General features: G+C 38.3%; 1 protein-coding gene, 1 non-coding gene and 4 pseudogenes across 20 annotated transcripts, besides 6 other annotated features; 2 read left to right on the top strand and 4 right to left on the bottom strand.

Moving 5' to 3' along the window:
* Positions 20,604–21,152: a transcriptional cis regulatory region, noted in NCBI's record as "candidate enhancer chr3.3097 targeted for multiplex CRISPR interference". NCBI's record gives its function as "positively regulates SENP7 gene expression in K562 cells {active_cell/tissue: K562}" and the evidence as "EXISTENCE:mutant phenotype evidence [ECO:0000015][PMID:30612741]".
* Positions 27,535–32,555, bottom strand: ARB2BP (ARB2 family member B, pseudogene; annotated as a pseudogene). Its single transcript, NR_036433.2, has 2 exons — positions 32,267–32,555; positions 27,535–29,540 (listed from the first exon to the last, which is right to left on the bottom strand). The product of NR_036433.2 is annotated as an ARB2 family member B, pseudogene (transcript).
* Positions 33,016–33,245: an enhancer, noted in NCBI's record as "active region_20164". NCBI's record gives its function as "activates an Ori minimal core promoter by ATAC-STARR-seq in GM12878 lymphoblastoid cells {active_cell/tissue: GM12878}" and the evidence as "EXISTENCE:reporter gene assay evidence [ECO:0000049][PMID:35858748]".
* Positions 38,210–227,217, top strand: SENP7 (SUMO specific peptidase 7). Of its 18 annotated transcripts, none has more exons than NM_020654.5 (24): positions 38,210–38,331; positions 50,303–50,352; positions 57,454–57,549; positions 92,370–92,467; positions 133,632–133,829; positions 152,367–152,561; positions 179,296–179,414; positions 183,411–183,592; positions 184,653–184,992; positions 186,431–186,588; positions 189,561–189,707; positions 199,771–199,804; positions 203,371–203,550; positions 207,468–207,736; positions 209,643–209,776; positions 211,211–211,327; positions 213,791–213,913; positions 218,560–218,652; positions 219,313–219,437; positions 221,036–221,088; positions 222,733–222,776; positions 222,876–222,944; positions 223,606–223,756; positions 225,342–227,217. In NM_020654.5, the coding sequence occupies exons 1-24, from the start codon at positions 38,292–38,294 to the stop codon at positions 225,477–225,479; spliced, it is 3,153 nt and encodes a 1,050-aa protein (NP_065705.3). In that variant the 5' UTR covers positions 38,210–38,291; the 3' UTR covers positions 225,480–227,217. The 18 variants fall into 18 exon arrangements, 16 of the variants coding, with proteins under 16 accessions (NP_065705.3, XP_011511340.1, NP_001269731.1 ...); XM_011513038.4 differs by having other exon boundaries at positions 57,454–57,552; NM_001282802.2 differs by lacking the exon at positions 50,303–50,352.
* LOC124906362 (small nucleolar RNA U13) lies at positions 49,165–49,267 on the bottom strand. The gene has a single exon (XR_007096329.1). It is a non-coding gene; the product is annotated as a small nucleolar RNA U13 (small nucleolar RNA).
* Positions 65,853–67,052: an enhancer, noted in NCBI's record as "MED14-independent group 3 enhancer chr3:101203214-101204413 (GRCh37/hg19 assembly coordinates)". NCBI's record gives its function as "activates an origin of replication core promoter dependent on BRD2, BRD4, P300/CBP and CDK7 cofactors, and independent of MED14, by STARR-seq in HCT116 cells {active_cell/tissue: HCT116}" and the evidence as "EXISTENCE:reporter gene assay evidence [ECO:0000049][PMID:35650434]".
* Positions 66,067–66,689: an enhancer, noted in NCBI's record as "H3K27ac hESC enhancer chr3:101203577-101204199 (GRCh37/hg19 assembly coordinates)". NCBI's record gives its function as "activates a minimal SCP1, AML or CMV promoter by ChIP-STARR-seq in primed H9 embryonic stem cells {active_cell/tissue: H9 hESC(primed)}" and the evidence as "EXISTENCE:reporter gene assay evidence [ECO:0000049][PMID:30033119]".
* Positions 83,780–84,326: an enhancer, noted in NCBI's record as "H3K27ac-H3K4me1 hESC enhancer chr3:101185940-101186486 (GRCh37/hg19 assembly coordinates)". NCBI's record gives its function as "activates a minimal SCP1, AML or CMV promoter by ChIP-STARR-seq in naive H9 embryonic stem cells {active_cell/tissue: H9 hESC(naive)}" and the evidence as "EXISTENCE:reporter gene assay evidence [ECO:0000049][PMID:30033119]".
* Positions 84,327–84,874: an enhancer, noted in NCBI's record as "H3K27ac-H3K4me1 hESC enhancer chr3:101185392-101185939 (GRCh37/hg19 assembly coordinates)". NCBI's record gives its function as "activates a minimal SCP1, AML or CMV promoter by ChIP-STARR-seq in naive H9 embryonic stem cells {active_cell/tissue: H9 hESC(naive)}" and the evidence as "EXISTENCE:reporter gene assay evidence [ECO:0000049][PMID:30033119]".
* Positions 93,576–94,437, top strand: BTF3P16 (basic transcription factor 3 pseudogene 16; annotated as a pseudogene).
* Positions 135,486–137,220, bottom strand: FAM136CP (family with sequence similarity 136 member C, pseudogene; annotated as a pseudogene).
* ZNF90P1 (zinc finger protein 90 pseudogene 1) lies at positions 192,593–194,129 on the bottom strand (annotated as a pseudogene).

The raw sequence follows: 230,283 nt of genomic DNA, 5'->3' as shown, positions 1-230,283 counted from the left end.
GCGGCCGGGCAGAGGCACTCCTTACTTCCCAGACGGGGCGGCTGGGCAGAGGGGCTCCTCACATCCCAGACGATGGGCGGCCAGGAAGAGACGCTCCTCACTTCCTAGACGGGGTAGTGGCTGGGCAGAGGCTGTAATCTTAGCACTTTGGGAGGCCAAGGCAGGCGGCTGGGAGGTAGAGGTTGTAGTGAGCCGAGATCACGCCACTGCACTCCAGCCTGGGCAACATTGAGCATTGAGTGAGTGAGACTCCGTCTGCAATCCCAGCACCTCGGGAGGCCAAGGTGGGCAGATCGCTCAAGGTCAGGAGCTGGAGATCAGCCCGGTCAACACGGCGAAACCCCGTCTCCACCAAAAACGCAAAAGCCAGTCAGGCGTGGCGGCACGTGTCTGCAATCCCAGGCACTGGGCAGGCCGAGGCAGGAGAATCATGGGAGCCCGAGGCAGGCAGGTTGCAGTGAGCTGAGATGAGGGCAGTACAGTCCAGCCTCGGCAACAGAGGGAGACCGAACAAAGAAAGGGGAGAGGGAGGGGGAGGGGGAGGGGGAGGGCCAGTCTGGAACTCTTGACCTTAGGTGATCCGCCTGCCGGAAAGGCACTTCTTACATGGTGGTGGTAAGAGAGAGCTTGTGCAGAGAAACTATTGTTTTTAAAACCATCAGATTTTGTGAGACCCAATTACTATCATGAGAACAGCACAGGAAAGACCCATCCTCATGATTCAGTTTTCTCCTGCCAGGTCCTTCCACAACACATGAGAATTATGGGAGCTACAAGATGAAATTTGGGTGTGGACACAGAGCCAAACCACATCAATAAGCTTGCCTCTTTCCCATGTTTCTTCCCTTAGGATGGGCTGTCTGCATGCGCAGTGCCCTTCTTACCCTTGGAAAGTGAGCACACACATGCAATCTGTTTAGGCAGTTGTACGCATGCCCATCTGAGGCTTTCTTCCCTTTTCCAATGGAGTGTCCCTGGAAGGTCATACTTCACCATTTTGTCTCTTAATGTGCATGCCCAGGAAATTGTTTCTCCCTGGCGTCTGCATTCAGTTAACACTTTAATGTTTTTTTTCGTTTTTCTTTTTAAGACAGAATGTCACTCTGTCACCCAGGCTGGAATACAGTGGCACAATCTTGGCTCACTGCAACATCTGCCTCCCAGGTTCAAGAGATTCTCCCACCTCAGCCTTCCGAGTTGCTGGGACTACAGGTGTGTACCACTAAGACCAAATACTTCTTGTATTTTTTGGTAGAGACAGGGTTTCACCATTTGGGCCAGGTTGGTCTTGAACTCCTAACCTCACATGATCCACCTGCCTTGGCCCCCCAAAGTGCTGGAGTTACAGGCATGAGCCACCCTGCCTGGGCTTTTTTTTTTTTTTTTTTTTTTTTTGAGACAGAGTTTCACTTCTTCACCCAGGCTGGAGTGCGGTAGTGCCATCTCGACTCACTGTAACCTCTGCCTCCAGGTTCAAGTGATTCTCGTGCCTCAGCCTCCTGAGGAGCTGGGATTACAGGCATGCACCACAATGCCTGGCTAATTTTTTTTTTTTTTTTGTATTTTTAGTAGAGGCAGGGTTTTGTCATGTTGGCTAGATTGTTCTTGCACTCCTGACCTCAAGTGATCCAACTGCCTTGGCCACCCAAAGTGCTGGGATTACAGGAGTGAGCCAATGTGCCTGGCCTAACACTTGAATGGTAATAGCTGTGGGTCATCAGGAGATTGTCCCTCCCTGTCACTGGCTGCCAAATTATTTTTAGAGTCAGTGTGAAAATTTTTGAACCATCACCTGACGTTCTTAGTGGGTGGGGAAGAAGAGCCCTGTCCTGCCCCACACATGCCTATTTAACTACCTGTAACAGTCCCAGCCACTCAGGAAGCTGAGTTGGGAGGATTGCTTGAGCCCAGGAAGTCAAGGCTGCAGTGTGCTGTGATTGTGCCACTACATTCAGCCTGGGCAACAGAGTGGGACAGTGTGTAAAAAAAAAAAAAAGAAAGTGCTTAAGCAGATTCTGAATTCCAGTGGTACAACTTGAATGTTTGAAGACCCCCACAGAGGAACTGAATCAACATGAGAATACAGTTTCTTTGAGCCCAGGAGGTCAAGGCTACATTAAACTGTTATTGTGCCTATATATATATATATATAGTCATGGGTAGTGTATATATATATATACAGCTTATTCATCTCCTTCTTCCATGACTTCACTCTACAATTTTCTACAAATCAACAGTCTCCTTACTTCAGCCCACTGCAAAACCCTTAAAATCTCTAACCCCAAACCCCCTGGGGAGATGGATTTGAGGTTTCTTCTTGTCTCCTTGTTTGCAGCCCTATGATTAAAACGCTTTCTCTGCTGCAACCTGGTATCTCAGTATATTGACTTGCTGAGTGCATCAGGAAACAAATCTATTATGGTTACATACCAGGAAGAAAACAACTTATCACCAGAGATGAGATGGCACTGAGAAAGAGTCTACATAAACAAACCTACTGGCTAGCCCTTATCTATCATCAGTTTCCCCATATATTTGCTTTCCCTCAATTTGTTACTCATAGAAGCTCAAAGTCCTTTTCCTTTGCCTTGTCTCTTCTCTCTAAGTTTATCTTTCTTATGAAAAAACTAGCTGAGCATGGTTGTTTGCACCTGCAGTCCCAGCTACTTGGGAGGCTGAGGCAGGAGGATTGCTTGAGTCTGGGAGTTTAAGACTGCAGTGAGCCATGATCACACCACTGCACTTCAGCCTGGGTGACAGAGTGAGACCCTGTCTTGAAAAAAAAATTATCTTTCTCAGTCCAAATTCTCCAAGCCTAGCTGTTTTTTGGGGATTTTCTTTTTTTCTACGAGGACTCCTGTGCCATGTAAAACATTTAACATCAAATAAATTTGTATGCCTTTTCTCCTGTTAATTTGTATGTTGTCAGTTTATTTCAAAGACCCAGCTGGAGAACCTGAGAGGGTAGAGGACAGTTTTCCTCCCCTACGAGTCCCAGCTGTATAATGAGAGGCAAATAATAATAGAAGGTGGGATGAAAGACTGTAGAAAGTAAATGAACAGTTGACTGAAGATTTCAAAGGAGTTGAGAAACAGGTTAGTAGATGTAATTGAGTAAGCAAGCTGAAGTGATAGGAGGTTGTGATAGAATCAGATATCTGCTTTTGTGAATGTCATGGTGGAGCAATATCAGGTAATGCCAAGATTTATAATATAACCACAAAAGTGAGTGGTAGGCATGTAAGAGAAGAGGTCACTAGAGATGATCTAGGAATGGAGGTCAAAGTATAATTATTTTTGTTTCAAAAGTCAGTTTTGTTCTCTGTATTTAGTACCATATGAATGTTCTCTTTTCCTTTTGGTGTAGGTATTTCTGTCCTAGAGTCTGCCAAAATTAGGAAGGCCTCTTCTTTCTGGGCCTGTAATTGCCTGATGAGTTCTTCCTGAGTGCTGCACAGACAAAATCAATTCACTGAGATCCCCACATTTCAGTAATGAAAGTTTAATTGACATGAGGCCAGCCACATAGAGGAATTTGAATTCTCAAATCAGTTCTCTGAGAACTAACAGGCTAGACATTTTATGGACCATTTGGTGGCCAGGTGGCTAGGGAATGGGTGCTGCTGATTGGTTGGAAATGAAGTCATGGGGGTGTGGAAAACAGTCATCATGTGCTAAGTCTACCTCTGGATGGGCCACAGGACCAGCTGAGTCAAGAGTCATGGGTCCTGGTGGGATCAGTTGGTTGCCAGAAAGTCTGAAAAAATCTCAAAAGACAAATCTTAGTGATGTTATCTATAGGAGCAATTGGGAAAGTCATAAATCCTGTGGCCACATGACTCCTGAGGAACAAGGGATTATAGAAACTATACTAGAATTCAGGCCCCTCCCATAATCCTAATCTTGTGGCCTTTCATCAATCTTATAAATGTGGTTTTCAATCTGTGAACAAGGAGGAGGTTAGTTTTAGAGAGGAACTATTATTGTCCTTGCTTTTAAGTTAAAATATAAATTCCTCCCATTGTTAGCTTAGGCTACACTGAGGAATAAGCATAGACAGCTTAGAGTTTAGAAGCAAGATGGAGTCAGCCATGTCAGACTTCTTTTACTATCATAATTTTGCAAAGGTTGTTGAAGGCCAGGCCTTTTTTGCTTTTTAAAACTTTAATGAAATGAAAGTCTTTGGACAACGACAGTCAGAGGCCAAACAAAAGAATTGTGCTGTACAGCAGGTACTCAAATAATATGGGTGTGGGTTTTCTCTTAGTACTCCAGTTTCCTTTCACAATCCAAAGATGTGCACATTAGGTTAATTGGCATGTGTACATTGTACCAATCAGAGTTAATTCAGGTGTGTGTGAGGGCACTGTGCAGTAGGATGATGTTCTGTTCAGGTCTGGTTTCTGCATTATGCCCTGAGCTGCTGGATAGACTCTGGCTATACCTGACCCTGAACTGGTGGAATAAATAGATTGGAAAATGAATGAAAGAGTTAATACAGATTATTGTAAAATAAAATTTGTAAATTATACAGTGATCATACAAAATGTATGACCATAAACAATGTGGTATGAAAGCGCTCAATGAGCCTGCCATGTTTGTGATTGTTATTGAACTGCATGGTGGGAGGAAGTGCTGTTTATGTCAGAGGCATTTGAACTAAAGCAACTCCATCTTTTTTTTTTTTTTTTTAAGACAGAGTTTTGCTTTTGTTGCCCAGGCTGGAGTGCAATGGCTCGATGTCAGCTCACCGCAACCTCTGCCTCCTGGGTTCAAGAGATTCTCCTGCCTCAGCCTCCAGAGTACCTGGGATTACAAGCATAGGCCACCATGCCTGGCTAATTTTTTTTGTATTTTTAGTAGAGACGGGGTTTCTCCATGTTGGTCAGGCTGGTCTCAAACTCCTGACCTCAGGTGATCCACCTGCCTCAGCCTCCCAAAGTGCTGGGATTACAGGCGTGAGCCACCATGCCTGGCCTGCAACTCCATCTTCTGTAGGGACTGGGTAAAATAAGGCTGAGACCTACTGGACTGCATTCCCAGGAGGTTAGGCATTCTTAGTCACAGGATGAGATAGGAGGTTGGCACAAGATACAGGTCACAAAGACATTGCTGGTAAAACAGCATGTGATAAAGAAGCCGACCAAAACCAAGATGGTGACCAAATTGACCTCTGATAATTCTCACTGTTCATTATATGCTAATTACAATGCATTAGGATGCTAAAAGACACTCGCATCAGCACCATGACAGTCTACAAATGCCATAGCAATGTTGGGAAGTTACCCTATATGGTCTAAAAAGGTGAGAAACGCTCAGTTCTGGGAATTGTCCTTTCCTGGAAAACTCATGAATAATCCACCCTATGTTTAGCATATAATAAAGAAATAACTATAAGTATTATCAGTTGAGCATTCCAAGCTGCTGCTCTGCCTATGCAGTAGCCATTATTTTGTTTCTTTACTTCTCTAATAAACTTGCTCTCAGTTTCTGGATTCGCTTCAAATTCTTTCTTGCATGAGATCCAATAACCCTCTCTTGGGGTCTGGTTTGGGACCCCTTTCCAGTAACCCCTTTCCAAAAACTTAACAGTTTTTGCTTTGCAAACGTTTATTTCTTGATTTAACCCAACACGCTTGTGACCTTCATCACTTACTGATTCACCAAAAGTTGGGCAATTATCTTGTTTTTATTAATCCTTTAAAAATGTATGTATAGCTCACATTTATTTCAGTGTTTAATATTAGATGTGTTTTTTCTCTTTATTTAGAAGTTTTGTAATGTTTTCGTTACTGGAAATATGCCTTAGGAACTTAACTCTTGTTTATATCAATTAGCCTAAGGTAAATTTGGTTTTATTATGCATTATTTAGCTTAAAGTCACAGCTTCAATAACCTATTGAGGAAAGAAAAATAGCTCAGAGCAGTCTCAGTTATGTGAGGTTTGCAAAATTTTTAAGCCCAGAGAAACATGAGTATGGGACTTTGGTCACATATACCCCCATTCTCATTGCTCCCCAACCCAGGCCCAGGGGTGTTTTTTTTTTTTGTTTTTTTTTTTTGTGACCGAGTCTTGCTCTGTCGCCCAGGCTGGAGTGCAGTGGTGTGATCTCAGATCACTGCAACCTCCGCCTCCTGGGTTCAAGCAATTCTCCTGCCTCAGCCTCCTGAGTAGCTGGGATTACAGGCGCCTGCCACCACGCCCAGTAATTTTTGTACTTTTAGTAGAGACAGGGTTTCACCATGTTGGTCAGACTGGTCTTGAACCCCTGACCTCGTGATCCACCCATCTTGGCCCCCCAAAGTGCTAGGATTACAGATGTGAGCCACCGTGCCCAGCTGCCAAGGGGTAATTGTTTAAAAGCATTTGTTCTCATGACTAGGTGCCTCACTTATTATTTTCATGCTCCTGCAATTTGAGATACAAAGAACAATGTATAGACGATCAATAGCATATGTTATTTTGATGTAAATTCTTGGTAAAAAATGTATGAACTGCCTCTTCCCTTTTGCTTTAAAAAGCCACTTGTAACTGCTGCTAATCAGAGTGTACATTTAGTACAACTTGAATCTATGATCCTGGGTAGCCATCCTTAAGCTTTGAGATCAGATAAACTATATTTAATCATATTTTCTGAATCTCATTATTTTAAGGTTGACACTATCTATGAAGTTAAATGAGGACTTACTGTGGTTTAATGCTTTGCAAAATTCATTGCTCTGTAATACCTTGGCTGCTTCCTCCTCTCTCTGCCTGAAGGTGGTGTCTTCTATTACCTGATTGCTCCAGGACTTAGGAAATGGTATATTATTGTTGGGAAAATACAATTAAAAGCAAAATCTTCCCAGCATTTTGGGAGGCCAAGGCAGGAGGATCACTAGAGCCCAGGAGTTCAAGACCAGCCTGGGCAACATAGTGAGACCCTGTCTCTCTTAAAAAAAAAAATCTCCCAACCCCAAAATCCTCTCCACAATGGTAGTAGAGATAGAAAACAGTTTCATTATTGAATGAGCATTAAACCACAATGTGATAGACATCATAGGCGACTCATTAAGAGATTGAAAAGACACAAGGAATCTCACCCCTTTATACTGACAAGCAGATGCAACCCATTACATGCATGTTTTCAAGAAAAACAAAAATAGGCTTCAAGTAAGAAAACTTGACAGCATATTTTGTCACATATAGTTCATCTTAAGTTTAGCATAATTGTTAGGAGGACCACCAGTGTTAGCTAATTGGTTTTATCCAAGTGAGAAGAAGCAAACTCCCTAAATCTTTTCATAAGGATATAGTTTTGAAGATTGGGCCAAGGCACCCTGCCCACCAAAATTCAGTTCTTACCCTCCCAGAAGAACTATGAGAGCTGTCTCCCTTGAATACGCATTTTGAAACATGACTCCCAGGTCCTAAATTGTGAGACTGAGAAGAGGTTTATTTAGCCATTATAAAGATGTAACATACATTTGAAAAGGACAGAGGATTAAATTCTGAAAGAAAAAGGAGAGGTCAGAGCTGTGCCTTCCCTTATTTCCACAGAAAAAAAAATTAAGTCTTTTACTTTTTTTTTTTTTTTTTTGAGTTAGAGTCTCACTCTGTCACCCAGGCTGGAGTGCAGTTGTGCAACCTCTGCTCACTGCAACCTTCACCTCCTGGGTTCAAGCAATTGTTGTGCCTCCGCCTCCTGAGTAGCTTGGATTACAGGCCCACACCACCATGCCCAGATAAATTTTGTATTTTTAGTAGAGATGGAGTTTCACCATGTTGGCCAGGCTGGTATCGAACTCCTGATCTCAGATGATCCGCCGGCCTCAGCCTCCAAAAGTGCTGGGATTACAGGTGTGAGCCACCATGCCCAGCCTGGGGCAATTATTTAAAAGGCATTTTATGCCTGACTAGCTACCTAAGCCATTATCTTCATGTTCCTAGAATTTGTGATACAAAGAAAAATGTATAGACAATCAGTAGTTTATTTTAATGTAAATACTTGCTAAATAATTTAGGAACTGACTCTTCTTTTCTGCTTTAAAAACCCACTGTTACTACTGCTAATTGAAGTGTATATTCAGGGCAACTTGAATGTATGCTCCTGGGTGGCCATCCTCAATCTTTGAGCTCTAGTAAACTCTATAGGTAATCATACTTTCTAAATCTTTTTATTTAAGGTTGACACATTATTGTAAAACAACAGGAAGATTGGTCTTATGAAATGCACCACTTCCTTTACTACAGGAGGAAAAGATAAATATTTCAGTTTGAGTCTTTGGGTGAACAAAACAGTGGTTTAGCTAACAACCTCCTTTTGTTGCTTTTCTCAGGGGTGGAACTATGGGGCTGATAATATCCATCATAACTCACACTTCATGTAAGGTAGATTCAACTTTCTCTTTTTTTTTTTTTTTTTTTTTTTGAGATGGAGTTTTGCTCTTGTTGCCCAGGCTGGAGTGCAATGGCATGATCTTGGCTCACCCCACAACCTCTGCCTCCCGGGTTCAAGTGATTCTCCTGCCTCAGCCTCCTGAGTAGGTGGGATTACAGGCCTGTGCCACCATGCCTGGCTAATTTTGTATTTTCAATTGAGATGGGGTTTCTCCATGTTGGTCAGGTTGGTCTCAAACTCCAACCTCAGGTGATCTGCCTGCCTCAGCCTCCCAAAGTGCTGGGATTACAGGCATGAGGCACTGTGCCTAGCCAGATCTAACTTTTTTAATGTAAACCAAAAATAAAATTATAAGCCCCCAACTGACTGATGGACCCTCCTCTTGGCCAAGGGCATTCCAAAATTAATCTGAAAAACTAGTTCAGGCCATGATGGGAAGTGGAGGGTGGTAAGTGTTAGACATGCCTCACACATGACCAACATTAACATAAACATAGAGACCTTAAGACTGATAGAACAGACTCCAAGTCTGATAAGAAACATCTATAATCTATTCTCTCTGAAGCCTGATACCTGGAGGCCTTATCTGCATGATGAAACCTTGGTCTCTACAACCCCTTATCATAACCCAGACATTTCTTTCTATTGATTCCAGGTCTTTAGATAATAACTCTTTAAACCAATTGCCAATCAGAAAATCTTTAAATTTCTAAAATGTATGACCTGGAAGATACCCACCCCCAAACCCCACTCCCAGTTGTCCCACCTTTCTGGACCAAACCAATGTACATCTTACATGTATTGATTAATGTCCTATGTCTCCCTAAAAGGTATAAAATCAAGTTGTAGCTCAAGTTGTAGGGCACATGTTCTCAGGACCTCCCAAGGGCTGTGTCACAGACCAACGGTCACTCGTATTTGTTTGTTTGTTTTTGAGAAAGGGTCTTGCTCTGTCACCCAGGCTGGAGAGCAGTGGTGTGATCTTGGCTCACTGCAGCTTCAACTTCTTGAGCTCAAGTGATCCTCCCTGCTCAGCCACCTGAGTAACTAGGACTACATGCATGCACCACCATGCCAAGCTAATTTTGCTTATTTTTTTTTAGAGATGATATCTGACTATGTTGCCCAGGCTGGTCTCAAACTCCTGCACTCAAGCTATCCTCCCATCTAGGCCTTCTAAAGTGCTGAGATTATAGGCATGAGACACCATGCCTGGCCAGTCACTTATATTTGTCTCAGAATAAATATCTTCAAATATTTGAGACTTATTTGACTCTTTTCTTTTTTTTTTTTCTTTCCGAGATGGAGTCTTGCTCTTTCACCCAGGCTGGAGTGCAGTGGCACGGTCTCGGCTCACTGCAACCTCCATCTCCTGGGTTCAAGCAATTCTCCTACCTCAGCTTCCCTAGTAGCTGGGATTACAGGCGTGCACTACCACGCCCAGCTAATTTTTGTATTTTTAGTAGAGATGGGGTTTCACCATGTTGGCCAGGCTGATCTCAAACTCCTGACTTCAAGTGTCTGCCCGCCTCGGCCACCCAAAGTGCTGGGATTACAGGCGTGAGCCACTGCACTTGGCCTATTTGACTCTTTTCATCAATATAACTGACAAGGATTGTTTCCTTGAACTAACTTTACTCAAGTTCCCAAAACTTCTCCTGAGCCCATCTGTGCACTTCTTTGTAAAATCCAATTTTAGGAATGTAGGCTTGCAGTTCCAAGATGGCCAAATAGGAACAGCTCCAGTCTACAGCTCCCAGCATGAGCGATGCAGAAGATGGGTGATTTCTGCATTTCCAACTGAGGTACCGGGTTCATCTCACTGGGGCTTGTTGGACAGTGGGTGCAGGACAGTTGGTGCAGCCCACCGAGTGTGAGCCAAAGCAGGGTGAGGCATCGCCTCACCCGGGAATTGCAAGGGGTCAGGGAATTCCCTTTCCTAGCCAAGGGAAGGGGTGACAGATAGCACCTTGAAAATCGGGTCACTCCCACCCCAATACTGCGCTTTTCCAATGGTCTTAGCAAACGGCACACCAGGAGATTATATCCCACAACTGGCTTGGAGGGTGCCACGCCCATGGAGCCTCGCTCATTGCTAGCACAGCAGTCTGAGATTGAACTGCAAGGCAGTAGCGAGGCTGGGGGAGGGGCGCCCGCCATTGCTGAGGCTTGAGTAGGTAAACAAAGTGGCCAGGAAGCTCAAACTCGGTGGAGCCCACCACAGCTCAAGGAGGCCTGCCTGCCTCTGTAGACTCCACCTCTGGGGGCAGGGCATAGCTGAACAAAAGGCATCAGAAACTTTTGCAGACTTAAATGTCCCTGTCTGACAGCTTTGAAGAGAGTAGTGGTTCTCCCAGCACGGAGTTTGAGATCTGAGAATGGACAGACTGCCTCCTCAAGTGGGTCCCTGACTCCCGAGTAGCCTAACTGGGAGGCACCTCCCATTAGGGGCCGACTAACACCTCACACAGTCGGGTGCCCTCTGAGACGAAGCTTCCAGATGAATGATCAGGCAGCAACATTTGCTGTTCTGCAGCCTCCACTGCTGATGCCCAGGCAAACAGGGTCTGGAGTGGACCTCCAGCAAAGTCCAACACACCTGCAGCTGAGGGTCCTGACTGTTAGAAGGAAAACTAACAAACAGAAAGGACATCCACACCAAAACCCCATCTGTACGTCACCATCATCAAAGACCAAAGGTAGATAAAACCACAAAGATGGGGAGAAACCAGAGCAGAAAAGCTGAAAATTCTAAAAATCTGAATGTCTCTTCTCCTCCAAAGGAATGCAGCTCCTTGCCAGCAACGGAACAAAGCTGGATGGAGAATGACTTTGATGAGTTGAGAAGAAGAAGGCTTCAGATGATCAAACTTCTCCGAGCTAAAGGAAGATGTTCGAACCCATCACAAAGAAGCTAAAAACCTTGAAAAAAGATTAGATGAACGGCTAACTAGAAAAACCAGTGTAGAGAAGTCCTTAAATGACCTGATGGAAATGAAAACCATGGCACGAGAACTACGAGATGCATGCACAAGCTTCAGTAGCCAATTCGATCAACTGGAAGAAAGGGTATCAGTGATTGAAGATCAAATGAATGAAATGAAGTTAGAAGAGAAGTTTAGAGAAAAAAGAGTAAAAAGAAATGAACGAAGCCTCCAAGAAATATGGGACTATGTGAAAAGACCAAAGCTACATCTGATTGGTGTACCTGAAAGTGACGGGGAAAATGAAGCCAAGTCGGAAAACACTCTTCAGGATATTATCCAGGAGAACTTCCCCAACCTAGCAAGGCAGGCCAACATTCAAATTCAGGAAATACAGAAAACACCACAAAGATACTCCTCGAGAAGAGCAACTCCAAGACACATAATTGTCAGATTCACTAAAGTTGAAATGAAGGAAAAAATGTTAAGGGCACCCAGAGAGAAAGGTCGGGTTACCCACAAAGGGAAGCCCATCAGACTAACAGCGGATCTCTCAGCAGAAACTCTACAAGCCAGAAGAGAGTGGAGGCCAATATTCAACACTCTTAAAGAAAAGAATTTTCAACCCAGAATTTCATATCCAGCCAAACTAAGCTTCATAAGTGAAGGAGAAATAAAATCCTTTACAGACAAGCAAATGCTGAGAGATTTTGTCACCACCAGGCCTGCCCTAAAAGAGCTCCTGAAGGAAGCACTAAACATGGAAAGGAACAACTGGTGCCAGGAACAAATGCAAAAACATGCCAAATTGTAAAGACCATCGAGAATAGGAAGAAACTGCATCAACTAACGGGCAAGATAACCCGCTAACATCATAATGACAGGATCAAATTCACACATAACAATATTAACCTTAAATGTAAATGGGCTAAATGCTCCAATTAAAAGACATACACTGGCAAATTGGATAAAGAGTCAAGACCCATCAGTGTGCTGTATACAGGAGACCCATCTCACCTGCAGAGGCTCAAAATAAAGGGATGGAGGAAGATCTACAAAACAAATGGAAAACAAAAAAAAGCAGGGGTTACAATCCTAGTCTCTGATAAAACAGACTTTAAACCAACAAAGATCAAGAGACAAAGAAGGCCATTACATAATAGTAAGGGGATCAAATCAACAAGAGGAGCTAACTATCCTAAATATATATGCTCCCAATACAGGAACACCCAGATTCATAAAACAAGTCCTTAGAGACCTACAAAGAGACTTAGACTCCCACATGATAATAAAGGGAGACTTTAACACCCCACTGTCAACATTAGACAGATCAACGAGACAGAAAGTTAACAAGGATATCCAGGAATTGAACTCAGCTCTGCACCAAGCAGACCTAATAGATATCTACAGAACTCTCCATCCCAAATCAAAAGAAGATACAGTCTTCTCAGCACCACATCACACTTATTCCAAAATTGACCACATAGTTGGAAGTAACGCACTCCTCAGCAAATGTAAAAGAACAGAAATTATAACAAACTGTCTCTCAGACCACAGTGCCATCAAACTAGAACTCAGGATTAAGAAACTCACTCAAAACTGCTCAACTACATGGAAACTGAACAACCTGCTCCTGAATGACTACTGGGTACATAACAAAATGAAGGCAGAAATAAAGATGTTCTTTGAAACCAATGAGAACAAAGACACAACATACCAGAATCTCTGGGAAACATTTAAAGCAGTGTGTAGAGGGAAATTTATAGCACTAAATGCCCACAAGAGAAAGCAGGAAAGATCTAAAATTGACACCCTAACATCACAATTAAAAGAACTGGAGAAGCAAGAGCAAACACATTCAAAAGCTAGCAGAAGACAAGGAATAATTAAGATCAGAGCAGAACTGAAGGAGATAGAGACACAAAAAACCCTTCAAAAAATCAATGAATCCAGGAGCTGTTTTTTTGAAAAGATTAACAAAATTGATAGACTGCTAGCAAGACTAATAAAGAAGAAAAGAGAGAAGAATCAAATAGACGCAATAAAAAATCATAAAGGGGTATCACCACAGATCCCACAGAAATACAAACTACCATCAGAGAATACTATAAACACCTCTACGCAAATAAACTAGAAAATCTAGAAGAAATGGATAAATTCCTCAACACATACACCCTCCCAAGACTAAATCAGGAAGAAGTTGAATCCCTGAATAGACCATTAACAGGCTCTGAAATTAAGGCAATAATTAATGGCCTGTCAACCAAAAAAAGTCCAGGACCAGACGGATCCACAGCCGAATTCTACCAGAGGTAGAAAGAGGAGCTGGTACCATTCCTTCTGAAACTATTCCAATCAATAGAAAAAGAGGGAATCCTCCCTAACTCATTTTATGAGGCCAGCATCATCCTGATACCAAAGCCGGGCAGAGACACAACAAAAAAAGAGAATTTTAGATCAATATCCCTGGTGATCATCGATGCAAAAATCCTCAATAAAATACTGGCAAACCGAATCCAGCAGCACATCAAAAAGCTTATCCACCATGATCAAGTGGGCTTCATCCCTGGGATGCAAGGCTGGTTCAACACACGCAAATCAATAAACATAATCCAGCATATAAACAGAACCAAAGACAAAAACCACATGATTATCTCAATAGATGCAGAAAAGGCCTTTGACAAAATTCAACAGCCCTTCATGCTAAAAACTCTCAATAAATTAGGTATTGATGGGATGTATCTCAAAGTAATAAGAGCTATTTATGACAAACCCACAGCCAATATCATACTGAATGGGCAAAAACTGGAAGCATTTCCTTTGAAAACTGGCACAAGACAGGGATGCCCTCTCTCACCACTCCTATTCAACATATTGTTAGAAGTTTTGGCCAGGGAAATCAGGCAAGAGAAAGAAATAAAGGGTATTCAAGTAGGAAAAGAGGAAGTCAAATTGTCTCTGTTTGCCCGTGACATGATTGTATATTTAGAAAACTGCATCATCTCAGCCCAAAATCTCCTTAAGCTTAGAAGCAACTTCAGCAAACTCTCAGGATACAAAATCCATGTGCAAAAATCACAAGCATTCCTATACACCATTAACAGACAAACAGAGAGTCAAATCATGAGTGAACTCCCATTCACAATTGCTACAAAGAGAATAAAATACCTAGGAATCCAACTTACTTTGAGATGGAGTTTCGCTCTGTCGCCAGGCTGGAGTGCAGTGGCGCAATCTTGGCTCACTGCAACCACCACCTGGGTTCAAGTGAAGCCTGCCTCAGCCTCCTGAGTAGCTGGGACTACAGGTGCCACCACACCCAGCTAACTTTTGTATTTTTAGTAGAGACAGGGTTTCACCATGTTGGCCATGATGGTCTCGATCTTTTGACCTTGTGATCTGCCTGCCTCGGCTTCCCAAAGTGCTAGGATTACAGGCATGAGCCACCGCACCTGGCCACTTTCCTACTTTATTAAATGCAGCATTTATGGTTTTCAATAGCTGGGAGGAAACATCAAAAATAAGAAAGGCCCAATAGCAGGAGGAAAAATGCTGCCACCAAGCTGATTATATGGCAACAGCATTGGCATATCATTTTTCATTAGCTGATAACTGCAAGGCTTATCCCTATAATACTAACAGAATGGGGCCCTGTCATTTTGGCAGGAATCCAGGACACTGGAATAGAGAACATTCTAAACCTCTGGGTTACAAGCCATCCATGGGACCCTATCCTCATTGCAAACAAGAGGGTCACTGGAAGAGTGAGTGCCTCTCTCTCCCTCATGATTGGGGGCCACCTCTTCCTTCTAGGCTATCACACCCACAACCTCGCCAACCCATCTGACAAAGAGGTCCTGCAGAACGAGGACAAGGGCAAGGGCAAAGGCAAAGACAACACCTCTAACTCTTTTCCAGGATTCTGATCAAGCCTCTGAAAGTCATCCTCTAGATGACTGATAGGTCCTTGAGGCCATCCAGGCTCCTATCATTTCCATCTCTACAGACAAGCCTTGGGTAAATCTGATTGTGGCTGAACAGGAGATAATGTTCCTCATAGATACAGGAGCCAGTTATTCAGCTTTAAATGTTTACTGTGGCCCGATATGCCAGTCCTCCATTTTCCTCACGGGTACTGATAGAAAACCCCAACAAACCTGTTTCATGCCACTACTCCCTTGAATAACGGAAGGCTTTTCCTTTACCCACTTCTTTTTCATCCTGCCAAGCTGTCCTGTTCCATTATTAGGTTGTGACTTAACTCAAGTTAATTTATAATTACAAGCTAATTTATAGACAAGGCCCCACCTTCTGGCTGTATTAACTCACACTTCACAAAAAGAGCTCCTGCAGTCGATAAAACTGTACATTCTGGCTGGGCATGGTGGCTTATGCCTGTGATCCCAGCATTTTGGGAGGCCAAGACGGGTGGATCACCTGAGGTCAGGAGTTCGAGGCCAGCCTGGGCAACATGGTGAAACCCTGTCTCCACTAAAATACAAAAAATTTGCCAGGCATGGTGGCACAATCCCTGTATTCCCAGCTATTCGGGAGGCTGAGGCGGGAGAATCACTTGAACCTGGGAGGTGGAGGTTGCAGTGAGCTGAGACTGCGCCACTGCACACCAGCCTGGGTGACAGATCAAGACTCCTGTCTCGAAAATAAATAAATAAATAAATAAATAAATAAATAAATAAATAAATAAATAAAACCTTACATTTTAAAACAAATGCCATTTGAGTTTTGGAATACGTCTATTCCTGTCCATTCAATATCAGCTGCTCCCATCATTATTCAGCTTAAAAATCCCAATAAGTTCCCTGGAAACCCTCAATACCCCTTGAAACCTGAAGCACAAAAATGGTTAAAGCCCCTAATAACAAAATTTTTAACCCATGGATTATTATGCCCATGCAATTCACCTTGCAACACTCTTATTTTAGCTGTATAGAAAACCAATGGCTCCTATTGACTAATACACGACCTTATGATTATTAATGAAGCTGTTATTCCTATTCATCCTATTGTCCTAAACCCTTGGGCTCTTTTTGGACACATTCCCTCCACCACAGCTTGGTTTACTCTACTTGATCCTAAGGATGCCTTTTTCTGCATATTTGGAAACCCAGGTAGCCAATTTTTGTTTGGTTTTGAATGGCAAGACCCAGATACTCAAATTATCAACAGTTAACTCAGACACTTTTTACCCTAGCAATTCAGAGAGTCTCTACTCTTTTGGACATGTCCTAGCTAAAGACCTGTATACCCTGCAGCTTCTCCCAGATAGCAATCTATTCCAGTATGTGGACGACCTACTAATCTGTAGTCCTAACAATGCTGTTTCAGACCAAAATACGGTATTAGTACTAAAAGAACTTGTTGATTGTAGGTACAAAGTATCTCCTTCTAAGGCACAAATATGCATACAGATAATTCAATTTTGGAGTCTTATTTTAACCCCTGTTACAAAGAGCCTCCCTAGTGTTCATAAAGATCTTATCTTACACGTGACAACCCCAGTAAATAAACAACAGCTTTGGTCCTTCTTGGGTATGGCCGGGTTTTGCAGTATATGAATTCCTTCCTTTGGAGTACTAACAAAACCTTTATAGGAAGCTCTCAGGGAACTGAGGAAAAACCTCTATGCTGGACTATTGATATGAAGTATGCTCTAAACAATTTTTTAGGGGGACACAGACTCCAGTGTAAACTAAAAGAATGCTCCCTCTAAACACTGTAAAACAAACTTTAATCTGAGCTCTGGCCTTATCCCTACCAGATCTGACTAAGCCTTTCTTTTTGTATGTGTATGAATGAAGAGGAATATCTTTGGGAGCCTTATCCCAAGATCTGGGGTCCTCTAAGTGCCTTGTAGCATATTTTTCAAGAACTTTTGATCTAGTATCCCAGGGATGGCCCCTGGCTTAAGAGCCTTAGCAGCCATGGCCCTCTTAGTCCAAGAAGCCTCAAACTATATTATCTGCCCTTCCTGAACTCTTATGGCTTTATGGCACTGCTAATACTTATTTAAACCCTTTTCAAGCTGTGGCCCTATCCCACCTTGATAATTCTCTTCATTATAGTGATTGTACTCTGGGAACAATGGCTCCCACTGAATTCACTGTCTTGAACATAACTTCCAAACTAGAACTGCATTCTAGAAGAAAAAGTGCCCTAGGAGTTATTGTGGCTGGAGTTGTGGGAACTATCACAACTCTCACCCCTTGGCAGGTTTTACTTACCATGAAATCATAACCATGAGAATTTAATGCCTCCCTTGAAATAGCCTTAGCAAAAACTGGCACAAGTCTATCGGCACTAGAAAAGTCTTTAAACTGACTAATAGGAATGGTTTTTGATAATAAATGAACTCTGGTTTAAATTCTAGCTGAACAAGGAGGAGTCTGTGCTGTCATAAAGAAAACCTGTTGCACCTACATTAATGTGTCTGGAGAAGTAGAAACTAATGTCCAAGGAATTTTCAAAGAAGCCAAATGGCTACACACACACTTTTTTGAAGAAACCAAGACTGAGTCAAAACCTTTACTGATTATTTTCCAAAAATAACTTGGCTTCTCCCATTCCTTGGACCTTTGCTCCTTTTCAATCTTCCTTTAATATTTGGTCCCTGCCTTTTTAATGCTCTCATTAAGTTTATATGTTCCAGATTACAACGATTCTATTTATAGATGACTATGCAATCCCAGTACTGGCCTGCAACAGCAACTTCCATTTACACGAGGCCTCTTAATGAAATCTCATTCCTCTGCGACCCCTGTGCCTGCCCTGTGAACAAGTTTTTCATGACCCTTCATCGCCTAATGACAGAGAGCAAGAAGGAGAAAAACACAACTTATCCCTTCAATGTCCCCTTTCAGCAGAAAGTAGCCAGACAGACTCGACGTCCATTTTCACTGTGCTGTTTTTCCTTTCTTGAGACCCTAATAGGCAGCAGATAGACATGAGCATGGGGGAACACAAAAGGTCAAAGACTTGACCAAGATATTTATTGGGGGGAAATGAGGACAGCAAAGATCGCCTGGTGACCATCAAGCACAAAACTCCTTATCTGAGGAATTCGGAAATAGACTTCCCTATTATCTAAAGCAGGCATCTGGTACGAGGCTTAAGAAAACTGTAAGTAACTAGAATTTCTATACATCTCTGGAATGTATGCATGTCAAAACTTGTTGTACAGCCCTCACTGACATCAAGGCACCAAAATGTCTACAAATGTAATCATCTATCATGACCTATGTGGCTAATATGGTCCAAATTACCCTTAAGCTTCCACTTTAAGTTCCATAGATATCCCTAAGGAAAAATCCACCATGTCTGCACTGTGGCAGTCCTCTCTTTCTGAGGCAACCTACTGCACTCTTCTGCAGTGTTCTTTCTATCTGATAAAATTTTCCTTTTCAAACCTATTCTGTTGTCAGTAAATTCTTCTTACCAACCTGTGAGTCGACCAGTTTCTGATGCTGGGGCTCTGACACCTCACCTGGCAAATATATGATCAAGTTCCTCATCTTCCATCATTCCCCAGTTGATGTTTGATCACACTGGCCTGTTTTCAGCAAGAATTGTGTTAGGTTTAGACATAATCCCCTTTATCCTGTCCTCCAGAGAACTTTCTGTCACTGACACTCCACTCCTTGGCTATAAATTCCCACTTGCCCATGCTGTTTACAGTTGAGACCAACTTTCTTCCTCACTGTAAAATCACACTACTATAGTCCCTATCCTGATTGCACAGTCCTGAATAGTCTTCCTTACCATGCTTTATTAAGTATCATTGATTATTTTTTTCTTTAACATTACCTCCCTAGCCTGTCAACTGAAATGAAAGACTGAGGCAGGAGTCTCAATCAGTTGAAGTTTATTGAGCCAGAGTTTGAGGATGCCCCTGGGAAAATCCCAAGTCAAAGAGGCATCTGTGGCCTGTGCTCTCCAAAGAGGTTTTCAGGAAGCTCAGTATTTACATTTTTCTTTAAGGAGGAGAGAACATTCAGGAAAATGTGGAGGTGGGGTGGGGGTGGGGGAGGGTAGGAAGTGAGGCAAATGATTACATTCTTGTGAGGTTCCAGTTAGTACCCAGTAATCTACATTTTACATAAGATAATGTGAACATTCAAAGAAAAGGGAATAAAGAGTCAATTATACAGTCGTTTCAATGTAGGCAGAAGAATGATTGATCTCATCTTGTCCTTGTTCCGACCTGTGAAGATAAACTTGTAACTGACATTGTCAATGTGAGATTTAACATATCTTAGTTTTAAAAGTTAAACAGGTTGCAGACCTATGGTAACAATTGGTAAGTGCTTATTTTATAGAAGGATATATGTCCTGAAAGATTTAGGAGCCACCAAAGTTTCCTTGTAAACAATTTGTGAGGGCAGCCCTTTGGAGAGGCATGAAGCCTTTTGTCTGTGGGGATGTGGTTTGACACAGGGTTTCAAAGTAACAGTTATCTGTTTGGGGAAAAAGGATGGCAATGTTGCATGACTCATTTCCCAGGCTTAACTCTCCCCTTGGCATAATGAGTTTGGGCATCCTGAGATTTTTCTTTTCCTTTACAAGCCATTCTTATCATTTCTTTTCTTTTCTGTTTTTTTTAAGATGGAGTCTTGCTCTGTATCCCAGGCTGGAGTGCAGTGGCACGATCTCAGCTCACCGCAACCTCTGCCTCCTGGGTTCAAGTGATTTCCAGTTAATTTTTGTATTTTTAGTAGAGACAGGGTTTCACCATGTTGGCCAGGCTGGTCTCTAATTCCTGACCTCAAGTGATCCACCCACCTTGGCCTCCCAAAATGTTAGGATTACAGGTGTGAGCCACCATGCCCAGTGCATTCTTAGTCTTTCTAACAGTGGTTCATGAAATGTGGTCCTTGGACCAGCAGCATCACCATCACTTAGGAACTGGTTAGAAGTGGAAATTTTTGGCCTTCACCTACTGATTTTACTGAATCAGAAATGCTGACAGTGGGCCCCAGCAATCTTTGTCTTAACAAGACTTCCAGGTTATACTGATGCATTCTAAATTTAGAGAACCATTGCTTTTGAAGAAACATTGAAAAGCAAATAAGTGTAATTTCCAGTTAATGAGACTTCCCATAGCAAATCTGTAAAAATAATGATAGAGGAGATAGAAATTATTTAGGTAGTTAGGGTAAAAGAGTCCCTGACAGAAACTTTTCTTCTAACAAAAAGCAGCTCAGAAATTACTTCCTTTCTAACCACGTGAAGTTCAAAGAAATCACTTCTAATAGAAACAGCCTAGAAGATTGGGCTATAAAAATAGATAAGCAACTCTGACACGGAGGGAGAGTTTCCTGGGTAATCACCAAACTTCATATACATACAATGGGTCCCAGTAAAGACAGTGGGCCTTAATGAGCACATTCCTTTCCCTTTTTGGGGGACACTAATATAGGGAAACTGGAAGCTTGCGCAGGGTGGCGGATGCCTGCAGTTACAATGAGGTACCTGCGACCAGGCACAGAAACTCCCCCTCTGCTTTTTAGCATATGCATGGTGGAAGGAGATAAGCAGTGTGGAGTAGCCCAAGCTAAGAGCCCAACTGCATGATAAAGGAGGGGGGTGGAGGCTGCCAGAGTCTCTGCTCTATGCAGATGGGACACCTGGTTCTAACTGGTTTTTCATGCCCTATGTAGATAAGATACCCCCTCCCCACTAGCTCATTTATAAAACCCTTACATTTTACTGCAGCACAGCAACCCATTTGGGATCCCTCTCTGTGACAGAGAGCTGTTCTTTTCCTTTCACCTGTTAAACTTCTGCTCCAACCTCACCCTCTGTGTGTCTGTGTCCTTGATTTTCATGGCCATGAGACAAAGAATCTCAGGTGATGTCTCAGACAATGCAGCTGCTTCAATAACATGTTCTCCTTTTTTGTTGAGCTATATTTGGTCTAGTATTGGAAAGTAATACACCAATTTTCGTGTGCCTTGCTTAAGAACAATGATCAATTGATCAATTATCTCCAACATTTTCCACAAGAAAGCAAAAAAAATCATTACATGGTGATATCAGAGGTTTTAGGATTTCCCTAAAGGCCTCCCATATCAGTCTCTGTCAGCATACATCCCTGGTTTTCAGTTGACAGCCAAAAAAGCAGAGATGTTCTTTATTGACTTCAAGCTGCAAAGATAGATCAATATCAGAAGTCAGAGTAAGGGAATAATAAGGGACTAGGAGAGAAAGCTTAAAATAAGCTGTGTTTTCAACACAAGCATTTCCTGTCTGGAGCAAAAATGATGATGTTTTGCATAGAAAAACTGTTTCTAAATATACAGAGCTGTTTATCAAAACATGAAATATTTTGAAATGACAAGATAAACATTCTGCTTTGGTCTATTTGGGCTGAAATTGTTGAAAAAATTCTTCAATGATACTTGTTAAAGCATGGTGAGGAAGACTTTATTCAAGACCATGCAATAGGTATAGGGACCACAGCAATGGCACCACAATATTAGCAAGTAGGAATTTATAGCCAAGTAGTAGGGTGGGGTCAATAGATGAAAATTTCCTAAGAGGAAACATCAAGGATAAGGAGGATTATGGCCAAACCAACCTAACAGGATTTTTGCTGAGGATAGGCCAGGGTGATCAGGCATCACTTGTGGGTGGTAGAGGATGAGAAACCTGATCAGGTATTGAGGGTGATCTGGCATTAAGGGTGAGGGATTCTTGCTAAACTGACTTAGCAGGGTTCTTTACTAAAATTGGATTTTACAAGGAAGTGCACAGTGGGCCTAGAGCAAGGTTCAGGAGCCTGAGTAAAGTTTGGCCAAGCAAAGAATCGTTACTTTAGCAAAAATACCACAGACTAGGTGGCTTGTAAACAACAGAAGTTTGGCCAGGCATGGTGGCTCACACCTGTAATCCCAGCACTTTGGGAGGCCGAGGTGGGTGGATCACAAGGTCAGGGGTTCAAGACCAGCCTGGCCAAGATGGTGAAACCCCGTCCCTACTAAAAATACAAAAATTAGTCAGGTGCGATGGCAGGCACCTATAATCCCTGCTACTTGGGAGGCTGGGGCAGGAGAATCGCTTGAACTCAGGTGGCAGAGGTTGCAGTGAGCCAAAATCGCACCACTGCACTCCAGCCTGGGTGATAGAGTGAGACTCCATCTCAAAAAACAAAATCAAAAAACAAAACCCCAACACACACACACACAAAACCCAGAAATTTATTTCTCACAGTTCTGGAGGCTGGAAAGTTCAAGTCAAGGCACCAGCAAATGTCTGGGTCTACTTCCTGGTTCACAGATGGCCATCTCTTCACTGTGTCTTCACATGGCAGATGGGGCAAGACAGCTCTCTGGGCCCTCTTTTATAAGAATACTAACCCCATTCATGAGGGTGGAGGCCTTATGAACTAATAACCTCCCCTAATCACACCCTACCTCCAGATACTATCATATTAAAGATTAGGTTTCAACATATGAATTTTGTTGGTGGGGAGAGAAGGGGACACAAATATTTAGTCTATAGCACTCCCAGAGCAATATAATCTTATAACCACAACTGAGTTGAGCTACTTCATTTTTTTTTTTTTTTGCCATTTAAATGGCAAAAAATACAATAACTTTTGCACCAACCTAATAGTTTCAGTTAGCCTGCTTAGTCCAGTTTTAGCAAGAATCCTGTTAGGGCTGGGCACAGTGGCTCATGCCTGTAATCCCAGCACTGTGGGAGGCCAAGGCAGGAGAATTGCTTGAGCCCAGGAGTTTGTGACCAGCCTGGGCAACAGAGCAAGACCTCATCTCTACAAAAAGTTTTAAAAATAGTGAGGTTTTGGTGGCACTTGCCTGTAGTCCCAGCCACTCAAAAAGCTGAGGTGTGAAAGTCACATGAGGCTTAGGAGGTCAAGGCTGCAGTGAGCCATAATTGTACCACTGCATTTCAGCATGGGTGAGAGTGAGACCCAGTCTCAAGAAAAGGAAAAAAAAAAAAGGAATCCTCTTGAGTCATTTTAGTGAAAATCTCCATCCTTGATAGCTGAAAACCTTTGATATCTGATCAAATTCCTCACCCTCCATGCATGATATCTTATCACCCTGGCCTGCCTTAGCAAGAATCTCTCTTAGCCTGTATTAGTCAGGGTTTTCTTAGAGAGACAGAACTAATAGGACATGTGTGTGTGTGGGGGGGGGGCGGGGGTGGGGGGGTGAGGGAAGTTTATTAAGTATTAATTTACATGATCACAAGGTCCCACAATAGGCTGTCTGCGAGCTGAGGAGCAAGGAGAGCCAGTCTGAGTCCCAAAACTGAAGAACCTGGAACCGATGTTCAAGGGCAGGAAGCATCCAGCACACGAGAAAGATGTAGGCTGTGAGGCTAGGCCCATCTCTCTTTTTTCATGTTTTTCTGCCTGCTTTATATTCGCTGGAAGCTGATTAGATAGTGCCCACCAGATTAAGGGTGGATCTGTTTTCCCCAGTCCACTGACTCAAATGTTAATCTCTTTTGGCAACACCCTCACAGACACACGCAAGATCAAAACTTTGTATCCTTTAATCCAATCAAGTTGACACTCAGTATTAACCATCACATAGCCCTGATATTTTCTTTTAGTAATTTTTCATCCACTGACCCCACCTTGCTCCTTGGCTATAAATCTCCACTAGTCCTTGTATTCAGAGTTGAGCCTGATCTTTCTCTCCTACTGCAAATTCCTCACTGCAGTAGTCCTTGTATAAGATCTTCCTTACTGTCTTCAACAAGTATATTAGGCCATTCTTGCATTGCTATAAGGAAATACCCAAGACTGGGTAATATATAAGAAAATAAGTTTAATTGGCTCACAGTTCTGCAGGCTGTACAGGAAGCATAGCATCAGCATCTACTTCTGGAGAGGCCTCAGGAAGCTTACAATCATGGAAGAAGGTGAGGGGGGAACAGGCATCTCACGTGGTAAGAGCAGGGGCAAGCAAGGTAAGGAGAGTACCACACACTTGTAAATGACCAGATTTTTTGAAAACTCACTATCATGAAGATGGCACCAAGCCATCAGGAATCTGCCCCCATGACCCAAACACCTCCCACCAGGTCCCACCTCCAGCATTGGGGATTACAATTCAACATGAAATTTGGGCAGGGACAAATATCCAAACTTTATCATTCTGCCCGTGGCCCAAATCTCATGTCCTCATCACTTTGCAAAATACAATCATGCCTTTCCAACAGTCCCCCCAAATCTTAACTCATTCCAGCATTAACTCAAAAGTCCAGAGTCTCATCTGAGGCAAGGCAAGTTCCTTCCATGTATGAACCTATAAAATAAAAAAGAAGTTAGTTACTTCCAAGATACAATGGAGGTATAGGCATTGGGTAAATATTCCCATTCCAAAAGGGAGAAATCAGCCAAAAGAAAGGGGCTACAGGCCCTATACAAGCTTGAAACCTAGCAGGGCAGTCATTAAATTTTAGAGCTCCAAAAACAACCTCCTTTGACTCTATGTCCCACATCCAGAGCACATTAGTATAAGGGGTGGGATCCTAAGGCCTTGGGCAGCTCCACTCCTGTGGCTTTGCAGGATCTAGCCCCTACAACTGTTCTCACAGGTTGTTGACAGCCAGGAGCTTTTCTAGGTACAGGTTGCAAGCTGCCAGTGGCTCTACCACTCTGGGGTCTGGAGGATGGTGGTCCCCTTCTCACAGCTTTCACTAGGCAGTGCCCCAGTAGAAACTCTGTGTTGGGCCTCCAACCCCACATTTCCCCTTGGCACTGTACTAGGAGCAGTTCTCTGTGAGGGCTCTGCCCCTATAGCAAGCTTCTGTCTAGACACTCGGCTTTTTTTTTTTTTTTTTTTTAAGACAGGGTCTCACTCTGTTGCCCAGGCTGGAGTGCAGTGGCACCATCATGGCTCACTGTGGGCCTAGGCATTCCAGGCTCAGTCTTCCCAACTCATCTTCCTGAGTAGGTGGGACTACAGGTGTGTGCCATCATGCCTGGCTAATTTTTGTATTTTTTGTGGAGATGGAGTTTTGCCATGTTGCCCAGGCTGGTCTTGAACTCCTAGGCTCAAGTGATCCACCTACTTTGGCCTCCCAAAGTGCTAGGATTACAGGTGTGAGCCACCATGCCTAACCACTCAGGCTTTTTCATGTATCCTCTGAAATCCAGGCAGAGGCTGCCAAGCCTCAACTCTTGCACTCTGTGCACCCACAGGCTTACCATCATGTTGAAGCCCCCAAGGCTTATGGCCTGCACCCTGTGGAGCTGTGGCCTGAGCTGAACCTGGGCCCCTTTGAGTCCTAGCTAGAGCTTGAGTAGCTGGGATGTGGGAAGCAGTGTCTGAGGCTGCACAGGGCACTGGGGCCCTTGGTCTGACCCATGAAACCATTCTTCCTTCCTAGGCCTCTGGGCCTGTAATGGGATGGGCTGCCTCAAATGTCTCTGAAATGTCTGTCCTCAAGGACTTTTCCCACTGCCTTGGATATTAGCACTTAGCTCCCTTTCAGTTATGCAAATATCTCTAGCAAGGGGTTACTCTACAGCTCACTTGAATTCCTCTCCTGAAAAAGCCTTTTTTCTACCTCATGGGCAGTTTGCAAATTTTCCAAACATTCACGCTCTGCTTCCTGCTTAAATATAAATTTTAAATTTGAGTCATTTCTTTGCTCCCACATTTGAATGTAGGCTGTTAGAAGTAGCCAGGCGACATCTTGAATGCTTTGCTGTGTAGAAACTTTTTCTGCCAGATACCTAAATCATCACTCTCACGTTCAAACTTCCACAGAACCTAGGGCAGTGGCACAATGCAGCCAAGCTCTTTGCTAAGGCATAACATGTGTGAACTTTGCTCCAGTCCCTAAGTTCCACATTTCCATCTAAGACCTCGTCAGCCTGGTCTTCACTGTCCATATCACTATCAGCATTTTGGTCACTACCATTTAACTGGTCTCTACGAAATTACAAGCTTTCCCTCATCTTCTTATCTTCTTTTGAGCCCTGCAAACCATTCCAACCTCTGCCCATTACCCAGTTCCAAAGCTGCTTCCACATTTTCAGGTATCTTTCTAGCAACATCTTTCTCCTTGGGACTAATTTTCTGTGTTAGGGTGTTCTTGCATGCTATAAAGAAATACCTGAGACTGGGTAATTTATAAAGAATAGGGGTTTAATTGGCTTATGGTTTTGGAGGCTATACAGGCAACATGGCACTAACAACTGCTTGGCTTCTGGGAAGGCCTCAGGGAGCTTTTATTCATGGTAGAAGGTGAAGGGGAGCAGGCCACTCACATGGCAGAGCAGGAGCAAGAGAGAGAGAGGGTGGGGGAGGCACCACACATTTTCAAATGACCAGATCTCACTAGAACTCACTATTGTGAAGACAGCACCAAGCTATGAGGGATCTGCCCCCATGACCCAAACACCTCCTACAGGGCCTCACATCCAGCACTGGGTATTACAATTCAACATGAGATTTGGGTAGGAACAAATATCCAAATCTAAACTGTATCAACAAGTGTCATAAATAATTTATTTCTGAACATGCTATTCCTTCTCAGTCTTTCAGCTGTAGCTGAGCTAGCCTTCTTTCTCCTGCCTGAACACCTTTGCATAGGCTGTTCATTTGCCTGTGACTTTGTTCCCCTAGCCAACTACTATTGTTCTTCAAACTAAGCATCATTTTCTTTGGGAAATATTCCCTGAACCCCAAGGCTGGTTAGCTCTCATGGTAGATATTCCATGGCACCCTTTCCTTTTTTTTTTTTTTTTTTTTTTTTTTTAAGATGGAGTTTCACTCTTGTCGTCCAGGTTGAAGTGGAGTGGCACGATCTTGGCTCACTGCAACTTTTGCCTCCCAGATTCACGTGATTCTCCTGCCTCAGCCTCCCAAGTAGCTGGGATTACAGGCGCTTGCCACCATGCTTGGCTAATTTTTGTATTTTTAGTAGAGATGGGGTTTCACCATGTTGGCCAGGCTGATCTCAAACTCCTGACCTCAGATGATCCGCCCACCTCAGCCTCCCAAAGTGCTGGGATTACAGGTATGAGACACCGCGCCCAGTCTCCTTTACTATTTAACACTCTTCACGTTTGTAATTTCTCAGCCATTGTAAACTCTGTAAAGAGAAAGGCAATGTTGGGGTTGTTTGCTACGGTGTCCCAAACACCTAGTCTTGACTGGCACATAGTAAGCACTCAGATATTAGTTGAAGATGTGAGTGAACATATGCACAAGACCAACAAATTTATTTAAAATTTATTTTTCTTCAGACCTGGTGAACAGGGAGTACAACAAATTTTAACAAAAAACATAAACACACAAAGAATGCAGTTTGCTTATGATGTTTAATTTTTATGTTCACTTTTAATTTTACTATGGTATTATTATAGAAATCAAAGATTGATTCAATATCTAATTTTTATCAATTGCCATTTTGTTGTCATTATATCAAACCACAGCTTTTTAAAAGAAAGATCTTCACACTTAACTAACACTGTAAAATATTAATGATGACACTGAATTCCCAGTTCATCAACAGGCTACAAAAGAGAGAATATGTTCACTTTTCAAAAAAGCAACAAAATGGCCAGGTGCAGTGGCTTATGCCTGTAAGCCCAGCACTTTGGGAGGCCAAGGTGGGTGGATCACCTGAGGTCAAGAGTCCTAGACCAGCCTGGCGAACAGCCCGTCTCTAGTAAAAATACAAAAATTAGCTGGGCGTGGTGGCATGTGCCTGTAGTCCCAGCTACTTGGGAGGCTGAGGCAGGAGAACTGCTTGAAACCAGGAGGTGGAGGTTGCAGTGAGCTGAGATGGTGCCACTGCACTCCAACCTGGGTGACAGAGACTCCTCCTCCTCCTCCTCCAAAAAAAAAAAAGCAACAAACCTGGCCATGGCCATGTGCAGTGGCTAATGCCTATAATCTCAGCACTTTGGGAGGCTGAGGTGGGAGGTTCGCTTGAGGCCAGATTTCCATACCACCCTGGGCAGCAAAGTCAGACCCTGCCTCATAAAAACCAAATAATAAAAAGTAACAAATCAAACCTCAAGCCAGAACATCATATTGTGTGTGAGTTGAAAGTGTTCTTTTTTCTTCCAGAATCTGTATTAGCAAAGTTGCAGAAGGACAAAAAAATCTTAGATGACAAAAGTAGTTTAAGCACTTTGCTTTCTTTTTGTGGAGCTTCTAGTCACTATTGGCATTCGAGAGAAATTAATGGTTGTTCTGGCTTTTAAAGCTTTTTTAAAGTACTTAAAAATTGACTGAAGGCTAGAGGAAGGGGCTAAGATGTACTTTTCTGTGCCAGCAGAAACCATAGGAAATTCCTTTTTGAAAACAGTAGCTGCAGGTTTATCCAAAGGCTTAGGACTTGTCACCCATTCACGGCAGTGGTGCTTTATCCATGCTAATAATTGTACATCACTTCCCAGCTGGTGTCCTACGTGATGTTCAGAGTCGATAAGTGCAACAGCATATACTTTGCTCATCACTTCCCACCTTCTACGAACAAGCAAGTCCATAAAAACCAAGCCTCCATAACCATGTACAATGAAGGCAATATCCTTGCCTTCAGTCTTTGAAATGAAGTAATCCCATATGTAAGCCGTGTGTTCTTCGGGGGTGTTGCTGCATCTTTTTGGAATGCATTTGGGAGGATGCTGGAGAGAGAAAAAGCTCCCACCTTGAACCATTTTTAGAGAAGATGACTCAATATTTTGTGTTAAAAGGCCTTTCCACTCTTTTTCCACCTTTGGTTCCACAAAATTATCATTGGGGTTTAGCACAATTACATCATAGTGTGCCTGCAATGCCATTTGAATACATGGTATCTGACTTCCATGTTGGAGACCATGATGTATTATTGCCTGTTGACTCCACTGACCAGCTCGAAAGACCCCATGGTCTTGAAGAAGGATAAGAAGAGCAGAATGGTGATTTGTTAATGCTTTCTCGCTCATGAAAAAGAAGCTTCTTGGTTCTTCTTTATCAGCCTCAGGTGGGATATATACTTTTTCTAATTTGCACACTTTCTCCAAAAGCTCATAAATGTATTGTTCAAGCAAATGGCCAAGGGCCTGGTAGCGCTTGCTATTTTTCTCAAGGACATTTTCATAATAGTTAAAGACAAAAGGCCTTTGTGTCTCAGTATGTCTGAATTCATCTTTTTCATTGAAGTCATATTTAAGTTCTCCTAGTAAGTCAGATTGTTCAATAAATTTTTGGAAGCTCAGCTCCTGTGTCATTGGTAACCACTGAAAGTTAAAAGAGTAATAGTATATAAGTGCTAGCAAAAGTAAAATGAAAATTTCAGCTTGCCAAATTCTTCCTATGGCACATGATGCTAAATTAAGCATGTCAGAAAGACATTAACCTTCTAACCTATGGTAAAGACGTCAATTCAAAATAATTGTGAATGATTCAAAGCAGTGAAAGACTGAATATATGAAGAGACAATGGAGAGACCATATGTAAATATGGATTTTTTGACATAACCTGCAGCAACCTGCCCAGGAAGCCAACCCCTCATTTACAATAAACAACTCAGGAAGTCAGTCTGGTATGTCAGACTGGCAGGAAACCAGATTTCTATCACTAGTGAAAATTCAGGAAACTAACCAGTAACTTCTATAACAATTGGTGCCAAATGGCAAGAACTTCATTAATAACTGACAGCTTTCGTAATTTTGTCCCTATTTCCAACTTGAGACCAACCAGAGAGAGCCAAATATGTACCCCTAACCAATCACGCAAGATGTCCCCATTTCTAGTTAGCTCACCTACAGCTTCCCCATGACAACTTGCAATCAGGGCAAATGCGAAGTCTTCTCTTTTTTCCCCCACTATACAGCTCTCCTACTCTTCTGCCTGCCTTGAGTCTCTGCCAAAACGCAAGTGATAGTGGTGGACTCCCTTGCTACAGCAGGCTCAGAATAAATAGGCTTTTCTCATTTGGTTGGTCTTCATTTATTTCTGCAGAAGATATTTAATAACTTTTGCTGTTAAATGAACGGCAGAAGATAGAAGCGGGAGTGAAATGTGAATCAGGCAATGGAGATTATGATCAATTCAGCGAATACTAGAAGATACAGTTATTCTGATGTCTGAGAAGGAAAAAAATAGGCTAGATGAGAAGTTAACTTAGTTGCTGTAGGTAGAGCTTAAAGCGGGGGAAAAAAGGCTTTGAAAGGTTAAGTGGCTTTCTCTAAAGCCAGACAACTATCAAAGAAATGATTGCATATGAGGCTGACTCTCAAATGCACTCTCTTAACAGATATATTAACACTCTCCCTTCTTAATTTCTTAACACTGACACTGGCAAGCTACAACCTACTTCCAATAAGTTGCACTCAAAATGATTTTCAGTGCAACTTGAGTTGCTATTAGGCCTAAGGCAAAATTCAAATGGTGGTTGCTTGGATGTCTTAAATCTCTTTTAATTTTTTTTTTTTGAGATGGAGTCTCACTCTGTTGCCCAAGCTGGAGTGCAGTGGTGTGATCTTGGCTCACTGCAACCTCCACCTCCCAGGTTCAAGCAATTCTCCTGTCTCAGCCTCCCAAGTAGCTAGGATTACAGCATATGCCACCACACCTAGCTAATTTTTTTGTATTTTAGTAGGTTTCACCGTGTTGCCAGACTGGTCTTGAACTCCTGAGCTCAGGAAATCCACCTGCCTCGGCCTCCCAAAGTGTTAGGATTACAGGCATGAGCCACCACACCTAAATTTTTAATTTTTTTCCCCACTTCAATAAGCTGGTCTAAGATTTCTTAACTCCCTTCTCACTTTCTAAATCTTATTCTCTGACCCCTCTAACGCAACAGGTACTTTATAAAGGTTTTTGGTTGTCCAAAGCACTATCCACACTGCTCTCCATTCCTTCCTTTTCTATGAAAAATGCTTCTAGTCTTTGCTGATCTCAGGTGTTATTTTGGAGAGACAGGGTCTGACTCTGTCACCCAGGATGGAGCGTGGTGGTGTGATCACAGCTCACTGCAGCCTTGACCTTCTTATCTCAGGGAAAAAAAAATATTAAAAGAGATTTAAGACATCCAAGCAAGCACCCCCTCAGCCTCCCAGGTAGCTAGGACTACAGGCACATGCCACCGTGCCTGGCTAATTAAAACAAATTTTTTTTAGAGATGGGATCTCACTATGTTGCCTAGGCTGGTTTGAAACTCCTGGGCTCAAGTGATCCTCCTGCCTTGGCTTTCCAAAGTGCTGGGATTACAGGTGTGAGTCACCATGCCCAGCCTCTCTCTCAGATGTTATTACGTAATTAATTTACTTTTTCTAAAGTGTAAATAATTGACAGACTTAACTATCCTTTAAAAAAAAAAAAGCCTTGAAAATGGATGCAATGCACGGCAAAAATCCATGCTTCAAAAATCCAAGAATTTTTTTTTTTTTTGAGACAGAGTCTCGCTCTGTTCCCTAGGCTGGGGTGCAATGGCACGACCTTGGCTCACTGCAACCTCCACCTCCCAGGTTCAAGCTATTCTCCCGCCTCAGCCTCCCAAGTAGCTGGGATTACAGACATGTGCCACCACGCGTGGCTAATTTTTTGTATTTTTAGTAGAGACAGGGTTTCACCATGTTGGCCAGCCTAATCTCGAACTCCTGACCTCAGGCGATCCACCTGCCTCGGCCTCCCAAAGTGCTGGGATTACAGGCGTGAGCTACCGCGCCCAGCAAATCCAAAAATGTTTTACATCGAGGCCGTGGTGAAACAATCTAATGGGATGTCACAACCTTGTTCAAAATTTTCAATGGTGATGTTTGTTGACTTCTTGTTTCCAGACTGGCATGTAAAAATCTTGGAAGTTGCTACTCAGTCCTAACAACAAGTAAAAAGCTAGACAAACCAAAAATCAACAGCTCTTCTTCATAAGTTCCATAAAATAAGTAAGGTTACTGGGCATACTACTGCCTCCAAAATTGGAGGGACTGAAAGCAAGTGAATGTAGAGAATCACAACTTACCAGAGCAGAAACTAGCCGCTGAAGCCTCCAATGGAACAAGTACCAGGATAGGTAAACCTGAAGGATCAGTGTGGACAAGTCAGAGGGACCTAGCCATTCCCTCTTCCCCGCTCCCCAATTTTTTTTAAGCTCCTGGATCTCTCACAGGTCCTCAGGGTGATTATCCATGCCTCTGGTAGTGGGTGGGGAAAAGGAGCCATTTTGAAATACGCCAGAGCATTTTGTTCTTCTTAACAAGGTCTGCCCTCAGGAGAAGCTATTTAATGAGAAGCTAACCTGCTGGGGTTTTATCAGAGCCTAACTGACTTGGGGGAAGGGAAATACCCAACTCTAGCCCGCTCTAGCTACCCTGCCCAACCCAAGGGGGTTGTAGTGAACTGAGACCTGTGAAGTTCACAGTCTAGATGCATAGGCTTACTAAAATTCTCAATGGTCTCCCTTCTCACTCAGAATGAAAACTAAGTTCTTACCATGGCCGACAAGGTCTCACATGGCCCTTAGCTCTCCAATGTCATTTCCTACCACTCTCTCACTGGCTTACTCATCCAGTTACATGATCCGGGTCTTAGCTCTTTCTCAGGTGCCATTTCCTACCACTCTCTCACTGGCTTACTCATCTAGTTACATGATCTGGGTCTTAGCTCTTTCTCAGGTGTCATTTCCTACCACTCTCTTGTTTACTTCACCATAGTTGCACCTGGTCTACTTTGCTGTCAATTTGTGAAGGAAGCTCCTGTTTTAAGGGTATTCACTCTTGCTATGCCCACAGCCTGGAATATTCCTCCCCATTATAGATATCTATAGGGCTTTTATTTTAAAGTTTCTGCCCACTTTTTATCTCATCAGAGTGATTTTCTTTGAGCAGTCTATCTGAAAGAGCAACTCTCTCCCTTCCTTTTTTTTTCGGCACTTATTACCAACTGACGTATGTTTGCTTACTGTCTACTTCTCTCCATTAGAATGTAAGTTCTATGACAGCAGGAACAGGGACTTTGTTTTGTTCACTACTGTATCTCTAGTTCTTGGAATAGCGTCTGGTGCACAGTAGGCACTTAAATATTGTTAGAATTTTACAATTTTTTGCCAAGCACATAAAGAAGTAAAGCACACTTTAAAAGTCCTCTAGCAATATATTAATACATAAGAGAAAGATGCAAAGCTTTTGAAAAATTATAGAGACTTCTTTTATAATTCTAAACTTAATAAATGTCAAAGGTTTATTAATTATTCTTAAAGAATATTCCATCCATCAATTTATATATGCTTTGTCTTTTGCAAATAAAGATAAACCATCTCTCAAGCAAATTCAACATGGTTCATCAAAATAAAAAGGGAGAGAATCAAACAATTTTTATGCTTAATTTTCCAAAGACTGGATTAGAATAAGATAGTGTAGGGGAGGAAAAATAATTATTTCCTTAACCCTCATGAGTTCTTAGTTGGAATGAACCCTTGTAACAACAGAAAAACAAAGAAGTTTATTAATGCATGCAGCGCATATCACCTTAGAGAAACGTAAATGCGGAGTAACTCAAAACAGTGGCTTACAACTCTGGCTTATGTAAGTATCTTCAACGAAGAACAATAAATTTCTGGAGAGAAGAAAGAACAAAGGAAAGAGTTTTAGGCTTCCAAGGGTGAGAAACTGTGGGAATGTAAATCTACAGAAGGAAACTAATACAGTAAGGTTTGTTTGCAGATTCGTCTGGGGCTTTCTGGGCTGGTAAGAGCCTAGACAGAATTTATGTCCTGCCTTTTAGGCAGAAAAAGGAGAGAGCGAGCTTTCCCTCCTTAATTGCCTTCAGCTCAAAAATAATTTTTATATAAAAGAGGTATATTTTGGCCTGGCACAGTGGCTCACGCCTGTAATCCCAGCACTTTGGGAGTCTGAGGCAGGTGGATCACGAGGTCAGGGGTTCGAGACCAGCCTGGCCAACATGCTGAACCCTTGTCTCTACTAAAAATACAAAAATTAGCCAGGCATGGTGGCAGGTGCCTGTAATCTCAGCTACTCGGGAGGCTGAGGCAGGAGAATCACCTGAATCTGGGAGGCGGAGGTTGCAGTGAGCTGAGATCGTGCTATTGCACTCCAGCCTGGGCAATAAGAGCAAAACTCAGTCTCCGGGAAAAAAAAAAAAAGGCATATTTTGAGGTGACATTCTGGTTTCCTTCAATAGTTTACCTTCAAGAATAAGATTGTTAGAGCTAGAAGGGACCTTATTGATATTCTTAGCTAACATGTTTATTTTATAAATGGAGAAGTTGAGGCTTTCAAAGGTAAAGTGGCATGCCCAAAGTAACTGAGGCAGCCCAGGAGCCTGAGAGAAGATTTTTTTTCCCCTTTTTTGACTTTTATTTTAGGGTCGGGGGAATGTGCAAATGTGTTACAAGGGTAAATTTTGTGTCACTGGGGTTTGGTATACAAATGATTTCATTACCCAGGTAGCGAGCATAGTATCTGATAGGTAGTTTTACAACGCTCACCCTCCTCCCACTCCAAGATTAGTTTTTACCAAAGATTTAAAAATGCATAGTATTTGACTTTTTATTTCATTCATTTACCAAAAATTTAGTGAGGCCATTTGGTAGGCACTTTGTTTCCTATGTCAAGTACTCCAGTCGTTTTACGCAGAATAAAATTTTAAAAAAGGAGAACAGCATATACGCATTAAAGAAAATTTGAAATTAGGCTTTTCCAGTATCCTGGATTAGGTGGTGACACAGCTGTAATGACTTGTTCTAGGTGTGGTTATTTCTTAAAAAACAATTGTGAAAATATACATAACAAAATTTACCATTCTAACCATTTTTAAGTGTGCAGTTCAGAGGCATTACGTACATTCATATTGTTGTGTAACCATTACTGACATCCATCCACAGAATGCTTTTCATCTTACAAAACTGTAACTCTATACCCATTAAACAATAACTCCCCATTCTCCTCATCCTAGGCACTAGCAACCACCATTCTACTTTCGATCTCTCTGAATTTGACTTCTCTAGGTTAGGTGTGATTATCTTTAAAGAAGAGGGTGGGTGGGACACCAGAATCATAGATGCAAATAACTTTAATTAGCGTATTTGGATTTTTAAGGAACCCCTTTCCTTTCTAGGATCAAAAGTGGTTACATTTAACAATATTTACATTTTTCACAGGTGATTAGTAAGCTTTTATAAGAAGTAATTTTATAATCTGAGAAGTTAGGAAATCCCCTGGTTACAGAGTAATAATCTAATACAGTAATTATAATCCTTTTTTATATTTAGGAACAAGGTCCTTTTGTATATACCATGCCATTAAGAAGCACAGAATGGAGAATACTTTTACTCAGAATATTTAAAAATATCTAATGATACTTTTTTTTTTTTACAACGAGTAAGTTTTCATTTATTTTCATATTTAGGAAAGCAAAACAAAACAAAAAACCTCTAGAAAATATGTTTGAAAGAAAGAATACTGTTTTGGTACAAAAGCAGCACTATTTTTCTTTTCCCAACACAGAAAGCAATTATGCAGTTTTTTAGAAAAATAATAATGCCTGTATTACAATTCCATTTAGTAAATTGTAGAAAATAATAGTGGTTGTGAAATTATATCTGTAGAAATTTCAAAATAAGATGAAAGTACATAATGTCCCTCCTCACTGTTCACCTCTCCCTAGGGAACAAAAAAGTTGTATTTAATCCACCAGAGGCAAGGACACATAGAAAAAAGAATATTAGAGATAGGAAAAAGAAAAAAGCAGATGTCACTAAGTGTTGGTTTTACCAAATTGGAGTATGCAACAGAATCGTCTGGGAAGTTTATTTTTTATGTTTTTTGGAGACAGGGTATCTGTGTGTCGCCCAGGCCGCAGTACCGTGTAGCGATCATAGCTCACTGCAGCCTCAAAGTCCTGGACTCAAGTAATCCTTAAATCTCATCTTCCCCAGTAGCCGGGGACTATAGGTGTGCTCCACCGTGCCCGGGTCATTTTTTTTTTTTTTTCCGAGACAGTCTGGCTCTGTCGCCCAGGCTGGAATGCAGTGGCCTGATCAAGGCTCACTGCAACTTTTAACTCCATGGGCTTAAGTGATCTTCCTGCCTTAGCCTCTTGAGTACCTGGGACTACAGGCATGCGCCACCACGTGTGGCTAGTTTTTTTCTTTGTAGAGAGGAGGTCTCACTATATTGCCCAGGCTGGTATCAAACTCCTGGGCTCAAGGGTGAGTCATAGCATCTGGCCTGTATATTTTTGTGGAGAGGGGGGTCTTGCTTTGTTGCCCAGGATGGTCTGGAATGTCTTGGCTCAATCTATTCTGCCTCGGCCTCCCAAAGTGCTGGGATTACAGACGCGAGCCACTGTGTCCGGCCCAGCTTGACTTTAGAATCAGTTAAGTTCTTTAGTTAAAAAAGTTAATTTGGGCCAGGCGCAGTGGCTCACGCCTGTAATCCCAGCACTCTGGGAGGCTGAGGCGGGCGGATCACGAGGTCAGGAGATCGAGACCATGCTGGCTAACATGGTGAAACCCCATCTCTACTAAAAAATACAAAAAATTAGCCGGGCGTGGTGGCGGGCGCCTGTAGTCTCAGCTACTCGGGAGGCTGAGGCAGGAGAATGGCGTGAACCCAGGAGGTGAAGCTTGCAGCGAGCCGAGATTGTGCCACTGCACTCCAGCCTGGGCGACAGAGCGAGACTCCGTCTCAAAAAAAAAAAAAAGTTAATTTGTGAGGAAACTGAAAATTCAATTATTTTTCAGAAAGCAATGTTTTTGTTAAACAGAAATTAACCAAATAAAACGAAATCCTTACAGTAAACTTCAATCCCAGCAAGACTTAAAGTATTTCTGCTTTGCAGTCATTCCTGCCATGTAGAACACTTCCCCAGGCCCAACACCCCACAACACCTGGGGCCTTACCTCTACCTGGGGACTGACCACATTATAATTAAGAAGGCTTAACTCACGATGAAGGGGACTGCTCTAGTGGACGAGTTGGGCCGATCCCTTTATTGACTCCGTTAGGATGGGAGATGGGGGTTGGAGGGATAGGCGTTAGGGGTATAAAGGGGCCAGCTTGGGAATCAAACCCTACTTCCAGAGTCCCTTCGGGCTTTGAACATGCCAGAAACATTTTCCCTGCTTAGAGCACTGTGCTGAATTTTGTTAAACTTGTGATTAAATCGTCATGAAAGCTTACACGTGCATTTAAAAATTATTCAGATATGCACCATTAGGGATAATCAGGCTAATAGTACCAGACCTTGAGTTCATTGAGGACTGGATTAGTCCCTTAAGTATCGTGGTAAATGTTAATTGAACAAATTCCAAGTTTATAGCCACCCACTTTCTGTCATATCAGCATTTCAGTTATTGAAAAATTAAGTTCTAGCTTTTCTTTTAAGGAACTTTAAAAATCACAAGTTCGAATTTTAAAAAGGAATCCTAAGACATTTTTCCTCGTCTGCTGACATATTTCCACAGCAAATGCTAAACTAATAGCTAGGCTATTATTAGGTGATTTTGCCATCTTAAAATCTTTTGGTTTCTGAGTTCGAGGAAAGGCGTTGGGGGCAAATATGTAAGAGAGGCTGTGAGGGATGTAATACTGCAAACGCTAACGTTTTGTTTTCATAGTTGTTTGGCCACCTCGCGAGATCCAGTGAACCGGAGGAGTTCCTGTTTTTCCCTTTTAATTTTTGTCAATCTAATCTTCAAAGTCAACAAAGCTAAAATCGAGCACCCAGGTGGTTCACCTCCCCAGAGGGGCTCAGATCATGAAATAAACGCCACCAAAAAAACGCTGGAAGAGGCAGCCCACAGTGAAAAGTCCCAGGAAGTGATTTCCGGTCGAAGGTGGGAGGGGCGGCTGATTTCCGGTCGAAGGGCAGGCGACGGCTCTTGCGCAAGCGCGCTTCGCACTTTGCGGGCTTTTTTTTTTTTTTTTTTTTTTTTTTTTTTTTCCTTTCCCCTCCCCCTCCCTCTCCAAGCCGGAGGGGTCCTGAGGTGACAGCGCCTGCAACTGAAATTTCAGCAGCGGGAGAAGATGGACAAGAGAAAGCTCGGGCGACGGCCATCTTCATCCGGTGAGAAAGGGTCAGAGAAGGGCTGAACATATTGTCTCCTACCCGGGGGAAACGGGAGGCGCAGGCGGCAGCTGGGGTTGCGGCCCGAAGCCGCGGGGGCGAGGGCGGGGGCGGGGAGAGGAAGGGGCGCGCACAATGGAAGGCTCCCGGGTCGCCCCCGCCCCTGGAGTCGAAGACCCGGTCCGAGCTGTCATCGAAGCCTCGGGCGCTCTTCACCTCAAAACCCCTTTTATTTTTTCCCTCCTCCCGCGAACACCCTCCTTGCGTCTCATCGGCCCATGGATCTTCCCGGTTGGCTTGTCACTCTCTGCCACGCCTTCCTCGTAATTCCACCAATGTTCCAATTTCATTTCGGCTTCTCAGCGCCTGACCCCACTTTCCTCTCTTCCTTTGATTCTCGACTTTGCGTCCCTTCCCCTCTCCCTCCTCTTTCCCTCAGCAGGTAGCTGCTGCTGGGGAGGAAAGGTGGGGCTTGCGACCGGAGACTCCTTTTCTTTGATACAATGCCTCTCCGGGTCTCGTTCTGCTGAACAGGCCCGCCTAATAGCCTTTTTCTTTTCCAGCCTACCCTGCGTCTTCCAAAAGTGATTGGAAAGTCAAACAAAGGATTTGAAGCCGTGCTTTCGTTGTGTTTTTATTTTCAGCATATTTTTTGTTTTGGACGTTACTTTGTTTTAAATGACTATCTTCAGTTTTGTGTACAACGTCTTGGAAACAAGAAAGTGGAGTTATAAAAACGTGAGGTAGAGCTCCTCCCAGTTGAGAAGTTTTTATCAAACATTTCATCCATTAGGGGGTCCTCAAGTCCTTGTGTTAAGTCCTATGGATGGTAGGAGGAGAGGACGAGGACTCATATGCTTACAGTCCAGTACACAAACGAACGCCCAATGAATCAATTATTTCATTTCATTTTTCTGTTTCTGATGGTACCGTTGGTTTCTGCAGAGACAGTTAACAATTACAGATTTATTGGCCGGGCGCGGTGGCTCACGCCTGTAATGCCAACACCTTGGGAGGCCGAGGCGGTCGGATCACAAAGTCAGGAGATCGAGACCATCCTGGCTAACATTGTGAAACCCCGTCTCTACTAAAAAATGCAAAAAATTAGCCGGGCGTGGTGGCGGGCGCCTGTAGTCCCAGCTACTCAGGAGGCTGAGGCAGGAGAATGGCGTGAACCCGGGAGGCGGAGCTTGCAGTGAGCCGAGATCGCACCACTGCACTCCAGCCTGGGCAACAGAGCGAGACTCTGTATCAAACAACAACAACAACAAAAAAAAAACAAAAAAAACCAATTCCAAATTTATTTAGGAGTGCCCTGTGGCAGTGCATCTCAAACTGCTTTCAGCCTTAATTGCAAAGGAGAGTGATTATGGATCTCTGGGGACACTGCTTGAAGCAGTTGAAAACCTGAAATCCCTTTTCATATGCAACCAATGTTATCGATGTTCTTGGTGTATATTCTGGAGATAATAGTTTTTTCCTTTGAAAGCACATGTATAAATGATATATATGTATATTTATACATACATGTAGGTATATGCCTCCAACTGATGAGTGTTTTAATAGTCTCCACCCCCCACCAAACCTCTAAGTAAAATGGACACATTAGGAAAACGCACAATGCTTAGCTGGTGTCATTTGCGGGCTTCCTAACACAGAACTTTAGGTGTGATCATATCTTCCTTTGAGATGCACAACCTTTTTTAAATAAATGCATTTCATCTAGGTTTAATACATTTTTGAGGAGGGAAGGTAAGATATTTGCCTTGTAATTCAACAAGTCACGTTCCTTTTTACCTGATTACACTTAGATTTATTTATTTGTCACAGTAACTTGATGTAAGTAGTTGTGGGAAGTGGATTTTGATAATAAAGCTGTTAATCCTTAAAAGACATTGATATTTACGTTAGTTATATCTCTAGAGAGCGTTTTCTTTTTCTCGTGATCTCTCTTTTGGAGCTGTCCTTTCTGAAAAGTAAGGTATAATAAAATCCATACCCAAATCTAATGTTACCTAGCTGTTCTCCAGTATGCCTCTAGTTTTAAGATGTGCACTAATTAATTTTTAAGTATGCTTCTGCTTTTCTTAATAGCGTATATTTAATTTCCTGAATAAATTCTCAGAAATAAAACATTGGCTGGTTGAAAGATTCCGTGTAGTGGTTGTAGGCATGCAGTTGCCATTTCATTGTAAGTTGTTGCTAACTGGAACCCAAATGAAGTGACTTTTTTTTTTTTTTTTTTTTGAGATGGAGTCTCGCTCTGTTGCCCAGGCTGGAGCGCAGTGGCACAATCTACCACCCCTGCCTCCCAGGTTCAAGCGATTCTTCTGCCTCAGCCTCCCTAGCAGCTGAGATTACAGGTGCCTGTCACCATGCCCGGTTAATTTTTGTACTTTTAGTAAAGATGGGGTTTCACAATGTTGGCCAGGCTGGTCTCAAACTCCTGAGCTCAGGTGATCCACTTGCCTCGGCCTCCCAAAGTGCTGGAATTACAGGCGTGAGCCACCGTGCCCGGCCATGAAGTGACATTTATAGTCATCAAAGTTTCCTAAGTATGCAGAAGAGTTTGATTAATAAAACAGGAAGAAGAGGTAGAAGGAAGGTGGGTAGCAGTAGAAAGATAAAATAAAACACAAAATTTGAAGTTTTATCTGTGAGACTACATTAGGCTGCCCTAAACTTTCTGCTAAACAAGGAAGAACTGTAAAATGTTCACAGTGTACCGCTCAAAACTTTTTCAGTTGCAAGTAGCAGAAACCCAATTCCAGATGGTTTAAGCTAAACACATGTATTTGTAACTCATGTAACTGATAACTATACCATTTAAAGCAGTATATTAGATGGTGATACACATTAAAAAACGGCTGGCATCAGAGACAGGTTCACTGAAGTTGAATGATAAAGTGTCTGGGAGCAAGGGAGAATGACCATTAAAAGTGTTAAACAACAAAAATACAGCACAGATAAATTAGAATCATAGACTGCAATTTTCAAGTGAATTTTTGAATCAAAATAGGAAACGTCAAGTAAATTTGAACCAGTTTTCAACTGATTGCTTCAGGCAACATTCTTGGAGGCCTGTGTCACTCTCATTTGTAGTTAAGGATAACGTATGTTCTTTAAGTACTTAGGCACTAGACATTGTGCTAAGAACTTCACAAACTTCAATATTTTCAAAAGCCTTATAAGGTAATTGTTTTTCATTTACAGATGAGAAAACCGGGATTTAGGGGCAGGATAAAGATTAGTAATAGCTAGTAAGGAACAGAATTCAAAATGTGGTCTCTAATTACAAAATCTATAGTTTTAACTTCATTTACTGCTACTAGTGTCCCTGATGGTATAACTTTCTTAAATCTTTCAGTAGGTCCAGGTGATGTTTGCTTTGCATTGAAAGTGTAATGAATGATAATTGAAGCTCAAGATGAGAACTTAACGATTAGTTATGATAAAGCTGCATTATTTGCAGCAATCTTAGTTGAAGTCATTGGAATGAATGGAATTGCCCACAAAAAATAGTATAGAGTGAGGAAGGTCTTAAATCACATACAACTAATTTCAAAGTGCGGAGGAAGAGATATTACTAAGCAGTTAGATAGGCTGATTAGGATTGTGACAGGTTCGGGAAGAAAGGGAGGAGAGTAAAAAAAATGTTAGCCTTTCAGAGAGTTAAAGTAGCATGAGGGTACTGGATTTGGCAATTAGGAGGCTACTTTTACTGATGGTAAGAGTGGTTAGTAGACTAGTAGACAAAAGCCAGATTTCAACAGGCTAGAGGAATGAGTGGCAGTGAGGAAATGGGGCAGCAAAAGTAAGCTGGGAAAATGAGATGGGAAGGAAATATTTCTAGAACAAGCTTGAGTAGGAAATTAGGTAGAAAGGCTTGTTTTTTTTAGGAATATGAGAGACTTAAATCAGGTTGGTAGGGAGTGGGAAAGGGGTGGAGAGGGAAAGATTGAATATATATCAGGTAGGAGATAATGGAGTGAGGTCCCAGAAGAAATGGGAGAGAGGGATGACATCAAAGAACAGTTTGGTGAGATATAGGGAAAGGAGAAAAGATGGATAAAGATATAGACAGATCTTGAGAAGCTAAAGATATTGCAGTTTTGGCTTCTAAAATGAAATAAGGTAATTTTTTGAGAAAGGGGCTTTTAAATGGTACTGGGAATGCAAGATAGGTCAATTAGGGATGAATATATATTAAGTACTCTTGCAGTCTTAGTTATAGCAAGTGTGAGTTTTATAGTAGTTGGAGCTGTTAGTACTTTGTGACTTAGTAGTGCCAAGCATTACAAGAGCAAGAGTTTGGAAGAAAAATGAGTTTAATTTTACTTAAAGGGTGTGGCAAGATATAAGGGCAAAGAGTGGATTTAGTGGCAGTGAGGAAGACAGTATATAGAATGAAAGGTTTGCATTTGAGAACTTGAGAGTTTTCCTTAAAGCTGTAAGGAACAGTTTTCCTTAAAGCCTTTCTTTTATTTTTTTGGAGACGGGGTCTCACTCTGCCCCCCAGGCTGGAGTGCAGTGGCACGATCTCGGCTCACTGCAAGCTCCGCCTCCTGGGTTCATCCCATTCTCCTGCTTCAGCCTCCCGAGTAGCTGGGACTACAGGAGCCCGCCACCACGCCTGGCTAATTTTTTTTTGTATTTTTAGTAGAGATGGGGTTTCACCATGTTAGCCAGGATGGTCTTGATCTCCTGACCTCGTGATCTGCCTGCCTCGGCCTCCCAAAGTGCTGGGATTACAGACGTGAGCCACTGCGCCTGGCCTCCTTAAAGCCATTCTTGAATGCGTATTGCTGAAATGGAGATATGTAGAAGTTTGTACCATTAAATGAAGATGAGTCCATTGTTTTGAGTGAGTTGATTAATGGATGTTTTAGTGCTTCAGAATGATGGTGAATTTTGATGATACGTAAACTATGAACCAAGAATCAGAGTATTCTAGACATGTTGGAAAGGATCTTGGGTCAGTAGATGGCAGTCATAAATATGGGCAAGGGAATATATCCAATTTTTTTTTTTTTTTTTTTTTTTGAGATGGAGTCTCGCTCTGTCGCCAGGCTGGAGTGCAGTGACGTGATCTCAGCTCACTGCGACCTCTGCCTCCTGGGTTCAAGCGATTCTCCTGCATCAGCCTCCTGAGTAGCTAGGACTACAGGTGAGTGCCACCATGCCCAGCTAATTTTTGTATTTTTAGTAGAGACGGGGTTTCACCATGTTGGCTAGGATGGTCTCTATCTCTTGATATCATGGTCCACCTGCCTTGGCCTCCCAAAGTGCTGTGATTACAGGTGTGAGCCACTGTGCCCAGCCAGGAATGTATCCAATTTATGTTAATTTTAAAGGAGGAATTATTGTAATAAAGTTAGAATATTAATAGGAGATGGTGGCGGTGGGGAAGGAGATTTTTTTTTTGTCTTCCCCCCAAAGGAAACAATGGAGATTGTTCATCTCTACTTCTGTTTTATAAGTGGGAGAGTTTTAACAAAGTAATATATCTAATAAAAAGCTAGGATTTAGTTAACCTAAGGTGGAGGAGAAATTCAAGGAAAATATTCAAAATTTAAGGAAACTGTATTGACTTTGGAAAAGAATTTGGTAAACTAGGGAAGAGATGAAGAAGATGTAGATGAGGGGGTAGAATTCAATTATATGAGGTGTGATAATAAGAAGGTGATAGGCTATAGGGATTGACACCTTGGTGGTGATTCCTAGGCTTGATGATGGAAGGCAGAGGATTGAAAAGTAAATTAAGGGGGTATGGTAACACAGAGAATGGGTTATGAATAAGATTGAGTAGCTCCAAAGATCCAGACTAGAATTCTGTTATAATGCCTTCCTGATGAATAACTTTCATTTGGGTTTTCAGTAATTTATGAATCTGGCTGATGTGGTCTGCTTCATCCTAGTTCGTGTGTGCTCGTATTGGTAAATCACCCTTGGGTTGTGCCTGGCTCCACCCATTTCTGCCTGTCTAAACCTTATTCTTCAAAGCCCAGCTCTTTTTTTTTTTTTTTTTTTGAGATGGGATCTTGCTCTGTTGCCTAGGCTGGAGTGCAGTGGCACGATCATAGCTCAATGCAGCCTTGAACTCCTGGGCTCAGGCTATCCTCCTACTTCAGGCTCCGGAGTAGCTAGGACTACAGGCCCGCACTATCATGCCTGGCTATTTTTTAAAAAAACTTAGTTTTTCTAGAGATGGTGTCTCACTGTGTTACCTGGGCTGTTCTTGAACTCTTCGCCTCAAGCGATCCTCCCACCTCGGCTTCCCAAAGTGCTGGGATTATAGGCATGAGCCACCATGCTCAGCCCAAGCCCAGTTCAGTTGTGCCTTTCCAAGAACCATTTCCTTGATTAATTCAAACTTAAATTTATGCCTGTTTCTGCACTTCTGTTGGTCTTTATGCCTCTTATATGATAATTATCAGATTCCATCATATATTCTAGCTTGCTGAGTTGTCTAATGTCTACTTCTATACTATTAACACTGTGACAGGGACTGTCATTAATTTTATTTCCCCATAGCATCCAGTATGCCTAGAGTGTACTGGTTTAGAGTACCATCTCTGGAATATGACCGGTGATGGATCACTATGGTAACGTTGGGCAAGTTATTTGGATTCCTCAAATCTTAATTTCTTAATCTATAAGATGGAGATTATACATTATTGATTTCATGATATAAGGATTAAGGAAAATAATTTGTGTAAAGCACTTAGCATAATTCCAGGCAATGATAATTACTATTATGTCAAATAAATAGGCTGGGTGCTGTGGCCCATGCCTGTAATCCCAGCACTTTGGGAGGCCAAGGTGGGCAGATCACTTGAGCTCAGGAGTTCGAGACCAGCCTGGCCAATATGGTGAAACTCTCTCTCTACTAAACATAAAAAATTAGCCAGGCATGGTGCTTCCTGCCTGTAGTCCCAGGTACTGGGGAGGCTGAAGCGGGAGAATCGCTTGAACCTGGGAGGTGGAGGTTGCAGTGAGCCGAGATCGTGCCACTGCACTCCAGCGTGGGTGACAGAGCAAGACTCCGTCTCAAAAAAAAAAAAAAAAAATTATGGAATAAATAAGTGAATGAGTGGGAAAAGTTATGCTTTTAGTTTTTTGACTCATATATTTAGAATGAGAGTAATTGGAGAGATTTTCCTATATGCTAATGCTAATATACTACAGTCTTTTAAAGGGAGATACTTGACTATAAAATGTTATAGTTACCATTTCTTTTGCACTAACTATGTGTTAGTCATAATGCTAAATGCCTTAATATGGACTATCATGCTTTAATCTGAACGATTAAAAAGGCAGATATTCTCCGCCATTTTACAGATGAGAAACTGAGACTCAGAGAAGTCACAACTAGTAAGCCGAGATACAAATTTAGGTTGTCTAGCTTTAAAATATGTACTCTTGAGCATGGTAACTATACCATACAGTCTCAAGTCGAGGCACATCATATGCTTATTTAAACACTCCAGAGCTAACCTGGTATAAGATGGAGCAAGTCAGCTATAAAAAAATTGTAAATTTTTTTATTAGACAAAGTTGGCCAAGAAGAAAAAAACATAAATATTTGGGAATTCACAGTAGCATTAATGAAAGGAAATAGGGGAACATACTACAAAACAGGATGGAAGCACTTTTAACCCAGTGAGACATTTTTGGGATATAAATTTGTAAATTAAAATTTAAGAAACTGACATTCCTTTTAAAATGACATGTACTTTTTTATTTGTATAAATTTAAGGGTTACAAGTACAGCTTTGTTATATGGGTATATTGTGTGGTGGTGAAATCTGGGCTTTTAGTGTAATCATCACCTGAATAGTGTACATTGTACCCATTAAGTAATTTCTTATCCCTCACTGCACTGCTCCTAGCCTTCCAAGTCTTCAATGACTGTTATTCCACACTCTATGTCCATGTGTATACACATTATTTAGCCCCTACTTATAGTGAGAATATGTGGTATTTGACTTTCTGAGTTCTTTTTTTTTCTTTTTTCTTTTTCTTTTTGAAATGGTTTCGCTCTGTCGTCCAGACTGGAGTGCAGTGGTGCAAAAACGGCCCACTGCAGCCTCGACCTCCTGGGCTCAAGCGATTCTCCACATGCCTCACTGCAGCCTTGACCTCCTGGGCTCAAGCGATTTTCCCACCTCAGCCTCCCAAGCAGCTGAGACCACAGGTGGTGTCACTGTACCTAGCTAATTCAAATAAATATTTTTAGAGACAGGGTCTCACCATGTGGTGCAGGCTGGTCCCAAACTCCTGGGCTCAAGCAGTCATCCTGCCTTGGCCTCCCAAAGTGTTGGGATTATAGGTGTGAGCTTCTAATCTGAGTTGTTTCACTGAAGATGAAGGTCTCCAGTTCTGTGTTACTGTAAAAGACGTGAGTTCATTCCTTTTTCATTCCGGAATAGTATTCCATTGTGTATATGTAGATATGTGTTTTGTTAAATTTAAAATTGACTAGAAAATGAATTTCTACAGGATACTTTCTTATCACTTATTTAAAAAATTCTTTATTTTTGGTAGTCAACTTGAGTACTAGTTTATTTAAATTATTTGAAGTTATCAAAAGCTTAAGTGTAGAGGTGAAAATAATTTTTTTTTTTTTTTGAGATGGAATTTTGCCCTCGTTGCCTAGGATGGAGTGCAATGGTGTGATCTTGGCTCACTGCAACCTCTGCCTCCTGGGTTTGAGCGATTTTCCTGTCTCAGCCTCCTGAGTAGCTGGGATTATAGGCACCTGCCACTACACCCAGCTAATTTTTTTTTTTTTGTATTTTTAATAGAGACGGGTTTCCCCATGTTGACCAGGCTGGTCTCGAACTCCTGACCTCAAGTGATCCAACCACCTCGGCCTCCCATTAGTGCTGGGATTACAGGCATCAGCCACCGCGCCTGGCCCAAAAATAATTTTTTAGATCAGGAAAACATTACATGGTTTCTCAGCAAGTGCATGTAGTGAAACTAATGCTGTGTATTATGAACTTAGAAGAAATCATTTCAGCAATATAGATTTCTGGGTAGTCTATATTTCATTAGTTATTATTATTATTTCTGATTTTAAGTACCATACAGTACACATATCTTTAGTGTATAGTTCAGTGACTTTTTTTTTTTTTAATTTGAGACAGTGTCTTGCTCTGTTGCCCAGGCTGGAGTGCAGTGGTGCCATCATGGCTCACTGCAGCCTCAACTGCCTGGTTCAAGTGATCTTCCCACCTCAGCCTACTGAGTAGCTGGGAGTGCAGGTGCACACCACCACACTCAGCTAATTTTTGTACTTTTTTATGCAGACGGGGTTTCACCCTTTTGCCCAGGCTGTTCTCAAACTCCTGAGCTCAAGCGATCTACCCACCTCAGCCTCCCAAACTGCTGGGATTACAGGCATGTGCCACCATGCCTGGCCCCCATCACTGTTTTAACTAGTGTTACCATAGGTTTATTTTAACTCTTCTTGAATTTCTGAGAAATAGAATCATATACTCTTCTGCATCTGGTTTCCTTTGAGCATGCCTGAGAAATGTATCCATATTGTGCGTAGCAGTAATTCATTATCTTTTATTGCTATACAGTTTTCCATTATATGAATATGTTTATCCATACTTGATGGATATTTGGGTTGTTTCCAGTTTTTGGATATTAAGAACAAAAATACCTGAATATTCTTATTTCTGTTGGTTATTTATCTAAAAGTGTAATTGTTGGACATTGCATAGGCAGGTGTCTAACTTCAGTAGATGCTGGTGAAGCAGATGTACTCATTTACACTCTTAGCAAGAGTATATGAGTTCCAGTCTCTCACCAATATTTGGTGTTGTCAATCTTTTTACTTTTACCCATTCTAAAGGCTGTTTAATGGTTTTCATTGCCATTTAAATTTTGCATTTCCCTAGTGATTATGAAATTGAGCACCTGTTTATATGTTTATTGGCCATTTGGATATTCTTTTTTTGTGAAGTGCCTATTCAGACTTTTGTCCATTTTGAAGATAGGATTATCTTGCTTTTGCTTTGTAGGAGTTCTTTATATATTCTGGTTATGAATTCTTTGACAAATACATGTATTATAAATATTTTTCTTTTATTCTTGACATGCCGTTTCACTCTTGATGATTTTTGATGAACAGAAGTTCTTTTTTTTTTTTTTTTAAATCTGAGACAGGGTCTTACTCTGTCACCCAGGCTGGAATGCAGTGTTGCAGTCATGGCTCGCTGCAGCTGTAACCTCCCAGGCTCGAGTGATCCTTCCATCTCAGCCTCCTGAGTAGCTGGAACTACAGGCATGTGCTACCGTGTCCAGCTCCTTTTTAAATATTTTTATAGAGATGGGGTCCCACTGTGTTGCCCAGGCTGGTCTCGAACTCCTGGGCTCAAGTGATCCCCATGCCCTGGCCTTCCAAAGTGTTGGGATTACAGGCATGAACCACTGTGCCTGACCTTTTTTTTTTTTCTTTTTTCTTTTTCAAAGCAAATCCAGCCAGGCGCGGTGGCTCATGCCTGTAATCCCAACACTTTGGGTGGCCGAGGTGGGTGGATCACCTGAGGTCAGGAGACCAGCCTGACCAACATGGAGAAACCCCGCCTCTACTAAAAATACAAAATTAGCCTGGCATGGTGGCGCATACCTGTAATCCCAGCTACTCGGGAGGCTGAGGCAGAAGAATCGCTTGAACTCGGGAGGTGGAGGTTGCAGTGAGCCGAGATTGTGCCATTGCACTCCAGCCTGGGCAATGAGTGAAACTCCATCTCAAAAACAAAACAAAACAAAACAAAAAAACATGCTAATCCAGTGTGGTTCTTTATTTTTCTTTCATGTCAGATGGGTAATACGCTGACCTGGTAACAAGGTTCAAGGTGGCATATCTCACAGATGCGTGTGAACACCCAGTCATCATGCTCATGAGCTACAGTAGGATCAGAAGTTCTTAATTTTAATGAAGTACAGTTTATTAACGTTTTCATTTGTGGTTAGGACTACTTGTGTCCTCTTTGAAAAATCTTTGCCTACCCAAAGGTCGTGAATATATTCTCCTACTTAAATCTAGATGCTTTGTTTTTATCTTTGACATTTCAATCTATGATTCATTTCAAATTAATTTTGTGTATGGTGTGAGGTAGTCAAGGGTGTTATTCCCCCATTTGGTTATCAGATTGCCTCAGCATCATTTTGAAAATCATCCCTTTCCTATGGAATTGCAGTCGTGCATTTGTCATAAGCAGCTGACCATATGTTGAATCTCTGCCATTTATTTTTTTAGTAAAATCTGTGATATATTCCAGTAGACTCTAAGTTCCAGGAAAGTTTGGAATTTGCCCACTATACTGTACTGCCTAATTTGCCCACTATACTGTACTCATTGCCTAGCACAGTGTCAGGCACATAATAGACATTGAATTAATGTTTGCTGGTTGGAAGTTATAACTCAGAAAAATCCACAGCAAGTCTGAAAAATGTTGGTGAGTAAAAGAGAGTTAAGCTGTTCCCTAAGCATGTTGCCCAGCATGCTTAGATATGTAGTAGAACTGAAAGTGTTTTTATAGAATATTCTCAACTTCTAACTTCTAGAATTTCACCTGCTTCTACCTCCCCCATTATAAGAATTTGTCTGATCAAATGGTTCTACTACTAGGTGTGAGGTCTTTGGTCAGGGAATTTCTGTTTAGTTCTTAGAGCCAAGTTTTCCTCTTTCTTTTCTATTGTCATTATATATATATTTATATATATAAATATTTTACTGGGGACATTTTGTGAGAATCTGCTATTCTTCTGACACATGTAGTTATTTTTTGACTTTTATGTTTAGCCCTTCAGTTTCTGTAAAATGTGTAAATTCTAAATCTAACAAGTTAATTTAAAACAAAGGATGAATGTGAAAGAATCTCCTTTGTCAAACTGTTTATCTCATTTAGATGTTAAACGATAATTTTTACCACGTCTTTGGTTTTTGTAGAAATCATCACAGAAGGAAAAAGGAAAAAGTCATCTTCTGATTTATCGGAGGTATGCATTTGTTTTGCTTTTAACCTATTATCTTTGGAGTTACTGATATTGAAAGTATTTTGCTGTTTGTCTTTTTAATAACATTTTAAAGAAAACAGTATAAAACTTTAGTCAGTGTTTTGGGAGAGTGGTGTATTCTAATTAACTGAAGGTTAACCAGGAGACTTTTCTACCAACTTTGTTTAAATAGTTGACTAGTATACTTTCTGGACCAGATGACCAGTATACTTTCCAGAGCTCATTTTAGATTTTATTTAAAACATAGCACAACATTTCTTTGATGACTTAATCTATTAGAGTACCAATGTGCATTCATTAGTAATGCTATAGATGCAGAGTAGTTGTACTCAAGGTATGTGCTGAACATTACTATTGGGAATATGTCCTTTTAAGCCTCTTTTTTTCATTTATTTCTTCTACGTAAGCCAAGAGTAGCAAAACAAACAAAACGAAGTTTCTACCTATATAGGAAGTGTTTTAAAAAATTAATTCCTTTTAAGAAAGATAATCTTTTTCTTTTTTTTTAAGAGACAGGGTCTTGCTCTGTTGCCCAGGCTCAAGTACAGCTCACTGCAGCCTTGAACTCCTGGGCTTTAGGGATCCTCCTGCCTCAGCCTCCCATGTAGCTGGGAATACAGGGATGTGCCACCATGACCAGCTAATTTTAATTTTTTCTTGTAGAGACAGGGGTCTTGCTATGTTGCCCAGGCTGGTCTCACATTCCTGGCCTCAAGCAATCCTCCTGCCTTGGCCTCCCAAAGTGTTGGGATTATGGCATAAGCCACCATACCTGGCATATAGAGATAATTTTTTTTCTAGAATTTTGTTCTTTAAATGCAGTAATATCCCGATTTACATTATAAGAATTTATTAAACCCTTTTCTCTGAAGCAGTCTAAGTTATGCACAGAGAACTTTAATATGATACGTCTTCATGTTATATAGTTATAGCATTTAACAAAGAAGGAGAAGAAGTCATAAAGGAAGACAATGAGAGGAAATCAAGAGTACCTTAGAAGACCATATAGAAAGTATGGCTTTAGATACACTTTCTTTTTTGGCTTAAGATTTGCATGGTGTGGTTTCTCCATTTAAAACTCTGGATTTAGTTTAAGTGGGGTAAATAGGAGGTTAAAAAAAATCTTGTGCTGAGGCGGGCGGATCATCTTAGGTCAGGAGTTCAAGACCAGCCTGGCCAACATGGTGAAACCCCGTCTCTACAAAAATACAAAAATTGGCCGGGCGCAGTGGCTCATGCCTGTAATCCCAGCACTTTGGGAGGCTGAGGTGGGCAGATCACGAGGTCAGGAGATCGAGACCATCCTGGTTAACACGGTGAAACCCCATCTCAACTAAAAATACCAAAAATTAGCGGGGTGTGGTGGCAGGTGCCTGTAGTCCCAGCTACTCGGGAGGCTGAGGTAGAAGAATGGTGTGAACCTGGGAGGCAGAGCTTGCAGTGAGCTGAAATCATGCCACTGCACTCTAGACTGGGCGACAGAGCGAGACTCTGTCTCCAAGAAAAAAAAAAAAAATTAGCTGGGCATGATGGCAGGTGCCTGTAGTCCCAGCTACTTGGGAGGCTGAGGCAGGAAAATCGCTTGAACCCGGGAGGCAGAGGTTGCAGTGAGCCGAGATTGCGCCATTGCACTCCAGTCTGGGTGACAGAGCGAGACTCTGTCCCCCGCTGCCCCCTAAAAAAACCTTACATTGCCAGGATGAATACTATCATATCTACTTTGAAATACCTCTGTATTAACTACCACTATTTTTGTTTTTATTATATCCAGTGAAGTGAAATATCGTGCTTTAGACTATTGCATTATTCATGCAATTAATCTGAAATCCTGCCATTAGAAATTAATACTGAGTTAATCCATTTCTCTGATTTTTAGATGTACTACAGTGTTTCTTAAACTTTTTGTTTACAAGGAAGTTGAGACTTACAGAAAAGTTACAGAAATTTTACAGAGTTCCTGTAAAATTCACTCAGGTTCTCCTAATGTTATCTTATATAACTACGGTATGATTACAAAAAACAAGGAATTTATATTGATACAGTACCTTAAACCAGTGGTCCCCAACCTGTTTGGCACCAGGGACCAGTATCGTGGAAGACAGTTTTCCCATGGACAGGGGTCGGGAAGATGGTTTCGGGATGAAACTGTTCTACCTCAAATTTTCAGGCATTGGGTTCTCATGAGGAGCATGCAACCTAGATCCCTTGCATGCACAGTTCACAATAGTGTTTGTGCTCCTATGAGAATCTAATGCCACTGCTGATCTGACAGGAGGGGTAGTGCAGGCCCTAATTCTCCCGTGCTGCTCGCCTCCTGCTGTGTTGTCCTTGGCCTGGGGGTTGGGCACACCTGCTTTAAACTATAGACATCATTTGGATTTCTTCAGTTTCACTAATGTCCTTTTTCTGTTGCCAGATCCAATCCAGGATCCCACATTGCATTTAGTTGTTAGGTCTCCCTAGTTTTCTTAAGTCTATGACAATTCTTCAGTCTTTTTTCTTTCATGACCATGACACTCTTGAAGAAAACTGGACAGTATTTTGTAGAATATCTCTCACTTTGGGTTTGTTTCAGGTTTCTCAAGATTAGATTAAGGTTATGACTTTTTGGGAGGAATACCACAGAAGTGATGATGACCTTCTTAGTGCATTATATCAGGGGGTACATGATAGTGATATATCTTAATACTGGTAATATCAGCCTTGATTGTTTGGTTAAGATGGGATCTGCCTGTTTCCTCCATTGTAAAGTTACTTTTTTCCTCTTTATAATTAATAAATATCTTAGGGGAGATGCTTTGAATCTATGCAAATATACTATTTCTTCTCAAACTTTTGTTTACTATTTTAGCATCTATCAGTGTATCTTGCCTCCAAATTTATATATGTGGTATTTTGGTGGTTTTCTCTTTTGCCCATTCATTATAGATTTATGAATGTAAATTCTTCTATAAGGGGCCAGTGTGGTGGCTCACAACTGTAATCCTGGCACTTTGGGAGGCCAAGGTGGGAGGATCACTTGAGGTCAGGAATTTGAGGCCAGCCTGGGCAACATAGTGAGACCCCATATCTACAAAAAAAATTAGCTGGGCATGTTGGCATATGCCTGGAATCCCAGCTACTTGGGAGGCTGACATAGGAAGATCGTTTGAGCCAGGGGAGTTGAGGCTGTGATCAGCTGTGATCGCACCACTGCATTCCAGCCTGGATAACAGAGTGAGACACTGTCTCTAAAAAATAAAAATTCTTATGTAAGGCAGAGCTGATCCTCTTCCCCCACTTACTTACTTACTTATTTATTTATTTAGAGATCCTCCTGCTTCAGCTTCTCAAAGTGTGAGGATTCTAGGTGTGAGCCACTGTGCTTGGCTTCACTTATTTATTTGTATCAATATGGACTCATAGAATATTTAGTTTATTCTATGAGTTATAATCCACTACTGTCATTACAGATTTGTTGGTCAAAGTATTCCAGCCTTGGGAGATCTTTCATGTTGGCTGTACCCTTGTGACGTGCTCCTATCTTTTTTTTTTTGAACACTTACTTTCTGACACTGTATATTTTTTGGCACTGCAAGATGCTTATGTTGTGTTTTCCCTGCCCCAGGCTTGGAATCAACCACTTTCCCAGGGAGCCTTGGTTCTTTCAATTGAAGGATGATATTTAGAAACCCATGTCTGTGTGCTAGGTATACTTGCAACTGGGATGTCATTGTTTTTAGGCTTTCTCAACAGACAAGACTAGAAAAATATATGTTCACACATACAACATACATATGTCTATTTATTTTCCCACACAAACACATGTATCTATATTTATTTCTGTATCTCTATCTATATATCTATAAAAAATTAATACTGATACTTCTGATTCCGGTCCAACACCACAAGGCTTATTCTAGCTTTTCCTCTTTCCTTATTTTTTTCTGTCTCTCATTATCTACAATATATTTACTTATTTCTTAATCCCGTAATTTATATATAAAGTTGTGTTAGTGTGTTTAAAAAAGGTAGACTTTCTTAGAAAATTAGCATATTTCATTATTGTTAGTAGTTTATATTACTGCCTTTTCCCTCCAGGCTGCTAGTGGAAATAAGTTACCAAAAGGATAAGAGCTTTGATGGATATAGGGAGAAGATACTAATACGTGTTGAATTTAAAGTGTTTGGCCTGGGCCTGGTGGGTTGGCTCATGCCTATAATCCCAGCACTTTGGGAGGCCAAGGCGGGTGGATCACTTGAGGTCAGGACTTCAAGACCAGCCTGGCCAAGATGGTGCAAGCCCATCTCTACTGAAAATACAAAAATTAGCTGGGTATGGTGGTGCATTTTTGTAGTCCCATCTACTTCGGAGGCTGAGGTGGGAGGATTGTTTGAACTCGGGGGCGGAGGTTGCAGTTAGCTGAGGTTGTGCCACTGCACTTTCAGCCTGGGAAACAGAACGAGACTCTGTCTCAAAAAAAAAAAAAAAAAGTGTTTGAAGTGTTTGGCTGGGTGTGGGAGCTCATGCCTCTAAACCCAGCACTTAGGGAGGCCAAGATGGGAGGATTGCTTGAGCCACAGAGCCCAGGAATTTGGGACTAGCCTGGGCAACAAAGTAAGACCCTGTGTCTGCAAAAAATAAAAAAATTAGTCAGATATGATGGTGCATGCCTGTGGTCCCAGCTACACAGGAGGCTGATGCAGGAAGATTGCCTGGGCCCAAGAGGTAGAAGCAGAAGTAAGTTATGTTTGAGTCACTACACACCAGCCTAGGTGACAGAGCGAGACCCTGTCTCGAATAAATAAATACATGTTTAAGAAATATTTCTAAAATGACACTAGATTGTTGTAGAGATATTCTAAAGTTCAATTAAGAACTTATTTCACTGGGTGAATTAAGGCCACCCAGACACAACCAGAATTAATACTTTGGTGTGTATCCTTCTAGTTTATTTGTCTGTTTATAAGAAACATATTAAAAAATAGAAAACCACAAAATACTGTCTTGTAATCTTTTTTCCTACTTACCTATATATCATGAACATTATTTTCTGAAATCTAATTTATTAAAGCATTGGTCAGTAGATATTTATTGGGTATTCAACATGTATTGGACACTGTGTTAGGCATAAGTACCAGGGAAACAGTGGTGAACATTTTTTTCTTCGACTTTTATTTAAGCTCGGGGTACACTTGCAGGATGTGTAGGATCATTGCATAGGTAAATGTGTGCCATGGTGGTTTGCTGCAAGAACAACCCATCACCTAGATATTAAGGCCAGCATCCATTAGCTATTCTTCCTGATGCTCCCTCTACCGGTCTGACAGGCCCCAGTGTGTGTTGTTCCCCCATTGTGTCCATCTGTTCTCATCATTCAGCTCCCACTTAAAAGTGAGAACATGCATTGTTTGGTTTTCTGTTTCTGCATTAGTTTGCTGAAGATAATGGCTTCCAACTCCATCCATGTCCCTGCAAAAGACACGATTGTGTTCCTTTTTAGGGCTGCATAGTATCCTATGTATATATGTTTTATATTTTCTTTATTCAGTCTATCATTGATGGGGATTTGGGTTGATTCCATGTCTTTGCTATTGTGAATAGTGTTGCAGCAAACATGTGCATGCATATATCTTTGTAATAGAATGATTTATATTCCTTTGGGTATATACCCAGTAATGGTGTTGCTAGGTCAAATGGTATGTTTGCCTCTAGGTCTTTGAGGAATCACCACACTGTCTTCCACAATGGTTGAACTAATTTACAATCCCAGCAGTGGTGTAAAAGTGTTCCTTTTTCTCTGCTACATTGCCAGCATCTGTTGTTTTTTGACTTTTTAATAATAGCCATTCTGAGTGGTGTGAGATGGTGTCTCGTTGTCGTTTTGATTTGCATTTCTCTAATGATCAGTGATGTCGGCCACATGTGTGTCTTCCTTTAAGAACTGTTTGTTCATATCCTTTGCCCACTTTTTAATGGGAATTTTTTTTCTTATAAATTTATGTTCCTTGTAGACTCTGGATATTAGAGTTTGTCAGACGGATAGACTGCCAAATTTTTCTCCCAATCTGTAGGTTGTCTGTTCACTCTTTTGCTGTGCAGAAGTTCCTTAGTTTAATTAGATCCCATTTATCAATTTTTGCTTTTATCGCAATTGCTTTTGGCATTTTTGTTATGAGATATTTGCTTGTGCCTATGTCCTGAATGGTATTGCCTTGATTTTCTTGTAGGGTTTTTATAGTTTTGTGTTTTACATTTAAGTCTTTAATCCATCTTGAATTAATTTTTGTATATGGTATAAGGAAGGGGTACAGTTTCAATTTTTGCATATGGCTAGCCAGTTCTCCCAGCACCATTTATTAAATAGAGAATTATTTCCCCATTGCTTGTTTTTGTCAGGTTTGTCGAAGATCAGATAGTTGTAGGTGTGTGGTCTTATTTCAGAGTTCTCTGTTCTGTTCCATTGGTCTGTTCCATTGATTCTGTTCCAGGAATGCGTGGTATGGCATGATGGTTGTATAGATAAAATAGTAATTTTGACAAGAATCTGGAGTACTTCACTAGGGAGAGAAGGAAGAGCATTCTAGATTGTGGGAAGAGTATATGCAAAGGTTTAGAGATATAAAATAATATGATGTGTTTGAAGAAGGTTGATTTCATTCATTGTGGTTGGGTTGTAGTTTTGTAGTGATGTGATGTGAAAGAGCCCAAATGGTAAAGAGTTTTACAATTGTTAAGAGTTTTATCTGTAAGTAATGGCTACCATTGTTGAATTTTAAGTATTGCAGCCATAATTAGGTTTTATGTATTAGAGAACTCTGGGGCTGACATTTGAAAGGTTAAAAGGGGAAGAGACAGCAGACAAGAGAATAGTTAGGAAGCTCTTCTGATTCTTCATTCAACTTTCATTTGACTTTCAGAGTCAAGGAGAGGTTTTTTGTGAATAAAATTATATTTAATTGTATATAAATTAAGCACTGAATTTAAAACTCCTTAAAACAGTTAGCAAATTATTGATGCAGGGTAGTATAGTGGTTCTGTTAGCTGAATTAGCTCTTGTATATAGTTCAATTAAACTAATTATTTTCTCATCCTATTTTCAGATAAGAAAGATGTTAAATGCAAAACCAGAGGATGTCCATGTTCAATCACCACTGTCCAAATTCAGAAGCTCAGAACGCTGGACTCTCCCTTTGCAGGTGGTAAATAAAATTAATTTATTTTAAGTATACAGTTTTATTTGGTATGTTTAAAATATTGTAATAAAACTGAATGTTTATTTTCTGATATGTCCCTTTTTTGGTTTTCTTGTGTTATTTAATTGCAGATTTTAGTTCATTTTTGGCATGTTGAAATGATACTTTGAGGTTAGGCTCTTCGTTTAAAACTATGTATATATAATTATGCATAATTGATTACTTCATGAAATTTAAATCTTATTATTGTAAAATAAATTCTGTTTTAAGTTTACTAAAACGATAATGTTTATAGAATTGTTTGTTCTTATGCACTTGACCCATTTTAAGTTTTAAAATGTATGTTTTAAGGAGTAATATAACTATATTTCAAAAGCTATTTTGATTATAAATCTGGACTTTATCTCATTTTTAAGCATTATAATCAGACTTTGATGAATAAGGATTAAGATAGCAGTTTTTTGTGTTTTGTTTTTTAACTTTTATTTTAAGTTTAGTGGTACAAGTGCAGGTTTGTTCCATAGGTAACTTGTGTCATGGGGGTTTATTGTACAGATTATTTCATCGCCCAGATATTAAGCCTAGTACCCATTAGTTATTTTTCCTGTTCCTCTCCCTCCTCCCATCCTCCAACCTCTGAAAGGCCCCAGTGTGTGTTGTTCCCTCTATGTGTCCGCGTGTTCTGATCATTCAGCTCTCACTGATAAGTGAGAACATGCAGTATTTGGTTTTCTGTTCCTGTGTTAGTTTGCTGAGGATAATGGTCTCCAGCTTCATCCATGCAAAGGACATGATCTCATTCTTTTTTATGGCTGCATAGTATTCTGTGGTGTATATGTACCACATTTTCTTTATCTAAACTACCATGGAAGGGCATTTAGGTTCTTTAGAGTCAGGGTCTGTGTTGCTCACACTGGAGTGCAGTGGCACACTCATAGCTCATTGAATCCTTGAACTCCTGGGCTCGAGTGATCTTGCTGCCCAGCCTCCTGAGTAGCTGGGAATACAAGCAGGTGCCTGGCTACTTAAAATTTTTTTTCTGTAGAGGTGGGATCTTGCTATGTTGCCTAGGCTTGTCTTGAACTTCTGGCCTTAAGAAGTCTTCCTACTTTGGTCTCCCAGAGTGCTGGGATTAGAGGTATGAGCCATTATGCCTGGCCTTGGAATGTGGAAGTCCAAGATGAAGGTGCTGGCAGGGTTGTCTTCTGAGGCCTCTTTACTTGGATTGCAGATGGCTTTTTCTCTGGGCACACGTACCCCTAGTGTCTCTTCTTCTTATAAGGACATTAGTCCTATTGGATTGGGACTCCACCCACATGACCTCACTCAACCCCTTTTAAGGCCCTGGGAGTTGGGGCTTCAACATATGAATTTTGGGGGAATACAATTCAGTCCATAACTGTAGCATTTATTTTAGGATAACGTGTTTTAAGTAATCTTAAAATGTATATTTTTGGTTACAAGTAAAATTAACCCTTATTTATTTACGTATTTTTTTTTTGAGACAGGGTCTTGCTCTGTCACCCAGGCTGGAGTGCACTGGCACACTCACGGCTCATTGCAGCCTCAGCTTCCTGGGCTCAAGCTGTGCTCCCACCTCAGCCTCCTGAGTATCTCGGATTAGAGGCATGCACCACCATGCTTAGCTAGTTTCTAAAATTTTTTTGCAGAGACAAAGTTTTGCTGTGTTGCTTAGGTGAACCTCCCACCTCAGCCTCCTGAAGCGCTGGGTTTACAGGCGTGAGCCCCCGCACTTGGCTCTATTAACCATTTTTTTTTTTTTGAGATGGCGTTTTGCTCTTGTTGCCCAGGCTGGAGTGCAATGTCGCGATCTCGGCTCACCGCAACCTCTGCCTTCCGGGTTCAAGCGATTCTCCTGCCTCAGCCTCCCCAGTAGCTGGGATTACTGGCATGTGCCACCACGCCCGGCTAATTTTGTATTTTTTAGTAGAGGTGTGGTTTCTCCATGTTGGTCAGGCTGGTCTCGAACTCCCAACCTCAGGTGATCCACCTGCCTTGGCCTCCCAAAGTGCTGGTATTACAGGCATGAGGCACCGTGCCCGACCTCCTATTAACCATTTCTAAAATTTGTTCTTGGAGGAGAGATTTGTCCTCAGTATTCTTTGCTTAAAATTAGTGTAAAAGAACATTTAGAAATTTTGTTATTAAATAATACATTTGTTGGTTTGTATTGGATACAAAGAGTACATAAAAAGGGAAACAATAAAGGAGACCAGGTGACTTCTGTTTACTTAAAAAGAAAATAATATATTTGCATAAGGTTAGAAAATTTGGGCTGTGTAGAAAGATACAAGGTGGGCTGTGTGTGGTGGCTCACACCTGTTATCCTAGCACTTTGAGAGGCTGAGGTGGGAGGATCTCTTGAGCCCAGGAGTTGGAGACCAGCCTAGGAAATATAGCGAGATCTTGTTTCTACTAAAAATTAAAAAATAATCTAGGCGTGGTCTTGTGCACCTGTAGTTCCAGCTACTCAGCAGGCTGAGGTGGGAGGATCTCTTGAGCCCAGGATTTGGAGACCAGCCTAGGAAATATAGCGAGATCCTGTTTCTACTAAAAATTAAAAAATAAGCTAGGCGTGGTCTTGTGCACCTGTAGTTCCAGCTACTCAGGAGGCTGAGGTGGGAGGATCCTTTGAGCCCAGGAGTTCAAGATTAAAGAAAGCTATGATTGTGCCACTATACTCCAGCCTGGGAAACAATGAGACCCTGTCTCAAAAAAAAAAAAAAAAGTATAAAATGAAGCAAATAAAATCTCGTTCTGTCCTTTTTCTCTAAAGGCAACCACTATTAATGAGTTTTTTTCATTTATTTCTAGAAAAAAGCATATTTCCATATATATGGGTTTATACTGTTTTTTGATATTCGCAAAAGTTAAGTGATACTTAAATTTTGGGAAATCGAAATCCTGTTTGAGATTGGAAGTGGCATATGTCAGCCTTACTGTGCTCTGTGGTTGGCTTAAAGTTCACCATATTTGCTAAATATTTGCTCATACTTTGTGTAGTGTTTGAGGCTGTGCAAGTATCTTGCCGCATTTCCACTACTCAACTTTTTTGTTGTTGTTTTTAGTGGTTTTCAATGGAAGAGAAAGGAATAAATGCCCCTTTCCATAGTCTTTAGGAGAATTTTAACTCATTTATTGATTTGTTTGTGATTTTTATTGACATATAGTTACATTAAACAGGCAATCTTAAGAGTAAAGTTAGATGAGCTCTGACTAGAGTAACATATTGTCATGCTCCAGAAATTTTCCTTGTTTTCATTTTATCTTTTAAAAAAATCAAAAGAATTTAATATATTTTTAATTAATTCATTTTTCTTTTTTATGTGACTCAAGTATATGACTCAACCATTGTGTCTTTTCCTCTTCTGTTGCTTGTACCTCCACCATGATTCTGGCAACCATTCTTCTGATTTCTGTTTCCATAGTTTTGCCTGTTCTTAAATTTCATAAAAATGGAATCACATAATATGTACTCTTTTGTGTTTGGCTTCTTTTTATTCAGTATAATATTGCTAACATTTATCCATGTTTTGCATCTATCACTGGTTTGTTTCTTTTTATTGCTATGTAATATTCCATTATGTGAATATATTATGGTTTATTTAATTCTCTATTGACTGACTTTTAGGCTCTTTTTTTTTTTGTTTGTTTGTTTGTTTTTTTTTTGAGACGGAGTTTCCCCCTTGTTGCCCAGGCTGGAGTGCAATGGCACGATCTTGGCTCACCACAACCTCTGCCTCCCGGATTCAAGCGATTTCTCCCACCACAGCCTCCCGAGTAGCTGGGATTACAGGCATGCACCACCACATCGGGCTAGTTTTGTATTTTTAGTAGAGATGGGGTTTATCCATGTTGGTCAGGCTGGTCTTGAACTCCTGACCTCAGGTGATCCGCCTGCCTTGGCCTCCCAAAATGCTGGCATTACAGGCGTGAACCACTGTGCCCGGCCTGGGCTTGGTTTTAATTTGCATTTTTGTGATGACTAATGACGTTAAAAACATTTTCTGTGGCTGTTAGGTGGAGTGTTCTGTAGATGTCTATTAGGTCCAGTTAATCACTTCCGAGTTTAAGTGAGAGTCTCTTTGTGAGCTTTCTGCCTCAATGATCTGTCTAATGCTGTCAGTGGGGTGTTGAAGTCTTTCACTATTATGATGTGGTTGCCTAACTAAGTCTTTTTGTAGGTCAAGCAAAACTTGTTTTATGAATCTGGGTGTACCAATAGTGGGTGCATATATAATTAGTTAAGTCTTTTTGTTGGATTTTACCATTTATCATTATGTAATACCCATCTTTGTCCTTCTTAATTGTTATTTGTTTAAAGTCTATTTTATCTGATATAAGAATAGTGGCTCCTGCTCTTTTTTATTTTCTGTTTGCATGGTAGATCTGTCTCTTTCCCTTTACTTTGAGCCTGTGAATGTTGTTAGATGTGAGATGGGTATCTTGAAGATAGCAGATGGTTGGGTCTTGTCTTTTTATCCACCTTGACACTCCATGTCTTTTAAGAGGGACGTTTAGCCATTTATACTCAGGATTAGTATTGATATGTGAGATTTTGATCCTGTCATTATGTTGTTGGTTGTTGTATAGACTTGACTGTATAGTTGCTTTGTAGTGTCTGTGGGCTATGTGCTTAAGTGTATTTTTGTGGTAGTAGGTGTCATTCTTCTGATTCCATGTTTAGTACTCCCTTAAGGACCTCTTTCTTGTAAGGCTGGTGTAGTTGAAGCAAATTCCCTCAGTATTTGCTTGTCTGAGAAGGATTTTATTTCTCTTTCACTTATGAATGTTGGGCTGGTAGGATATGAAATTCTTAGTTGTAATATCTTTTCTTTAAGGTTGCCTAAAAGAGGCCCCCAATCTCTTCTGGTTTGCAAGGTTTCTGCCAAGAAGTCTGCTGCTAGCCTGATGGGAGTTCCTTCTGTACATGACCTGACCCTTCTCTCTAGCTGCCTTTAAGATTTTTTCTTTTGCGTTGACTTTGGTGAATTTGATGACGATGTGCCTTGGCGCAGGCAAGGCTCTCTCTGTCGCCAGGCTGGAGTACAGTGGTGCGATCTTGGCTCACTGCAACCTCCACCTCCCAGGTTCAAGCAATTCTCCTGCGTCAGCCTCCCAAGTAGCTGGGACTACAGGCACATGCTGCCATGCCCAGCTAATTTTTTGTGTTTTAGTAGAGACAAGGTTTCACTGTGTTGCCCAGGCTGGTCTCGAACTTCTGAGCTCAGGCAATCCAGCTGCCTCGGCCTCCCAAAGTGCTGGGATTGCAGGCATGAGCCACCGCGCCTGGCCTGCATGTCAACCTTTCTATTGTGATTAGGGAAATTTTTGTGGACCATATCCTCAAATGTATTTTCCAGTTTGCGTATTCTCTCCCATTCTTTCTCAGGAATGCCAGTGAGTGATAGATTTAGTCTCTTTACATAATCTCACATAAATTATCCCTCCACTGATGAAATGTTTCTATACCTATAAAACTCTGAAGACTCTGATGAAGAGTTCCTAGAACTGATAAAGGACTTTAGCAACCTTTCAGGATACAAAATCAATGTAGAAAAAATCAGTAGCATTTCTAGACACCAAATAATGTCCAGGCTGAGAGTCAAATCAAGAACACAATCCCATTTGCAATAGGCTTAAAAAAAATGAAATACCTAGGAGTACAGTTGACTAAGAAGGTGAAAGAGTCTACAAGAAGAACCACAAGACACTGCAGAAAAAAATCAGAGATGACACAAATAAATGGAAAAACAATCCATGCGCGTGGATTGGAAGCATCAGTGTCACAAAAATGACCATACTGCCCAAAGCAGTCTACAGATTCAATGCTATTCCTATCATACTATCAATGTCATTTTTCAGAGAATTAGAAGAAACTATTCTAAAATTCATATGGAACAAAAAAGAGCCCAAATAGCTAAAGCAATCCTAAACAAAAAGAATAAAGCTGGAGGCATCACAGTACCTGACTTCAAATTATATTATAAGCCCACAGTAACCAAAACAGCATGGTACAGGTATAAAAACAGACACATAGAGCAATGGAAAAGAACAGAAAACTCAGAAATAATGCTGCACACCTACAACCATCTGATCTTTGAAAGGCTGACAAAAACAAATAATGGGGAAAGGATTCCCTATTCAATAAATGCTGCTGGGACAGCTGGCTAGCCATATGCAACAGAATGAAACTGGACCCTTACCTTTTACCATATACAAAAATTAACTCAAGATGGATTAAAGATTTAAATGTAAAACCTCAAACTATAAAAATCTTAGGAAAAATACCTAGGAAATACCCTTCTTGTTATCAGCCTTGGCAAAGAATTTTTGGCTAATTCCCCAAAAGCAATTGCAACAAAAACAAAATTGACAAATGAAACTTAATTTAATTAAAGAGCTTCTGCACAGCAAAAAAACAAAACAAAATCCCTAAGGAATGGGAGAAAATATTCACAAACTATTGTCTCTGACAAAGGTCTAATATCCAGATTCTGTAAGGAACTTAAATCAACAAATGAAAAACCAATAACCTTATTAAAAAATAATATATGTTTTTACATATATATATGTAAATGGTAAGTCTATTTGTTTTAAGGTATGGTTTAAATCCATTGTGTCTTTTTTGACTTTCTGTCTTCATGACCTGTATAGTGCTGTCAGTGGAGTATTAAAGTCCCCCACTAATATTACGTTGCTGTCTATTTCATTTCTTAGGTCTATTAGTAATTGTTTTATGAATTTGGGAGTGCCAGTGTTAGGTGTGTATATGTTTAGGATTGTGATATTTTCCTGTTGGACAAAGCCTTTTACCATTATATAATGCCCATCTTTGTCTCTTTTAACTGCTGTTGCTTTAAAATTTGTTTTGTCTCATATAAGAATAGCTACTCCTGCTCGCTTTTGGTGTCCATTTGCATGAAATGCCATTTTCCACCCCTTTACCTTAAGTTTATGTGATTCCTTATGTGCTAGGTGAGTTTTCTGAAGGCAGCAGATGGTTGGTGAGTTCTTATCCATTCTGCAGTTCTGTATCTTTTAAATGGAGCATTTAGGCCATTTACATTCAATGTTAGTATTGAAATGTGAGGTACCATTGCATTCATCATACTTTTGTTGCTGGTGTACTTGGGTTTTTTGTTTTTGCTTTTTAACTTGTATTTTTATTTTATAGGTTCTGTGTAATTTATGCTTTGAAGAGGTTCTGTTTTGATGTGTTTCCAGAATTTGTTTCAAGATTTAGAGCTCCTTTTCTCAGTTCTTGTAGTGGTGGCTTGGTAGTGGCAAATTTTCTCAGCGTTTGCTTGTCTGAAAACAACTGTATCTTTCCTTCATAAATGATACTTACTTTCGTTGGATACAGAATTCTTGTCTGATAATTGTTTGTTTGAGGAGGCTGAAGATAGCCCCAATTCCCTTCTAGCTTCTAGGGTTTCTACTGATAAATCCACTGTTAATCTGATAGGTTTTCCTTATAGGTTAGCTGGTGCTTCTGTCTCACAGCTCTTAAGATTCTTTCCTTTGTCTTGTCTTTCGGTAACCTGATTGCCGTGTGCCTAGGTGAAGATCTTTTTGTGATGAAATTTCCAGGTGTTCTTTGTACTTCTTGTGTTTGGATGTCTAGGTCTCTAGCAAGGCCAGGGAAGTTTTCCTTGGTTATTCCAGAATATGTTTTCCAAGCTTTTAGAATTCTCTTCTTCCTCAGCAACACTGATTATTCTTATGTTTGGTCGTTTAACATAATCTCAGACTTCTTGGAGACTCTGTTCATATTTTCTTGTTCTTTTGTCTTTGTTGGATTGGGTTAATTCAAAGACCTTGTCTTCGAGTTCTGAATTTCTTTCTTCCTACTTGTTTAATTCTATTGCTGAGACTTTCCAGAGCATTTCACGTTTCTAAAAGTGTGTCCAAAGTTTCCTGAACTTTTTATTGTTTTTTTTCTTTAAGCGATCTATTTCCTTGAATATTTCTCCCTTCACTTCTTGTATCATTTTTTGGATTTCCTTGCATTGGACTTCACCTTTCTCTGGTCCCTCCCTGATTAGCTTTATGACTATCCTCCTGAATTATTTTTCAGGTAAATCAGGGATTTCTTCTGGGTTTGGATCCATTGCTGGTGAACTAGTGTGATTTTGGTGGGGGGTTGTTGAAGAGCCTTGGTTTGTCATATTATCAGAGTTGTTTCTGGTTCCTTCTCATTTGGGTAGGCTCTGTCAGAGGGAAGGTCTAGGGCTGAAGGCTGTTGCTCAGATTCTTTTGTCCCATGGCATATTCCCTTGATGTAGTACTCTCCCCCTTTTCCTATGGATGTGGCTTCCTGTGAGCTGAACTGCAGTGATTGTTGTCTCTCTTCTGGGTCTAGCCACCCAGCGAGTCTTCCCAGCTCTGGCCTCATACTGGGGGTTGTCTGGACAGAGTCCTGTGATGTGAGTCATCGATGGATCTCTCAGCCGTGGATACCAATGCCTTTTCCAGTGGAGGTAGTGGCGGGGTGCAATGGACTCTATGAGGGTTCTTAGCTTTGGTGTTTTAATGTTCTATTTTTGTGCTGGTTGACCTCCTGCCAGGAGGTGACCCTTTCCAGAAAGCATCAGCTATGGTAGGATAGAGAGGCACTGGCGGTGGGAGAGACTCTAGAACTCCCAAGGTTATATGTCCTTTGTCTTATGCTACCAGGGTGGATAGGGAAGGACCATCAGGTGGAGGTGGGGCTAGGCGTGTCTGAGCTCAGATTCTACTTGGGTGGGTCTTGTTTTGGCTGCTGTGGGGGGTGTGGGTGAGATTCCCAGGTCATTGGAGTTGGGTACCTAGGAGGATTATGGCTGCCTTTGCTGAGTCATGCAGGTTGTCAGGGCAGTGGGGGAAAGCTGACAGTCACAGACCTCACCCAGCTACCAGGTAAAATGAAGGGCCGGTCTCTGTCCCACTGTGCTCCCCTCAACAGTCCCAAGTCTGTTTCCAGTCTGAGGGTGTGAATGGGCTTCTCACCCCGTTCAAATGGTTAGAAAGTTCTGCTAGAGATTTCCTTCTCCCTGTGGAGTTATACCCCTGCTCCTCTGGTCATCCACCCAATGGATTCCTGTGGTGCCAGGCAGGAATGGCTTGCTAGGGGACGCAGCGAGCTCCCAGGGCCTTTTTGCTGCTTCCTCTACCCCTGTATTTCACCTGGCTCTCTAAATTGGCTCAGCTCCAGGTTAGGTCGGAAACTTCTCCCGCAAACAGACCTTCAGCTTCTCCATTGGGGGCACGTGTTCGGGAGAGGGAGGTCTCCCTTTCCCACTTCCGCAGTTGGGGCACTCACAGTATTTGGAGTGTCTCCTGGGTCCTGCAGGAGCAGTCCACATCCTTTAGAGGGTCTGTGGGCCCTCTCGGGATTGCTGGTTTGTTGTTGCTGTCGATCTGGGGCTAAAATCCACAATGAGAGCTTCTGCAAGCTGCTCTGCATGTAGCTGCAATCTGGTCCTGCCTCCTGTCCACCATGATGATTTCAAGCTGTTCATTTTCTTACTGTTGAGTTGTAAGAGTTCTTCGTATATTTAGATAACAGTCCTGTAGCAGATACGTCATTTTCAAATATTTTCTCTCAGTCTTTGGCTTGCCTTCTCATTCTCTTGACATTGTCTTTCCAGAGCAGAAATTTTTAATTTTAATGAAGCCCAGCTTATCAATTCATTCTTTCATGGATTGTGGCTTTGGTGTCATGTTTAAAAAGCCATTGATAGACTCAAAGTCATCTAGATTTTCTCCTATGTTATCTTCTAGGAGTTTTATGGTTTTGCATTTTGCATTCAGGTTTGTGATCCAGTTTGAGTTAATTTTTTTTTTTAGACAGAGTCTTGCTCTGTTGCCCAGGCTGGAGTGCAGTGGTGTAATTTCAGCTTACTGCAACCGCCGTCTCCTGGGTTCAAGCAATCTCATGCCACAGTCTTCTGAGTAGCTGGGATTACAGGCACCTGCCACCATGTCTGGACCTGGCTAATTTTTGTATTTTTAGTAGAGGTGAGGTTTCACCATGTTGGCCAGGCTGGTCTCAAACTCCTGACTTCAAGTGATCAGCCAGCCTCGGCCTCCCAAACTGCTGGGATTACAGGTGCAAGCCACCATGCCCAGCCCAGTTTGTGTTAATTTTTATGAAGGATGTGAGGTCTTTGTCCAGATCATTCTTTTGCATGTGGATATTCAGTTGCTCTAGCACAGTTTGTTGAAAATACCGTTTTCTTTTTAATAATTTGAACTTTCAGACTCAGCTAGTACATATGCAGGTTTGTTACATGGGTATACTGCTTGATGCTGAGGTTTAGGGTACTATTATACCGTCACGCAGGTAGGAAGCATAGTATCCAATAGTTAGTTTTTCAACCCTTTTCCCACCCCCTTTATTCCCCACTAGTAGTCCCCAATGTCTGTTTTTGCCATCTTTATGTCCATGATTACCCAATGTTTAGCTCCCACACTGGATGCTCATGGACATAAAGATGGCATGGGTGGCCATAAGTGAGAACATGTAGTATTTTGTTTTCTGTTCCTGCATTAATTAGCTTAGGTGATCCTATGTTGCTGCACAGGACATGATCTTGTTCTTTTTTTATGGCCGCATAGCATTCCATGGTGTGTATGTACCACTTTTTTTTAATCCAGTCCACCACTGATGGGCACCTAGGTTGATTCCATGTCTTTGCTATTGTAAATAGCGCTGCAGTAAACATTTGACTGCATGTGTCTTTTTGGCAGAATGATTTATTTTCTTTTGGACATATACTCAGTAATGGGATTGCTGGTTCAAATGGTAGGTCTATTTTAAGTTCTTTGAGAAATTTCCAAACTGCTTTCCACAGTGGCAGAACTAATTCCCACCAACAGTGGATAAGCATTCCCTTTTCTTTACAGCCTTGCCAGCATTCGTTGTTGTTGTTTTGACTTTTTAGTAATAGCCATTCTGACTGGTGTGAGATGGTATCTCCTTGTGGTTTTGATATGGATTGAAAGGAACTTTTTTCATTCTATTGCTTTTGCCTCTTGGCCAAAGATCAGTTGACTGTATTTATTTGGGTCTATTTTTGGGCTGTATGTTCTGTTTCTTTGATCTATTTATTAAAAAAAATAAAAAGATAGGTCACCATAGTGTCTAAGAAAAAATAAAAAAATATTCTTTCACCCATACCACACTCTCTTGATTAGTGTAGCTTTATAATAAGTCTTGAAGTTTGGCAGTGTCAATCCTCTATGTTTTTCTCTTTAAAAATTGTGTTTTTTATGCCTAGTCGTTTGCTTCTCTATAAACTTTCTAGTCAGTTTGTTGATATCCACAAAGTAACTTGCTGGGATTTTGATTGACATTGCATTGAATCTGTTGATCAACTTGTGAAGACATGACATCTGAATAATATTGACTCTTCTTATCCATGAACATGGAATATTTTTCTGTGTATTTGGTTCTTTGATTTCTTTCATCACAGTTTTGTAGCTTTCCTCATACAGATCTTGTACATATTTTGTTAGAGTTATACCAAAGTATTTCTTTCTTTTTTTTTTTTTTGTTGAGACAGAGTCTCGCTCTGTCGCCCAGGCTGGAGTGCAGTGGTGCAATCTCGGCTCACTGCAAGCTCCGTCTCCTGGATTCATGCCATTCTCCTGCCTCAGCCTCCCGAGTAGTTGGGACTACAGGTGCCCGCCACCACACCTGGCTAATTTTTTTTTGTATTTTTAGTAGAGACAGGGTTTCACCTTGTTAGCCAGGATGGTCTCGATCTCCTGACCTCATGATCTGCCCACCTCGGTATCCCAAAGTGCTGGGATTACAGACATGAGCCACTGCGCCTGGCCAAGTATTTCATTTTTTATGTGCTAATGTAAACGATATTGTGTTTTTAATTTCAAATTCCAGTTATTTATGCAGGCATATAGGAAGGTGATTGACTTTTGTATATTAATCTTGTATCATGCAACCTCGCTGTAATTGCTTATTGGTTTCAGTTTTTTTGTTCATTCTTTTGGAATTTCCACATCGACAGTTACGTCATCTGCAAACAAAGACAGTTTTATTTCCCAATCAGCATATCTTTTTAAAAAGTTATAAATATTTGTATATATTTATGGCATACATGTGATATTTTGTTACATGTGAAGAATGTGTAATGACCAAATCAGGGTGTTGAGGATATCCATCATCACAAGCATTTATTATTTCTATGTATTGAGAACATTTCAAGTTCTTACTTCTAGTTACTTTGAAATATACAATACATTGATGTTAACTATAGTCACCGTATTCTACTACTGAATATTAGAACTTACTCCTTCTATCTAGCTGTATGTTTGTAGCCATTAACCAACCTCTCTCCATTGTGACCTCTCCCCTCTACACCCTTCCCAGCCTCTAGTATCTATAATTCTACCCTCTACCTTCATGAGATCAACTTTTTCAGCACCCACATATGAGTGAATACATGGAATATTTTTCTTTCTGTTTCTGGCTTACTTCACTTAACATAATGACCTTCAGTTGCGTCCATGTTTCTGTACATGACAGAATTTTATTCTTTTTTATGGCCAAATTATGTTTAATTGTGTAAATACACCATATTTTCTTTATCCGTTTGTCCATTGATGGGCAGTTTGGTTGGTTCTATATCATTGCTGTTGTGAGTAGTGCTGCAGTAAACATGGGAGTGTATGTATCTTATTGAAATATTGTTTTCCTTTCCTTTGGATAAATACCCAGTAGTGGGATTACTGTATCATGGGTTAGTTCTATTTTTAGTTTTTTTTTTTTTTTGGGGAAATCTCCATACTGTTTTTCATAATAGCTATACTAATTTACATTCCCACCAACAGTGTATGTGAGTTCCTTTTTTCCTGCATCCTCACCAGCATCTGTTTTTTTTTTTTGTCTTTCTGATAATAGCTATTCTGACTGGGATAAGACGATATCTCATTGTGGTTTTATTTACATTTCCCTAGTGGTTAGTGATGTTGAGCATTTTTTCATGTACCTGTTGGCCATTTGTATGTCTTTTAAGAAATGTCTATTCATGCCCTTTGCCCACTGTTTAACGGGATTTGTTGTTTTTGTTGAGTTTTTGAGTTCCTTGTGTATTCTGGATATTAGTCCCTTATCAGATGAGTATTTTGCAAATATTTCTCCTATTCTTTAGACTGTCTCTTCATTCTATTGATTGTTTCCTTAGCCGTACAGAAGCCATTGTCTATTTTTGTTGCTTTGCTTTTGAGGTCTTAGTCATAAAATCTTTGCCTAGACCGATGTCCTGAGGTGTTTCCTTTTAGTAGTTTTATAGTTTCAGGTATTATATTTAAGTTGTCAATCCATCTTAAGTTGATTTTTGTATATGGTGAGGAATAGGGGTCTGGTTTTATTTTTCTGCGTATGGATATCCTGTTTTCTCAGCACCATTTATTGAAGAGGGTGTTCCTTACCCAGTGTATGTTAGGGTGCCTGAGTTGAAAATCATTTTACTTTAAATACGTGGATTTATTTATGAGTTCTTTATTCTGTTCCATTGCTCTGTGGGTCTGTTTTTAATACCAGTACTATGCTGTTTTGGTTACATTGCCTTATAATATAGTTTGAAGTCAGGTAGTATGATGCCTCTAGCTTTGTTCTGTTTTCTCAGGAATGTTTTGGCAATTTGGATTCTTGTTTCCATACAAATTTTAGGTTTATTATCTTTCATTGCTATGAAATAGTCATTGGTCTTTTGATAGGGATTGCATTGAATCTGTAGATTGCTGCATAGTATGGTCATTTTAACAATATGAATTCTTCCAGTTCATAAGCATGATATATCTTGCATTTGTTCCTATCCTCTTCAGTTTTTTCCATTAGTGTTTTGTAGTTTTCCTCATGGAGGTCTTTTACTTCTTTGGTTAAATTTATTCCTAGTTTTTTTTGTTTGTGTGTGTGTGTGTGTGTTTTTTTTTTTTTTTTTTTTTTTTTTTTTTGTAGCTGTTGTAAGTGGAATTGCTATCTGGATTTCATTTTCAGTTAGTTCATTGTTGGTGTATAAAATCACTACTTTTTTTTTTTTTTTTGACAGAGTCTCACTCTGTTGTCCAGGCTGGAGTGCAGTGGCATGGTCTCGGCTCACTGCATCCTCCACTTTCTGGGCTCAGGTGATCCCACCTCAGCCTCCCTATTAGCTAGCACATAATCACTACATTTTTGATGTTGATTTTGTGTCGTTCATCATATCTGCATATGAGATCTGAGTCTTTCTTTTTTTTTTTTGACACAGTTTCACTCTGTCACCCAAGCTGGAGTATAGTGGCATGATCATCTGCAAGTTCACTGCATCTTCCTGGGCACAAGGAAACCATCCTCCTGCCTCAGCCTCTCAAGTAGCTGGGACTACAGGCACGTGCCATCATGCCTGGCTAATTTTTATTGTTTAAAATTGTTTTGCAGAGGATGGTGTCTTGCCATGTTGCTCAGGCTGGTCTTGAATTCCTGCCTTGGCCTCCCAAAGTGCTGGAACAGCAGGCGTGAGCCACTGCACCCAGCTGAGATCTGAGTCTTTTTTGGTGAAGTTTTTAGGTTTTTCTAAATATAAGATCGTGTCTTCTGCAAAGAGGGATAATTTTACTTCCTCTTTTTCAATTTGGATGTCTTTTATTTTTTCTCTTGCCTGATTGCTCCGGCTAGGACTTCCATTACTATGTTGAATAAGCATGGTGAATATGTGCATCCTGTTTTGTTCCAGTTCTTAGAGGGAAGTCTTTTAGCTTTTCTTCATTCAGTGTGATGTTAGCTGTGGATTTGTAATATATGACCTTTATCCTGCTGAGGTATGTTCTTTTTATAGCTAGTTTCTTGAGCATTTTTATCATAAAGTGAGACATTATTTTATCAAATTTTTTTTTGCATCTGTTGAGGTGACTGCATGGTTTTTGTTTTTCATCCTGTTGATGTGATGTGTCATGTTTATTGATTTGCATATGTTGAACCATTCTTGCATCTCTGAATACAATCTCACTTAGATTATGGTGTATTATCTTTTTAAAGTGCTTTTGGATTCGGTATGCTATTAATAATATTTTGTTGAGGTATTTTGTGTCTGTTTTCATAAGGGATATTGGCTGGAAGTTTTCTTTTTTGTGTGCATTTCCTTGTCTTCTTTTGGTATAAGGGTAGGAATGACTTCGTAGAATGAGTTAGGAAGAATTCCATCATCTTCTATTGTTTGGAATAGTTTCAGAAGATTTGGTATTCTTCTTTGTAAGTTTGGTAGAAATTGGCAATGAAGCCATCAGGTCGTGGGCTTTTCTTTTTTGGGAGCCTTTTTATTATTCAACCTTTTAAAATTTTCTTTAGTGACAGGGTCTTGCTCTGTTGTCCAGGCTGTAGTACAGTGGCATGATCATTCTCCTTGTAGCCTAGCTTAGAATTCCTGGGCTCAAGTGATCCTCTCACCTCAGCCTCCTGAGCAGCTAGTATCACAGGTATGCACGACCATGGCTGGCTAATTAAAAATTTTTTTTTGGTAGAGGTGGGGTCTTGCTGTATTGCCTAGGCTGTTCTTAAACTCCTGGACTCAAGCAGTCCTCCCAACTTGGCCTTTCAAAGCGCTGGGATTGCAGGCATAAGCCACTGTGCTGGCCTACTCACTCAGTCTTGTTATTTGTTATTGGGTTGTTTAGGGTTTCTGTTTCTTTCTGGTTCAGTCTCGATAGGTTGTATGTGTCCAGAAATTTATCTATCTTTTTCTAAGTTTTTCAGTTTGTTAGCTCGTAGTTGTTCATAGTAGTCTCTGATAATCTTTTGTATTTCTCTGGTATCAATTGGAATGTCTCTTTTTTCATTTCTGATTTTGTTTATTAGGGTATGTGTGTGTGTTAGCCAGTCTAGCCAGTTGTTTATCAAGATTATCTTTAAAAAAAACAACGCTTTTTTTCATTGATTCTTTGTATTATATTTTTAGTCTTTCTGTTTTCTTTAGTTTTGCTCTGATGTTTATTTTTTTTTCTCTACTAACTTTTTTTTTTTTGAGATGGAGACTCACTCTGCCACCCAGGCTGGAGTGCAGTGGCGTGATCTTGGCTCACTGCAACCTCTACCTCCCAGGTTCAAGTGATTCTCCTGCCTCAGTCTCCCAAGTAGCTGGGATTACAGGCACCCACCACCACACTCAGCTAATTTTTGTATTTTTAATAGAGAGGGCGTGTCACCATGTTAACCAGGTTGGTCTCAAACTCCTGACCTCAAGTGATCCACCCACATCAGCCTCCCAAAGGGCTGGGATCACAGGCATGAGCTACCATGTCCGGCCATTTACTAATTTTGTTTTGGCTTGTTCTGACTTTTCTATTTTTTTCAGGTGCATTATTAGGTTTTTTTTACTTAAAATCTTTATACTTTTTTGTCATACGTATTTATTGCTATAAATTTCTCTCTTAATAGTGCTTTTGCAGTTACAGGTTTTAAATGCTGAATTTATATTTTTACTTGTTTCAAGATGTTTCTTGATTTCCCTCTTAATTTCTTCCCTGACTCTGGTCATTCAGAAGCATGTTGTTTAATTTCCATGTATTTGTATTGTTTCCAAAGTTCTTGTTATTGGTTTCTAATTTTTTTTTCCATTGTGGTCTGCAAAGGTACTCATATTATTTTGATTTTTAAAAATTTGGTGAGGTTTTAGGTAATACCATTCAGGGCATAGGCATGGGCAAAGACTTCATGACTAAAACACAAAAAGCTATTGCAACAAAAGCCAAAATTGACAAATGGGATCTAATTAAACTGAAGAGCTTCTGCACAGCAAAAGAAACTATCATCAGAGTGAATAGGCAACCTACAGAATGGGAGAAAATTTATGCAATCTATCCATCTGACAAAGGACTACTATCCAGAATCTACAAGGAACTTAAACAAATTTACAAGAAAAAAACAAATAACCCCATCAAAAAGTGGGCGAAGGATATGAACAGACACTTCTCAAAAGAAGACATTTATGCGGCCAACAAACATGAAAAAAAGCTCATCATCACTGGTCATTAGAGAAATGCAAATCAAAACCACAATGTGATACCATCTCATGCCATTTAGAATGGCAATCATTAAAAACTCAGGAAACAACAGATACTGGAGAGGTTGTAGAGAAATAGGAATGCTTTTACACTGTTGGTGGGAGTGTAAGTTAGTTTAACCCTTGTGGAAGACAGTGTGGCGATTCCTCAAGGATCTGGAACCAGAAATACCATTTGACCAAGCAATCCCATTACTGGGTATATATACCCAAAGGATTATAAATGGTTCTACTATAAAGATACATGCACATGTATGTTTATTGTGGCACCATTCACAATAGCAAAGACTTGGAACCAACCCAAATGCCCATCAATGATAGACTGGATTAAGAAAATGTGGCACATATACACCATAGAATTCTATGCAGCCATAAAAAGAATGAGTTCATGTCCTTTGCAGGGACATGGATGAAGCTGGAAACCATTATTTTCAGCAAACTAACACAGGAACAGAAAACCAGACACTGCATGTTCTCACTCATAAGTGGGAGTTGAACAATGAGAGCACATGGACACAGGGCGGGGAACATCACACACTGGGGCCTTTGGGGGATTGGGGGTAAGGGGAGGGATAGCATTAGGAGAAATACTTAATGTAGATGACGGGTTGATGGGTGCAGCAAACCACCATGGCACATGTATACTTATGTAACAAACCTGCATGTTCTACACATGTATCTCAGAACTTAAAGAATAATAATAATAAAAAAACTGGCAATGTTACCTTTGTGGCCTAACATATGGAGAATGTTCTTTGTGCTCGTGAGAAGAGTGTGTAATCTGTAGCTGGTGGATGAAATGTTCTGTAGATGTCTCTTAGGTCCATTTGGTCTATAGTGCAGAAATGTTCAATTTTTTTTGGTTTATTTTCCTTCTGCATGTTGAAAGTGGGATGTTTAATTCTCCAAGTATCATTGTATTGGGATTTATCTCTCTCTTTAGTTCTCATATTTGCTTTATTTATCTGAGTGCTCCTGTATTGGGTGTAAATATGTTTATAATTGTTATGTTCTCTTGCTGAATTTATCTCTTCATCAATATATGATGACCTTTTTGTTTCTTTTTATTTTTATTTCAAGTTTTGCAATATATTTTTTTCCTTCAATTTTATTTTAAGTTCCAGGGTATACGTGCAGGATGTGCAGATTTGTTAAATAGGTAAACGTGTGCCATGGTGTTTTGCTGCACAGATCAACCCTTCACCTAGGTATTAAGACCAGCATCCATTAGCTGTTCTTCCTGATGTTCTTTTTCCCTTCGTCCCCCTGACAGGCTCCAGTGTGTATTATTCCCCACCAGTGTGTTCTCATTGTTCAACTCCCACTTATGAGTGAGGACATGTGGTGTTTGTTTTTCTGTTCCTGCATTAGTTTGCTGAGGATAACGGCTTCCAGCTCCATCCATGTCCCTGCAAAGGACATGATCTTTTTCCTTTTTATGGCTGCATAGTATTCCCTGATGTACATGTACCACATTTTTTTAATCCAGTCTGTCATTGATGGGCATTTGGGATGATTCCGTGTCTTGGTTATTGTGAATAATGCTGCAGTGAACATATGTGTGCATGTATCTTTATAATAAAATGATTTATATTCCTTTGGGTGTATACCCAGTAATGGGATTGCTGGGTCAAATGGCATTTCTGCTTCTAGATCTTTGAGGAATCACCACACTGTCTTGTCTCTTTTTAAGTTTTTTTGGTAACTTAATGCCTATTTGTCTGATGTAAGTATGGCTACTCCTGCATACTTTTGGTTTCCATTTACATGGGATATATATATGTATCCATCACATCCCTTCACTTTCACTTCATGTGTGTCTTTATAGGTGAAGTGAGTTTCTTGTAGGCAGCATTCTGTTGGGTCTTGTGTTTTATCTATTCAGCCAGTCTAAATCTTCTAATTGTGGAGTTTAAACCAGTTACATTCAGGTTGTTATTGGTAGTGAAGACTTATTCCTCTCATATACCTCAAAATAATAAGAACCATGTATGACAAGCCCACAGCCAACATCATACTGAATGGGCAAAAGCTGGAAGTATTCCCCTTAAAAACTGCCAGAAGACCAGGATGCCCACTGTCATCACTCTTATTCAACATAGTATTGGAAGTCCTGGCCAGGACAGTCAGGTAAGAGAAAGAAATAAAGGGACCTAAATAGGAAGAGAAGAAGTCAAACTATTCCTATTTGCAGACAGCATGATCCTAGATCTAGAAAACCCCATATTCTCAGCCCAAAGGCTTCTTAAACTGATAAGCAACTTCAGCAAAGTCTCAGCATACAAAATCAGTGTCCAAAAATCACTAGCACTCCTATATACCAACAACAATCAAACTGAGAGCCAGACTAGGAACGAACTCATTCAGAACTGCCACAAAAAGAATAAAATACCTAGGAATACATCTAAGGAGGGAGGTGAAAGATCTCTTCAAGGAGAACTACAAAACACTGTTCAAAGAAATCAGAGATGACACAAGCACATTCCATGCTCATGGATAGGAACAATCAATATTTTTAAAATGGCCATACTGCCCAAAGCAATTTATAGATTTAATGCTATTCTTATGAAACTACCAATGACATTCTTTACAGAACTAGAGAAAACTATTTTAAAATTCATATGGAACCAAAAAAGAGCCTGAATGGTCAAGGCAATCCTAAGCAAAAAGAACAAAGCTGGAGGCATCATGCTATCCAACTTCAAGCTATGCTACAGGCACACTGACCAATGGAACAGAATAGAGAGCCCAGAAATAAGACTGCATACCTACAACTATCTGATCTTTGGCAAACCTGACAAAAACAAGCAATGGGGAAAGGATTCCTTATTCAATAAATGGTGCTGGGATAACTGGTTAGCCATATGCAGAAAATTAAAACTAGACCCCTTCCTTAGCCCATATACAAAAATTAGCTCGAGATGGATTAAAGACTTAAATGTAAAACCTCAAACTGAAAACTCTGGAAGACAGCCTAGGCAGTACCATTCAGGAGATAGGCACGTGCAAAGATTTCATGATAAAGATACCAAAAGCAATTGGGACAAAAGCAAAAATTGACAAATGGGATCTAACTAAACTAAAGAGCTTCTGCACACCAAAAGAAACTGTCAACAGAGTAAACAGACAGTGTACAGAATGGGAGAAAATTTTTGCAAACTATGCATCTGACAGAAGTCGAATATACTGCATCTATAATTAACTTAAACAAATTTACAAGCAAAAAACAACCCCATTATAAAGTGGGCCAAGGGGGGCATGAACAAGTGCTTTTCCAAAGAAGACGTACATGCAGCCAACAATCATATGAAAGAAAGCTCAACATCACTAATCATTAGAGAAATGCAAATCAAAACCACAGTGAGATACCATCTCACACTAGTCAAAATTGCTACTATTAAAAACTCCAAAAGTAACAGATGGTGGTGAGGTTGTGGAGAAAAAGGAATGGTTATAAAGTGTTGGTGGGAGTGTAAATTAGTTCACCCATTGTGGAAGACAATGTGGCCATTCCTCAAAGATGTAAAGACAGAAGTACCATTCACTCCAGCAGTCCCATTACTGGGTATTTACCCAAAGGAATATACATTGTTCTATTATAAAGACACATGCACACATATGTTTATTGCAGCAGTATTTATAATAGCAAAGACATGGAATCAATCTAAATGCCCAGTAATGTTTTACTGGATAAAGAAAATGTGGCACATATACACCATAAAATGAGATCATGTCTGTTGCAGGGACTTGAATGGAGCTGGAGGCCATTATCCTTAGCAAACTAATGGAGGACAGAAAACCAAACACTGCATGTTCTCACTTATAAGTGGGAGCTAAGTTATGAGAATACATGGACACAGAAGGGGACAACACATGCTAGAGCCTTTCAGAAGGTGGAGGGTGTGAGGAGGGGAGAGCATCAGGTAAAATAGCTAATGAGTACTAGGCCTAATATCTGGGTCATAAATATTCTGTATAACAACCCCCCATGACATAAGTTTACCTATGTAACAAACCTACACAGGTACCTCTGAAATTAAAAGTTTTAAAAAAAGGACTTACTCATTTTGTTAATGATTTTCTGACTGCTTTTATATCTCTATTTCTCTATTCTTTTATTGTTTACCTTTATGATTTGGTGGTTTTTAAAAAATTATTTTTTATTATACTTTAAGCTCTAGGGTACATGTGCATAATGTGCAGGTTTGATACATAGGTATACATGTGCCATGTTGGTTTGCTGCACCCATCAACTCATCATTTACATTAGGTATTTCTCCTAATGCTATCCCTCCCCCAGCTCCCCACCCCGCGACAGGTCCCAGTGTGTGATGTTCCCCGCCCTGTGTCCAAGTGATCTCATTGTTCAGTTCCCACCTACGAGTGAGAACATGCGGTGTTTGGTTTTCTGTCCTTGTGATAGTTTGCTGAGAATGATGGTTTCCAGCTTCATCCATGTCCCTGCAAAGAACATGAACTCATTTTTTTTAAGGCTGCATAGTATTCCATGGTGTATATGTGCCACATTTTCTTAATCCAGTCTATCATTGATGGACATTTGGGTTGGTTCCAAGTCTTTGCTATTGTGGATAGTGCTGCAATAAACATATGTGTGCGTGTGTCTTTATAGTAGCATGATTTATAATCCTTTGGGTGTATACCCAGTAATGGGATTGCTCAGTCAAATGGTAATTCCAGGTCTAGATCCTTGAGGATTCGCCACACTGTCTTCTACAATGGTTGAACTAATTTACATTCCCACCAACAGTGTAAAAGCATTCCTATTTCTCCACATTCTCTCCAGCATCTGTTGTTTGCTGACTTTTTAATGATTGCCATTGTAACTGGCGTGAGATGGTATCTCATTGTGGTTTTGATTTGCATTTCTCTGATGACCAGTGATGATGAGTGTTTTTTCATGTGTCTGTTGGCTGCATAGATGTCTTCTTTTGAGAAGTGTCTGTTCATATCCTTTGCCCACTTTTTGATGAGGGGGTTGTTTGTTTTTTTCTTGTAAATTTGAGTTCTTTGTAGATTCTGGATATTAGCCCTGTGTCAGATGGGTAGATTGTAAAAATTTTCTCCCATTCTGTAGGTTGCCTGTTCACGCTGATGGTAGTTTCTTTTGCCATGCAGAGGCTCTTTAGTTTAATTAGATCGCATTTGTCTATTTTGGCTTTTGTTGCCATTGCTTTTGGTGTTTTAGTGATGAAGTTCTTGCCTATGCCTATATCCTGAATGGTATTCCCTAGGTTTTCTTCTAGGGTTTTTATGGTTTTAGGTCTAACATTGAAGTCTTTAATCCGTCTTGAATTAATTTTTGTATAAGGTGTCAGGAAGGGATCCAGTTTCAGTTTTCTACATATGGCTAGCCAGTTTTCCCAGCACCATTTATTAAATAGGGAATCCTTTCCCCATTTCTTGTTTTTGTCATGTTTGTCAAAGATCAGATGATTGTAAATGTGTGGTGTTATTTCTGAGGCCTCTGTTCTGTTCCATTGGTCTATATCTCTGTTTTGGTACCAGTACCATGCTGTTTTGGTTACTGTAGCCTTGTAGTATAGTTTGAAGTCAGGTAGTGTGATGCCTCCAGCTTTGTTCTTTTTGCTTAGGATTGTCTTGGCAATGTGGGCTCTTTTTTGGTTCCGTATGAACTTTAAAGTAGTTTTTTCCAATTCTGTGAAGAAAGTCATTGGTAGCTTGATGGGGATGGCATTGAATCTATAAATTACTTTGAGCAGTATGGCCATTTTCATGCTATTGATTCTCCCTATCCATGAGCATGGAATATTCTTCCATTTGTTTGTGTCCTCTTTTATTTCATTGAGCAGTGGTTTGTAGTTCTCCTTGAAGAGGTCCTTCACATCCCTTGTAAGTTGGATTCCTAGGTATTTTATTCTCTTTGAAGCAATTGTGAATGGGAGTTCACTCATGATTTGGCTCTTTGTTTGTCTGTTAAGGGTGTATAAGAATGCTTGTGATTTTTGCACATTTATTTTGTATCCTGAGACTTTGCTGAAGTTGCTTCTCAGCTTAAGGAGATTTTGGGCTGAGACAATGGGGTTTTCTAAATACAGAATCATGTCATCTGCAAACAGGGACAATTTGACTTCCTCATTTCCTAATTGAATACTCTTTATTTCTTTCTCTTGCCCGATTGCCCTGGCCAGAACTTCCAATACTATGTTGAATAGGAGTGGTGAGAGAGGGCATGCCTGTCTTGTGCCCGTTTTCAAAGGGAATGCTTCCAGTTTTTGCCTATTCAGTATGATATTGGCTGTGGGTCTGTCATAGATAGCTCTTATTATTTTGAGATACGTTCCATTGATACCTCGTTTATTGAGAGTTTTTGGCATGAAGGTTTTTAATTTTGTCAAAGGCCTTTTCTGCATCTATTGAGATAATCGTGGTTTTTGTCATTGTTTCTGTTTACGTGATGCATTACGTTTATTGATTTGCATATGTTGAACCAGCTTTGCATGCCAGGGATGAAGCCGACTTGATTGTGGTGGATACGCTTTTTGATGTGCTGCTGGATTCGGTTTGCCGAATCTCCTTGTGTCTCTATCTCCTTCAGTTCTGCTCTGATCTTAGTTATTTCTTGCCTTCTGCTAGCTTTTGAATTTGTTTGCTCTTCCTTCTGTAGTTCTTTTAATTGTGATGTTAGTGTGTCGATTTTAGATCTTTCCTGCTTTCTCTTGTGGACATTTAGTGCTATAAATTTCCCTCTACACACTGCTTTAAATATGTCCCAGAGATTCTTGTATGTTGTGTCTTTGTTCTCATTGGTTTCAAAGAACATCTTTATTTCTGCCTTCATTTTGTTACTTACATAGTAGTCATTCAGGAGCAAGTTGTTCACTTTCCATGTAGTTGTGTGGTTTTGAATGAGTTTCTTAATTCTGACATCTAATTTGATTGCACTGTGGTCTGAGAGACAGTTTGTTGTGATTTCTGTTCTTTTTTTTTTTTTTTTTTTTTTGAGACGGAGTCTTGCTCTGTCGCCCAGGCCGGACTACGGACTGCAGTGGCGCAATCTCGGCTCACTGCAAGCTCCGCTTCCCAGGTTCACGCCATTCTCCTGCCTCAGCCTCCCGAGTAGCTGGGACTACAGGCGCCCGCCACCGCGCCCGGCTAATTTTTTGTATTTTTAGTAGAGACGGGGTTTCACCTTGTTAGCCAGGATGGTCTCGATCTCCTGACCTCATGATCCACCCGCCTCGGCCTCCCAAAGTGCTGGGATTACAGGCGTGAGCCATCGCGCCCGGCCGTGATATCTGTTCTTTTACATTTGCTGAGGAGTGCTTTACTTCGAATTATGTGGTCAATTTTAGAATAAGTGTGATGTGGTGCTGAGAAGAATGTATATTCTGTTGATTTGGGGTGGAAAGTTCTGTAGATGTCTATTAGGTCTGTTTGTTGCAGAGCTGAGTTCAAGTCCTGGATATCCTTATTAACCATCTGTCTCGTTTATCTGTGTAATATTGACAGTGGTGTGTTAAAGTCTCTCATTATTGTTGTGTGGGGGTGTAAGTCTCTTTGTAGGTCTCTAAGGACTTGCTTTATGAATCTGGGTGCTCCTGTATTCTCTAAGGACTTGCTTTATGAATCTGGGTGCTCCTTTATTGGGTGTGTATATATTTAGGATAGTTAGCTCTTCTTGTTGAATTGATCCCTTTACCATTATGTAATGGCCTTCTTTGTCTCTTGATCTTTGTTGGTTTAAAGTCTGTTTATCAGAGACTAGGATTGCAACCCCTGCTTTTTTTTTGCTTTCCATTTGCTTGGTAGATCTTCCTCCATCCCTTTATTTTGAGCCTAAGTGCGTCTTTGCATGTGAGATGGGTCTCCTGAATACAGCACACTAATGGGTCTTCCCATCAGTGACTCTATCCAATTTGCCAGTCTGTGTCTTTTAATTGGGGTATTTAGCCCATTTACATTTAAGGTTAATATTGTTAGTGTGAATTTGATCCTGTCATTATGATGTTCGCTGGTTATTTTGCCCGTTAATTTATGCAGTTTCTTCATAGCACTGGTGGTGTTTACAATTTGGCATGTTTTTGCAGTGGTTGGTACCGGTTGTTTCTTTCCATGTTTAGTGCTTCCTTCAGGAGCTCTTGTAAGGCAGGCCTGGTAGTGACGAAATCTCTCAGCATTTGCTTGTCTGTAAAGGATTTTATGTCTCCTTCACTTATGAAGCTTAGTTTGGCTGGATATTAAATTCTGGATTGAAAATTCTTTTCTTTAAGAATGTTGAATATTGGCCCCCACTCTCTTCTGGCTTATAGGGTTTCTTCCGAGAGATCCACCATTAGTTTGATGGGCTTCCCTTTGTGAGTAACTCGACCTTTCTCTCTGGCTGCCCTTAACACTTTTCCCTTCATTTCAGCCTTGGTGAATCTGACAATTATGCGTCTTGGGGTTGCTCTTCTCACAGAGTATCTTTGTGGTGTTCTCTGTATTTCCTGAATTTGAATGTTGGCCTGCCTTGCTAAGTTGGGGAAGTTCTCCTGGATAATATCCTGAGGAGTGTTTTCCAACTTGGTTACATTCTCTCCATCACTTTCAGGTACAGCAATCAAATGTAGATTTGGTCTTTTCACATAGTCCCATATTTCTTGGAGGCTTTGTTTGTTTCTTTTTACTCTTTTTTCTCTAACCTTGTCTTCTTGCTTTATTTCATTAATCTGATCTTCAATCACTGATACCCTTTCTTCCACTTGACTGAATTGTCTATCGAAGCTTGTGCATGTGTCACGAAGCTCTCGTGCCATGGTTTTCACCTCCATGAGGTCATTTAAAATCTTCTCTACACTCTTTATTCTAGTTAGCCATTTGTCTAATGTTTTTTCAAGGTTTTTAGCTTCCTTGCGATGGGTTCAAACATCCTTCTTTAGCTTGGAATAGTTTGTTATTACTGATCTTCTGAAGCCTATTTCTGTCAGCTCGTTAAAGTCATTCTCCATCCAGCTTTGTTCCGTTGCTGGTGAGGAGCTGTGATCCTTTGGAGGAGACGAGGTGCTCCGATTTTTAGAATTTTCAGCTTTTCTGCTCTAGTTTCTCCCCCTTTGTGGTTTTATCTACCTTTGGTCTTTGATGTTGGTGACCTACAGATGAGGTTTTGGTGTAGATGACCTTTTTGTTGATGTTGATGCTATTCCTCTCTGTTTGTTAGTTTTCCTTCTAACAGTCAGGTCCCTCAGCTGCAGGTCTGTTGGAGTTTGCTGGAGGTCCACTCCAGGCCCAGTTTGCCTGGGTATCACCAATGGAGGCTGCAGAACAGCAAATATTGCAGAAGAGCAAATATTGCTGCCTGATCCTTCCTCTGGAAGCTTCGTCCCAGAGGGGCAGCCACCTATATGAGGTGTCTGTCATCCCCTAATGGGAGGCGTCTCCCAGTTAGGCTACACTGGGGTCATTGACCCACTTGAGGAGGCAGTCTGTCTGTTCTCAAAGCTCAAACGCTGTGCTGGGAGAACCACTGCTCTCTTCAGAGCTGTCAGACAGGGACGTTTACATCTGCAGAAGTTGTCTGCTGCCTTTTGTTCAGCCATGCCCTGCCCGCAGAGGTGGAGTCTAGAGGCAGTAGGCCTTGTTGAACTGTGGTGGGCTCTGCCCTGTTCTAGCTGCCCGGCCACTTTGTTTACCTACTCAAGCCTCAGCAATGGCGGATGCCCCTCCCCCAGCCAGGCTGCCGTCTTGCAGTTTGATCTCAGAGTGCTGTGCTAGCAGTGAGCAAGGCTTTGTGGGCGTGGGACCTGCCGAGCCAGGCACGGGGAGAGAATCACCTTGTCTGCTGGTTGCTAAGACCTTGGGAAAAGTGCAGTATTTGGGCGGGACTGTCCCATTTTTCCACGTAGCCTGTCACAGCTTCCCTTGGCTAGGAAAGGGAAGTCCCCTGACTCCTTGCACTTCCCGGGTGAGGCGACTCCCCGCCCTGCTTCAGCTTGCCCTCTGTGAGCTGCACCTACTGTCCAGCCAGTCCCAGTGAGATGAACCAGGTACCGAAGTTGGAAATGCAGAAATCACCCATCTTCTGCGTCAATCATGCTGGGAGCCGCAGACTGGAGCTGTTCCTATTTAGCCATCTTGGAATGCCCGATTTTGTGGCTTTTTGTAGTGATAACATGTGACTCCATTCTCTGTCTTATTTGTGTGTCTGCTCTACTATTGAGTTTTATACTTTTGTGTGTTTCTTTGAGAGTTTTAAGACTCTATTAAGCATTTTTGTAGTGTAGTGTGATAAATTCCCTTAGCTTTTGCTTGTCTGGGAAAGATGTTATTTGTCCTTCATTTTTGAAGGATAGGTTTGTGGATCTGGTATTATTGACTGACATTTTATTTTCAGCACTTGTAATATATCATCATATGCCTGTAAGGTTTCTGCTGAGAAATTTGTTTTTAATCTTATGGGGATTTTCTTATGTGTGATTTGATATTTTTCTTGCTATTTTTAGAATTGTGTCTTTGACTTTTCACAGTTTGACTATGATATACCTTGTAGAAGCCTTTTATGGATTGAATCTATTTGAGGAATTTTGTACTCCTGTATCTTCATGTTTTTGTCTTTTGCAAGACTTGGGAAGTTTTCAGCTATTATTTTTTTCAAATGTTTTCTTCCATTTCTCTTTCTTCTGAAACTCCCATAATTTGAATATTTGGTCGCTTTATGGCATCTCATATGTTATGTAGGCTTTCTTCATTTTTTAAAGTTGTTTTTTACTGTTATGTCTGAATGGGTTATTTTTTTAAAAATCTGTTTTCAAGTTCAGAAATTCTTCTGCTTAATTTTGTCTATTGTTGAGGCTCTCAACTGTATTTTATATTTCATTGAAATCTTCAGTTGTAGGACGTTTTAAATGATATCAATCTTTGTTGAATTTCTAATCGAGATCATAAATTGTTTTCATAATTTTTTGGATTATTTACTTTTTAAAAAATATCTCACTTAGTTTCTTTTGTATCAGAATTTTGATTTTTTTTCCAGCATTCCATACATTTCCTTTTCTTATGGGTCTCTTATTGGAAAATTATTTTGTTTCTTTGGAGGTGTCTTGTTTCCTTGCTTTTTCATGTTTCTCATGTCTTTTTGTTAGTGTCTGTGTTTATTTCAACAGCTGTTTTCTTCCAATTTACCATTAACATTGGTAGGGAAAAACTTTTTCCTATAGATATATTTATAGTGCTGGTTCTGTGAAGTGGTTTGTCTGATTTTTACATAGACACAGTCATGTAATCTTTTATGATTTTTTGGATTGTAACTCATGTCAGCAGTGTCACAGTTCCTAAGTGATGCAGACTGCTTTTGTTAATGGCAGCCATGGTGAGGCTTTGCTGAGCATGAGGACTCCAGGTGGGCTGTTCCTTAAGCACCAGTAGTAATGGCAGTGGGCTAGGTGGACTTGTCATTAGTTGCCTGAGTGGTGTGTGTGGATGCCAGTATGGCTGGGTGTGTTGAGCCAATCCCCAGACCTCTAAATGATTTGTGTAGGCAATGGCAGTGGCAGCTATAGGTGGAGTTGGCTTGTCCTCAGGTTTTTGGAAGGCATGTGTCTGAGCCAGTGGCGGGGGTGAGGGGGGTGGATTGATCCCTAGGCCTCTGGAGGATGATGTGCACAGGTGCTGATGGTGGGCAGAGTGGGTCTCCCTTCATGCCCCCTCCACCCCCCTAATGGTGTGTGTGGGTCTTGGTAGCAGTAGGTGGGTAGGTTGTTCCCTAGGAACCCTGATGATGTACATTGGTGACATTGAGGAATGTGGATTGATTTTTGTTTCTCCGGATGACATGTGTGGGTGCCAGTAGTGGTGGGTGGGCCACTTTAAGTTTTTTGTTATAATGTATTTTCATTCTTTTTTAAATAAAGCATAACATTAAATTTACATAAGCATCTGTTTCCTTTCTGTTCTTCAGATTGAATATTTCTATTGGTCTATCTATTTCCAGATCCACTTACCCCTTTTTAGTCTCCTTTCTGCTTTTTAGGCCAGCGGTCCCCAACCTTTTTGGCATCAGGTTTCATGGAAGACAATTTTTCTATGGATCCAGGTAGTGGGGCAGGTGGGATGGTTTTGGAATGATTCAAGCATGTTACATTTATTGTGCACTTTATTTCTGTTATTATTACATTGTAGTATATAATTAAATAAATATACAACTTACCATAATGTAGAATCAGTGGGAGACCTGAGCTTGATTTCCTGCAACTAGATGATCCCATCTGGAGGTGATGGGAGACAGTAACAGATCATCAGTCATTAGATTCTCATAAGGAGCATGCAACCAGTATCACTCATATGCACAGTTCATAATAGGGTTTGTGCTTTGAGAATCTAATGCTGCCACTGACCTGACAGGTGGTGGAGCTCAGGTGGTAATGTGAGTAATGGGGAGTGGCTGTAAATACAGGTGAAGTTTCAGTTGCTCACTTGCCGCTCACCTCCTGCTGTGCGGCCTGGTTCCTAACAGGCCATGGACCAATACCAGTCCATGGCCTGGGGTTAGGGACTCCTGCTTTAGGCCATTCAGTGCTTTTTAAAATTTGGTCATGTTACTTTGTAGTTCTCAAATTGCCATTTGTTTCTTTTTTAATTTTGTTCCTCTGTTGAGATTTTCTGTCTTTTTACTTCTTTCAGAGAGTTCATCCTCTCAGAGAACAGTATAATAGCCACTTTAAAGCTTTTTCCTGGCTGGGTGTGGTGGCTCACACCTGTAATTCCAGCACTTTTGGAGGCTGAGTGGCTGGATCACCTGAAGTCATGAGTTGGAGACCAGCCTGGCCAACATGGTGAAACCCAGTCTCTACTAAAAATACAAAAAATTAGCTGGGCATGGTAGTGGGTGCCTGTAATCCCAACTACTTGGGAGGCTGAGGCAGGAGAAGTGCTTGAACCTGGGAGGCGGAGGTTGCAGTGAGCCGAGATCGCGCCACTGCACTCCAGGCTGGGCAACAAGAGTAAAACTCCATCTCAAATAAATAAATAAATGAATGAATAAATACGTAAATAAATAAATGAAGTTTTTTTCTGGTAATTTCAACATCTCTGTCTTCTTCTACTTGGCTGCTCTTGATACTCATCTTTTGTGAGTTGTTGAGATTTCCTAGGCTTTTTATATGCCAAGCAGTTTTTGGATTATATCCTGGACATTTTGAATATTAAGTTGCAGGTCTCTGGGTCTTGGTTAGATTGCAGGTTTGGTATTACTTTGAGTTCACCAATGTCATTCTTAGCATATACTCTTCAGGGTCCTAAGATAGCTTCTCCATGAAGTCTGTCTAGAATTCTTAGTTGCACTCAGTGGGAGAAGCAGAGAAGATTATTCTTATTCCATTTTATTTCAAGTAGAATTCTTGCTCATTTTTTAAATCTGAGTTTTTATTTTATATGTGTGTGTATATATATATATATATATGTATATATATATATATATATATATATATATATATTTATTTATTTATTTATGATACATGGTTTTGCTGTGTCACCGAGGCCTGACTGCAGTGGTACGATTATAGCTCACTGCAGCCTCAAACTCCTAGGCTCAAGTGATCCTCCTGCCTCAGCCTTCTGAGTAGCTGGGACTACAGACATGTGCCACGACCTTTATTGTAGACATAGGGTCTCACTGTATTTATCAGACTGGTCTCAAACTTCTGACGTCAAGTGATCTTCCTGCCTCAGCCTCCCAAAGTGTTGGGATTACAGGCATAAGCCACTGTACCTGGCTCAAGTCTGAGTTTTTAGTCTTTGTTATTGATGTGTAGAAATTCTTTGTATAATAAGGATATGAGTCTGTTGTCAGTATGTGTATTGCAAATACTTTCAATCTGTAGCTGTTTTATTTCTTAATTGTATGTCTTTTGATGAGCAGAAATATTTGATTTTGATGAATGTAGTTTATCAGTCTTTTCCTTTATTCTTAGTGGTTTCTTCTTTTTTTTTTTAGACAGAGTCTCGCTCTTTTGCCCAGACTGGAGTGCAGTGGCATGATCTCGGCTCACTGCAACCTCTGCCTCCTGGGTTCCAGCGATTCTCATGCCTCAGCCTCCCCAGTAGCTGGGACTACAGGCATGCACCACCACGCCCAGCTAATTTTTGTATTTTTAGTAGAGACAGGGTTTCATCGTGTTGCCCAGGCTGGTCTCGAACTCCTGGCCTCTAGCGATCCATCCACCTTGGCCTCCCAAAGTGCTGGGATTACAGATGTGAGCCACTGCACCTGGTCTCTTTATTCTTAGTGTTTCTTTTCTTTCTTTCTTTTTTTTTTTTGAGACAGAGTTTCACTCTTGTTGCCCAGGCTGGAGTGTAATGGCGCGATCTCGGCTCACCCCAGCCTCCACCTCCTGGGTTCAAGTGATTCTTCTGCCTCAGCCTCCCGAGTAGCTGGGATTATAGGCATGTGCCACCACGCCTGGCTAATTTTGTATTTTTAGTAGAGACGGGGTTTCTCCATGTTGGTCAGGCTGGTCTCAAACTCATGACCTGAGGTGATCTGCCAGCCTCAGCCTCTCCAAGTGCTGGGATTACAGGTGTGAGCCACTGTATTCTTAGTGGTTTCTTAATGCTGTATTTCTTACTGGAGATTTAGTCATATGCTTTTTTGCTATTGTTGTGACAAAATACATACAACACAAAATTTACCATGTTAGCCGTTTTATGGCATTCAATTTAGTGGCATTTAGTTCACTCACAGTGTTGTGCAACCACTTTCTCTGTCTAGTTTCAGAACTTTTTCATTACCCCAAATGGAAACTCTTTAACCATTAAGCATTCACTTCTTAATTTATCTCTCTATTCTGCCAACTTCCCAGCCCCTGGAAATTACTACTTTGTTTTCTGTTGCCTGGATTTTCCTGTTCTAGATATTTCACAAAAACAGAATCACTCAATATATGATCTTTTGTGTCTATGGCTTCTTTCACTTAGCACAAATGCTTTCAAAGTTCATCCATGTTATAGTATGTGGTAGTAGTTTAGTTCTTTTTATGGTCTAATAATATTCCATTGTATGGATATATCACATTTGTTTATCTGTTCATCTGTTTGTATTGTTTTCACCTTTTTTTCTGTTATTGAATAATGCTTCTATGAACTACAAGCATCTGTTCGAAAACCTGTTTTCCATTCTTTTGTTTTATACTTAGGGTGAGAATTGCTGTGTCATGTGGTAATTTTATGTTTAAGTTATCGAGGAACTGCAATACTGTTTTTTTTTTTCTTACGGTACCTGTACCATTTACATTCCCACTAGCAATGTATGAAGGTTCCATGTTCTTCATATACTCAGCAACACTTAATTTTTTTTCTCTCTTGCTCTTTTACTTCGTTTTCCTTCTCCTCTCTTCCTTCATTCTTCATCCTAGTGGGTACGAAATGGTATGTCACTGTGGTTTTGACTTGCATTTTTTTGTGTTTCCATATAAATTTTAGGGGTATTTTTCCTTCTTCTGGGAAGAATGTTATTGATATTTTTATAGGGATTTTGGTGAATCTATAGATTTCTTCATTTGGTGTGGACATTTTAACAACATTGATTCTTTTTTCATTTTTCTTTTTTTGTTCTTGAAGGAGATAAACAATATTGATTCAAACCATGACCGTGGAGTTATCTTTCCATTATTTTGACATTCTCCAGTTTCTTTCATCAATGTTTTATGGTTTTCATTGTGGAGATCTTTCACTTCTTTGGTTTGGATTTGCATTTCCTAATGACTAATGACACTGAGTGTCTTCTAATGTGCTTTTTGTCATTTGTGTAGTTTTTTGGAGAAATATCTATTCACATTCTTTGCCCATTAAAAACTATTTTTGTCTTTATCTTACTGAATTGTAAGAGTTTTTTTTTTTAAATTTTGAATACTATACCTTTTTTTCTTTTAAGAGATGGGGTCTTACTATGTTGCCCAGGCTGACCTGAAACTCTTGGCCTCAAGCAATCCTCCTGCCTTGGCCTTCCAGAGTGCTGGGATTACAGGTGTGAGCCATTGTGGTTGACCTGGATACTATACTTTTATCAGTTATATTATTTGCAAATATTTCCTCCCATTTGGTGGGTTGGTTGCCTTTTCACTATTCCAGTAATGAATAAAAGTTTCAAATTTTGCTGATGTCCACTTTATCATTTTTCTCTTGTTACTTGTGGTTTTTTGGTCATATCTGTGAAGTCATTGCCAAATACAAGTCATGAAAATGTACTGCTGTGTTTTTTTTTCTAAGAGTTTCATAATTTTAGCTCTTGTATAATGTTTAGGTCTTCTCTCCATTTGAATTCATTTTTGAATATGATGTGAAGCAAGTGTGCAAGTTCCTGCTTTTGCATGTGGCGGTTCAGTTGTTCTAGAACTATTTGTTGAAAGTTTATTTTTCTCTCATGAATGGTTTTGGCATCCTTGCTGAAAATCAATTATTGGTCCTAGATATATGGGTTTATTTCTAGACTTTCAATTCTGTCCCATAAATCTGTATGTTTACCCGTTGCCAACATTATTTTGATTACTCTAGCTTCATAGTAAATTTTGAAACTGAAATGTGAGTCCTCTAATTTTGCTCTCCTTCTTCAAGATTGTTTTGGTTCTTCTGAGCCTCTAGCAATTAATCATCAGATCAGTTTGTCCATTTCTGCAAAACAGGCTGTTGGAATTTTGGTAGGGAGTGAATGGAATCTGGAGGTCATTTTGGGGAGTAATGCCCAACTGCTAACCAAAATAGTTGATATAGTTAATAAAGTCTTTCAGTCCTTGATTAGGGGATGTCTTTTCATTTATTTAGGGTTTCTTTAATTTCTTACAGCATGTTTTGATATTTTCAGCAGAAAAGTCTTACATTGCCTTGACTAAATTTATTATTGAGTATTTTATTCTTTTTGATATGCTATTGTAAGTGGAATTTTTTTTCTTAATTTCTCTTTCAGATTTCTCATTGCTATTAAATAGAAATACAACTGATTTTGGCCTTTCGATCTTATATCCTGCAAGTTTTCTGAATTAGTCGAGCAACCTTAACATTTTCTTTTTGGTGGATTCTTCCCTCTTTTGGTTATTGCGAATCGTGGACTACAAACATGATTGTACAAATATCTCTTTTATGAAGACAGTCTTGTAAATTTACTACAAATGTCTGTTCTGTGATGTGGAAGTAAAACCAAAACTTAATACAGATGTAATCATTGTATATCTTTGTGAGGTAGCTACTGTTACTATATCCCTTTTCAGATAAAGAAACTAAGGCATAGAGAATATAAATGACTTATTTGCCTAGGCTAACACTGTGTATTAAATAAATTAATTTGAACCTTTTATTCTAGTCATATTTAATCTAAACTCTGTCAATAAGGTGTCCGGCTCTTTCCTAAAATTTTCCACATGGCAGTTCCTAGGTAACTAATTTTAATATCTTTCAATTGTTATAAGTACAGTTACTTTAGAATCATAGGCCCTATTTAACCTTCTATGTAATAATTTTTATTCCTTTAAGTACATTCCAGATTTTAATAGCTGTTTAAGCTTTGGAATCTCAAAGTGTTGATTTTTTGATTAAAGTTACCTTGGTACTTTAAAATGTCTTCCTAGTATTTTTTGGTGGACTTACATTTATGCATTAGTAAAAGAGCCAGATATTCCATAGATTGCACTTATTATTTTTCTCTGTGAACTATGTATTTGATCGTTTATAACAAATTTCCAAATAAAAAAGAACAGTTTAAATGCCTCTTGTCATATTGATATGTTTATTATTAAAATTTCATTTTTTTTTTCCTAGTGGGAAAGAAGCCTAAGGAATAAAGTCATCTCTCTAGACCATAAAAATAAAAAACATATCCGAGGGTGTCCTGTTACTTCCAAGTCATCACCAGAAAGGTAAGATATGTGTGTGTGCGACATAGTATGGGCTTAACCTATAAAGTTGACCATAAATGATTCATTTAAGCTTGTTGGTTCTCAATTATGACCACATGTTTAAAATAGAAGGTTTGAATTCAGTGGACTCTAAGATTCTTTCAGTCTCTAACTTTCTGTGATTTTAAGTATCTTAACTCCCTTGTTTTTGTGCATTTGGAACATCTTGATAAGCTTTCGCTGATAATGCAAGAGTTATACATAGACTGATAATGATGATTGAATCATTGTTTGCGATCAGCAGTGAGAAAGGGTGTTCCATTTCTGCTGCTTCTTCTTTTTTATTTTTTAAAGGCTAGTCAAATGAAGCAGTGGGAGTGGGGCAGAAACAGACATCTGCAACTTGTAATCAACTGGTTGTAAACACCTCTGTACTTGGGCCAGCCAAAAATGCTCTGTTTAGCAACTATGGTCCTATAGTCATAGTGTTAAATTATTTGTATAGGGGAATTAAATATCTGGAGGATTCAAATTACAGTTGTTACTGGAAATAATTTAGAGCATTTCAGAATTGGACATAAATCAATTATTAGAAAGTTATTTTAAAAAGAGTATTGAATTTTCTTTTTAACATAGTGAATGAAAAAATGACAATAGCAAATTATAATTATTGGAAAGTCACACAAATTTAGAAGACTCATTGGGGTCCTTGAATTTATGTCAAAGTACTTCTATAAACTACTTAGTCTAATTCTCCCTTTTCAGGTAAATTGTGTGTAGGAAATATAAACATATATTGGTGACTCCATAGCAGTTTATGAGCCTTTTGACATTATTACCATACCATGGATAAATTGTCAAGGTGAATAAGGCAGGTCTATTGATGCAATGATGATGCTTTCATCCTTAGAACAAGCACACACTCAGTTTTCAGACTTGGTTTCCCAAAAAGATTTACATAAATAATTATACTTGGTTTGAGAGATGGAATGCTAGAAGTAAAGGAATGGTAATTTTTAATTAATAAAAACCAAGCCACATTTTCGGAAAGGTTTGCACATACAAAGTTGTTTTATCTTATGGGAGACATATCCTGAAGACTTTGCATGCTTCACAACATACATCATTCCCCTTTAGCTGCCGTCTTGCATCTCCGCATGTGTGCGCCTAATCTCAGCTGGTCCACCCAGGACCCTCTTAGCACCAACCCTAGTTCTCTGCATGGCCCCTTATCTGCTCTGATAGGATGAAAGAAACAATCATGAATCAGGAAAAACTTGCCAAACTGCAGGCACAAGTGTGCATTGGTGGGAAAGGAACTGCTCGTAGAAGGAAGAAGGTGGTTCATAGAACAGCCACAGCAGATGATAAAAAACTTCAGTTCTCCTTAAAGAAGTTAGGGGTAAACAATATCTTTGGTATTGAAGAGGTGCATATGTTTACAAACCAAGGAACAGTGATCCACTTTAACAACCCTAAAGTTCAGGCATCTCTGGCAGCAAACACTTTCACCATTACAGGCCATGCCGAGACAAAGCAGCTGACAGAAATGCTACCCAACATCTTAAACCAGCTTGGTGTAGACAGTCTGAACAGTTTAAGCAGACTGGCTGAAGCTTTGCCCAAACAATCCATGGATGGAAAAGCACCACTTGCTACTGGGGAGGATGATGATGATGAAGTTCCTGATCTTGTGGAGAATTTTGATGAGGCTTCCAAGAATGAGGCAAACTGAATTGAGTCAACTTCTGAAGATAAAACTTGAAGAAGTTACTGGGAGCTGCTATTTTATATTATGACTACTTTTTAAGAATTTTTGTTTATGGATCTGATAAAATCTAGATCTCTAATATTTTTAAGCCCAAGCCCTTTGGACACTGCAGCTCTTTTCAGGTTTTGCTTATACACAATTCATTCTTTGCAGCTAATAAAGCCGAAGAAGCCTGAGAATAAACTTTGAAACAAAGGTTAATAAAGTTCTTTGCCTAGTAAAACAAAACAAAACAAAACAAAACAAAACAAAACAAAACAAAAAGCTTATATCATTAAGGCCAGGCGCAGTGGCTCACACCTGTAGTCCCAGCACTTTGGGAGACCAAGGCAGGTGGATCACTTGAGTGCAGGAGTTCAAGTACGGCTTAGGCAACATGGCGAAACACCATCTCTACAAAAAACTAATAAAAGTAAAATTTAAAAAATACTTATATTATTTAAATCTCACTTTTCCATAAGAATGCTTGTAAAGTGGTGGGCACAGGTTCTTTGGGATAACAATCAATAATTTTGTTACATATTATTATTTTAATTTTGTTTTTTAGTTTTCTGGCATTATCTCTAATATTTTTTTCAGTTTATTTTCTGCTAAATTATCAGCCTAGCATAAAAAGATAATTGTTTGGCCTTCCTTATAGAATTTACGACATCTGACTTCTGTTCCAGAGTTAGTGATTTTCAGGCATGGTCACAGCATTAACATTATAACATCTATTTAATATACACTTAATGATATTGTTAGGGGATAAAAAGATTTTAAAATTCAATAGCAGTAGAAATTGAATTAAAAATACAATAATGACCCAAATCACCATCTTCTTAATAAAGAACAATGTGGTTGACGTGATCCTGACAAAGGAAAATGATGTATTTTTTAAACTGATAAAAGTGATGTAGCCAACAGGCAATAGTGTAATTAATTAGTTTTATAGTTTACTCAGCCAATTTTTGAATAATAGAATGTGATTTTTGACAGATTTTTAAAATCTAGAGGGCTTTGTATCATTTCAAAATTTTGTACCAAAGACACATATATATGTCTTTTATATATATAACTAATTATCTGTATTAATACATAATTAGTTCAAATTCACAATGTTAAAATGTTCATAAAATATTTCCGGGGAATGTGTATGAATATTAAAAAGTGGAATTTAAAAAAGTATCTCTGTTGTATGGTAGAAAGGACCTGAGTCATTTCCAAATCCTAGTTGTCTTAAGCTAGGAGCAGGCATCTTGTCTATACTTTAGTTTTTCTCTACTGAAAGTTCTGGAGCTTTTGATTCTTAACCTTTTTCTGAATGTTCTACTTCTAAAAGGTAGGTGAAATGGGATGGTTAGGATATCTAGAATATCTGGAAACTAAGGTGGGATAGAACATGATGAGTTATTTAGATGAAACTGGATTATGACAGTTAAGTTAGCAGGCAGAATTAGGAAGTGACTTGGTTCAAAACAACAGGAATGAGAAATTATGATGTATTTGCTTCACAGCACAAGAATTTTGTAAAATTCTCTTGGGCAGATTATTTTTAGAAGAGAACCAGTTTGGTTTTTCTCTTTTAATGGGATTCTTTATTCCTCGCTTGATCTCATTTTCACTATCAATGAGCTTACATAATTTGTATCTACAGATTTAGTTCTCTTGTAGCGTATTTTTTTTTAAATCAAATTATGCTGTTCTTCCTACTCCACTAATTATTTGGCATATCAGTCATAAGAGTACATGAGCAATATCAGTTTGGAACTGAAAACCCTCTATTTATAATTACGGCAGCTAATATCTATTAAATACTTATTATATGTTAGGCATTAGGCTAAGCCTAAACTGTCTTATTTAATTTTCATAAGTCTGTGAGATGTAAGTAGCATTGGCCTTATCTCATAGTTGAGGAAATTTAGGCCTTCTTACTATAATGGAGAGGAATGTTGTTAATGCATCTCTAGGAAACCTAGTTCAGTATTAACAGACTTAAATTTTTGTTTTAATAACATTGAATTCTCCTGGGCTATCTGAAACATTTTATAAATCGCTGCTGTGCTAAGGGAAATCAAACAACAAAAATACACCTGGGGAGGGGGAAAGTTTCCATATGTTTGTATTACTTTGGAACTGCTGACTCTATCTCCTGTGTTTGATCTTACTTTAAAGATTGTAATACTTTTTAGTGCTTTTTTAAAAATTAAGTTTTATTGTGATATAATTTACATATCATAAAATTCACCCATTTTAATTCAATAATTAAATAATTTTTAGTATATTTACAGAATTGTGAGCCATCACTACAGTCTGGTGATGGTTTTAGAACATCCCATCATGCTCCAAAAGAAACTACTCATTTACAACCACTTTCCATTCTCACCTACAGCTGTAAGCAACCACTAACCTACTTTCTGTCTCTATAAGATTTGATTTTTTGGACATTTCATATAGACAGAATCATACAATATGTTTGATCTTTTTCATCTGGCTTTCACTGAGCATAATGTTTTTGAGGTTTATTAATATTGTAGCATATATCAGTATTTCATTTCTTTTTATACCACATTGTGTTTATTCACCAGTTGGATTTTTATGTTGTTTCCACTTCTTAGCTATTATGAATAATATTGTCATAAACATTCCTATACAAGTGTTTGCAAGTGTTTGTGTAGACATATGTTTTCTTTTTTCTTTTTCTTTTTTTCTTTTGAGATGGAGTCTCACTTTGTTGCCCAGGCTGGAGTGTAGTGGTGGAAAACAGCTCACTGCAGCCTCCATCTCCCAGGCTCAAGCGATCCTCCCGCCTCAGCCCACCAAGTAGTTGGGACTACAGGCACGCACCACCATGCTTGGCCAATTATTCTGTTTTTTGTATATTTGAGGTTTTGTTATGTTGCCCAGGCTGGTCTTGAACTCCTGAGCTCAAGTGATCTACCCACCTTGGCCTCCCAAATTGCTGGGATTACAGGCGTGAGCCACTGTGCCCATTCTTAGACATACATATGTTTTCATTTATCTTGAATAGATAACTAGGATTAGAATTGCTGTGTCATGCATTAATATTGTTTAACTTTCTGAGCAACTGCTGAACTTTTTTTCAAAATGACTGTACGATTTTGCATTCCCACCAGCAATGTATGAAGGATTCATGTTTTTCTACATCCTCACCAGTGCTTATCTCCTTCCGTTCTTCTTTCCTCTCTCTTTCTTTTCTTTCCTTCCATCTTTCCATCCTAGTGAGTGTGAAGTGGTATCTCATTGTGGTTTTGTTTGCCATTTCCTAATAACTAAATGATGTTGATTATCTTTTCATGTGCTAATTGGTCATTTGTTTTTTTTTTTTAATTTTTTAAATTATACTTTAAGTTTTAGGGTACATGTGCACAACGTGCAGGTTAGTTACATATGTATACATGTGCCATGTTGGTGTGCTGCACCCATTAACTCATCATTTAACATTAGGTATATCTCCTAATGCTATTCCTCCCCCCTGCCCCCACCCCACAACAGGCCCCGGTGTGTGATGTTCCCCTTCCTGTGTCCATGTGTTCTCATTGTTCAATTCCCACCTATGAGTGAGAACATGCGGTGTTTAGTTTTTTGTCCTTGCGATAGTTTACTGAGAATGATGGTTTCCAGCTTCATCCATGTCCCTACAAAGGACATGAACTCATCATTTTTTATGGCTGCATAGTATTCCATGGTGTATATGTGCCACATTTTCTTCATCCAGTCTACCATTGTTGGACATTTGGGTTGGTTCCAAGTCTTTGCTATTGTGAATAGTGCTGCAATAAACATAGGTGTGCACGTGTCTTTATTGCAGCATGATTTATAATCCTTTGGGTATATACCCAGTAGTGGGATGGCTGGGTCAAATGGTATTTCTTGTTCTAGATCCCTGAGGAATCGCCACACTGACTTCCACAATGGTTGAACTAGTTTACAGTCCCACCAACAGTGTAAAAGTATTCCAGTTTCTCCACATTCTCTCCAGCACCTGTTGTTTCCTGACTTTTTAATGATTGCCATTCTAACTGGTGTGAGATGGTATCTCATTGTGGTTTTGATTTGCATTTCTCTGATGGCCATTGATGATGAGCATTTTTTCATGTGTCTTTTGGCTGCATAAATGTCTTCTTTTGAGAAGTGTCTGTTCATATCCTTCACCCACTTTTTGATGGGGTTGTTTGTTTTTTTCTTATAAATTTGTTTGAGTTTATTGTAGATTCTGGATATTAGCCCTCTGTCAGATGAGTAGGTTGCAAAAATTTTCTCCCATTCTGTAGGTTGCCTGTTCACTCTGATGGTAGTTTCTTTTGCTGTAAAGAAGCTCTTTAGTTTAAGTAGATCCCATTTGTCAATTTTGGCTTTTGTTGCCATTGCTTTTGGTGTTTTCGACATGAAGTCCTTGCCCATGCCTATGTCCTGAATGATATTGCCTAGGTTTTCTTCTAGGGTTTTTATGGTTTTAGGTCTAACATGTAAGTCTTTAATCCATCTTGAATTAATTTTTGTGTAAGGTGTAAGGAAGGGATCCAGTTTCAGCTTTCTACATATGGCTAGCCAGTTTTCCCAGCACCATTTATTAAATAGGGAATGCTTTCCCCATTTCTTGTTTTTGTTAGGTTTGTCAAAGATGAGATGGTTGTAGTTATGCGGCATTATTTGTGAGGGCTCTGTTCTGTTCCGTTGGTCTATATCTCTGTTTTGGTACCAGTACCATGCTGTTTTGGTTACTGTAGCCTTGTAGTATAGTTTGAAGTCAGGTAGCATGATGCCTCCAGCTTTGTTCTTTTGGCTTAGGATTGTCTTGGCAATGTGGGCTCTTTTTTGGTTCCATATGAACTTTAAAGTAGTTTTTTCCAATTCTGTAAAGAAAGTCATTGGTAGCTTGATGGGGATGCCATTGAATCTATAAATTACCTTGGGCAGTATGGCCATTTTCATGATATTGATTCTTCCTACCCATGAGCATGGAATGTTCTTCCATTTGTTTGTGTCCTCTTTTATTTCATTGAGCAGTGGTTTGTAGTTCTCCTTGAAGAGGTCCTTCACATCCCTTGTAAGTTGGATTCCTAGGTATTTTATTCTCTTTGAAGCAATTGTGAATGGGAGTTCACTCATGATTTGGCTCTCTGTTTGTCTGTTATTGGTGTATAAGAATGCTTGTGATTTTTGCACATTGATTTTTGTATCCTGAGACTTTGCTGAAGTTGCCTATCAGCTTAAGGAGATTTTGGGCTGAGACAATGGGGTTTTCTAGATATACAATCATGTCATCTGCAAACAGGGACAATTTGACTTCCTCATTTCCTAATTGAATACCCTTTATTTCCTTCTCTTGCCTGATTGCCCTGGCCAGAACTTCCAACACAATGTTGAATAGGAGTGGTGAGAGAGGGCATCCCTGTCTTGTGCCAGTTTTCAAAGGGAATGCTTCCAGTTTTTGCCCATTCAGTATGATATTGGCTGTGAGTTTGTCATAGATAGCTCTTATTATTTTGAGATACGTCCCATCAATACCTAATTTATTGAGAGTTTTTGGCATGAAGGTTTTTAATTTTGTCAAAGGCCTTTTCTGCATCTGTTGAGATAATCATATGGTTTTTGTCATTGGTTCTGTTTATATGCTGGATTACGTTTATTGATTTTCGTATGTTGAATCAGCCTTGCATCTCAGGGATGAAGCCCACTTGATCATGGTGGATAAGCTTCTTGATGTGCTGCTGGATTCGGTTTGCCAGTGTTCTATTGAGGATTTTTGCATTGCTGTTCATCAGGGCTATTGGTCTAAAATTCTCTTTTTTTGTTGTCTCTGCCAGGCTTTGGTATCAGGATGATGCTGGCCTCATAAAATGAGTTAGGGAGGATTCCCTCTTTTTCTGTTGATTGGAATAGTTTCAGAAGGAATGGTACCAGCTTCTCTTTGTACCTCTGGTAGAATTCGGCTGTGAATCCATCTGGTCCTGGACTTTTTTGGGTTGGTAAGCTACTAATTATTGCCTCAATTTCAGAACCTGTTATTGGTCTATTCAGAGATTCAACTTCTTCCTGATTTAGTCTTGGGAGGGTGTATGTGTTGAGGAATTTATCCATTTCTTCTAGATTTTCTAGTTTATTCGCGTAGAGGTGTTTATAGTATTCTCTGATGGTAGTTTGTATTTCTGTGGGACCGGTGGTGATATCCCCTTTATGATTTTTTATTGTGTCTATTTGATTTTTCTCTCTTTTCTTCTTTATTAGTCTTGCTAGTGGTCTATCAATTTTGTTGATCTTTTCAAAAAACCAGCTCCTGGATTCATTTATTTTTTTTGAAGGGTTTTTTGGGTCTCTATTTCCTTCAGTTCTGCCCTGATCTTAGTTATTTCTTGCCTTCTGCTAGCTTTTGAATATGTTTGCTCTTGCTTCTCTAGTTCTTTTAATTGTGATGTCAGGGTGTCAATATTAGATCTTTCCTGCTTTCTCTTGTGAGCATTTAGTGCTATAAATTTCCCTCTACACACTGCTTTGAATGTGTCCCAGAGATTCTGGTGTGTTGTGTCTTTGTCCTCGTTGGTTTCAAAGAACATCTTTATTTCTGCCTTCATTTTGTTATGTACCCAGTAGTCATTCAGGACTAGGTTGTTCAGTTTCCATGTAGTTGAGTGGTTTTGAGTGAGTTTCTTAATCGTGAGTTCTTGTTTAATTGCACTGTGGTCTGAGAGACAGTTTGTTATAATTTCTGTTCTTTTACATTTGCTGAGGAGTGCTTTACTTCCAACTATGTGATCAATTTTGGAATAAGTGCGGTGTGGTGCTGAGAAGAATGTATATTCTGTTGATTGGGGGTGGAGAGTTCTGTAGATGTCTATTAGGTCTGCTTGGTGCAGAGCTGAGTTCAATTCCTGGATATCCTTGTTAACTTTCTGTCTTGTTGATCTGTCTAATGTTGACAGTGGGGTGTTAAAGTCTCCCATTATTATTGTGTGGGAGTCTTAACTCTCTTTCTAGGTCTCTAAGGACTTGCTTTATGAATCTGGGTCCTCCTGTGTTGGGTGCATATATATTTAGGATAGTTAGCTCTTCTTGTTGAATTGATCCCTTTACCATTATGCAATGGCCTTCTTTGTCTCTTTTGATCTTTGTTGGTTTAAAGTCTGTTTTATCCGAGACTAGGATTGCAACCCCTGCCTTTTTTGTTTTCCATTTGCTTGGTAGATCTTCCTCCATCCCTTTATTTTGAGCCTATGTGTGTCTCTGCACGTGAAATGGGTTTCCTGAATATAGCACACTGATGGGTCTTGACTCTTTATCCAATTTGCCAGTGTATTTTAATTGGAGCATTTAGCCCATTTACATTTAAGGTTAATATTGTTATGTGTGAATTTGATCCTGTCATTATGATGTTAGCTGGTTATTTTGCTCATTAGTTGCAGTTTCTTCCTAGCCTCGATGGTCTTTATAATTTGGCATGTTTTTGCAGTGGCTGGTACCAGTTGTTCCTTTCCATGTTTAGTGCTTCCATCAGGAGCTGTTGTAGGGCAGGCCTGGTGGTGACAAAATCTCTCAGCATTTGCTTGTCTGTAAAGGATTTTATTTCTCCTTCACTTATGAAGCTTAGTTTGGCTGGATATGAAATTCTGGGTTGTAAATTCTTTTCTTTGAGAATGTTGAATATTGGCCCCCACTCTCTTCTGGCCTGTAGAGTTTCTGCCAAGAGATCAGCTGTTAGTCTGATGGGCTTCCCTTTGTGGGTAACCCGACCTTCCTCTCTGGCTGCCCTTAACATTTTTTCTTTCATTTCAACTTTGGTGAATCTTACAATTATGTCTTGGAGTTGCTCTTCTCGAGGAGTATCTTTGTGGCGTTCTCTGTATTTCCTGAATTTGAATGTTGGCCTGCCTTGCTAGATTGGGGAAGTTCTCCTGGATAATATCCTGCAGAGTGTTTTCCAACTTGGTTCCATTCTCTCCGTCACTTTCAGGTACACCAATCAGACGTAGATTTGGTCTTTTCACATAGTCCCATATTTCTTGGAGGCTTTATTCGTTTCTTCTTATTCTTTTTTCTCTAAACTTCTCTCTTCATTTCATTCATTTCATGTTCCATCACTGATACCCTTTCTTCCAGTTGATCGAATCTGGTACTGAGGCTTGTGCATTTGCCGCGTACTTCTCGTGCCTTGGTTTTCAGCTCCATCACGTCTTTTAAGGACTTCTCTGCATTGGTTATTCTAGTTAGCCATTCGTCTAATTTTTTTTCAAGGTTTTTAACTTCTTTTCCATGGGTTCGAACTTCCTCCTTTAGCTCGGAGTAGTTTGATCTTCTGAAGCCTTCTTCTCTCAACTCGTCAAAGTCATTCTCTGTCCAGCTTTGTTCCGTTGCTGGTGAGAAGCTGCGTTCCTTTGGAGGAGGAGAGGTGCTCTGATTTTTAGAGTTTCCAGTTTTTCTGCTCTGTTTTTTCCCCATCTTTGTGGTTTTTTCTACCTTTGGTCTTTGATGATGGTGACGTACAGATGGGGTTTTGGTGTGGATGTCCTTTCTGTTTGTTAGTTTTCCTTCTAACAGTCAGGACCCTCAGCTGCAGGTCTGCTGAGTAGCCTAACTGGGAGGCACCCCACAATAGGGGCAGACTGACACCTCACACAGCCGCTTACTCTCTGAGACAAAACTTCCAGAGGAATGATCAGGCAGCAACATCTGCTGTTCACCAGTATCCGCTGTTCTGCAGCCTCTGCTGCTGATACTCAGGGAAACAGGGTCTGGAGCTAATTCGTCGTTTGTATGTCATTTTGAGAATTGTCTACTCAGATCCTTTGCCCATTTTAAAATTGGATTATCTTTTTGTTGTAAGAGTTAAAAAATATTTTCTTGGTACAAGTCCCTTATCAGGTATATGATTTTCATATATTTTATCTCATTCTTTTGGCAAGTTTCTCACTCTCTTGATGGTGTCCTTTGAAACATAAAAGTTTTTAAATTTTGATGAAGTCCCATTTATCTGTTTTTCTTTAGTCTCTGTGCTTTTGGTGTCATATCTAAGAAACCACTGCCTAATCCAAGGTCATGATCCATTACTACTGTGTTTTCTTCTAAGAGTTTTATAGTTTTAGCTCTTAGATTTAGGTCTTTGTTCCATTTTAAGTTAATTTTTGGGTATGGAATGAAATAGGTACCCTAATTAATATTTTTGCCTTTGGATATTCATTTGTGCCAGCACCATTTGTTGAAAAGACAAATGGTGCGTCTTCATTATTTTCCATTGTATTGTCTTGGAATCTTTGTGAGATATCAATTGATAGTAAATGTTAGGGTTTATTTCTGCATTCTCAATTCTATTCTGTTGATCTGTATGTCTGTCCATATGCTGGTACTGCTATGTGCTATTGCAACTTTGTAGTAAGTTTTGAAATTGGGAAGTGTGGGTCTTACAACTTTGCTATTTTTTTTTCAAGATTTTTTGGAGCTGTTCTGGGTTTCTTGCATTTTCAGTTGAATTTTAGAATCAGCTTATCATTTTAACCAAAAAACCAGCAAGGATTTTGACAGAGATTGTATTGAATCTGTAGACTAAATTGGGGAATATTGCCATTTTAACAATACTGTGTTCAGATTAATAAACATGGGATGTCTTTCCATTTATGTCCTTTACAATTTTTTTCAATAGTGTTTTGTGGTTTTCAGTGTGTCTTTGACTTTTTTTTGTTAAGTTTATTCCTAAATACTTTCTTATTTCTGAAGCTATTATGAATGGAATTGTTTTCTATTTTTAGATTTGTATTTATTTATTTTTTTTGAGACAGGATCTTGTTCTGTTGCGTGGACTGGAGTACAGTGCCATGGTCATAACTCACTGTGGTCTTGACCTCCTGGGCTTAAGTGATCCTCATTCCTCAGCCTCCAAGTCTCTGGGACCACCGGTGCATGCCACCACGCTTGGCCAATTTTTTGAATTTGTAGAGACGGGGTCTCATTGTGTTGCCCAGGTTGGTCTTGAACACCTGGTCTCAAGCAATCCTCCTTCCTTGGCTTCCCAGAGTGTTAGTATTATAGGTGTGAGCCATTGGGCCTGGAATTGTTCTCTTCATTCATTTACTCTTGGATTTCCAACTTTTTAGCATATAGTTGTTGATATTAATAGTAGTGTCTAATGATCCTTTGTATTTGTATGGTATCAATTTTTATGTCTCACTTTTTGTTTTCGATCTTACTTGGGTCTTTTTTTCTTGGTTGGTCTAGCTAGTGGTATATCAGTTTTATTTTTGCACAATGTCAACTTTATGTTTGATTTTTTTTAAGTCTTCATTTTGTTTATTTCTACTCTGATCTTTACCATTTCTTTCCTCCTACTAATTCTCGTTATGTTTGTTCTTGCTTTTCTAGTCCATTGAGGTTCATTGTAACCACTTTTTATTTGAAATAACCACTTTTTATATAAGCATTTATTGCTGTGCATTTCTCTCTCAACACTGCTTTTGATTGTCCATAGTTTTGGTATGTTGTGTTTCTGTTTTCATTTGTTTCAGGAAGTAAAAAAAATTTTTTTCTTTTAATTTCTTCAGACCTAGTGGCTGTTCAGGAGCATGTTGTTTAATTTCCAGGGGTTTGTACAGTTTCCGGTGTTCCACTTGTTACTTGATTTATGGTTGTATTCCAATGTGGTCTCAGGAGATACTTTATATGATTTCAGTTTTTAAAAAATTATTGAGATTTGTTTTGTGTCCTTTCATAGGATCTGCCCTGGAGAATGTTTCTTGCACTGGTGAAAAAAATGTGTATTCTGCAGCTATTGGATGAAATGTTTTGTAAATGTCTGTTAGGTCTATTAGGTCTATAGTGCAGATTAAACCTGATGTTTTCTGTCTGGATGATCTGTTTAGTGTTCAAAGAGAGTGTATTAGTCCATTCTCACATTGCTATAAAGAACTACCTGAGACTGGGTAATTTATAAAGAAAGGAGGTTTAATTGGCTTATGGTTCTGCAGGCTGTCCAGGCTTCTGTTTCTGGGGAAGCCTCAGGAAACTTACAATCATGGCAGAAGGTGAGGAGGAAGCTAGTGCATTGTACATGGCTGGAGCAGGAGAAAGAGAGAACGAAGGGAGAGGCACTACACTTTTATAAATAACCAGATTTCGTTAGAACTCACTCACTATTAGGAGAACATCAAGGGAGACATTCTCCCCCACGAACCAATCACCTCCCATAAGGCCCCTCTTCCAACATTGGGGATTACAATATGACATGAGATTTGGGTGGGGACACAGACCCAAACCATATAAGAGGATGTTGAAGTTCCAAACTATTATTGTATTGAGGTCTGTTTTCTTTTTAACTCTAATAATATGTACTTTATATTTCTGTGTGCTTTGATGTTGGCTGTATGTATTCAGAATCTTTATTTTCTTGCTGAATTTATGCTTGTATCAGTATGTGATGACCTTTTTGTTTCTTTGTAAGTTTTTTGACTGAATGTCTATTTTGTCTGACATAAGTGTGTATAGCTACTAATGCATATGTTTTGTTTTCATTTGTGTGATATATATATTTTTTATCCCTTCACTTTCAGTTTATGTGTGTCTTTATCTAGGAAGAGTATAGTTTGGTCTTGTTTTTTTAAATCCACTTAGCCTGTTAACATTTTTAAATTGGAGAATTTAAACCATTTACATGTAAGGTTGTTATTGGTAGTGTAAAGACATTTGTCATTTTGTTAGCTCTCTGATTGTTTTGTATATCCTTTGTTCCTTTCTTTCTCTTTATTGTTTACTCTTATGTCTTGGTGGCTTTCTATAGTGATAATGACTGATTCCTCTCTCTCATTTGTGTCTGCTCTTCCAGTTAGTTTTATACTTTTGTGTGTTTTCATGATGGTAGATACTTTTTGCTTCTAGATGTATGACTCCCTTAAGCATTTTTCACAGCATCAGTCAAGCAGTTATAAATTGCCTGTTTTTGTTTGTCTGAGAAAGACTTTATTTATTCTTCATTTCTGAAGTATAGTTTTGCTGAATATGTCATTCTTGGCTGGTAGCTCTTTATTTCAGCGCTTTGAAGATATCATCCCATTCTCTCCTGGCCTAGAAAGTTTTTGTTGAGAAATTTAGTTAGTCTGATGGAGATTCCCTTATATGTGACTTGATGCTCTTCTCTTGCTATTTTTAGATTTCTGTCTCTGCCTTTGATTTTTGACAGTTTGAGCATAATGTCTGGGAGAAGTTTAGTGTCTTGGATTGAATCTATTTGGTAAAATTTGAGTTTACTGTATCTTAATGTGTATGTCTCTCATAAGAGTTGGGAAATTTTAGCTATTATTATTTTTATTTATTTATTCATTTATTATTATTATTATACTTTAAGTTTTAGGGTACATGTGCACAATGTGCAGGTTAGTTACATATGTATACGTGTGCCATGCTGGTGCGCTGCACCCACTAACTCGTCATCTAGCATTAGGTATATCTCCCAATGCTATCTTTCCCCCCTCCCCCCACCCCACAACAGTCCCCAGAGTGTGATGTTCCCCTTCCTGTGTCCATGTGTTCTCATTGTTCAATTCCCACCTATGAGTGAGAGTATACGGTGTTTGGTTTTTTGTTCTTGCGATAGTTTACTGAGAATGATGATTTCCAATTTCATCCATGTCCCTACAAAGGACATGAACGCATCATTTTTTATGGCTGCATAGTATTCCATGGTGTATATGTGCCACATTTTCTTCATCCAGTCTATCATTGTTGGACATTTGGGTTGGTTCCAAGTCTTTGCTATTGTGAATAATGCCGCAATAAACATACGTGTGCATGTGTCTTTATATCAGCTTGATTTATAGTCCTTTGGGTATATACCCAGTAATGGGATGGCTGGGTCAAATGGTATTTCTAGTTCTAGATCCCTGAGAAATCGCCACACTGACTTCCACAGTGGTTGAACTAGTTTACAATCCCACCAGCAGTGTCAAAGTGTTCCTATTTCTCCACATCCTCTCCAGCACCTGTTGTTTCCTGACTTTTTAATGATCGCCATTCTAACTGGTGTGAGATGGTATCTCACTGTGGTTTTGATTTGCATTTCTCTGATGGCCAGTGATGATGAGCATTTTTTCATGTGTTTTTTGGCTGCATAAATGTCTTCTTTTGAGAAGTCTCTGTTCATGTCCTTCACCCACTTTTTGATGGGGTTGTTTGTTTTTTTCTTGTAAATTTGTTTGAGTTCATTGTAGATTCTGGATATTAGCCCTTTGTCAGATGAGTAGGTTGCAAAAATTTTCTCCCATTTTGTAGGTTGCCTGTTCACTCTGATGGTAGTTTCTTTTGCTGTGCAGAAGCTTTTTAGTCAAATTGCTCCTGTTTGCAGACGACATGATTGTATATCTAGAAAACCCCATCGTCTCAGCCCAAAATCTCCTTAAGCTGATAAGCAACTTCAGCAAAGTCTCAGGATACAAAGTCAATGTACAAAAATCACAATGTACAAAAATCAACAGACAAACAGAGAGCCAAATCATGAGTGAACTCGCATTCACAATTGCTTCAAAGAGAATAAAATACCTAGGAATCCAACTTACAAGTGATGTGAAGGACCTCTTCAAGGAGAACTACAAACCACTGCTCAATGAAATAAAAGAGGATACAAACAAATGGAAGAACATTCCATGCTCATGGGTAGGAAGAATCAATATCGTGAAAATGACCATACCGCCCAAGGTAATTTATAGATTCAATGGCATCCCCATCAAGCTACCAATGCCTTTCTTCACAGAATTGGAAAAAACTACTTTAAAGTTCATATGGAACCAAAAAAGAGCCCGCATCGCCAAATCAATCCTAAGCCAAAAGAACAAAGCTGGAGGCATCACACTACCTGACTTCAAACTATACTACAAGGCTACAGTAACCAAAACAGCATGGTACTGGTACCAAAACAGAGATATAGATCAATGGAACAGAACAGAGCCCTCGGAAATAACGCCGCATATCTACAACTATCTGATCTTTGACAAACCTAACAAAAACAAGCAATGGGGAAAGGATTCCCTATTTAATAAATGGTGCTGGGAAAACTGGCTAGCCATATGTAGAAAGCTGAAACTGGATCCCTTCCTTACACCTTATACAAAAATCAATTCAAGATGGATTAAAGACTTAAACGTTTGACCTAAAACCATAAAAACCCTAGAAGAAAACCTCGGCATTACCATTCAGGACATAGGCATGGGCAGGGACTTCGTGTCTAAAACACCAAAAGCAATGGCAACCAAAGCTATTATTTTGTTAAATAGGTTTTCTTTCGCTTTGCCCATCTCTTCTCCTCTGAAACAACTGAAATCTCAATATTTGTTCTTTTTATAATGTAGCATGTGTCCTGTTGGCTTTATTAATTCTTTTTTTTTTGTCTGACTGGTTCATTTCAAAAGAAATGTCTTCAAGTTCAGAATTTTTTTCTTCTGCTTAGTCTATTGTTGAAGTTCTTAATTGTGTTTTTTATTTCATTAATTGAACTCTTCTATTGCAGGATTTTTGTTTGGTTCTTTTTAATGATACCTATCTCTGTGTTGATTTCTCACTTATATCCTGAATTTCTTTTCTGATTTTTTTTTGTATTGTTTTTCTGTGTTCTCTTGTAACTTTTTGAGTTTCCTTAGATTGGGATCCCCAACCCCTGGAGCCATGGACTGGTACTGGTCCGTGGCCTGTTAGGAACCAGGCCGCAGAGCCAGGGGGTGGGTGGCAGGTGAGTGAATATTACTGCCTTAGCTCTGCCTCCTGTCAGATATGTGGGAGCATTAGATTCTCACAGGAGCATGAACCCTATTGTGAACTGTGCATGCAGGCGACCTAGGTTGCATGTTCCTAGTGAGAATCTCATGCCTGATGATATGAGATGGAACAGTTTCGTCCTAAAACAGTCCATACTCCCCTGCCATCCCGTGGTCTGTGGAAAAATTGTCTTCCCTGAAACTGGTGCCTGGTGCCAAGAAGTTGGGGATCGCTGCCTTAGATAATTATTTTGAGTTTGTTTTCAGGCATTTCATACATATATTTTTCTCTGTGTTACGTTACTGGAGAATTATTGTATTTTTTTGGAGGTGTCATGCTTTCTTGCTTTGTCATGTTTCTTATGTTCTTATGTTGATATCCATGCATCTGGTGTGACAGTTGTTTCTTTCAGTTTTATGGATTAACCTCATTTGGTAGAGACTTTTTCCTGTAGATGTATCTGTGATGTTTGTTAGGGTTGTATTCTGAGTGGATGCAGTGGTATAGTCTCCATGTTATTTCTTTGGTCATAATCAGTGATATTGGTGTCTGCAAGGTCCTTATTGTCTTATGCTGCAATTTATTTATTTATTTTTAAAATTTTCAGACTCGTCAGCAGGAAGTGAATCTGTGGTTTCTAACGGAGACTGTGGCAAGGCTTTACTGGGGACAGGTACAATAGTCTTTGGACCCCTGGGTGGCATGTATGAGCACCAGTCATGGTAGGGATGAGCCATTTGTGCCAGTTCTTGGGATTCCTGGTGGTAACATGGGTTAGGGTGGTGGTTAGGGTCCAGGCAGGTCAGTTCTTGGGTCCCTGGTCAGCATGTTTGGTGCCAGCTGTGGCCGAGGTAGGTGACAGGAAACAATGGGTGGGTTCTCAGGCCACTTGGGCATTGGCAATGTACTTGGGCATTGGCAGTGTACTTGGGCATTGGCAATGGTGAGTAGGGTGGGCTAGTGCTTAGGCCCCTTGACAGTGTGTATGGGCTGTGGTGGTGGCAGTGGACAGGGCAGCCCTGTCTTTAGGCACAGTATTGTGCGGGCAGGTCCTGGTGGCAGCAGATTGGGTGGGCCTGTTCTTTCTTCCTGGGACAGTGCCTGCGGATACTGTTTGCAGGGGCAGGGTGCACCTGTCCTTGGGTCCCCAGGTGGTGTGCATGGGTGTTGGCTGTAGCCATCCATAGTGGTGGGTGGTGGCAGCTGTTTTTCAAGTTATTGGTGCTGTTGGGCACTGGCAGCAATGAGTGGGCCTGGCCAGTACTCATGCTTCTGGACAGCATGGGCATGGGCTTGTCCTCAGGCCCTGTACTGTACATGTAAACACTGGTGGCAGCAAATGAAGTGTTACTATTTGGTTCTGGGATGACATGCTTGTGTGCTGTTTGGAGTAGGCAGGTCTCACTTGTCTTTAGGCACCTGGATGGCGGGTGTGGGTGCTGATGGTGGTGGTGAGCTGGGCAGGCCTCCATAGATGTACTTTATCATGTTGGAGAATTTCCTTTCTATTCTTAATTTGGTAGCGGCTTTCAAAATAATGTATGCATGTTTGAATTTCCTGCATTCTCATATGGTAATTTATATTCTTTATTTTACTCATCAAATTTATTGGATAAATTCATTTTCATATATTAAAGTAACTGCATTCCTGGGATAAATCTCCTTGATCTGATTTATAATATTCTTAATACGTTGCTGGATTCAGTTTTCTTGAGGATGTTTATGTTTGTATACGAGAGGGAGATTCATATATGGTTTTTTTTCTTGTGCTGTCTTTTTCTGGTTTTGGTATTAGGCTAATACTGTCATTATAGAATGAGTTGGAAAACTTTCTCTCCTTCATTGTTTTCTGGAAGAGTTTTTGGGGAAATTGATACTCATTCTTTTTTTTTTTTTTTTAATTTATTTTTTTATTGATAATTCTTGGGTGTTTCTCACAGAGGGGGATTTGGCAGGGTCATGGGACAATAGTGGAGGGAAGGTCAGCAGATAAACAAGTGAACAAAGGTCTCTGGTTTTCCTAGGCAGAGGACCCTGCGGCCTTCCGCAGTGTTTGTGTCCCTGATTACTTGAGATTAGGGATTGGTGATGACTCTTAACGAGCATGCTGCCTTCAAGCATCTGTTTAACAAAGCACATCTTGCACCGCCCTTAATCCATTTAACCCTGAGTGGACACAGCACATGTTTCAGAGAGCACAGGGTTGGGGGTAAGGTCACAGATCAACAGGATCCCAAGGCAGAGGAATTTTTCTTAGTGCAGAACAAAATGAAAAGTCTCCCATGTCTACTTCTTTCTACACAGACACGGCAACCATCCGATTTCTCAATCTTTTCCCCACCTTTCCCGCCTTTCTATTCCACAAAGCCGCCATTGTCATCCTGGCCCGTTCTCAATGAGCTGTTGGGCACACCTCCCAGACGGGGTGGTGGCCGGGCAGAGGGGCTCCTCACTTCCCAGTAGGGGCGGCCGGGCAGAGGCGCCCCTCACCTCCCAGACGGGGCGGCTGGCCGGGCGGAGGGCTGACCCCCCCACCTCCCTCCCGGACAGGGCGGCTGGCCGGGCGGGGGGCTGACCCCCCACCTCCCTCCCGGACGGGGCGGCTGGCCGGGCAGAGGGGCTCCTCACTTCCCAGTAGGGGCGGCTGGGCAGAGGCGCCCCTCACCTCCCAGACGGGGCGGCTGGCCGGGCGGAGGGCTGACCCCCCCACCTCCCTCCCGGACGGGGCGGCTGGCCAGGCGGGGGGCTGACCCCCCTACCTCCCTCCCGGACGGGGCGGCTGGCCGGGTGGGGGGGCTGACCCCCCCATCTCCCTCCCGGACGGGGTGGCTGGCCGGGCTGAGGGGCTCCTCACTTCCCAGTAGGGGCGGCCGGGCAGAGGCGCCCCTCACCTCCCGGACGGGGCGGCTGGCCGGGCGGGGGGCTGACCCCCCCACCTCCCTCCCGGACGGCACGGCTGGCCAGGCGGGGGGCTGACCCCCCCACCTCCCTCCCGGATGGCACGGCTGGCCAGGCGGGGGGGCTGACCCCCCACCTCCCTCCCGGATGGGGCGGCTGGCCGGGGGGGGGCTGGCCCCCCCACCTCCCTCCCGGACGGGGTGGCTGCCCGGCGGAGACGCTCCTCACTTCCCAGATGGGGTGGCTGCCGGGCGGAGAGGCTCCTCACTTCTCAGACGGGGTGGTTGCCAGGCAGAGGGTCTCCTCACTTCTCAGACGGGGCGGCCGGGCAGAGACGCTCCTCACCTCCCAGACGGGGTCTCGGCCGGGCAGAGGCACTCCTCACATCCCAGATGGGGCGGCGGGGCAGAGGCGCTCCCCACATCTCAGACGATGGGCGGCCGGGCAGAGACGCTCCTCACTTCCTAGATGTGATGGCGGCTGGGAAGAGGCGCTCCTCACTTCCTAGATGGGATGGCGGCCGGGCGGAGACGCTCCTCACTTTCCAGACTGGGCAGCCAGGCAGAGGGGCTCCTCACATCCCAGACGATGGGCAGCCAGGCAGAGACACTCCTCACTTCCCAGACGGGGTGGCACCGGGCAGAGGCTGCAATCTCGGCACTTTGGGAGGCCAAGGCAGGCGGCTGCTCCTTGCCCTCGGGCCCCGCGGGGCCCGTCCGCTCCTCCAGCCGCTGCCTCCCGGGCGGCGCTCGCCGGCGCGGCGGCAAAGACCGATACTCATTCTTTTTTAAATGTTCAGTTGAATTCATCAGTGAAGCCATCTGGTCACGCCCTTATAGGACAATTCAAGTTTTCTATTTACTCATTCGTTGAAACCGACTTTATTGATGTGTAATTTACATAGAATAACATGTATCTATTTTAAATATAAATTTGTATGCTTTTGGACAAGTGTACTAAATGAATTTTAAGACTCTAAAGTTTTTTTATTGTAGTAAAATACACTTAACATAAATTTTATCATCTTAATCATTTTTAATTGTACAGTTTAATGTTGTTAAATAAATTGATAATGTGCAGCCAACACCATCATCAATCTCCATAATACTTTCCATCTTGTAAAACTGAAACCCATTAAAAAAATAAATTCCCATTTCTCCCTCCACCCCATTCCCCTTATGACCACCAGTTTGCTGTTTGTTTTGATGATTTTAACTTTTTAAAGTACCTCATACAGTATTTGTCTTTTTGTGACTAGCTAATTTCACTTAGCTTAATGTCCTCAAGGTTCATTCATGTTGTAGAATATGCCAGATTTTCTTCCTTTTGAAAGGTGAATAATTTTCCATTGTATTTACATGCCACATTTTGTTTCTATATTTATTCATCTGTGGGCACTTGGTTTACTTTAATATTTTAGCTATCGTTAACATGGGTGTACAAATACCTCAGCTCACTGTTTTTAATTTTTTTGGGTGTATATCCAGAAGTGGAATTGCTTGGTCTTATAGTAATGATATTTTTAATTTCTTGAACAACTGCTGTATTATTTTCTGCAATGGCCGTACCTCATTTTATGTTCCTGCTAGCAGTGAGTAAATTTCCAGTTTCTTCACATCCACATCAACACTTGTTACTTTCTGTTTTTTTTTTTTTAAATTTGTAGTAGCCATCCTAATGGTATGAGGTGGCATTTCATTGTAGTCTTAATTGCATTTTCCTATTTATAAATGATACTAAGCATCTTTTTATGTATTTATTAGAGATTCATATATCTTCTTTGGAGAAACGGCTACACAAGCCCTATGCTTATTTTTAAATTGGCTTTTTTGGTTTTTTATTGTTGAGTTTTAGGATATTTTTTCTTTTTTTGAGACTGGGTCTTGCTGTGTTGCCCAGGCTGGAGTGCAGTGGTGTGATCACATAGCTCACTGTAGCCTCATCCTCCTGGGCTCAAGCCCTCCCACCTCAGCCTCCCAAGTAGCTAGGACTACAGGCACATGCCACCATGCCTAGCTATTTTATTTTTTATTCTTTTTTAGAAATTTAAAATCATTTAAAAATTTTTTTGTGGGTACATATTAGGTGTATATATTTATGGGCTACATGAGATGTTTTGATATATAGGCATGCAATGTGAAATAAGCACGTCATGGAGAATGGGGTATCCATCCCCTCAAGCATTTATCCTTTGAGTTATGAACAATCCAGTTACATTTGTTAAGGTATTTAAAAATATATGATTAAGTAATATTGACTATATTACTCTATTGTACTATCAATAGTAGGTTTTATTCATTCTATTTTTATTATAGCCATTAACTGTCCCCACCTGCCCCCCTCAGCCCACTAGTTCTCTTCCCAGCCTTTGGTAACCATCCTTCTACTCTCTAGGTCCATGAATTCAATTGTTTTGATTTTTAGATCCCACAAATAAGTGAGAACATGTGATGTTTGTCTTTCTGTGCCTGGCTTGTTTCACTTAACGTAATGATCTCTAATCCCATCTGTGTTGTTGCACATGATTGAATCTCATTTTCTTTTATGGCTGAATATACTCCATTGTATATATGTACTACATTTTATTTATCCATTCATCTATTAATGGGCACTTAGATCACTTCCAAATCTACTGATTTCCTTTTTCTGGTGTATACCAGCAGTGGAATGGCTGGATCATACGGTAGTTCAATTTTCAGTTTTTTAAGGAACCTCCAACGTGTTTTCCATAGTGGTTATATTAATTTACATTCCCACCTAAAGTGTGTAAGTGTTCCCTTTTCTCCACATCCTTGCCAGCATTTGTTATTGCCTGTTTTTTGGCTATAAGCCATTTTAACTGGGGTGAGATGATATCTCATTGTAGTTTTGATTTGCATTTCTCTGATGATCAATGATGTTGAACACCTTTTCATATGCCTGTTTGCCATTTGTATGTCTTTTTTTTTGGAAAAATATCTATTCAAATCTTTTGCCTATTTTTTTGCTCACATTATTAGATTGTTTCCTGTAGGGTTGTTTGGACTCTTTGTATATTCTGGTTATTGATCCCTTGTCAGATGGGTAGTTTGCAAATATTTTCTCACATTCTGTGGGTTGTCTCTTCACTTTGTTGATTGTATCCTTTCATGTACAGAAGCTTTTTAACTTGATGTGATCTTATTTGTCCATTTTTGCTTTGGTTGTCTGTGCTTGTGGGGTATTGCTGAAGAAATATTAGCCCAGACCAATGTCCTGGAGATTTTCCCCAGTGTTTTCTTGTAGTAGTTTCATAGTTTGGGGTTTTAGATTTCAGTCTTTAATCCATTTTGATTTGATTTATGTATATGATGAGAGATAGGGGTCTAGTTTATTGTTTTGCCTATCAATATTCAGTTTTCCCAGGATCACTTAATGAAGAGGTGTCTTTCCATCAGTGTATGTTCTTGGCACCTGTGTCAAAAATGAGTTCACTGTAGGTGTATGGGTTTGTTTCTGGGTTCTCTATTTTGTTCCATTGATCTATGTGTTTGTTTTTATGCCATTTCCATGCTGTTTTGGTTAGTATAGCTCTGTAGTATAATATGAAGTCAGGTAATGTGATTCTTCCAGTTTTGTTCTTTTTGCTCAAGATAGCTTTGCCTATTCTGGGTCTTTTGTGGTTCCATATAAATTTTAGGATTAGTTTTTCTATTTCTGTGAAGAATGTCACTGGTGTTTTGATGGGGATTGCATTGAATCTGTAGATTGCTTTGGGTGGTATGGAGATTTTAACAATATTGATTCTTTCAATCTATGAACATGGAGTAATTTTCTATTTTTTAGTGTTCTCATATTTCTTAATAATTGTTTTATAGTTTTTATTGTAGAGATCTTTCCCTTCTTTGGTTAATTCCTAGGTAATTTTATATGTGGCTATTATTGTAAATGAGATTACTTTTTAATTTTTTTTCGTGTTTTTTGCTGTTGGCATACAGAAATGCTGCTGACTTTTGTATGTTGATTTTGTGTCCTGCAACTTTACTGAATTTGTTTATCAGTTCTAATAGTTTTTTCATGGAGTCTGTAGGTTTTTCCAAACATTGGATCATGTCATCAGCAAACGAGTAATTTGACTTCTTCCTTTGCAATTTGGATGCCCTTTATATCTTTCTGTTATCTGATTGCTCTAGCTAGGACTTCCAATACTATGTTAAATAACAGTGGTGACAGTAGACATCCTTGTTGTGTTCTAGATCTTAAGGGAAAGGCTTTCAGTGTTTCCCTATTTAGTATGATACTAGCTAGGATACTAACTATGATAGCTAGTGGGTCTGTCATATATGGCTTTTATTATGTGAGGCATGTTCCTTTTATTCTCAGTTTTTTTTTTATTATGAAGAACTGTTGAATTTTATCAAATGGTTTTTCAGCATGAACAGAAATGACCATATGATTTTTATCCTTCATTCTGTTGATATGATGAATCATGTTGATTGATTTTTGTAAGTTGAACCATCTTTGCATCATAGGGATAAATCCCACATGGTTATGATGAATGAGCTGTCTAATGTATTGTTGAATTTGGTTTGCTAGTATTTTGTTGAGGATTTTTGCATCAGTGTTCATCAGAGATGCTGGCCTGTAGTTTTCTTTTTTTGATGTTTCTTTGTTTGGTTTTGGTGTTAGGGTAATACTGGACTTGTAGAATGAGTTTGGAAGTATTCCCTCCTCCTCTCTTTTTCAGAATAGTTTGAGTAGGATTGGCATTTGTTCTTATTTAAATGTTTGGTAGAATTTAGCAGTGAACCCATTGGGTCCCGGGCTTTCCTTTACTGGGAGACTTTTAATTACAGCTTTGATCTCATTGCTTGCTATTGGTCTGTTCAGATTTTGGATTTCTTCGTGGTTCAATCTTGTTAGATTGTATGTATTCAGAAATTTGTCCATTTCTTCTAGATTTTCCAATTTATTGGCATATAATTGCTCATTGTAGCCACTAATGATCCTCTGAATTTCTGTAGTATCAGTTGTAATGCCTCCTTTTTAATTTCTGATTTTGTTTGTATTTTCTCTTTTTGTTTTTCTTTAGGTTGGCTAAAGGTTGGTCAATTTTGTTTTAACTTTTGAAAAAACCAACTTTTTGTTTCATTAATCTTTTGTATTTTTAAAATTTCAATTTCATTTGTTTTTTTCTCTCTTTATTTTTTCTCTTCTAATTTTGGGTTTGGTTTGCTCTTGCTATTTTAGTTTTTTAAGATGCATCATTAGATAGTTTATTTGAAGTTTTTTTCTTTTTTTTGATGTATGCATTTAAAACTATAAACTTTCCTCTGAATATTACTTTTTCTGTATCCTATAGGTTTTGCTGTATTGTGTTTCCAATATCATTTGTTTCAAGAAATTTTTCAGTTTTCTTTCTTAATGTCTTCATTGGCCCATTGGCCATTCAGGAACATATTGTTTTATTTCCATATATTTGTATAGTATCTAAAATTCCTCTTGTTATTGATTTCTAATTTTCCTTTGTGGTCAGAGAAGATGCTTCATATTATTTCAGTTTTTTGGAAAGTTTTAAGACTCGTTTATTGACCTAACATATGGTCTGTCCTTAAGAATGGTCTATGTGCTGAGGAAAAGAATGTATTCTGCAGCTGTTGGATGAAATGGCCTATAAATGTGTATTAGATCCATTTGGTCTATAGTGTGGATTAAGTCTGATGTTTGTTTGTTTGTTTGTTTGTTTGTTGATTTTCTGTCTGGAAGATCTGTCCAGTGCTGAAAGTGGGGTGCTGAAGTCTCCAGCTATTATTTTATTGAGGTCTATCTCTCACTTTAGCTCTAATATTATTTCCTTGGTATATCTGGGTGCTCCAGGGTTGGGTGACTATATATTTTAAATTGTTATATCCTCTTGCTGAATTGACCTCTTTATCATTATATAGTGACCCATTTGTCTCTTCTTATCATTTTAGTCTTGAGATCTGTTTTGTCTCATAGAAGTATAGTGACTCCTGTTCTTTTTTGGTTTTCATTGGAATGGAGTACATTTTTCTATCCCTTTATTTTTAGTTTATGTGTGTCTTTATAGGTGAAGTGTGTTTCTTTTAGGCAACAGATCAATGGGTTTTTCATCCATTCAGCCAGTCTGTGTTTTTAAGTTGGAGAATTTAGTCCATTTATATTCAATGTTATTATTGATAAGTAAGAACTTATTTCCTGCCATTTTGTTAATTGTTTTCTGATTGTTTTGTGGTCTTCTCTTTCTTGTTTTTTTTTTTCCTTTTTTTTTTCCTTCCTGTCTTCCTCTAGTGAAGGTGATTTTTAATATGATTTGGTTTAATGCTTTTTATTTTTTGTGTATCCATTGTATGTTTTTTGGTTTGAGGTTACCATGAGGCTTGAAAATACTATCTTATTACCCTTTATGTTAACCCGATAACAACACTATTTGCATAAACAACAAGCAAAATAAAAATTAATAAAAACTCTATGCCTTAACTTTGTCTCCCTGCTTTTTAACTTTTTTGTTGCTTCTATTTATATCTTTATTGTATTGACTGTCTTGAAAAGTTATTGTAGTTATTATTTTTGGTTGGTTTATCCTGTAGTCTTTCTACGTAGGATAAGAGTAGTTTACACACCACAGTTACAGTGTTATGATATTCTTTCTTTTTCTATGTACTTATTACCAGTGAGTTTTGTAGCTTCCAGTGATTATTTTCCTTGGTGATGTTGATGCTAGTAGATGTTCTTCATTGTCTGGGCATTGAAGAGTTAGGTTTTTATTGTAGTCTTCTCTATCTGTGCTTACTTGTAGCCATCCTTTTTGGGAAGGCTTTTCAGATATTTGAAAGGAGCTGGGTGTTATGCTCTAAGCTTTAGGGTGCACCCCAACTCAGTAATGCTGTGATTCTTACAGACTCATAGAGATACTGTCTTGATAGTCTTGTACAAGAACTGGGAGAATTCTCTGGATTACCAGGCAGAGACTCTTGTTCTTTTCCCTTACTTTCTACCAAACATACAGTCTCTATTCCAAGCCACCTAAAGATGGGGGTGGAGTGACTCAAGCACCCCTGTGGCCACCAGCATTGTGACTGTGCTGGGTCAGACCTGAAGCCAGCACAGCCTGGGTCTCTCCCAAGACCTGCTGTCACTACTCCCTGGCTACTGCCTATGTTTGCTTAAGGGTCCAGGGCTCTATGATCAGCAAGTGGCAAAGCCAGCCAGGCCTGTGTTCTTCCCTTCAGGATGGCAAGATCTCCCAAGCCCTTGGTCAGTCCAGAAGTGCTGTCCGGGAGTCAGGGACTGGAGTCAAAAACCTTAGAAGTCTACCTAGTGTTCTATTGTATTATGGTTGAGCTGGCACTCAAATGACAAGATGCAGTCCTCCCCACTCTTCCCTCACTTTCCCAAAAGCAGAAGAGCCTCACCCCATAGCCATTGCTATCCCAGGCCACAAGGAGTATGGCCAGACTACCTACAATTTCCCTTAAGGCCCGAAATCTCTTAAGATGGCTTGTTGTGAATGCTGCCTGGCCTGGGACTCAACCTTTAGGGCAGTGAGCTCCCCTCTGCTCCAGGTCAGGTCCAAAAGTGCCATCATAGGGTCACGTCCTGGAATTAGGGACCCCAAGAGCCTCTTTGGTGCTCTACTCCGCTGTGGCCATGCTGGTACCAAAGGTGCAAGACAAAATCCCCTTTTAATTTCAAAGAATAAGATAACTCCTTTTCTTTCAAAAACTGCTTCTTTAGTATTTGGCCAGTTGTCAAGTAACAAATGCATGTGCTGGAAAGGTAGAGTCTAAGGCAGACCTCAGGGATGGATGATTTTTTTTGAGACGAAGTCTGGCTCTGTCCGCCAGGCTGGAGTGCAATGGCGCAATCTTGGTGCACTGCAACCTCTGCCTCCCGGGTTCAAGCGATTCTCCTTCCTCAGCCTCCCGAGTAGCTAGGACTACAGACCCACGCCACCACACCCAGCTAATTTTTGTATTTTTAGTCGAGACAGGGTTTCACCATGTTGGCCAGGATGGTCTCGATCTCTTGACCTCAAGTGATGTAGGAAGATCTACCAGGCAAATGGAAAGCAAAAAAAAAAAAAAAAAAAAAAGCAGGGGTTGCAATCATAATCTCTGATAAAACAGACTTTAAACCAACCAAGATCAGAAAAACCAAAGAAGGGCATTACATAATGGTAAAGGGATCAATGCAACAAGAAGAGCTAACTATCCTAAATATATATGCACCTACTACAGGACCACCCAGATTCATAAAGCAAGTTCTTAGAGACCTACAAAGAGACTTAGACTCCCAAACAATAATAGTGGGAGACTTTAACACCCTACTGTTAATATTAGACAGATCAATGAGACAGAAGGTTAACAAGGATATCCAGGACTTGAACTCAGCTCTGGACCAAGCAGACCTAATAGACATCTAAAGAACTCTTCACCCCAAATCAACAGAATATACATTCTTCTCAGCACCACATTGCACCTATTCCAAAATTGACCACATAATTGGAAGTAAAACACTCCTCAGCAAATGTAAAAGAACAGAAATCACAACAAACTGTCTCTCAGACCACAGTTCAATCAAATTAGAACTCAGGATTAAGAAACCCGCTCATACTGCACAACTACATGGAAACTGAGCAACCTGCTCCTGAATGACTGCTGGGTAAATAACGAAATGAAGGCAGAAATAAAGATGTTCTTTAAAACCAATGAGAACAAAGGCACAACATACCAGAATCTCTGGGACACATTTAAAGCAGTGTGTAGAGGGAAATTTATAGCACTAAATGTCAAGAGAAAGCAGGAAAGATCTAAAATCGACACCCTAACATCAAAATTAAAAGAACTACAGAAGGAAGAGCAAACAAATTCAAAAGCTAGAAGAAGGCGAGAAATAGATCAGAGCAGAACTGAAGGAGATGGAGACACAAAAAACCCTTCAAAAAATCAGTGAATCCAGGAGCTGGTTTTTTTGAAAAGATCAACAAAATAGATAAACCAATAGCCAGACTAATAAAGAAGAAAAGAGCAAAGAATCAAATAAATGCAATAAAAAATGATAAAGGGGATATCACCACCGATCCCACAGAAATACAAACTACCATCAGAGAATACTATAAACACTTCTATGCAAATAAACTAGAAAATCTAGAAGAAATGGATAAATTCCTGGACAAATATACCCTCCTAAGATTAAACCAGGAAGAAATTGAATCTCTGAATAGACCAATAACAGGCTCTGAAATTGAGGCAATAACTAATAGCCTGCCAACCAAAAAAAGTCTAGAACCAGATGGATTCACAGCTGAATTCTATCAGAAATACAAAGAAGAGCTGGTACCATTCCTTCTGAAACTATTCCAATCGATAGAAAAAGAGGAAAATCTCCCTAACTCATTTTATGAGGCCAGCATCATCCTGATACCAAAACCTGGCAGAGACACAACAAAAAAAGAAAATTTTAGGCCAATATCTCTGATGAACATCGATATGAAAATCCTCAATAAAATATGGGCAAACCGAATCCAGCAGCACATCAAAAAACTTATCCACCATGATCAAGTATGCTTCATCACTGGGATGCAAAGCTGGTTCAACATACACAAATCAATAAACGTAATCCATCACATAAACAGAACCAACGACAAAAACCACATGATTATCTCAATAGATGCAGAAAAGGCCTTTGACAAAATTCAGCCCTTCATGCTAAAAACTCTCAGTAAACTAGGTATCGATGGAACATATCTCAAAATAATAAGAGCTATTTATGACAAACCCACAGCCAATATCATACTGAATGGGCAAAAACTGGAAGCATTCCATTTGACAACTGGCGCAAGACAAGGATGCCCTCTCTTACTACTCCTATTCAACGTAGTATTGGAAGTTCTGGCCAGGGCAATCAGGCAAGAGAAAGAAATAAAGGGTGTTCAGATAGGAAGGGAGGAAGTCAAATTGTCTCTGTTTACAGATGGCATGATTGTATATTTAGGAAACCCCATCGTCTCAGCCCAAAATCTCCTTAAGCTGAGAAGCAACTTCAGCAAAGTCTCGGGATACAAAATCAATGTGCAAAAATCACAAGCATTCCTATACACCAATAACTGATAAACAGCCAAATCATGAGTGAATTCCCATTCACAATTGCTACAAAGAGAATAAAATACCTAGGAATCCAACTTACAAGGGATGTGAAGGACCTCTTCACGGAGAACTACAAACCACTACTCCAGGAAATAAAAGAGGACACAAACAAATGGAAAAACATTCCATGCTCATGGATAGGAAGAATCAGTATTGTGAAAGTGGCCATAATGCCCAAAGTAATTTATAGATTCAATGCTATCCCTATCAAGCTACCAATGACTTTCTTCACAGAATTGGAAAAAGAACTACTTTAAATTTCGTATGGAACCAAAAAAGAGCCCGCGTAGCCAAGACAATCCTAAGCCAAAAGAACAAAGCTGGAGGCATCATGCTACCTGACTTCAAACTATACTACAAGGCTACAGTAACCAAAACAGCATGGTACTGGTACCAAAACAGATAGATAGACCAATGGAACAGAACAGAGGCCTCAGAAATCACACCACACATCTACAACCATCAGATCTTTGACAAACCTGACAAAAACAAGCAATGGGGAAAGGATTCCCTATTTAATAAATGGTGTTGTGTAAACTGGCTAGCCATATGCAGGAAACTGAAATGACTCCTTCCTTAGACCTTATACAAAAATTAACTCAAGATGGATTAAAGACTTAACTGTAAGACCTAAAACCATAAAAACCCTAGAAGAAAACCTAGGCAATATCATTCAGGACATAGGCATGGGCAAAGATTTCATGACTAAAACACCAAAAGCAATGGCAACAAAAGCCAAAATTGACAAATGGGATCTAATTAAAGAGCTTCTGCACAGCAAAAGAAACTATCAGCTGAGTGAACAGGCAACCTATGGAATGGGAGAAAATTTTTGCAATCTGTCCATCTGACAAAGGGCTAATATCCAGAATCTACAAAGAATTTAAACAAATTTACAAGAAGAAAAAGAGAACCTCATCAAAAAGTAGGTGAAGGGTATGAACAGACACTTCTCAAAAGAAGACATTTACGCAGCCAACAAACTTCTGAAAAAAATTCTCATCATCACTGGTCATTAGAGAAATGCAAATTAAAACCATAATGAGATACCATCTCACGCCAGTTAGAATGGTGATCATTAAAAAGTCAGGAAACAGCAGATGCTGGAGAGGATATGGAGAAATAGGAACACTTTTACATTGTTGGTGGGAGTGTAAATTAGTTCAACCATTGTGGAAGACTGTGTGGTGACTCCTCAAGGATGTAAAACTAGAAATACCATTTGACCTAGCAATCCCATTACTGGGTATATACCCAAAGGATTATAGATCATTCTACTGTAAAGACACATGCACATGTATGTTTATTGCAGCACTATTCATAATAATAAAGTCTTGGAACCAACCCGAATGCCCATCAATGATAGACTGGATAAAGAAAACATGGCACATATACACCATGGAATACTATGCAGCCATAAAAAAGGATGATTTCATGTCCTTTGCCAGGACATGGATGAAACTGGAAACCATCATTCTCACAAAAGAAACACAAGAAGAGAAAACAAAACACTGCATGTTCTCACTCATAAGTGGGAGTTGAACAATGAGAACACATGGACACAGGGCAGGGAACATCACACACCAGGGCCTGTTGGGGAGTGGGGGGCTGGGGGAGGGATAGCGTTAGGAGAAATACCTAATGTAAATGATGAGTGGATGAGTGCAGCAAAGCACCATGGCACATGTATACCTATGTAACAGACCTGCATGTTGTGCACATGTACCCCAGAACTTAAAGTATAATAATAATAAATAAAAAATTTATTTGATATTCTTTTCTTCAAAAGAAAAAAAAGAAAAAGAAAAAGGAAATTCTGTGCTGATGCATTGTACCTGAATGAAAGCAGAGGTGCATTTTGCCAGGTCCCACAGAAATTTAATTTTGCATGTATTGAGGTAATCATGTGGTTTTTGACTTTAGCTCTGTTTATGTGATAAATCAAATTTTTTTTTTTTTTTTTTTGGAGACAGTGTCTTGCTCTGTCACCCAACCTGGAGTTCAGTGGTGCTATCTGGGCTCACTGCAACCGCCACCTCCCGGGTTTAAGCAATTCTCGTGCTTTAGCTTCCCGAGTAGCTGAGACTAAAGGTGTGCACCACCACTCCCGGGTAGTTTTTTGTATTTTCAGTAAAGACAGGGTTTTGCCATGTTGCCCAGGCTGGTCTCAAACTCCTGAGCTCAGGCAATCCTCTTGCCTCGGTCTCCCCAAGTGCTAGGACTACAGGAGTGAGCCACTGCACCTGGCCTCAAATTTCTGATTTGCATATGTTGAACCCCCGTTTCATCCCAGGTGTAAAGCCTGCTTGATCGTGATGAATAAGCTTTTTGGTATGCTGGTGGATTTGATTTGCCTGTATTTTGTTGAGGACTTTTGCATTGATGTTCATAAAGGATATTGGCCTTAAATTTTTCATTTTGTCTCTGCCAAGTTTTTGTATCAGGATGATGCTGGCCTCATAGAATGAGTTGGGGATGTTAGCTAGTTATTATGCAGACTTGTTTCTGTAGTTGCTTTATGGTGTCACTGGTCTGTGTACTTCAGTGTGTTTCTGTAGTGGCTGGTAACATTGTTTCCTTTCCATATTTAGTGCTTCTTTCAGGAGCTCTTCCAAGGCAGGTCGTGTGGTAATCAATTTCCTCAGCATTTGCTTGTCTGAAAAGAATCTTCTTAGGCTGGGTGCCATGGCTCATGCCTGTAATCCCAGCACTTTGGGAGGCTGAGGTGGGAGGATCACTTGAGGTCTGGCGTTCAAGATCAGGCTGGCCAACATGATGAAACCCCCGTCCCTACTGAAAATAAAAAAAATTAGCTGGGCATGGTGGTGGGTGCCTGTAATCCCAGCTACTCGGGAGGCTGAGGCAGGACAATCACTTGAGCCTGGGAGGCAGAGGTTGCAGTGAGTCAAGATGGTGCCACTGAACTCCATCCTGGGCAGCAGAGCGAGACTCTATCTAAAAAAAAAAAAAAATCTTATTTCTCCTTCACTTATGAAGCTTAGTTTGGCTGCATATCACATTTTGGGTTATAATTTATTTTCTTTAAGAACATTGAATACTGTTCCTCAATCTGTTCTGGCTTTTATGGTTTCTGCTGAGATGTCTGCTGTTAGTCTGATGGGCTTCCCTTTGTAGGTGACCTGACCTTTTTAGCTGCCTGTAACATTTTTTCTTTGATTTTGACCTTGGAGAATCTGATGATTATGTGTCTTTGGGATGATCTTGTGAAATATCTTACTCGGGTTCTCTGCTAGGCCTCTCTAGCTAGGCTGGGGAAGTTCTCATGGGTGACAGAACTCATGAATGATAGGTTGGGGAATGTTGGCCTCTCTGACTAGGTTGGGGAAGTTCTCATGGATGATATTCAGAAATATGTTTTCCATGTTGGTTACCATCTCTCCATCTCTTTCAGGTACACTAGTGAGTTGTAGGTTTAGTCTCTTTACATAATCCCTTATTTCTCAGAGGTTTTGTTTGTTTCTTTTCATTCTTTTTTCTCTATTTTTGTCTGACTGTCTTATTTCAGAAAGTCAGTCTTCAGGCACTGAGATTCTTTGCTCCACTTGGTCTATTCTGCTATTAATACTTGCGATTGCATTATGAAATTCTTGTATATTTTTCAGCTATATCATGTTAGTTGGTTTCTTTGTGTACTGGCTATTTTGTCTGTTAGCTCCTGCATTTTTTTATTGTGATTCTTAGCTTCCTTGGATTGGTTTTCAACATACTCTTGCATCTCAATGATTTTCATTCCTACTCATATTCTGAATTCTATTTCTGTCATTTCAGCCATCTCAGCCTAGTTCAGAACCCTTGCTGGAGAGATGGTTCGGTTCTTTGGAAGAAAGAAGGCACTCGGGCTTTTTGAGTTTTCAGTGTTCTTTTGCTGGTTCTTTCTCATCTTTGTGGGCTTAAGTTCCTTCAGTCTTTGAAGTTGCTAACCTTTGGGTAGAGTCTTTTTCTTTTATCTTGATGACTTTGAGGGTTTGATTGTGGTAAAAAGTGGAGTCAGCCAACTGGCTTTGTTTCTGGAAGATTTTAGGGTACCAGTGCTCAGCTCCCAACTTCTCCTGGACTGTGTGCTCTAACTCTGTGGGACTTGTATCAGACCCCAACTTTGTTCTCTGTTACCTCAAGGTTAGGAATCCACTGTGTTGGGGGGCTGAGGTGCTCCTGGACTGCTGGTCACTACTCTCCAATGGGTGGTGTCAGCTAAAGCATTTCATAGTGCAGTAGTGCAGTGGCAGCTGGATGTATCCTCATTTGCATGTGCCAGCAGCAGTGGTAGTGTATTAGTGTGTTCTTAGGCTGTTGATAAAGGCATACCCCTGACTGGGTAATTTATAAAGAAAAAGAGGTTTAATAGACTCACAGTTCCATGTGACTATGGGGGGACTCACAATTATGGCAGAAGGTGAAAGGAACATCTTACATGGCGGTGGACAAGAGGGAATGAAAACCAAGTGAAAGGGGTTTCCCTTTATAAAACCATTAGATCTCATGAGGCGTATTCACTTCCATGAGAACAGTATGGGGAAACTGACACTATGATTCAGTGAACTCCCACTAGGTCCCTCCCACAACACGTGGGAAGATGAGATTTGGGTGGGAACACAGCCAAACTGTATCACGCAGTGTGGCCTAGTGCATGTCTGTTGGCTGTGGCAAGGTGCTAATGGGTGCCAGGGTGCCTGTCTTCATATGAGTGTTCACCACAGTGGCAGCGGCAATGTGGCTGATGGGGAGCAGGAGTCCCTGCTGGTGACTGTGTGTGTGGTTGTGCTGTTGGTGATGTTGGCACGGGTGTGGTGGTACTGGTGGGTACAGGTCTTTGTGCTTTCTCTGTGCGCTGTAGGCAGGGGTGGTTGCTCAGTGTGGGGGGAAGGTGTGCTGTTCTTTGTGTCTGGCTTCACTTCCTGTCAGTGTTGGTGCAAGGGTGAGGTACTTCCAGGGGCAAGGCTGGCTGGCTTTGTGCTCGCCATGGTTTGCACTGCAATGGTGGTCAGTTGTGGGAGCGGGGTGGACTGCACTCACACAGTGGCAGGGCAGGGTGCATGCACAGTCACATGCTGCTGGGGCAAAGAAAGCAAAACCCTCCTGCACACATATACATCAGCAAAGCAACGTGCGGGGATGGGGGGTGGGTTGCCATGGGCCAAGGGGAAGCTGCGGTGTGTGGAGGGAGTGGCAGGCTTGTGCATGGTTTTGGGGGCCACCCCACTGGAGCTCTCTGCCTGTTAGGCAGGTCCCCCAGTGATACAGGACCCCAGGGCACCCAATGCTGCCCTGCAAGTAGACACCACCAGGCTGCGGCCCTGGGAGTGGCCACAGACCAAGGATGGTCAGGTCAGACTGGCCTTGTTTGATAGGCAAGACAACCCTGCAGAGTTCAGGTCCAACAGTTCCCCTAGGGCTAAAGTCTCTTATGGGAGCAAGTCAAGCCTAGAGGGATGGCCCTCACTGGCCATGCTCTGCTGCAGACTCTCCCGCACCAAACCTTCTGGGCTCCACATCAGCTGGTGTGCTGCCCCTACCACTTCTCTAAGCAGCTCTCCCTGCCAACTGAAGTGTCCGTGGTGGTTGAGGGGTCTCCTCCTGCTGGGATTCCAGAGACCCTTCGGGAGAGTGGATTGCCCCTTGCCAGTTCAACTCACCCATTGCCCCCCAGAGTCACTGGGGGCTATGAATGAGTCCTGGTACATGGTAAGCCTGTGCAAGGTTCCCACCTTCCTCCCTCTTCAGCCTAGCTTCTGTGTCTTCCCTCCATCCAGTCTCTGTGCCTTCCCTCTGAAGATCTATTAGGAGTGCACCCATCGTCTTGGTCCCTTGGTGGTAGCCATTCCACTTGGCTGTGTCTAGTCAGCCACTGTGTTGGGAGCCTGTTTTCATTTCTTTTGGGTAAATACCTAGGAGTTGGATTGCTGGGTCATATGGTAGGTGCATTTTTAACTTTGTAAGAAACTGCCAAGCTGCCATAAGTGATTGTGCCGTATTATATTCCCACCACTAGCCATGTAGAAGGGTTTCATTTTCTCCACACCCCTGCCAACACTTACATGGTCATCTTCTTTATTATCACCCTTTCTAATGGAGGTGTAGCAGTATCTCTTTGTGGTTTTAATTGCATTTCCTTGATGACTGATGATGTTGAACATTTTTTCATGTGCTTTATTGAACTTTAAGAAATCTTCTCTAGGATATCTGTTGAATTTCTTTTGTTCCTTCCTCTTTTTTAAAACTTTTTTTAAAGACCAGAAAAATAAGATTAATGATATTGAATGTCTTTTTGTATGCATGTTGGCCATTTGTGCATTTTTTTGGTGAAGTGTCCAAATGTTTTGTCCATTTTTTTTTGAAGGACAAGAAATACTCTAAATAAAATTATGACAAAAGGCATGAAAACAATGCCTTCATCCCAATTGTTAGTTTATTTTCCGGAATCAAAATGTAGGACTCCAAGTCTGAGGGAGAATTCTTTTTTCTGATTTCTGAATTTATTTGGCCAAGCTATATAATTAAGTCATGTTTATGTATTCATTGATAAACTACTTTTGTTGAAAAATTTTTAAAAAATTGAGGTTTTCTGGAAAACCAGTGTATTTTTTTTTATTCATAGGCAAACATGTTATTTTTTTTCTGCTGTGATTATGCTGGGTCTTCCTACAATTATAAAATTTCTCATATGTAAAATAGAAAAGATACAGTATATTTCTTATTTTTTAGGAATGCGATTTTTTAAAGAATCTGAGTATATGGATCAATGATCATTTCCCCTCATAAAAAATTAAGTGAGTATTAGTATAATGGTTTGGAGCTTTCAAAGGAACACTTTATAAATAGACAGTTGGATGGTTCTAAAAAGCCTAGGCAAGTAACAGGAACCAGCCTACCTAAGTATATAGATTGTTGGGTTAGGTGGAGTTCTCTGTTTAGCTGCCTTTTACTTTTCATTTTTGCTGTGAAATATAATGTAATTAACAAAAAATGACTAAAAGGTAAACAGTTCAATGAATTATTCATTAAATTTAATCTATTTTTAATAAGGTAGATTTTAACCACCACTGAGGTACAAAACAGAAAACTGCCCCAGAAGTTCTCAACCCCTGCAAATGATAACCCTTTAAAGCAGCAGTCCCCAACCTTTTTGGCACCAGGGACTGGTTTCATGGAAGCCAATTTTTCCACGGATGGGGTTGAGAGTGGGGTGGGTTGGTGTTGTGGGGAGTGGTTTAGGCATGAAACTGTTCCACCTCAGATCATCAGGCATTAGATTCTCATAAGGAGTGCACAAGTTAGATCCCTCGCATGTGAAGTTCACAATAGGGTTCGTGCTCCTATGCGAATCTAATGCTGCTGCTGATCTGACAGGAGGCAGAGCTCAGGCGGTAATGCTCGCTCACCCACCGTTCACCTCCTGCTGTGTGGCCCAGTTCCTAACAGACCACAGACTGGTACAAGGCAGTCTGGGGGCTGGGGACCCCTGCTTTAACGATAACCACTCACCTAACTTTCAAAGTAATTACTTTCTTAGTTTTGTTGGATAGTATTGTTACCTAAGTATATATCCCTAAATACTAAATTTAGGTTTTATTTTGCCTGGTTTGAATGTTGTTCTTTACTCTTAAGTTTCTCTTCTGGTATACAGAGAAATCTTATGACACTTAAATGTTGTAGATGTTTAGAATTTTTTCACCTTACTAGTTTGGGGGGAAAAAGATTACTGACTTCTGTTGCCGGATATTTTTAGTCAGACAAATTATAATAAAGTCAAATGTGAAATAAGTATTTTCCCGGAGAAGCCAAATTGTCCGTCTCATTTAGAGCCTCACTATTAGAATAATCAGTAAAATTACCAATGATTTGTTATTTTCCAATATAAATTCTTATTTGGTCTGAGTGAATAGAAAAATGGCTTTTTCCAACATTGAATAGTCTCATATTTGAAATTATTAAAATTACCATTGAGATAATAATTTCCTCAATAATTTAGCAAATACCTAAGTCATATAGTTTTTCCATTAGACTTAATTACATTTTATCCTTAAAATAAATTTCCTTAAAGTTTTGTTTGCATTTTTATTTGGTCATTTAGAATTTTAAATTGTACAGTTGTAAAATGTATAAATAATAGACTGGTAGTCTTTAAACATTTTGGCACATTTGCCGTCTCTCGGTGTCTCTTTATGCATGTATATAGATGGGCATCACATATATACATATATACATGCACATATACATACATTTTTTGGGGAACCATTTGAGAGTAAGTTGCAGGCATCATGGTATTTTATCTTCAGATACTTCAGCTTGCTTTTCCTAAGAACAATAACATTCTCTTACATAACAATTATAATATACTATCAAGAAAATTAACAGTAATTTCATATCATCATCTGCTATAAAGTCCACAATCAGAATTTCCCGAGTATTCCCAAAATGTCTTTTATTTATTTATTTTTAAATCTATTTGGCCAAAACTGCAGTTACTTTTGTACCTACCTAATAGAATCAAGTTCAGGTTCATGCATTGTATTTGGTTATTATACCCCATTAGTCTCTTAATCTAGAAGAGTTCCCACCTGCTCTGCCCTTTCCCTTTTAACCATCACATTGAGTTTTGAGGAGTCCAGACCAGTTGTTCTGTAGAATGCCTCACAGTCTATATTTTTATTATTTTATTGGTCTTGCCCATATGATTAGGTCCAGGTTACATTTTTGGCAGGAATATTTCATACCTGATGTCATGTACTTCTTACTGCACATATCAGGGGGTAACATAATTTCTGGTTGTTTCACTCTTAGTACTCCTATGTTTGATCACTTGCATAAGATGGTGCCTGCCAGATCTGTTCATTGTAAAGACACCTTTTCTTCTTTGCAATTAATAATCATCTGTGAACTCAATTATCTGTTTGCAGGAAAAAAGGATATTTGTGGCATTATAAATGTGTTAATCTCACAGGGATTTCTTAACTGTAAGACAACGTGTGTTTCTTTAGTAAGCTTGTGTTCCCCCTCTCTACAAGGATTATTTGAAAACTTTTTTCAAACCTATGTTCCTTTATCTTTCCTATCACTTTTTTTTTTTGAGACGGAGTCTCGCTCTGTCGCCCAGGCTGGAGTGCAGTGGCGCAATCTCGGCTTACTGCAAGCTCCGCCTCCTGGGTTCACGCCATTCTCTTGCCTCAGCCTCCTGAGTAGCTGGGACTACAGGTGCCCGCCACCATGCCCGGCTAATTTTTTGTATTTTTTAGTAGAGACGGGGTTTCACCATGTTAGCCAGGATGGTCTCGATCTCCTCACCTCGTGATCCACCTGCCTTGGCCTCCCAAAGTGCTGGGATTACAGGCGTGAGCCACAGCGCCTGGCCTCCTATCACTTTTAAGAGAAGGTCTTGGTTGGAATGCCTCTTCTCCTGTCATAAACCAGTGTAGTGTGAAGCAGTTAAGAGTGCTGGCAAGAAATTTGAGAGTGTGTGGTTCTGAATCGCATTTTCACTACTCACTCGTTTTACTTAGATATTAATCAGCCTATCTTGGTCTCCTCAGCTGCATGAGAAGAATAATTTGTAAGCCCCTCATGGAGTGGTTGTGAGGATTAAATGAAATAAATCATTGTAAAATGCTTAGCACAGTGCCTGGTATATAGTACATGTTCAATAAATATTAGCACTTAATGCAATTTCTTGGGAAACTTACTGTGTTAATTATCCTGCCTTCTGTGTCTTTAACCCTTACGTGCTTCCCATAAGCATTTAAACTTACACAAATCTTTCCTATCTTTAACTAATCAACCAGTAACTGACTAAAAACCCTTTCCTGCTTCTCATGTCTATTTTCAGGTCTTGTCTTATTTTCCACTTTCACAACCATATTTCTCAACTACTTTCATTTGCTATATCCCTTTGCTCCTTTCCCTTTGCTGATCCCACTGTATTCTGGTTTCTGCTCCCACCATTCTTCTAAACTACCTCTGATAAAGTCATCATCTCCGTAAATTAATTTTTATTCCTCATTATTCCTAGCACTTCCATTTTATTCTTCATAAACATCAAAATGATCTTTTAAAAGTGTAGCTCTGATCTCAGTGTTTCCTAATTAAGACTAGTGGATTTCCATTGTTGTTGACATAAAGTCTCACATCCTTAATATGGTTTGCTAAGTCCTGCCTAACTGCCCATTCTTAGACACATTACCTCTTTATTCTAAGTACATGAGTCAGGTAAGTCCTTTAATTTCTTTGAAGAAGCTTTACTCAAAACATTTGCATTTTGTCCTGTTTTTTGGACCTTTCTCCATTTTTTACTTGTTTCCTTTGGATAGTGCCTGTCCTTCTTTGAGACTTCAGCTTCAAGGTCATATTCTCAGAAACTTGGCTCAGAAGAAGTGCAACATCTGTATTTCTTCTTCATAGCACATATTAGAATTCTAATTAAATAATGAATTGGTTTATTCTCTGTAATGTACACCCCATGAAGGCAAAAACTCAACTATTTTGTTTGTAGCTGAAACTCCAGATTATACTAGCATCGTTGTTTTGCTGGAAGATGTTCAGTAAGTGCTTGTAGAATGAATTATTATTGATCCATAGAGATGTCATTTATTTTTTAATAATTTTAAAACTAATAGCTTAATTTTTTTTTGTGTGTGTGCAACATGTTTGGAGTTTTCAGTGTTCTATGGAAGTACCCTGGGAACTTGTACCCTCTTCCCACTAGATGGTTTGGGGATATACACTCAAATGGCTGCTGCAAACAAGTGGTTTTTTTTTTTGAGAGTTCCCGTTTTATCTTGAAAATATGTGAACATATTGCTGTTTCTTAATATTCTTGTGTTTGTTAAGCAAACAAACAAAAAGTGCCTAAAACTGTTTCATAGGTAGTAAAATAGACACTCTTCTGATTAAACATTTCCCAGTACTTTCAGCCATTCCTCACTTGACATTGTTTTAAATGCACTTGGTAGCCTGTTCACACCACTGCAGAAACTATATTCCATAGTTTTTGGAATTCCAGAACTAAACATAGTTATTCAAATATTCAGCATAAAGATGTATTGAATGAGAAGATGGGTAAAACATGATGGGCAAAAGTGTTGCTGGAACTGCTTGCATTTGTCAGTCTTTTTTTTTTTTTGAAATTGGTATAGGTACAGTAAGGTAAATTTTTTAAGTTGACCTATTTTAGAAATAAGATAAAATTAAATCTGTATCTTAAGACTGTATAGCCTTAAGAATGTAAGTGATGCAGTAGTGGACCCTTAGTTTTAATAATGTTTTCTGAATCAACAAATGCTAAAACAAAAACACATTTTTAGCACAAACAGTGGTTACATCTGTGATGAGATCTGCAAATGAACACTGTCCTTCAACTAACATTGTTAATAAACATGAATGCATTGCCAGGAGTCTAGCAGCTGTACATGTGTAATGATAGTTGTAGTAAACTTGACAGAATTCTGAAGAAAATCCCAACTTAAGTGAAATAGATTTTACTTTTTAAGGTATCTTTGATAATAGTTAGGCATTTTTTCTTTTTTCTTAGGGTATTTACTATAGTTGCTTGAGGAACTGAAGTTTACAGTTTCTGGAGATATTAGTTTGTGATGAATTCATGTATTCTACAATGTGTAGTACCATATATACTAATTATTTATGTGTATAACAGGCAACTCAAAGTTATGTTGACGAATGTCCTATGGACGGATTTAGGACGAAAATTCAGAAAGACCCTACCTAGAAACGATGCTAATTTATGTGATGCCAACAAGGTGCAATCAGACTCATTGCCTTCGACATCTGTTGACAGCCTAGAGACATGTCAAAAATTAGAACCTCTTCGCCAAAGCCTTAATTTATCTGAAAGGTATGTTGTTCAGTATTGATTTTGTTCAACTTACCACATTTGAAATAATATGAATCCCGTACTCCTAATGATAAAATTGTTGAAATGACCTGAAAGGAGATTTGCATATATAGGCATACCACACTCTAAAGCAAATCTTAAAGCTGCCTATCTTAATTTACAGAGTTAGCTGATGTTTCTGTACTTCATTAAGCAGATTGACATGGAATTATATTTAAAAACGAGTATCATTAGTACATTTAACTTATTTAAATTTGATACATGTACACATCTTTTTAGGGATTATTTTATGATTAAAATGAAGATACATATATATACGTGTGTGTATATGTATTATATGCATATAAATGTGTGTGTATATATGTGCATTAATATTTTCTTCATCTTTAACATTCTTTCAAAATGTTATCTAATCTAGATCCTAACCACTTTTGACTTTTTTGAGCTTGTATTTTAAATGAATTTTTAAAACAGGAGATGATGTTAAAATATTGCCTCTAGGTTTTTAATAGTAAATGTTCAGTTTAATTTTGTAGAGTAACAAGACCAATTTCTGTTTTGTGTTTTTTGAAAGAATTATATGGGAGTTTGGGGCTGAAAACTAGGAATTAGCTCTAGGAATCTATAACATAATATCTTTTATACATCACGATTTACAATTTCAGCCATTAAATGAATGTTTTGGAGGGAAGGTACTTTATTTTCAGTTAGAATAACTTACAATTAGCGAGACAGTACTTTGGTTATATGGTCTGTAATCTGAATGACAGTATATAAGTACTTTAAACCAAGACCCAGATAAAAACTGCTAACTTTCAACACAGTTATTTTTAAAATAAAAGTAGAATTCTTGTCAAAACATCTGAAGATATTACACATTAATTTTTAAAGAGAATACTTCTTTTAAAAAGACAAAATCATAAAAAGCCAAGTTTAACGAAGAAATTTCTTACTAGCTCATACCTGATATAAATTTAATTTTCTAAAACACTGTAAATCTTAAGAGTCAGACAGCTTAGCATCAGTAATTTATGAAGCAGCTTGCTCTCATTCTATGTTCTAGCAGATTTCTTCCCCAGTACAGGTTAATCTCTTACTGCACTGACAGATGTAAATAAAAGGGCTACTTAAAGGAATGGCTTTCTAATATCTTTGACTCTTTTGAAAGGAACCTTTAAACTCTCTTCAAATGACAACAAACTCATCAATCGCCTCATCCTACATCTGTCCTTTTTCCAATCAGAACAGTGTGGTAGTCCATTCTCTCAGAATAATAGTTTTACCACTAGGAATTTTTAGCACATAGATTATGTGCTCATGAAATTCAAATATAATATGAAGTAAAGAGTCCCAGTAAGATTCTAATTTGTTTTTTGCTGTGTTTTAAAATTGTTGTTGTCTATTGTTCAGTTAGTGGGTGAGCTACCAGCTAGTCCAGACCTCTTTCCTCAGCTCCAGGTGTCCTAAACTCAACTTGTTGTAAAGTGAGAACCTCATCTTTTCTCAAACTTGTGCCTGTTTTTGTATTCCCCTCTATCTGAGTGATTGACACTACTTACAAATTAGAACTTGGGAATTGTCTTTGACTCCTCTTTTTTCCTTATCCTTATATCCAGTCATTTAACATATATACATATATATATTTTTTTGGGGGGCGGTAGAAAATTAAACCTTATTTAATTTTAAAACCAAACCACTAGGAAAATATATCATAGCCTGGAAACAGTAAATGGACAGGCTGTGTTATCACTTCAAGTAATAAGTTGGTGAAAATACAATGAGGTTGCTATCAAAACAATAAGGTGCCATGCTGGGGCAGGAACACTGTGTTGCAAAAGCCCCAGGCAAAAATGGTATTTGGTAATGGGGGCTGCCTCTCCTTTGCTTTAAAGAAGTCAGCTCATCCTAGCCCAAGTTGCTTACTTTTTCTTCCTTGAATTTCCTGCTGCCAGGGGTTTGTCTTAGTTGTGCTCTGTTAATTCAGGGGGCTAAGTATGTAATGCTAGGTTTAGGCTTTCATTCTATCTGTTCTATAAAAACCAGGTTTTTCCAAATCCAGTACTTCATAACTTTTATAATCAAGTAGCCAACTGCTCCTCTTTTACTGTTCATTCCTAGATACTAGTATATATCACAATCAAAACCCCTTTCTCTTCCAAGGGGAAAGTGTTACTGCAAGATTGTCCTGTCATTTTGCTACACACAGCCTCAGGGTCCATCAGGCAGTAATTATGCTTCCCGTAATTAGTGTGTCCTCGCCTCTCATGTTTTTGCATGGTCTCCAGGCTGAAAGATGCAGCATGTAATAATTTTAAGAAATGTACATCCACATCTTGATGACCAGAAATGGGGATCAAGGAACCTTTCAAAGTTCTTATCTAAACTAGTCTCCCTCCCAATTCCACATCTTAAAATCAACTTGTATGCCCTTGTATAAATTACACAAAACCAAGAAAACAAAGACCCAGAAAACTTTTTTTTCCCTTCTAAGTTAGTGACCTCATGGATTTTGTTTCACAGCTTATGGAAAATGGTGTGGTGACACTTCTGGTAAACAGGATGTTGGCAACAAAGAGAAAATATCTTTCTTCAAACTCCACCAACTCTAACCTGCCAGCCTATTGGTACCTGTGTAGTAAGAAGAGTCTGGTGTGTTGGAGGGCTCTGGCCTGTTACAGGGGAGATCCTTACTGCCAGGACAAGCACTGGCCACAGGAAATATAAGATCTAAAACTCTCCTGTAAATCTCTGACCCAATTTAACACCACTTTTTTCCATTTCATGTTTTAGGACTGAAACATGAAAGAACCAGTGTCTAGAGGCAAGTGACATATGCATTACACTTGTGGCCATCCTTAATTTCTTCATTCATAAACTTTGCTTAAAATACTAAAGTTCCCAAATGCCTTATAAAAAATATATTCTTGCCCTCAGCCCCCATGGCCACTGGCAAAGACTTTTATTTCCCAATGGCTAAGAGAGCTTCCTTCATCTTCTTGGTCATAGTTGGGATGAGGTGCATGTGGTCATCCACACACTTGGTCACACAACCGTCCAGCTGCTGCTTCACCTGAAGCTCCTTACTCCCAGCAGCTATTGAATCTTTGGCTTTGTTGTTGCATTGCGTGGTACACTGGGCCAGGTGGTCCTGGAACTTCTCCAACTCACTGGTGACCAAAGCCTGGGCTTGAGCCAGAAGCACATGGCAGTGCTTGATGCACTGGTGCACCTGCTGCAGGGAGGCCTGGCTGTCCTCACAGCAGCTGGTGCTGCACCGGAACATGAGACCCTGCATCTTCCGGATGTTCTCTCTCTCCAGACTCTTCACCATCGATTCTACCACTCGTCACCTGCAGCTGCTGTAGCTGTTATGGTGACCCCACACTGCCCCATGCTGTGCGGCCATATATAGTTATTTTTAACCCCTAAATCTGTCTTTTAAAGGATCTGTTCTCCATCTTTATTGCCAGTGCATCAGTTCAAGCCCTAATAACTTCGTGCCTTTATTACTATGGTAGTAACTTGATTAGGTTTCCTTTACGTAGTCTTTTTCTTCTTGTTTTATTCTTTATGTTGTTGTCAAAATATTTATTCTAAAAGGCAGATCTTACTTGCCACTTACTAGTTTAACATCTTTCAATGGCTCCACATAATCTTCTGGATAAAGTTCAAACTTCTTAGTTTGGCACACAAGGCCCTTAATGATCTCGCCTTTGCTTATCTCTAGCTTTGTGTCTGTCTGTTCCTCCATATTCACAATGTACTTCAGGTTTAGGGAACTATTTTCAGCTTACTGAATGTATATACTGTTGTATACATCCTGTTTGTTTTCTTGTCTTGGAAACTATCCCCCCCCTCCCTTTTTTTTTTTAAGGAAGCCTTCCTTGATTCCACCCTCCAAATCTATATATGATCCCTTTCTTTTTCTTGCTAAACAGCTTGTTAGTATATCATAACGCTTATCACACTATGTTGTGATTTTTAGTTCTCTTCCTCCCTGTAGCAAACTTCCTGAGGATAGGAACTATATTTTATTTCTTATTTTTTCTTTATTCCTAATATAGTACTGGACACTTATTAAATGCTCAATTAATGTTTGCTGGATAAAAGAAAGAGATTGCTTCTCACCAGAGTTACATCTCTAGACTCTTTGTCTAACATATATTTTCCCTGTAAGAACCAATTATATACTCAGTAATTTTGGTGACAACCAGGAAAAGAGATATTACAAGCGTCAAATAAGGAAACTGGAGAACTCTTGTGTATGGCTTTGGATAGATGTTTTCTACCTGATACTTGCTATATATAATAGGAGACTTAGGCTTTTTTCAGTCTTTGCTTAACTTTGATATGAGGCTTTTTGTTTTATTTTCATTTCTACTCAGGACTTAAAATTTTAGAAAGATAAGAGGGAGAAACATTTATTTTTGCATTTTAATTTTATCCTAAAGTTTAATCATTGAGTAAACTGAAATTACTCATTCAGTTCCAGAAATGGTATTTTGTTGGACATTTTATTTGCTTTCTGGAATCTAAAGTAGTGAACTAAGTATCTTGCCTTTTATGTGAGGGCAGTTTGGCTTTTTGATTTCAGGATAAAATTGAGAAGAAAAATAGAAAAGACAGTTCAAATCAATCTTGTAAGTAATGGAGAAAAGGGTTTTAGCAGTATCAAAAGAGTTTTAGAAATATCAAACTAGCAGTATGTGGAATGCACATTTATTTTTTAAAAATATGTAAACTGCATTTTAGTGTTAGTTTTATCTCCATGTATGGTTCATATCTATTTTCCTGGGAGAAAATTCCAGACATCTATAAGTCTTTGTCAATAGGAAAGAAAGAACCTAGTGGGACACTTATACAAGGCTTTTGAGAAAATAAACTATCTTTCTTCTGCTTTCATCAGTTTGTACCAGAGATCGTTAGAGAAATATGGAGATAGTGTACCCATATTCCATTAAGAAGAGTTAGCTGCTGGTACTTGGAATTTCTGTAAATATATTTATTTATCTTTGTCTTAAATTTATATGTGTTTAAAATTAAAAAGAATTACGTATTCCAGATATGTGATGGTAAAACTATTTGGATATTGCAGTGTTCCTGTCATTTTAAGATTTTTAAAGCCAGTAATCTAGTTGAGTGATAATTATTCACTTAAAATTTAGCTTAATAAAAGAACAAATTTAGAAACTAATCTGTGAATCTCTTTAATAAAGTTACTCAAAGATTAAATTTTTTATACATACCTTTAAGATGCTGATTTAGAAGGTATATTTTAAATTATATCATCTGGGACAAGCATAGAGTTATGAGAATCCTCTTAAAATGCCACATAGCACAATTTTAGAAAGGAATTCATTGCAGCAAAATGAAAACTAAATTAGTATTGTAATTTTTGGCTCATTATAGATTTATTAATGGATATAATTATGTTATCTTTCAGCAAAGACTTCATTTCTCTAAAAATTTGCTCTATATATGAAGTTGTATGTTAATAGCTCTTTCTAGTTCCTCAGAGTTTTCCCTGCATTATTAAGTTATTTGAATATGACAGTTTCCTTGCTATTTAAACAAGGAAGGAACCTGTAGTTTGCAATTGAGAAAACTAAGAGTCAGAGAGAATAATCATGCAGAGACACAGTCAGAAAATGATACTACTTCTCAGGCCAGTATACTTTCTGCTACCTCTCACTGCATTTCAAAATTTGTTTCTGCTTTGGTTTAGTGTATTTATGATATTTCGAAGTGGGATTTCATAGTATTAGTAAATAAAATTAAATAAATAATACCTTACGTACTGATACTGTTTACATACTTAGGAAAAAATTGGGTAAATGTGTGAAATGACAACTTTAGTTCTTCCTTCCAGATTCAGATAGTATGAAAGATGAAGTATACACCTTTATATACTTCAATTCCTTGCAGAAATTCAGAACTTCTGAAATGCTGGCTAGCCCTGGAATGTCCTTGACTGTGCTAATTTATAAACCTGTACTGCAAAAGACAGCTAGGTATTGTTAATTTAGCTCTCAGTTTATAGATTTGTGTTCTTCAAGCCTATCACACAAAGTTCCTTGTTTCCTCAGGGTACCCAAACTGGATAAGTTTTCAATAGTTGATGAAAGGTGTTTGGGCTGTGGCTGTGTGCTATGAAGAGCTATGTGTACTGTAGTCATTGCTAACTGTTTAATTATATACTTTAATTGTATATTGAAAATTGCAAACATCTAATAAGATTTTTTATCAAGATTGCAGAGCATAGTAAATTATAAGTATTATTTGAAAGGGTAGTTTATAGCTTTGAGCAAGACTACAATAATATGAAAATTATTACAGAAATATGAAAATTAAGTGATATTCCATTTATTGTGTATTTACTATGTGCCAGGAATTATGCTAACTGCTTTCCATCTATTATCTCATTGAATCTTAACAACTTTGTAAGGGAGATATTATTCTTCCCATTTTAGAGATGAGAAGATCAATGTGTAGAGGTAGAAATTATGGTAATTAACTTGCCCAAGGATTTATAGTTATAAGGTGGTAAAATAAGAATCCAAACCTATGTTGGTCTAACTTCAAAGTCCTTGCTGTTAATTCCTGTGCCATACTGCTTCTCTTTGCATTTTCACCCTTCTGAACTTTAATTTTTGTCATCAGTAAAGTAGGAATTGGACTTTGCTACAGATACCATATCTAATTCTTTTATTTTATTTTATTTTATTTTATTTTATTTTATTTTATTTTTGAGACAGAATCTCACTCTGTCATCCAGGCTAGAGTGCAGTGGCGCAGTCTCTGCTCACTGCAACCTCCGCCTTCCAGGTTCAAGTGATTCTTGTGCCTCAGCCTCCCGAGTAGCTGGGATCGCAGGTGTGTGCCACCATGCCCGGCTAATCTTTGTATTTTTAGTAGATGGAGTTTTGCCATGTTGGCTAAGCTGGTCTCGAACTCCTGACCTCAGGTGATCCACCCATCTTGGTGTCCCAAAGTGCTGGGATTACAGGCGTCAGCCACTGTGCCCGGCCTATACCATGGTTTCTTTATCCACTTGTTGATGGATGGGCATTTGGGTTAGTTCCACATTTTTGCAGTTGTGAATTGTGCTCCTATAAACACGTGTGCAAGTAGCTTTTTCCTATACTTCCTTTCCTCTGGGTAGATATCCAGGAGTGGGATTGCTGGATCAAATGGTGGTTCTACTTTTAGTTCTTTAAGGAATCTCCGCACTGTTTTCCACAGTGGTTGTCCTAGTTTACATTCCCACCAGCAGTGTAGAAAAGTTCCCTTTTCATCACATCCATGCCAACATCTACTATTTTTTGATTATGGCCATTCTAGCAGGAATAAGGTGGTACCGCACTGTGGTTTTGATTTGCATTTCCCTGATCATTTGTGATGTTGAGCACTTTTTCATATGTTTTTTGGCCATTTGTATATCTTCTTTGAGAATTGTCTATTCATATCCTTACCCCACTTTTTGATGAGATTGTTTGTTTTTTTCTTGTTGATTTGTTTGCATTCATTATAGATTCTGGATATTAGTCCTTTGTCAGATGTATACATTGTGAAGATTTTTTCCCACTCTGTGGGTTATCCGTTTACTCTGCTGACTGTTCCTTTTGGTATGCAAAAGCTCTTTAGTTCAGTTAACTCCGAGCAATTTAACTTTGTTTTTATTGCATTTGTTTTGGGTTCTTGGTCATAAAATCCTTGCCTAAGCCAATGTCTAGAAGGGTTTTTCCAATGTCATCTTCTAAAATTTTTATAGATTCAGGTCTTAGATTTAAGTCCTTAATCCATCTTGAGTTGATTTTTGTACAAGGTGAGAGATGAGGCTCCAGTTTCATTCTCCTACATGTGGCTAGCCAATTATCCCAGCACCATTTGTTGAAAAGAGTGTTCTTTCCTCACTTTATGTTTTTGTTTGCTTTGTCAAAGATCCACTTGGCTGTAAGTATTTGGGTTTATTTCTGTGTTCTCTATTCTCTTCCCTTGATCTAGGTGTTTATTTTTATATCAGTACCATGCTGTTTTGGTGACTTTGGCCTTATGGTATGAGATCAGGTAATGTGATGCCTGTAGATTTGTTCTCTTTGCTTAGTCTTGCTTTGGGTATTCAGGCACTTTTTTGATTTCATTTGAATTTTATAATTGTTTTTTCTAATTCTGTGAAGAATGATGGCGGTATTTTGATAGGAATTGCATTGAATTTGTAGATTGCTTGTAGCAATATGGTCATTTTCACAATATTGATTCTACCCATCCATGAGTATGGGATGTGTTTCCAGTTGTTTGTGTTGTCTGTGATTTCTTTCAGCAGTGTTTTGTAGTTTTCCTTGTAGAAGAGGCCTTTTGACTCTTTGGTTAGATATATTCCTAAGTATTTTATTTTTATTTTTTGGCAGCTATTGTAAAAGGGGTTGAGTTTTTGATTTGATTCTCTGCTTGGTCGCTGTTGGTGTATAGAAGAGCTGCTGATTTATGTACATTAATCTTGTATCCAGAAACTTTACCGAATTCTTTTATCAGTTCTAGGAGTTTTCTGGAGGAGTCCTTAGGGTTTTCAAGGTAAATGATCATAGCGTCAGCAAATAGGGACAGCTTGACATCCTCTTTATCGATTTGGATGCCCTTTATTTTTTCTCTTGTGTGATTGCTCTGGCCAGGACTTCCAGTACTATGTTGAAGAGGAGTGGTGAGAGTGGGCATCCTTGTCTTGTTCCAGTTCTCAGAGGGAATGCTTTCAACTTTTCCCCATTCAGTATTATGTTGGCTGTGGGTTTGTCATAGATGGCTTTTATTATATTGAGGTATGTCCCTTGTATGCCGATTTTGCTGAGAGTTTTAATCATAAAGAGATGCCGGATTTTGTTGAATATTTTTCTGCATCGATTGAGGTGATCATGGGATTTTTGTTTTTAATTCTGTTTATGTGGTGTGTCACATTTATTGACTTACGTATGTTAAACCATCCTTGCATTCCTAATATGAAACCTATGTGATCATGGTGGATTATCTTTTTGACATGTTGTTGGATTCAGATAGCTCATATTTTGTTAAGGACTTTTGCATCTGTGTTCATCAGGGGTATTGGTCTGTAGTTTTCTTTTTTTAATGTCCTTTCTTGGTTTTGGTATTAAGGTGATGCTGTCTTCATGGGATGGTTTAGGGAAGGTTCCCTCTTTCTCTATCTTGTCGAATAGTGTCAATAGGATTGGTACCAGTTTTTCTTTGAATGTCCAGTAGAATTCTGCTGTGAATCCGTCTGGTCCTGGGCTTTTTTTTGTTGTTGGTAATGTTTAAATTACCATTTCAATCTCACTGCTTGTTATTGGTCTGTTCAGGGTACCTAATTCTTCCCGATTTAAGCTAGGAGGGTTCTATCTTTCCAGGAATTTATTCTTCTCTTCTAGGTTTTCTAGTTTATGAGTATAAAGGTGTTTATAGTAGCCTTGAATGATCTTTTGTATTTCTGTGTTGTCAGTTGTAATATCTCCCGTTTTGTTTCTTATTGAGCTTATTTGGATTTTCTCTCCTCTTTTCTTGGTTAATATTGCTAATGGTCTATCAATTTTATTTCTCTTTTCAGAAAACCAGCTTTTTGTTTCATTTATCTTTTGTATTTTTTTTGTTTTAATTTCATTTAGTTCTGCTCTGATCTTGCTTGTTTCTTTTGTTCTGCTGGGTTTGGGTTTGATTTGTTCTTGTTTCTCTAGTTTTTTGAGGTGTGACCTTAGATTGTCTGTGCTCTTTCAGACTTTCTGATGTAGGCATTTAAGGCTATGAACTTTCCTCTTAGCATCGCCTTTGCTGTGTCCCAGAGGTTTTGATAGGTTGTGTCACTATTGTTGTTCAGTTGGAAAAGTTTTTTAATTTCCATCTTGATTTCATTTTTGACCCAGTGATCACCAGGAGCAGGTTATTTAATTTCCATGTGTTTGCATGGTTTTGAAGGTTCTTTTTAGAGTTGATTTCCATGTTTTATTCCACTGTGGTCTGAGAGAGTGCTTGGTGTAATTTCAGTTTTCTCAAATTTATTGAGGCTTGTTTTGTGGCCTATCATATGGTCTGTCTTGGAGAAAGGTCCATGTGCTGTTGAATAGAACATATATTCTGCGGTTGTTGGATGGAATGTTCTGTATATATCCATTAAGTCCATTTGTTCCAGTGTATAGTTTAAATCCACTGTTTCTTTGTTGACTTTCTGTCTTGATGGCCTGTCTAGTGCTGTGAGTGGAATATTGAAGTCCCCTACTATTACTGTGTTGCTGTCTATCTCATTTCGTAGGTCTATTAGTAGTTGTTTTATAAATTTGGGAGCTCCAGTGTTAGGTGCATATATGTTTATATTTTCCTGTTGGACTAATCCTTTTGTCCTTATATAATGCCCCTCTTTGTCTTTTCTAACTGCTGTTTCTTTAAAGTTTGTTTTGTCTGATATAAGAATAGCTGGTCCTGTGAGATTTATGTTTTAAAGAGGTTCTGTTTTGATGTGTTTCTAGGATTTGTTTTAAGGTTTAGAGCTCCTTTTAGCAGTTCTTTTAGTGCTTGGTAATGGCGAATTCTCTTCCCATTTGTTTGTCTGAAAAAGACTGTATCTTTCCTTTGTATATGAAGCTTAGTTTCGCTGCATACAAAATTCTTGGCTGATAATTGTTTTGTTTGAGGAGGGTGAAGATAGGGCTCCAGTCCCTTCTAGCTTGTAGGGTTTTTGCTGAGAAATCTGCTGTTAATCTGATAGTTTTTCTTTACAGGTTACCTGGTGCTTTTGCCTCACAGCTCTTAAGATTCTTTCCTTCATATTAACTTTAGATAACCTGATGACAATGTGACTAGGTGATGATCTTTTTGTGATGAATTTTCCAGGTGTTCTTTGAGTTTCTTGTATTTGGATGTCTAGGTCTCTAGCAAGGCCAGGGAAGCTTTCCTCAATTATTCCCCAAAATATATCTTCCAAACTTTTAGATTTCTCTTTTTCCTCAGGAACACCTATTATTCTTTTTTTTTTTTTATACTTTAAGTTTTAGGGTACATGTGCACACGTGCAGGTTTGTTACATATGTATACATGTGCCATGTTGGTGTGCTGCACCCATTAACTCGTCATTTACATTAGATATATCTCCTAATGCTATCCTTCCCCCCTCCCCCCACTCCACAACAGGCCCTGGTGTGTGATGTTCCCCTTCCTGTGTCCAGGTGTTCTCATTGTTCAATTCCCACCTATGAGTGAGAACATGCGGTGTTTGGTTTTTTGTCCTTGCAATAGTTTGCTGAGAATGATGGTTTCCAGCTTCATCCGTGTGCCTACAAAGGACATGAACTCATCCTTTTTTATGGCTGCATAGTATTCCATGGTGTATATGTGCCACATTTTTTAATCCAATCTATCTTTGATGGACATTTGGCTTGGTTCCAAGTCTTTGCTATTGTGAATAGTGCAACAATAAACATATGTGTGCATATGTCTTTATAGTAGCATGATTTATAATTCTTTGGGTATATACCCAGTAATGGGATTGCTGGGTCAAATAGTATTTCTAGTTCTAGATCCTTGAGGAATCACCACACTCTCTTCCACAGTGGTTGAACTAGTTTACAGTCCCACCAACAGTGTAAAAGAGGAACACCTATTATTCTTAGATTTGGTCATTTAACATAATCCCAGACTTCTTGGAGGCTTTGTTCATATTTTCTTATTCTTTTTTCTTTGTCTTTGTTGGATTGGGTTAATTTGAAGACCTTGTTTTCAAGCTCTGAATTTCTTTCTTCCACTTGTTCAATTCTATTGCTGAGACTTTCCAGAGCATTTTGCATTTCTATAAGTGTGTCCAAAGTTTCCTGAAGTTTTGATTGTTTTTTATTTATGCTATCTATTTCCTTGAATATTTCTCCCTTCACCTCTTGTATCATTTTTTGGACTTCCTTACACTGGGCTTCACCTTTCTTTGGTGCCTCCCTGATTAGCTTAATAACTAACCTCCTGAATTCTTTTTCAGGTAAATCAGGGATTTCTTCTTGGTTTGAGTCCATTGCTGGTGAGCTAGTATGATTTTTCAGAGGTGTTAACCTTATTTTGTCATATTACCAGAGTTGGTTTTCTGGTTCCTTGTCATTTGAGTAGGCTCTGTCAGAGGGAAGGTCTAGGGCTGAAGGCTGTTGTTCAGATTCCTTTGTCCCATGGGGTGTTCCCTTATTATAGTACTCTCGCCCTTTTCCTATGGATGTGGCTTCCTGAGAGCGGAGCTGTAGTGATTGTTATCTTTCTTTTGGATCTAGCCACCCAGCTATTCTACCAGGCTCTGGGCTGGTACTGGCGGTTGTCTGCACAGAGTCTTGTGACCTGAACCATCTATGGGTCTCTCAGCCATGGATACCAGCATAGTATTTGGGGTGTCCTGGGTCATGCTGGTGTACTCTGCTTCCTTCAGGAGGTGTGTGGGTCCTCTTAGGCTTCCTGATTTATTCCTGCAGTTGTTCTGGAGCAAAAATTCACGATGCGAGCTTCCACATGCTGCTCTGTCTGTCGAGTCAGAGCTGCAATCTAGTCTGCCTCCCATCCACCATTATCCCCTTTTGTTCCCAATTCTGGAGGCAAGAAATCCAATCAAGGTGTTTTGAGGGCTGTGAGAGAACGCCTGTGCCAGGCCTCTCTCTTTGGCTTGTAGATGGCTGTCTTCTCCCTGTGTCTCTTCACATTGTTTTCTCACTGTGCGTCTCATTGTGGTTTTGATTTTTATTTCTCTAATGATCAGTGATGTTGTGCTTTTAAAATATGATTATTGTCTGCATGTGTATCTTCTTTAGAAACGTGTCTGTTCATGTCCTTTGCCCACTTTGTAATGGGATTGTTTGCTTTTTTTCATGTTAATTTGTTTAAGTTCCTTGTAAACTCTGGAAATTAGACATTTGTTAGATGGATAGATTGCAAAAACTTTCTCCCATTCTATAGGGTGTCTGTTCACTCTAATGATAGTTTCTTTTGCTGTGCAGAAGCTCCTTAGTTTAATTAGATCCCATTTGTCAATTTTTGCTTTTGTTGCAATTGCTTTTGGCATTTTTGTCATGAAATCTTTGCCCGTGCCTGCCTACGTCCTGCATGGTATTGCCTAAATTTTCTTCTAGGTTTTTTATACTTTTAGGTTTTACATTTAAGTCTTTAATCCATCTTGAGATAATTTTTATATATGGTGTAAAAATCGGGTTCAATTTCAATTTTTTGCATATGGCTAGTTCTTTTCCCAGCATCATTTATTAAATATGGAGCCCTTTGTCCATTGCTTGTTTTTGTCAGGTTTGTCAAAGATCACAGAATTGTAGGTGTGTAGTATTACTTCTGGGCTCTTTATTCTTTTCCATTAGTCTGTGTGTTTATTTTTGTACCAGTACCATGCTGTTTTGGTTACTATAGCCCTATAACATGGTTTGAAGGGATGTAAGGTGATTCTTCCAGTTTTCTTCTTTTTGCTTAGGATTGCCTTGGTTATATGGGGTTCTTTTTGGTTCCATATGAATTTTAAAGTAGTTTTTTCTAATTCTATGAAGAATGTTGTTGGTAGTATGATAGGAATAGCATTGAATCTGTAAATTGCTTTGGGATATATGGCCATTTTAATATTGATACTTTCTATCCATGAGCCTGGGATGTTTTTCCATTTGTTTGTGTCTTCTCTGATTTTTTAAAGTAATGTTTTATAGTTCTCCTTATAGAGATCTTTCACCTCCCTGGTTAGCTGTATTCAGAGGTATATTATTCTTTTTGTGGCTGTTATGAATGAGATTGCCTTTGTGATTTGGTTCTCCACTTGGCTGTTGTTGGTATATAGGAATGCTAGTGATTTTTGTACATTGATTTTTTTTATCCTGAAACCTTGTTCAAGTTGTTTTATCAGCTGAAGGAGCTTTTGTGCTGAGACTATCGGGTTTTCTAGATAGTTGTTGCAGCACTTTTTATTCTGATTATGGTATAAATGGATATTTTCAAGAGTTTCCTGAAGTATCTGTTGGCAATCTCAGTTATCTGGAATCCTTTGGCAAATTAGCATTGAGGATGTAGTATAATGTAATAGGACAGACAAAAAACCCCCAAAGATAACAGGCCCAGGTTCTTCCACTAGGAAAGCTACTTATACTTGGGCAGCTTATTTAACTTTTCTGAGCGTTGGGTTCTTCATGTTTACAATAAAGAGAGGACTAATTTATTTTAAAGTTCTCCAAGGATCTAAAATTTTATGCTGTCTGGAACATAATGAAATGAACATAGTGTCTTTATGTAGGGAAAAATAGTAAAATTTTTAATTAGGGGATGTGCATTGTTTTAGTCATAGTGCCATTGCACACTTAATAGACTACAGTATAGTGTAAACATAATTATATATTCACTAGGAAGCCACAAAATTTGTGTGACGTGTTTTATTGTGATACTCACTTTATGGCGGGGGTCTGGAACTGAACTGGCCCTGTCTCCAAGTATATGCGTATACTTTTGTTTAAGTGAAAATGTGAACTTCACTGTACTTTGTTACCTTTGTTGTTTTATGCAGAGGCATCTAGAATGATGAATCCTTTCCGGAAGATTTTCAGTTTACTTTTCCCAGACCCATCAGAGGAAATCACTGTTTGTGGTAGCTATATGAAATGTATTTCTTAAATTGTAAGACTTGAAACTTGAAATTACTTCTTGATCCATGGGCTATAGAATGGATGTTTTATTAGCAGGCATGAAAACAACACGAATTCTCTTGTACCTCCCCATCAGAGCTCTTGGGTGACTAGGTGCATTGTCAACGAGCTGTAATATTTTGAAAGGAATTTTATTTATTTTTTTTCTGAGTGGCAGTTCTCAAAGATGGTGTTAAGTGATTCAGTGATCCACGCTGTAAACAGATGTGCTGTCATCCAGTCATCCAGACATTGTAGTTCCATTTTTAGAGTACAGGCAAAGTAGATTTAGCATTTTTTTTTTTTTTTTTTTGAGACGGAGTCTTGCTCTGTCGCCCAGGCTGTAATGCAGTGGCATGATCTCATTGCAACCTCCGCCTCCCAGGTTCAAGCGATTCTCCTGCCTCAGCCTCTGAAGTAGCTGGGACTACAGGTGTGCACCACCATGCCTGGCAAATTGTTTTTTTTAGTAGAGGTGGGGTTTCACCATGTTGGCCAGGCTGGTCTCGAACTCCTGACCTCAAGTTATCCGCCGGCCTCTGCCGCCCAAAGTGCTGGGATTACAGGCATGAGCCACCATGCTTGGCCCAATTTAGCATAATTCTTAAGGGCCATTGGATCTTTTGCATGGTAATTGAGCACTGGCTTCACAGATAAGACACCAGCTTCATTAGCCCCTAACAAGAGAGTCAGCCTGTCTTTCGAACTTATGCATTGACTTTTCCTTTCTAGGTATGGAATTCCTAGATGTCATTTTATTCCAATAGAAGGATCTTTCATCTACATTGAAAATCTGTTGTTTAGTGTAGCCACCTTCATCACTTATCTTAGCTAGATCTTCTGGATAACTTGCTGCAGCTTCTCCATCAGTACTTGCTGCTTCACCTTGCATTTCATGTTATGGAGATAGTTTTTTTTTTTTTTTTTTGAGGCAGGGTCTCATTCTGTTGCCCAGCATGACTCATTTCAGCTTTGACCTCCCAGCTAGCGTCATCATGGCTCACTACAGCCTTGATCTCCCAGGCTAAAGTGATCCTCTCACTTCAGTCTCCCGAGTAGCTGAGGCTACAGGTGCATGCCACCATACTAAGCTAATATTTTCTATTTTTTGTAGAGACAGGGTCTCACTATGTTGCTCAGGCTGAGACAACTTCTTTTCTTAAAGCTTGTAAACCAACTTTTCTTCTGCAGCTTCCTAACCTCTCTCAGTCTTCATAGAATTGAAGAGAGTATCTTGCTCTGAGTTAGGCTTTGGCTTAAGGGAATGCTGTGGCTGATTTGATGTTGTATTCAGACTACTATAACTTTCTCCATATCATCAGTAAGACTGTTTTGCTTTCTTATTATTTGTGTGTTCATAGGAGTAGCACTTTTTTTTCCTTTTTTTTCCTTTTTTTTTTTGAGATGGAGTGTTGCTCTGTCGCCCAGGCTAGAATGCAGTGGCAGTATCTTGGCTCACTGCAACTTCAGCCTCCTGGGTTCAAGTCATTCTTCTGCCTCAGCCTCCCGAGTAGCTGGGATTGCAGGTGCCTGCCACCACACCTGGCTAATTTCTGTATTTTTAGTAGAGACGGGGTTTCACCATGTTGGCAAGGCTGGTCTTGAATTCCTGACCTCAAGTGATCCTCCTGCCTCAGCCTCCCTAAGTGCTAGGATTATAGGTGTGAGCCACTGCACCTGGCCAGGAGTAGCACTTTTAAATTTGTTCAAGAACTATTCTTTCTCATTCACAACTTGACTCTGCAGCAAGCAGTCTTGCTTTCAGCCTGTCTCAGCTTTCAACATGCCTTCCACACTAGGTTTAGTAATTTTTAGTTCTTTTTTTTTTTTTTTGAGACAAGGACTTGCTCTCTTTCCCAGGCAAACAGAGGTGGCGCAATCCTAGCTCTCTGCAGCCTTGAACTCCTGGGGTCAAGTGATGCTCCTCTCTCAGCTTCCCAAGTAGCTCGGACTACAGGCATGTACTGCCATGGCTGGATGGCTCGTTAATTATGTTTTGTAGAGATGGAGTCTTGCCGTGTTTCCCAGGCTGGCCTCAGTCTCCTGGCCTCAAGTGATTGTCCCACCTTGACCTCCCAAAGTGCTGGGATTGCAGGTGTGAGCCACCACACCCAGCCATTTCTAGCTTTTGATTTAAAGTGAGAAACTTGAGACTCTTCCTTTCACGTGAATATTTAGAGGCCATGGTAGTGCTGGAATTGGCATAATTTCAACATTGCTGTGTCTCAGGGGATAGGGAGGAGGCCTGAGGAGAGAGAGAGAGATAGGGGAATGGTTGGTAGGTGAAGCAGTCAGAACACACACAGCATTTGTTAATTAAGTTCAATGTCTTATGCATGCATGGTTTGTGGTGCTTCAAAGCAATTACAATTGTGCCATCAAATATCACTGATTACAGATCATCATACTAGATATAATAATAATGAAAAGATTGAAATATTTTGAGAGTTACCGAAATGTGACACAGACACACAAAGTGAGCACATGCTGTTGGAAAAGTCATGCTGATAGATGTGTTCTACTCAAGGTTGCCACAAACCTTGCATTTGTGAAAAACACAGTATCTGTGAAGTGCAGTAAAGTGAAGCACAATAAAATGAGGTATGCTCGTACTCTGGCTCTTTCTATATATTGTTTCTTACAAACAAAGTATAAGTAAAGTATTGCTAGTGGCATATTGATAACAGTCAACTGGGCATCTAATAAAGAGGAGTTAGGAAAACTTTAAAATTACATAACAGGAACTTAAAAAAATCACAATAATTTGGCTTGGGCCAGTGAATTCTGGGCTGAATATCAATATTGAAGGCATTATTGTAGTGTGGCAAAGTAATGTTCATAATAATGACTGGCCAGCAGAGTAAATATTGCACTAATTTTATACCAAATGTACTTCTTTATATATCAAATGTACATCTTCTGTTTAAGAAGATATCAGGCTTATATAGTGCATTTGATATAAAACTCACCAATTTAAGGTCTGGAGACTTAAAAATACAGTCCAGGCTAGATGCAGTGGCTCACACGTGTAATCTCAGAATTTTGGGAGGCTGAAGTGGGAGGATTGCTTGAGCCCAGGAGTTTGAAACCAGCCTGGACAACATAATGAGACATAGTCACTACAGAAAATAAAAAAGTTACCTGGGCGTGGTGGCTTGTGCCTATAGTCCCAGCTACTTAAGAGGCTGAGGTAGGAGGATTACTTGGGCCAGGAGATCGAGGCTGCAGTGAGCTGTGATTGTGTCACTGCACTGCAGTCTCAAAAAAGAAAAACCAACTAAACAAAAACTTTAATTTTCTAAACATTTAAATGTATTGACTCTTTTCCTGATGCTATTACATATTAGCATATATGTTATCACCATTATATGTGCTGTTTCAGTTACGGAATCTTTCATTACCAGAGATGCAATCTGAATGATGTCTTGTTGGATTTATTATTTGTCATTTCCCAATTGCAAGTATGTAAATTACTTATCAAAGACATTTCTGTTAAATGAGAAGAACAAAGATTTCTTGAATTGATTTGTAGTAAGCTGTGTTTTTAATAATTTCTGGAAAAGGAAAGAAAGCATTTTTAGAGAAGAATTTGTTAAAATTTTAAGCCTCTCAATGGCATCCATTAGTATAATTAAAGATATTGTAGTGGCAGGCTAATCTATGTTATAAGTGATAAGAAACAAGTGCTTCTATAAACCAAAAGATTGTGTTTTTCTAAATTTTTAAGTATTTATGGGTTAATTTCTAGGGTGGTGTAGTTCGAACAGCTTTCTTGTGCTAAGATGGCAATGATTGAAAATTCACCTTCCTGGAATACATTTTTTTTTAACTGAAAACTTCAGTACAGTACAGTGTTTGTTATTCTATGTGACAGGATACCCAGAGTTATATTGACGAATGTCCTGGGAACGGAGTTAGGAAGAAAATACATAAGGACCCCACCTGTAACTGAGGGAAGTTTGAGTGATACAGACAACTTGCAATCAGAGCAACTTTCTTCATCATCTGATGGCAGCCTAGAATCTTATCAAAATCTAAACCCTCACAAGAGCTGTTATTTATCTGAAAGGTATGTTTAGTGATAACTTTACTCAAAATAATTATATTTATTTTTATGTATCCTTCCCTGTTCTTTTTCACAGATACATTATTGCTAAATGTGAGGTAAATGTGCTCTGATAGCTGGTATTATTTTTCTCCCCGGGTGGCTGGAATGGCTATTGGAACCAACAGTCCATGGCTAATAATGTGTTTCAGAAGCACTGGCCACCATACTTGTATTTTGGAAAAATGGATACAGACACTTAATGAAAATCTGGTAACCTATTTCAGTATCCCAGTTTGTCTGGTGTAATTGAAATCCATTCCTCTGACATTAGTCTATTGCCCTCTCTTTTTCTGTTCTATTTGTCCATCTATCCATCTACCCATTCAGTCTTGTCTGTTATTTTGTTTTACTTTAATTTTTTTGAGGCGGAGTCTCGTTCTGTCGCCCAGGCTGGAGTGCAGTGGCATGATCTCGGCTCACTGCAACCTCTGCCTCCCAGGTTCAAGCGATTCTCCTACCTCAGCCTCCCAAGTAGCTGGGACTACAGGCACGTGCCACCACGCCCAGCTAATTTTTTGTATTTTTTAGTAGAGACAGGGTTTCACCGTGTTAGCCAGGATGGTCTCGATCTCCTGACCTTGTGATCTGCCTGCTTCAGCCTCCCAAAGGGCTGGCATTACAGGCGTGAGCCACTGCCCCCGGCCTTGTCCGTTATTTTTATATTCAGACTCTAGAATTTTAACTAGTACTTAGTGCTCAGTAAATAGTTTTTGAATGAATGGCTGAACACATTCCTTAAAAAAATGGTTTGAGATTTTCCATTAACAAATGGAAAAGCTGAATTCCATTGACAAATGTAGCTTGTTGTGCCAATAAGAGAAATGCAGATCTGAAGTTGCCTTTGTTTTAAGCTCTAGGAGAGGATTGTGTGTGGACTGGAAATAAGAAAAAATCTGTGGCACAAAGCTAGGGATGGTCAGTTAGTACATTCTGTTAGATTTATAAACTTCCATTTGCTACAAGCTTCTGAAGCTTCTCTTTTTATTTTCTGTGTTCAGCCTGTAGGATACTTTTTATATAGATGAAAAGTTGATTATCCTAATTTTTTTCCCCCCAAACTATCCAAAGCTAACTTCTGGTTTGTATTTCTATTGTAAGCCTAATTACATTAAATAGTACTTATAGTTGCCTTTTTAAATATCTACAACAAATTTTATTATTTAAAACTCTTTATTTTCTATGAATTCTTGAATTTTTCTTCTTTTGGAAAATATTTTCACCTAGGTTCTACTTAGTGAATCAGTAACGACAATTTTAACTTTATATTTTATTAGGTCTCTTGCTAAGTTTTCCCCCCAAAATGAGAATTTCAGTGGCATTATTCAGTTACTAAATTTAATGTGTAATTGGGGAAATTAGTAATGTATCTATCAAGTGGCTCATGCCTATGTATCTATCAAGTGGCTCATGCCTATAATCCTAGCCCTTTGGGAGGCTGAGGCACGAGGATCACTTGAGGCGAGGAGTTCAAGACCAGCCTAGGAGGCATAGTGAGATCTTGTTTCTGCTAAAAATGAAAAAAATGAGCCAGATGTGATGGTGCATGCTTGTAGTCTCAGCTACTTGGGAGGCTGAGGTGGGAGGATCGCTTGAGCCCAGGAATTCAAGATTGCAGTGAGCTATGATAGCCACTGCATCCTAGCCTGGGTGACAGGGCAAGACTCTGTCTCAAAAACAACAGCCGGGTATGGTGGCTCACGCCTGTAATCCCAGCACTTTGGGAGGCTGAGGCGGGTGGATCATCTGAGGTCAGGAGTTCGAGGCCAGCCTGACCAACATGGTGAAACCTTGTCTCTACCGAAAATACAAAATTAGCTGGGCGTGGTGGCAGGGGCCTATAATCCCAACCACTTGGGAGGCTGAGGCAGGAGAATTGCTTGAACCCAGGAGGTGGAGGTTGCAGTGAGCTGAGACCGCACCATTGCACTCCAGCCTGGGCAACAAGAGCAAAATTTCATCTCAAAAAACACACAAAAAACAATAACAACAACAACAAAAGTACCTATCCACGTTGCAGTATAGCTGTTTATTTCCACCTCCTCTGCTATACCATGAGCTCCTTGAGAAGAAGAGGTATTGTGTCTTATTTGCATTTATACCTAGGACTTAGCTCAATGTATACTAAATTTTTTGCTCTTGGGTTAATGCTTATGTCATTTAATGTAAAATTCAGTTTTCTGAGTTGTAAACAGAGAAGTAATTTTGAATGCCCTATGTACCTCACAAAAATGTTATTTTTCTTTTCTTTTAAATCTCACTTCTGAGAATTCTTTGAGCCCATAAAATAAATGAAAATATTAAGGAAGGTACTTTCTGTTGGAGAAAAAGTTGTGATGATTGAGCTTTAAGTCAAATGATGAGCAAAAAAAAAAGAAAAAGATTAAAAGAAAAAACTTATGATGTGCCATTGCCCATGGAACTCAGATGATGTCAGTGCACATTTATGTTGTTAAGAAAAATCACACTTTTGAAGATTGTATGAAACAATCAAATTGTAATCTGTACGCTTCTGCCTTTATGCCATTCTGGGGCTAAGGTTTAATAATATTAATAGGTATAATATTTCTGGTCATTCCCCAAAACTATTCAGTGGGAACACTAGCTCTCCTTTAAATCCTTTCTAAATAGATGTGGAATTTCCAGGTGGTTTTGATGTGGACCTTGAAAATTCATTCCCTTAGTGACAATTTTATTTGATTCATGTATTTGGAATAAGCATGAACTTTGGAGCCAGACATCTGGATTAAGATATTAGCTATACTGCTAATACACTGACTTACCTTGGACAGGTTTCTTACCGTGTCTTTAAAGCAGGGATAATAATACACACCTTATTGGGTTAGTGTGCAGATATAAGGAGATGATCCATGTAAAGTCCCAAGTATAATGCCAGGAAGTTAGTAGGTGATTATTAAAAGTTAGTCATTATTTTTGTGTCTCTCTTATTGGTGCTGATATCAGAAGTATTATAAAAGGATATTACTATAGTTGATGTTACTGAAATCTTCTACAATGAGGGTGCCAACATGTGTTCCTGAGTCCACTTATCGTCATCACCATTGCTGCCAAAGCAATTGTTATGGCTTTGTTAGCCTCCCCATTTAATTTAGCAAATACTGAACTCCTTAAACCAAGCTTTAGTTCTTTCTTCCCTTAAGATGAATTTGTTAATCTTAACCCTAAGATCATATGGAATTAAAAAAGAGCCCAAATAGCCAAAGCAGTCCTGAGTGAAAAGAATAAAACTGGAGGCATTACACTACCTGACTTCAAAATATATTACAAGGCTATAGTAACCAAAACAGCATGGTATAAAAACAGACCCATAGGCCAACGGAACAGAACAGAGAACCTATAAATAAATCCATATATTTACAGCCAGCTGATTTTCAGCAAAAGGTGCCAAGAACATACACTGGGGAAAGGACACCCTCTTCAGTAGTGATCCTGGGAAAATATGCAGAAGAGTGAAACTAGACCCCTGTCTCTCACCACATATAAAAAATCAACCCAAGATAAATTAAATACTTTAAACGTAAGACCTGAAACTATAAAACTGCTGGAAGAAAACATAGGGGACATGCTTGTGGACATTGGTCTAGGCAAAGATTTTTTGACTTAGACCTCACACAGGCAACAACAAAAAATACATAAATGAGACTATATTAAGCTGAATGGCTTCTGCACAGCTAAGGAGCCAACCCATCAACAGAGTAAAGAGACAACTTCCAGAATGGGAGAAAATGTTTGTAAACTATTCATCCAAGAAGGGACTGATACCCAGAATATATGAGGAATCCAAACAACTGAACAGTAAAAATAAACAAATAATCCCACTAAAAAGTGTGCAAGTGACATAAAAAGACATTTCTCAAAAAAAGACATACAAATGACAAACAGGTATGTGAACAGTGCCCAGCATTGCTAAGTGTAAGGGAAAAGCAAATCAAAACTACAATGAGATATCATCTTACCTTAGCTAGAATGGCGGTTAGAAAGACAAAGAATAGCAGATGTTGGCAAGGATGTGGAGAAGAGGGAACTCTCATACACTGTTGGTGGGAATGTAAATTGGTGTAACTATTATGGAAAGCAGTATGGAGATTTCTCAGAAAACTAAAATAGATTAAAAAAAAGAAACAAAAAAGAAAAAAACAAATTTTAAAAAGAAGTCCCAGCTACTCGGGAGGCTGAGGCAGGAGAATGGCGTGAACCTGGGAGGCGGAGCTTACAGTGGGCCGAGATTGCGCCACTGCACTCCAGCCTGGGCGACAGAGCCAGACTCCGTCTCAAAAAAAAAAAAAATTTTTAAAAAGAAACATAAAAATAGAACCACTGTACAATCCAGTAGTCCTGCTACTAGTATTTATCTAAAGGAAAGGAAGTCAATATACCAAAGAGATACATGCACCTACCATGTTTTTTTGCAGTACTATTCACCATAGCAAAGATACAGAATCAACTTAAGTGTCCCATCAGTGGATAATGGAAATACGGTGTCTGTATACACAATGGAATACCATTCAGCCATAAAAAAGAATGAAATCCTGTCATGTGCAGCAACATGGATGGAACTAGAGGTCATTACATGAAATAAGACAGGCACAGAAAGATAAATGTTGGATGTTCTCTCTCACATGTGAGAGCTTAAATAAGTTGATCTCATAGAGGCAGAGAGTAGAATTATAAACACTAGAGGCTGGGAAGTGTATGTGTGGTGGGGGGCAATGGAGAGAATTTGGTTAATGGCTACTATATAGTTAGAAATAATATGTTTTAATATCCAGTAGCAGAGTAGGGTGACTGTAGTGCATTGTATATTTTAAAATAGCTAGAAGAGAGGAATTGAAATGTTCCCAACACATGGAAATGATAAATACTTGAGGTGATGGATACCCCAGATAATTTGACTTGATCATTACACATTCTGTGCATGTACCAAATACCATATGTACCCGTGAGAATGAGTTGTTATAAACCTGTTTGTCCTATTTAGTCTTTTTGCGCACTTCTGCTTCCTCTTACACTTTTCTACCATGCTATGAAGAGCAGGAAGCCCTCACTAGAAGCTGCCAGATGTAGCCACCCAGTCTCAAACTTTTCAGCTTGATTAACTGTGAGCTAAATAAATTTCTATTCATTATATTGTATTACCTGGTCTCAGGTATTCAGTTACAGCAACACGAAACAGACTAAGACATTTATATTTCCCTAATTAGTGAAGTTGAGCATTTTTTCATATGTCTATTGGACATTTGTATATCTTCTTTTGATAAATGTCTATTCATTCTGTTACCCATTTTTTAAATTGGATTATTTGTTTTCTTTTTATAGAGTTGTTTGAGTTTCCTTACATATTTTAGATATGTACGTATCCCTAGTGAGATGTATGATTTGAGACTATCTCCCAATCTATAGGTTGTCTCTCCACTCTGAAAATGATTTCATTGGTTGTACAAAAGCTTTTAATTTTGATGTAATCCCTTTTGTCTGTTTTTTGCTTTTGTTACCTGTGCTTTTTGGGTGAAATCTAAAAAATCATTGCTCAGACCAATGTCATATAGTTATTCCCCTGTTTTGGAAATTTTACATTTTCAGGTCTTATGGTTAAATTTTTAACCCATTTTGAGTAGATTTTTGTATATGGTGAGAAATAGGGGTATAGTTTCATTCTTCTGCATATGGGTATTTAGTTTTTCCAGCAACATTTATTGAAGAGGGTATCCTTTTGCAGTATATGTTCTTGGTGCCTTTGTTGAAAGTCAATTGGCTCTAAATATGGGGATTTATTTCTGGGTTTTCTATTCTGTTCCATTGGTCTATGTATTTGTTTTTTAAAGAGATGGGGTCTTGCTTTGTCATCCAGACTGTAGTGCAGTCCATGATCATAGCTCACTGTACCCTTGAACTCCTGACTTCAAGCAATCTTCCCTCCTCAGCCTCCTGAATAGCTGGGACTACAGATGTGTACCACCACACCCAGCTATTTTTATACCAATGTCATGCTGTTTTGGTTACTATAGCTTTGTAATATATTTTGAAGTCAGATAGTGTGATGCCTCCAGCATTGTTCTTTTTGCTCAGTATTGCTTTGGTTATTTGGTGTCTTTTGTGGTTCCATGTGAATTTTTGGATTGGTTTTTCTGTTTCTAGGAAGAATATCATTGGCATTTTGATTGGGATTGCATTTTATTTGTAGATTACTTTGGGAAGTATGGTCATTTTAACACTATTAGTTCTAATCCATGAGCTTGGGATATCTTTCCATTTGTTTATGTCCTCTTTAATTTCTTTCATTGGTGTTTTGTAATTTCCAATTTAGAGATCTTTCAACTCTATGGTTAAATTTATTCGTAGTTATTTTATTCTGTAGCTATTCTAAGTGGAATTACTTTATTTTTTTTCCAGCTAGTTCGTTGCTGGTATATGCTACTGATTTTTCTATGTTGATTCAGTGTCCTGCAATTTTAATGAATTTATTAGTTTTTGGATGGAGTATTTAGGTTTTTCTATATGTATGGTCATGTCATCTGGAAAGAGGGATAATTTGACTATCTCTTTTCTAATTTGGATGCCCTTTATTTCTTTCTCTTACCTAATTGCTCTGGATAGGACTTCTAGGACTGTGCTGAATAAGAGTCGTGAAGGTGGGCATCCTTGTCTTGTTCCAGTTCTTTGAGGAAAGGCTTCCAGATTTTATTCAATCAGTATAATTTGGCTGTGGATTTGTCATATAGGGCCTTAATCATGTTGCAGTGTGTTACTTCTGTGCCTATTATTTTGAGGGTTTTTATCATGGGGGGATATTGAATATTATCAAATGCTTTTTTTGCATCTGTTGAGGTGATCACATGGTTTTTGCCCTTCGTTCTAATATGAGGTATCACAATTATTGATTTGTGTGTGTCTTGCATCCCTGAGATAAATCTCACTTGATCATGGTGCATTATCTTTTTTGATGTGTGGTTGGATTCTGTTTGCTAGTATTCTGTTGAGGATTTTTGCATCTGTGTTGCTCATATTGGCCTGAACTTTTTTTCTCATGTCCTTGTATAGTTTTGTTATCAGGGTAGTGCTGGCCTTGTAGAATGAGTTAGATAAAATTTCCTCCTCTTAAGTTGTTTGGAGTGGTTTGAGAAGAATTGGTGTTAGTTCCTCTCTATAAGATTGATAGAATTCAGCAATAAAACCGTCCAGTCCTGGGCTTTTCTTTGTTGATAGACCTTTTATTACTGCTTTGATCTTGTTGCTTGTTACTGGTATGTTCAGGTTTTCTCTTTCTTCCTGATTCAATCTTGTAGGTTGTATGTCTCTAGGAATTTTTCAGTTTCCTTGAGATTTTCCAGTTTGCTGGCATATACTTGTTCATAATATCCTCTAATTATTCTTTGTATTTCTGTGGTATCAGTTTTAATGCCTCCTTTTTTTGTTTCTGATTGTATTTATTTCAGTGTTCTTTCTTGTTTTTTTTTTTAATCTTGGTTGGTGTAGCCAGTGATTTTTGTTTGTCTTTAAAAAACAATTTTTATTATGTTGATCCTTTTAATTTTTCTTACTATATTTCATTTAGTTCTTCTATGACTTTATTATCTTTTTGTTTCTACTAATTTTGGGTTTAGTTTGTTATTGCTTTTCTAGTTTTTTGAGATGCATCATTTGGTTGTTTATTTGAAATCTTTCTACTTTTTGATTTAGGTGTTTACTGCTATAAATTTCCCTCTTAGCACTGCTTTTGCTGGATCCCATATGTTATGGTATGCTGTATTTCTGTTTTCATTTGTTTTAATACTTTTTAAATTTATTTTTTATTTTTTCCCTTGATCCAGTGGTTCTTCAGGAGCATGTTGTTTAAGTTCCATGTACAGTTTCTAAAGTTCCTTTGTTACTGATTTCTAGTTTTATTTCATTGCAGTCTCAGAAGATAGTTGATATGATTTTGATTTTTAAAAAGTTATTGAGATTTGTTTTGTGTCTTAACATATGGTCTATCCTGGAGAATGTTCCATATGCTGATGAGAAGAATGTATATTCTGCAGCCATGGGTGAAATGTTTTGTAAATGTCTGTTAGGCCCATTTGATCAATAGTGTAGATTAAGTCTGATACTTTGTTGTTCAATTTCTGTCTTGATGATCTGTCCACTGCTGAGAGTAGGGTGTTGAAATCCCCCATTATTTTTGTATTGGAGTCTGTCTCTTCTTTTAGATCTAATAATATTTGCTTTATATTTCTGTGTTCTCTAATATTAAGTGCATGTATATTTGGAATTATATCCTCTTAGCTTATCTCTTTATCATTATATAATGTAGTTCTTTGTCTCTTTTTACAGTTTTTGACTTAAAGTCTACAAAAGGAAACCAAAAGCATGACTTAAAATTTGCAAATGGAAACCGAAAGCAGTCTTAAAGTTTGATGTATGTATAGCTGCTCTTGCATGCTTTTGGTTTCCATTTGTGTGGAATGTATTTTTTTTTTTTTTTCGGTCAATGTATGTCTTTATTGGTGACGTGAGTAGGGAGCATACAGTTGAATTGGGTCATTTTAAAAAAATGGATTCAGCCAGTTCATGTCTTTCTGGGTTTTTTTTTTTTTTTTTTTTTTTTGAGACAGAGTCTCGCTCTGTTGCCCAAGCTAGAGTGCAGTGGCACAATCTCGACTCACTGCAACTTCCGCCTCCCAGGTTCAAGCAGTTCTTCTGTCTCAGACTCCCAAGTAGCTGGGACTACAGATGCCCACCACCATGCCTGGCTAATTTTTGTATTTTTAGTAGAGATGGGGTTTCACCATATTGGTCAGGCTGGTCTCTAACTCCTGACCTCAGGTGATCCACCCGCCTCAGCCTCCCAAAGTGCTGGGATTACAAGCATGAGCCACTGTGCCTGGCTCATATATTTCAAGTTGGCAATTTAATTCCTTTACATTCAGGCTATTATTAATAGATGAGGACTTAACTCCTGCATTTTGTAAATTGTTTTCTGGGTGTTTTGTATATCCTTTTTTTCTTTCTTCCACTTTTATCATTTATCACTTCAGTTTGGTGGTTTTCTGTAGTGACAGTGTTCAACTCCTTTGTCATTTTCATTTGTATATCTGTTCAACAGTTAGTTTTGTACTTTTAGGTATGTTCATTATTTTAGATAGTGCCATTTTGCTTCTGGGTGTAGGATTTTCTTAAGCATTTAATGTAAGTAGGGCCTGTCTAGTGGTGAAGAGTTCCCTCAGCTTTTGCTTGTCTGGGAAAAACTCTTACTCATTTATGAAGGATAACTTTGCTAGGTATGGTATCCTTGGCTGGCAGTTTTTTTTTTCTTTTAGTACTTTGAATATATCATCTCATTCTCTTCTGGCCTGCATGTTTTCTGTGGAGAAATCTGCTGTTTGTTTGATGGAGATTCTCTTATAAGTGTCTAGACATGTTTCTTTTGCTGTTCTTAGAATTTTCTTGTTGTCTCTGACTTGGTAGTTTGACCATGATGTGCTGCGGAGAAGACCTTTGTATTGTATCTATTTGAGGATCTCTGTATTTCCTGTGTCTGTATGTCTAAATCTCTTGCTGGATTTGAAGGCTGAGGTGGGAGGATTGCTTGAGCCCAGGAGTTCAAGGCCGCAGTGAGCTAGGATTGCACCACTCTACTCTAGCTTGGGTGGCTGAGGGAGACCCCACCTCTAAAAAAGTAAAAATTAAAAATAAAATAATAAAAATAAATCTTTTGCTCAACTTGGGAAGTTTTCAGCTATTATTTCTTGAAGTATGTTTTCTATCCCTTTGTTTTTTCTCTTTGCCTTCTGGGACATTGAAAATGGAATATTTGGTCATTTTATGATGTCTTATATGTCATGTAGGCTTTCTTCATTTTTTAATTCTTTTTTTCTTTTTTTATGTGTCTGTTTTTTCAGAAGATCTGTCTTCAAGTTCAGAAATTCTTCTTGGTCTAGTCTATTGTTGAAGCTTTTGATTGTATTTTTTGTTTCATTAATTGGATTCTTAAGTTCCAGGATTTCTGTTTAGTTCTTTTTTTTTTCTGGATATCTATTTATTTCCTGAATTTCCCCTTCAGATCCTGAATTGTTTTCCTAATTTCTTCATATTATTTATTTGTGTTCTCTTATATCTCTCTCAGTTTAAAAAAATCATTATTTTGAATTCTTTTTCAGATATTTTATGGATTTCCTTTTCATTGAAATATGTTATTGGAGAATTATTATATTCCTTTGTACATGTCATGTTTCCTTTTTCATGTTTCTTATGTTCTTACATTGATATCTGCACATCTGGTTGAACAGTTATTTCTTCCAATTTTATGTATTAGCTTTTGTAGGGAAACTTTTTCCTGTAGATGTGTATATATAGTGTTGCTTGAGTAAGATGCTATGGCTTTGATTCTGTCTGAATGGGCATTATGGTGCAGTCTGTGTATAATTTTTTTGGCTATAATCAACGTCAGTGGTGGCTGTGTTCCTCAGTGGCTTAGGTTTTTGTTGTTAGTGGAGGCTGTGGTGAGGCTCTGCTGAGATGGAGACTCCAAGCAAGCTGGCCCTTAGATACCTGTGGTGGTGGTGGCAGGCTGGATGTGCTGGTCCTTGGACCCCCAGGCTTCTAACAGTTGTGCTGGTGGTGGCAGGTCCTGGTGGGCCAGTTCTTGGGCCTTCAGGTGGGCTTGCTCAGGTGTCATGGTGGCAGTGGTGGTTCATAGACTTTTGTGATGTGTGAGTGGCATTGGTGATGGTAGTAGCTGTGTCTGGTCAATCCTTATTCCTTAAGCACTGCACAAGTGGGTGTCTGTGGTGGCTGGGCTAGCCAGTCCCCGAACTTCCAGGAGGCATCTGCAGGAACTGCCAGCAGGCTGGGTGGGCCTATGCCTAGGCTCCCAGACAGTGCATGTCAGGTAGGCTTGTACTCAGTCCGCCAGAAGCCATGTGCAGGAGCCATTGGTGGTGTGCTCCCTAGTCGATCCCTAGTCCCCCTGACAATACATGTGCTCATTGGCAGTGATGGCAGTGGGTAAGATGGACTTGTCCTCTAGCCCCACTGATGGTGTGTGCAGATGGTTACAGATGGGGCAGGTTGATTTTCAGGCTCCCGGAAGAATCATGGGGGTAATGACTTAAGCGGTGGCTGGCAGGAAGTACCTGTCCTCATGCTCCCTGATGGAGTGCACAGGCAGTGGCTGTGGCAACCTGGGTGTGTCATTTCCCAGGCCTCTGGATGGCGCACTGTGGTGCTGGCAATGGTGGTCATGATGGCTCTGTGGACACCAGCAGTGGTGGGCAGGGAAGGCCCCAGGTCCCTGAATGATGTGTGTGGGTGCCGCCAGCAGAAGTTGTGAGGGGGCAGGTCTCTAGTCAGGCTCCCCAGTGGTGTGTGCAAGGCTCTGGCCATAATGGGTGGGTTGGATTAATCCTTAGACGTGTTGACAGTGCACTTGGGTGCCAGCAGTGGTATTGGTGGGTGGGGTGGGCCTGTTTTCAGGCCCCAGAATGGCTCATGCTGCCTGTGATGTTGGTGGGTGGGGTAGGCCTATTGTCAGGCCTCTCAATGGTATGTGCTGGTACTGGTGGTAGTTGGTATGGTGGGTTGATTTTTTTAATCCCTGGACAGCACATTCATGTGCTAATGGTGGCAGTGAGCAGGGCTGACCTAGTCTTATGCTCTCTGATTGTGCATGTGGGCACCGGCTGCATTGGGTAGGGCTGGTTGCTTCCCAGGTCCCTGAACCATGCACTCAGGCCCTGGTGATGGTGGCAGTGGCCAGGGAAGGCATGTACTCAGTCCCCTGTATGGTGCACATGGGTGCCAGCAGCAGCAGTTGTTAGGGTCCATTGATTCCCAGGCTCCCAGATGATGTACTTGGGTGCCAACATTGGTGGCGTTGGCAGGGCTTGCCTATTTTTAGGCCCCTGTATGGCATGTGCTAGTGCCTGCAACAGGTAGGAGACACTTATTCTGGGGGCCTGGGATGTCAGCTGGGAAGGCTGGTCCCCAGACCCTCTGAAGATGTGTGCAGATGTTGTAGCAGCTCTGCCCCTGGAGGGAGCTGGGTTGCTGTTAGTGCCTAGGCAGGCACCTCTCAGACTTTGGGAGAACATGCTTTGACTCCTTTTGTCCTGGGGGCAACCTTCCTGGAGCATTGCACTACTTGTTTTCTGGCACGCAGGATACTGTCTGGGCTAGAGTGCTGGGGATCTGGCCACACTACTGGTTCCAGCCAACCTTGCAATGCTGCAGCCTTCTAGGTGGATTTGGGGAATGTTAGCAGGCCTTCAGGGATGTGGAAATAGAGGGGCTGTTGGGCCTCAGGGCATGATGTCGTCTGTTGGTAACTAGGCTCTCAAAATGGTACTGCGTTGCAGCTGCTTGAGTCTCAGGGGATGTGTGGGATCCAGCATGATCTCTCCCTGTTGAACAGTGCAGTTATGTGGACTCCAGGCAGCCCCCATATTAGTCTCAGGTCCTGCCAGGGCCAAGGGGCTCTCCTTTACCTAGGATTACAAGAGTCTTCAGTGGAACATGGACTTCCGGGGATTTCTTGCTTACCTTTTCTTCACAGCAAGGAGTCTGTCCTGGCTCTGAGTGCATCTTAGCCAGGACAATTGCTTCATTTCCCTTTTTCTGTGCCTGAGAGATTCCCTGTCAGTTCTCTGCTGAATTACAGTGTTATTTTTTAGGAGCTCTATTTGATAGGTGGTTATCTAACAGCTGTTTTGGTTCTTAATTGTGGAGGAGGCAAGTGCCAGATACCTCTAGTCAGCCTCTTGAAGCCCCTCATTAATTTTTTTTTTATCCATGTATTCTTGTAGTTCACTGACGTTCTTTAAGAGGATTATTCTGTATTTCCTATCTGTCCTTTCACAGATCTTTCTTCAAGGTCCTGTTGTTAGCGGCTTTGCTCATTTTATTTTGGAGGTGTCTTGATATCCTGATTTTTCTGGTCCTTGTGTCCTTGTCTTGTTGTCTGCTCATTTGAGGAGAGCTACCTTTTTTAGTTTTTACAGTTTTGGCAGAGATGGACCTTCTCCATTTAGTCTGGCTTATAATTCTAGATGTGTCAGCTGGTAATGATCCTTGGTAGACAGAGTTTGCTGTTGGGTTCTCTAGATGACTGGGCTGCTGCCTTTGCTCTGAGTTTGGGTAGGTCAGCTGACTGGGCTTTGCTATCGACTGAGAGCACTGGAGGAGCTCTGCAATTCATTTGAGCTCTGGATGGTAGTGCAATTGTCTTAGATGGAGAGGGTCACAAGATGTATTCTCTGGCTGTGTGATACTGCTATTTGAGTTCAGCAGTTGGACGGGGTTGCAGGAGAGGCCCTAAGTTTAGGTGGAGTTGCCCATCAGATGGATAGGACCACCTGCTTTGCTAAGTAAAAATGCATAGTTGACGTTAGACTCTGCCTATGTGGGGCCTTGGTGTAGGCTTTGAAGCTGGACTGAGCACTGTTTAATCTCCTAAATGTGGCAGATTTAGCCCCTGCCTTTTGCCAAAATCTGCTGTAGTGGTCATCCTTGTCCTTGGGTGGGGTCTGAGGGTGGGCTTTGAGGTTGTGGGGTGTGTTCACTTCATTTACTTATGTGTAATTCCTCATGAGAAGACATTCAAGGTATTTTTTTTGTCTATATGTCAATGCTTCAGTAAGTGGCACATATATATATACTGTATATATACACACACACATGCACACACACACATCTCCATATATTTATTCTAGTAAATCCTTTCAGTTTGAATCTGTTATACTCTAACAAGATTAGGTGTTACGATTAAACTTTTTTTGATAAGCCGTAGGCAAAAATATATAATTGTTTTCATTAAATTGTCTTCATTTCATTCGTCTTTTATTTTTTGTATTAGGCCATTCTTGCACTGCTATTAGTGAAATACCCAATACTGGGTAGTATGTAAGAAATGAGGTTTAATAGGCTCACAGTTCTACAGACTGTACAGGAAGCATAGCAGCATCTGCTTCTGGGGAGACCTCAGGAAGCTTACAATCGTGGTGATGTCACAGGATCCTTGTGGTGTTGCTTCGCCAGCTGGTGACCTCTTTGCCTGAGTTTTACTTGGGTCTGCTGGGCTTGTTCTGCCCACTTGGCCTGGCAGGCTGTGCTTGGCTCCCACTACTGGCCCGGATTCCATACCTGCCAACGGCGAGCCAGGTGCAGAGTGGCGAGGGGTGTGTGAGCGAGTGAGTGCTGGGTCTGGCCACTGTGCACAGCCAGGCATGTCGGCTGTGGTGGGACGGGCAGCTCCAGGTGCTGGCACGGGTGCTGGCTTCCCACAAGACTGCAGTTGGACCAGTCGTACTGCAAGTGGCTTCCACTGCTGGCACTGGGGATTGAGGTGGTGCCCAGAAGCTTGGAGACACCAGGAACTGCAGAGCCCCAAAGAGGGTGTCACAGCCCTGGCTAGGGGAACTCTTAGGTGGGCTCCCTTAAGGGCCACAGCTCTTCTTTCCTTCTGTCTTCTCTTCTTCTAGTCACCCGCAACGTGGCAAGAGTGTGTAGCACCCTTTTTAGCCCTGTTTGTATTATAGCTCTTCCAGTCCTGCCACTTGGCAAGTCCTGAATTCTTGTCCTGTGTTCAGGAAGAATTAGGTATGTGGACAACTGGAGGGTGAGTAAGGTAAAGTGGTGTTTTATTGAGTGACAGTACAGCTCTCAGGAGACCTGAAGTGGATAGCTCCTATTTGCAGGCAGGTGATCCTGTCGAGTATACAGCTCTCAGCTGAGAGGGGACCCACAGTGGGTAGCTTCTCTCTGCAGGCAGGTAGTCCTGATATCTGCCCAAGTCTGGCTGAGTCCAGGGGTTTTTATGGCCTTTGGAGGGTAGGAAGTGCACGCTTATTGGTCCATAGGCAGCCATGGCTCAGCCTGGAGAAAGCACCATAAGTTGTCACTCTGGTCCACGGAACTGGGAGCCTGGGCCCCAGACTTCAGGCTGTCCCAGGCCTGAAGGAGGGGCTTCACTGGGGACACTCCCCTTTCTGCCCAGGAACTGGTCTGCCTCCCACTGCCATCAACCTCCTATCCCCAGTGCCCAGGCAGTTCATGCTGAGGGGTGCCTGCAGGCCCACACTGAGCTGCCCTCAGCATCCCCTTCCCTCCTGTGCTCATTGGCCCCCAAAGTCCAGAGGGGGCTGAGGTGGCAGGGGGCTGGCGTGTACCCGAGCATGTGTACACCTGGCCAGGTTGTGACAGTGCCTCGCCTTGGCCTCAACTTTGCTCTAGAATTGGAGTGGGCACTGAGAGTGGAGAGGCTGGGCAGTGGGAGCAGACACTTCTGAGTGTGCGGGGGCATGGGGGCCTTCCTGGGCTCCTTAGAGTACAGGAATGCCCAGGTTTGCAGCTGTGGCTATGTGGCTGCAGCAGTGCTGGGGAAGGCAGGACTCCCGCCCCTCCAACTTGGAAGGAGGGTGGGGCTTCTGCCTGTTCCCAGCTCCCACCAGCTCTGTGGAATTTGCAGTCCCGGCTGTGCCTCCCCCACTGCAGCCGGCCTCTTTGCAGCAGCTGCTCCAGATGGGCTGCTGCTGCTGCCATCAGTGGAAAGCAAAGGGGGAGCAGGCACATCACATGGTGAAAGCAGGAGCAAGAGAAAGAGTGGGGAGGCTGCTACACACTCTTAACCAGATGTAGCAAGAACTCACTCACTTATCATGAAGACGGCACCAAGCCCTGAAGGATCTGCTCCCATGACCTAAACACCTCTCACCAGGCCTCACCTCTAGCATGGGGATATAGTTCACTATGAGATTTGGTCAGGGACAATTATCCAAACTTAATCATTTTTAGTGAATATGTTTTAAAAAATTTCTTATATGAGTTTCTGTTAGTATTTGTCCTTATTAGGGTGCTCATCTCTTATTCATTTTAAAAACTCTCATTAAAGGTATTGACTCTTTGTAATATGTATTGTAAATTGTTTTTCAAGTTTGCTATACTACACTTTCTTTATAGTATCTTTGATATAGAAGACTTTTAGTTTATTTTGCAAAATATGTTAGTGTTTAATTCCTGTGTTTTGGCTTATCCCTGGCAAGACCTCTTTAACCCCAAATATGGAGATAAGTCAGCCAGCTACTGTTCTCATTTGTACTGCTTTAGATGAGCTATCAATTCCTGAACAAGTCTGTAGATTACTTTCCTAATTGAAGTTCTGATTCTTTTTTTGCCCTTCCATTATAAATATTTATTAAGAACTCCCTTTTAGGTCAGACTGAGCAGAATGTTTTAGTATTTTTAAATTTTACTTCCCATTGGGATTTTTAGAAATACTTTATAACTGCTAATGTAAAGAAGTCTAATTTAATTTCCAAATAATATATACCGAATTGTATTAGAAAATAGGCTTGGGTGTGGTGACTCATACCTGTAATCTCAGTGCTTTGGGAGGCCAAGATAGGAGGATGGCTTGAGGTCAGGAGTTCAAGATCAGCCTGGGAAGCATAGCAAGACCCTGTCTCTACAAAAAACTTTTAAAAAAAGAATTAGTCAGGTGCAGTACTGTGTGCCTGTAGTCCTATCTACTAAGAAAGCTGAAGCTGGAAGGTTGCTTGAGCCCAGGAGTTAGAGGTTACAATGAGCGATGATCAAGCCACTGCACTCCAGCATGGGTGACAGAGTGAGACCCTGTACCTAAAAATAAAAAAAAGAAGAAAAATATTTCATAAAATTATGTTTTACAAAAGTAATAAAGGTTTTATTGTAGCTAGCCACTCAGCAGGGATTGGTAATTAGCCTTGAGTGAAAGGGATCAAATTGCTATTTTAAATTGCAAGACTCTAATATAGACTTCCAACAGAGGGAGCCCAAAGCTTTTAAATGGAAGTGGAGGAGGTTTCATTTTTATTAATGTATTCCAGCTCTGTCATAGTTTCCTATATTCATGTCAGTTGATTTTCTTTTTAAGCTTTCCTTTGGTAATTTGGTAATGACAATAATCCACATAAACACTAAAGAAGATACTCTATTTTGAGATCATTTTCCCCTGTTAACTTAAAATTTCTCTTCTATGTTTTATGTCATAAATTTTCTTCTGACTAGCAATTTGAAAAACACTGATACAAATAGTGCATATATCCTAAGTTCAACTCCTTTATGCTAGAAACATTAGTCAGTTTTGAATAAAATTACTAATAATGATACTCATTTGCACGGTTAACTCTTGAACATTTGCATTATATGGTTATCACTCTTTTCAAAATAATATTTCATTATTATCTATATGTAATTTATGTAAACATTTAAACTTTTTCCTAATTTGAACAATAATGCATATTTATATTAAGAGATATATAGAAAAGTATGAAATTGATATTACCCATAATCCATTCCTCAATAATAAGCATTGATAATATTTTGATATGCTTTCATCTAAATATTTTTCTGGATTAAATGATTATAATCATGAAAAATAGTGTTATTTTTATTCATTTCACACTATCCTCTTTTGATATTAATCTTTACTTTAGGCCTATGAGATAGATAGGAGAGCAGTTAATATTTCTATTTTATAAATGTGGAAACTTTTTGAGGTTCAAAGAGATTAAGTGGCAGAGGTAGAACTATAACACAGGTCTAATATATATGAGATGCATTTAAGTTAAAAAACATAATGTTAAAATAAACACCCAAATGTTCACCTTCTATTAAAAAATAGACTATTATCAGCATCACCGAAGCCTTCTGTGTTCCCCACTTTGCCCATTCTGTCCCATTCCCATGCATTCGCCTTAGAATTAACCACTTTTCTGAATTTTAAGTTTTATATAATTGTGAACTTTAGAAAAATGATTCAGGTTACTGAACAATATGTATTACATGGCATGCATTTTTTTTGCCTAACATTTTTGTGAGATTCATTCATGTTGATGCATAGAGCTAGAGATCATCCAGTTTTACTTATGTATTTATTGTATTAATATTAAAAATAGATCTACCTACTTTTTATTGATGGAGTTTGGATTGTATCCAGTTTTTTTTCTCTCATAAACAATGCTCCTTTGGACATTTTCATTTTATATGTGTTGCCAGTAAATAGTATGTATCTGGATACTTCTCTTTTTACATTCAGTCTACATTTATTTTTAACTATAAGGCATAGTCTGTTTATATTTTATACTACTATTTTTCTTTATGCTTTTTATTTGGTCTGCTTGACTTTTTTTCCTTTCTTGTATTTTTTTTTTTTTTAGAGATAGGTCTTGCTATGTTGCCCAGGCTGGAGTGCAGTGGCTATTTACAGGCATGATTATAGTGCACTACAGCCTTGAACTCCTGGCCTCAAGTCAGCCTTCGAAGTAGCACACTATAGGTGTGCACCACTGTGCCCCACCCATTCTTGTATTTTAAAAATTAGTTATGTTTTGTTTTGTGTGTGTGTGTGGGGGGGGGGGCGGTGGTTTGCTTTACGTTCTAGAAGATTTAGACTCTTTCTATTTTTAAATAGTTTTCTATAAATTATAATATACTTGATAGACCTATCAAAGTCCAAAGTTAATTAGTATCTGTGTTCTCATTTTGAATAATAGGGACTTTAATCTATTTTAAGTACATTCACATTATTGTACAACCATTACCACCATTCATTTTCAGAACTTTTTTCATTTTTACCAAACTGAAACTCTGTATCTATGAAACAGGAACTCCTCATTCCTCTCTCCCCCTAAACCCTGACAGCCACCATTCTACTTTCAGTTTCTATGATTTATTTCATGACCCTAAGTACCTTAAATAAGTGGAATCACAGTATTTGTCCTTTGCTAACTGACTTATCTCGCTTAGCATAGTGTCTTAAAAGTTCATCTATGTTGCAGCATGTGTCAGAATGTTCTTCCTTTTTAAGGCTGACTATATTCCATTTTATGTATCAACTAAATTTTGTTCTATTCATCTGTTGATAGATAGTGGTGTTGCTTCTACATTTTGGCTATTGTGTGTAATGCCATTATGAACATGGGTGTTCAGTGTGTGTTTGTATCTCTCCTTTAAGTTCTTTTGGGTATATATCCAGAAGTAGAAGTGCTGGATCATATGGCAATCTATTTTTAGCTTTTTGAGGAAACATCATACTATTATTCATAGTGGCTGCACCATGTTACATTGCCACCAGCAGTGCACAAGGGTTCCAGTTACTCCATATCTCGCCAATACTTGTTTTCGTTTTTTTGATAATAACCATCCTAATGCATGTGAGGTGGAATCTCATTGTGATTTTGATTTTCATTTTCCTAATGAATAGTGATATTGAACATCTTTTCGTGTTGTTGGCCATTTATATGTCTTCTTTAGAGAAATGTTTATTCAAGTACTTTGCCTGCTTTTGAATTGGATTTTTTTTGTAAGTTGTAGGATTTCTTTATATATTCTGGATACTGATCCCTTAATAGATATGGGATTTGCAAATATTTCGTCTCATTCTGTGGGTTGCCTTTTTACTCTGATGAAGTCTACGTAATCTGTTTCTTTAGTTGACTGTGCTTTTGTTGTCATATTCAGAAATGTTAACAAATCTAATGTGAAGATTTTCCCCTATGTTTTCTTCCAAGAATTTTCAAAATAGCTTTATGCCTTATGCTTAGGTCTCTGATCCATTTTGTGTTAATTATTGTATATGGTGTTAGGTAAGGGTACAGATTCATTGTTTTGCATGTGGCTATTCAGTTTTTCCAGCATCATTTGTTGAAAAGGCTGCCCTTTCCTCATTGAATGGTCTTGGTACCCTTGTTGAAAATCATTTGACCATGTATTTGAGGGTTTATTTCTGGGATCTCTATTCTGTTCTGTTGGTTTATGTGTCTGTTTTTATACTAGTACCACACTGTTTTGATTACCGTAGCTTTACAGAAAGTTTTGAAATCAGAGAGTATTAATCCTGCAACTTTGTACTTTATTTATTTATTGGTAGGTTTTTTTTCTCTGAACACTTAAAAGATTTCACTCCACAGTGTTCTTACTTGCATGGTTTCTGAGAAATGAGATACAATTCTTGTCTTTGTTTTTCTATAGTTAAGGGCTTATTTTTTTCTGGATTTTATTAACTGTTTTTAAATCTTTGATTTTTTTGCAGTTTAATATGATATGCCTAGGTGTTATTTTTTGGGCATTTATTCTCTTTGGTGTTCTCTGAACTTGCCAGTCTGTGATTTGGTGTCTGACATTAATTTGGGGAAATTCTCATGCATTATTGCTTTGCATTTTTCCTCTGTTTCTTTACCTCTTTCTTCTTATGATATTCCCATTATGCCTATGCTACACCTATTGTAGTTGTCCCACATTTCTTCAATATTCTGTTACGGGTTTTTTTAGTCTTTTTTTCTCTTTGCTTTCCTGTGTTGGAATTTTCTATTTCTATATACTCAAGTTCAGAGATTCTTTCCTTTTCCATATCCTGTCTACTAGTGAGCCCATCCAAGGCATTGTTCATTTCTGTTACAGTGTTTTGATCTTTAGTATTTCTTTTTCATTCTTCATTACACTTTCTCTCTGCTAACATTGCCCATAAGTGCTTATATGCTGTATACTTTATCTGTTGATCATATTTGTTTTAAATTCCTAATCTGATAATTCAACATCTCTGACATGTCTGGTTCTGGTTCTGATACTTGTTGTCAAACTGTGGTTTTTTTTCTTTTAGAGTGGCTTTTAATTTTCTTTTTGTTTTTTGTTTTTTTTTGGATAGTTGGACATGACGTACTAGATAAAAGCAACTACTGTAAATAGACCTTTAGGAATGTGGTGGTAAGATGTGAGAGGAAGAAAAGCATTCTGTAGTCCTGTTAGGTTTCAGTCTTTTAACCCATTTATGCTTAGTGTTCTATTACTGGAACGCTAGGCATGTGGAAGTTATTTATATCCTACTGCTAAAGGTTATCACCAAGCTGTGATTGCAAAAATTCAAAAAATTGCAACCTCAGGCGTTAATGAGCCTTTGTCCTTGGCCTGTTAACTTTACAAGTGCTTCTCATTCTCTTCTGAATGCTTTGGTGCAACAGCATACCTGGAATATAATGAAGTTAGATATTTCCCTTCTCCCACATGGAAAGCTAGATGGTCTTGGAATTGTGTATTTTCCTTGCTTTTCCTCACACAGAATGCTAGACGGAGCTAGAGTTGGGTATTTTTTATTTCCCCTGCTTGATTAGGCTCTAAAAAATAACTCATAGTTTAGGCTCTGGTGAAATAGTTTTTCTTGAGGGCAGGCCTTGTTAAGAACAGAATGCTCTGATATATTTGAAAATGTTTTCCTTCCTCTGCTGAACCATGAGGGGATTTTTCTGATATTCACTGTGAGAACCTGGTTGAACTCCTGGAGATAAAACTCACAAAAGTGTGCGACCCCCTTTATGACTAAGTCCTCTGGGATTTTTAACTCTTAGACTTATGTACACTGAACCCTCAGCAATTTGTCAATTGCAGTTTAGGTCTTCATACTCCAATAGTAGTTACTGGGACTGTTTCTGCTTGTGGGTTTTTGCTTTAGTAAGTTGCGATTCTCTGTATTCACCTGGCTGTCTTTCTCCCATTTTGGGGGCAGCCATTCATCCTGTGACTTCACTTTTCTGTCACGTCCAGGAAGAGTTGTTGATTTTTCAGTTTTACCCGTTAGGATAGATAACTTCCAAGCTCCTTTCATGTTGGACTGGGAACTCCTGTGTATTGCACTTCGTTTGATGCAGTTTTGGGTTTAATTTCTCTTTTTTATTTTGATGCTCTTAGTTTATCATTTATTAAAAGTTTACCATGTATGTGGTTGAATCCGATCATATTTTTCTCTATAATTTCTTTACTTCCATTCTCAAGAAATTCTTCTTCCACAAGGCTAATAAATATAGTGTTTTTCTTCTGATGGTTGTTTAAAAAAAATCTTACAACTTTTAGTCATTAGCATATGATAGTTCATTTTACCTTAGAGTATTGGATGTAGTTCTGAATTCTTTTTTTTCTCTGTTGTTACCCAGTTAGTCCACTACAACTGAATTTGAAAGCTTTGTTTCCCAGCTTTGTTTCAAATTCTTCTGTTTTTTTTTCTTTTTGCATTTTTTTAAATTATACTTTAAGTTTTAGGGTACATGTGCACAACGTGCAGGTTTGTTACATATGTATACATGTGCCATGTTGGTGTGCTGCACCCATTAACTCGTCATTTAACATTAGGTGTATCTCCTAATGCTATCCCTCCCCGCTCCCCCCACCCCACAACAGTCCCCAGAGTGTGATATTCCCCTTCCTGTGTCCATGTGTTCTCATTGTTCAATTCCCACCTATGAGTGAGAACATGCGGTGTTTGGTTTTTTGCTGTTTGCCAGCCATTTCTTATATACTAGTCTGTAATACTATACTTTACTTGTTGATGTTACTCTGTATTATGTTTTATTATGAAATTAGTAGAACTAGTTCTCCTATTCCCTTCATTTATTGTATATTTTAATACCTTTTTTGTATTTTAAAGATTGTAATAGAATATCAGTAACCTAAAAATTGCCATTTTAACCATTTTTAAGTGTACAGTTCACTGCCATTAAGTACAGTCACATATTTGTGCAGCCATCACCACCATTCTTTTCCAGGACTTTTTCCATCTTCCCAAACTGAAACTCTGTATCTATTAAACTCTAACTCCCTATTTTTCCCTTCTTCCAGTCCCTGGCAATCACCATTCTACTTTCTGCCTGTATGAATTTGACTATTCTAAATATGTCATCATATGAATGGAATATCAGTATTTGTCTTTTAGTTAGTGGCTTATTTTTTCTTAGCATAATGTCCTCAAAGTTCATCCATATTGTTGTGCAACCATTATCACAACTTTTTCATCTCAAGCAGAAACTGTGTTACCATTAAATAATAATTCCCCATTCTCCCCTCTCCTAATCCCCTAGTAGCCTCTAATCTACTTTCTGTCTCTGTGAATTTGTCTATTTTAGTTACCTCTTTAAGTGGAATCACACAATATTTGTCCTTTTGTGTTTGGCTGAGTTTACTTAGCATAATGTGTTCAAAGTTCATTCATGTAGCACTTATCACAAGTTCATTCCTTTTTATGGCCCAATAATATTTTATTGTATGAATATACCACATTTTGTTTTTCTTTTCATTTCTTGATGGACCCTAAGGTTGTTTTCACCTTTTGGCTATTGTGAATAGTGTGCCACAGTGAACAGTGGAGTACAAGAATCTGTTCATGTACCTGCTTTCAATTCCTTTGGGTATATACCTAGGAGTGGGATTGCTTGGTAACTTTGTGATTATGTGTTTAGCTTCTTTTTTTTTTTTTTTTTTTTTTTTTGGAGATGGAATTTCGCTCTTGTTGCCCACGCTGGAGTGCAATGGCATGATCTTGGCTCACCGCAATCTCCGCCTCCCGGGTTCAAGCGATTCTCATGCCTCAGCCTCTGAGTAGCTGGGATTACAGGCGTGCGCCACCACGCCTGGCTAATTTTTGTATTAGTAGTAGAGACGGAGTTTCTCCATGTTGGAAAGGCTGGTCTTGAACTCTCGACCTCAGGTGATCCGCCCGCCTCAGCCTCCCAAAGTGCTGGGATTACAGGCGTGAGCCACTGTGCTCGGCCTGTGTTTAGCTTCTTATATCGCAGTTCTCTATTTAGCTTTTTGAGGAACCACCAAACCATTCCACAGTGACTGCACTGTTGAACATTCCCACCAACAATGTACAGAGGTTCCAATTTTTCTACATTTTTGCCAATGTTTAACTTTTTTTAATGAAAAAAAAATTTTTTTTTAAATTACTCTGTCCTAATCTGTGTGAAATGGTATATTGTTGTTTGGGCTTGCATTTCCTTAGTGATTAGTGACGTTGAACATCTTTTCATGCTAATTGGCCATTTGTATGTCTTTGGAGAAACATCTCTTCAAATACTTTGCCCATTTTTTAATTGTTATTTATTTTTTGTTGTTGAGCTGTAGGAGGTCTTTATTATTATCAGTATTAATCCTTTAATATATATGTGGGTGGGAGATATTTTCTCCCATTCTGTGGGTTGTCTTTTCACTAGTGTCCTTTGATAAACAAAAATTTTTGATTTTTTTTTTTTTTTTTTGAGACAGAGCCTCATTCTATTGCCCAGGCTGGAGTGCAGTGGCACAATTGTAGCTGCCACCTTGAACTCCTGGGATCAAGTGATTCTCCCCTCAGCTTCCTGAGTAGCTAAGACTACAGGGGCATACCATCATGCCCAGCTAATTATTAAATTTTGTGTGTGTGTGTGTGTGGGTGGGGTGAAACCCCATAATGAATTATGTTCCCCAGGCTGTTCTTGAACTCCTGGCCTCAAGCAATCCTCACTCCTCAGCCTCTCGAGTAGCTGGGATTACAGGCGTCAACTACCATGCCCAGCCATAAGTTTTCAATTTTAATGAACTCCAATTTATCTTTGTTGTTGACTGTGTTTTTGTTGTTATATCAAAGAAATCACTGCCAAATCTAATGTCATAAAGATTTCCCCTATGCATTCTTCTAAGAGTTTTATAGTTTTCTGCCTTATATTTAGGTGTTTGATCCACTTTGAGTTAATTTTTGTAGATGGTGTTAGATAACTGTCCAACTTCTTCCTTTTGCATATGACTATCCTATGTTCACAGCACCCTTTATTGAAAAGACTGTCCCTTCCCTATTGAATGGTTTCAGCATCCTTGTCAAAAATCTTTTGAGCATATATTTGAAAGTTTGTTCCTGGGTTCTGTTTTCTATTTCTATGGTCGATATGTCTCTCTTTATTCTAGTACCACGCTATTTTAATACATTTTTATAATTTTAAAGTATATTTGCTTGGCTATTTAAAAAAATTCTTAGAATTTTGTTGCATTGGAAAATATTTATTTTGAGCTTTTATTACATTTACTTGTTAACTTGAATAATGTGAATATTTATATTTCTTGTTCAGGAACTTGGGTGTTTCCAGTCCATTCATTTCCTTTTCTTATAAGAGGATGGAAGCTAACAGTGTTTGAACATTGCTGTCCTTATCTTTAAACACGTGACTTTCCACCATGTACAGTTTAGAACCAGATTGTCATATTCTGCAAAAAACTGTTATTTGGATTGAGATTATATTACAGATGTGTTTGGCTTCACTGTTGTGCATTTGAATCATATGACATTACCTTTTGAAAATACTCATTTTTATTTTTGGTTTCATGCCAACTACTTAATGCTTAGCGTTTAGTCAAGAAAATCCTCTGTTATAAAGTCTTTTTTCTACAACCATATAACTTTTAATGTGATTTACATGTGAAATCTTATTTTGTTTTTCAGTGTTCATTGTGCTAGAAAAACAAGGACTATTACACTGTTTGCTTCTTATATCAGGGGAAACATAAGTACCTAAGCATCTTTTTAGATCGTCTTTTAGGTCACATTTTATTTTTGTTTATAGTGCCTGTAGTGATAATTCTTTCAGGGAGGACAAATTTTTTTTGACTTCTCTTTTGGTTTTCATTTTCAGTAAACAAAACTCTATGGTATAAATTTGCTTAGATGCCCTTATTCTTCAAGAATGATTCTTGAGGGTTGAGGAGTGGAATGATTTGACTCAGTCAGAACCTCTTTGCAAGTGAAATTGGCTCACCCTTACGATTTTGATTATTTTGGCCTTTTAATTTCCAATCTGAAAATAAAGAAAATTTTACCAAAGTAAATATGAAAATGAGCAGTGTAATAGCAGCAATAACCCTTTCTTTAACTATGACACTACACTGGTGATGTTTGGATACTGTAGCTTTTTTTAATTTATAAGTCATTTTTAGCCTTCCAAATAATTCTCTCAAAACAAGGAAGCATTACGTGTAATTGGTCTTTATAGTCCTTGTTTTTGACTTATACTAGTTGCCTTAGTTGTAAATAATTTATATATTTTAAAATTATGAAATACTTCAAATATGTACATAAGTATAGAGAATAATATGCCAATACATATCACTCAGATTTAACCAATATAATTCCTATTTTTTCAGATTTAAATTTGTTTTTAAAGAAGTATTATAGAAAGTTGAAAACTTATTTATTTTATATTCCCTGATTCTAATACTCTCCCTCTTTAGAGTTATCTACTACCCAAATAGGCTTGAATCCTTCCAGTCTAAGTTTTTATATTTTGTTTCATATGTATGCACTTATACATTATAGTATGTTTTATATTTCTAAATTTTCCTTAGTAGTAACATTGTGACTATCATTCCAAAATTTGTTATTTTACCAGTACCTTAGACTTTAAATTATTTTCTCTGTAGGTAAAATTTATTACCACATACTACTGAAAATTTGTTACCATACTTTTGGTATATGAACCACGCTTGAAATATATTAACATTCAGCTTTGGCTTATAATTGTTTGCCTATACATAGGTTTAATTATTGAGGTACTTGTGTCCTTGGAATTTTACTTTTTAAACCTAATTTAATACTTGTATAGTATTACTCTTTTGCTCATTTTGCATGTACACAATCCTCCAATGTTGATATCTCATTTTTTTTCCCCCTAAACACACATGGGGAATTTAAAGGTAGAAAAGGGAGGATAACTTATTTCTTAAATCTGAGTTCAATATTTTTTTTACTACCCAGATCTTATAGTCTGCCATGTGGGACTGTGTTTGTAATGTGTTGGATTTTTAAATACATGCTAGTTGGCTTCTAAATTCATTTGGGCTTTATTAGAATTGAGTATAATACAGTTCTCTTTTGCAGGGGCTCACAACGAAGTAAGACAGTAGATGACAATTCTGCAAAGCAGACTGCGCACAATAAAGAAAAACGAAGAAAGGATGATGGCATTTCTCTTTTAATATCTGATACTCAGCCTGAAGGTTTGTGAACCTTAGAAAACTGTTGGAATTTGAATTTTTTCTTATTGTATTAATAATAATTTTTGTTATAAATAAATTATTTTATTTTACTTTGAAAGGATATGTGAAAGTAAAGGGAGATTATTTGGCAACACAAATAAAATTGCTAAACCTACTCTTTATGTAGCGTAGTACTCATTTCTAGATTTATTTACTAATCCCAAAAGTTAAATTTTAATATATTTTTTTCTTCTTTGGGGAGACTTGGATATAGCTATGAAGTTATGTTCATTTAGCTGTTTCTAAGTGTTGTTTCCATGGATATTAATGTTACTGCTAACTGGGTTTTTATTATTAGCTAATCACTGTCTATTTGCCTACCATGAAATACATTCTCTATTCATTAGAATTTCTCTCAACTTCAGGAGGATGCCAAACAAGCCACTATTAGCAAATTTGAAGGTAAATACTTCCTAGACTTGTGAAAATTTTTTGTAGGCCTCCTTGCATATAGGATTTATGATTCGACTTCTTTTTCTTTTTTGCCTCTCTTTCAAGAATTAAAAATATTTTACTGATACTTGAAGAAAAACAATTTTACTACATTATTTATTTGTGAAACTAACACCTTTAGGGGTCTGTTGGATTATTGATAGCTTCAAATGTTGTTGAAGTCTCTTTGTTGCTTGCTTTCTTTCTTGCTTTTCTCTTTCTCTTTTTCTTTTTAAGACAGGGCCTCACTCTGTCACCCAGGCTGGTGTACAGTGGCATGATCACACATGATCACAGCCCACTTCAGCCTCTATCTACCTCCTGGGCTCAAGTGATCCTCCCACATCAGCCTCCCGAGTAGTTGAGACTATAGTCATGCACCACCACGCCTGGCTAATTTTTTGTATTTTGCAGAGACAAGGTCTTGCCGTGTTGCCCAGGCTGGTCTCAAACTCCTGGGCTCCAGTGATCTGCCTGCCTCGGCTTCCCAAAATGCTGGGATTATAGGCAAGAGCCACCGCGCTTGGCCACTGTTTTATTTTTGAGTGATTTCATAAGTTATTCACAATACAAAAAAATCTTTTGATGATGCTGTGCAAAAATTCATTACACTTCATTTGGAGCACAGCTATTTAAAGATTCTTTTTAGTAGCCTTTTTAATAGAAAAAAATTTAAAATGAAACTACAGTAATAACTTTTATTTGTACAAGAAACCAGCTGAAACTCTTATAAAGGCAGTCTTTGGAGAATGTGCTGTGACTTTGTTCAGACAAGCTTCCAATTAGTCACTGTCAGTGTATAATGAAAAACATTTATTTTCTTATAAACTGTACTTTTCTTAGAAGTAATTACAATCATCTCTGTGTATCTTTGTGTTCTGCATCTGTAGATTCAACCTAGCAAAGATGGAAAATATTTGAAAAAAACTTCAATAAAAATAATACAATCATAAAAAATACATATAACAACTACATAACATTTATGTTGTATTGGGTATTATAAGTAATCTAGAGATTATTTAAACTATACAGGAGAATGTATATAGGTTATATGCAAATACTATACCTTTAGGGGCTTATGGATCCATGGAGTTTGGTATCCTGGGTCCCTGGGACCAATCCCCTGAGGATACTGAGGGATGACTGTATTGATTACCAAGTAAAAATGTAAGTATTTGTACAAGTGGGCTCAGTTCAGGTACTATCAAGACAAAGATTCCTACTCTACCCAGGAAAGCAGTAGAATGTGAGGACTAACAGTCCTCACATTGACTTGAATAAAATACTTTCTGATTTGTACCCAGGAGTGTTACCTCAAGATCACAGTGGCATTTTAGACATGCATCAGGGAAGAGTACATGACAAAAGAAACATTTTTTAGTTTTTCAGTATCCCTGAAGGTACCACTACTGGTAGGGAAAGTGTTTCTAATACAATTAGCTATTGAATCTTTATTAAAGCAGTGTTTACTCTCCTACATCTGATACCAGTTATTTTTTAAAAACCTGTAAATTAATGGAAATTCTGAATGAAATCTTAGGTGTACCATTTTTTTCCATAGCACATTAAGTTTGCCTTGTGGAATTTGCTTTCACCAACATAATACCTTGGAAATACTTAGTATTCTTTTGTTTACAGGATTTTGTCACCTCTTTAGTTTTATATGCTAGTAATATTTGCAGGTTGAATTATATATTATGCAGGTGGAATTCTATTTTTACAATATTTCATTCTATATAATAAAGTTATTCCTTTTTCCATGAGACAGGCTTGACTGATATGCAAATAATAAATTGTTTAAAAGAAAACTCCTGTATAATCAAGTTTTTCTCAAGCCCCTTTCCTTTCATGAATCATTTTACTGTAGTATAATATTTATGTTTAGAAATTATAGTTTGATACATTGTGTGTAGAAATTGTATTAGACCACTTTTATAGTTTACAATATTACATATAAAATTTAATGTGCTATCCTAAATATTGTGTTGATGATTTGGGGGGAGTTTTATTTTCCTTAGGGAGTAAGGTGTTTTCTCTGGAAATTGAAAGGCGATTGACTATCTTGGAATTTTTACCCTCAATCCTGTTCCAGTGCCTTCCTTTAAGTAATGTCAAAGACAAATTATCATGAATATTAGTTATTAGGAATTGTTGAAGCTACAGTAAAAGCAAGAATAGTTTGAAGAGAAGATGTATGGTGTTGAAGAACGTTCCGTGAATGGAAAAGTCAGGCCAGTCAGATGAATTGAAAATTGTGAATTAAAGGCAACTGCTTTGTGACTTGCTGTGTATAAACTTTGAGTTGGTACTTGTATGACATAGATTCAGAAAGCAAAATAATTCAGGATAACTTTTAGTCAATTAGGTGGAAACTTTTGGAAGGTATTTTTGTACAGTACATATATTTGATAACAAATATTAAATATTTTTAGTAATGATTGGCATGAGTTTCAAAATGATGTCTTGTTGACTTAAAAAAGGAAGTACTTCTCTAGAATGATGGATTTATTGGAGACTTAAAATGACAGGGTCTTGATTATTGAAAAGAAGAAATAAACTGGCAAGTAAATTGGTAACCTTGTGAATGATCACATATTATAGCCAACTACAGAGCAAAGGTATTTTGTCTCCTTTTAAAGAGCAGTGATCAACACTCTTTCAAATTATAGTCCCTTTCCACTAAAAATATGTATTTATGTAAATTACATTTTAAAAGACTTAGTTTATAAAGTCACATTGAATTATCAAACTTTAAGACATGAATTTTCTGGATTTTAATAAGACCCCCCCTTTTTTATTATTATTATTATACTTTAAGTCCTAGGGTACGTGTGCACAACGTGCAGGTTAGTTACATATGTATACATGTGCCATGTTGGTGTGCTGCACCCATTAACTCATCTTTCACATTAGGTATATCTCCTAATGCTATCCCTCCCCCCTCCCCCCACCCCCCACCCTACAACAGGCCCAGTGTGTGATGTTCCCTTTCCTGCGTCCAAGTGTTCTCATTGTTCAGTTCCCACCTATGAGTGAGAACATGTGGTGTTTAGTTTTTTGTCCTTGTGATAGTTTGCTGAGAATGATGGTTTCCAGCTTCATCCATATCCCTACAAAGGACATGAACTCATCCTTTTTTATGGCTGTATAGTATTCCATGGTGTATATGGGCCACATTTTCTTAATCCCCTTTTTTTTTTGATAGTACAGCCAAATGCATTTATAGCAAATGGAAAAACAGTTTGGTGGCTTTGCTTTGGCTACTATGAAAAAGGATATTTCTTCTTTATATATTTTTCTCACCTCACAACTATTGTATAATGAACATTTACTTGGTATATACCAATTAAAATAGGGCATGCCTTTACCTTCATCCAGTGTCAGTATGAGAATTTAACAGTACATTTCTGTTTTAATGAGCTTTGGAAGTAGTATAGCAATCCTGATGATGTTACTTCGAGCTTTTCTAAAAGAGATTCTCTCTATACTTTTTTGTCCATATTTATGCTTCATTTGTTTTTTAAGACCTTAACAGTGGAAGTAGAGGTTGTGATCATCTCGAACAGGAAAGCAGAAACAAGGATGTTAAATATTCTGATTCAAAAGTGGAACTCACTCTGATTTCCAGGAAGACAAAGAGAAGGCTTAGAAATAATTTACCTGATTCTCAATATTGTACTTCTTTGGATAAGTCAACAGAACAGACAGTAAGTAGAGGTATTTAGATATTATAGGAAATAATTTCATGCTATGATAAAAACGAGTTGACTGTGGCCAAATAATGTTCCTCTAGCTTTCAGCTTTTATTATGAGATTTCTTTAGTTTTTGGTTCACTGTTAGCTTTATTATTAAAAAACAATTCTAAATGTAACTTTTCTTGGTGATACAGAGTTATTGGAACACATTTCAAATACTATGAATGATTAAAAAAGTTAAAATTGCTTATTTTCTTGTATCGCTCTTTCCTTAGTAGGTAGTTGTACATCCTTCAGACTTTTCTTTTTCTTTATTTCAGCCAAATACTATTCATACTGTCTAGTCATTTTTTTTTGCTTGCTCTGTAAAATTATTATTAGATTTATTTTATCAGTAGCAATTTACTTATCAAATTCTTTAAGCTTCTGTTTATCTAGAGTTTAGGGAATTTATTCTAAGTAAAGAATTATCATATTAAATACATACATTTTCTATTTTCAAAGACTTAGTATATAAGTAGCAATAAAACAGTAAGACAGCTTTTCAATTTCTTTGATCCATAAATCATTTCAGGACCTTGTAATGTTTTTGGGTTGTAATTATAAACATGATTCAGATTTATATAGTAAATGAGATATTGAAGGCAGTGGTTGATTTTCATAATTTTTAATGTTGTTATATTGTTGATTTTTAAATTTTTTTACCAAAGTAGTTTTACCAAAGTAGTCACATTGGCATTATTACTTTTGCAAAATAAAAATATGTAAATACATCTTCTCATTCTAAAGTTGACTTAGATCATGGGAGACCGTCTGACAAAGCATTTGTAATGATGGAAATCTCCCAATTTCACCCTTTAAAAAATTATCAGGCATCAGATTGGACAGACCAAATCCTGTATCTTTAAATTTGGGAGACATTGGCAAGTATAATGTAGTATAATTGTTTAGTTTTCTATCCATGTAGTTATAGAAGTGATATAATATTTTTACTTTTTTTTAGGAATTTAAAAATGGTTTAAGCAAGCCAAATTTGAAAAATGCTATTTTTTTCTATGTGTTTATGTTTAGAAAAAACAAGAAGATGACTCAACAATATCCACTGAGTTTGAAAAGCCAAGTGAAAACTATCATCAGGATCCAAAACTGCCTGAAGAAATTACAACTAAACCTACAAAAAGTGATTTTACTAAACTATCCTCACTTAACAGTCAGGAGTTGACTTTGAGTAATGCCACCAAAAGTGCCTCTGCCGGTTCAACCACTGAAACCGTTGAGAACTCTAATTCCATTGATATTGTGGGGATTTCTTCCCTGGTTGAGAAGGATGAGAATGAGTTGAATACCATAGAAAAGCCTATTCTAAGAGGACATAATGAAGGGAACCAATCACTGATCTCAGCTGAACCAAGTAAGTGACAGGAGGATTATAAAGTTACTTAATTTCCTCTGCTTTACTTAGTTATTTTTTTATTCTTCTTGAACAAATTTGGCTAAGGCCATAAGCTGTTTATGACATCATTGTGGAATATATTAACTTTAGGAAAAAAGGGCTTGGGGTTTGGGGTCTCCTTCATGAGTTTTAAAATATCGATTTAGGTAAACTAATGGAGGACTTGAAAACAGAAGTAATTTTTTTCTTAGATTAGTAAGTACACTGTCATCTCAATAGTTTTAAAATAGATTATTTAAAGACCATCATTACTGTCATTTGGTTGATGAATTATGCAGAGTTTAAGTGCTATCTGATTATTATCATTAATTTTCATTTAATCAGCTTCTGAGTAGTTGATGCCATCACATGGTACAAAGAAATTCCAAAGGTTTTAAAGGATCTCCAGTGAATACTCGCCCACATCTTCCCCTAGTTATTAATTTCCCATTCCTTGAAGCAATTCATGTAACAGGACTTAAAAGTACAATTTAGAGTGATGGCACAATACACTGTTAGAACTAGAATTTGTTACTAAGGCCTCCTCATGGCTTTATCCATTTTTAAACATCTTTATTCTTTAGAAGGTAAGGGTACAGGTAACTGCTGAATAATTGCGCTGATATAGAGTCATTGTCTGTAACTACTATAAATCAGATAACAACTGATAGGCCTGTTTCTAAATTGAATAAATTTAGATGATTCAGTTTAACAGGATTATTAAAAATAAATTGCATTAATTAGAAAGTTCTTTTTTTTTTTTTTTTTTTTTTTGAGACAGAGTCTCTCTCTGTCGGCCAGGCTAGAGTGCAGTGGTGCGATCTTGGCTCACTGCAACCTCCCCCTCCTGGGCTCAAGTAATCTCCTTAATCAGCCTCCCAAGTAGCTGGGATTATAGGCATGTACCACCATGCCCGGCTAATTTTTGTATTTTTGCTAGAGACAGGGTTTCACCATGTTGGCCTGGCTGATCTTGAACTCCTGACCTCAGGGAATCTACCCACCTCAGCCTCCCAAAGTGCTGGGATTACAGGAGTGAGCCACTGCTCCCGGCCAAAAGTTCTTTTTTTGATATGTGATTGTTACACATTTAAAATACATTTTTCGTCTGGGTGCAGTGACCCACACCTATAATCCCAGCACTTTGGGAGGCCAAGGCAGGAGGATCACCTGAGGTCAGGAGTTTGAGACCAGCCTGGCGAACATGGTGAAACCCTGTCTCTACTAAAAATACAAAAATTAGCTGGGCATGGTGGCGCATGCCTGTAATTCCAGCTACTCGGGAGGCTGAGGTAGGAGAATTGCCTGAGCCCGGGAGGTGGAGGTTGCAGTGAGCCGAGATGGGGAGACTGTGTCTCAAAAAATAAATAAATAAATAAATAAATAAACAAAAATACATTTTTCTTTTCCGTTTTAGTTGTTGTTTCCAGTGATGAAGAAGGACCTGTTGAACATAAAAGTTCAGAAATTCTTAAGTTACAATCTAAGCAAGACCGTGAGACAACTAATGAAAATGAGAGTACTTCTGAATCAGCATTGTTAGAACTACCATTGATTACATGTGAATCTGTACAGGTAATTTATTTCTGTCTTCTCATAGATTAACAATGAAATGTACACTATTGGTTAATGACTGTTATTTGTTTTATCAAGCTGAATATTGTAATGAAAATTACAAATTTTCTTAGTTTGAATTTTCAGACAACTTTTATAGTAGTTTGAGTGAAATACGTAGTTGTCTTTATTTTGAAATGAAAAGATTATGCCATTTTCTTCTGGTGATTTATATTTTTCAGTCTGAATAGTCTATTACTTGAATATTTTTCTTTTTTTATGGCTTTCATTGGACATTTCACTAACATTTTGTAGAATTAAACACATTTTCTAGTATTTATATGTCTGGTCTTGGAGTATTATGGCTACTTGGAATTACTCCTTTTCCTCACATACTATGAAGGCAGTATGATATAGAGGAAAGAACATGGCTTTGGAGATATAGGTCAGAAACCTATCAAGTTTGGTAAGTCCTCTGCCTCTTCATTCTTATAGAAAATCATAAATGGAAGTGTGTTAGTTTAATATCAGTCGATTAATTCAGTCCTTTGAAGAGAGTAGGTCTAAAATAAGGTTCAAATCATTTATTATCAGTATTCTTTCTTTCTTTCTTTCTTTCTTTCTTTTTGAGACAAGGTCTTGCCCTGTCACCCAGGCTGGAGTGCAGTGACATGATCATGGCTCACTGCAGCCTCAACCTCTTGGGCTCAAGCATCCCTCTCATTCAGCCTCTCAGGTAGCTGGCACCATAGGCTCATGCCAGCAAGCCTGGCTAATGTTTTTAAAATATATACTATTTTTAGAGATGAGGGTCTCTCTTTGTTGTCCAGGCTGGTCTCTAACTACTGGGCTCAAGCAATCCTCCTACCTCCACCTCCCAAAGTGCTAGGATCACATGCATGAGCTACCGCTCCCAGCTGGTACTCTTTCTTATTATTAGTCTGTGATTATTCTATTTGTAAGAAAAGATCATTGACCACCAGTGCAGAATTATGGTAAACTTATCTTGTTTTGTTTTTGAATAATGTCAGAGGCTGTTATTTTGCAGAGTATGGTGAAGAGTTGGCCCGATCTATGAAAACAGTTTGGTCTGATTATTGTTTCATGGGTATTTTCTTTTGTATTTGGTATTCCACGTAGAAATCACCTCAGCAGCTTTGTTCTGAATTTTTGCAAAAATGTAACCATTTTTACCAGATGGGGTCAATATCCTACTTGATGGTTTAGTTGTATATATAATTAAAAGTGTCATTATTGATAATGAATTTAAACTTGTAGAAGAATTAGGTCTTGGCAGGGTATAAATTGACAATGTAGTATGAAATGATCATATTATAAGAAAATAACATATCTTGTGGAATTTACTACATTCATAATCACAACCAAGCAGCCAATACTGTGGAGATCTACAAAGACATATAAGGCAGAATGCCACATCTCTATGCTCTCTCTTGTTCCAGTTTTAAATGAATTATGAGAAATATGGATTGGTCATTTTTAGGAGCCAGCTAGTTTTTACAAAATGTGAAACCCAATGAGAAATTATTTCTATACCAACTTCTCATTTTATCACTAAAAAAGCCCACAGTTATTTGTCTGACTGATGTTGGAGCTACCTGATTTGATTTGATTGATTGATTCCCTTTTTTACTTAGGGAATAAGAAGATATTAATAGTATACTAAGCAATAAAACATGAGAATGACAAAGAAATTCAATTAAGCAGGTAAATGGCGTTATGAGCTGGGTTTAAAATAATGAGTATGATATATGTTTTAGATAAGGATTAGTCACATTTGCGAGAGGTAAGAGGGGAGTGAGTACATATGCATAATAACTGCTTTAGTAGTAATCTGTTTGGTAATGTGTGATGTTACGGATAATGTGCAGAGGTTAGGCACATTTGAAAAAGTTGAAAAAGTCATCTGAAAGTAGTGTAAATTTCAGAAGAAACAGTGGGAAAGAGTTGCTGCTGATATTGCCTGGTTTTCTATTATAATTTAAAAGCAAAGTTATATAGTCACTTGAGTGGAAGTGATATGATTTTTGAGGTTTTAGGCAAGTATAAGCCATTTCTGGTTGGTTGTCTTCAAACATAGAGTATACAATAAAGCATATAAATTTGAGATAACAGATGGTTCTTAGGTACTTACATTCCTTCACGGCATATTAAAAGTGCAGTAGCACACAGGCATAAAGATGGGAACAATAGACATTGGAAACTCCAAAAGTAGGGGGAGGGTTGAGGAGAGCCAGGGCCATAAAACTTCCTGTTGGGTATTATCTGGGTGACAGGTTCAATAGAAGCCCAACCCTCAGCATCACGCAATATTATCCTTGTAACAAATCTGCACATATGCCCCCTGAATCTAAAATAAAAAAATTTTAAAGTGCAGTAGCAAGAACATTATTTTGGTTAATGGAAACAATTTTATGTGGTTGAAGTGACACTGGACCTGGAGAGAGAAACGTGCATTTGAATCTTTGTTTTGCTTCTTACTAATCGCATGATTTTAGGCAGGTCGCTTAACCAATCTAAACATCTGTTAACTTTATTTATGAAATGGGAAACTGAAAAACCTGCCTATAGGGTGGTTGTGGGGATTAAAAGAGATAATATATTTAAAAACCTATTTTAAACAAAAGTACAATATATGTTTAAAACTTTCTTCTGTCAAGTTAAAAATGAATAAAACCTATTAGAGACTATTGAATGTGAAACCATGGCTTTGATACAGAGGAGTATATATTTCTGGAGCTTAGGCTGTGGAATTAATTTTGGATTCAGCTATTTAGTGTAATTTTCTCAAAGGTAAGTCATATATTTTTTCAGAAAAAAAATCTAGATAGCTATTTCTTCACAGTAAGAACAGTATAAAGTTCTTCAAAAATTCACTAATAGTAATTTAAAGAAGAATTTGATGGTGAAAGTCATTTTCAGCATTTATATAGTACTTAAGAATTATATGCATTTTATGATTTATTCCTTGTTAGATGTCATCTGAATTATGCCCATATAATCCTGTCATGGAGAACATTTCCAGTATTATGCCTAGTAATGAGATGGATCTACAACTGGATTTTATATTTACTTCTGTTTATATTGGTAAAATAAAAGGAGCTTCTAAAGGTTGTGTTACAGTAAGTATATTTTCTTTAATTTTCTTTTAGTTTGGATCTTGGACAAGGCATTTTAATTTTTTTCCTTTTTTTTCTTAGCACAAATAAGAATAGAATTAAGATTTATTTTATATGGGACACTTTGGATATGTTGAAAGTCATTATACCTAATTTGAAATGTGTCTTTCATTCTCCCCTCCTAAAATCCTACCTAATCTGACTACTCTAATGAAAATCATGTGTGAAAAAAAATCACATGTATTGATAATCTTTGGGTTCTAAAAGTTATTTGATGGTAAAGTAAAATTTTTTTCAAGGTATAGTTTGGAGCATAAAGAAGAAATCTTGTTTTACCAGTTTAAACGGTTGTAAACTGACTTCTCCAAATTTCTAAATTAAGGATATCCAGGAACTAATCCTACGCTGTTTTTCTAATTAAAAAAGAAAATACTCCTCCTCACCCACTGTATATGAAAGTGAGACTGGATTCTACTCGGTTCTCTATTTTTTTTTTTTGGGGGGGCGGACAGAGTCTCACTGTTTCACCCAGGCTGGAGTGCAGGGGCGCACTCCACTGATCTTGGCTCACTGCAACTTCTGCCTTCTGTATTCAAGCGATTCTTGTGCCTCAGCCTCCCGAGTAGCTGGGACTACAGGTGCGTGGCACCACACCTGGCTAATTTTTGTATTTTTTGGTAGAGATGGAGCTTCACCATGTTCGCCAAGCCGGTCTTGAACTCTTGGCCTCAAGTGATCCACCTGCCTCAGCCTCCCAAAGTGCTCGGATTACAGGTGTGAGCCACTGTGCCCAGCCAGTTCTCTATATTTTCTTACCATTTTGACCTTTTAAAATCCTAATCATCTTTTAAAGCTTCTCTGATATACTGACTCTTCCAGGAAACTTTCCCTAATCCCTCCTTTTTAGACGGAATTAACTTCTCCCTTTGCTATACACTTATAACACTTCATTTGACTTCTAAGATTTATTCTGTGTGTTTTATAATTACCTATATTCTTATATAAACTTCTCCATTAACCTTTTAAGCTGCTTATGGTGAAGAGCCACAGTTTTAGTTCCTTTTATAGCTTCCATAAATGTTTCCACTCTAAGCAGGCACTTAAATGTTTGTTGAAGTGACTGTGTCAGATTTAGTAACTCAGGCATTTTTTATAGCAGTTTCATTCATATTTCACTGTGTTAGGGATAAGGCAGAGAATATAAAAATGCTAAGATATGGTTTCTGCTTTCAGGGAGCTTTTAATCTAATGGAAGAGACAGACACATAAATATTTACTTTACATTATGGTAAAATATAAAACAGAAATATGTACAAGAAGGGTGCATATGGCAATGGATATCTATCAATGTCTGGAGGAATCAGGAAAGGCTTCACAGAGAAGACAGCACATGAATAAGACATGAAGTACCTGTTGTTTACTTGGTACCCATGCAGACAAAGACCTAATCCCAAATTCTGGGAACTGCAAATAATAGTAGTTTGTGATACAGTCACCATTGCTTCGAAAGCTCAAGAATGAATTAAAATTAACATTTTTTTGGCCACTGGTTTTAACTGATTTTGGCATGTCTGGGGTGATTTTACAATTCTTTTTCTTTAAGGAATTTTATTCATTTTTCAGGATTTTCTCCCCTATTTTACTTTATTATTTTAAATTCAGGTTTACCCAGTTATTTCTGTTGAGTTCTTTTTGATGGCAAAAAGTTGGATAACCTAAATATATGAGAGTGATGATTAGCCGGGGGAAGGAAAATCCAATATAAATATTAAACAATGGGATTTCTATTAATTAATATATTAATTATATTATTACACAGTCAGGTGGACATGTTATGCTCAAAAACCAAGATCAAGCAAAAAACCACAAACAAATTAGTAAAGGAACAATATTACAAACACATATAATCTTGCCTATTTAGAGACAACTGCCATTCACTGTATAGTATATATCGTTGCATATTCTTCATACATATATAGATACATTAAAACAAAGGGATATTACATAATATGTACTATTTTGTAACTTACCATAATTTCATTAATTTAATTCCTCTACTTATTTTGGGATATTTGGGTTGTCTTTAAAAATTTTTAATTGTTGGTCATTTCAAATTGTCCCAATATTTTACTATTACAAACAGTAGGGAACTGCAAATATTCAGTAAGCATTGTAAAGTGGTCCTAAAAATTAATTGTCAGAAGTCCTGGCCAGGGCCATCAGGCAAGAGAAAGAAAGAAAGTACATTCAAATTGGAGGAGAGGAAGTCAAACTATCCCTGTTTGCAGATGATATGATTCTATGTCTGGATTCTATATATATATTTATATATATTATATATAAATTTTCTAGATATAGGATCTCAGCCCAAAAGCTCTTTCAGCTGATAAACAACTTCAGCAAAGTTTTAGGACACAAAATCAGTGTACAAAAATCACTAGCATTAATGGCTTTTCCATATTCTTTATATGTGGACAATTTTTCTCAAGGGTAATAGCTTTCCTGTGAAATAAGGTGTAAGCACAGATTAAAAGTTTTGCCACATTCTTTATACTTGTAGGAGTTTTGCCAGTATGAATTATCTTACCTACAATCAAGTGTGGCAACCATATAAAGGCTTTGTCACGTTTTATACATTTCTAGGGTTTCACACTAGTATAACTTTTTTTTTTAATGTATTGCAAAGTTGGAGGTGTTTGTACAAGTACTGTCACATCTTTCAGGTTTGTAGAGTTCCTTTTCAGCATGAATTATCGTTTGTCTCTTAAGAATTGAGAACTTATGACTAGGCATGGTGGCTCATGCCTGTAATCCCAGCACTTTAGGAGACTGAGGCAAGTGGATCATCTGAGGTCAGGAGTTTGAGACTAGCACGGCCAACAAGGTGAAACCCCCTCTCTACTAAAAACACAAAAATTAGCCAGGCATAGTGGTGGGCACCTGCAATCCCAGCTACTTGGGAGGCCGAGGCAGGAGAATGGCTTGAACCCAGGAGGCGGAGGTTGCAGTGAGGTGAAATCATGCCATTGCCCTCCAACCTGGGTGATAAGAGCAAAACTCTGTCTCAAAAAAAGAAGAAAAAAAAAGAATTGAGAATTTGTTGTAGGCTTTGCCACGTTCTTTACACTTGTAGAGTTTCTGTCCAGTATGAATTATGTGTAATAAGGGTTGAGAACTTCCTTAAAAAGCTTTGTCACATTCTTTATATTTGTAGGGTTTATGTTCCATATAAATTCTCATATTTACTAAGAGTTGAGGGCTGGTTAAAGGTTTTCCCACATTCATCACATTTATAGGGTTTCTCTCCAGTATAAATTATCTTATGCTTATTAAGGGTTGAGGAACATTTAAAAGATTTGCCACATTATTGACTCTGTAGGTTTCCTGTGCAATATGAATTATTTTATGTTTATTAAGGGCTGAGGACCAGTTAAAAGCTTTGCCACATTCTTCACATTTGTAAGGTTTCTCTCTAGTATGAGTTCTCTTATGTTTAGTGAGGCTTGACTAAACCAGGTGAAGGTTTTGCCACATTGATCACATTTGTAGGGTATATCTCCAGTATGAATTATCTTATGTTTAGTAGGGTTTGAGGAACAGTTAAAATTTTGCCACATTCTTCACATTTGTAGAGTTTCTATGAATTATCTCATGTTTAATAAGGGTTGAGGATGAAATGAAGGCTTTGCCACATTTAACACACTTGTATGGTTTCTCTCCAATAAGAATTTTCTTATGTGAAAAAAGGGGTGAGGGGTGGTTAAAAGCTTTGCCACGTTCTCTACATCTGTAGGGTTTCTCTCCAGTGTGAATTATCTTATGTGTAGTAAGGTTAGAGGCAGCTTAAAGGCTTTGCCAGATTCTTCACATCTGTAGCGTTTCTCTCCAGTATGAACTTTCTTATGTGTAGTAAGGGTTGAGGACTGGTTAAAAGCTTTGCCTCATTCTTTACATTTAAAAGTTTTTTTTCCAGTATGTCTTATGTCTGTTTGACTTTGAAAATTTATGAGAGACTTTCACATATTTATCACATTGAAATATTTTTCTCTGGGTAGTTGTCAAACATTGGTTAAGTCCATTATAACCGCTTTTGTGCACCTTACACTCATCCACACTTTTACAGCTTTTTTTAAACTGTAAATTGTCATGTCCACATTTTTCATATCTTCTCAGTATCACTTTTTGGAAAGAATCTTTTATGCTCTGCTCTGGCCAAAGATCTTGGGCAAAATGAGAACATATAACTGGGGGTCTGGCAATCATCTTATGTCTCTTCGTAGTCAAAGGTTTTTTCCCTTGTTCCAGACAGGTCATCAGGTCTGGCTTAGAGACAACAATACCAAGGAAGAACAGGTTTCTGTAGTTCTCTAACATCACATCCTTATATAAATTCCACTGTGCAGTGTCCAGGCAATGCCACTCCTCGCGGTGGCTCACGCCTGTAATCTCAGCACTTTGGGAGGCTGAGGTAGGTGGATCACCTGAGGTCAGGAGTGCGAGACCAGCCTGACCAACATGGTGAAACCTTGTCTCTACTGAGAATGCAAAAATTGACTGGGCATGGTGGGGCATGCCTGTTGTCCCACCTACTTGGGAGGCTGAGGCAGGAGAATTGCTTGAACCCAGGAGGCGGAGGTTGCAGTGAGCCGAGATTGCGCCATTGCACTCCAGCCTGGGTGACACAGCGAAACTCTGTCTCAAAAAAAAAAAGAATGTTCATAGTTAATAAAAGCATTAAAAGTGCAATTACTGTCAAAAATTCTTTCAGAAAATATAAGCCTTTAAAGTGAAGAAGAGTATTTATTCTGAAGACAACCGTTACAAATATAAAGGGGGTTGTAGTACCTTTACTTGTATCACAGATCTTATTGCACACATTTTGTACTAGAGGAAAACCCTCAAGCAATTGCTCAAGCTTTTTTCAGCATCAGGGAATTTATATTGGAGAAGAGTCCTGCAAATGTAATGAATTTGGAAACACTTTTTTTTTTCAAAAATTACTGCTTAGAAAACACCAGAGTTTATATGAAAATATATTTTTGCCGATGCAGTAAATATGAAAAAATATTTAATTCAAAATTGATTCTATGTAAATATCAAAGAATTTACAGTAGAATAAGGTACTGACACTTCAGACATTACACGAAATCAGAGTGTTGAGTATAAAAACTAATCTACAACTAAAGTTGTTAAATTATTTGTATATAACTTTAAAGGGAGTAGATTTTTTGAAGTATTGTAATTACATTGAAAATGTACTTGTTTCCTTGAAAAAATTTTTTTGAAAAGTGAATAATGATGTAATACAGCTTTCAAATTACTTTATGCTGTTATTTTATTCCTATTGTATTCACATGGGAAAGCATATGATCAATTGTTGCTGCATCAGAGATATTAGAAATTCTTTTTTATTAGTTGGGCATTATTTATGACCTTTTCTATAAATGAATAAGGAGATTAAAATGTGAGATGCATGATGAAAATGTAAGTGGAGAGGCTCTTTGTAGTTAACTTACATTAAGTAACGTATAAGGTAGGTGTTCAGAGTAATACTTTTCAACATTATAGTGAGAGGAAGGAATGATTAATTATAGTTAAAAGTATATTCAAATAAATTACTATATTATTTTACTAATTGTACTTTTATGTAATAAAATGCAGTACATTAAAAAAAAATCACTAGCACTCATATACACCAACAGCAACAAAGCCAAGAGCCAAATCAGGAATGCAATCCCACTCACAATTGCCACAAAATGAATAAAATACCTATGAATACAGCTAACCAGGGAGGTGAAAGATCTCTACAATGAAAACTGCAAAACACTGCTCCAAGAAATCAGTATGACACAAACAAATGGAAAAACATTCCATGTTCATGGATAGGAAGAATCAATAGAATTAAAATGGCCATCTTGCGCAAAGCAGTTTATAGATTCAGTGCTATTCCTATCAAATTATCAATGATATTCACAGAAATATGAAAAAGTATTTTAAAATTCATATGGAGCCAAAAAAAAGAGGCCTGATTGCCAAGGCAATCCTAAGCAAAAGGAACAAAGCTGGAGGCATCATGTTACCCAGCTTCAAACTGTGCTATAGAGCTATAGTAACCAAAACAGTATGGTACTGGTACAAAAACAGACACATAGGTCAATGAAACAGAATATAGAGCCTGGAAATAAAGCTGCACACCTATGACCATCTGATCTTTGACAAAGCAGACAAAAACAAGCAATGGGGAAAGCACTCACTATTCAATAAACGGTGCTAAGATAACTGGCTAGCCATATGCAGAAGACTGAAGCTGGACCCCTTCCTTATACCATACACAAAAATCAACTCAAGATGGATTAGAGACTTAAATGTGAAACCCAAAACTATAAAAACCCTGGAAGACAACCTAGGCAGTATCATTCTGAATATAGGCACAGGCAAAGATTTCATGACGAGGATGTCAAAATCACAACAAAAACAAAAATTGACAAATGGATCTAGTTAAACTAAAGAACTTCTGCACAGCAAAAGAAACTATCAGCAGAGTAAACAGACAACCTACAGAATGGGAGGAAATATTTGCAAAGTAGGCATCTGACAAAGGTCTAATATCTAGCATCTATAAGGAACTTAAATTTACAGGAAAAAAACAACCCTATGAAAAAGTGGACAAGGGACATGAGCAGACACTTTTCCAAAGACATACATGTGGCCAAGAAGCATATGGTAAAAAAGCTCAATATCACTGATCATTAGAGAAATCCAAATCAAAACCACAGTGAGATACCATCTCATACCAGTCAGAATGGCTATTGTTAAAAGGTCAACAACATGCTGACGAGGTTGCAGAAAAAAGGGACACACTTGTTGGGGGATGCAAATTAGTTCAATCATTGTGGAAAGTAATGTGGCGATCCCTCAAAGAGCTAAAAACAGAATTACCATTCAACCCAGCAATCCCATTACTGGTATTATACCCAGACAAATATAAGTCATTCTACCATAAAGACATATACATGTGAATTGCAGCACTATTCATAATAGGAAACATATGGAATCAACCTAAGTGCCCAACAATGACAGATTGGATAAAGAACATGTAGTGGGAGTACTATGCAGCTAGGAAAAGAATAAGATCATGTCTTTTGCGGGAATGTGGATAGAGCTGGAGGCTATTATCCTTAGCAAACTAACATAGGAACAGATAACCAAATACCGCATATTCTCAGTTATAAGTGGGAGCTAAATGATGAAAACTCATGGACACAAAGAAGGGAGTAACAGACTCTGGAGCCTACTTGAAGGTGGGAGGAGGGAGAAGAGCAGAAAAAATAACTATCGAGTACTAGGCTTAATACCTGGGTTTCAAAACAATCTGTACAACAAACCCCTGTGACACAGGTTTACATGTATAGCAGACCTGTACATGTACCCCTGAACCTAAAATAAAAGGTAACAAATTTTATTTATGTTTGCTGGAACATTTCATATAATTAGATTAAAAACTTAAATGTTTAATTATAGGAAAGTGATTTAGCAATTCAAAGTAAATATATGCATGTGAACAAAGGCTGAGAAGAATCCTACAAAAATTAGGACAGTTATGATGGAGAGAATATAAGCAATTAAAAAAAATTTTAAGTATAATGAATAACCTAAAAAAGGGAAAAGGGTAAAAATTTCAGGTTTTTCAGGTTTTTAGGTATATTCTTTTTCAGACAGTTCAGGATGCACTGTAACAGAAATTAAAGAACTTTTTTTTCTTTTTTGGTGGGTAAAGATATTAGAGAATTAAATTAATTTATTCTCCATATATTCAGTGACTACCTACTATGTGTTAAGCATTATTGTAGACACTGGAGATACTGTTCTGACTCTCACAGTAGTTACAATTTAGCTGAATTAGAAAAATACTTATAGCTGGAAATTATTACATAAATTAGAGCCATGTTCCTATAGTTAGACACTGGTTATTTTTTTAGTGTAGCAAATGCTGCAATAAATGTAAACATTGTCTTTCTTAAAAGTCTTTGTTGATAGTACGAGAAATTAAGTAATACTATATTCAGATAACTATTAGCTATTGTAAGAAATTATAAAATAGCTCTTATTATTAGCTTTATTCTTAAGTTTAAACAAAGTTGGTATGATTTCAGAGAACTAGGTTTACCTTACTGCCACAAAATTTTTCTTATTTTTAAATCTAGGGGTTAAGTCTGCTGGGAGTAGGGTTTTAACTCTGGAGAGGTAACCTATTGGCTTAGTCATTATTCAGAGGGATAAATGAATATCAGATCCTTGCCAAGTAGAAACATTTGATAGCTCCCGAGCATTTGATGGGGGAAAGTGAGAGAATAGTGTAGTAAGTAGTGGGTGGGGACATGCAGATGCACTACTTCTACTTTATAATTTGGAAGTTATGGCTGTGCAAATTCTGAAAGGCAAACACCGCTTCTGTTTATTTTTTAGTACTAATGATTTACGTTTGCCAAGATATATTTTATAGGATTAAAGACCCTGTGAAACATGCCAGAAAGAGTTTGGAAAGGGGCAGTATACATTAAATATGGTGGCAGTTATATGAAAGTAACAATAATTAGATATTTGATTAAATTATGTAACATTCTTGATCAGATGCTAGTGTCTAATGATAACAACTTCCTTGATTAAGGATCTTACTAAAGCTGGAAAAAGTTCAATAAGTTACCTAAGTTTACCTACTTACTACTTGTGTAAGTGGTAGAGACAGTAGAGGCAGGATTTTAACTCCAAGCTCAGCTTTTAGTTAATTATGATCTATTGCCTCACATTTGGTTTTCATGGCTCACTTACTCTATGGAATATAGGGTTTTATATTTGTGAAAGTACAAGATGAAATAATTTTTAAATTGGAAAATAAGTGGAGTCAAAATAAACCTGTGGTTTCACTGAACATTGTTTGATACTTAAATGGAGCTCACATACCAAGAACATTTTGATTTCGTTTTGTGCTCACAGACCATACCCGATTTGATCAACAAAATGTATTGAACAACAACAACAAAACTTAACCAAGTAATAAATAAATAGGTACAAATTCATTTGATATTAATGGAAACACAAACTTCAAAGCAGAAGTCTGCTTTAGATAGTACATGTAAGATTTAGCTAGGTGCTCCACAACCCTATTATAAAAGCAGCTCTTAAGGAAGTCAGATATATACAAAAGGTACCTAGAGAAAATAAGTGTCCTGGGACAGAAGGAGCAGAAAGAGCAAGAACCTCAGTTGGAAGGGAATTTATAACATGAAACAAAGAAAGATGAATGCTAGGAATGAAGACGGTGGTGCCCACCTAAAAGTCATCCAGGGAAGAGGTTGTTCTGGCTTAGGGACTTAATTTATATTACCATTTTGACAGGTGCATCACTGCTGTGAATGAAGTTGAATCTATGACTTTTGTAGCCATTTCACATTAAACAACTGAATTTTTTAGTTCTGCTTTTATGTGGTAAAAGCAAATTTTAAAATTATAATTGGTAGTTTTTGTACAGAAACAGAATATTCACATCAGGTTGGACACAAGCCTTCTGACAATTTTAATTTCTCATTATAAAATAGTATGTTGGCATTTTGGTTTGTTTAGCAGTTTCTTGTGAGTTTGGTTAGTGTGAGTTCATCACCAAGGGAATCATCGTCAGCTGCTGAGTCAGCAAAGCCAAAAATGAAACTCTGTTTTATGGACTATTTATATTTACCAGAGTCACTGCTACTTAGAGGTCTCTTGGCAGTTTCTTCTGGGCTTTGTCTTAGTCTTTACATTTTCAGAAAACATTTTTGAAAAATATATTTATTAGTCTTACTGGTTTTTGTAAATGAGCATATTGAGAATTAAATTACTTACATGGGGTTCTTAAAATTTCCATAAAACTAAGTCTTTGTAGTGAAATATTTTATTGGTTTATTGATAAAAAGGCTTGAGCACTTATAATGTAGACTTTGAATATGTACTTGTGATTTGAAAAAAAAAATTTGAATAGTAACACATTTTGAGTGGTAACTCATTGTTTGCTTTTTAATTTTTTCTTCAGATCACAAAAAAATATATTAAGATCCCATTTCAAGGTAAGTTATCATTCTCTTATGAACTTGTCTTTTTACTATAGTTTTTAGTATAAATTTAAGTAAAACTAAGTTTAATAATGTTTCACCTTAATATTTTTTAGCAATTCCAAATGGAGTAAAAATGTTTTATAATGGACTTGTTCTGAAAATCGTATGCTATTGTTTTAATGACTATAAATCAAACAGTGTTAAAGGATTCATGGTGATTTCTTAGGATTAACAGAAACACAGTTCTGATAGATAGCAACAATATTTTGGTATATATAAAAATGGATAACAATAGTAACTATAAGAAAAGAAGCATAAGGAAAATGTTTAATATTGCACACAAACATGTAAAATGTTTTTGCATAGAGGGTAAGAGAATGTTATACAATTGCATATCTTAGTAAGGGAAAGTAGACTGGAAAATGTACCTGTAACTTATAGAGACTCACACCATTTTCTCATTCTCTTCCCAACTGAAAACCTTTCAGAATAAATTATGACACTAAGAAAACCAATATACAATAGAGGATAATCTATTTATATAATGAATTCTAAAAAGAACAAGGAAGAAAAACACACAAATGGCATAGATAGGAATTAGAGAAGAAGAGGCTTCTGTTCCAAGATTGGAGATGCTATCAAAGTAGCTTTAGTTGGATTAGTTGGATTTAGTTGGATTCCACAGATACTTTATGTACAGAATCCAAAACTATGTTATGATAATTGTTCTAATAATTTGATTGCTTACTGTATCTTAATTAAGTATTAAGAATATAAAGGGCACAGAATAAGTATATTGATAGTCCTAAATAGGAAATATTAATAAATTATTAAGGAATAATATTTGTTCTGTAGAAGAAACAAAAAAAGTCATGTGATTTTAAAAGGGGATGATAATTTCAGAAAAGATAGCACTACAGTTTATAGTTAAAGACCTGGGTAACAGAGCTGCCTCTCAAATTCTTGCGATACAAACATCAAAAACGATATTTTAGATTTTCACAGTTAATATTTATAATATTGCTTTCTTATTTTATAACTTTTCTATTGCATATAATTTTTAAAAGAAATTTTATTACAGATTGTGGAAAAATACTCTCTTCAGTGATAATAGGTTTATAATTTTATAATGAAAGAAGAAAATATTAGTCTTCTTCCTCAAGTCCTGTCCAAGTTCCCATAAATCTTTTTAAAACAAAGCATGCATATAAAGGTTTTTGTAGGTGGGAACCTGAGGGTCTAAATGTTTCCACTTTTTCTGTGCAGCTGGGGAAAAATTGATTTATCCGTATTTATATTAGGTATTAATTATGTTTGGCTGTTAGTAACAATGCATAAAGAAAATATTTTATTTTTCTTTCACATAGAAGAAATCCAGAAGTAATCTGAACTGATGTGATGTTTCCTTGGTCATCGGGGGCACATGACCCTGACACATGAGTTGCATTTTTCTATTCTGTCATTCCTGACGTATGACTTGCATCCTCAAGTTTATCTCATGGCCATTATTGTAGCTCAGACTCCATCATCATATTGATATTTTAGACAGAAAGCAGTAGGAAGGGGAAACCGTAAACAGAGCACATGCTACCAATCTCTTGCCCTTTTAAGGAGCCTTCTTGGATGTCCATGCGACATAACCTTTTCTGCTTACATTTTATTAGCTAGCTAGTCAAGCCCACACACCCGTTTGTAAAGGAAGCTAGGAAATAGAGTTTTCAAAACTGTGTATCTTGCTTCCCTCAGTAAAATTAGGGTTCTGTTACTGAGGAAGAAGAAGAAATGGATAAGTGGGTAGGCAACTCCCACTTTTAGTATCTGCTATACACCTGTAACAGAATAAACCATATATTGGGGGCAGACTTGGTAATGAGGTATAAATTTTTCTCATGATGGTGTTAAATTCCCTTTTTTTAAAAAGATAATCTTTTTTTAAATTATTATTATTATACTTTAAGTTTTAGGGTACATGTGCACAACGTGCAGGTCTGTTACATATGTATACATGTGCCATGTTGGTATGCTGCACCCATTAACTCGTCATTTAGCATTAGGTATATCTCCTAATGCTATCCCTCCCCGGAAACCATCATTCTCAGCAAACTATTGCAAGGACAAAAAACCAAACACCACATGTTCTCACTCATAGGTGGGAATTGAACAATGAGAACACATGGACACAGGAAAAAGATAATCTTTTAAAGTTGTCTTCCTAAAGAAAATTTAGCTTTCATTCTAAACACCAAGAACAATTAGATTAGTAGTAGTTGTGTAGATTTCACAGAAATAGGATCAAATGTACCTATGGGGCTGTGAGCTTCATGAGAAAGAAATGCTGAGTAGCATTCTGAGGGCTCTCATTCTGGTTTTGATTTAAGCTTTGCTGCCAGTTTTTACTGACAGTTTTCAGAATGGAAGAGTTACAGTATGAAGAATAGAATGACTGGCTTGGGAACATTAAGATGACTGGTAAATACTCATCATGGAAAGATTTTCATATTTTAATGTTCATGTGAATCACGGGGTTGGAGTGGGCTATTAAACTGAGATCTGCTGGTTCAGTAGATGTAAGGTGGGGCCTGATACTCTGCATTTCTAACAGTCTTCCAGATGTTGCTGATACTAATGTCACAAGCTCAGCTTAGACTATACTTTGAGTAACAAAGTTCTAGGAAATAATGCTGGGAGGAATACTAAGAGGTGTGTTTCAAATAGGTGCCCATCTTGGGTTTACGCTTGACTGATATTTGTATTCCAGTTCAGTTGCTTGCTGTCTTGCAGTTGAACTAAGTGACCTTCAGGACTTCTTTAAATCAGTTTTTTTTTTTTTAATGTTTCTTTGAATTAAAGAGTAAAAGTCCTCAGAGGAGATTCCTTTAGCTCCCTAAGAGGGAGAAAGACCAATAATTTAGAATGATCATCTAGAAGTTTTGAGAAATAAAACCTGGAGGAATTTTAAAAGAAATGTCTCCTTAGACCATTCAGAACCTCCTAATTTTCTTGAGACTCTTTTGATAGTGGCTTATCTGTATAGCGGAATGCAAATGCCTTAGGAGAAGAAAGATGGGCAGGAATTGGCCTATGATAGCACTTGTGATCTTGGTTTATATAGTATTGACCAATATAGAAAAGGTGGAAATATATCATTTTCTGAGTTATACTGTGCTTAGTTTTCTGCACTGATAGACATTTTTTTCCTTTTTGCTAACGATTATCAGAATTCCTGGAGAGAATTCTCTCCAGACAGAGTTTTTATGCTATGAATATTTAATCTCAAATTTTCCCTCTCTGGTTATAACTGAAATCATATAATGTGAGAGATTCAATCTCTATTTAATTGTCATTTAATAATTATTTAGCCCTTCCTAATTGTAATGTGATTTATTTTTACTCTAATAATACTGCTGGGGGCATTTTAGCTAAGGTTAGCAAAGTGCACTGGAAATATATTTTTGAAAAAACTATATAATTCTCTTTTTTTTAAAAAAAGTAGTGTATTAACAAGTGTCATATAATGTTTAAGTGGTGTATTCTTAAATGGATTAATTTTTTAAATTGTTGTCTTTTATTTGTTTCAGTGTCCCTGAATGAGATTTCATTGCTAGTGGATACCACACATTTAAAGCGGTTTGGGTTATGGAAAAGTAAGGATGATAATCACAGTAAAAGGAGTCATGCTATTCTTTTCTTCTGGGTCTCTTCAGATTATCTTCAAGAGATTCAGACCCAATTAGAACACTCTGTATTAAGCCAGCAATGTGAGTATAAAATGATTTCTAAATTTCAGGATAACTTGAAATTGTCATAAATAGTTTTTTCCTAAAATAATTTAATAGAATGTTATTTCAGTGAATTGAAATTAATTTTATTTAGTGAAAATAATTTTGTTTCTTTTTTTTTTTTTTTTTGAGATGGAGTCTCGCTTTGTCACCCAGGCTGGAGTGCAGTGGCACTATCTCTGCTCACCGCAAGCTCTGCCTCCCGGGTTCACGCCATTCTCCTGCCTCAGCCTCCTGAGTAGCTGGGACTACAGGTGCCCGCCACCGTGCCCGGCTAATTTTTTGTATTTTTAGTAGAGACGGGGTTTCATCGTGTTAGCCAGGATGGTCTCGATCTCCTGACCTTGTGATCCGCCCGCCTCAGCCTCCCAAAGTGCTGGGATTACAGGCGTGAGCCACTGCGCCTGGCCCTAATTTTGTTTCTTAATTTTAGGATAGATTATTTAATTCACATAATTTCTCCTTATAGTTGTATTCAACCAATTGAAATTCTCATCTAAAATAAAAAGAATAGCTTAAAAAATCTTAAATGTTTACCTTGAAAATTTTAAGTTCTTAAAAAAAGAATGCCTTATCTTTTAGTCATTTGCCATGTTTGACTACTTTCCTTCCTTTTTTTCTTTTTGTTTGAGACAGAATCTTACTCTGTTGCCTGGGCTACAGTACAGTGGCATGTTCATAGCTTCCCACAACCTCAAACTCCTGGGCTCATGTGATCCTCCCACCTCAGCCTCCCAAGTAGCTGGGACTACAGGGGTGCAGCACCATACCTGGCAATTTCTATCCTTCTTTCTTCTTTCTTCCTTTTTTCTTCCTTCTTCCATTTTCTTCCTCCTCCTTCCTCCTCTTTCTTCCTCCTTCCTCCCTCCTTCCTCCTCCTCCTTTCCTCCTCCCTCCTCCTCCTTTTTTTAAACAGATTGAAATCTTTTATTAAATTTTTTTTTTATTTCCATGGGTTTTTGGGAAACCGGTGGTATTTGATTACATAAGTTCTTTAGTGGTAATTTGTGAGATATTAGTGCACCCATAACCCGAGCAGTATACACTGAACCCAATTTATAGTCTTTTATCCCTCACCCCCTTCCTACCCTTTCCCCCTGAGCCCCCAAAGTCTATTGTATCATTTTTATGCCTTTGCATCCTCATAGCTTAGCTCCCACTTATAACTGAGAACATGGGCTGATTGGTTTTCCATTCCTGAGTTACTTCACTTAGAATAATAGTCTCTAATCCTATCCAGGTTGCTGTGAATGCCATTAATTCATTCCTTTTTATGGCTGAGTAGTATTCCATCATATATATGTACCACAGTTTCTTTATCCACTCATTGATTGATGGGCATTTGGGCTGCTTCCACATTTTTGGAATTGTGAATTGTGCTGCTATAAACGTGTGTGCAAGTATCTTTTTTGTATATTGACTTCCTTTCCTCTGGGTAGATACCCAGTAGTGGGATTGCTGGATCAAATGGTAGTTCTACTTTTAGTTCTTTAAGGAATCTCCACACTCTTCCATAGTGGGTGTACTAGTTTACATTCCCACCAGCAGTGTAGAAGTGTTCCCTTTTCACTGTATCCACACCAACTTCTATTATTTTTTCATTCTTTGATAATGACCATTCTTGTGGGAGTAAGGTGGTATCGCATTGTGGTTTTCATTTCTCTGATTATTAGTGATGTTGAGCATTTTTTCATGTTTATTGGTCATTTGTGTATCTTCTTTTGAGAATTGTCTATTCATGTCCTTAGCCCACTTTTTGATGGGTTTGTTTTTTTCTTGCTAATTAATGTTTGAGTTCCTTGTAGATTCTGAATATTAGTCCTTTGTTGGATGCATAGATTGTGAACATTTTTTTCCCACTCTGTGGGTTGTCTATTTACTCTGCTGACTGTTCTTTTTGCCATGCAAAAGCTCTTTAGTTTAATTAAGTCCCACCTATTTATTGTTGTTTTGGTTGCATTCGCTTTTGGGTTCTTGGTCATGAAATCTTTGCCTAAGCCAATGTCTAGAAGGGTTTTTCCAATGTTATCTTCTAGAATTTTTATAGTTCCATGTCATAGATTTAAGTCTTTGATCCATTTTGAGTTGATTTTTGTATAAGGTGAGAGATGAGGCTCCAGTTTCATTCTCCTACATGTGGCTTGCCATTTACCCAGCACCATTTGTTGAATAAGGTGTCCTTTCCCCACTTTGTTTGTGTTTGCTTTGTTGGACAATCCAAATCTGTAAAGGGGAAGTCAAACTGTCACTGTTTCAGGATACAAAATTAATGTACACAAATCAGTAGCTCTGCTATACACCAACAGCGACCAAATTGAGAATCAAATCAAGAACTCAACCCCTTTTACAACAGCTGCAAAAAATAAAAATAAAATACTTAGGAATATAGCTAGCCAAGGAGGAATATAGCTAGCCAAGGAGGAATATAGCTAACCTCTACAAGGAAAACTACAAAACACTGCTGAAAGAAATCATAGACAACACAAACAAATGGAAACACATCCCATGCTCATGGATGGGTAGAATCAATATTGTGCAAATGACCATACTGCCAAAAGCAATCTACAAATTCAATGCAATTCCCATCAAAATACCACCATCATACTTCATAGAACTAGAAAAAACAATCCTAAAATTCATATGGAACCAAAAAAGAGCTCACATAGCCAAAGCAAGACTAAGCAAAAAGAACAAATCTGGAGTCATCATATTACCTGATTTCAAACTATAAGGCCATAGTCACCAAAACAGTATGGTACTGGTATAAAAATAGGCAAATAGACCAATGAAACAGAATAGAGAACCCAGAATAAGCCCAAATTCTTTCTTCTCCTTTTTTTTTTTTTTTTTTTTTTTTTTGCTTTCTTTTTTTCTAGAGATGGGCTCTCGATATGTTCCTCAGGCTGGTCTCAAGCACCTGGCTTCAAGCTATCCTCCTGCCTTGGCCTCCCAAAGTTTTAGTGTTACAAGTGTGAGCCACCATGCCTGGCCAACTACCTTTCTTATGAGTTTCTTGCCCTTGGTCATGACAAACTCTGACAGAATTTGCAGCAAAGTTAAATAAAATATAGAAGTCTTTGCCTTCAGTCTTTAGTTTCTAAAAAGTGAAATTCAGTTTACTTATATATTATTCCTTTAAGATTCGGTTGAATACTTTCCCATATGCACCTATAACACTTATCTATATAATATACATCTTGAGATATTTTTCAGCTTTGTTTAGTCTCCAGCTCCTGAAGGAGTTGGGTTTAGAACTACATCAATCAAATTTAGTAAGGTTCTTTCTTACCTGTTTGATCCCTCTACCTTTTTCCTACTCTCCTGCACAGTAAAGATGTTAAGTAGTGAACTAAATTTTATAACTTTCAAATTTGTTATTTTCCTGTCCTAATTACTTCTACTAGGAAAATTCATGATTAAATAGCAGAGAAGGTGGGGAAAATAGAAACAGCCATTTATAAGCATTCTGTGGGAAGAGAATGTCTTCAGATCACCATTGAAATGACTGAGGAGAAAATGTAGGAGGTGTTTAATTGGAATATGTTTCTAGTTGATAGAGTTGATTCATAAAGGAGGCTAGAGAAAAATAATTATTAATTATTCATTCATACATTCATTAACAAATGTTTATTACTAAATGTCAGGCACTGCAGATATAGCAATCAGTACTATTATGACATTTTAGTGCAGTAGAACAGGAGTCCACCAATTGTGAGTTTTGGTTCTGGATTACTAATGGCCTACTTTTGGGATATTAATTTGCCTTGGTTATTACCTAAAATACAAAATACTTGGGGTTATATTCCAACCTTACTATTATTAATAATTAAATTACTTGTATTATAATCCTCTTGAAAAATAATACTATTGATACAAATTATTTTTTCCTTTTGTAGCAAAATCTAGTGAATTCATTTTCCTTGAACTACACAATCCTGTTTCACAAAGAGAAGAATTGAAGCTGAAAGATATTATGACGGAAATAAGTATAATCAGTGGAGAATTAGAGCTTTCTTACCCGTTGTCTTGGGTTCAGGCATTTCCTTTGTTTCAGAACCTCTCTTCAAAAGAAAGTTCTTTTATTCATTATTACTGTGTTTCAACTTGTTCTTTCCCTGCTGGTGTTGCTGTTGCTGAAGAAATGAAGCTGAAATCAGTATCTCAGGTTAGCATATCATTAATATAATTGGCAGAGAAGGGGGAGGTTCAGAAAACATTTATTCATTGATATTAGGCTGCTTTCAAATGCTACATTTTGTGAAAAGGGCATAGGAACCAACCCAAAAGAACTCCCGTTGCCAATGCTGGAACAATTTGTTAAACAAAATCAATAATGACAGCATGGGATTATAACCAAATAAAAAATAAATATTAGTCTATATTTATATAAATAGATAACTGAGTAAATGAATGAATAAATAATACATGGTGGATAAGGGACAATTATATCTTAGAAAAAAATCCAATTAATAAATGAAAAGGAATAAGAGAAATACAAAACCACAAGTAGAACACTATGTTTATGAGTATTGCAAAGTCCACCAACAGATGCTAAATTTAATGAGTAAAAATTTAAGTAGAAACAAAATATATGCATAATCTCAAAGTCTCTAGCATAAAATATGTATTATTTACAAAAAGAAAAGTGGTAACTTTGCAGTGGAGAAACCTTGTAGACATCACTTTAACCAAGTTATCAAAATGAACATCACCAGTAATAAGACATGTTGACATAACACACCCCTTCGTATCATGCACTGAGAAGTACCACATCACTTCTGTGGTGTTCTTTCCAGTAATATGTAATCTCAATATAATTATGAGAAAAATGAGACAAGTCCTGTTACAAAATAATTGACCAGTACTCTTTAGAAGTATCAAGGTTGGCCGGACGCAGTGGCTTACACCTGTAATCCCAGCACTTTGGGAGGCCGAGGCAGGTGGATCACGAGAGGTCAAGACATTGAGACCATCTTGGCCAACATGGTGAAATCCTGTCTCTACTAAAAATACAAAAATTAGCTGGGTGTGGTGGCGCATTCCTGTAATCCCAGTTACTCAGGCGGCTGAGGCAGGAGAATCGCTTGAACCCGGGAGGTGGAGATTGCAGTGATCGAGATTGTGCCACTGCACTCCAGCCTGGCTACAGAGTGAGACTGTCTAAAAAAAAAAAAAGGTACTAAGGTCATGAAAAACAAGGAAAGACTAAGGAATTGTAGGATCCTGTAACAGAAAAAGGATATTAATGGAAAAGTGAAATCAAAATGAAGTCTGTAGCTTAGTTAATACTATTAGGCCAATGTTAATTTTTTAGTTTTGGTCATTGTATTATGGTTGTGTATGATAAGATTAGGGGAATTTGGGCAAGGTTGATTTCTTTCAACTCTTTTGTAAGTCTAAAATTATCTTGAAAACAATAGTAAGTTTTAAAATGCTATGTTTATTTTTATAGGAGGTTGGTAATATACATGTAGCTTGTATATCTCTGCCAAATAGTTCTAGAAAGAAAAGAATTTATTAAGAAGCTATGGCATACTCATATATACACCTGTGCACATGCATGCACATACACGGGTTTGGCCAGAGGCTAATCTTTTATTCAAAAGGCCTATAGAAAGCCACATTAGTGTTAGATAAAGTATAAGACTTCATCTCTATCTTTCTTTATGTATAATGTTGTCAATATTTTGCATCCTAATTATATTGTTTATATATTTTCCATTTAGTGGAATTACATTATTATAAATGTAGCCTCTTAATTTTAAATTTTATTTCCTCCTATTTATTACATTTTTTGATTATTTTGAACTGCAAAATTGTTATATTCTTCTTTAATTCTGTAGTCCATATCTGCAAATAGTACTTCAAGTTAATCTTTGACCATTGTTTATACAATATCTTTTCATCACCAGTATTATTTTGGTTTGGTTATATCTATGGAAAATCTAAAAGTATAGATATAATTCATAGGGATTTTTAAAGTCACATTTTCTCTCACACGTCTACGTTTTGACTTTGTTCTTTTGAAAGTTATGATGTTTGAGACCCTTTTTCTTGCCACTTTCTGTCAGCCCTCAAACACAGATGCGGCCAAGCCTACTTACACCTTCCTGCAGAAGCAAAGTAGCGGTTGCTACTCCCTTTCTATTACATCTAATCCAGATGAAGAATGGCGAGAAGTCAGGCACACTGGACTTGTTCAGAAGTATGTACTGTCATAGCATGTTTGTAGTAGATGGGCATATTAGTAGTTTTTATTCATGTTGCTGCTTTTCAGTAGTTTAACTTTTGAAATGTTTTAAGTTTTACTTTCATGCTGATAGTAATGGAAATAGGTTTTTTTAAAGAAATTATGAGGAAGTTAAAAAATTTATTAAGAAAACAATAGGTGCCATTTTACTTTTATGTCAGTAAGACATAAATGGCAGACAAAGTGTCATATTTGGTAAGATTAAAGTGTTTATTAAAAACATTTGAGTAGCAATGTATGATTTTAAAAATTCTACATTCCTTATCTGAACATATGATAGGGAAAATGAAATTGCTTACTGAAATATGCTTCAATTTAAGGTACTTTGGAGTTTGTTACAAGTTCTCTTTCAGAAATTGCTTCTTTGTTCATATTTCATCCATGTCTTCTCATGGTGCTAAGGAAGAATATGGAGTCTGTGCATTTAATGGTGATTTCTGTACCTCCATGTGATTCTATTTCTTTGTTTTGAAAAAAGACACTTGAAAGACTAGGATAGGAAAATAGCCAATAAGGTAGAAACTATCATATTAGCACTTTAAATTTACAGTTTTCTTTTTTGATTTAGGTGCCATGATACTAAGATTAAATCAATGTGGATGACTCTTACCATACTGAACCTTTCTGGCGCAAGAAGTACATATTATACCTTCATTACTGACTACATTTTTCATTGAGTACTGCTCTACCTATTCCAAGATTATAGCCCGGAATTCACAACTGGTCTTATTTCTAAGCTTTAAGAGAGAATGCCAGCAGGAGGATGACTAATTAGTTGTCATCTCTTCTCTACTACTTTCTGGTTGTGATTAAATTATATGTCTCCTTTGTGGTCTCTTAAGTTTTATGTGGCAGGCACTTTTTATGGGGAGACTTGCCTCCTAAGCTCCCATGTTATTTCTTTTTTGTCCAGCTGCTGGTATAGATTAGCCACCAGGAGCAGAGCACAATTTTTGACTGCTGGCTTTTCTGAAAGGAAGGGAACTAGTCTTGAGGATTCAAACTTAGAAAGCGGAGAAAGGAAAAGCTATATTTTATTACATCAGTTTATTCAAAGTTAAAAATTATGAAGAAGAGCAACATCTTCAATGGTATAACTGATTGTGAGATAAAACCTATTGATTAGAGACTAATTCAGATAGTAGCCTATTAAGACTAGCCCACATGGGAAGTATTGGAAAAGAAAAGATAATACTCAATCGGAGTACCATTAGTAGCTTGTGAGGATAAAGGAAGGAAAATATCATTATTTATGCCTGGTCAAATGTTTTTTACCCTACAGATTTGAGTTACAGAATACCACTGCCCAGTTATTGTTTCATATAAGAAATCTCTTAGATAATAGGATTTTCAATATCAGTATATGTTAACTTTATTTTTACTTTTAAGGTTGATTGTATATCCTCCACCACCTACTAAGGGGGGATTAGGAGTAACTAATGAAGATCTGGAGTGTTTAGAAGAAGGAGAGTTTCTTAATGATGTAATCATTGATTTTTACCTTAAGTAAGTACAATGATAAATGATCCTACATATTTTACAGATTTTACTGAGAAACTTAAAATAAATGTCTTTATCTCTGAATTATTTTAAATTCTGTTAAAAGTAGCCTGCCAAGATTTCAGATTTGGAAAATTTTTGCTTACCAAGGTTTTCTAGAATTGACTTATTCAGTTTCATTGCTTTACTTACTGTGGATGCTATATAGTTAAGAAGAGTTGCTGCTTTTTTGCTTTTTTAGCTTTTGTTAGTTTTTGATGTAAATTTCTTTAACTATTGTATTATGGTGGTGAAAGAAGTTACTTACAAATTACAAATCATTTTGGGAACTAAAAAACAGCAGCTCTATTGAGATATCTGTTGTATCTTTTTTTTTTTGTTTGAGATGGAGTCTCACTCTTGTCACCCAGGCTGGAGTCCAGTGGCACAATCTCGGCTCACTGCAACCTCTGCCTCCTGGGTTCAAGCTATTTTCCTGCCTCAGCCTCCTGAGTAGCTGGGATTACAGGCGCCCGCCACCACGCCCGGCTAATTTTTGTACTTTTAGTAGAGATGGGGTTTCATGTTGGCCAGGCTGGTCTTGAACTCCTGACCTCAGGTGATCTGCCCTCCTTGGCCTCCCTAAGAGTTAACTATCATTTTAAGAATCCATATCACTTAATTTCTCCCCCAACTTTTTGTATAGCCAGAGCTGCAGGAATTGGTATGAAAACATTTAAAACTTTATGCAAAGGAAATTTGCTTCTAGCCGTCATTTTGTACTGTATCTCTAGACCTAGATTCCCAACAGTTGATGGAGATATCTCCTAATTATTTTACACATCTCTCCCAAACCAAATTTATTATAATCTTACCTAAGCTCTATTGTTTTACTAATAATACTAGTAATCTTTATCCCAGTAACTCAGGTCAAAGTCTCACATTATATTTACAGACACTGTAGATTTAATCTCTAGGAATTAAATGTGGGTCTTTTTTATATCTTCCATGTTTCTTTTTGAACATATGGAATACAGTTATAATTGTTTTAATATTATTTTCTGCTAATTCTAACAACTCTGTCAGTTCTGGGTTCAATTGACTGATTTTTCTCTTCATTATGAGTCATTTCTTTGCACTTTTGCATGTCTGGTAATTTTTTGATTGGGTGCTGGATATTTTTGTATTTATAAATATGCTTGAATTTTGTTTTGGGACACAGTAAAATTATTTGGAAAATGTTTGATGCCTTTAAGATTTGTTAGATGAGGCCAATAACTTAATCTTACTACTGAGGAAAGACCTTTTTGAGTATTCTACCCAATGTCTCAGGAATTACGAAGTTTCCAATTTGGCTGATAGGAACAGGCACCATTCTTGGTCTCTGTGAGCACTTGGTATCATTCTCTCTGATCTTTTTGGGTAGTTCTTTCCCTATCCCTGGGTACTTTCCTCACATACATTCGGTGTTTAATACTCTCCTGAATACTTGAAGAGGACTTTGCAGCTGTCTGGAGTTCTCTGTATAGCTCTTTCCTTTCCAGTATTCTGATCTGCAAACTCTAGCTACTCCATTTTTAAAAAACAATCACACATTTTCAAGCCTGCATAAACTATAAAGAATAGCAGAGTTTTCTAATCATGAAGGGGTTAATTACTAAGTGATTGGATTATAAGCTTATATGGAAGGATTGTTTTAGTACAGAAATGGACTAAGAATTTAGAGATGAATCATATCACACAGTTATTAACATTTTTCTAGATTTGTTTAGCAGTGTCACAATTTCACTTTTATATTTGAGTATATGATTATTTGATTAATATTTTCTACCCTCACTCCTCTGGATTATAGGCTCTACAGGGGCAGGTACTTTATTTTTCCCCTCTTGTTTTGTGTCTCTAGTGTAAACATGGTGTTTGGCACATGTTAGGAATTTTTAAAAGTTTTTTAATTTTTTTTTTTTTTTTTGAGACAGAGTCTCGCTGTGTCACCCAGGCTACAGTGCAGTGATGTGATCTCAGCTCACTACAACCTCTGCCTCTCGGGTTCAAGTGATTCTCCTGCCTCAGCCCTCTGAGTAGCTGGGACCACAGGTGCACACCACCACACCCAGCTAATTTTTGTATTTTTAGTAGAGACGGGGTTTCACCATGTTGGTCAGAATGGTCTCGATCTCTTGACCTCGTGATCTGCCCGCCTCGGCCTCCCAAAGTGCTTGGATTACAGGCGTGAGCCACCGTGCCTGGCCACATGTTAGGAATTTGATAAATATTTGTTAAGTAAATGAATGAATAAGTGGGTAATTTCTGCTTTACATGATGGAAGGCTAGGTAACTAACCAAACTGAAAGCTGAAATCAGAGGAAACTGCAAGATTGCTTTGAATCAAAATAGATAAAAAATAAAGATTTCCAGAACACATAAGACAACTGGGGGACGACCAAGTAAAATCTAAAAATAATTTACTTTTGTGGGGTTACTACTTTACAGGTATCTTATATTGGAGAAGGCATCAGATGAACTTGTTGAACGAAGTCACATTTTTAGTAGCTTTTTCTATAAATGCTTGACAAGAAAGGAAAATAATTTAACAGAAGATAATCCAAATCTTTCGTAAGTTAATCCTCTAATGTACTTAAGTTTTAAGAGAAAATGTACTATTTTTGATGCTCCTAGTAAAGTGGCTTCTTTATAGTATTTCCTCAAGTAGGCAGTACTACCATTTGTTCAGGTCCTGGGTCTGTTTGCCATGAGAGCCATTTCTCATCCTTCCACTGTTTTGCTGCCCATGACAGGGAGGCTGACACTTGCAGTCTGCATTTCCAATTGCATGTCCCTGGGGGAAATCCTGGAAGTTGGAGGGCAAGGAAGAAAGAAGCTAGGTTATTTCTTCCCTACTCTCTTTGCATTGGGAAATGATTCTGACAGTGGCTGTATTTCCTCTGTGAGTCCACCTCTCACAGGACAGACCTGCTATAACTCCAGCTTTCATCTGGAGGTACTGCTTCCTCTCTTTGCCCTCTACCCTACAGGTATAGCAGTTTCCTCCTCTGCTAATCTTTGCTGTCTCACTGTCCCCGTTTTTGGCTTTGTGTTTTTTTGTTTTTCTTTTTTTGTCAATGCTATAGCCAATTTCCTGCATTGAATTCTATCTGTTATATAGGGCTGTTTTTGTTTTCCTGGTTGGATCCCCAATGACAGACTATTTAATTAAACCTATGCTACATTATACGAAATACCCTATTTGTTTGCACAATTTAGCTGATTTTTGCCCAAGTATTTTTTTGGTTAATACTAAAACTGTGGAGCAGTGGCTAGGGATAGGCAAAAAGGAGGTATTTCTTAGACAGTAGAAACTTGGATAGTTGTTGCAACATGAGGCATTTCTCCCCTTTCCCCATACTTAACAATTTGTATGATAATCTATCTGAGTAGACTCATGATAAAGCTGAGTTATTGTTATTTTAAAAGTTAGTGTAAACATTTCTCTACTGCTTTACAATTTACAACTCCATTTATTGACATTATTTCAGTTTTTCCTATCATGACAGTACCTTTTGATAGGGCATATAAACTGTATCCCAATTTTTCATATGAGGAAGCAGTCTAATGAAGATTAATAAATTTTACTTAAGATGAACAGCTAGTGAGTGGCAGAACTAGTTGGTACTTAAATCTTTACCTTTTAACTTCTAGTCCAAAGTTTTTATTGTACTAGATTGCTTTAAAAAATGGCTATGAGAGTTTGTTTCATCTCGTTAAAATAACAGGAGTAATAAACAAGAGTTAGAAGAGGATTAATGGATAAACTGCTTGAATTTGATATATTGTTGGAGAAAGAGGGTAGGAATAGGGACACTAATTAATATTTATTGAGTGCCTGCTAGGAACTAAGACGGTGAACATAAAGTTATTTGATTCTACAGTATTATTGTCATTGTCTTTATGAATTGAAGCTTAAGGAAGTTATATGAGTTTTTCAAAGTTGGATATAGCTTTCCAGTTTCAAAGTTCAACTCTTTCTGTTGTTCATAGTGTTGTGATTATATAATTAATGGTCTAAATTGGGATGCTTGTGAGAATAATAGGAGGCTGTCTTAGTGGGTACACTAGACAACGAGTGCGTATACCAGGGCTTTTCTAGACAAACTGGGATGTATGATTAACTCCATTTTGAGTGTCTTTACAGGTTTGGAATTTGTCCTGATGGACAAGACCTGCGAGGATCAGTTAAGGAGAAAACTGCAATTTGAAAATATTTCTGATAATCAGGGCTAGGAGAGGGATATATGGAAGGGGGAGATTTATTAAATAAATTAGGTAACATTTCTGATGCCCTCCTGTTCTGTTTTATGTATACAGAATTTAATGATTGGTACCATGCACTTAATCTCATGTTTTATTTCAAGATTATTCAAAGTAGAGATTGTGAATTTTGTATACTCACCTTCAAACTAAGGAAATGAAAGTAGATAGATTCTGCTGTATTAGTAAGCTTTTCAAAAAACAGATATTGTGTACCTGATTATTATATACATAATAAAAATAAAGTTACGTGAGTGGCATCCTCTAGGGTAAGATGCATAAGATACTACACACACACACACATGTACACATGCACATGAATGTGTGAATACTAATGCTTGGTCTGTTAAGCATTCACACAATTTGATATATCAGATCAAGCATTAGTGTTTACACAAAGAATCCCTACAAATCAGTTTTTAAAAGTCATCAGAGCAGCAAGAGATATGAATTTTAATGGCCAATAAATCCACATCAAAAGGCTCTAACTACTAGTGTTGAGAAGCTACAGATTCCTTATCATGCTTTATGAGATCCTGAAAGATCTGGTTTCTTTCCATCTCCTTAAACTCATCTCATAATATTGTTTCCTCTCATTTACCATACTTAAGTTCAACCTACCTCATTTCCATTTTCAAATATGCTGACCGCTTTCCTATTTTCTGCCTGAAACAACTTATCCTGGCATTTAAAAAATTTGTTTCACAGCGTGATCTGTAATCATTTTATTCGTTTGTTTACGTCTTCATTTTCTGTTTCTCATTTGAAGCTACATGAAGTTAGGGACTTTATCTGTCTTATTTTCCACTCTATCCTCAGTACCTTGCTCGGTGCTTGGAACATATTAGGAACTCAAAATATGAGATGATAACAGTGCCTATTATTGATTACTGAGAGAACTGTTAGACATTTAGTTGAAGATTTTCTACACAGGAACTGAGAATAGGAGATTATGTTTGGCCCTCATATTCTCTCCTATCCTCCTTGCCTCATTCTATGTCTAATATATTCTCAATCAAATAAGGTTAGCATAATCAGGAAATCGACCAAATACCAATATAAAACCAGATGTCTATCCTTAAGATTTTCAAATAGAAAACAAATTAACAGACTATACACTAGTTGAAAGTAATTGTTTATACTGATTATAATGGTTGGGTCCTTTTGAAATGAGAAAATTCAATAAACGTGACTTTGATTTTTTTATGTGGTTAATCTTCCACATAGTGTCTAATTGCTGTCAAATCTTTTAGCTCATTCTGGATCCTATGTTACTCCTGATGTTTACCCATAGAGTTTTGGCTAGATATTATTCAAATGAACAAGATGGGGCAATGATTTCAGTTTCCTATATGACTTGATAAAAATTATATAAGAATGTAATGGTTTGCCTTTTTTTTTTCCTGCAATAAGAGTTCCATCCAAGGGACTGAGCCAGAAGTCACATACCACCTTTATCCCCCTGTTAAATGTCATTTTCTTCCTTCCTAAAACCTTTCTTTTGACAGTCAAACTTGGTTTTATATCCTTCTCTTTTAACTCCCCTGATTAGGTAAAGAAAAGAAACTAGTATTTGTGTGTATGCAAGCCAACCCTGTTCAAGGTGGCTGTCTCAGATGGTTTAATAAGGGGGTCCCCAACCCCTGGGCTTCAGACTGGTACCAGTCTGTGGCCTGTTAGGAGCCAGGCCACTCAGCAGGAGGTGAGCAGCAGTGAGCGAGCATTACTGCCTAAGCTCTGCCTCCTATCAGATCAGTGGCAGCGTTAGATACTCACAGGAGCGCGAACCCTGTTGTGAACAGTGCGTGCAAGGGATCTAGGTTGCGTGCTCCTTATGAGAATCTAACTAATGCCTGACGGTCTGAGGAGGAACAGTTTCATCTTGAAACCATCCCCCCTAACCTTGTCCCTGGAAAAATTGTCTTCCACAAAACCAGTCCCTGGTGCCAAAAAGGTTGGGGACTGCTGCATTACCATAATTCCTTTGTACCTCTTATGACACATTTTAGTTATTTGTTATAGTTTTTTCTGCCCATATTAGATTATGAATACTTCTAGGGCAGTGTAGGTGACTTTCATTATTTGTTTTTAGGAACCTAATAAATATTTGTTGAAGAAATAAAAGGAAAGATGGATGAGTGGTAGGTACATTTAACATCATCCTGTAGTTTCCTTGTGTATGAAAGGAAGGGAGATGAATTTTATTTTAAAGAATCTGAGAATAAAAGCCTCATTTTTCCTCCTCCATTAAGATTTTTAATTAAATTAAGTTAACTGATTAATTTATTTTTTAGAGATAGGGTCTTCCCTTGTTACTGAGGCCAGAGTGCAGTGGTGTGATCACAGCCTCAAACTCCTGAGATTAAGCAATCCCCCAAGTAGCTGGGACTGATTATTGGTGTGTGTCACCACCCTGGCTAATTTTCTTTATATTTTTAGTGACAGGAGTCTCGCTATGTTGCCCAGGCTAGTGTTGAACTCCTGATCTCAAGTGATCCTCCTACCTTAGCATCCTAAGTAGCTGGAATCACAGGCATGAGCCACCACACTCAGCCCATTGAGTTTTAAAACCTCCCTAATGACAGATATAACAGTTGGAGAATTCTGTTAAGGTTTAATGACAGTATTTTATATCATGCCCAGATGGAGCTAAGCAAAATAAGTAGATTTAACTGTGTTTATACTAAGTTGCACAGCCAGTTTTGGAATCTGAAAAGCATTTAATAAATTGCTGCCTTTATTCTGTCCATTTCATTATTGTTTATAGTTATTAAATTTAAGAATAACCAGGGGTTACTATAAGGAGATATATTTATAATGTGTTAAATATGATATATCTTAAAGAAGATGGTTAAACTAAATTTAAGATATTTCAATATATAAAAATGGCTCTTGAAGTCCCTATCTTAAATGAAAAAATTTTTATATATCAAATCTGTCTTTCATACTCTCAGAATGGCACAGAGAAGACATAAAAGAGTAAGAACATGGACTCGTCACATAAACATTTTTAATAAAGATTACATCTTTGTACCTGTAAATGAGTCGTAAGTATTTCAGATTATTTAAGAACATATTGGAAAGAATTCAGAAAAAAATTTTGTAGTGTTTTTAGATTCATAATCAGTAAAAATTATGGCCACATACATCTCAGGTATTATTTTAATTTTTTTAAATAAAAGTAGCTAAGGCAATGAATTCCTTATCTTGGATTTTGGTTTGACAATGGTTATGTTGTAAAAGTAGTGAAAAAAAAATAAAGTGACAAATGACCACAAGACTATAATGACTGAGACATTGAATGTTTTTTTGTTTGGATTTAAGAAAAAATTTTCTAAATAAAAAAATAAAAATATTTTTGAGTGAATCTTCAAATACTTAAGAAAACAAACTCTTCAAGCACCAATACAAAAAAAATAATGCTATGAGTCTATTTATTAAGGCAGATCCTTAATAGGAAACACCGATTGTATGAAAGTAAATAAATTTGAACTACTCAGCTGTTACCCTAAATAGTGTTACTTATGCCTTGGTAACTCTGGATATTTAGTGTTGATATGTATGCTCTATATTATAATGAGATGTTACAGTGGATGTCTTCAAAATTAATATGAAATTTATTCTCACTTTCTCAGATGTATCTCTAGAATATATTATATGTTGTTTAGACTTTGCATGGTATTAAGATTGTAGTTCTTTTTCAACAGGTCTCACTGGTATCTCGCAGTCATTTGTTTTCCATGGTTAGAAGAAGCTGTGTATGAAGATTTTCCACAAACTGTATCCCAGCAGTCCCAGGCTCAGCAGTCCCAAAATGACAACAAAACAATAGGTGACATCCATAACGTAGATGGTGTTTTTAATAATGATGACAATAATTTAATGGTTACAGGGAAGAAAATGAAGTTAACGGTAGTATAGTTATTTACTATCATTAAACCTACTTTAACAGGATGAATAAAAAATCTGAAATTTTTAATGATAGACAAAATATAATTCTGAAGTTGTACTGTTATATCAAGTTTTATTATGGCACTTAAAATTACTACTTATTGATCTTATGAAATATTTCAAACATACAAAAAAGTATAACTAATATGACCAACATCAATACCTGTTTCACCTGGATTAAGAAATTAAAACTTTTCTGATATAATAATAATCTCCTCTGTGACCACTCCCATTTCTCTTTCTTTAATCCAGAAGTAACCACTACCCTAAATTTTATGTTTATTCCATGTATTATTATTATTTCCATTGACATTTTTTGCTTGTTTTAACTTAAAAAAATTGACAGATAAAATTGCATGTATTTACTATGTACAACATACTTTTTTTTTTTTTTTAAGAGACGTTGTCTTGGTGTAGTGCAGTGGCTCAGTTATAGCTCATTGCAACCTCGAACTCCTGGGCTCAAGTAATCCTCCTGCCTTACCCTCCTGATTAGTCAGGACTACAGGGGTGCACCACCTTACCTGGCTTATTTTTAAATTTTTTTTTGTAAAGATAGGATCTCACTATGTTGCCCAGGTGGGTCTGGAACTCCTGGCCTCAAGCAGTCCTCACACCGCAGGCTCCTAAAGTATTGGGATTATAGGCATGAGCCACCACACCTGGCTACAACATGATATTTTGAAATACATATACATTGTAGAATGACAAAATCTAGCTAATTAATAGTATTATACCATTTTAAAAAATACACTAGGTTTGCTAACATGACTAGGAATTTATGCCTTTGATTTCCAGACAATGCTTGAAATCCCCCATTTTTACTTAATCTAATTTCCTGTAGACTCCATTAATTTGGCTAGGTAATATAGGATCTCTTATAATTCTTCCACGAGTTTTCTTACAAGCCAAAATCTAAAGTAAATAAGCCTACTTTCTTTGAGAAAAAAGTAACAAAATTAAATGTTTTATAGCTGTAGCCTAAGCAGTAAGCTGATTGAAAAATAGCCATTAGCATTAATACTGGCCAAAACCCATGTGGGGAAAAAGAAAAACTGATGAAGCAACTGATTATGTTTAATTATCTTGAAACCTCAAATGTGTACTTACACAAAACTATATGGTCATAGTTAGAAGCACCATTATTAGGCAGATTAACTACCTTCTGCATTAAATAGCAGACATTTTGATTAATGAGCTATTTTTGAAGATTATCTTTTTATAGAGAATTTGCCTAGCTAACTGGTATTTCCAATCATGGCTCTGGGGTTTACCTGTTATTTGATAACAGCCAACCATTGTCAGTTTTATCTGTTGATTGAATTTTATTCATAACATTAATCATGAAAAAAATTAAATCTCAAGTATTTTTACTGTGCATCCAGTAACTGCATAAAAATTATAATTTTAAGCTTTTCTAAGTTACCTGTATAAAAACATGCAATAAACACTCATAACTGCTTAATTATTTCTAACTAGATAATGATCTACGTACTACTTCGACACTGTCTTTGAGTGCAGAGGATTCCCAAGTAAGTGTGTTCTTTACAGATGGGAAGGAAGGAAAACTCATGAATATAATAATGTTATCTGTAAAATAGAGCATAGCTAGGTGGGCTATGCTGGCCCATCATTAGATTGTGCTGCTTTGTGATTCTTTGACAGTTTTTGTGGGGCTGGGGAAGAGAACGAGATTAGTTATTATTCTTATATCTGTTTAGCTTGCTTTAACTTTTAGGTTATTTAGTAGTTTATCTGATGTTCATCTTGGTTAACTACTTTTCTAATTTCTAAGGATCAGATTCACTTTTATTTATGTCAGTAACTTTTTGAACTTAGGTAATTAATCATCTTAAGCACATTATATATTCTACTTTATTTTCTTTCTTTCTTCCTTTTTTTTTTTTTTCTTTGTGATGGGGTCTTGCTGACACCCAGGCTGGAGTGCAATGGTACAATCTCAGCTCAGTGCAACCTCCCCCTCCTGGATTCAAGCGATTCTCCTGCCTCAGCCTCTCAAGTAGCTGGGATTACAGGTGCCCACCACCATGCCTGGCTAATTTTTGTATTTTTTTTTTTTTTTTTTTTTTAGTAGAGATGGGGTTTTGCCATGTTGGCTAGACTTGTCTTGAACTCCTCACCTCAGGTGATCTGCCTGCCTGGGCCTCCCAAAGTGCTGAGATTAGAGGCGTGAGCCACCGAGCCCGGCCAGAAAATTATTGGTAAAAATCATTCAAGGTAGACTGAAAGTGAATCCATGTAACTCCTTAGGCTAAAATAGTTATCATTAACTCTTCCTTATTTGGAGCTCCAAACAGATCTGCATAGCCTAGATTCAGTGTTCTAAATTAAGATTGCCACTTAATGATTTTTTTTTTTTATATGTACAAATAGCAGCAGACTCCCTGGCACAGGCCTATGTCTTTACTGTCACTGATACGAACTGTCACTTCTTACGGAGGAAGGCTTCCTTTCCTGCTGTCACGGCGGCAAAATAGGAGCATTCCTTCTTGCCTGTAGGGCCAGATTTCTCAAATTGAGTTTCTTAGAATATTCATTCTAAGACTCAGTTCGTGATAAGCAGGATTCCAAGGTCAATTAAGTTGGGCAAACTTTGTATACTCTTTCTGTCTTAGAGAGCCAGTGTTTATGTTAGAATAATAAAGGCACTGAGAAGGTCTGCATTAAATAAATGTGCTTAAGTTTGATCTGTAGTTTCTCAAACTTATGAAGAAAACAAACAACATCAACAAAACAAAATTCCCTATCCCTTTTCCCTTAATATAGATTAAGGTTCTGCATCTTAGGCTTCAAAGGGAAGAAATGTGTCTCTACTGACATCATAAATTGGAGAATGTATGTAAAGACACGTTAAATTAACTTGTTTATCTTTGCTTAAGATAATAACTTGGAATGGAAGTAATTAAAGTTCCAGATTGCTTTTTAGGAAAAGTTAAAACTCCTTAACTGCTTGAGACTGCATGTAAAAGTATATAGCCTACTGTTTTAGCAGTATAATAAATTTGTGGAAAATGAAGTTAGCTCACTTTTGATGATGAAGATAACTATTACTTGAAATTTTAACTTCAAAGTTTGAAACACTTTAAAGGAGTAACTGAATAGTAAATTATTCAAAATAGCTTTAATTGCAGTCATAAAAATTTATGTTATTTCAGAGTACCGAGTCGAATATGTCAGTACCAAAGAAAATGTGTAAAAGGTAGGTACATGCTGTAATAATAATACAGTTTTTTGAGGTATTTAGATATACTTTGTATACAAGTATGTAAATCTTGATTTTGTCCTTTGCTTTTCATAGGCCATGTATTCTTATACTAGACTCCTTGAAAGCTGCTTCTGTACAAAACACAGTTCAGAATTTACGAGAGTAAGTAATGACAATTTTACCATTCCAGTCTGTTATCTAAAACCTCAGTAATTTTGAAGTTACCTTCAGAATTATTGAAAAGACTATATCAGGAATTATATTTTATTATCTATTTCAACAATCCTATAAATTTAATCAATAATAAATATCTTCTATTCTGTTAATATTCAAGTATTAATATTTCTAAAGGATTATATTAAAGGTAAATTCAGAATTTGTATTCATAATTGAACAGAAAGTATAGTTTTACAAAGAAGCATTGCATTGATTATCAAAAGTACCACTTTAGAAAAAAATAAGAACTCTTTCACATTTGTATAATTATGTATATGTATGTATGTGTAATTTTGTAATTTACTGTAGTACTTGGAAAAAACTAATGATGAAACTTTTAAAATGATTTCTTAGTTTACTTTGTTGAGTTATGAAAGTTGAGTTGTTGAAAAAAGTCTAGCTTTTACTTTGAAAATCACATTACATATTTTCTTTAAAGTAGTACTTGTGAGCCTTATAAAATGTAGGTTGCACTGCTAAAATTCAGTGTGGAAATTTGGCTTGAGACAGCACATCTGGCAACAAATGTTTTTCCGCCTTTCTGAAAATGTTGCATACTGATAAATAGATTTCTACTTTAGTCACTCTTATTTGTTGATTATTTCAGGTATTTAGAGGTAGAGTGGGAAGTTAAACTAAAAACTCATCGTCAATTCAGCAAAACAAACATGGTGGATCTATGCCCTAAAGTTCCTAAACAGGACAATAGCAGTGATTGTGGAGTATATTTATTGCAGTATGTGGAAAGCTTCTTCAAGGTATGTGAAGCTATAAATAAGTTTTTAATTCACAGTTACCACCATACGGTCACAAGTTACTGGGTGTAATAGTCCGTTCTCATGCTGCTAATAAAGACATACCCAAGACTGGGTAATTTATAAAGGAAAGAGGTTTAATTGACTCACAGTTCAGCATGGCTGGGGAGGTCTCAGGAAACTTACGATCATGGTGGAAGGGGAAGCAAACATATCCTTTTTTACATGATAGCAGCAAGGAGAAGAATGAGAGCTGAGCGAAGGGGGAAGCCCCTTATAAAACCATCAGATCTCATGAGAAGTTACTATCAGGAGAATAGCATGGGGGAAAACCGCCCCCATGATTCAGTTACCTCCTACCAGGTCCCTCCCACCACAGTGGGGATTATAGGAACTACAATTCAAGATGAGATTTGGGTCGGGGCACAGCAAAACTATATCACTGGGCAAGCAAAGAGGCAGGCACATGTTACAGGTAATCAAGATTTTTTTTAAAGAGAAAGAAATAGAACCACAGGTGATCCAGATACTGTAATTGGCAGATAAGAACTTTAAAATGATTTGATTAATAGGTTAGAGAAGATAAAGCCAAAGATGAAACAAAACGGATGAAGACATGGAGTATACAAAAAAAAAATCAAATAGACGTTCTAGAGCTGAAGATGTATAATGACATATCTGAAATTAGGAACTTATTGGACAAGTTTAATAGAGGACTAGATACAGTAGAAGATAGGATTAGTGAACTCCAGCTATAGCCCAGAGAGAAAAAAGAATGTAAAGAAGAGAACAGAGCTTAAGAGACAAATATAAAACAGTATAATTTACTGTTTGAAAGGTATAATTTACATGTTACTGGAGTCCCAGCAAGATTGGAGAGAAAGAGAATAGGGCAGAGACAGTATTTTAAATAAAATTTTCTAAAATGAAAAGATCTGTTTATTCAAGAAGCTCAGAAAACTATAGCTGGAGAAGTACAATGACAAACATAGGTGTTATTTTCTAGCTCACAGAGACTTTGTAGGAACTGTAGCAGTATTAAAGATGAAATTTTAAATAGCAAGGAATCACTCTTTGCTTTTTGAACTGTCATCTCATTACTTCAGTCATTGCCACTATTATTTACAAAGATGGGTCTAGTAGCAGAATGTTTTTGACCAGAAGTCGGCTTGGAGAATGCTTAACGGTACTTTGAAAGCATGAGAGTTATAGTATGCAGCTACAACTTTTTGATGTCTTTAATATGAGAGAGGAAGGATAATATATAGTAAAATACAGTACACATTTTGGAAATCATTAAATATCTATTATGTTGGGTTTTTTCTCCCTTTTTTATTCCACACTAGAACTTCATCATAGGGTGTCAGGTTCTGCCCCTCTCATACCCTTTCCAGATGGATTTGATTTTGTGAATATACTAAAAATGCTTAATTGTATGCTATTGGTGAATTGTATTATGTGAATTATATCTTAATATAATTGTTATTTTAAAAAAGTTAGCAATTTGTCATTTCTTATAAAAATGAAATTAAAACAAATTTGAAATTATGCTGCTAAAGTGATTACACTCTTTTTTTCCTCTCATTAGGATCCTATTGTTAACTTTGAACTTCCAATTCATTTGGAGAAGTGGTTTCCTCGTCATGTAATAAAGACCAAACGGGAAGATATTCGAGAGCTCATCTTGAAACTTCATTTACAGCAACAGAAGGGCAGCAGTAGCTAGTTAATCTGTACAAACATGACACAGATGTTCTCTAAGATTACTGGAAAGCCTCTTACCAGCATTTGTGTTAGCCAGCTCACAGAGAAGAAAATAACTTGCAGTAGTTTTATAATAAGTCATTGGAACATTATTTAAAATATGTAGGACACATTATTAGAATTGTTGGGATCTCATAGATGGAATGGGAATGGGGGTGATATAGATAAACTTACTAGATATAAATTAAAATTTTATAAATATTTCATATTTTTCTGAGTAAATATGATTGGATTATGCAACAGCATATGTAATATGGGAATGTTTTGTAGATAATAAAACTTACATGATCTGTACTTCCACGTGACTGGGTGCTGAGGGGAGTTAAAGCCTCCCTGGTGCCAGCCCCAGTGCTTGTCAAATTTGCTGACAGGTCACATCATATTGTAATTCTATTCTTTGCAGCTCAAGCATGCAGTATGAATACTGTGTATTTTTTAAAAAAATAATTTAGTATCAAGGCTTCAGAAAATGCCATTTACGGCATCCCTTCTGTATGTAACAAAAAGACATTCATAATGTTAGGAAGATGATAAAAATTCGCTCTTTTAAAGTGCAGCTTATTATTCTCAATTGCTAAATACGATTACTCTGCTTTTTTTTTTTCATTTCTTTTGATGTCATATGTGAGTATCTTATAATTTAGTTCATTTGTTCAGGGTAAAATTTGAAACAAAAAATTTTACCTGTGCAAAATAGTTTTTTAAAAATTATACATGTAGCTCAACTTGAGGTACTGCTATATAAATATTCACTCACATTATCACGGAATTTATGTATAGTTTCTCTAATATAGAAGATAAAATTGGTGTCCTCATAACTTTAACAAAGAAAACCCTCAGTCCTATTTATTAATGGGTAGAATTAAATATATAATTTTATAGCTCAGTTTACCCAGTATTCATCTGCAAAGCCAGATTGCTCTCATTGCTTTTATATTTTTAAATTGTAGCTTTTAGAGACCTATGATCCTCATGGAACTTAATTTTTTATTAAATATTCAGGTAACAGTTCTGAATTCATGTGATAATGGTGGCATTATATATGATTAAACACTTCAGAACTTTCTAATGTTATCAGGAGTATTTTGAGGGAGATATGATTATATTGTATTTTCTCAGATAAGAAAAATGTTTTTTAACAATATTATTTTAATCTGTTTTAAGCATCTCTTAGATTTACATTATAACTACATAAAGCAGTGAAGCAAAGGCAAATTAAGATAAAGCTAGAAAGTCTGAACATTTTATTTCAAAATCATACGAATCGGGGTCAGTTAAGCCTCAGTATTCTTAGCTTTTGTTGATTTTGGCACTATCTTTATATTATTAAATATATTTGTTGTTTGGATATTTCATATAAAGATGGCTATAATTACATATTTCATTCCCAATTTGTGTGTGTTGGGGGGTACTTTTAAAGGTGACTATTGTTTTGTACATCTAATTTTGGGAAAGCAAGTCTATAAGACATCTTGTGATTTCTTAATGTTTTTGTTTGTATGTTTTTCAAAGATATCACTGTCCTTTATCATGTTTTGAAGATTGTTTAAAATTCATTTTCCTAAATTAATGTGCAAGTAATGTTTTGAGGATATCAGTGTTTTATATTAAACATATTTCCAATTCATTAAATTGAGGTGTAATTTTTTTCCTTAAGAAACATGAGCTACTGTTAGAAATAAATTTCCAGTTGTATGCTGCTCTGTGTATATCATGAAATTGATGCTTATATTAATTATTCTTCATATTTTAAAAGCATATAGTTTATTTGAGTGTCATTTCAGTTCAGGGAAATTATTTTAGCTTCTACTACTAGCAGGCATTTTGCTAGGCACAAAAAATGAATGATATTTGTTCCTGAGTCATTTATGGACATGTGAACATTTTAAATATTTTCTGGTAAGAACAACCATAGAGTTTCTTTGGGAATGCAGGAGGGAGCTCAGCCTAGAGGGGTGTGTGTGTGTGTGTGTGTGTGTGTGTGTGTGTGTGTGTGTGTATGTTAGTGAGGAGGTAGAGAGGTAGAGAGAGGGTTGTTAGTGAACAAAGCAAGCCTTCCTAGAGAAGATAATATTATTTTAATTTCACAGCTCTTGGGATGTTAAAAAAAGAAGTTATTTAAATCATATCCAATCACCTAATTAGGAGTTTAAAAAAGTTTAATACCTTTTGAAATCAACTTTTTTATGCCAAGAGGAAAAATAGGTTTAGACTTGGCCTATAGAGCCCATCCTTAATCTTGTTCCAGCCTATATCCTATTCTTATCTTTCCATTGTCCTCTACTTTTGCAGTTGTATAAAATTATTCGTTCATGTATTTAGGTACTTCCTCTGCGGTCTCTTGTAACTAAACTTGTCCTTGTGGAAATTTGGAAACTGCCCATGCGTTGTTAAGAGGCATAGTTCTGTGTGTATGAGGCTTCTGTCTGCTTCTGTGGCCTGCTCCCACCCAGGTGGTCTCTTCTGTTACAACTTAGTGCATCCTTCTTGGGGGCTGGAGAAATCAGGGCTCTTATAAAGATTCCAGATGAAGATGTACTTCACTTGAAATTATTATTATAACACTGTTTGCTGTGCCATATTTTTCTACAAAGTAAGCCTGGAGCCACATTTTGGACTGTTGTCCCATGAGTGTGAATATCACTTTGAACCCAAGACTATAGATGCTTGTGTGGAGTGGGGGTTGTGACATTGTACCTCCATACCTTTTCACCACTTCTTGTGAACTTTATTTTTTCAAAGTTGAATGTAAATGTTACCACCCCTACACCTACTCAAACAATAGTTCATTCCCCCTCCTGCTCCCCTATAGCAATTTGTATATACTTCTCTAATTACTGTTTTATATTATTTGTATACACGTTTTTCTCCTTAGACTGTAAGCTCCTCAAAGACTGGAAGCATTTTTCCATTTCTGATATTAAGTATCTTACTAGCATATAGTAAACACTCAGAAAATTTTGTTGAGTCAATAAATGATCCTTGACTTATTTGTAATTAAGTTTAGATGAAGGAATCTGTATTTGTTGTCTCTAAAGCACAGAGTTTTATGTTTAGTTTCTCATATGCTTATGATTCTGGGACATTTCTTGAAGCATAAAAAGATTCAAGGACCATCCTATGAGATTGTGAAATATTACCTAAAAAGAATCTCCTTAAATAAAAACTCAAAGAATATACTTTTTTGAGTAATTAAACATTAGAGAGACAATGTTTCATCTGTAGGTAAAAATCCAAAATTCTTGCTAAAACTTTGAAGGTATTCCATAATCAATCTCAACTTTTCAGCCTTCATTCCCAACGTATTTGCTGTATGCTCCTATCTTGCGTGCTCCAGCAAATATCTTCCTATTTTCTTTATAAACAGTATACTTTTCCACTTTATTGATCACGACGAGGGATTTCTCTCCTAACTCTTAGTTCTTCCCACTAACAATCCTTACTTCTGCCCACTAAAATACTGAAATGCCAAGTAGGCCATTCAAGGCGCAGCTGAAATACCCGCCTCCTGCTTCCCCCACACCCTCTTGCTTTTTCTAGTTGGAGTTACTCTTGCTTTTGGATTCCTATGACACAAACTTAATAGCGGGCATCACCTGCTTTGTATCATAGATACAAAGTTACAGTTAAAAGTTACAAATAAATGTCAAGTTAAATTGAATTTGTAAAATGATGACCATATTTAGAAACAAATGAACCCATCTAATTTCTTATATTTCTTTTTTTAAAGTACAGGTTTCTGAAATTATACCAACTATATTTTATAGAACATAATATAATAAATGTTTAAGAAGTTTTTATGTGAATTCTCTGTTTGAAATATAAGTTAATGGAAAATTTATTTTGGAGCTTGAGCAAAATAGAATTTCAAAGCTTGAAACATGTTTGGACTCTGTGAACACTTGTAATACAAAACAATTCCTATTTACAAAGTTTACTGGTAATACAAATACAGTAGTTTACAGAGAACTTTCATGTCTCTTAATTCTTAACAACGACCCTGTGATACAGGTAGAGATTATCACATGTAATTTCTTTGGTGAGTAAACCGGCTCAAAGAGCTTAGGTTATTTACCAAAATCAAATATTAAGTGATAAAACCAAGATTTGAGTCCAGGGTTTCTCAATCTAAATACAGGAATCTTTCTAGATTACTATGATTCTCAGAAGTTTTTTTTAGCTTTTTGGTCAAGGCTGTCAAAAAGAATAATTGCCAACTAATATTTGTTACCTAAGAGTTGTCCCTTGTTCTGAATTGTCAATATGAAGCTTTTCTTAAGATTAAACTTTGACTCAGCTAATAAAATTTTCGGCTTTTTTCTCCTACTCATACAATAAATTTGGCAAGTAAGTTTCTTATAAGCTTACCAGTATTTTGCAAATACAACTATGCAAATATATTTAATGGTCATTTAGGTTTATTAGCTTTTATAAAGGCTGAAAATGTGGTTTATTTGAGGCTGTATTGAAAAAATATACTTGAGCTTTTCCTAAAGCATAAAATAACATTGAGGGTGATTTAGCTAACACAATTAGTCAAGGATTCTCAAGAGGAATGTGGTTTAGATCTTTACAATACACTTTTTTTCAGAGAATTTTGCCAGAGATAACATGAAATAAAATATAATTTCATTGCTATTTGATAGTAAATCCAAGCTTCCACAGGGATTCTGATGAATTGCTTTCTACTAGGTTTACTTGATTTAAAAAACTGTTCTAATATAGAGAATTTCATCTGCAGGGAAAATGTTTTCTTGGTTAAGAGT

This window comes from Homo sapiens, chromosome 3 (assembly GCF_000001405.40).
Source record: "Homo sapiens chromosome 3, GRCh38.p14 Primary Assembly".
NCBI lineage: Eukaryota > Metazoa > Chordata > Mammalia > Primates > Hominidae > Homo > Homo sapiens.
Note: the sequence above shows the minus strand (reverse complement) of the source record. Positions and strands in the feature narration are given on the sequence as shown.

Excerpts from the sequence above, each read along its gene's own strand:
- SENP7 (XM_011513038.4), top strand. The coding sequence starts at position 38,292 with ATGGACAAGAGAAAGCTCGGGCGACGGCCATCTTCATCCG. Across the intron at positions 57,553-92,369 it reads GGACTCTCCCTTTGCAGGTG|TGGGAAAGAAGCCTAAGGAA; the intron begins GTAAATAAAATT and ends TTTTTTTCCTAG. Across the intron at positions 92,468-133,631 it reads TCCAAGTCATCACCAGAAAG|GCAACTCAAAGTTATGTTGA; the intron begins GTAAGATATGTG and ends TGTGTATAACAG.